This window comes from Prinia subflava, chromosome 5 (genome assembly GCF_021018805.1).
Source record: "Prinia subflava isolate CZ2003 ecotype Zambia chromosome 5, Cam_Psub_1.2, whole genome shotgun sequence".
Lineage (NCBI taxonomy): Eukaryota > Metazoa > Chordata > Aves > Passeriformes > Cisticolidae > Prinia > Prinia subflava.
In genome coordinates this window covers 38507204-38795561 of record NC_086251.1, presented here as the reverse complement: position 1 = coordinate 38795561, position 288358 = coordinate 38507204, and the positions used below count along the sequence as shown (strand labels likewise).

The following is a 288358-nucleotide window of genomic DNA, read 5'->3' as shown; positions in this document are numbered from 1 at the left end:
GAATGGCTATTCTTTAAGCTTGATTAAGTTCTCACAGAAAAGAAAAAAAAATCTGGACAAGAAGTAAGACCACAATTAATGACCAAGAACAGTATTTCCAGCAAAAAGTTAACTTAATCAACTTGCTAAACTGCAGAGTCCATTTACAATTGCCATGCAGATGCTGCTAGCTTTCATCCTGCAGGCAGCGCACGTGCCTGGCCCACCCTGTGCAAACAGATGTTCTTTGTCTCATTTTGCAATATTTGTTTCTGCCCTCCTCACCACAACTGGCTGCCTGCCCTGCCTGCAAGAATTGGTTCTTTTCCCAAGTCTGGGCTGGGCCTAATTGAACATGAATAGATTCCCTGGCCCCAAACAGGATCACTGAACTTGAAGAAGACAAAAGCTGATAGACAAGGACAACAGAATCAACTTTTCTTCACTTCCAGCTATTCCTCACTGTCACTCAGTGATATCAGTAAATTAAATGTTCAAGGAAAGTTTCTTTATAAAAGAAGTATGTCTTTCTCCTAGTACTTGGATATTCCTGCCTGGTAAATTTCGAGGAAATTAATAGAAGTAGAATTAGATGAAACAATGTTGACAATTTGATTATATTATACATGGAATTACACCTGCTCACAGAAATCCTCTAAGTGTGTTAATTCCACTAGTTGATTACATTTATTTTGTTTATATGGCAAATGTGCTTTGCTCTTGTTATAATACTGTCATTTTAGAAGATCTTTTCTCCTGTCTGGAGGAGGCTAGTATCAGCAAGGGAATAGACATCTTTTGACATTTGCTCATCCAAATCGATTCCTAAAATGAGCACTTAGATGTTTCCTCTTTGTAATGCAGTAACAGCATGCAAGTGGCTATTTTGAAACATTCCCTACTGAATGGCCACCATAGGGCTTCTGGTGACTCTAGCTGTGTCCCTGTGTCTTCCAGTGATTCCCATTACCTATAAAAGATCACAAAAATCAATTTTATTTTTGCATAATTGATTTCCACTTAAATATCAATAGCACAAAATATGATGCACAGGTTAAGAGTGAGCACTACCTTCCCTGAGCTGAGAAGAGTCTTGCTGTCATGCAGAGGGGACTATTGATGCCAGCAAGGGGTTTCTGTGTTTGGGCTACAGTGTAGAAACCATCTTGCTCAATTAGCTTTTTCCTTTTTCAATGTCACAGTTCGTGTTTCTAATCACAGTGCATAATATACTTATTCCTGATCAAACAGTTGAAACAGAAAGGAAGCTAATCTGAAAACGATGGCGATTCATTATGCACATTTTTCTCTTTTGATTAAAGGATTTGTTTTTTAAAATGAAAAAATTTTGGTCTTCTACTGAAAACCGGTGAGCTTTACTTTAGGAAGACAAATAAAACTGAAAATAAACAATCCCTCATCACCTTTTCCTGTAAAAGCAGAAACTTCCCACAGACTTTTTATAAATGAACCTATTTTTTTTACTTTTATGATATTTAATTCACTTATTTCATCACAGTGTATGTAACACATCTGATAGAGCTTCCTACAGAGCTTGGTTCTCTGCTGTCCTCCCAGACAGTTAAACATAAGCAGAAGTCATTACACTAAAATGAAAAAAAAACTGGGGGGAAGAAGAGGAAGAAAGATAACCATCCCAAGTCACATTTGCTGCTTCCCTTCAGGAATGGTTCCTGATACCATTCATTTGAATAGAAAAATGAGTTGTGGTTTTTCCTGACCTTTTCCATCTAGTTACAAATGGTGTTACTTGAAAGGCTAACTCAAGTCTTTTGCACTGTGTGTATAATAATGTATAATGGTACTTATGTGTTGTAAATTAGGCCCTTGCAAATAAACATCTTTTTTAACCAGATACTTACTTTCTTGAATTTCATAATAAAGCAGAAATAACTTATGTGAAACAGGAAATAATCTATGTGGAACAGAAAAATTAAGTTAAGGAAAAGTAACTTTGCTGTTCAGCAAAAATTATTGGGTACTAATTGGCTTCATTCAACGTATACGTCAGAACTGTAAAATTAGAGTAAATGAATTTAAATAGAGTCTTCACATCACAAATAACAATGATGATAAAGAAGATAGGTGCAGATAACAAAATGTATTGCTTTCAAATATGCCACATGATCACAGGCTTATTTATATACAGTTAATGTTCTTTGTTTATCCCTTTGTTGTGATTCTGCCAGATTTTCATTTTCTATCTTGACTGCTATGGTTCTTCATCATTATATGTATTTCTCTCACGAGAGAAATCCTGCTAAAATTATTAGTGCTTCTGCACTTGAGTCTGTAAGCAACTGTTCAATGAATCATCTACTTACACCTACATGGAAGAACAAATTGATGCTTAATTGTTTTATGGGAATAATTGATGCTTCAAAGGAAAGCGGGGGACCTTTCTGCAACTCTCCTGTAAAAACTGTTTAAAAGCATTTTAAATTTAATATTTTGATTATTTCTGCATTAATACATCAGGTGAGATCTTAATTGATAAGTCAGTGGAAGTTGTAAGTTGACATAAATCTGATAATAGCTGAAAGCTAATTGAATGTACTGCATATTACTTATATTATTAGTTGAAATCGATTAAATTGTTTAAATTAACAAAGCATAGTTAGAAAAGGGAAGTGTAGTTATCTTTCCAAAATGGATATAGCATCCTGAGACTTTGCTCTTGAAGGAGGGACGCAGACCAGGACCCACCAACTCCTGTACTTCGGTGCTCTTCTGCAGTGCTTCCAGTGTCCTGAGTGAATGGACACTACTCCCTTGCTGTCTTTGCTTACAGCTGTCAAATGTCTCCAGTGTCCCCTCCTATGACTCCCCATCCTAAATGCACTGTATTTCAAATCCTACCTGCTAACATAGGTGCTTCATGCTGAAGTTGGGGAAAATCTATCTGTTACCATTTTTCTGCAGTCTAACATTACAGTGCAATTGGAGCAATGTTTCTGAAAGACTAGTTCAGTACATTAGCTCTCAAATATGAAAAAATACACTTTCATCACTGAAATTATTCACTTATAGCAGCACTTCAGCAAAACATTGTCCACACTGACCTTGCAATTATATTGCATCTAGTGTGTACTGATTTACATACTGTATGCTTTTCCACCTGTAATTGAGGCTATTAAGCAGAATGCAGAGGCTGAGCTCCACCCTCTGTATCTACCAGATTACACAGAAGGTGCAAACTCAACAAAATGTGCTGGGGATGCTGCTGCTGAAGCTACACTATGAGCAAAGTAACACTCCCGCCTGGCAGGTGCCTCTCAGCATTTTTGTTCAGTAAAGGTTATTCCATTCCCTGTATAAATCACACATACTGCTTAGTAAAAAGCATTCTAAGATAAACTAATCTGGAAAAATGGGAGACTCTGTGATGACACGGTCTCATTGTTACAGTTAGACTAGAATTAAAATTTTAGATTAGATTAGAATTTTTTCAATAATTTTAATGCTGCTGTTTGAATTGCTCCTTGGAAGAGTATTCTTTGTATTTTTGGTATTTTGTTGACTGAGTGAGGAACTTCTAAAAATGCTGGATTTTTAAATACCAAATCCTATTTAGATTTAAATAACTATTTGCCCACAAACTTCAGGATTTGGGAATTAATGTGTCAGGTTTATCTGGCTCCTGAAAATACCAGAAAATTAAATCACTACTTTGATTCATACAAAAAAATCTTTAAATAATTTATTTTGGTTTTGCACATTGTTTGGTTATTAATGTACTATGAGCTGAGAATACTGATGGCCTAATTTGCTTCTTAAAATGTGAAAAATGTCTAAATCAGAAATGTCTTGAGGGGAAGGCCCAAGGGAAATAATGATATAAAAGTAAAGCCATCTTAAGATCTTAATCTGGAAAGGTATTTTACATTGTTCTTGCCATATAAAGTAATTATGGAATCAACTATTAGAAGATGTTGAATTAGAGCCTTGGATGGCACCAAAAATCACTGTTGTGAAGGACGGGACAGGACATTTGCATGTGAAAGGATTGTGAATAGTATCTGTAAAGAATTGTGAAATTACTTCCATATTTATTATTATAATTTTGTATTATAATAATCACCGTCTCATTTCAGCATGACCTGCAAGAATAGATTAAATTAATGTCATTTTCTCTTCTTGTTAACATCTTTATCACAAGATCAAGCTGTCACAATTTTAGTGTCTAGAATAGTGTGTGAATTACAGAGGGCAGGAGCAGGACCATTTCCCCGTTCTGCGCCTTGGTTTGCTCACCTCTCCCAGTTCCTTCTTCCTTCCCCACCACGCAGAGTGACAATCAACATAAAAGCTCTTTGTGTTCTACGCTCCAGTAATAAACAGAAGACAGCCATCACTATTTTAAACCTCATGGTGAGTTAAAAATATAGAAGAACAGATCTGAATGAAAAAAGAGTGGAGAAAGAGGAGGTTTGAATGGAGGCAAGGTTTAGAAAGGATTGCACAAGAAAATGAAAGCAAGTGTATACATACGTCTTTAATGTACATACAATACACATGGCTAGAACACACACTGTCAAAATACTTGTTTTTACACTGATGATAAGAGAAAAATGCGTCTCTAGAACTTCTCTGGCAGTTTTCACTAAAAAGTATTTTGAACCTTAAAAAGACCAAACCTCTTATAAGAAAAAAAATTAAATTGGGCTTTGGAAATGTTGTCTTTTTATATAAGCATACTATGAGAAATGAGAGATTATGGTTGGTAAGTTTTGTCTTATTTTTGCTTTCCATTTTCCCCATTTCCTCTTTCTTCATAAACTTCAAGTAAATGGATAGGAAAGGAAAGGAAAGACCACAACAGCATCAAGAATTTCAGAAGTGAAATTTTGAGACATTTTCAGAATATTTTCCAAAAAATGAAAAAAATTTTCATTTGGATACCTGTTGAACAAAGTGTTCAGTTCAGGACTTTGAAACTAGTCAGTCCCTTCTTTCTCAAACATTTTGTTTCCTTGGTTTTGAGGAACTATTCAATAAGTGAATATTCTGTGAGATATTGCTGTTCCTGATTCACACATTGTTAATTATTGTCTAAGCTTCAATAACACACTTGTAACTATAGAAATGAGGTGTATATCTCAGGTACAAATTACATGAGATGTCTTATCCTTTAGAAAAGGAGGAAGTTGTTGAAGGAAGTAAAATGTTGAGGTTTGGATATCAGATAAAGAATGCCACAGTCTTGCCTGACTGAGTTATGAATAAATATTACATCCTTTTAAAGTTGTCGCAGATCATATTGTTCATGGGATATTTTTGAAAACTCAATTGATTTAATGACAAGTCACCTTTTTGCCTTTTAGGAGGGAAACGAAAAAGAGTTTTTTAACTTAGACAGTCTTTCAATAACTTACACTTGCCATGGAGTTCACAACATCAGGCAGGAACCCTTTCCTTCAGAGTGAAAGATCCATTTGTGATGCCTTCTGGCTCCTGGCAAGAAGGTGCAATGTGACTCTATCCCAAAGGTACCATGGAGTAAACAGGACCTCCAGTCGTGGAGGGAAGACCTTTGTTTTATGGCCAAACGTTAGCTAGCCAACATGAGGGACAGAATAGGTGCATGTTTCACTAAATACCCTGGCTTCAAATTTGATCTACAAATCCCTGTTTTTTCTGCAATGGCTCTATGCCATTGTAAATGTATGTCTTGTAAATGTACTATTGCACCACTGAACAGGTACCGGTATTGCTGCTGTTGTGTTGTGTTACCATTTTCTTCCTAGAGAATATGATGTAAACATCCAGAGCTACACAAAGAGCAGTTTGAACAGTAATTTCCCAATTACAGCTGGCTATCCTGGACGTTAAGGTACAACACAAATAATGTCCTCTTTCTTCCCTCCAGCCAGCTAAGCTCCATCCTCCAGTGGTCCAGGACATACTCCTTTGAACTCAACAAAAGGGATCAGCTGAATCCCAAACAGAGGGATGTAGAAGACTTTCCATAGAAAATCATAATGCCAGTAATAATTTAAATTCCAGGACTGTCTGGAAAATGCATGTATTTCATGGCAAATATTGCCAAAGAAGAAAACAAATGGTTAGCCCAGGAGTAATTTGATTTGACACCACAAAATACTTGTGCATGAAAATTGCTGAAAGCTTTGGCCAAACAGATGTCAGGCTGTCTCTGTCAATGAACAACTGTGTGGAAATGAGCAATGACTCAGGAGAAGCAGTATTTAAATTTACTCAACATTCAAGGATTTTGGAAGACCCCATGTCTGCTCCCTTTAATTATGTTCTGCTTGATAATGGGCAGTAAGGTGAAATCAATTACTTAAACAAGAAGACAAATTGTTTTAACTGTTAGTGAATGGACTGGGGGTGAAAGTCTGCCTTCTTCACCTTAACATGGTTTTCACTGCTGACAATGCAGATGATCTTCCTTTCTGAGTATCCATCTAACCATTCCTTAGCCTCTGTCTGCCAAGCTGTCTGGGTTAAAAAGAGTACCACAACTTAATACCAACAGAGCAGCTGAACAACAAAGCTGACAGAACTGGGAGTACAGTGGTGAAGTTTTGGGCAACCTACTGTTCCTGCTTAGCAGCAAATAAAATGGTCTGGAGCGTTATTTATATGTATAATTCATAAGGGTCCTTCTTAGGGGAAAGTAAAACCAAACCCTTGTGGAGTTCCAAAAAAATCTCTAATTTCTCTTTGATATACTGAATATGTTGACAACTGATTTCTATCAGAGGTTTTTGGTCCATGAATATCCAAGGGTTATAACTGCAGACCAGTTTCCAGAAGAATTAGAAGAATAAGGCATAATTTGATGTAGCTCATGTTGTTGTCAAATGATGGCTTTTTAACATGGTATATTTATATACTAATTCCATTGTATGTAAAGGGTGATTACTTATTTAATGAAGAGTCTTCACTGGAACAGAGTTTTGTCACAAGATAATGGTCTCATGCTGTTAACTAAATGGGAAATCATTTACTGTAAAATATATACACTCTGATTTATGAGATTACCTTGTACAAGCAAAGATCCTGCAACGGGATGTAGGCAAACATAAGAAAATATATAATGAGAGAAAGAATATTTGCTTGTCCATAACAACAAAACTGGTAACACACAGAAAACTCCCTACTTGGCTGTATCTTTATCCCCAAATACATGCCAAAAGCTAGTTAAATGAATGCAAGTTATATGCATTGTGGAAAAAAAAATCAGTCAATGGTGACTGCTACAGAACTGCAGAATTCAACCCTTCTGCCACTTGACACTGGTAAATAACAAAAGGGTATTTTCCATGAGTTTCTATGCCTCTTTGCTCAGGTACCTTCCACCCCTAAGTACACATGTTCTCCATTCAGCACGTGTTCAAGGAGTGCTACCAACTCCTCTTTACGTTCTTCTGTTTCTATTACCAATATAAATTAATTTGCATATAGGAGTTTCCTAATATTCCTGAATGTAGTGTTAATATACTGCTATAAACTCAAAGTGTTAATCAGGACTAGTCAGACACATAATCTCCCTAAGGGGAAAGTGTCAGTTACATAATCAGAATACATTAAAATCTGATAAACTGCATGTTTTTAATAAAAAAAGGAGCAAAATGAAGGGCTGAATTTATAGCCAGCAGACAAAGGTTCCTTAAAAATAGACCTATTAATGCTTCCCGCAAGGTCAGATCAAGGATGATGAAATGAGAATTGACCAAACACAAGAGCAATTCCCAGCTAAATAAAAAGACAGATATTATTTTCTTCACTGACAACAGAAAATGAACATAGAGACAAGAAAGGTTGATCACTGATGCCAAAAATGTACTTTCCATTCTCTGAGCTTTCTAAAGTCTCTTCTTTTATCCATTTTCTATTTTTCATCATATTGCCATTCTCTCTTTTTTGTCAATGACCTTTCTTCTGTCCAACTCAGCTTCTGTCTAATGACCTGAAGAGGCCTTCTTCACAGCCTGGAAAGCTTTATATTTAAGATCCCCCTCCTTCATTAGAGTGAAAAGTGAACAGCCTCTATGTGCTGGGTGTTAATGAATGTGAAGAAAGATTTTTTTTGTATGTGTTTTACACATTATGTTCTTGACTCCTTGAGGTGCTACAATAAATTGCTGCGCTTCATTTACAAGGAGTGATAACAGAAGCAAAATGAGGATCTGGCAGCAAATTACTTCTCAGTTCACCCTGGGTCAGGCTGCTGGGGCTAATGAGAAGAGGTGCTCTAATTTTAAACTCCTCCTCAACCAAGCTATTCTTGCATTAATGTTCACTGCTATAAATTGTAAAGTCAAATGAAGGAGCACTGTTGAAAATTAACCAGTATTTTTATCTTTTGAGTACCCAATAGAACATATTTTGGCTTCTAAGCCTGGTGGTTATGAAAGGCAGCACAGCTACACCAGCCGCTCCCACCTCACCACAGAGGATGCTCCTCTCACACACACACCACTGTTTCTGCCTTTTCTTTACAGGAGAGGCATAAATGGTATGGTTTTACAACCAGATTATCATTTAACTCAAAGAAGGTGTTTAAAGCCAGCCTTTTTGTGTCGCTTTAACAGGACACTGCACACAGACATTAAAATCGGGCAGAATTACTCTGTCCATTTAATGCTGCCACATGTTTAATGAATTGTAATTGTGTATATGGAAAGACCCTGCAAATCACTGACCCATTTATGTCTATGAACTCCTTGTTGCTATAACCCAGAACAGGATTTGAGTAGTTAATGAGAAACTAATGCAGCACCTGTTTCTCTCATGAAATATCTTCCTAAGCCTGTATTTTGTCAATTCGATAAAATCAAATACAATACAAATAGGAAAAATAAATAAACAGAATAAACCCCCAAACAAATAAATCCCAAACCAAAATCACAGTCCAGTTCATAGTCAGGGAGTTACACATTTTGGAGAACATGATTCCCGATTTTCATCACTTGATTTTTATTGATAACTTGGCACTGACTACAATGACATTAATATATTTGAAATATATATCAATGGCATGGCATTCATTTTTTGTGAGATGTGTCTGTCCTGGTACATTCTTCCATGAAATTACTACATAACATACAAATTAACCACACTACCCTACTCTAATCATTGTAATCAGTTATGTTTTCATGTGTACATTACTAATATATAAGGTTGTTGTAGTTCTTGTGTGTGGTTTAATTGCTTGTTTTTGCATATCTTGTGTGATTGATGATGTTCTAGAAATCTTTTCCCCGAAAGGAGACTTTCTAAATTACTTTGTTTAGATGCTAATGATTGTATTTCATTAGTGGCCCTCTCATCCAGAATCATCTTTAAATGAATGAATATGCCATAATTAAAAATCTGAATTATGAATTACTTTGAAAGGAGACAACATTGTCCCGATTTCCCACTGCGACTCAGTGTTATTTCAATTATGTAAATATGTTTAATCATTCCCCTTTTGTTTTTCTAATTATTTAATATTAATGTTGCTTTACCCCTTTATTGCTACAAGAAGGGATATGGCATCTTAAATGAGAGTACTTAGACAAGTGATACACAGATGACTAGATTCAAGCAGACATTTACCAGAATGCATAACCCATTTCAAAAACAAACATGCTATTAACATTCATACTAATATAGCAACACTAGCAGTAATTGCCCTTCATGCATGTTTTGTCTTTATAAACCTAATGTATTCACAATGTACGATCTCCAATCAATTTTCCTATCAAACTTAAAATCCATTTGTACAGCTTCAAATTCTCTTGAAGTGCAGATTTCTCTGCCCACAGGCTGCACTTTTTCAGTAGTTAAAAAAAACCAGATATAAATTATAAGGCGTCTGGACATTAAGACATTTTTCTCACTGAAAAAGGCCATTGTATTTTATAGGATAAGGAAGCAAATTGTTTCCTGTGAGTCTGAGCAACCTGAAAAAGTTAATGTCCCTGAAAATTATGCATTCTGCATACTTAAGTGCAACTGCACTTCTACTGAAATTCACAAAAGGAAAGGACTGTGAGGTTAATATCTGTAAAACTGTCAAAATCATAAATCCACATTAGGCATTACACATGCTACATAACAGGAAATGAAAATTAATTATAAATATTTAGATATCATGGAAATGTTATGTGAGTTTCTAACTAGATTATAATCTAAAATGTAACAATTTGGCATTTGCTTTGAATCATCTGAAGTAGAATTTCTAGAAATACCGTATCTCACTCCTCAGTAAAACTAGCAACAGAAGTTCAGAGCATTGTTTAAAATATCTATTTGTAAATAATCAGACATACCACCATAGAAGACAGAGAGAAATGTGTGGTTTATTTCTGTATTCTTTAAACAACACTACAGCACTGTGAAAAAGGGAGATCTTATTAGCAGAAGCTAATGCATCTGTTTCAGTTCTTATCAGTAATAACTTTCTTAATATTAAAAAAATCTTTATTTTTTAATCATAGGTTTTACATTTTGCCAGTGACCAGGGGCCAAAAAGGGTAATGAAATGTGCATGAGTATTATCAGTGAAATTATTCTGCCACTTGCAGTTTGAGTTTATTATTTTCTGCTTTGCAGTTTTTGCAGAGAGAATACTTCCAATTAGCACTCCTGCTCTTTTAGCCTCTGAACTACCCTTGGATTATTCAATACAAAGGAAAAAAATTGCTAATAACACATTCTTGTTTGGATTTTTTTTTAAAAAAAGTCCATAGGCAACGATAGGGTAGTTGTTTTTCATGGACTTCTCTATACTGACACAGCCAAAGTGGTGAGCTTTATTCATCACATCACTCTTGCCATTGGATGAAAGTCTGCCTGCAAGCAGATTTGTGCATTTTGTCAAAAACACACACACATACAACCAGTTCAGTAAGTGTTGTTACAAAATGTATTTTTATGTAGATTTATTTTTTGGCAGTAATTCTTCCAGAATTGTCTTTAGTGGAGCTGACATTTTCAACCAAAAAAATGGCACAAGGTAGCAGCTGCAATTTCTATTAGAATTGTGTGTGTGTGTGTGTGTGTGAGAAACAGTTCATTTCTCTAACTAATTAAAAAAAAATGGTAGAAGCAACCCCTTAGTATTTCTGCGTAAGAGTTGCAGTGAACTACCTTTTCTTTCTAGACCATATCTCTTGAGAGACAATATTTTGTAAAAACAGAGGAGAAGAGAGAAACTGATATAAAACTTTAATGGTCTGGTATGTGAAAAATGAAGAAAGCAAATAGCAGGAAGCTTAGCCTGGCAGCCTCCATTTTACATGTTACATTTTTCACAAGGCAGTTTCATTACAAAAATTAGGAATGGTAATTGCTACATATAAATGTAAAGTGTCACTCTTGGCCCAGCACAGGGGATAAAAACCCCCAACCAAATCCCAAACTATAATGCCACTCTCTGTTCTCAGGATTCTTAAGTATGCAAATAGTTTTTCCACTTAAGATCTCCCAGACACAGATCTGGTCAAAGCAAATTACCCAAACAGTTTGCATTCATCACAGAGGAAAAGAGATGATAAGGCAGATAAAACCAATGATTGTAGACATTTTGAACAAAAGCCTGCCATTTTACAGAGGAGATTATCTTGTACTCTAATTCTCTAGTTATATTAGTAGCAGAATCTTATTTTCATATTATAAGATAATGTGAGGTGAAATGATAGATAAAACCTGCCTTCACTGAAGTGAATGACAAGATTTTCATTGACACAAATGGAGCACTTTTGTTCCAGGGCCTTTATGATGTGTGCAATTTTTTCAGTGTTTTTTTGTTTAAATGCTAGCCTATCTAACTGAGTTCTTTAACACTCAATATTATTTGTGCAGCCTATGTTTTGCCTGCTCCCATTGAATTATTCACCTCAAAATAAAAAAAACCATCTAGCATATCAGGTAATTCAGCTTTCTCATATTAATTTTGTGAATAAAATGTTCTTCTTTTACATTTTAATCAAGATGGCCATAATGCATGGAATGTTATTATGTGAAAATGTTATGTATGATTTATCTTCTAACTAAATACAAAGGTACATAAAATCTTACTTTTGTATAAATGCTTATAATCCTTTTCCCATAGGTGTCCCCAAAAAACTGTGAATTTATTGCAAACTTTTTTAATCAAATCTTTCATTGCTTAACATTTAGGACCACTCCTTCTGTACCTCTTGAACACCCATGCTCTACACAACAGGATGCTGAGCAGGCTGAATACATGGAGTAAGAATATCTGAATACAGGATGCTGAGCATGCTGAATACTTCTTCTCAGCTGAATACAAGGAATAAGAATGATGGTGCCATGAAGCTCTGGTTCATGTGTTACAAACCACCATCCACCATGCAGTAGTAATGGCCAGTTTTAGTAGCTCCATGAGTGCCATCCCAAAATGAGAATGATGGCACAGTTGTCAGTTATCTGGGTGAGTCTAAGAAAATTTTTCAACATGCCTTGGGTGAGAAAAACATTCATATTATGAATAACAGTACAAATACTTGATGAAATTATGAATAAAACAGGTTTTTTCAAAGTAAGGAAGGTTAAACAGTAAGACTAAAAAATAACATGATTAACCCAACACACAGAAACTAAAAAACAGGTAAATCTATTGCAAATAGTGTTTGGGTTGTGCTTCAGACTTCAAGGTTTATGCAGATATCACTGACCCATTTGAAGAAAACCCATTAAATTCCTTGTCTTCCCAGGAACATAAGGAATAACTGATCATTATCCTCTTTATAACCATTTGTGACATACTGAAAAAATTGTGTCTTGCTCCTTTTTGTATTTCCCTTCATTTAGCATAAATTGATATAGACACATCATGCTTTCAACACAGTTTAGCAAATATTCAGCAAATTCTTTATCAATCCTGTGGCTTCTCACTCCAGAGACCTGCTTTGTTCTGGAAGTGCCATGTCCAAAGCTGGACACAATACTCAACAGGATCCACCTCTCGCATCCATAACCTCAAGCTCCCATTAACACCTCTCAGAATGGAGCCTGCCTCCTTTTCTGCAAGAATTCCTCCAAATCTTTTCCAGTTCTACTGCTTTTTACAATCTTTCCTTAATGATCACCACTGGGATCACTTCTGATGCAGTAAAGCTAGTCTGACTCTTACTTGTAAATGGATTTTTCTCAGATCAAAGTCTTGGATTAACCTTTAGGAAAAAATGAGATATTTGTAATCTCTAGTTCATTTTAGAGCAAACTAATCATTCCAGACCATAACGAGTGACTGGCAATGTCATTAGTAAAGACTGTCACCACTAGCAAAGCCCACTTTACATCAAAAACATAAAAACTGTACATTATCACAGTTATTTTTACCTGGTTCTGAAATAAAAACATTACAGGCATATAAGAGGTTTTAGTAGAATCAGTTTTTAATTGCTTTTTCAACAGCAGATGAGAATATTAAGCTCATCAAAACAACAAAATCTGTAATTTGAATAACACAAAAGACCTAATTTATCTTCACCTTTCTCCCCAGAGAAAGTGCTTACATCACCAAGATAGTTCTGGATATGTCTCTGTAATAGCACAAAACCCTTAAAGAAGCAGAATCAGAAACAGCTTCAGTTTTGTTTTAAGTGAAGGAGTTGGAGGAAGCACTTCCTTAACTGAAGCCACAGACAGGGAAAATCAAAGGATCCCAGGCCACAGCAGAAGGCAGATGCCAGGTCAAGTAAGGGGACCCCTGGTCCGGGCTTGGGGTGGTCTGGGCATTGCAATGACCAGCCAGGAGCAGAGAAAATGAATCACAGAGATGTTAGGGTTGGAAAGTACTTCTGGAGGTCATCTTGTACATTTGCAGGCATGGTTTCTCATCCTGTAGCTGGGCACCACTGAAAAGAGTCTGGCACCATCCTATTGACATCCATCTCTGAAATATTTGTATGAATCAATGAAATCTCCTCTCAGTCTTCTCGTCCTTCTTCTCTCTAGACTGATGAGACCTCACCTATGTTGGCTAAGCTCCTGCCAGGCTGATGAAAAAGGCAGAGACTGAGTGCCAAGTCAGTTCAGCCTTGCTATTGATTTTAGAAGTTGAATGTCAGAAGGAATAACTGCTATATACCTAAAATTGCTAGACTTACCATTTCAGGTGGTAAGAAGTGCCTGCTAAGGTTACATATTGTTTTCAGGGGCAGGAGAACCAGATTCAGACTGCCAAAAGAATTGTGGTTTTTCTAGTTCAATGGCTGAACTGAAACATGGGCGGAAGTTTTTACATTTTGTTTTTAAAAGCCTGCCTCTTCAAGCCTATTTTTAAAACCCACTTCCAGCTTCAGCATCTTGACTCTGAAGTTAGTTTTGAAATGAGACATTGAATTATTTACTTTTAAAATATTGAAAGAATTTCAGCTTCTTTTTGGTCTTTTCTTTGTTCTAATTCATCACAAATTTGGAGCTAATTTTGTAGAAAGTTTTGATTCCTTTCAAGCAGTGGACTACTACAATGGAAAATCCATACCTACATATATATGTTTATTTTTCCCCTTCTAGCAGTAATAAGGCAATGTTTGAGATTTGCTGAACTGTTTTGTTTATGTGGTGAAGCCTGTGATCTGAGCCAGGTATTTCTTTGCTACAATTGTTTTTTTACACAAAGAATGTACATATAATTCTTCTTCCCAGAACCGAACAGAAACAGATAAACAGTTCACTGGGGCATGCTTCCAAGCCTGTCTTTTCAGACACCAATCTGCTCAAAAGAAGCTTGATCTTGGCTTCTTCTGAGAGGAAATGCTACTCCAAGTTCTCCTGCCTCTCCTATTGCACCTCTTGCAATAGGCAGCTTTCAGGTTCAAACTCAAAGTACAGTAATTAAACCTGCTGCTTTTCCAACCTCTGAACCTTGTTCAGAAACAATGTTTCTTCTGTGTTGTATTTGCAATAACAGATTTTGTTTTGCTATCACTTAGTAGTGTAGGACGCAGGACATGGCACAGAATGGTAATACTGTCAGCAGTGTTAGATCAATAGTCAAAACTGCTTTTGCCCTGGCAACATGCCATGTATAACTTTGTATTTCACAAGACTTTGTCATTTATGGTGGAGGCATTATTTAATCTCATCTTTTAAGTTGTTTGTTTGTTTTCTTTCAGAGGAATGTCATATATAGGAATAATTTTCAGATTTGACCACCAGCCTGAGATCTGGTAGTTTGAGCACTTTTCATCAGCATTAGCAACAGTATGGAAAAACTAAACTTTGGGATAACACCATATCCAGCTTGTTATAACTAAGTTCATGCTATACAGAATCAGCTGGTTAAAATATATGAAAAACAACTAAATAAATCTGTTCATTTCAGCATCTGCAAGACATTCTTTGTGGAAATCTACATGGTAGGTTACTTAAAGAGCTTTCAAAAGGACAGTGACTGTCATGGAGGGCAGACTAGTTATTATCTAATGTGTAATAGCCTTCAACCAAGGAGAGCCTTTTTAATGCTTGGAAAAATTTTATTAACTGCAAAGGACATTATTACATTAGAGTTGAGAGGGACAATAATCCTAAACCGCAAGAAAAATTAATATTTTTTCTCTCTTATGAAGATGTATAAGTATTGTGAAAAGGATACATGGGTGAACTCCCACAAAATATTTGGATAAAACATTTGCATGAAATGCTGGCAATGTTATGTAAATACTGTGATGATTAAATGTCTAATTAATTATTATTGTTATTTGCATTGCATACATATTTGAACACGTTAATTAAAGCACAGTTCTGCTGAGTTCAATGCTATACAAATATGTCAGGGGAGAAGCTCCATTTCCCTGGTGAATCTGCAGTCCAAAGAGCAAATGCAAAGTAGAAAGAGAAAGAAATTTAGAAAGTGACTTATCCAAGAGCATATAGTGAGTCACTGTCAGAACAACAGGAAAAAGAAATTCAAAACAACAAAAAACATAACACCAGTCTTATGATATCACACCATACTGTCTCTATTTAAATCATGAAACATGTGAGCATGTATGGCTCTGTTCATTCAAAATCACATCTTCATTATCCTTCTCCTATTACATGTCTCTGTTTACAAGTGAACCCTCTGAACATAATCAGACATCTGAAAGGCCCAGATACTCCTTTCCTACTTCAGAATGTAAACTGGAAGTTTAGCCCTTCCCACAGTATGTATATTTTATATGGGATAATACAATTTGTAAACTTAACACACATAAATCAAAATCAAACAAACCACTACAGATCAAGTCAAGAACTCATTGAAAAATACCAAAGGATCATGTGGCTAAAGATACCCTCAAGCAGAAGAGAGCAATCCTGTGCTGATGTTTGGAGAATGAAAAAGATATTCTCACTAAATGATAGCCTCAGATCCAAGAAGGAGTTGATCCTTCCACAAAGCTGGGCTGGCACTTAGAACAAAGAGCGGAAGCAGCCAGCCTCAAAAACAGTGTAAGCAGAAAGACTTTGCCTTTGAGAAATACAATTGTATAAGCTGGATTCTCCAACATTTCTCTGCAGTTCTGTCTTTTTTTATGGTGCTACGAGAGAGCAGCTCTCAGGTTGTGGAACCTTGTGCTGGGTCAGTGGTACATGCTGGTCCCAGCTGCAGTATCCTGCTGGTCCCACACCTCCCAGGCAATTGGCAGATAGCAGCAGCAGCCTGCAGCCAGAGCAGAGTACATCACAACCACGTTTTTAGTGTTTCTAAACATTTCTCTACTTTTTAATAGAAGAAGACAGACATTTTAGCTGCAAGGAATACAGCAATCTTGATAGAGACTGGGAAGCAGGAAGATCCACTAGAACACTGGGAGGAGAGAAAGGAACTTGTGTAGCTGTATTTTCCTTAGAGCATTTTTTCAATTTCAGTGGAAGAGTTAAAAGCAACTTTGGTGAAATACTTTTGGCTAAACACAGAAAATTCAGCTTTGGAAATGTTGCCTCTGTGATGTGTGTTGCCACTCACCATGGTGGACAAACCTTCCCAAGCTCAGGACAAGGTGATTTCCTTTCCAACTTAGTCATCACTGATAATTGATAATGTGTGCCCTACAAAAGTCATCCAGGTACTGGAGTCCAGCTCAGAGAGAAAAGCAGACAAACAAACCACAGTTTCCAGGTGGGAATTACTGGGTGTATAATTTTGGTAGTAAGCTACAGTTTTTGTTCAACCAAAGCTGCAACCTTCTATTTATCTTGGAGTTTTGTTCAGCTCCAGCCTCAACAATGTCACTAAAAAGGCATCTCTTTCAAATCCTCCATGTGGGTTAGAAATCTCAACATTGTTAAGGAAAGCCTATATTATGAAAAGGGGGGGAGGGAAGGACATAAATTAATCATTGTCTGCCTTACCCAATGTTGAAGAAAATTTTCAGGCAGAAGTTTTCAACCAGTCTTATAAAGAATGTTTATTTCTACTCAGTAATTCACAATTCGTATTTATATTTACACCCAATTGCAGAATTCACCTCTGCAACTGTATTCAGAGATATTTTAAATAAAAAACAGAACACCCCAAGAAACAGCACCTTCTTCTTCCATTTCTTCCCCTCCTGCTGAAACATATCTCAGAAGTCTTTCAAAAGAAAGATGATGTAATAACTTGCAATCAATCCCAACACTAGTTTTACTGCAGTTACAGCTAAGCTATACTCAGGGCCAGATTAAGGGATAAGAAAAAGGTAATTTTCTGTCACCTTTGTTATCCATTCTCATTTCACACACAGTAAAAAGCAATGAGTTAGTTCAGTTATCAGGACAATTTAGAGGAGTCTTTCTGAATTAGTTATCTGCAAGGAGCCTCAGACAACTGTCCCACCAATGGCAGAACTCTGCAGTGAAGAAGCAGTATGAAATCACCTCTTCCCACCACAGCACACCAAATGCAGAAGGAGGCTGGGAAGAACAAGACCTGTGCAAGGTCACGACATCCAGGACTAGCAATGGTATAAAATCCTGCATAAAGGGTCAGACTCCCATTTCTGTCTGTAATAGGCTATCTGTTATGACTTTTGACCCTCAGACCACTACAACGTTATCTTGAGGATAAACAGTGGGACTTTGCTATTTCTGCAGGAAAATGGATATCTGCTGGGATCTCTGAGGTTCTTCCTCGCTATCCTTGGTAATGTCAACTTCTTCTGCTTACTGGTTATCCCAGCTAGCCGTCGAAGCTTCCTACAACATCCCAGAAAGCATGAGGGGACAACACCAGAAGGGTGAAGCAGTGACTAGCACTTGCAAAAGAGCTCTGAAGAGCCCAGAAGTGTTTCAGATCACAGTACACCCCAGAGCTGTCCAGGCTCAGCAAAACCTGACATACAGCTGATGGCCTCCACAGCCACAAGGAGGACTCAAAGCTGAAGGAAGTGACAATTCAAATATCTTGGAAACTTCTGGATGGTCTCATGGACTTTATGACTATTAATGATACCAGTAGCAGAGAAGCTGAATCCATTATAGCCTATTTGAGCTAAATACATCCGCTGTGGCTAGTGTGACAATCTGGATGGGAGGAGCTGAGTAGGCAGCAGCCAAGATATGGATCCCTTCCTGACTAGCTTCACCACATGTGTACAGCTCTGAAGGGATAAATATCTTAGCAGCTTTTCCAGTAAAGGGCGATTACCAATTCAGCAGCACCAACTGGCTAATGAGGAACTGAATTAACAGAGCTGACAAGAGCTCAGTTCCCCAAAACTGCCTGGATTATATTGTCTAGGAAACGAGAGAGCAGATATATCCAATTCGTAGAGGTGTGCATTAGACCCACTTAATCTTGCTGCCCAATTTCCATCCCTCAAACATCACCAGCCCCTATTTTGCACCTATATAAGATGGGATTGGTTCTACTATGACTTAAATAATTTAAACTTGAATAAAATATATTATCTAGTTCATCATCTAATTTTTAATCCTGTATGTTAACCAAAGCTAAATTAATCAAAAGTACTCCACAAAAAGCCAGATAGAAGAAATGGGGACTTTAAGTATGATTTTAGGTAATTGGTCTCCTTTATCACAACCTGGGATTTTGCAATCATTATTTCATCTTCTTTGTGCCTGAAGCTTTCGTTCTCCATGATGGTTTGATCCTTTTTGCCAAGCCTCTTCAGCTGTAGAAAGCTTTGGTTTGCTTTCCAGTTAAGGCTCCTGTCTGTCGCTTCTAATCCTCATTTTCATTCTTGCCAGTTAGTCATCTGATTTCTTTGATCCTTTGTAGCAAACCTTGAACTCTGTTTTTATTCAGATTAGAATCCAGCGCCTAGAAGTAATGTTTTCCTTTCCTTGTAGTTTTGCAGTCTCTAGCTTGTTAAATCTTGTTTATTTTTTCAAAAAGTTTCAATTGCTGCACTTGAATTTTCTGTGGTTTCAGGCCATGTTTCTGACCTACATGCAGCATCTGTGACAGCAGTTATCAGCCTCTAACAATTGCAAGGGGTGAACATCTCCCATGTCTTCTCTCTTTTTCAGTTCCTAAATGTTGCTTAGGCAGTGTGGCTGGCATGCAGCACTGGGAGAGCAGTAAATGAGAGCAGTAAATTACCCAGCTGCAACAGGCACTGCTTGCACTGTCACAGCCTTGCAGATGTCTAGGACAATGAGATCTTTCCAGGTCTTACATTCGCTGTGGTGGGAGAAGCACTCTGAGGATCTCCACTGTTGTATGGAAAGTTCCTGAAAACTCTTGAGACCTTAGGGTGTCCAGGCTGGCATCTAAAAGCACCACCATAGCACAAATGGTTGCTCCATGTGTGTGCCAGAGTACAGCCCACTGCAGATGACTGACAAATGCAATTCATGCAGCTCATCCAAAAGAGGATGGTGCTTGACTTAGCATAGGTCATCTGCATGAAGATGCTGGTGGATAGTAGGATCCCTTCCTTGGTGTGTAGTAATGATCATGAATTCGTAGTAGTCAGAGTGGTCATCTGAAGCATCACTCCAGTATGATCCAATTAAGGTTTCCTGGAGGTTCCTGTCCACAAAGAGGAAGGAAGATTTTTCAGTTGAAACCAGTGGAAGCAACAAGCTGAGTGGGGTAGCTGAGTTATGGTCTTATAAGGTGACTCAGCTGCTACAAACATCAGTGTAACCTGCTAATTCCTTGCAGAGGACATTGTTGGGTGGTGTTTAATCCTCTATTTGGATGCACCACTGTTCCTTAATTGGTTTATCAGTATGGCCAGCGTTGTTGGGATTAGAACAAAGGTTGCCTTTGCATAAATCACCTAGCAGTGTATTCTGCATCTCCATGCATGGGGCTAGATAGGACATTGAGTCTTTAGCTTCAGAGCAATACAATGTTCTTAGGCCTCCTTTTGAAGAATCCAATAGGGATTTTTGGAATCATGTTTATTTTCCACCAGACGCTCCCTCCTGGAGACTTCAGTGTCATGAGTTTAGGAATTTTTCAGACGTTATTAGTATAGCAGTTCTTAAAATTACATGAGATGATTTGTGTTAAGGATGTTAAGCCAAGAATACCCAAACTTTTGCATTCCCAGACAGACATAAACATGCTGAACGCTTCTTTGGGGCATGAGTTTCTGTAAGAAACTGTACATGAATCCCAAAAGTTCAGAATTTGGCATAGAAGACATCATGGTTGCAAAACAGTGTTGAATAGGCCTAGCAGATATAGACTTTGAAAAAACATTAATTTCAAAAAAGAAAAGGAAAAAAGCTCTTCACACCTTTGCAGAAAGGTTTACAGATTTCAAAGTTTGCAAAAAGGATGAGCTGAGCAGCCACTGGGTTGCATTTGACAAGAGCTGGGGAAGAGCCATTATTTCTGTGTTCTTTATACTCATGCACGGAAGCATGAAAGTCAGAGTTTATATACATGTTCTTGAAAGATCCTGCTATTCAGACTTCTGATTTTTCATACACATGCTCCTCTGGGTCCATGCTGATGAGTACTCAAGGAACACAATACATTGTCAAAACAGAAAATAGAGTCCAAACAAACAGACAACAAGAAGCCATGAATATACTTATTTAAAACACTGTTAACAAATTTTAAGGACTGCAAAGCTACATAGTTCTCTTAAGCACAGTTAATCAATAAATTAAATGTCAAGGGATCATTGTAGAAGTCCTTCTGAACAGACCTTTTCTATAGGAGGATTAGTCACGTATTTGTCCAGTAAGACCCATTATTTGTCCAATAAACACCAGTATACCTTTTTTTTTTGTCCCATGTGTCTGGGGAAAACAGGAGCATTGGTACTGATTCCTTGACCTCTTTGCTCTGGTGTTCTGACCAGCAATGTAACTAAGCACCAATTCTTTACAGTCTTCATGATACACCTGAGACACTGCAGATACAAACCCTGAGTAGGAAAGAGATGTTGTGTAAAGTTTTCTTAGTAATTACTCTAAGCAGAGATGAGCTTTTGTCTCTTGGTCTTATCTGTCAGGCATTTAATGCTTCTCTGTCTCCCTACAGCTGCAGAGTTTTCCTAAGCCTCTTTCTCTTCAAAATACATTTCTTGCATTTCATACCTGTATAAAGCTACTGAGCCCTTTGTTGCCATGGTTTCCTTAAATGTTATCATGTCTGTCCTCTCCTGTTTTTCACAACATACAATTCAAAAACTTTTGTCAGCCAGGATCTTAATTACTGACATAAATCACCTAAGTTAAGGAGAGACCTGTTAAAGAGACCTTTAACACTTTGATATTTGCAATTTATGTTTTTGATTTAACCACTTGCTAAGACTCAACAGAAAACAATTTTCTGTCTCCTAAAGTTTTACTTCATTGTAACTCAAACAGTGTGAAATAGGAAAGAAGCATTTAAAAGGTAAAATCTAAAAGTATAAAAGCCAGCTTCACCCAATTCTTAAAATACAGTTTTTCAGTTTGTCTAACTATGGTCTTCCAGGTCCTTCACCTGGAATATTATCTTCACCTCCCCTAAGATCTTCATGCTGCTTAACAAAGAAGGTATTTTGTCCAGATGGTAATTGTGCCCAAAAATGCATGACTCATAAGGATAGTCAAAGATAAGGCTGAGTAAAAAACAAGAGGGGAAAGTTTCATGTTACTTTTCTTCCATCTGCTCACACTACATTCCAGTTTCGAGGCTGGTGGCTGCCGGACAAGCAGGAATAGCGATTTTCTGTATCATTGGATTGCACAGATATTTATGTGTACATACAAGCCAAATAGTAATTCATTTGTAAAAGAAACAACACCAAAAGCCCCAAAACACCAAACAACTCGTTGTTTGACTCATACCCAGAAGTTCCTTCTGACATCTTGTAAAGAGAAAGCATATGAAGCACTAGCAATTCAGTAGTAACATTCTGGGCAGGAAATTTCACCAATAGATAATGATATATCTTTAACTGACTACAAGAAGTTTGTATTTATTTATTTCCGTAGAGCTTGTTAAACAACAAGTACCACATCAGCAATGGGACAGGGGGTGTGTGCAGAGGCGTCGCCCGGTGAGCACACCTCACACAACTCCTGCTCCTACATTTGATGCACCACCAGCCACATCGACAATTCCGTACTTTCAGAACGAAAAGCCGAGTGCCAGGCGGCGGAGGCCGGACGAGCGCCTCTGCGAGCTCTGCAAGGCCGCTGCGGAGGTGCGGAGTTTAAGGGGTCGCGTTAGAGAAACTGCAGCTCCCTACGCCGCTGCCGGCTTGGAGACGCACCGCCAAACCACTGGCAGCGGCGGGAACCCCGGCTCCTCCGGGGGGACGGACGCCCGGCCCCGCTGCCGCCGCCCGGCCCCGCTGCCGCCGCCCGGCCCCGCTGCCGCCGCCCGGCCCCGCTGCCGCCGCCCGGCCCCGCTGCCGCCGCCCGGCCCCGCTGCCGCCGCCCGGCCCCGCTGCCGCCGCCCGGCCCCGCTGCCGCCGCCCGGCCCCGCTGCCGCCGCCCGGCCCCGCTGGCGCCGCCGTGTCCTTGTGCAACGGCGCCATCTGGTGGGAGCGGCGGGCGGCACCCCCGGGGCTCCTCGTCCTCCGCCTCAGAACGCCCGACAGCCGGGCGGCCCATGGAGGCGGGGCAGCCCCGGGCGGCCCAGGGAAACCGGGAAGCTCCGGGCGGCCCATGGAAGCCGGGGAGCACCGGGGAGCCCCGCGGCCCCGGCTCCGCCAGCAGCACCGCCTTTGAGGCGTCCGGCGCCTTGCGGGCCAAAAGCGTAGGAAAGGCGCTAAAGGCGACTCGGCAGAGCGTCGCTGGGAGTGCCAGGGCTAAGGCAGGAGAAAAGGCTGTTCCTTAAATTATTACTATTTTTTTTTTCCAGAGGGAAGTTTAATTTCGAAGGGATTTAGCCACAAGTTACCAGTTTGTCGTAATAGAGAAGCTGTGCCTTGGTCAGGGCCGCGCACGGGAGGTTCGGGGCCAGCTGGTCCTCCCGGGAATAAAACACAGGAGCAGAGAGCCCGGCAGGGGCGAGCACGGCACTTCACAGCTTCCGTCTCAGCTACTGAAATAACCACTTCAGGGACAACTTTAAATCATTCACCTCATGACAAACATTAAGTGAAAGATTCTTATCAGAGGCTGGCACTAAAGTGAAGTATTTGGGGGCTAGCAGCCCCCTCATTTTCATCGTAGGGATGCTGAATTCCTGTTCCTCCATGGAATTTGTTTTACAAGCTTCTCAAAGATTTTGTGCCTGAATGTTCATATTTCTCTGCAGCAAGAAGAGGATATGCTCTGTATCCAGTGAACCACAATGCTATTTTATATACACATACTTTTCACTTTTTTTTTTTTTTTTTTTTTTTTTTTTTTTTTTTTTTGGGTCTATTTACTAGTTTTCCCATTAAAAACAAACAAACAAAAACCCCGCAATCTGCACACACACAAACCCCAAATCCAAAAAAACCACAAAATCTGACCATGCTCTTGGCGAGTCAGAGTCTGTAGTAATTTGCAGCTCTTTCCTTCAGAACTGCTGCCTCTGAATTTTAAAATTACTCATCTCAAGAGAAATTGGTATGCTGGCAGAAGAATAAATCTCAATAGCTGTATAAGAATCTGTATTCATTCAATCTCTTGTTGAGGACTTTGCTTTGTAAGACAGTATTTTATAATATGTCAGGTTTTGCTTTTCTGGTTCTTTGTTGTTTAAACTGACGAGCAATAAGCTACCTTTTCTTTTTATCCTCCATCACTAAAAAGTTAGCAATTTTCTACAACAATAAGTGGAGCACAGTAAAAAAGTAAAAACTTACAGTGAAAAATGCTTGGAAAAAAAAATCTTGAAAAATCATACCTACTCTTGTTTGTATTGTGTGAAATTATTACAAGTATGTTCACTATGAGGACTATTGATAGATTACTCACAATTTAGCTAAATTCAATGAACCACATACTGTGCCCATCTCAGTAGGTGACTCATGCATTTTGTATTTCAAGTATCAAATGTTTGCCAAAAACAGTATTTAAAAAAGTAGGAAAATTGTTCAAAAGGGCTTGTGAATAGGTTGGGACTACCCACAGGCAGCTCTTACTTATGTTCTGACCACTTACGTAGGATTTCATGGCACTACTGTAGTATTCTGCTAGAAGTAGTGCTTAGCCACAGCAGCCCCACCTTACGCACTTCATGTCTTTTTCTCGCATATATTGTACCTTCTTTAAATACACACACATTAGAATTTAATGTGATACTTTAAAGCAGTTGTGTTTTAAAGAGAAAAGCCTGCAGAGTAAACATTTTCCCTACAGAGTTACTGCTCCATAATTTTATACACATTTGCTAATTTTCCTAGCACCATGCTTTGTCCTTCTAAATTTTAATGTTAAAAAAAAAGAAAACAAATCAGCAATGTCAAAAGAATAATTTAGCTGATCCCTGAATAATGTATAATACTGTTTTAAATCAAATATTTCAATGTAAAGCTCCAGAATCATGTCCACAAGAACCAATAGGCTTCAGTCCTCCTGGTGTTGACACCTTTTCACAGTTTCAACACATGCAGAGTGACAAAGGAGGCCACTACATGTTCAAGACTCAGTAGGCTAGCTTAGATTTAGGCAGTTTTCCAAACCCATTCATACAGACCTCAGAATGCATCTGGATCTAATTTTTAGCTTCAAGCAAGGGTTACCTGATCCCAGAATATCGTGCATCGCATATACACAGCATCCATGTATTATAAACTCTTTTGTGAGGGTAAAGAATCATGTGTCTTCATGGCGTGTGATGAGAGAGGACAATTCTTTTTTCACCTGTGAATTGTACATATTTATAGAGGGTGTGACTTTCAGTGTCTATTTTCTGGATACCTTAGAACATGCAAAATATGTGGTGAAATATTTTTGCATGTTTGGTGACTCCTTTAATTGGTATCAAACAGTTCAATTCCGTTACTGATCATCTCTGCATCTTCTTTCCCGGCATCCTTTGGCACTTTCCCTCATGAACTGGCTCTTGCACAGAGTCCCTTCTGATCCCTGGAAAAAGCCAGTACAGTGTCATCTAAAAAATTATGAACCTAGAGTCCACAGAACCGTAGAATGATTTCTGTTGGAAGGGCCCTAAAAGATCACCAAGTTCCAACCCCTCTGCCATGAGCAGGGACACCTTCCACTAAACCAGGCTGCCCAGGGCTCCATCCAACCTGGCCTTGAACACTTATGGGGATGGGGCATTCACAGCTTCTCTGGGTAACCTGTTCCAGTGTCTAGGATCCAGTTCCTAATATCTAATCCAAATCTACCATCTTTTGGTTTAAAGCCATTACCCCCTTGTCCAATTGCTGTGTGCCCTTGGAAAAAGTCTCTCTCCAGCTTTCTGGGAGGGGTCCAGGGAGGCTGCTAGAAGGTCTCCATGGAGCCTTTTCTACTCTGGTTGAACAACCCCAACTGTTTCAGCCTCTCTTCAGCCTCTCTTGAGAATTGCTCAAGCCTTCTGACCATCACTGTGGCTTCCTGCTCCTCCATGGGTTCATGTTGACTAGGGATATATTAACGGAGTCACAACGTTCACATATATGCAGAAATGGTAAAATTAAGTATAATATTGACCTCTGAACTTCAATTTAATAAATTAAAAACCTGGCATGAAGCATATTTTATTCATTGTTTTGTCAACCACTTCACATTTGTACCCCATTCTTCCTGCAAAATCTGTCAAAATAACACACATGTAAAAGTATTGCAGGAAAAGGTTTGATTTATTTTAGATTAATTTAATGAAATTTAGCAACCAGACAGCAAGTAGGAAAAACAACATCAGTATGCCCAGACAATTATCTAAAGGCCTTTACCTACTGTTTTGTAAGAGGATCATTAGCGTCCTGCCTATGAAATTACCAAAACTGATTTCTTCATGTTGACATGGGTGAAAGTAATGATACTTGAAGGAAATATTACATTTTAAGCAGACAAAGGATTCATATTTTGCTGGTAATATAAACTTGTCCAAGTGTTCTACATTCGGAGTGAATGCATACACAATATGGGAAATCTCAAACAACACACAGATTGTATTTTTTAATACTCAAAGATTAAGGCATTGCTCCACTTGGGAAATCATGTTAATTGTTAGATGATGACAGCTGTAATATTAACATTTTTAACAAGGGGCCAGATTATTGCTTTACTATCCATGCATCATGCTAGAAATGCTTTTCACCATCAGAGACTCAATATTTATCAAGAGAATTTGATTTAGTAATAACAAGTATAACAGTACTCCACAGTTTCTATTAGTTTGATTGAATGTTATATCTGTCTAAGCAAACCAAGTATTAGGCGCTTCAGTGAAAGTCACTTGTCATAGAGAAAAATATAATGCATGAATATTTCATTAGTAGATGAATACCCATCAAAACTTTACTTGAAATGCTTGAAAGCACCTACTGAATGCTTGCCAGTTATTTCATAAAACAGAGATGGTAGTAAAGCTGCTGTTGAAACAGGAAAAAATCTATTAGATCATTTAACATACTAAAACAATTATGGTATAATTATAAGGAACATAATTATATGTTCTTGATGTCTTTAACAGTGCAAGCCTCACTAATTAACATTAGAAATTCAATCAAAACAAATTATGCTTTAAAATTTAAGGATGAACTTAAAGAGAAAGATCCCATTTACCAAGTCAAACAAATACAAGTTTAAATTCCACCTGATAGCAGGCAAACTCTTCATATGTATGTTTGCAGTCTCTCTCTCTTTCCATCTTCTAAATGTTACTTAGTGTATTTGGAGATGTATCGAGAGAGAGAGAGAGGAAGACATCTGTATACATACACTCGAATTACTTACCATTATAGGAAGCTATAGTGCCAGTTAGACCTGAGACAAAATCCAATAGAGATACTTGTGGCCTTTAGTTTAAATTTCAAAGGAAGAAATCCATACTGTTTCTACTGTATTTGGGTATTCTCTGCATACCCCTGCTTTATGTATAAACTTATCATAAAATTTTCATTTCCAACTCTACCCTTGGTTTCTGTTTTACTGTTCTCTGCTACTTTTCACCTCTATGAACTATGGGACATGTTATAGAACAAAAAATCCACCAGTTTTTGGGGAAAATGTCAATTCTTTTAAAAAGTTTAGATATGTCATGTCATTAGGACAACAAAGAGGATCTGTCCAGACCTTCCCCTATATAAACTATTCTCTCTGAAAACATCTGCTTTGTAGAACTGGAATTAGCCTAATTGCTTCAATCCTGTTGTCATTCTTCATTTTCCACTGGAAGGGATTTCTCTGACGCTCAAGCTGGTTCCAGTCAAAATACACAGGTTCATTCTTTTGTTTCTTCATAAACAAACATTGTGTTCCACATGGAACATGCATTTCTGCCTCTGTTGCCACTGTGCCTCACAGGAGGGATGGGCACTTGCTTGTAGCTGCTGCATCCCTTCAGAGAGGGGACTTCCAACCAGCAGGGTTGCATTTCTCTGGAGATGTTATGTGAAGCCCAGCTCTGTGAGCAGCACAAGCAGTCAAAGTGTATGGAGCAGGAGCACTTGAAAACTGTGGACATATAGAGATTAATATTTAATCCAAAAGAAACAATCATCTTTTTGTTTGTTTGCTTAGTATTATAGTGTTAGATACAAAAACAAAATCCAAAACATCTGAATTTCTTATGGAGTGGAAATTTCCCATTTTTGGCTAGCCCTTTTCTTAGACTGCTACTGGTACTCTGATAAGCTTTTCTATTTGTTTAATAATCTTCTAAATTCAACAGAATACCTACAGGGTATTTTCTTCTCACATTGTGGAGATTAAAAAGAGAAAGAGGTTCAGAGGTGCAGAGTTATTGACACTGCATTAAACAGATGAATGTAAGAAACCTCATGAACAAGAGAAAGACAAAATTCTCCATGAAACATAGAGCATTGAAATACTATTCAACATATTTATATTATATTTGTACTGGGCCTGGACCCTAGCAAAAATACTTCAAATACGTTCCTCTCATTGAAAAACTCTGGAACATCATCATCATTCGTAAGAACAGAAAAATGGAAACCTCCAAGATTTGGTTTCTCTTTTTTTAAAAAAAACCCCAATACATAAAGTAAGCATTGCATCTCTGCTTTCTATATTTTTGCTTTCCACTCATTTTCTCAAATTAACTAAAGCAGAACTATTATCTAATTAATGTAGGAGACCAGTGCTAATTGGGAGATTTTCAGAGAGCCCAGTCAGGCATCCCAGGGCAGGCAGATGGGAGTGTGGGAGATGCTTGCACCTTTTGGCACGGCCAGACGCCAGCACCTCTAGGTGACTCATCAGTCAGCTGATCCTCACCGTGTCTCTCCAGGTCTGCCAAGCTCCACTCAAAGGCAGCACCACTTTGGTTAGCTTAACTTTATGTTCCTGGCTGGCTTGGCACTTTGGGTGCAGACCCCAACACAATGTAAGACATCAGAAATACTAGAAGAGTTAACAAGATTATAGTTTATTTCAGGTTAATCCTCAAAAAATCTTGTTATGAGGACCATGAGATTTCAAATCCTTATTGATCGTTAGAAAAGCTGGTACTTTAGACCCAAGTGTAATCCTAGAAACACTGGACTTTATCAGAGCACATCAGCAACAGCAGTGATCAGTGCCAGTGAAAATGTGTAAATTTTTCATGGAATAATTGCATTGGAGTATTTGAATTTTAAGAAGAAAATTCAGACAACTCCTTGCATAATTTGATTAATCAACACCTCCTCAGTGAATAAAGAGTCTCTCATGCTATTAGAGGTTGAATGGATTCAAGAGCTGTGCTGGAGAATGACAGCAAAAATTCACTGAATAACGCAGAAACAAACTTGTCAAGGCCCGCACACATAAAACTGCTTTCTATTTCAGGTTCTATTCCATTCTTCCAAAGAACCAATGATGGGATGTCTTGATCCTCCATATAAGCCCTGTAAATATAGCAGTGTAGTGCTTTTATTGTTATGTGATAAACTATCCCTGTTGTGCTAGAGCTGTCTGCTCTGGTTTAACCCCTTCACCACACAGTGTTTCTCGTTGCAGCTGGGGTATGGAGAAACCCTGTGCAGTTGTTCCCTGACAATTTCTATACTACGCTGCACTTCCTTCTGTGAACTGGAGTTTTCAAAACAATTTTATTCACATGTGATTTTCATATGGTCTGCTGTTCAATACAATAGGTTTCTGTTATTTAGTTTAGTTTGCAAACGTTTTTAGCAATTTGCCAATTTTCCAATGCCTACCATCGTCTTTCCTCTTTTGAAGAACCACCAAAATATCTCTGTGGCCCTGGCATACATTTTACTGGTATTTGGAATGGCAGTACACAGTGACAAATAAATAAACGGTAATAAAGAAAAAAAAGATATTATAGTGCTAGTGCTCCATTGTGTCTTACTGTACAGGTTTCAGATAGGATAATTTTCTTCCTAGTAGCTAGTTGTACAGTGCTGTGGGTTTTGGATTTAGTATGAAAATTATATTGATAACACACGGTTTTGGCTGTTGCTGAGCAATGTTCACACTAAGTCGAGAACTTCTCAGCTTCTCACACCTCCCCAACAGCGAGTCAGCTGTGGGGACACAAGAAACTGAGAGGAGACACAGCCAGGACAGCTGACCCAAAATGACCAAAGACACATTCCATATCATATGACCAAGGAGAAAGATCATAAACCAAGGGGAGCTGGCTGGGCATCAGCCCTAGGAATGCTAGGAAATGCTGACTTTCTGAATTCATTGCTTCCTGAAGGCTGACACGAGGTGGTTTAAGCTGGTCCATTTTATTGTGCATTGCAACATGCCAACATCCAGTTACCAATCCCCAACAAATAAAGCAGTAACCAGCAACATAACTGAACATGCTAGCAGAATTTTCTGAATTTGTCCTGCAAGTGTCAGTGTACTGGTTCAATCACCTGATGGCAGCATCCTGATGAAAATTATATTTATTCATTAGTTCTAGATCAAATTAAAGTAAAGCAATTAAAATTCCCTTACACAGTCCACAGAACAAGTAGATTTAAAAACATTCACTGATTAGAAATTTAACAAAGCGTAAGTCTGTTGATTCTAGAGGTCTTTTTTTCCCCTTCAGGGAACAAGTCTTAATGCACTGGAGGTCACATTTTAGATCTAAAATACGGAGATAATGAGACTCATTTCTTTTTTACAGTGCTTTAAAATCTCCTGATGAAAAGTGCTGTATAAGACCTTGATATTGTTATGATTAATGCTCATAATCACCATCTTGTTAGTACTTTTTCCCCTTCTGACCTTGTAGTTTCCATGTAGTAAAAGGCACTTGCCTCACTGCTTGATCAAGCTCTTAAGACAGCTCAGGCAGCAGGTTTATGCCTCCTTTCCAGGAGGTGGATTCAAGAATCTACCTAGGTGTCTTGATAAAAGAAACAGGATGCTCTGGACAAGAAAAAAAAAAATTAAATCATTGATTCTTATTTATCCAAGAAAGGTTTTTCTTCTCCTCAACTCTCAGGCTTTTTTCTCCTTGGGTCACTGTCCCTTTAGGTAGGACATCCATGGAAATCATTCTGAGTGATTTTGTTTGAGAGGAGATGCATTACAGATAGTGTTTCAGCATTGAGACCTCTTGTTCAGCAGCACTCATTCCACTGCAACAAGTTCAGGCTTGTGGGCAAAAATTTGGGTTATCTCTCTGGTGGATTTTGGCTATGGGGCATAAGCTGCTGAGTCGCAACCTCATCAGATACAGGATTTAGAACAGCACTGTGGAGAGAAGTTGGAGTTTAAGGAATTGTGTAAATTACACTTAGATGCTTTTCTGCTTATATGGCACTGGTTTCTTGCAGGCTGTAAAATGGCAGCCTGGCAGGAAGCAAGTGACCTTTACAGGATCTGCATCCTTATGTGAGGTCTCAACTCTACTGCCCAACCCTAAAGCAAACTGCAAACTCACTGGATAAAATCCTGGTCTCAGTAGAGTTAATGACAAAACCTCCTCTAGCACTAATGAGACAGATGTCATCTGTCCTCTGGCTGTGCAAAGAAGTGTTCTGGAAAGCTTTGTTCACAGGTAGAACATTGTCTAGGCTTTTTTAATTGCACTCATTTCAAAAATATGCATTGAACAAAACCGTGAATCCAGAGCAAACCATTTTTTTAATAGATGTCTTGGAAAGTTTAATCACTGTGCACTCTTTTCCCTAGAGAAAAGGTCCCATTGCCAGCCAGGGCTTATTGAGTGCAAATCCATTTATAATAAGCTTCACTCATATACTTTTCTGTAAAACTAAGAAAGAATGGGAATTTTTTATACTGAAAGTGTTTGAATATGAGATAAGAGCAGATATAAAACTCTCCTTACTCTATCTTTTACTCACATATCCATAATTGAACTGTTCCTAAATAAGAACAATAAAGTATTCCTTTGAGTGAAGGATGACTAATTTTTTCCTAGTTTATACTATTCCACTGTGGTGAAATACTAAAATTAAATGAATTTTAGCTACTTTAAAATATTTTTATTAAACTTACCAATATAAGAATCAATACCAATTATCAGTGTTTATATGAAATTAATCAATATAAATGTGATACAAACTACTTTGATTTAAAGCTTATATGAAGAGATATGGTTTCATATCATATTCAACTGCCATATAACAATATTAATATATCTCTACACCAGTATAGGATCCAAACTTACAGGAAACTGTAGAAAATGAATATCCTGAAACAAAGAGACCAAGTAGGCACTTCTCTGTCATTGCAGATTAACTAAATATTATTTTATGATCTTGCTTCTTTTCTGTTGCAATGTTTGTTTCTGTGTTTCTAGGTAGCGTTTCTCCTTATGAAACAGATCAGAATGCGTTAAGAAAACACTTAATGATATTGTAAATAGAATAGCTGAGCAAGATTATCAAGTAAAGCAACTTGATGAAATCAAGTAAAGTTCATTTATTTTACCTTTCTGTTAGTTCATGTCTTGCTACTGTAAGGAGAAAACATTTTCATTCTAGGTAATGTGACTGACCCAGGAATGCCAGTTCCCTAAGTTTTGGAATGAAGAAATTTGTTACATATTTAAAATGAGCAGAGGTCAGCATTTTCAGGCTATAATCTAGCAGTGCTAGAGCAGACTCCCCATCCACGATACTGCTGTACTGCTTGTGGTAGTACATCCATAATTCTGAGGCAAAACATTAGTTGATATATTTCCCTCTGGAAAGTTAGAATTAATTTCCTGAGTTAATGAAGCTACATGATGGTTTTGGCATTAACAAACATATGACCTACATTTTCCACAAAACAATAGCCAACTACAAGCATTTTTTAAAAATACAAATATCTCTGGAAAAGCTTACTGTAATAAATTCAATCAAATTCTGTTTTTAGGAGGAAAACTCCCTAGTTTATAGTTTATACTATAAATGTATAAGTGTTTATGTTTCTTGTCTACTAAAGTTCATGACAAATTTTCAGAACCACATACATTCAGATGTTTAATGAGATCTAAAGTAATTGTGGTTACACATATTTGTAGCTGTTTTGACAAGCAGATAAGATAATTAGAGATACATAAACAGAATACCCAGGGAGCAGATTTTTCCTTTTCATTGCAATTTTCCAATGCTATGTCAGACTACATTAGTCAGAACATATAAATATTATAAAGAATTTGTGGGAAATCCACTTTGATATTTTTTTCTCTAAAGTTGCCTAAAAGGGGCTGATTTCAAACAGTTTAGATATTCAACTGCAGGATAAGACCTGCGGACCAGTTGGTTTTGTCTTACTTTGCAAATAAAGGCAGCGGGTGGTTAAGGTCTCATATTACTGCATATTATCTTTGCAGCCGTCCTTAATGCTGTTTTAACTTGGGTGTTACTGGAAGAGAGGTGGGGAAAGGGCAGAAGGGAGTATGATGATACAAATTTTATTTCTTAAGGAGAACTATCCTAATTAAAGGAGGACAAAAAAGCCCTCTCATTAGCAGTAGTTGCTTAACTGTTACTCAGGAAAGAGGCAAGGAGTTAATGGAAATAATATATGAATAAATATATTCTCATTCTTCAAAATGTCTCCCTCACAGTAAATGTTTAAGCATATGTGTGTAGACCATTGTAGAGGAACAGTGAGTAGTGCCATCAGAGTTTGGTCTTTGGAAAATTTAGTCATTCAACAAATTTAATAAGTCCCAAATTCACATTAAAATCTTCCAGTTTTCTTGATAGTCACAGGCAGGTGACCAACCATGTTCCCTGCCAGATCAGTTGTTTTCCACTCACATTCAGATGCCTCTCCCAAATAACCTTGACTTATATTATTTTTACATTTCTTTGTACATTTTTCTCATTGCTTTGCTGAATTAGTTGTGTTTATTTTTACCTCACTCTGCCAGCTGCAGAGATACCACTAGCTGTGAGACAAAAACCTTCACAGCTGGAAACAGCCTAAAATAAGCACTGGGATGATGCCACAGATACACAGCATCAATTAGCAGCGGGAGCAGCTGTTGCAGCAAGCAAAGACCTTCCTGTGTTTGGTTTGCTCCCTTGTCATTTAGCATCAGATGACACCACTCCTCATCAGGATGCAGTCATTGCATGCGTGCTGCACAACAGTCATTCCAGCACAGAGGGCCAGAATAAGTCTTTGGAGCCACTTATAGGCAGCATAAGCTCTATTTTGAGACTGTAAGTAGTGCACAGGGAGTTTTTGCTGGCCCTAACACATCTAAGCATCCCTTATGGGGAGCAAAGCACAGTGAGAGCTTAGTCACTGAGGAGCTGCCCTATTTTTAGGTGGCCCAGATTTATGAGAGTCCTCTGTCATCTCAGTGACACTGTCCCAAGGACAATACATGGCACAGAGGCCTCAAAAGTCACTGATGATGCTATACAAAGCTCAGGGAGTGTCACTTGCATGTAGTCATCTTTCAAACTGTAGCAAAGATGGTAGCTCAGGCTTTTGCTACTTGTCCATGATTTCACAGGGACAGACAGAAAGAGGGCAGGTATGAGGGGATGAGAAGGAGAAAAAGAGGGTACAAGGGAGAGGAAGAGAGAGGAGAGAGAAAAGGACACATTAAACTCAGATTGTAAATTAAAGGCCAGATAATGAGCTTGTTTCAATAAATTCGTGTTGTTAAACCAAATACAATTATCCTCCCAATGCTGTGTGTGTATGCAGGTTCATATCCTAAATGATGTTGTTCCACCAGGAATCCAAGACATTGTCACGCATCAATCTATAATAATCCTGCTGTGGATCATGAACAGAATCACTTGAAATGACTTTCCAGCAAGACTTTCTAAATGAGAAAACATATGTACGTACTGTGTACAAAGCATTTGGAGGGAACAATAAGATGAAATTCATTGAAATAAGATTGTCTAAAACAAACCGTGGCTTGGAAACACACTGAAATTTCAGTGTCGTCTAGGAAGGATGCTCTATAGGTGGGATTTTGGTGGACAGGTGACTCACATTAATCCTTCAAACTCTTCTTCTCCCAGTTCTCAATATATGCAACATGAAGCATAAAAACTTTTACAAGATTCCAGTAGGTCTTTCAGAAGTACAAGTAGAGCATAGAAGAAAATAAGGAAATAGTCAGCCATATTTTTGTGTATACACTGAAATGGCATCCTCACAAAATACAACGCTGTTGTAAAATAAGTTCTTTATCATTGAATTGTTGCATTTAATTCTAAGCATAGGCAGTTGTACTGAATCCAACCTCAAATTAATTGGGGTTTGATAGTTTTAAATGATTCTTTAAGGGAAATTAGTAATGAAGAGTCGAGCCCCTCACAGTTGAGTCGCCAGGAAAATATGAAGTGAGGCATTTAATCTCAGCTCACAATGGTACAGTTCCTCAAGAGAACCAGTAATCTTTATATTACTCACACAAATAACTGGAGGTTTAGGGGATTTTTTTCCTTAGAAAGTAATCCTCCGAGCTCCAGTAAATGCCAATGCCAGACCAGGAGAAGTGCATTTTCCATGCCTAGAGTGTTTCATTCCTCCTGTATTTTAAAGCCTTGATGAAAATGTTAATTACCTCACCATGACTGTTTCACAGACCATAATTCATGTAACTTCAAAAATTCTCAGCAAGAAGACAAAATAAAATCCAAAATGCCACAATTTCTTTTCTTAACTTGCTAAAGGCAGTCCACAAAACTCAGCCATAACTGGCATAATACACATTGAAAAATGCTTTAAACCTTCAAAATATCTGCAAAAAAAGTGTTGTAAATACTCAGAGCTGTGCTAATTCTTATACCTAGGGGTACCATGTCTTTGCGCAACCACCTTCATACTGATTTTCTTGCCTAAGGCTGCCCAAATTTCTTGAACCTGTTTTCCTGCTGAGCCCAGTGTGCTGGGTCTGCTTGGTCCTCCACACCCTCCCTTACTTTATGATGGTGGCAATGTCTTTTTGTCCCATCTTTTGACATCGCTCCCAGCATTGGGCTGCTCAGTGTACAGCAGCCAACTTCTCTCATTTTAGAGTAAATGTGTGATGTGACCTCCTCAGATGAGGCTGGGGCTCCAGTGGACAGCCTATCCAGCTGATGCCAGAGGGTGTGTATGTCAAACACAAAGCTTCAGTGTATGTGCAGTCCAAGCAATCCTGACAGGACTCTTTGTCTCTAACATCTTTGCTGTCTGGAATTATAGCCTTTGAATACACTGCATGCACCTTCTGAGATGCACACCAATTTTAATACAAATTTACCTTTACACTTTGTGTTAGAACTACTGTTGGTGAAGCCAACATAAGCATCTCTATTTTAGTTCTATTATGTAAGGACATTTCCTCCACTGTTTTAATCATCACATTTCAGCTGAGCTAAAGAGCTGGATTAAATGAAAGATGTTTCTCTCACTGGAGATTACTGGTGCAAATCCAACTGGTTTAAAATAAAGGAAGACTACCTGGTAGAAGTTGTTGCATACCTTGTGAAGAGGAAGGTTACATGCAGGCATCCACACCACAAGACCTCACCCCAGTTAGAATCTGACCACAGTCCTGTGGCAGTCTCAGATGAAAATCAAATAACAGAAGAGCATCAGAGATGACATCAATCTTTATCTGCAACAGGTAATGATGTTTGGGTAGTGAAGAACATGTGTGAGTACAGGACAGGAGTGCTGCTACCACCCCTGTCTGCACTGTGCATGGACTGTGAACAAACTTAGGACCTCTGTTCCTTGAGCTGTCAGTGCAGGGCCTTTCACAAACACTAAATTCACGTAAAAGTGCTGTAAAGTTTTATTAGGGAAAAAACACCCTTTAAACAGTTAGTTCAGTTCTCTGCTGAAGGAAACCTTTCTCCTTGAACAGTCAAAAGTGCTCAGACCAAGACAAAAGTAGACTGGGAAAGTTTAGCAGAAACTGGCACCAAGCTAAACAGTAATTTCCACATGCCAAGTGTCTCTAGCTCCTTACTTTGGTTATTAGTCAGGTGTGCCCATGCATTTTCTACACTGAAAACAATGGCCACTGAGTTATGCCTGAGTTCGTGCTTTACTCTCCCACAGTCCAGACTAAGCCAGGACATTATATAGCACCAGGTATTAAGTGAAACTGCTCTCAAGAGCTTATCAAATTTAACTAAACAATGTTACATTGCTCAGTGGGGTTCTTTTCTCTTTTTTTCCAGAGAAATAGTATGTGATTTTAACTATTATAGCTGAAAACAAAATGAAAATGCCATCACTTTCTCTTTTACTTTCCACATTTTTATTACCACATGGCAGGTAATGCAACAGTAAAATTACATTAAAAAATATACAAAGATGCATAAGTGCCTTTGGAACCTCAGCCCATTGGGCTTTTATGGCTAATTTCATATATATTCAGTGTCTAAAAATATATTAGGGCAAATAGATAGACAGATAGATAGATCGATAGATAAAGATACCGAAGATCCCAAGAGTCTAATTCTAACTCATTTATGCTGCAAATCTGTACATGTCCTGTACAAATAGTATCAAAATAAAATTAATTGCCCATGCACCTTTTTTACAAAACTAAAGTGCTTCCATGCGCTTTTACACTCTACGTGTCTTTAAAATGTTGCCTTCATAAATTAGATTCAAGAGGAGTATGCAGGATCTTGATACCACTTTAAGAACCCAAATCAAAAATACAAAATTCAAATCCTTAAAACTTCTGCAAGTTTCCACCAAAGAAATCTCCTAGGAGGCTGAATTTCTGCACAGAGAATGAGCAGAAGTGCTCAGGTCCTGAAAGTCCTCAGCAATTTGATGCCTATCTCACATCTAAATGCACTGACATTCCCAAAACAGGTTTTCTACCACCTGCCTCACCTTCAAGAACTGATGTGTCAGCTATATCCTGAGGATGTCTAATGTCACATGAAGTGTGGCAATTCCCTCAATCCAACCCTTCTTTTCCCAGCCAGTAGTAGTAGTAGTATCACAAATGTTTCCTTGGGATCAGGGTCAAATCCCCCTTAGACTTCTGTATTTCTGTATTCCATGTGAGCATCTTAGCCATGAAACTGCATCAAGCTGCCTGCTCTGCAGAAGCACATCAGAGCCATGCCTCACCCTTCACACATAATTGTGCATTTACAAGGTTATAGAGACACATGTTCCTCTTCTCCAAGGTGACTTTGGACAGAGGACAGAGAGGCAATTCTGTAACTGGCAAGGCATGATACTCACTTGCCAGTCATGTCCCTAATGCTCCTTGGTATTTCTTCCCACAGATAATTATGGTTGGTCTTCACCCTACTCTCTGATTTTTTCATCCAGAGAATGTGAGATTGTTGATGTATATTCAGTGTGTGGCAAGACACTTGGAAGTTGGATGCTGCCTTGCAAATCCTTCTTGGTCAGTCTCAGCTCAAAGGAGAGCTGGTTCCTGTTTAAGGAACCAAAACTCTATTTTTTGAGCCATTTATTTCATTTTCAGTTAACTCGATCTGGTTTATCACTTTCAGTAAATAGAACTCACAGGTCCACGTACCTTCAGAAACTGAGGCCTCAGCTGATTTTAAAGCTGTGGATTAGGGTTCTAAATTATTAAGAATCCATAGGAAATTTTATCAAATATGACTTCCCTCAATATTTGCAAAAGACTAAAATAGCTAGAGATAAAAAACCTTAGACCTCATTAAATAGTGTAAGATCTCACTGTTGCCTCTGCACGGAAAACTGTAAAATAGATTATGTAATGTAAGAACAAGCTATAATTGGATGAAGTGAGACTAAAAAATTGCAGGTTTATGTTCCCCCTAATATTAATTCTCTGCCAAAGCACTTCATTAAATCTCAGTTACAGGTCAGAGTAGCACCATGAAATAGTAGGATATGTTAAATAATTATGTACTAAGCATGGGTCTATATTGCCTCACTTCACTTTGTGAAAAAGCTAAATAAGATTTTGTGAGGCAAAAATTCCATATCCACCAGACATTTATAGATCAGGAGAAGGAAATAGATTTGGCTGCAGGATCCCCTGGTGTTCTTCCTCCATAAAGTATTTTCTCAGGTTACCTATGAAATCAGTGAAGCAATGGTACAGCTATTTCTAAAACATGCAGCTAGAAAAAATTAAAATTAAGAGAAACATACACCTTTGTTTCTTCTTAGGTGAAAATATATTTGATAATTATTTCATGCTTTCAGTGTTTTGACTGAAAAAAGTCAGCTGAGCAGTATAAGGTAATAAGAAAGCAGGGAATATCTGGGTCTGTAAGGGCAAACATGATGCATGGAAGAGTTACTACCAAAGAAGGGCAGTCGTACCATGCAATAGTCTCCTTCAATTTGCAAATCTAAGGTATTCAACCTAGATCTGTGCTCTTGACAGAACAAAGGATCCCAGATCAATGCCAGTTTTGGTTTCCACTCTGGCCAGCTGGTATTAGCTTTGTGTTCCTCTTACCCTTGCTAATATAGGGCATGTTCCACCACAGCAACTAGAGCAAAAACTCATTACTTTTTAGGTGAATAGGCTGGTTGTGGTTTTTTTCAACAAAAAGTTTGTAAGTTCAAACTACACTATCATCTAGAATTTATGGGGGTTTTTTTTCTCTGATCTACTTTATTAAAATAATATTGGCTGCATTATGTAGAGATGGTTTTATTCAGCTTTTCTGCTACTGAACACTCAGACTGGATAATTGGCTACCTTATACATGCATAGTCGTAAATGAAGCTTAAAATGTGGTCCTTTACACTCAGCATAATTTGGAGGGAAAAGCATCCTAGACAGATGTCTACTCCATGGTTTATAAGAGTATGTGATACCATCCGCACTTTTCACAGCTAAACCCTTGAAAACTGGGAGATTGACAAAGGGACACAAACGTGAAGAGCATTCATTAAAAGATGTAAATAGCCAAGATCCGTGCTGTTTTGTTTCAACCTTTTTTATCCTGTTGAAAACAGGAAAGCCTCCTGTCATGCAGGCTCAGGGATTTTCAGGGCCCGATAAAGGTTAGTGACATTTTCAATTCATGTTTGTTTTCATTCTTCTAATCATGAACCCTGTGTCAGCCTGAGAAACCAGCTGAGCTTAATCCATAACCTTTTACAAGTGAAACATTAACTCACAACATGTTCTGTTGTCTTTTTAAAACAATAAAAAAGCAAAGGGAGGGGAAAAAAAGAGCCACAACATACCTGATAAAACATAGCAGCAAATATGAAGCTTACTTGAAAGCAGTTACAGTTGTGGACAACAGCATATTTTTAGGTTATTAAATTAATCATGTTCAGATGTCAAAACTGCTGGGTTTTTTCACAAGAATATTCAGGACTGAAGAATAGAGACAAAAATGTAGGAAGAGCCAAGTAAAAATTATCTAGGATTTTTATCCTATATTTTGATAAATATTCCGACACATTTCTATACCATCATTTTTGATTGGTATTAACTATGGAGAAAATATCCAACTAGTTTCTCCTCTTTCCTTCTGAGCAGATTAACTCATCCCACCAGTTTTCCTTGCAAGTTTCACCAGGTGAGTGGACAATGCTTTGGGGTTTTGTGGCAATACAGTGCAACAGGGTGAATTTTGTGCAAGAACCGACTACTGGCCACATATGGCAACCTTCCTGCCCCACCAAGCCTGTGGAATGCCACATGCTGAGCAAACCTGGAGAGAAGAGCAGCTCTGACTACAAAGCACACAGGGTCAAGGAAGGATAATTATTTCTCCAGCTTGTAAAAGCCATCATGGAGAAAACCTGACCTCCCATGTCTCTGCTGGATAACAAATACAATACATGTGCATTAAGGAGGTTCTCAAGTTACAAAATTCTATTACTTAGAACAAGAAAACATGTTGATTCATAGAGAAAAATAAAGAAACAGCAGTCAGAAGCTATCTGAAAACAGAACAGTAAGACATAAATAAAAAGGCATCTGATTTTAAAAACCAAACAACCTAAGATGAAAAGGGAGCCCTCAGGAAAAGTGACCATTAAGTTTGAATCGGTGTATGTACCGCAGATAGTTCCTGTGAAAAAGAACCCTCAATAGTGGCTTTGTAAACTATTGCTGATATATCTGAGATTATAAAGAGATGCAAAATAAGGGAGATTTCACAGGATTTCTTTTACTTTCCTGACCACCTGTGTTCAAAACATTTTTGGATTCTCTATTTCTGTGTGATTGGATTTGAAGAATAGGCTGAAAAATTGTAGACCAGAGGGAAGAAGAGAAAGGGAGAAAGGAAATAACAAAAATGTAGGCAGAGAGATGTGTACTAACACATATGCAGTAAAACCCTAGAAGGGCCATTTCCTTAGCAAACCAGTCTAAAACATTCAGACATAATTAGAGAAAGCTGACAGGTGAGGAAAAAAAGTAGAAGGATGTTACTCAGCTGATGGTGCACCAGGACGTGATGCTGTTTCCCCACCCAGGCTGCCTGACCATGACATTTTGCCAGTACCTCTGTGCCTGCTCGCCACCACAGCATTAAGACTTCTTCATTTAGCTCAAGGATAAGAAAATTTAAAATGTTGAAGCTGAGGCTCACAGAAACAGCAAAAGTATTACATTACTTCCTGTGTGTTGCTCTCTCGTGCAACAAAAAGTTTGGTGTGGAGGGCAGGACCCATCACCTGCATGCAAATCAGCAGGGAAATCAGTCACTGTATCTGCCAAATGCTTTCCCTCTGGTTTGTCAGACAAAATTACTGATTAGACTGGAGGCACGCAGCCACAGTCCAGCCCTGTCTTCAGAGCAGAGCACAGAGGGACACCAGAGTTCCAGGTCCTGCTTAATTAGCTGAGCTGCTCCTGGGGCAATATAACTAATTATCGATGACATAGTTTAGCATTACCATCAAATCTAGAATAGGTTAAAAGAGGCTTGGGAAGATTTAAAAGGCTTTTGTGGCTGGGGAAGTACATATGAAAGAAAATCTATTAACAGATGAGGGGGATGAAATAATTTGCAACTCAAAAAATAGGTAAGATAATAGTCTTGCTAAATGGAAAACAGAAGGAAAAAATTTACTGAAAGGTCCACCAAGAAAACAACCATTAGTAATCACATGTAAGACTCTAAAATTTAAATATTTACTTATACATTTAAAATTTGCAATTTAAATTTACAATTTAAATTTACAATTTAATTATTTATACAATTTAAATATTTCATTCATCCTTATGTATTATGAGAATTAGCTAACAAATTTATTCACTTACTGATTATTATAACTTCAGAAAGTACATCTGCATATTCAAGCATGACCTGTGATGATGTTGTAGCATTTTTCAGAGGCTTCTCTGGTTTGACTCATATCTTTGTGATCTCACCAATTCATCCATCATCTATCTGATCTCCATGTTGACTAACCTTTCCTAAGTTATTACTCCCCTAATGTTTCCCTAATTTCTTTTCTGAACGTTTTTCAATTCGTACAAAGATTGTCAGATAGTTTTTGAGAGTCCCTTTTTCTTTGACTGTATTTTTACTAATGAAGAGCATTTATCTTTAGAACTTATGTCAGTGTATGTGCTTGTCTTTTTCAACATATTCAGGACGATTCATGTCCCTGGTTATGTGCCCATTCTCACCTCCAGAACTGACTGCATTGCATCTGTCACTGCAGTACAGAACATCATGCCATTAAAGTATTAGAGAACAGTTAAGACAGCCACACCACAGGAAACTCCTGGTCCTTCTATCTTTCAAAGTATTTTCACAGGTGGCTCAAAATAAACTTAAGATTCCTGTTGAAGAGGCATTTTTTTCATTCCCATTTTTTTCATTCAATGGAATCATTCCTTCTTGTTTGTTCTTCACGCTGTGGTTTGATACTGATGATAGAGGCTGTGGTAAATCCAGTGGCACGCTGTTGAATCTGCCAGCATCCCCCCAAATTTTTGAGATAAGAGGTGTCAAGTACTTTCTAAATAATAAACAGAATACGCATTTAGTGGATGATTATGTTTTTTCAGTTATGTGGTTTCAGCACTGTGGATGGTTTAGGTGCCTTCCCCTCCTCTGACACAAGCTTTCTGTACCATGGTGATATTCTCAGCATTTGTTTCCTGGGATCATATAGTACAAGGAGATGAATTTTTCTTGAAAGCGATATCAGTAAGATGGCTCAGCTGTAACACTCTTACATCCACATTCTTTGTCATGGATAAAAAAAATCCCTTCATCCAGTCACAAATGGCCAATTTAAACATTCATACACAGTAGTGATTTTCACAAGATCAGTGTGAAAGCCATCAGCCAAATTTTGCAGTTTTGCTGGGGCATTCTCTCTATGATGCTTTCCCGCATCTGCACTTTCACATAAGCACACATCACAAGTAGTAGTAGTACCTTTGTAGTAGCTATGAGCTATGTGGTCCTGACTTTTTTCTGTGTTTCTGTTGTCTTGACTGTGAGTAGCTCTACAAGTTGGCAAGGTGAATACTGCATAAGTGCAAACTATTGCCTGTGGTAAGTCTGGCCACGGAGACCTTTCATCATTACTTCTCCTCTCTGCTTCTGAAGTTGCATGTATTTGCTCTCTCCTGTTTTGCCAACCTTAGAGTTTATCTGCTCACTCGTGTCTATGGTTCCTTTGTCTGCTCTCCATGTGTGAGTTTATTTTACCATGTCTCACCAGCTCAAACTCTTGCATGATAGCATGGTCCAAATACCTTAGAACAGAAAGTGTGCTTTACAGACAATATTTCACTGCATCACAAAGTTTTCACTTTTAAATCATCCACAGTGCTCACACTCAGTCTGGACCTCTGGACACAAGTTCTTTCACTTTTCAAACTTCTAGAAGTCACTATCATTCAATTTCTGGCCCTGATTGGGTTTTTTTATTTTGTAGGTCTTCTAGGGTGCTAACTGAGGAGGGATTGGCACTGATCAGGTTACCAGGACCTAAGGCATAATAGATTAAATACCTTTCTGCCTTATCTGATAAACCCAGATCAACATTCTTTATTAATTTCAAGAATTCCTGTTGTTAATAATCCAAAGTCCTGTTATAGAAGTGACTGCTGGATTTACTTGTCTTTTAATGGGCTTCTCTTGGTCCCAAGATTTAGATCACAAAATCAGAAAGACTGAGAATGAGGAAGTGAACCAGCAATACAGAGCAATGCAGAAATTTCAGAGGCTGTAAGACTGATGATCCATGTTTCCCTCAGTCTCAGTAGGAGTTACTGTATTCTCAACTTCTGTCTGAAAACCTAAGCCTCGTCCTTCAGTCCACATGTGATTTAGGTGTTTGTGAACAACTTTGGAACAGATTTGGAAGCCTTGCGTAAGAGCAAGTGGAAGGAACGGGCCCAAGCAAGGGGAGAGAAAGCAGTGTTTGAGCACTATGAGATTGTTACTGATCACACAATACAGATGTTCAGTTGCTGTAGTTTCCAAAAAAACCAAAAGGCCCGACACCTGGTATGCCCAAGCCAGCACTTCTCACCCACCTCATCACCTGCTCTCACCCACAGCTATGCCAAAGTTAGCAATAGTCTTTAATGTCATATCACTACTACTTGTTCACTGCCTCAGCCTCCCAGAGGGCTTCCCCCATTTGCCAGATGCAAATTGCAATAATTAAAATAAAGTCCCCACTACCAGTGCCCTGAGTACAGAATCACATGTTTCTGGCTGTGCATTAGGCAGAACTTGAAGCAAACGGAGCCCAAAGTCATGAGGCTCTCTCACTAGTTAGCAGGAGGTGGGGTATGAAGCCAATGGGTATCCTTGATCTTTAGCATACCATTTATTTCATTACACCTAATTTGGCTGATATTATCAACATTATTACACTGATAGTTGTTTCAACTCAGACTAATTTAATTGATAGAATTCTGTGTCCTTGCTATTATATGAGACAATTAGCTCTCATTAGTTCACATTTCACTCATTTTCCACTGACTGATTGCACTACATACTGATACTTGCTATCAATATGTAATGCAATCAGTCAGAGGAAATGTTGGTATAGTATCTCTAAAAACTATCACACTTAACATTCTGATTGTCTTCAAAGTACCAATATTTTCCTATAACTTAATGGTTTCATAATGCAATGTTTTGTATTAATAACAATCTTTTTAAGGTCACACAGTTAATCACATACTGATTAAACAGTAGTTAACTAATGAGGGTGACAACTTATTAATAAATTGCAGATGATACATTTCCGTTATTCAGTGTAACCTTTAAAGAGCAGAGCTAAGACTGAGGGCTAACTTAAAGACTTTTTACGTCTCTTTTCATATATTTTCCTGAGGTTTCTTTTCCTGAATTCTAGGCATTTTTGTATGCTGTTATCACAGTCCTGCTGTAACCATATGGACACCTTTAGCAAAGCAAGAACACTCAGCTGATTCTTAGATACAAAGGTGAAGAGGTTACTTGAATTGTACTGGTGTTAATTTGTCCTTTAGCACCTACAGCAGGGAGTCTATAATGGTAAGGACTGAACAGAAGTCTATCAGATTATTACATCAGAAATGCTAAAGATTCAAAGGAAAGAAAAGGGTAAAAGGTACAACCAACTTACCATAATCCACTGAGCTTTCACTGAAGTCTATCTGAAAATACACTAATAATTTACTCCAAAAATTGCATACCTAAATTTTTCTTCTTAAGAATTTTTGTACCACTACTCACGGGTGTGAATTTGTAGCTGTGTTTATAAATAATAAACCTCCAGTCCTTACGTTTCTATGAAGTATAAAATCCCTCAATATGCCATAAAGCATAGATCATTCTGTGAAAAATAATAGTCCAGCATTCTTCAATATGTAATTTGTAAATCTTGTCTATTCAACAGGAAACACATTTAATCCGCCCTACAGTGAATCTGAAATGGACTCTTAATCTTGAAAAGTTAAGAACATAAAAAAGCATAAAATAAATGATTTGCAGTTGGGGACTTTAAAAATTCCCTACAAAAACTTTAAAGAGTAAATCCAAATTAGTCTTGCAATGCTAAATTTGATGCTAAATAATGACAGAGGACAATTAAATACGTACTTACTATAATAATCTCTGTTTGAATCATGGTTTCCATGAACTAGGCTAAGCCTTTAGACAGAAAGTAATTGCTACAAACATTAATTTTCAAGTCCCTTTTGTTTCCTATTGTAGGCACCTCTGGATGCAAAAGGTACCCAATTAGCAGAATTCATGGTTCTGATTGTGCATTGTGGGACTAGTATAAACACTGCTGATTACTATTCCACTGTAATGGTTGATTTTTATTTATTTTTTTTCTGATTGCTTAATAAGGCCATCTATTCTGCATCAGACACTGGCAGGGCTGCTGGTGAAATCAGTTAGGTCACTTTTTCTGGTCATAGTAGCAGGAGGAGCCTTGTGATGGTAAGAGATGACTAAAGGCATAATTACAGACTATTTAACCACATCTGTTTCCCCACTTAACATTGTCTGCTCAAGTTAGTTGTAGTTAAATAAATAAAAAGGAAAATAATGGTGAAGACACTAAAAATTACTATTACATGGGTAAAACTCTAGGGTTTGTTATAATTACAGAAAACAGAGTTTACCATGGTTTTTAAAAGGCACTAATTTATATTAGAGAGTTTCTATACACATACACTCTGGCTGGTTGCTGCTGTTTTTACAGCCTATGTTATTTAAATACCTATTTGTACAGAACAATTAGTTGAAACTAGAAAAAAATTAAGATGGCTATTCTTTCTTGAATTTTGCTGTATGTCTTCATTCAGTATAATTACATGATAAGACCCTTTGTGATTTTGTGTTTAAGAACAAATACCTAGAACACCACCAGCTCCTGTCAATGACAATGAGAAGAGCAGAGAGCTCTGGATACCCCCATATGTTTCTCCAATCATTCAGGGATACTGTTTTCACCCTTTTGTTTATAAAGGTAGATCACTTGTTGTCATTTCTGAATATATGAAAAATATTCATGATGAAAAATAACACATAAATAAAAAAGTGCTGTCAAAGTCCAGCTTGCACGTGGACATATAGCCAAACCATCTAGAGCAGCAACATGTCTAGCTAACATCAGGACACATGTTCTGTAAGTTACCTGCACTCTTTTGTTCTATGTAGATAAATGACATAAAGTAATCAAAATATCCACTGTAGCACTGTGACATTGACAGAACAAGGGACATAGCTTGGTAGGTTGTTGTAAAACTAAGATATTGAAATATCAGAGCAAATATTGAGCTTCTTCACATCAGTTGCTACCAACAGGCAGATTTTTAGCTACCACCAGTGCAAAACCCACTGAAAACAGTTAAGTTTTGTCAAAATAAGGGAGGTGTCCTTGCATATTCCGACTAGGAGCCCTAGCACAAGATCATCACATGCTTTAACAGTGATGATCTTGTGATCATCACAGTGAAGGCAATAGAATTACAGTCTATGTCAGGTAGGATTACTGCCCTATTTCCTTTATTTGGGTGGGTTTTGGTGGGTGTTGGTTGGTTGGTTGATTATTGGTTGGTTGGTTTTTGGGTTTAGTTTGGTTTGGTTTTGGTGTTTATTTGACAGGCCATTGGAAATAACATGAGGTATAGAAGGAAAAGTTGTTTTCTTCAGGTTTCCAAATGCTCGGTTGCTCTGGGACCTGGTTTTGCTGGATATGGTGGAGGGCGATGATGAAGCTCTGCATCCTCAGTTATACACTAACACTACATTTGTAACCGTGAGACCAAAATGAATTAGGAATCAAATACTTGAAAAGCAAAAATAGAGTAGTAGGAAAGAGGGAGTAAATAAGTGGTACAATCCTAATTTCTGAAGTGCATCAGAAAAGAATGTCCTTTCAGAGCTGAACATTCCAGGATGCAAGAGAGGGTGTAAGAAGCAATGGCACTGGGTGTTGTGCTGCCAAGGAGGCATCACCACACCTCACGTGCTGTGCAGGCATAACCTGCTGATTCTATTAAATCTGCAGAGGCTGCTGTTAACACAGGGTATTCCTACTGTGCAAAATGATCTTTGCTTAGAGATATTTGCTTGGAAACAAGTAGTTATGACAATGCACATCCCTACTGTGCATGCACATTTGTACACATGTACTCACCTATGCATACACATGACATAAGATCAGAAATATGATTGTGGAGGATTGAGAGATTCACTATTCTGCACCTGTAGAAGCATCTGTACTTCAGTTACATTGTCTGTTCCTGGGACTAGACTTCACACCTTCATCAGATTCTCCCTAAAGGTAATACATTCAACTCTGACCTTACTCTTCATCTATTTCCACCATCTGGATAAAGAAAATGAGAGCACTGTTCCTGTTATCATTATAGCCCCATTCCATTATTTTTTTTTCTTCTAATACAGAACTACCCTTCTAGCTTGTCTTACTCTTGACTCCCTCCTCTATGTGCTGTCCAGCTGCAAGCACCTGAGACAGCATTTCTCCTGTACCATTCACTCCCTCCCTTTGTTAAAATCGAAAGCCTTGCTCTTGAATTGAAGGCCACATAACAACTTCACACCTTCTTCTGCACTAGCCAGACAAGCTTTCTAAAACAGTTCTTGTAAAAGAGTGGATTCATTCTTTAAACATTTCTGGTGAGCTATAACTGAACAGGTTTCCATAGCACCATTTACCCCCAGTAATTTTGGATGTTGAAGTTCCCAGTGTCACAGCATCTGTTCTGAGGGAAAAAAAAATTAAAAAGCATTAAGAAAAAGAGACATGAATATGATACAAATAACTATAAGCTATCTGTACTATCAACTGAATTTCTTAACAACTTCCAGGATAGCCTGAAGGGCCTTGTGTGGTGCCTTGTGTGAACAGCCAATGTCCTAAAACCATGCCCATCAAATGTCATTATTACTAAGAAATGATCAGTCTATTTGTCCCAGTTCCTTCAGTTTCAGGCACCTATCATTATCATTTACCTCTGGCCTTCTTTTTTTAGCAGATCCTTGATGACCTTCATCTCATGAATCAGTTTTGGAGACAGTGCAGCTTCTCCCTCTGGAGTACAGCAGCTCTACAACATTCTCCTAAGCATGGGCACTGCAGAGACAGGCAGCATCACACTCACATATGGCAGACTAAGGGATGAGCATGCATTCTCTATCAGGAGAGAGAAAGAGGGCTACAGCCATGAAATGGTCATATACTCTGTGTATATGTTCAAATTTCGTGACAAAGTCACCATCAAATGGTTCTGCAGTTCACAACTCCCATTATCAGCAGGTTCAGGATGAATCCACTGCTCATGTAGTGGTAATGTGCTGTAATTTAATCAGTCATAAACACAGTGGGCAATCTGTGTCAGGGAACTATTTGAAATACAATTTTATTTGCCATTTTCCCTGGGTAGGTAGGCTGAGAATGGTCAGGAGCACCAATACATATCTGAGACTGCGCAGCTCTTCCAGCTGCTTGACCTCCTGGCCATAGTAGTGTGACTTGCTGGCAGGCAGTAGACCTTTGGATAACAGTGGACAATAGATTTGAGATACATAATCACTTCTCTAGCTGCAGGGTTTTTTTCTAATAAATTTCTATCAGGGAATTTAGGGCTAAACAAGTCTTTTTCAAACAGAAACAGAGGTATAATCACTTTGGTCCAACTCCAGTTTTCTGTTGCAATGATCAAGAAATTTTCTGTGAACTGATCTGTGTTTTTTGCAGACAAAACAGCTCAGCAGCTTTGCATGTGTTACTGTTTATATCCCATAAAAATATTTTAAACCCATTTGCACAGGTTTGTTAATCCTTCACACTCATACAATTTTTCTTTCCTTCAACTTATTTTTAAAATTACTATTACAAGTTATCATCTTAATGTTTTTCAATAAATGTTTGCCCAGTTTGCTAAAATAGTAGAGAGGGCAAGAAACTATGACACCAACTATTTTGTACTAATAAACATGAGGAGGGTTTCTGGCTGTTACCAGGAGTTTTATAATAGACAAGGCAGTATTGGTTGGTTGGGCTTGGGGGAAGGAGAAAAGATGCTCAGTTTTTTTGAACTACTTTAATAAGTAATAAATTTATCTGGCCTTTACTACCTTCAGTTGTTGCAAGATGGTGAATGTGTTGAGCTGAGTCAAAAATATCTCAGTTCTTTGGAGATGAGCTTTTAATGTGATTATTGGTTTTTTGAACTTTTTGAAGAGTTTGACATTGACTCACCTATCTGCTGCTGAGACAAAAATAACTGCATTCCATTCACAGGGTCTTTCTTCAGCATCTGTATCTGTAATATAAAATAAGGGAATTATTCTGCTTTATTCCGTACTCAGCAGCATCCATGAATACTAAAATTATCAGTTCCCTCCTCCATTAAAAAAAAAACAAACAGATTTTGTTTCCTGTAATACACTCCCCACAGCATCTGTCCCTGGTATTACTGTAGATATTTAACTCTAACCCTTATCTCTCCTTTTCATTATTCCTTGCAGCATCCTCTGTTTTATGGCACCCTGTACCTGCAGACAGTGCTGGCAGAATTAGCAGATAGTTTTACTTTGCAGAATGCAAAGTGTTTATCTGGGTATAATGTGTCCAGAAGACATTTTTGTTCCTTAACTTCATCTTGGAAATTTTATATTAATTGTTGAAGCACAGTTATGGTACCTAATCATTTTTGTATATGATTTTGGCTCATGTTTCATTTTTTGAAAAAGTTAATTGGTTAAAATCATATAATCATAAATCATTTTTCTGTTTTATGATACTTATCTGATCATTCCATAATGACAATTTTACCTGGCATTGTAAATGAAATTTACATTCCTCCTAGTGATCTTTCATCACTCTGCTGTAGAACTGCATGGAGTTAGTTTTGGTTGTCTCTCTTCCAGAGAGCTGATGACATCATTGTAGCCTTACATGTTTATAGATACCTACCTTATCTATTGGTCTCCTTTTCCTGTTCTGAGCTGAACAGCATGGCTGTTTTTGAAGTTTTGCATAGCACTAACATATGCAAAACAGCTTAAGCCCCCTACTGTATTGCCGATTATAGTGGGGTTTTTTTTTACCCCTTGACTTGACTAACAAACATTTACCTTTTCATGAAAGTACATTTTTATGGTATCTAAAGAAATTCTGGTTTTGGGTGGGGGAGGTAGGGAAGGTCCTCCAAAGCTATAACATGTTTTTTCCATGCATCAGTAACTGATGTCAACTTCTAAACTTAAAAAGATTGGTTCTTACAGAAAAATATTAAAATGGCCATATGACATCAGTACAGGCTTACGGTAGTCTCCTCTCTTACAGCCCTGTTGGACATTTGCCATTTTCTTGTGAAGATTTAAGGATTTTACAGTTGGTAAACAAGGTTTCTTTCACATTCATGTGATGAGAAACAGGAATATAGGGTGCTATCTTTCTGCTGTTTAATGTTGTTTTGTTTAGTTTGTTTTGTGCTGATTCACGTGTCTCTAGGATGGGAGCCACTTTTGCTGTTATACTCAGTCCTCAAGCTGAAGTCTCCATTTCTCTTCCAGATAGGCTGGCATCTCTCACAAGCCTTTCCTGAAAGCACCACTTCCATAAATACAGAATAATACAGCACCTTTACTCAGAGATGCTCACATACCCAGTAACTCGAACTCAAATATAATGTACAAGCAATAAAGATGATTATATAGAATTAATAAAGGCACAGAAACATCCCGTGTGATTCCCACTGATCATAAATCATTTTATTAAGCATTTTAAGATTGAATGCTCAGGAAAATTTTAGATACATAACAACAAAATATTAAAATAGATACATTTTTTTGCTTCATACATTGGCTAAATAAATTTTAAGAAATATAAAAATTATTAAACAACAAAGAGTGAATAATATTTTAAAATTAAAGGATGAATTATTATTAATTTAGGTCTCAATTTCAAATTATATATTTTACAAGAGAAGAGTTTGGATACAGTTTTTTATTTCCTGTGTAGTTTTTATATTTCTTGTGTTATTTAAATCTATTTAAAATCTACCCACCATGCCAAGCAGTGTTACCAAGCAATCAAAATCTGGAAGCATACAAGTGTCACTGAGGACAAAACATATAGATCCTGTATTTTGAAAAGCATGTTACCCTTTTGTGTCAAAAATATTATCCAGCAACTTTGTTCCAACTGGATGTCTACCAAAAAAATAAGACAAGTTGAAAATCAGTGGAGTTAAACCCCTTGGAGAGATGTAATACTGTGAGGATAATTGAAATGTTAATAATTATGCTCGTGCTGATAATTACCAAGAATAGTTTGGTATAGTAGTTACAGAGCTCACCTTTCACCTCTGGGTCTTGGATTTGATTTCTACCTGGGACTGCATGAAAAGAGTTCAATTATCTCCATCTGCCTTTTAGTGGAAGGATTTTCCACCCCATTCGTACTTCAAAAGTAAACAAAAATAAAAACAGATGGACAGAAAGAATATTTTATGCCCCCAATAAGCTAATTAGTATGAAGTTTGAGGTGTTATTTTTAATAAAATTTGAAAAGAGTTATAACACAGTTTAGACCATTTGGAAAAGACATAAAACAACTGAAAAAATGCAAACTCAAAACAAATCTCTACTCCTTCCTCTATCACTCCTGTCAGTATTTTGAGTATAACATACAAAAATTACTGTAGCGTCATAATGTAAAGATAAAACACTCGTTGCTGTGCAACAGCCTCATAGCCATGATTCCAACTTATCAACACAACACAAACACTTTAGCACAGCACTTATTCTATTTAATCTAACTCACAATGAGAAAAGGAAATAAATTAGAGTTTATACACAGGATTAACAACAGAATTTCAAAGAAATACATTAAACAGACTCGGTATTTTGATGCTGGATTTTAACTAGCCCAATTGCCTCCATCTACCTGCCACATATAGCAGGAAAAGAGTAATGATTGCTAGATTATGTAGGGATCTAAGCACATGGGTCTCTTAAAGGTTTCAGATGTTTTATAAAGCTCTGCTCACTTTGCAGGGTATCTCTTTTACATCAAGATAATAAGAGCTGGGCAATACCTGAAGCCCTGATGCAAAGTTATGAGACAATATGCCATTGGGAATTTAAGAAACAGTGAAGCCCGTTTCATCACAAAAAGTGAAATCTCAGAGAGTCCTGCTTTGATAGGCCAAAAATAAGAAATAAAGGTCAAAAGTTAACAACAATCATGGTGTATGAGACACTGCAATTAGTTTCCATCAGTTACATACCATTTACTATGGTAAACATTGATTTAATCTGTGGGTTGAGCAAGTCTGAAAAAAGCCACAAACACCAAAATCTGCCATGTTTCCATAATAGGCAAAGCTACATTCCTTAACTGTATCAAGAAGATAATCCAAAGGGGATTTTATGCCATTCCTATCTGAAAGCAATACCTTCATTATCTGTGCTCTTCTCTCTTAATTGTTCTAGATGCCAAGATAAAACAGGAAATGAAACCAGATTTAGGCATCGCAGAGTGTATTTTAGAAAATTTAGATTCTAGTACTTCAATACTACTAGACAGGAAAATAAATATCGTTAAAGCCTGGAAATTAATAGGATTTCTCCCATGGATTTCAGCAGCATTCAGGAGAAATTTGAAATAAGTGGGGCTAATAGCAAGAATGTAAGAGTATTCAGTTCAGCTTGGAATTGAAATATGCAGAAAGTGCTCCAGTTACTGATAGTAAGACAAATCCATTGCTCCATTTCTCTCCCCCTTTCCCTGGTTTTTAGTAACAAGTGCTTTGATTTTAAGTCAAAGGATAAATACTGTGTTTATATGTGCTTTGTCCCTTTTCTTTCAGCAGTATAGGGAGATATAAGTAGAACAGAAGGTACTGGAGGTAATGCAGTCAAGCATAAGGCCAAAATTTTTTAAGATCAAGATTCACTAACTCTGTTATTAAGATCCAGATGGAGGTGGATAGATAGGGACAAAACCTTTGCCTTCTGTAGAATACGTCCATGCAGTTTCCTCAGTTTTTTATTTTTTGCTTAGGTTATGCATAGTTTTATTTTTCTCAGAACTCCCCTGGTACAAATCAAATATACATCTTGCAATTATGACACCTGCTCCATCTCTTCTGAGCACCTTACTTGATTCTTCCTATGTGGTAGAGCCAGCTAAAGTCACTTTTTCTAATGCAAGTGCTTTGTGATTCTCTGTGTCTCACTATGCTGAGAAAAAGGTAACCCTAAGTGGACAAATTAGCTACAAGAGGTTATTTAGATTCATTTATGTTATAAAAGACCTCTGGGATCATTGAGTCCAACTGTTAACTCAGCACTGTCAAATCCACCACTAAACCTTGTCCCCAAGTGTCACATCACACTTTTTAAATACCTTCAGGAGTGGTAACTCACCCACTTCTCTGGGCAGCCAGAAAAAAAATTTCCTAGTATTTTTTTTCCTCTCACAGCACAATTTGAGGCCATGTCCTGTTGTCCTGTTTCTTGTGGCTTGGGAGAAGAGATCAACATCCACCTGGCTACAGCCTCCTTTCAAGCAGTTGTAAAGACTAGTAAAGTCAGTCCTGAGCCTCCTTTTCTCCAGCCTAAACACCTCCAGCTCCCTCATCCACTCCTCATGAGACTTGTGCTCCAGACCCTTCCCCAGCTCAGGTGCCCTCCTCTGGACACGCTCCAGGACCTCGGTGTCTTTCTTGCAGCGAGGGGCTCAGAACTGGACACAGAACTTGAGGTGTGGCCTCACCAGTGTCCAGCACAGGGGGACAATCACTGCCCTGGTCCTGCTGGCCACACTGGTACAGGCCAGGTGCCACTGGCCTTCTTGGCTACCTGGGCACACACTGGATCATGTTCAGCTGCTGTCTACCATCACTCCCAGGTCCTTTTCCCCTTGGCATCCACTCTGCCCCCACTGTGTAGCACTGGCTGTTGCAACCCAAGGGTGGGGCCCACTTTGCCTTATTGAACCAATACAATTGGCCTTGGTCCATTGATCCAGCATGTCCAAATCTGTCTGCAGAGCTTTCCTACCCTCCAGCAGATCAACACCTCCATCCAGCTTGATGTCATCTGCAAACTGACTGAGAGTACACTCGACACCCTCATCCAGATAAAGATACTCAAAAGGTTGAACACAAGACTGAGCCCTAGGGAACACCAGTAGCAGTCATGAGCCAAGTGGATTTAACTCCATTTGACACCACACTTTGGCATCACCCATTCAGACAGCTCTATATCCAGCCAACATTCCACCTGTCCAAGCCATGAGTAGACAGTTTCTCCAGGAGAATGCTGTGGGTAATAGTGTCAAATCTCTTGCTGAAGTCCAGGTAAAAACATCTTTCCCTCATCTACTACACTTGTCACTTTAACATAGAACATTAATGTATTAGCAGAACAGTCATTTATTTAATAACACTAAAATTTGGTTTCACACTGCTAGCAGGAAACTTTATGTGTGAGCCATACTTCCATTTCGCAAAAACATGAATTGCTCACCATTTACCATGTCTACTGTTTTAAATGCTACAATTATAATGCATAAAAACACTAAGTGCCTTACTGAAAAGGGAGAATTGTGAATTATCCTAGCTTTTCTTTGTAAAACATCAGGATTGTTCATTCATCCAGTGTCATTTGAAGGCCTTCCTGAGAAGAAAAATACCAAATGAGCCTTGCATTTACTGCTGTGAAATAAACACCATATCCCCTGCATAAAAAATACAATAATATTGGCATTAAAATTGCTAATTACATGCACATAATAATCTGTCTGGTAATAAAAGCACCTGATAAAAACAAGAAGGACAAGATAATGCTGTGGCTGTGGGAGCTTTAAGATGGGAGGAATGCAGGCATATGGAAAGCATCCTGCCCCAAGTCTCACCATAAAAGGACCAGAGTCAGAGGAGAGAGGCTGAAAGGCCTTGCTTTGCACATTTAACTTATCTGAGAGATGTGCAGAGGCACAGCACTGTGGGATTGTGCAGTGTGTGACAACCTGCCTATGTCCTGGTTCATTCTCTGGCTGCATTTCACCTGTGGCATTGCCAGGCACATTTTTAGAAAATTACAAACCTGCATCAACAAGAGTCTTATAGAAAAAGTTACCTAGCAATTAAAATGTATTTTGAAAACCTTGAAGTGATAAAATGCATAAATCTGCAGGGATTGCCTGAGACACAGGAAGGAATAGGGCAGGGGAGAAGAACCCCCTCAGTTAAACTTAATCAAAGGCTTTGATATTAGATGTACAGCTGCTGTATTGCACCTTCAGAGTTTCAAACAGTTAATATAAGGTTTTCACTCCTTGGGCTTTAAAACAGGAAAAATACTAAACCTCAAGTGAAACTGTGAAAATAAAAAATCCATTAAAGATCTTCTCACAGTAGGGCACAACAGACCTTCTATTTAGTAGCTTACAGATAACGGGTTTGCAAAGCACATAGTTATTAACTAAATGACAGATGAAGAAACTTAAAATAGTGATTTCAAAACTGTATTTCTTCAGCCTTGCTCTATTTAAGAGAAGTTTGTCTAAAAAATGTTTAGATACCAAAGGTTTCTGGCCTTGAAACTCCTTTCACAGCTGTTTTATGTGGTTATCTCATACATCCATGATCCCTTTCCAAAACATAAACATTTCCACTTCTTCAGGTATAGCTTGACTTATCTGTGTCCCTGAATCCTCTAATTTCTAAAGAAGAGAGATTGGTGCTAGTGGTCATTACACATGTACTCTGTATTATGTTTTTCTCCACTACTAGATGTCCTTCTTATTGACTTCCTAAGCATTTCAGTACATGTGAGGATATAAGCAAAGCCAGCATTTCAAGCACAGATGCATTAACACCATGTGTCTTGCAAACACTGCTTCTTTTCGTTAGTGCACTTAATCACATTTCACCAATAGCAGCCTGTGCTTCAGCTTACAAATTCACAATTATTTTTCTTGTCTTTAAAACTCCGCCCATTTCTAAACTTGACTTCTAAACAGCTACTCCCCAGTTTTTATGCACCCTGTTGGTTTTCTCTCCTGTGCCATATATATGGCCTTGCACTTGCTGGTATTTAGTCTTATGTCAGATGCAATTTTTCAGTCATGCACCTTGTAAGCATTTTTTCTTCAGCTGATGTTATAGGATGAATGTTCTAATTCTCGCCCATATCTTTATTTTCTTTGGAATTATCTCACTGTACTAAACTAGCGTATGTCCTCACGTGTGCAGCCAGCTCCATTGTGAAAGCTTGTATACTTACACAAGTTTGTGAAAGCTCCCAGAACAGTCACTTGCTCTGAGACCTGGCATTACACAAAATAGTGGTCTAGGTCATCATTATGCTCAGCTCCTTTCCTTCCACTTTGTCCAGCTCATTTTGACATTTCCAGGCTCTAATAGCTGCTTTTCCTATTGGAAAATAGGAAAAATATTGTGAAGAGGCAGTGGGTGGGCAAATACTTCAATGAAAGAAAAACAACTCTGTACTCCTTCATATGTTGCTCTCCTTTGATGATATCCCAGGTCTGAAGAAGTACTTTCACACCTGCCATCAGTAGAACTTCTGTAAGTTGCTCCTCTGTATTCTCTCTTCTTTCTCATTTAAGGCCCAAATTTTACACAGTATTTTCTATAGGCATGAGCTGGTAATTAAATACCAATTAAGGTATTGCTCACAGCAGCTACCAGTGATCCCCTCTGCCAGCAACCCAGTGCCCCAGCCCAGGCAGCTGCTTGGCCAGGACACAGAGCAGGGCAGCCAGAGGATCCGTACCCGGCGTGATTCGGATCCCCAGCCCTGCATATCTCTCACTTAGGCTCGGCTGCTTGCATGCACTGCCCAGCTGCAGCTCCCAGCAGGCAGGTTCCACTTAGCACTCAGCTAGCTACACCAGCGACTAGTAAGTTGGCTCTGACAGTCTTACCTGAAGTAGAAATACCCTTCATTTTTATATTAACTTTTCTTTTTCCTTCTTCTTATCACTGCTGGGCTTTTTGCTCGTTGCAGAATGACACAACTTCCCACAAATATTTTCGTCAAACAAATGCAGATTTCTCCCACTTGATCAGCATTTTCCTTGTGTATAGATTATGGATCACTTTAAATTTGAATTTAAATACTTTATGACATTAAAATACTGGATTGCAAAAGGAAAATAAATCTACCTTGACTTGTCCTTTATCAGTCTTGGCAGACCCTGTTCCACTTCATCTGACATTTTGGCATCTCTAACTGATTTCTTTTGGCAAATCATTTTTTAGACACCTGGGTTTTTTCACTTTTTTTTGTAAATAAGTATGCATGCTCTCCACTACAACACGTTAGCTTGGTTAAAGAGCTTTTTCTCCATTTTTCCACAAATACTGTTCTGTTGCAAATGAAGTCGTAAGGCATTGGTTTTCTGCGTGTCTTTGTAAATTGACTCTGCTTTTTGTTGTTGATGTTGTTGTGTGCCCTCCCTCTTCCCTCTGTCTTCTTCATATTTCTATGGCTGGAAGACAAAACTGAGCTGGTTATTGAGACAGTATCATTTATTTGTGTTCTTTAAGCAGGCTGTAGCAGAGCCAGAAGATAATGGGCACCTCATTTATTCAGGCTTTGAATGATCATATTTAATTCCCAGTGACAGCTGTCTTCACCATATTAGCATTGCAAATCAGCACTGTTTTGTAATGGCCTTCTATTGAACATGATTCAATTATGTGTGGTCCGTAGCGAGGCAGGATACGGTCTTAGTATCTATAGCAATATTTCTGCAAGCTGCTGCTCTTTACACTGCTCACATTTAAGCTGTCTGTTTATCACAATGCTTTCCTTGAACTGCACTGAACTCTCTTCATTTTGCAGCGAAATAAAGAAGAATGAATATAATTTGTAAAAGCAGTTATCTGGTCAGCTAGATTACATACTCTGTCTTCTTTACGCATGCCTGGAATCAGGAAACACTTGTTAAAATAATCGTTATGATACTTAAAGCATTTATATTACAAAAGTCATTAAAACAGATTTAAATTATTATACAGTATTAGATGCTGGCTGAAGATTAGATTAAAGCTCCAATGCTGGCTTGAAGAAAAAATTGTAATAACATATCAAACAAGTTAATTTTGTGTTACTGTCATCGTTTTCCAAGAAAAGGGCAGCAAGGTTTAACTTTTATTAAAGAAGTTAAAAGTCATAAAATTTAAAAAAAATTGTAGTTTCAAAAGGTTCCAGAAGTCCTATTTCATTTACTGTGGAATGGCTAAATTGTGTGCCCCATATATTCTTCTGTTCCTGCATTGTGAGCTGACATGTGCATATGACATTTCAGACTACACTGTTGAAGGCCTGGATTTCAAGACCATAGTTTAAAAGGTGTGTGTGCTTGTTATAATATAAAAATCTTTATAAATTCTGATTCCAGCTGTACGATAAGTTCTCCTATTGTGTTACGCAGCCTCGAAAAGAAAAGCTTCCTCTGCACAAATTCAGCAAATACATGCTTCAGTCAGTGCAAGGCAAAGCACAAACCTTACTCTTTTCTTTAGATTTTCCATTCCTATGTTCTCTACAACATTTAGGTTTTTTCTTGCAGAAATCTCATTATGCACAATACAACTGTCTCCAGCTCCAGGGCTCTTTTAGCATCCTTCATCTTAGTGACAAAGTGCACCTATAGCAGAAATACATTGTTTATTCCACAAACTAGAGTGCTGGGCCATCATTCTTGGAAGATCTAAAAGATGGAAGTTTTTTTAATCATATACTGACCTTGAACTGTTTAAAGATCCTTTCTGGGTAACTGCAACAGAGGAGCTAACATTCCCAGTTTGAGGTTGGTCCAGCCAAAGACACCCCAGGTGGGGTGGAAGGCCACAGAAAGCCATGCTAATCATACTACTTCCTCCAGTGACACTGCATTGGATACTGCTGTGCATATATCACATCCATCCACTTTTTAAAGAATTACTTAAGGGTTTTTCTTTTTTTAAGTCTTCATTGAAAACTTTCCTCTCCACTGTCTCCTCCAACAGATTCTGTTGCCTTTTTTGCAAAGATTTGATGCATGTTCATTTCTTGATTGCCTTCCACACTTCATTTGTGAGATCTGTCAGTAGATGGTGGTGAGCAATTCTATTGTGTATCACTTGTTCTTGGGGTTTCTTACCCTCTCTCTCTTTTTTATGTCCCTTTTCCTCCACCATCTCCTTCTCACTATTATTATTATGATTATTACTATTGTTATTTTATTTTACTTTGTTTGAATTACTAAACTGCTTTTATCTCACCCCACAGGTTTTACCTTCTGTCTTGGTTTGGGAAGACAGTTGTCCACCAAGGAAAGCTGAAGCTTCCTCAGGAATGGAGAAAGTAAACTCCCCTCCCTCCAAATTATTATAATTTTGCAATTAAAGGCTTTCAGGCAAAGATTTGGGAATAGGAATAACAGTACGTTACTAGGAATATTAAAAATACAAATGTAGTTGTACAAAAAAACAAGCAAGCAAACAAACAAACAAAAATCCTAGAAACCCTGACAGTCAGAAATATGGCCTGACACCTTGTTGGTCAGGGTGTTGGAAGCAGTCCAAATAAATTCTCCTGGTGAAACAGATGTGGTTCTGTTGGAGTAGGGATGATCCTGTAGAAAGGGGTCCAGTGGTGGTGAGATGGATCTGATCTTCCTCTGGGAATCCAGTGGAAACAGGCTGCCTGGTGTTTCTGATTCTCAGTTTTTATCCAGGTAGGAATGGTTGGCTCCCCCCACTGGGTGGAGGATCTCACAATGGGATGATGTAATGTTTTCAGTCATTGGTGAGCCTTAATGGCCCATTACCAGAAGATATCCTCCTGGAGGGAGGATGGGTCATGGAAGAGATAGAGAGCACTGCCCCACCTGGTTTTAACAACTGGCCCATTAGCAGAAGGCACCGGCCCCCTCCTCCCTAGAGTTATGAGGAATAGGTTATACAAAGGTTATACAAAAGATAAAGAAAACATCTCCCCAACTGGTTTCAATAGATAGAAAAATAGAATAAACATTTTTTGGTTACATAACCCACAGCACCTTCTTACGATTCTCCCATCCATCCCACCAAGGAAGGGCACGGAGTGAGTGAGCAGCTGCAGGGTACTTAGTTGCTGGCTGGGGTAAAATGCAGTAATATCAAAATATGTCCCATTCTTATCCCATTCTTCTTTCACCTCAGAAGAATTGCACTGCAACTATAAAGGAAAAGCCAGGGGAAAGCCTACACTGTGGGAAGCCCTGGTGGGGCTTCTAGCAGACCCTACTGCCATCCTGCACCTGTCTGTCACATGCATCACACTGTATGACCCTTCTGGATCATTCTCCAGTGCACATTTTTGGATATTGATCTATGCACAAAATATTTTTCCCTGTTTCTTTACCTAGAGAAGTGTGGTTTCTCTTACCACAGTATCTTCCTCTCATCCAATTTCACACACACACAATCACTATTAACCCAAATTTGAAACTTACAAACTAATTCATTCCTACAGGCTACCTGAAGACCAGCAGTTAGCAATAAAGTCTAAAAGACAGGAATGTATGTCTGCCCAGAGGAGAACAAATAGCCTTTGCAGCTGCCAATGCAGCTGGCACAAACACTAACAGGGGCTCCATGTGTGGCACCCACACCACTGCTTAGTTTAGCACACTAGAGAGGACTTAGAGGGAGGTGGAAAAGGGGCTGCAATAGTGGATACAGTAGATCCTAATCCATAGGCTCCCATGCTCCATTGATTTTATCACTCAGGAAAAACTTTTTTACTCTGAAATAAGTGAGCCCTTTTACATAAAAACTACATAAGCAAAACATCACCTCCTGAGTGTGTATTGCTGTTATGTAAGTGTGGCCATGCTTACAGTCAATTACCACAGAAAACCAGGGAGTTTCTTTCTATATTGCTGTATGTAATGGATACTAATGACAACTTCCTCCACCTGTCATGTAATTTGATGTAATTAATGTAATTTGTTCTGGTAATTGTAAGAAGGTCAGGATCAGAGTTCATGAAATATGAATCACTTCCACATATTCAATATTTATCATCCTATGCTACCCACATATGCCATAATTATACAAATAACTTAATTGAGGAGCAATAAAGGTTTCTATAAAATAAAATAAATCTTTCATAGAAGTAAGGAAATGAAATGTAAATCCCTTAACATTTTATTGTTCAGCCAGAGGTACATGTTCCGTAGCATTGATATAGCATAGGCCATCACTCCAAAATCTCCTAGATGTGCCAGCCTTCCAAAATCATTACTTATCAACAGCATTGCAGTAACAATTTGTTTATGCTACTTGCCCCTGCCTCAGCTGACTTATTTTGCAAAGTACAGAGGAAATTAATGCTGGCATCAATGGGGGAGATAAAGCAACCGGCATTGCTCAGCTTGATCTCAGGAGACTGTGCTCATGCTCTCATGTATTAGTCTTAGTTAAGAGGAATATTAAGCAGGGATTTGGAGGATAATGGAGTAGATTGGTTCTGCTTACAGGGATATTCCTGTTTCCCAGCTTAAGGGTAGGTATAGGAATACTACAGGGAAAAAAGCCAAATGTGTCTGCCTGGAACTTCAACAAGTAGGTGGAGAAGGCTGGGCTTCAGTTAGGTTTTCTAAATCTGATCACAGATTTTCTGGTCTTCCTTCAGCATCTGCATTTTTGATAGTCTTCAGATTGTTTCTTGATTTGAAAACGTGCTTTCTGATCTATTTCCTGTGTGATTGCATGTAGTAATGCTGTGTTTTCCTGAAGCTGTTGTTTGTGATGAATAGGAACTACTGGAATAATCTGTAGTGATGCTAATTCACATTCACTTGTAGTGCTGCTGCCTAGATACATAGTAATTGTTCCAGCGCCAACTGGAGCTTGGTGTTCACCCTCAGGCTTGAAGATAAGGTCCTAAGTATGCTGCAAACTGTTGTGAAAAGCCTTGAGAATTAATCATCATCTTAAGTTTAACGAAGCAAGGGGGGATGGATTTTGCAAAGCAAGTGAATTAATGGTAACAGAAACACAGGAAGGAAGACCTTTGCAGCAATATGAAGAATTGTCAGAGGAACAAAATGACAACAAAAGACAAAAATTATGCCATAGTAATGAAGTCACAAGATAACATCGACTTCTGCTACATGAAAAGACAGGAAAGTTTTGAAATATTGCAGCAAGAATCATAAAGACAGCCTAGGAAAAATAACCCACATAGCAAACCCATGTTATGTGCCTCACTGACAAGTCTAGCAGCACTGATACTCAGAAAATGAAATTGTAGGCTGGAATTAGAATCACAGGTTAGTAGCTGTCTCTGAATTGAACATGAGTCAAGACTGGCATAGAGAGACAGGCTTGTTAAGGCCTTTTCTAAAAGGTTGTAACATTCCTATTTTCACAGGCAGGTATGTAGTGATATAGTGATACATCCAGATCATCAGCCAAGGTGTTGAACAGGCCTGGCCCCAACACTGAGCCCCGGGGAGCCCCCCTGGTGTCCGGCTGCCAGCTGGATGCAGCTCCCCTCACCACCACCCTCTGGGCCCGGCCATCCATCTTTCACCCAGTGACAGAACAGAGCACCTGTCCAAGCTTCTCCAGGAGAATTCTGGAGAAGTACTGTGGTACTGTGGGACACAGTACCAAAGGTTTTGCTGGAGCCTATGTAGACAATACCCACCGCCCCTCCCTCATCCACAAGGCAGTCAGCTGACCATAAAGGAGGTCATGCTGACTGGGCCTGGTCCCCTGCTTGTCCTGCACGTGACTTGTGATGCAGTCAAGGTAATCTGCTCCATAACCTTCCCTGGTACTGAGGGCAGCCTGACAGGCCTGTATCCTCCTTCCAACTCTTCTTGTAGGTAAGCATCACAATGGCTAAATTCCAGTTGTCTGATACCTCCCTGGTTAGCCAGAGCAGATGGTAAACCATGGAAAGGGATGGAAAGCATCTTGGTGAACAGTTTCACCAGGTTTCTTGGTGAACAGTTCCTAGGTGGATCCCATCTGGCCATGCAGGCTGCACAGAATCTAGTAAAACACAAGAATAATTTTGGACAGCACAATGTATCCATTTGGAAAAGGTTCTGCAGTTACTCCATCTACAATCTTTTGCAAATCAATTCCTTCACTAAATATCCTATCCAAATAAATCAATGTCTTTGTGTTTGCTGGTTTTGGAGTTTTTGGGAAACTAAAAGCAATCGTTTTTCAACATTTTCCTTATATGACTCAATGAAGGCTATTGCAATGAACCATCAACACTTTAAAAGGCATAATTTATCAATGGTAGTTACTGACAAAAATGGAGTAGATATGGGTAAGGAGGAAATAAATGCTTAGATTTTAAATTGAAAAACATGTGTTTGATTCTTTAGATATACAATCCATAGAGATTTTCTTTGCCAAGAGATAGTACTATTTAGGGAGAGTATTATATATTTTTAAATTAGTTTCTAAAAGCAGAATGCCAGGAGACAATAGCAGTCTGTATGAGTTAGAAAAACAAGCACAAGTCCACAACTGCTGATGTAAGAACAGGCAAGATAGTGCTTATTGCTCCCTAAGTTACACTGTTAATAAATGATTTAAATACTAATATGGAGATGTGGTAGCCTGTAAACCTGAGACATACTCCAGTGTTCCCTGAGTGTTATCTTAAATGATAACTGGTATTAGTAACACCTCTAACACCTATATATGCTCAAAATAATTATACATTTAGTTTGAATTTAATTGCTCTTCATCCAAACTTTAATTATCCATTTCCTGGATAAGAACTAGGAGCAAAATCATGCAAAAGATTATAAAATTCTCTCTTAAAAGATGAAAGGAAATCCAGTTTTTCCAAGGTTCTCATTCTTCTTTATAGTACATTTTTTCTGGAATGCAGTTTTATTTTCTCTTACATTCCTTTTCTCTCATATAGATTCTCTGTATTTGAGACATGATAATTAGCACTTACCATTTTTAAAAGACCTTTAAGAATACTATAGATAGAACAAAGAGCAGCTATTCTGAGAGCCAATTCCCTGACTTCTCTGTGGACAAAGAAGTCAGATTAGCAAACTGCCAATATAAAAGGTCTCCAGCATTTTCTCAATTTGGTTCAAATTCACAGTTGCCAACTAAAGCAAGACTGAAGCTGAGGAGTCAAACAAGATAAAACTCTTCAAATGCTCATGAAATTCAAAAGCTAATCAAATAACCTGTTTATCAGATTCCAATGCAGTTAAATAAACATGGTGTTAATAATACAAAAACACAGTTCTCTGACTCTCTAGAACTTGCCTGTTGTCTGTCTCCTGAGCACCCCAGCCACTCAGGGCTTAGCAGCAGCATCAGAGATAAAACTGGGAGGTGAGTACTCTGAAAGCAAAGCCTGCAGCTAAAGAAAACTCTCTATTAACTCAGAGCCCAACAGAACACGTGACACAGTCAATTATTTTATCCACTCCAAGACTTTTAGAAAGATAGCCTATTTTGATTTTAAAATGCCAGAAAATATAGATTGCACCACCTAACCTTTGCTGTTAAAAATGGTCACTTCAAAGTTACTGCCAATTGATTCAGTATTTTTTTCTACAAGCTCTCTTTCTACCACTTTCTCCCATCGGATAGCCCAGCTCCAACTGAACACTCTAGAATGATTTTTAGTCTGATCTTAAAAACTATTGCAAGAACCCTTGTCCACAAACACCTGCATTTGCAATTCTTAACTGCAGAGTTATATACACCCATACCAGAAAGCAAGCAAAAATACCCTAGTGATTGCTTTATTTTACTTTTTTTAAAAAAAAAGGCAAACCACTCTGGAATAAATAAATTATCTTCAGTTTATTAAAGGCTGCAAATACAGAAACTAAAAATTTCAAACTTAATGACAGTCTACAGGTCTCCAGCTTGGCAAAGTTCTAACACTGTGCACCACCACCAGAAACCAACAGTGGGTTGAGGGACACTCCTGATTTTATCTTCATGGAAAATCCCTCTTGTACAACAGTGCCTCAGTGGTGACAGACAGGGAGGGTTAAATGGTGATATGCTGGCATTGTGGTATTCAAGACATTCATACTTTAAATACATTGTGGCACAAAAACATTCAAACAATACATATCACATTTTCAACTGATTAGTCACAGTATTTTAGAGTTATAAAAGTCACACATATACATCCTCAAAACCTATATAGCTGTCCTTTTGCTTCTCTTTATTAGGAAAAAACAGTGTAGTTCTGAGTTTAAAGAGCAAATGAGTTAAAAATCAGCTAAAAATGTCAGTTAAATCAGTTAAAAATGTCTTCATCATGAATATTTGTCCTTATCAGAATGGAGGCTCCTGTAACAATTACTATGTATCTAGGCAGCAGCACTACAAGTGAATTTGAATTAGCATCACTAGATTATTCCAGTAGTTCTTATTCATCACAAACAACAACAGCTTCAGGAAAACATAACAGTACCACTCGACCAGACAGGGGATATATTAGAAAAGCACGTTTTCTAATAAAGAAACAAATCTGAAGGTACCAAAGATGCTGAAGGAAGGCCAGAAAACGTGTGGTCAAATTTAGAAACTCTAACAGAACTTTTTAATAATATCTGCAGCTGCACCACAAAATCTCTTACTTGTACAACATGAAAGGCTACAATCAGAAATCCATTCAGACAGTTACCTTGCCAGAGAGTCCTGGCAGGTAAAAAAAAAAAACCAAACCCACCATTCCCTGTCACATTCTCCAATACCATTATTACTCTACTACCCTATAAAAATGTCATGCAATTAATAGAGTATTATGCATGTTAAAATGTGTCCCAGACATGAAAAGTATGGGAAAACATAATTAGTATTAACATGAAGAATATTTTCCACCATAGCTCCACTGTTTTAATCCTAGCAAATGAAAATAAATGAAAATAAATGAAAATAAATGAAAATAAATATGCCTGCTCTCCCCATCCTTACATCAGTTATTAATTATTAATTTTATGAAATTAATATTTTATAATTACATGCAAGCAGAACTAGATCCCACTTTTATATTCAATTGTTGAGGTTAATTTTCACAACTAAACACACAAAGAACAAATGTGTTGTTGGATGCATTCATTTTAGGATACTTTAGAAGAAAATTCCATCAACTTTGCTTGAAACTTCAAAAAATCTTAATTCTGACAGCAGAAACTGTACTGCTAAGAGCTTGAGAGCACATCTTGTAAAATATTAATCTGAATATTTTTACACGAATTGACAACTATTTGCGAGTATTTTGTTCTTAGGTAGGAGAAGAGCTATTGTTCCCACCTTACTTATGTCAGACTCACTTCAGTGGGCCAGCATTTCTGTCACCGTGCAAACCAAAAAACAGCCTCATTTCTGAAACCCAAAGCAAGCTTGCAGTGATAAGTCACCAAGAATACAAGTTTCTATTTTACCATTCTCAAATGTTTTGAGGAAATATTTCTTCCACTCCTGTTATTTTTTTGTTAAAATAATTTCAAAATTGTATTATCAACTTTAAATACAAAGTCATTTTGCAGTATGGTCAAGATTTATGACCTGCATTTTAACAGCATGAAGAAACGAAGCCTGTGGGTTTTGGATCATATATTTAAAGTTGCAGGGTAACAGTAGGAACTAAATTCTGCTCTTTCTTTTCACCCAATACTTTCTCTTCACTAGACTGCAGAAAACAAACCTACACGGATACTGTCTCACATAGACTGCACATGAGGAATTTTTTCATTTTGAGTATTCCTACTCCAGCATAAATGCAGATCCCTTTTTATTCTGGTTTCATCGAACTGTCATTCCAGGAATTCAAGAAGTGAGTTCAGCACAGTTCTGCAAATAACTAGTTGATTCCATCAGCTGCAAACATACATCAAACATAATCAGACAGCAATTGGCAGTGACCATGATGCATCAGACATGGCAGAGTGGATGAGAAAAATGGGAAAAGTTCAAGACAGTAATTTTGAAGTCTAATCCTCAGTGATACCTGCATTCAATTTACATCTCAATTTTTGACACAAATTCCTTAAAGCATCTAAATGTGGGCATTGAAGCACATGCAATGTCACCTGAGCCCTGCTCAGGGAGAAGATGTTCTCAGAGTCTGTCCAAGTCTCAAAGGTCGGGATGTCAAGACAGTGTTTCTCTTACCCCACAGGCTTGCAACCTGACAGGACCATTCAGCCCATTGTGCAATATATCCAACACCACTGATATCCCCCTCCACGTGGTGTTTCCAGCCAGTCCAAACTGACACAGCAGACACGCTGCTCTTACAGTTGGAATCTGTCCAGATGCACACAGGTCATCACGCGAAGCCAGTGCCCTGTCTAATTCTGCCAGACCTCTTATCCTGGAAGCAAATATCAGTACAAGTCCCAGCTCCATCAGGAAGCTGCCTGAGTGGAGGGACACCCATCCAAATGAGCTCTGCCATTCTTCAGCTTTCAGAAAAGAATATTCCAGAAAATACAACAGTACCTGTTTATAAATTTGAAATTGCTAGGAGAACACTTGGTCCTTGAAAGTTCAACTCTGTATTTCAGTTGTTGATAGCAATTTTAACAGCCAGCCTTTCTATTTTCTCTCATTTCTCCCATGGCATGAGCTCTAAGGGTTTCATTCTTCCTCAAATACTTCGGGCTTTTTTTTTTCCCTCAATATTCTCAACCAGCAGAACAAATCCAAACTATATCTTTCTCAGCTTTGCAGTCAGGAGAATCTCATTTTCTCTCCTCAGAAAAAACCCTCAGGATTTTTCCCTCACTCTCAGTGACAATTCTGCTAACAGAGTTACCTTTGTAGCTAACAGACAGCTCTGCTTTGTAGAGCTTCCATGTGCCAGTTCCAAAGCTGAGGTTTTGTTCATGTTGGGCCTTGACAGAGAAAGGATCATTGTCACATCAGCTTTGGAGATCTGTGAAAACACCAACATTCTCCAAACAGGCTGTTTTCTGCTCCCACAGAAATCACACATTTAGTGCAAGCACCCCTTGAAATCAATGGAAGCCTCCACATTCCTACAGTAATAAAGAACAAAAACTACCTGGGTTACTGTTCTTCTGGTACTATTTTGTAAACATAAAGATACTGAGAATACTTAACCATTCATTCCTTTCTAATTTTTCTTCACTAAAGCAAAATTAGACAAACCATAGAGAAACTGAATTGGCATCCCTTGCTAGATTGTGGAGATGTATCTCTCCCATTTGTCCTTAAGCCATGCAATACTTACTGAGTCTCAAGTCATACAGTCTATATTTATTCTTTTTTCTTAGTAACATTGAAAATGTTTGCATACCAGTACATACATGATAAATTTCTAAAAAGGACCATTTAATAGAAGGTTTTGGTTAGATTATTATTGATCTATTATTGATTCAGAGGGGCTCAGTTATATGACATTTAATCATGCCACCCAAAAGAAACCAGGTTAATTTTTATATTGACAATAGGCTGGGATAAAGGATAGCAGACTCAGAGCTTACATACTTAGTGTTGAATAAACCATATTTTCTAGGCTGCTTTACATAAAAACAGATATGCTAGATCAAACTACAAACCAAAAGATTTTTCTCAGCTAGTGGCCCGCACCTGATGTTAAGGAAAAAAAAAGAACATACGAAAGGGGAAGTAGAACTGTAGTTGCCAGCTACTTCTGTTTCAAATCATCCATCTCATGTTTAATAGCTCATCATGGTCTTTCCTTTACAAAATTGTTTAATCATTTTTTAACTTATCTGTAATTTTGGCATCCAATGAAAATGAATCTCAAAGTGTAATATTGTTATGCAGGAAAGGGCTTTCTTTTGTTTGTTTTAAACCTGCTGCCTAATAGTTTCCTTGGGTACCCCACAGTGAGTAATCATTCCCTATTCAGTTTCTTCGTGTCATTCATAATTTGCTATTCCTCCCTCACACCCACATTTTGTTGTCTCTTTTCCAAGCTGAGGAGTACTGCTACACAGTTATATGTCTCACAGAAGTTGTCATACCTCTAGCCCTCCCTCTCTGCTCTTCTCTCTGCCCTTTCTACGTCTATTTGCCTCTGCACTTCCACAAACCATTTACTATGCTTCCATCTCATCAATATACACATAATTAAGCTTTTTGATGCTTTTTTTAAATTATTGCTGTTCTTTCCCAGTGCTTCCTCGTATTCTGTTTTTCTTTTGATGGTGGTGGCTGAGATTAGAGCTGATGTCTTAAAGGAATTAATCAGAAGAGTTTCGAAATCTCTGCTAATTTAGTGTCCACCACTGTGAGCTTCATCATTAAAACTGTTTTTCCCTCAGGAGGTTTACTTAGCATTAATTTAGTCTTTTCTCACCCAACCACTCAACACTAATTCCTTACACAACTCCTTACAATAAGATTTGGCTATCTTGAATAATTTCATATCTGCCAAAAATTGTCTCATTATTTACACCCTTTGCTAGATCAATGAAGAATATATTGAGTGGCATAGAGCTCCATCCATTCATTTAGAAAATCTTTTGAAAAACAATAACCTATCCTATTATAATTTTTCCCTGTTTTTTAATCCATTGCTAATTCAGGAAGAAATTTATTCCATATCCCATTTGTGGAAAGATGGCTGGCAGTAAAATCAGAGGTAACTGACAAATTATATCCACATCCTAAAAGGAGTTACAACTGTATGGAAATTATAGGGTAAAATCTGGCTGCTACCCCCTAGCTAGAAAGTGGCTGCCGTGCTCCACGATGATTCCTGATACAACTGTAAGCACCTGCTCACGGGGGTGGAATGGAGGGTGAAGGAGAGTGGAGACACCACCGGCCAGACTCTGTGGAAATCCTTGCAGGGAGGGGAACTCGATGGCACTTTGCAGCTGATAAACCTGTCAGCCAAGGGAGACAGAAGATGTCCTGCTGCTGAGCCATCAGCTGTGTCAAAATCCCTCTCCTTAGATTCATTGGTTCTCTCCCTTGGTTCATTATAGCCTAATTGCAATGTTAACACACTGCTCCACCCCAAAGTTACCCACCCCCAAGGTACAACCAGTCCTGCCAGCCCTCACTGGGTATGTGCTCTATATTGTTTTGATTCTATCTTTAACAGCAAAGCAGGAGAATGTTACACTGATCAGTAACAAAGGTATTTATGACTCGAGTCACTCAAGCTCCACCTAAACACAAAGAAACAGTATGAAAGTAACTTGAGAATGGGGGAAAAGTTAGGGAAATCTCCATTGTAACTGCTGGGATCTGTCAATAGGCTGAACCTGTCTTCTCCCCATAGGAAAACCTACTGGGTAACAATGACACTCTGTGCAGAATAGTTTTACTGGGGATTACATTTTCTGTGTATTGCTTTAATTGTGTGTTTGCAGTCAGGTACTATTACTGGCAATCCCCGAACCTTAACCTGTCCCAATTTTACATCAACAAAGAGTGTTATTCCATAAAGTGTTGGTGTGAGTCCTTCACAGGTGCTGGCAGTTGCCAGCAGGGGGTAACATGCAAATAGAGAGGAAAACCCACTGAGGGGTCAAGAAGTGGGAAGAGCAGCTGAGGGGTCTCCCCTAAGCAAATTTCCCTGGGCCGTCCTGTGATCCTGTGACTGCCCCCAGCCTGTAGCACTGCCTGGGGTTGTTGCGACCCACGGCAGGACTCAGCACTTCACCTTATTGAAGCTAACACAATTTGCCTCAGGCCATAATCCAGCCTGTCCAGATCCATCTGCAGAGCCTTCCTGCCTTTCAGCTCATAAACATTCCCACCCAACTCGGTGTTGTCTGCAAACTTGCTGAGGGTGCCTTGGATCCAGATCATCAGCCAAGGTATTGAACAGGCCTGGCCCCAACACTGAGCCCCGGGGAGCCCCCCTGGTGTCCGGCTGCCAGCTGGATGCAGCTCCCCTCACCACCACCCTCTGGGCCCGGCCATCCATCTTTCACCCAGTGACAGAACAGAGCACCTGTCCAAGCTTCTCCAGGAGAATGCTGTGGGACAAAGTATCAAAGGCTTTGCTGGAGTCCAGGTAGACAATATCCACAGCCTCTCCCTCATTTACTGGCTGGATCAACTGGTTATAAAAGGTCAGGCTGATCGAGCAGGACCTGCCTTTTCTAAACCCGTTCTGGCTGGGCCTGATCCCCTACTTGCAGGTACATGTCTTGTGATGCAGTCAAGGACATCTGCTCCATGACCTTCCCTGCACTGAGGTCAGGCTGACAGGCCCACAGCTCCCCAGATCTTCCCTCCTAGCCTTCTTGTAGATAAGCATCTCATTGCCCAACTTCCAGCCATCGGGGACCTCCCCAGTTAACCAGTTTCACTCAGATCACAATGAAATTGATTCAGGGATACAAACAGTGCTTGATAATTTTTTCTCAATGGCTTTTGTTACCCAGACTGGTTTTGGGGTTTTGTTCCAGTTCAGTGAGCTCCCTTGAAATAAGATCAGAATGAAGAGTTGCTTGTTCAACCCAGAGATAAATTCTCTAAGGCCACCCCAGCACAGTGAGGAGTAGTCAGTGTGTGGGAAAAGAGGTTCAAATAAATAAACATGTATTGAATGGTCTAAAACCACTGCACCATGAAGCAAATATTGAACAGAATCCAAGGGTGAATAAAGGTGACTAAAGACTATATTTGGGCCTCTTACTTTCTTAAGTGAGTATGAAACTAGCAACAATTTCCAGGACTGCCTTAAATTTAAATGATAGGAGCTGAAGAATGTCAGCACCACTGTCAAGAGGAATTTTCCATCTTGTAATTACATGGATTGCAACCAAAGCCCTCTTCTATGCACTTCACACTAGAAAAGCAATATTTTTCTTTCAAATACACTTAAAATATAATAAAATATTGCATACAACCACCTTATACAAGACAGTAGAGAAATCAGATTTAATCAATCTAAGATACAGACAAGCATCCACAAATCTATGGACACAACATTAAAATAACTTCAACTACATGTAAATCTCTTTTTGCAACAAACTTTTATTAACAGAAAACAAAAAAGCTCTTTTTTTCCTTTACCCTCTTCAAAATTAATACATTTTTTTCTCCACTTCTCTACTCCTTGCTTTGTTGATTTTTTCCTGACATTTTACATTATTTTTTCTCTTCTTCCACATCTCTGTACATTGTTTTACTTGTCTACCTGACTTTCTTCCCCTTTTTAGTCTCTCTTGATTTATTTCATTGTGTTCAAATAGCAGTGGTACCTGGAACATGGCCTCTGTCTAAGCCAATCTCAGCTAATTTACACACATTTCTTTCCTAAGAGGGTACCTAGGGAATAAAGGCCCTTTTCCCTGATACCTCAGTATCCAGGTACAGTCTTGTCATAGAGCCATCTTAAAATAGTAAGAATAGGAAACTTAATGACTTACGGATCTTTACACCTATTTGCATTCATAGAAAATAGTAGATATCTTACTGTGCTATCTTCTTTCTTCACTGGTTTTACATTTGTTTTGTTCAATATTATGTTGTTATAAAACAAAGATAAAGTTGGTTGTCTCTTTTCTCCAAGTGATATTTCTTATCTCCTCCTTATCTCTCTGCCATGCTGGACCAGAGGTATCTGTAACAGAGGTACTTCCCACACAGCAACCAGGAGAACATGAGCCATGAAAGAAACCACATTTGTCTTGCAAACCCTATCTCACAATTTCACCACCGAACTTTGTTTGTGGTTCTGTGGAATTCATTTATAAAAGGATGGCCTGTGATGGATATTAAGCCATGTTAACATCAGTGCAATGGCTGAAAACACAGTCCTCAGAAAACTGCACACAAATACGGACCCAGGTTCCAGTTGAGACTGAAAAGCCAGAGAAGTTATCCAGGAATCAAACAATCATTTGCACATCTTTTCTTGCCAACATCCTGAGCTTTTCAAGGACAACACTCCAACCTAGTACTCTTGCTCTAATTAACTCTCAGTGTAATCAATGGGATGTGTAGCTATGAAGCACTGAAGAGATTTTGTCTGTCTATAAAACAATCGAATGGAAGTTTTTATTGTTGAATACACATCTATTCACAGAAGCTAACAGGTGTTTGCTCCACTTTCTGCAATTTAAATGTTTAACCTTCAATTCCATTAAAATCTATTGATGAGAAGAGGAGGTTCTTTTAACAGAGTGCTAGCAAAGCATTCATGAAGCCTTCTCAAGCATACTCTGCCAATTATTTCTCCATGAGGTTCTTGCAAAAAAAAATCTGCCTTCTTGATTCATTAATCAAGAAACACACCATAATGTACTCTTTTTAGAGGGTGAAATCAGAAGAATACTATAGTTGTCAGTTTATCTGATTTTTAATATTTTTTTTAAAGATCGAATGAAATTCCTGTGAGAGATTTCTTCTTCAGAAATGTTATAATTTAATTTTTAATTTAATTTAATTGTTAATTTTTATTAACAAAAATAACCATGAATTCTACTGGGAATCACTTAATTGTTGACACTTACTAATAAATCAAGCCATCCAATGCATCCATAAAAATAGAATTATTGGCCCAGTCTTATGTTAATAGATTTGTAATCTTCACAAACATCAAAGTCATAACTTAAACTGTAAATGTTGTTTCATTTTCACCTGTGTTGCTATAATGGGTTTTTTTCAGTTATTTTGAAAAAGAATTGTCCTGATGCAGCAGAAGGCCCACACACATTTACCTTTGCAATAGGCACCTGTGCACATTTGCCATATTTCAAGCTATGCCTCATTGTTCCACCTAGCCTTAATTTCAAATGTGGTCTATTTTCAGTTTTGAGTGGCAGAGGTTTTGGCTGCTCTGCTTCTTGCTATGAGATGTTTTCTGTCTAGAGACTCTTCAAGTGAAGCCACATGCCATGACAAAGAAGCAATAACCATCCTCTGTTCAGATGTAGTCTAGCATCAAAAAGAAAAGTACATCATGCTTCCCACAGAGGCCCTAATTCTGGATTTATTTTGAGTGTCATGTTTAAAACAAAAATTATGAGGCCTTGAAAGCAGAAGTTACCCATGGAATGTGGCAACAAGATTTCCAGTACACTAATAAAAGGTTTCTGAAAAATCTTTTGTTAGTTTTTGTGCTATTTACTACCTGTATGCAAGCTAATTTAGATGGCTGTGTGCTTATTGTATCCCACCAGACAAGAAAGCAGTGATGTACCTAGACATCCAACAGGAGGCAGGAGGAGAGTTGCAGAGTCCTGGATCCAGAGGAGGAAGCAGCTGCTTCACACCATCATGTGAAGAGAGATTCAGTGCTAAATGAGGGAGCATGACTGACAAGACATAGGTTAAACCATATCACATCTTATAAAGGCTTTCAAGCAGCAAGCTACTAAAAACTATGAGAGGAATCCATAAGCTAAGAAGCACTGTTGGAACATGTATTAGAACTGGCTCACTCACTAGCAAGTGAGAAATGGTTTGATGGATATTAATCATTTTTCCCACAAAGAGAGTTGCAAAAGCAAATTGTGCAGCACCTGCTAATATGAAAAAAGGTTGCTAGTCCACTTCAATGCTTACAGGTAGTTTGTCTTGTCTTTTCGTAGTGTTCAAGTACACAGACAGTGGGATCGGAGCAGTGACCATTCTCAGTGCTAAAGAGACCTTGTGTTGACAGACAGGCCAGAAAAAAGGAGACAGCATTTGAAAAATCTGTCTCTTTTATAACCAGTTACAAAACAGGCATGAGCCTGTAGTTAAAATAGAAAATAGAAGATCAACAGAAAAATTTTCTCATTATCTCCAGAGAAAAAATAAACCAACAGATCACTGTTAAGGTGCTTTAAACAGACAATTGCTCAAAACAACACTAAATCTCTATATCATAGTCTAAACAGGTTAATTTTGACATTTTAGCAAGGCAGTCTCTTTGGTCTGTCCAGAAATCAAAGAGTTCTAACATGGCATGGTGGGATTAAATAACAATCTACAGGTTTGCTCAAAGTGACAAAGAGAACATGAGAACATTCTCAGACAAAGAGTTACTCTTTGTCTGAGAATGCCAGGTCACCAGAAGGGCTGGAGAAAGGAATCACTATGAAATCGCACTAGACAGAATATTAAAATACCTTTAACAACTGGCATGGGATCATGTTAGTAGCTGTTTGTGACAGTGACACTGCACAGTTTTGCTGATCAGAATAATAGCATGTTAACAACTGCAGATTTTAATCCTCTCTCCTACTCCCAGTCCTGTCAGTGATATTTTGTCTTTCCCTCATCTCCCAAGGTACTACTGTCACATAACAAAATTGCCAAACAGAGTTGGATGGGAGATGCCTCTTTTCATTCAGAAAAACTTCAGTAATGTAGGTGAAGGCTATCTGTGATAGATGATAAGACATTTATTTGGGAAAACACAACTTTTACAAGTTTTGTGATTAAAGGAGATGCCCTGAGATGTCCAAATGGAAACAAATTTATTGGCTGAATATTTCCAGAATTATTAAATGTAGATATATCCTTTTTCAGTTCCAGTTTGTGTTATAGCAGGTCTCCTGCATGAAATCAGAACTCTGCAGGAACACAGGGGACTGAGTTTTGCTCGTGTGTCTATGGCTGTGAAAGAGCCACAAGTCTTGCCAAGGCAAGGCTTTCAATGCAACATGTGACACACCACAGAACCACCAAGCAGAACAAAGAGGATTTGAAGAATGGAAACAACCAGCAGCTCTGCAGCAGCAGGCATGCAAAAGGGAACTTATCTACTTATCTCACCATCTCCCCACAAAGGTTTTTTGGTTGGTTTTTTTTGCAAGCCTGAGGACCATTAATGCCATATATAAGTGCTATAAAATTGCTTAAAGCATTTCTCAAGATCCTCTGGGATGACATTTCATCTGCTTGCTCTATAGCAAAGCACAGAAAAGTAACTGGGTTGGAATGAGGGAAAAAAAAAACAAGACAAAATCCAATGAGTTGGGTTTTCTGGTGGTGAGGAGCAATGTTATTCTGTATCTTTCTTCATACTTGTATTGTTCTGTACTTATGCACTGCAGGGAGTGAGTTTCCCAGCTTTGAAGCCAACGTGTGGGACTGGCAGGTTAGGGGGTTTTAACACTACTGATTCACACTGCTCCCTCCATCACATTTACAGTCGCTTAGTGAAAATCAGCAGCATAGCTAACAGTCATCTCTCACGATGGTATTATTTCAAATAGAAAAAGTCCTGGTCCACATATACACTGCAGATTGCTCCAAAGAGTAAATAAAACAAGGTTATAAGTCTTTTTCTAAAGAAAGGGTATTTTTTAATAAGAATCTTTTAGTAAACAAGACCATAGCCAGAAAACAGTCTTGATGTCCTTTTTGGATTTAATCTGAATTGAAATGTAGTAACAAAAAATATGCATTTTTTAAAAGACCCTTTCAAACCGTACAGCTGTCCTCATGCCTCACAGTTAATTCTTTAATAATTTCCATGAAAACTACTGAGGGCCAGAAAGTGGAGTAGGGCACAGAGGAAAATGAGATTGAGATTCACTTTCATTATAATCTCTATTCAGCTAAAAGAAAACACGAATTTGTTGAGGCTGGAAATCTTTCCTTTTCTAAAGTACAATTTCCATTTCAATTTTTTAAAAACCTCAAGTATGCACCAGAAAATGGTGGTGTTTTTCCAACATTATATTTTCATTATGCTAATTCAGATAGAAAGCAAACACTCTTTTTCAAGTCAGATAGATATTTAAGATGTTTATTTTTTAATGCAAATTTTAAGAAATTGCATGCTGTCAGCTTCATGCTTTCTACTCCTTTCGCTAAGCTGATAAATGCAAAAAGTGTATATCTACTTGGTGACATTCCCAATATATAAATGCATACTTTCAACAAAGGCATGTCCTTTCCTAACATTTTTGGGGGGGTTGCATTTAACAAAATAACTGCAAATGTCAGGTATTAGAAGGTTTGAAACAACCTTTTCTATTTTGTTGTCTTTAGAACCCCATCTTTTATTCATGACTTTTCTCTTAGTGCTGGAAGGGAGGCTGTGTTGCTATAGCAATGCCCTGCATATCCTTGTGGATAGCTTACAGTTTCACTTTTTTTAAGCAACAAAGAGCCATTGATACTACATGTTGCCAAAGGTTACAAAAGTTGAATTCTAAAATGGAAATATTTCTTCTATAAGGCTGCATAGGATATATGCCATGCAAATTCAAATCTTCAAGTAAACATACAGCCCTTTTGTGAATACAGATGAACCTAGGATAATACTGTTTGGCTTCAATATAATATTTGGAAGAAACGTGTTTAAAATATACTTGTTATCTACTCTTTTCAAGACATAAATGTACCAAACTGTATGACCTACTATTACACCTGTCTGACCTGCAGTACAAATAAAACCTTTCTTCATTTTAACAGATCTGGAAAATAAAACACAATTTCATATTCCAATTATGATTTAATAGTAAATACACTTCCAATGTCAGGGAACAGTCACCTTATAAAAGCTTCCTTGCCCACAATGGATATTAAATATAGTTGAGTGTCCTTGAAGACTTCTTCAAGTATGGGGGTTTTTCCTACCCTAATTGATTTCTCTTCTGTCAGATCTGACTCCCACAGATAGATGTTTACATAGTACAAATTCAATAACAGTTCAACAAGTCAAATCAAATAAAGAGCTAGATGGAAAAAATTAGGGTTACAGCCATAAGAAAGAAATTTATACTCATGATTCAGCAGGCAGCAGCGATTTACTCAGAACAGATGGAAGAGGGTAACATGGGCAAAGCGTCATCCATCACTACTACAGAGCAGTAAATTAGAGAGGAAATCCAAACTTTTCCACCCTGAAATACCTTCTGTGCTGGTTTTACAGCAGGTATTTACTGCCTCTCTCCCGCTGCACTGATGGGAGGAACGGAACCATTTCAGGAGCCGTTCCGATTGAGCGATTCCGTTTTCTGTGTAATCGTTCTAACACCGCTGCCTGGCAGCCACAAGGGCCAGGTTCAATTCCCTAACCACTGAAACACTTAACAAGGCAGACTCACTCCCCGTTCCACAGAAACCTGGCACAGGAAGGCCACCTCTCGACAGAGAGCGACAGTGCCACGGGCAGCCCTTGCTGTGCCTTGCAGGCTCAGCCCTGCCCGCTCCCTCCTCGCAGCGGCACTGGGGCGCTCTGCCCAGGTCAGGCAGGAGAGAGTTCAACAAAACAGCTATCCTGTCACTCCAAACATCTGTTTTAGTTCCCAAATATCAGATTTAGAAATGCATGAACAGCTGCTAAAAATACTGCGGGGTAGACCACAAGACAAGAAGGAAGGGAATATTCATCAAATATTATCCTGAGCATCCTGAATTATTTGGGTTATAGACAATCTACCTCCATTGCCAAGCAGAGTGGGACTTGCAGAGTTAGACTTTGTTTAATTGGAGAAAAAAATTGAAAAAAGGAAAAGTAAAAACAGATTCACAAGAGCCAACACTACGGCCCCAACAGTGCCTCTAGCAATTTTCCTGACCTTGTCCTCCTCCAGGTGCTCCTGATCCCATGTTCCTTCTGAGAGCCTGGTCTGCTGGACCTGGTTCTACTGCTGAGGACCTGGTCTGCTGTGCTGCTCTGCCAACCCACCTGTCACTTCAGTCCTGTGCAGCACAGTGGGACAGTGACATGGCAAATCCACTCAAGGACTTTGTCACAAAGGAGCTTTGGCACCTTTTTTCTTTCTTCTGCAAACCCTCAACTGCAGAATTGGATTATGGTGGCTCCTTTGTCCCAAGAAAAACTAGACTGCTTGAGATTTTCCCAACTTGTTTATAGGAGTTCTGTTCTTCCTGGTTTTACAGTTTTATTTTGCAGCTTGGCAAAACCCCTTGAAAGTTTAAGAAGCTGCCAATAAGGCTAGGTTTCACTGCCAGTTTACCAGCCTATGCCAGCCATTGCTTTCCAAAAGAGAGTCTCAGAGGGACAGGAAAGCTCTAAACTCAGATTCCTGGAGAAGCACTGGTCTTTGTCCTCCTTTACATCCACAGCCAGGCATATGAGGAAATGACACCTACCACAAAAAAAAGACTGGAATGCCACAACATCAGCTCATATTCTCCAGACTGCCACAGAAAATTTTGTAAAACAAATAAGTTAACTTTCTTTTTCTTAAATGATGACAGTGCCACAAAGCTTGCTAGAAGTCCCTTGCTAGACATCTGCAAGAGCTCTGTGTGTGAACCTGCTACCCCATCAAAAATGGTCCACAGAAAGAGTCTTTAGGCCATGACTTCCTTGCCCCATGGAAACCAGAAGAGTTAGGAGAGCAAACCCTGTTGTACTCCCCCAGACAGTTCCCTGCTGCTCTCCTCATGCCCATCCAGCACCAGTGAGTGAGGCAGAGACTGCCAGCATGGGGAGGCAGAAGCCAGAATCCAAGCTGTCTGTGAAACCCATTTGTCTTATGGCATTTTATGTCACATCATTTTTCTGAAACATTTTATCTTGCTACAAGGGGAAAAGATGTGTGCACTGGTGATGGGCCAGGAGTGGTGTACTCAGACATGCTGCACATAGGTTGCTGTTGAGGTAGGGCCAAGGACAGGCAAAACAAAATTCGTCTTATGCCTCCTCTTTTAAGCTCTTCTCAAGTATGTGGTGGTGGCCAGATTTTGTGTGTATGTTGGTTGTGACTTATTGGTGACAATGTTGATTTTGAATTCAGGCACAGGCTTATCTGTGATGCAAAGACACACTAAGCTCTCCACTGAAATGGTAAGTACCATGTTCCTTTTAGACCCCACAAATTGGTTTAGCATAGCTTTTTAGAGCCCCAAGTTGTGGGCATCCTTTCACCAACAGTGTCCTCTGTGGCCCTCGCAGAAATACTGTTGGGTACCCGAGTTTCCAGCAGGATCCATTGCTTTGTCCTCTTTGATGATATGATAGCCATATCATCACAGCACAGATGGCAAAGAAATCCCTGCTTAAATAAAGTTCTTAGTCTGATAAAAGATGTGCAACACTAAATGCAGCTAATAGACTCTACACATCGGCTCCTACAAAATATACTACACAGCTTTTATTATTTGCACCAGCAGAACCTGGGCCAAGCTGTGACCATGAGCCACAGCTGAGCTGGAACCCAAACTAGGCAGGCTCACCAAGTCTCCATTTGAAAAAAAATCACTGTAAAAACTACCACACTAACACACCTGAATCTTTTATGCATCCTCTGGGGCTCTCCCCACTAGCAGGCTGTCTGCTAAAACCAGCCTTTGTGGGTTACACAGAGCAGCAGTTTGAGGTGATTGGGAAATTTTGTCTTCTGGGTTTGTTTGCAAAAACAATTTCCTTTACCAGCTGTTTAGTATTCATAAGGATTTTTGTTATGTGAATTGTGGGACTTAGTGTTTGAAAACTTGCTAGTTCAGTAAAAAATTCATTTGTTGTCTTCCTACTTTAACCAAAATTACAACTTCTGGGTTAGCCTGCCTGCTCCAATTTCCACTGTGGCACAAGCTGGCATCATCATCTTTTCCCAGTATAGATACCTGTAGATACCCCTCCCAAATTACATGCAATACTGAATGCTGCCTGTCCCTCTTCTCAAACCCTGTCTAGTCTTATTTTCCTGCTTTCCTCACATTGCTAGTCTAACTTTTGACCCTTATACATCCTTCTTCTCTGACTCATTCTACAAACGTCTTCTTTACTGTATGTCTGCTCTCACAATGCAAAGTCCCACCTCAAAAAGCTCTTAAAGATGAAATCATGGCTTATAACCATAGAACATATATGTAAAAATTACTCCCTCACAATACCAGTTCCATACTCAAGACTGGAGCTGAGCAACAAAGTGTTGTCACAGTCTAGATTTATAAAAGCCTTAGATGTAATTGAGTTTGTCTTCATTTTTTGCTGTGTTTGAACATAAGGTTTTATGCTGCAAGTTATACCTAAACCAACATGCATTGGACCTCCCTCTGAAGCAGAGACCAGTGCTTATTGACAGATAAAACTCAGGAAGGTGGAGCTGAAGTTAAGATGCCTGAAGCAGTGACTTGGGGTAAAATCAACACAGGGCTGAATTGTAACCATTCTAAAAACAAGATTTATAAAATCTGATTTATTAAAATATTATAAATCAGATTTATAAAAATCAGATTTATAAAATCAGATTTGTAAAATCAGATTTGTAAAATCAGAGTAAATCACACCTGAAATAAATCCAAATACGTGAAAATATCTAGGTTATTGTTATAGGCCTTTTTTCATATTGAAGGGCCTTACAGACTGGCCTGAAGAAACACAAGCTAATAATCATGAGATTCTGATTTGGCAAATATGGTTTTGAGGCCAAGAGACCCGAAGTTATTCCATGAAATGATATTGAAAATTAGAGTTTTAGCACAGCTTTTAGAGAATTTGTTCTTAAAAGTATGATAGTAGATGCTATGGCAGACAATGAGAAAATGAAAAAATTCCACAACTGAAAAGAGGCTCATTGATGATGAGGGATTTAGTCCTTCTATGTCCAGATAAAATCATATTTTTAAAGAACAATTAATTTTTTATGCTTTCTTGATCTCACAACAGAGGATGTATTCTTACAGTCAGTCACAAAAAAGTAAAATATGCAGAATCTTTTTACACTACTAATTTTTGAATTATTTTCAAATTAATTTGCATATTGAAAATGCAATATTTTTTGAAAAAAAAGTGCAATCCTGACTCCATCACATTTTCTGAAGAAAACCTCTGTAGCACTGATATATGCAAGAGGAATTTTTTTCATGTATTAAAGAGGTCTCCAGTGGAAGAGATCTGGGTTGCTACCTCTTTCCTAAATCAAATAACATGGCAATAGGAATGTAGGTTTCTACATTCTTGGTGGGAGTCTTGGTTACTGATTGTAAATAGTTTTAGGAATTTTCTCCTTACTCTTCCTGTGAATGCTCCCTAACACCTTAAAATTTGTATTCAACCGAAATCAGTGGATCAAATTTCGCTGGAATATTCGAAGTTTTTCCTTTCACTTGAAACTTTCTACTGAAAAAATATCCTATTGGGCATGTGAATTATTAATCAAATTAGAGACAGCACTCTCATGTTCATTGTCAGCTTTGAGAACCCTGGTTAATAACTGAAGAAACATCTTCTAGGTCCAAAAAGAGTTCTACTGTTTTATAGCAGGATGCTTTACTGTAGAAAGTACGAAAGAATGAAGAGGAATTCTCCTCCTTAACCTCCTGTCCTTTTCAGTTATAGCTGATAATAACAATAACAAAAAAATCTGATTTAATCAGCCCCTGGATTCTTTCTTATTCATTGCACAGTTCTAGATTACTGATAACACCATAAGTACAAATATATGCTGCAATCCCATAGGCCCATTTGATTCTAACTAGGTTTATGGAGTGTCAAGCAGATAAATTGCCCCTCTGGGATTCCAGTAATGTGTGCAGAAGAGATCTCATAACACCCAATACAGAAACCACTTGGCAAGAAGTGAAAAAACCCCCATCCTTTCTAAAGGACTGATTTTCCATGTATCAGGACCCTGATGGAAAAAAAAAATCTGTCAGGAAGCAGGAAAAAAATGACCAGAAATATTTTTAACAGGTAATTTTATACCAGAGGGGTTACAGGAGGCAAGAGCGTAACAGAACTAAACTGATACTGCTGCATGCATGAAACTAGAAGTCATTAGATTTTAAGTAATGAAGTCCTATAACCAATGTATAAATATAAATTGGAGGTACTTATTGTAGGAAGTCTGGTGAAATCAAAGCCAAGTTTTCAGAAGACTTAGCAAAAGAAGCAATTGTTCCTCTAAGGTGATGTGTGCAATTGCTGTGACATCCAGGCAAGGGAGGTGGTAGTGTGCTGCCCCCCAGAGACTGCATTGCTTCTCTTAATATCTACTTTTTTCAGTACTGACAGCCAAATCTTGCATCCTTGCTTTGCCCTTGGCCAAACAGCTCTGATCTAGTTGGTTCTGAGCTTTGTATGCTTCAATAGGCATTTGAGGGATAGGAAAAATTTTCTTTACTGCTGCAGCTGAAATTTGATTCTAAAGGCAATAGATAGATGCAATGTCCTCTGCTTTTTGTTATTCTATATCTGAAGGTACCAATTTACCTGCAGTCATAACACAAAAAATGTACATTTACTGTTTTCTCTTTACAGAATTACATGCTATCCGTACTTCTTTTTCTGTTTGTGTTTATAGCATGAGAGATTTGATGGCACCTTATCTGCTTAGCAATCATCAAAACATACCAAGATGAGGAAGGCTTCCCATTCGTTCTTCCAAAGCTTCTCTTCCTGAGTTCTTGTTTGGTCTTGAAAAGGCAGTAAATGCTTTTTGCACAACTGCAATGGCACCAAAAGTTATACAAAGTCATGGATGTTTATGTAATATAGGAAATAGTTTTATCACTAAAATAACAGGGCTAGGATATAAGACCTCTAGGTTCAAACACAGCTGACACACTGGCTCAGCCATTCCTGCCATTCTACATATATTTGTTTTCTGATTAGATCTCTCTAATCTCCTCTGAGAAAATAAATCTCAAGTATCTCCTCCTCTGTTTTATCCGTCTCATTCTCTTTGTTTTAGCCCCTTGTCCCTTTGCCTTTTTCAGAATTCTGAAAGGACTTCTTTCCAGTTCTTGTCTTTTCTTCCAAGAACTCTCTTCTCATATTGTTGATTTCAACTGTATATTTCACAGTCCAGAAGCCAAAGTCCATTCAAACTTAATGAAGTGTGGAGATAAGATGCCCACAGTATTTTTCAACTAGGTTATACCACTTCAGCAGCCTTTTTCCACCTCTACATTCACATTCCCCTGTTTTTCTCTCTGGGTCTTTAAGACTAGATCTATTTTGGTAAAAACTCAAAAGTAGAAGAAAACCCTAGTAAAGAATATTTGGTGTAAGGCATTATAGCATCAAGGAATGCAAATTACTCATTCTTTCCTGTCCTTCATGTTCAATCAAAATTGAAATTCGATACTTACAAGAGGCTGAGAGCTTGTCCTATGGTCTGCTGCTGCACAAAACTCACATGCACCTTGAAGGCAGGAGAAGTGATCTAGAAAAGGCATGGTTAGTTCCATGGGAGATGGATTACCAAGCAAACACACATCATCTGGGTAACAGCTCAGTCCTAAGGCTTTTCCTGAAGCCAGTGGGAAATGAGACGCAGGACATGCAACATGAAATGGCACGTACATGGCTCCCCCAAGCTGCAGGGCATTTATGGCCCATATAAATTTTTGAGGGCATATTTTCACAACATTGAAATCAAAGATACACACAGATAAACAGTAGAGGTGTATCCCCAGCCAGTTCACCAAATGAGCAAATTTGACCACAGAACTCGCAACCCCTACTTGGAGTTCAGGTGCTTCTCACAGCTCTGTTAGCTGCTCTAACACAGGTCTGTTTATCTTCAAGGAAAACCATTATCCCTTGTCCAAAGGACTACAGGAAGAGCCCACAAAGATGCAAGGACAAGTGTAGTCTTGCATACTATCCCTATTCCAAGCCAAGGAACAGTTCTCAAGCCACTGATCCAAATCAGACCATCTCAGATGTAGATGAGCTCAGAGTTCAATACAGAGCTCAGAGCCACTAACTCCCATTTTCAACTTTTTCCTAAATTGCTGGATGAAAAGCTTTTGCTACCTGCTGTCCAACTAATTTAACAGAGAGGTTTTAACAGTTGTAAATAGCAGCTGATAATTTCGGCAGACATAAGCTAGAAGAAAAACAACAGCCACAATTTCTTTTTAAAGGATGGTTTGTAATCACCAGGAAAATGCAATAAACTCCCTCTTTCAACAGAAGGAATTATTATATTCAATATTTATATTCATATTTTTTATTTAAGGAAGTGAGAAGTACAACACAGTATCTGCCAATTTCCATCTTGAATTCACCAATCTTGGGTCAACATTTGAAAAAGACTGCTACCTTTATCAAAATCATATGCACAAATAGCCAGATGAGAGAAGTTTCGTACTGCACTGAAATCACTCAGCTGCCTCTGACATTTCATGTGAGAACGAGCATGTGTGCACTGTATAGGTGAACAAATAAGAGCGTTATATGCATGCCTAGAAGCAAACTGCAGTGATAATTACATTGATTGCAAGCTTGAGGAGAATGCAAAGCCTGCTGCGAGCAGTGCAAGAGCTCAGTTAGGTGCTCAGAGCTGCCGTGCCAGCGCAGCCAAGCCCAGGTGATGGGCAGAGTGGAGCGCAGGGCGCAGCCCCTGCGGGAATGGTGGTCCATGGCGGTAGGCATCCCCTTTCAGTGGAGCAATCAAACAGGTTTGATTGTCACTGTCTGCTTTTGTCCAGCCCTGACCTACACATTGCGCTGAGGGACATCTTTGTCTCACTTCTCTTTGGTCACGGAGTTCATGGAGCTCAATGGGCTGCGGCCGGCAGTCCATTAACGGGGGTGCTGGGCTCAGTCCCGGGCCACCCAGGAGCCCCGCTGCATGTTCTCACTGAATGGCTTCACTGGTGGCCCATTCAAATGCGATAATGTCAGAAAAAAGGGTTGAATGGAGGAGCCAATGTACACCATTGCTCAGGCGAAGTGACTGCAGCCTCCAACAAAGCCTCCCCTGTGGCGATGTTAAGCAGAGTTATCAATAGTGCTAAGGCAGAGCAAGAACTAATGCTCCAATCATGTCATCCACAGGTGGCACAGATGGAGCCACTTCAATACAGAAACCACAGGGCAACATTTCCTGGTAATTCTATCCTCTTTCCAGTGCTAACGTACAGAAAAATGTGCAGATGTCATGTGGATCTCTTATAGTGTGTCAGACCGCCTTCAACTGAGCTCCAAAGGACTTTTTTGTTTCCTGTTCCTTTTACTATTCACACCAACTGTAGGCAATGTTAAATTCTCATTTTGTGGGAAGCAGAAAACTTGGGGTTTAATGTACACATAAATAAATTCCCTTACTTTTTCTGAGCTGCAAGATCGGACCTTGTGAGCAAGAACGGAAACTGCTTCAGTATTCACAACAGAACAGGACACATTATTACAGCATTTCATTCATTCTTAGAGGACAGACTAAGATATTTTGATTATGTAAAAAAAAATTAAATTAAATCAAAACATAGTTGAATTCACATCCACTATGAGCACAAATATCTTTTCTTCTCAGCTGAGTATAATGTTCATCTCTAAACATTCAGAGACAAATCAGAACACAATAAAAACAGGGCTCCTAACAATTCTGAATGCAGCATCTATACAAAGTGAATTTGCAAAGCACATCTGAGGCAAAGAACTGCCACAGTTTCTGCTCTAATTAACAACTCATAACTTTGTCTATGGATTTCCACTGCTGTGTTCATAGTAGGTGGTAAATGTGCAGCAGAAGGAAAGTAAACATCTCCACAAAACACATTACTTCTGAACAAGACAGACACCTTCCTTGCTTAGGCCTAAAGACCTGCATTCATTTTCAAATCCTTCATACGAGACAGAAGGAGAGAAAACAAAAACACCAAAGAAAATTCCTCTGCCTAGGGAAATTCCATCACTCAAAGAGTCTGAGGTAGGAGTCATTCCAAAAGAGGTTCCCACAATTACAGGCAATCAGTCAGGACAGGCCACAGGTCATGGATGCAAACCACTCACCAGAAGGCTTTGCTCAACTCCAAAACTACCAAAAACCAAACCCCAGGACACTGAGTCACACAGGGAACGAACACACCAGTGTTCTAGGTCTTTATCCTACAGTGAATTGGTTAAGTACAATTCATGGATGATTTTAGGAAAAGAATTAAGCAGAGCACTGCAAAGGTGAGAGGAAAACTTCCCTCGAAGTACAACCTGAGTGAAACAAAATCTTTTATTTGGACTTTGGCTCTTGTTTGAATCTCCTGATAAGCTACAGGGACACCTTCCACTCTTAAGTGACAGAAGAGAAATTGAAGGCTAGAAATATGAAGTTGGCAGTAGACAGTTCTACCCAAGAAACAGACTCAACATTTCTCCACTCCAATGCAAAGCAAATCCACTACAATGACAGAATTGAGAAAGAGTGCTGAGATTAACGAGGTAGAGGTGGGATATTCCCATTGGCATCCTGTGGTCTGGTGCATTGGTTTACCATCAGAGGGTGGGTTATTTCCTGAGCTGCTGTAACTATTTTCAAAATCCATTGTTACAGATACAGAATTCTTTATATCAATACAATCCCTGAACTAATATTTTATTTCTATGTTTGACAGTCTGGATATGATTTGCATTACTTACTGATGGGTTCTTCACTTATGGATAACTAAGCTATTACAATCTCAGGCTGATAACATTAAAATTGTGATACAGAATGATAACGTTTTCAAATAACCATTAAATCAACCTGTCTGTGGGATATATGATTACCTATTGAAAGCAGTAGGACGGTCTACTGAAGAAAAAGAGGTTTTGCTTTAAGCTCTATAAATATAGAGAGAAATTACCGTAAGATACAAATGAGCCCTATATAGACATCTATCCATTTACATCAGGTTTTCTATGGCCCTCCACATGAAATTTTATACATTTGTTTGCTTTCTCTAAGCATTCAAAAGACATAAGGGAATGGAAAAGATATCCCAACAAAAATAAATGTTTTCCCTAGTACCTTACTGTTTGCTAATTGATAATAATTGTTCTTCACATCCAGCATACAAATGTTCTAGAAAATTTAACAGAAATTTTGTCGAAGAACATGTCTAACTGCAGACATCGAGAACACTTTAAGCAGTGTTCATCATCATTATACATTTTGTAATAACTTCCATTACAGTTGGAACTGCTCAGAGGTTTTCAACCCAGAATTTTTTTTCATGTTCTGACCTTAAATGCTGCTATACAATTCCAAAGATATGTCATAAAAGACTCCACCAGAATAATACAACAAGAAACCTTTTTGAACTAATTTTGCCCAAGGAAAACTATGTTCACTTAGTGCAGAATCACCTGCTTTTCATTATTTCTGCCCTCTTTTTCTCTCTATGCTATGACCATAAAGGCTCAGCAGACCTCTGTGGAACTTTAAATCAGGAAAGAAACTCCTGCTGTTTTGTATGACTTAGTCTTGGATGCCTTTGTAAATGTGTACAAAACTACAAACTGCAATAATTTCACAGCTGGCCTTCTCCTTCCATGTCTCCAATTCTACAGACCTAAAAACTTCCCTTTCGTGTTGCTGTCCCTCATGGCCAGCAAACTGAGGAACCTGATGCCTCTCCCAGAGGAATGAGCAGGAGGCTTCCGTACCAGCTGGTACAATGGCTCTTTTTACACATTTTTTGGTCTTAATGTATATGCCAAAGTGTTTTACAGGACAACTTTTATTTTCCTAATTTTTTTTTTTTTTAATCTTTCTGAAATTCACAACTATCAGCTCACAATTTGCTTTTCAGAATGTTAGGGTTTACAATGCTGGTTTCTTCTTGTTCAGTCAGGTCTTGTCACTACATCAGGTGGTAACGGAACATACAGTGAGAACTGGAAGATTGTACAGCTATCATCTTAACACTGTCTGTTTACACTTAAAGGCTTTGGCTAGAATAATTTTTCTTGCATTTTTAATATGTTTTTAATATATCCAAATATAAAGCAGAATCACTTTCTTGAATACTGGTTGGTATCTTGAGGAGATGAGAAAAAAATCTCAAAAATTTTATTCTCTCTATTTTAATGAAAAAGCAAAGAATATTTGTGTTTAAAATATTACATCTGGCTTACAAATGGCTTAATTTCTACTGGGAAGCAGCTTCTTCAGTTCTCCATTGTGTGACATTTATCACTGTGTGATAAAAAATTCTGTGCCTTACAAATTCTGTAGTAGACAGGTCAACCACTTAATATCACATCATTCATGTAAACATACACAGCACTTGAGCTTTACATAGATCTCAGATGTCACTTCAGAGGAGTTCAGAATAGAAGTAGTAAAAGCAATTATGCAGTAAGAGAATATGTGCTCTTTGTTTAATGTAAATGGGCTTCTTTTTTAAAATGTGTTTTTAAAAACCGTATCACATTTAAAAAGTTGCGTTTTGGCTACTTGAATTAAACGTCTTTACAACTGTCTGAAAATTTAAAAATTAAAATCAAAGCGATTGCTCAGAAGTTGAAAATGACACTTTCTGTAGTATCTCCACAGAAACAACTCCAATAGAACAGTTGTGATGACAGAGTTCAGTTCCATTTCGCTGCATTTGCAGGTTGTCTGTGTGTCCTAAGGATTTAATCAGCCCACCTGTTACAGAGCAAGAAAATAACCCCTGCCCCAGCATTGACAATGCAATGTGCAATGTACAATGGTGTACAACAATATCTGCATTCAATGGGAAAGAAAACAAACCAAAACAGACAACCTCCCACTCCAACCATAAAACAATTGTATCCAACTTGACAGTGTCTGGGACACAGAAGTTTTTTGGCCTCCTAGGATACAATCATGCTGCAGACTAGGGGGAAGGTGCAGTCCTCCCTTCAGCACAGATCAGCCAAATCAGGGCTGAGTCCTTTCTTGAGAATTCTGTAATACAAAGGCATGGACAACAAGAAAAAAAAACCTGTTGCAAAGAATGTCTATGGAAAACTTGTAGGAAAAAACTGTGGATTTCTATCATTCACAAATACTTTAAAAAACGAGCAGACTTTTAAATGGTCACAGATCTCATGAGCAGAGAACTTTTCCATGTACTTAGCTAATTGCGAACTATCAGTATTTTCAGATTCTAATTTCGGTGCAACTTTGAAACAGAGAGAAAATTTGACTCCAGCGACTCTGTCCTGCAAGAATTAAATCTGGGAGAGAATGAGAGTTCTTCCACCAATACTAGAAGCAAGCAAGCTCTCCCTTAGTTTAGTAAGCTATTGACCCAGTTTCCAGCCAGGCAAGGAGAGGGAGCCTTTCACTGCCTCTGTAACCTACCAACAGTTCACATAAAACCAGAGAGTGGGAGAATCCCACAAGGATCAAAATTCAGATCAGCATGTAGTAGCAGAGGTCTAAGCCCATAGAGAAGCCATCCCCATCTCTTTTCTCCCACTTGCACACAAGAGAGGATCAAAATATTCTTTACTAGACAGGCTGGGAGACAACCAGTAAAGAGAAGGAAACACTGGCTGGGGAATGCTTTTTGCAGTGTGATGCTCCTTTCTTTTTATTCCACTTCATCCCAAGGCACGCTGCAACTTCCGTGCTACCTTCTGCTCCAGTGTGCAAAATTCCCTCCATCATTTCCTCCTGCAGTGTTGTTCAGTGGAGCATTGGGGTTATTGGTGATGTTGCTTTTCCTCCTTGCTGGGCTAGGACCTCCTCCTCTGCCACCTCATTCTCCACTCACACCAGACAGGAACACAGATGTGCTCCCATCATCTTTCTTCTTGCAGAGTGCAGCAGTAGCCTCTGCTTTTAAGAGAAAGGAAATTGTATCAAACCTCTTTTTTGTCCTATCCACTTGACAATATAGGGCAGAGAAAGGAGAGAGACCAGGACTTTGAGTAACAACCAAAATACTGAGATATTGAAATCATGAAATCAAATCACAAAATTTAATCATTGAACTCATGAATTCATGAAAATCCTGAGCTGAAATAGTTTTCAAGAGATCATCTAGCTCAGCAGGGTGTGTTAAGGAAGAAATCTCTCTGCTTATAATACTACCATTCCAGCCCTGCAACTTCTCATCACAGTAATTGCTTCTTTATATTCACGTTTTTTTCTTTCCCCCCTTTTCCCCCTTTAAATCACACATAGTTTGTGCTATCACTCAGCAAATTCATATCTCAAAACATGTCACTGGCTTCAGACACACTTTCCCCCTGTGGTGCATTTTGATTGGGTTTGAAGACACCTCTGGCTCAAGGAATTTCTTGTTCCTGTGAGTCACTCACTGAAGAGAAAGGTTAAGTGAAAGAGTAGCCGTGTTACTAAGCCCATCAAATTTGTGTTTGTTACATCCAACTGGATTTTTTTCAAGCAGTGCACTGGATCGACAAGAAAGCAGTTACTCTGCAGCAAACAAGTGAAAATAGGAGACCAAGACAAAAGAAAGTCTTGGGTTTGCTCATTGCCATCAAATTGTTGGGATTTAGAAGAGCACCCTTTGATCTCTCCCAGACTAATTACTGCCCTGGGTTTGACTGCTTAGAACATTAGTTCTCCTTCATAGAAAAATGCAATACATTGCAATTTTGTAATACAAATCTGTACTGGAAATAAAAGTGAAAATACAGCATCCAATAACAAAAAATAGCAGAAGTCATCCATCAGAATACCTGTGTCACACAACTTTTTTCAAGTGCTCTTTAGCTGAGCAGCAGCACGTGCACTGGCTGTTAAAATGAAACAGTTCTCAAAAGGAAAAGCATGTGTCTAAGAGCAAAATAGATCAACACAGAGCTCTATCACACATATTGTATTTCTCCCTTTTTTCCAAGGGAAAAAAGTTGCCACATATTGTTGCTCTAAAGTATAAATTACCAATAGAAGTCCTATATATGTGGATTTTTTCTATGATAAATTCTTCTACTGCACTCAGGGGTGGGAGTTCATAGAATACATGACCTTTGCTGCCAAGAGATGATGAGTAAATTTCAGACACAGTTATACATAGGCTGTACCTTTAGCTAAGGAGGTAAGGTAGGGCAAAAGAGGGAGTATGTTAAAACTTTCTTAAGGTAAGAAGGAATAAAAATGTGAGATCAACACAACATACATAAACACCCCTTACCACATTGTACAGCAATATATCATTCAACATGGGTTGAAAACAGCCCTCACAGCCTTAGCCTTTGCCTGTGAGTTTAGAACTGGGCAAGGATGGCTACAACCGTGTCTAGCTCAGGGTTACCTGTTTTACCAGATCTAGATTTATGAGCAGTACATTTACTGTACACAAGCAGCCTGGTACAAAGGTGGCACCTCTAGTGTGGATTCATATAAGAGCAGCATGTCACTAGCAGGCTCCTGTGCTCCTACTATAGTCATTGGCCTGGGCAGAGATCTGCTGCTCCCTTGGAGCTGGGCACCATGCCATTCCACATCTGTCACAGCATCCACTGGCACACCTGTGCAAATTCAGCAGCAACAAGCTTGGGGATTTCCCTCAAACATTTCTATTCACTTCTACTGTCAAACAAATTCTTTTCTGCTGTCAAAAAGAGCATTCACAGGAGGACCTGTTGCCACATTTTCAGGTAAAGACATGGACACCCAGGTGGTGTGATCACTGGTACTGACTGGGAGCTGCCTGCACACTCCATCATCACAGTTCACTTGCATCATTTATCCTATGGCCTATAAAATAGCAGGCAGCACTATGAGAATTTAGGATTAAATTTATAATTAATGTATAAAACATTATAAAAGTTATGAAAAAAATGCAAAAGGGAGAAAATCCTATTCCTGGCTTTGGTTTCTTTGCTCACTATTTTAGATATTAAATACACATATCTAGCATAATTTCCCCAGCAAATGAGACTACACCTCCTGTTTGTCCATCAGTCTTTTCACTTCTGAATGTTTTTCATCAGCTTAATTACATCAGACAAGGCAGCAAGAGAACTCAGAGAAAGCACTTTGCTACAGTGAGTGAGAACTTGTGGGTGGGAGCTAAGAGCCCACGTTGTTGTTCCCTTTGGAGGGAATCAGAGGAGACTCGAGGGCTGAAGCTAATGTCATTCTTGCTCCTCTTCCATCTGCAACAGTATCTTCCACTTCTCGCCTTTAAAGCATCAGAAATGCTTCTGCTGCCCAGTCCTGGTTGGAGGCTTGTAACTTCAAAGCCAGGGAAGTGGCTTCCCACTCACATTGGAATTGCTCCTTCCAAGGAAGGGATGCCAAATCCCAAAAGATGGTGACGATGAATATTTTTCCAAATTATTATCGCTAATGTGATTGCTAACATTCTTGTTCTGTATATTCCCAAGGTTAAAATTGGAGATAATGAGACACTAGGTATGAGGAGACAGCCCTTGCTGTGATAGCCTTCTTCATAAAATAAAATATGAGTGAGATATGGTCAGTCCTCTGTAACAAAAATATTTCTTCTATTATAAAGTAAAATAATAAAGCAATCCACACCCTATATCCTACATAGTAAAAAAGGATTATTCTATACCATTTCAAACAATACTGGGTTATTTATATCCCAGGAAGGGAAAAAACTAGCCACCACCACCACCAACAGACCAACCAACCAAAAACCCACAAAGAATCAGCATTCCTTTAAATGAGAAACAATGAGCTTTCTCCAAGTTTGTGTGTGAATTTTTTATGACAGAACTCCATTCAGATGAAGCCTGATTAAAAATGTTCATTTGTAGACAAGTTGGATTTGGCTGACTACTGCCTAATCATTAGGAATATTTATATGCATCTCAAACTATTTAAAATGCAAACACTGGAAGAATTTAAAAAACCAAAACAAAACAAAAATGCATTTCATCCCAAAAAGTTTTCCTTTGGTTTCTATTTCGAGATATAATGAATACTGTAGTCATACAAGCAGCAAGACCACACAATCAGAGAATGAAAGACCCTGGACAAAGATGAGAATTTAGTAACTGTTGTGCAACTAATATTTTATTATATGATCTCACAAATTTTTCCATAGGTGCTGAGTTTTAGGCTGTTCATCATAAGTGAGTTTTGGAGACAGAAATTATACACTCATAAAATTGATTTGTGATTGGAGTCTTGCTGTTAAAATGGTAAAACAACTTGAAAAGGTCAGCTACTGTTTACATACCATGCACAGGTTTTGCCTTGCTGAAGTTGTGTTCTTCAATTCAATAATTGTTCCAATAAAATACATTTTTGTATTATAAAGTAAAATAATACATCCTTTGAATGATGAAGAAATAGATCATGCTTCATATTTTTAAATGCAAAATAACTTAGTTATTGTGTCAGGTTCAAAATACACTCTGTGTAATATAATTGCCTATTTTCGTTAGTTCTAGGGTTCCCCACAGCCAAATAATCTGATAAATCAATGTCAAACACATCAAACCTCATGGCTTACCCTCAAGGAAGTGCCATTTTACAAGTGGGGACAGACGAGTGCAGGATTAAGAGCCAAACTCTCAGTAGTACCTAGGAACCGAGTAGCAAAGCTTTGCCTAATTCTGAGGCAAGAGCTAAGAAAGTGATCACCTGCAGGTGGCTACAACATCTCTGACTCACACACACATCCATTTCTGGACAGGTACTGAAGCTGTGTATCCCAGACCTGCAGGGAATGTCCTCAGCACCAAATCTCAGGGACCTGTCCTTTCACTTGTTGAAGTTGTTACTTATGCTATCATTAATTTTTACTGGAAACACTTCAGTATGTGGTCATTACCACCATATAGGGCTTTTGCATATTGAGCAATTTTGCCACTAGACAGCACTCAATGCCTTCTGCTAGCTGCCTCCAGCTTCAGAAAGCCTGACAACAGAGAAATAAGCCATGTGGGGTTAGGCAGAAAATAAACAAACAAACAAAACCCCAAACAAACCCCACACATTTCAGGGATTGGGCTTGCCTTAGATTTCCCATTTCTAGGGCCCCATCAGTATTTGGGCAGCTTAGCAGGGCAGTGGCTGCACTGAGAACACATTGGGCTGCTCAACGGCTTGAGGCTGAAGAGAGGCCTGGAAAAGGACACTCAACTTTGAGCCCCCGAGGTTTTGGGCATGTGCCCTTCCCTACCTCTCATTTTACATGAAAGGCTGGAAATTATCTGGTTGGTTAAAACAAAGTCAGGGATCAAAAGAACATTGGATTGACTGAGCCTTTAGGAAGTTGTGATGGTTTAAGAGTCAAGTAATTTGTAGTAACGTTAGTAGGCATAAGAACATCACTGTAGTGTTAGCCACAGAAAATTAGGAATGCGGTATTTTACAGATCCTGTTACAGTGTTGGAGCACAGCACAGTGTTAATTTAAGGCAAGAGGTAAATTGTGACAATTTTTCATTACTGTGAGATAGTACAAAATTTCTAGTGATAATATTTAGGAAAGAATTTATCAGTAACAGTAGGCTTTGTATCTATGAGAAACTCCAAGCAACTTTGTTGAAAACCTGAAAAACTGTGCCTTCAGAAGTCTTACCAGTGGCGGGTATCCTAAAATATTGGGGATTTAAATGTGTTTAAACACCCCTGACCTAATCCTAACCCTGCTTCCCCACCCTCCCAAAAAGGGTGGGGTTTGGGGAGACTTTTCCAGGGATTGGGGGGATTTTTTTTAAAGATACTTATACTGATAGACTTTGTTAGCTGGACTAATGCTTCAGATCCTTCAGAAATCAGTGTAAATATAGCCAAACATAACACACACCTGTGGATGAGGCAACTGGTTGCTTCAGGAATAAAAAGCAGGCAGATCTCAAATAAGTTCCTACCCCAGAAAATTCTAAGGATTTTGTATTTTTCTCCCTTTCCTCCATTTCTCTTTGGGTTTTGAGTGAGGCAGGATGTTGGACACACTCTGCCTCTGCAGCAAAGCTGGCTCTCTGTGTCTGTTCAGCATTTCTTCTTGTTTGTTTCCACCGCAAGGTGCAGAGCCCTGGGAATATGTGTGCTGAATCAAGGTTGCTATGTCCTCAGCAGGACTGTAAGAAATTATTCATTCCACACAGAAGCCTGGCAAGCAAATGCAGATGTGCCACATAGAGTACTTCCAGGGTCAACATCGTCCGTATAAGGTAGATTCTGATATTTTAGCCGTGTTTTGGCATAACCACCTGCACTTGAAATCGTACACTGAACTAAGTGCAGGATTTCTTTGAGTTTTCCTTCACTCTGAAGGAAATAAAGATAAGAATCATAGGTCATAATTTTTATTTTTCTTTTAAGGATGGTGTTGGTAGTGTGAAATACAAAGCAAATCAATTTCCATCCACCTCCCACGGCCACACACTGAGATGTGCTAAATAAGAGATCTTACCATGGAAATAAGTCTTCTCAATTTATAAATAGCAGAATGTGGTCTCCTTCAGAGTTAAGCTAACAAAGAGAAGTAACAATCACTTTAAGTCGTGAGATATTATGGCAGAAGAATGAGAAAGAAAAGTCTGAGAACTTTCTTTTAAAAGTAAATAGTGTTTCAAGAGAAACCTCAAAGTGCCCTCTCCTGGCACCTGGCACTAACTGCAGATTCTGAAACATCCTAAACCCGCAGCACTTACTGTCGGTTAAAAGGAAGTTCTTTTGACATACATTTTTTTGTTAAGAAATTCTCTTTATTAGCTAGAGAGTAAGGGTAAGAAACTGTTTGCATAATCTTATAGAGTAAGAAACATTGATGTGATCTGTTAAAAATTATTTTAGAGTGTTCATACTGTTTAGTTTTTTTCCAAAACAGGCATGTGCTTAAGATTCATTTAATTGCATTATTAGTATCACATAATATTAATGTTATTAATCTGCAACAGTACTGATGTAAATTTGCACTGCATTACTTACTGCTGATTATTATTGACATTCCTTTTTATAGTTTCACCCTAGGAAGCACAATTTTGGTTTTAGTTAACCACACACAAAAAGTGCAGTAAGTGAAAACTACACTAGAAAAATAAACCTGAACCCTTTGCTTATTTCTGGGTTTGTGTTGCAGGTTAATACACTCATTCCATTGTCCCACCTTTCCTAAACACTTTCATCAGTGTAAGAGACATATTTCATTTTGTTTAATTACATATTTTGTTTCTATGGCAACTAGACAGAATCTAATCCATTTCTGTTCCTTCCTAAGCCTTTACATATCAATTTTCTTTCACAGTATAGTAGCAAAAGATAATCCGCCTTTAGAACACCAAGTACTGTTCTTTCCAAATATCCCTTAATTAGTATGCATTAGGATTAAAACCAGTTGTAGTTGTGCTATAACTAAGAGAAACTGTGAAAAAAAATCTAACAGGATCTAGACAGAAAATTCGAAACTACCATCAAATAGCTTCCGCATAAATTTACTGCCATCTGCAGGCTGGCTTTCACCATCATGGATCTCCAGAGCAGGCGGATGAAGGGAAAGCAAATTTGATGTTCCAACTCTGACCAATTGATTCAGATTTATCTTACTTACAGGAGAAGGAGAACCCACTAATGTTGCCCTGTTTAATGAAATAATGCCGATTATTTTAATTTCTGTTGTCCTATTCCAGCTTGCTTCTATTTGTGAAGACAGTGGTGATGTCTGAAGATTTTCCTTCTGAACTGACACTGTAAAAAAGGACACAAATTCTACGGTTGCTAACCATCTCTTTAACAGTGTGCTTTCTGCATTCTTCTATTTGTCAAAGAAATTACTATGTTCTAAAATTTAAGCCAGATTTTTAAAAAAAATCTAGCAAGTCAAATCTTACAAAAAATATCATGTCTGTGGTTACAATACCTCTTCTAGGAAAACTTGGAGCTTACTGCCTTACTAAATGGCTTGAGTCCTATAAATTTATATTCTTTCATACAGAGAAACTAAACTGAAAGAGCAGCATTGACATTTGTAAAGCTTACAAATATTATGGCCTTTTTTTTAACCCATTACCATCTGAAACAATCCTAACTTACAAAATCATACAGTATTTTCTCCTATGAGAAATTGATGCTCAGTCTCAGTGCCTAGGGTAACTAGGGCTAAATTACTCATCTTACCAATTTTTTTAAATGCTAGTGCTTAACACACACTTCATACCTTCATTTGTTCCATTTAATCATTCAACCTTTATACTGCAGTAGGAATTTCTTTCTTTCAACACTGCATTCAGCACCACACCTAACCTCAGGTACTCTGCCTGCTAGTGAATCTGTCAGATTATTTTCAGCCTTCAAATCTTTCATGTAGCCTCTAGCAAAGTTAAATTTCTAGGAGGGAGGTCTGCAGGGCTGCCAGCACACTGAAATAGGAGTCAGCTCAAAACACCAATTTTCAGCTTTCCAGGCTGGTAGTTCCAGAAAAAAAGTCTCAATGAGTCTGAAATGGTAGAAGTCACATCTGATCCATCAGGACCATTTTCCATGCAGAGAAACAAAAGCATACATAATGCCATAGCAGTACACTTAGGCTGGCATTCCCAGGAAAAGTCTAGATTACTGAATACATGCCGTGCTTTTGCTTCACTTATAGACTGCAAATGCCATTCCAGAGGTAATACACTGGCTACTTGGTCTTAATTGCAGCAGCAACTGTGCCTGTGCCTGGGAACAGCACAGTTAAGAACTTTCTCAGGAATGATGATGTGCCCTCAGTACAGAGCTTACTTTGCCACATGTAAAAGGCTGTGTGGATAAGGCCATCTGTCAAACTCTCATCATAGACTGACAGAAAGATTTGGGTTGAAAGGGACCTTAAAGATCATCCAAGTTCCATCCCCTCTGCCATGGGCAGGGACACCTTCCACTAGACCAGGTTGCTCAAAGCCTCATATAGATTAAAGCACTGAAGATTTTAGCTATTTAAATGCAAAGTCTACTGGACACATGGTTTCTTTCTCCTTACCTCTCTCCCTTGACCTCTAAAAAAATGGGGGGGAAAAAAAGGCTGTTCTTTTCCACAGTAATAACTGAAGAATTTCCCCAGGAAGTATGTCTCTCTTTTGATAAAAGTCTAAGCCTGGTTTTTTTCTTTCTACTTAAAAGGGAAAAAAACCCCAAACCAGACAAAACCTCACACAGAAGAAATTGAACCTATTGTTGGAAGACAGCATAGGTTTTCAAAATGAGTGAAAATTTCAGTACTTAATCATCTCTTACCACTTGATGGGGGTGGTGAGCTACTTACACAGGCCTTGGCTTACAAATATAGAGCAAGATGTTCATGGAGGATAAATAGCCCGTTTTTATAGTTTAAAAACAAACACACTACAACAAAGTGCCAAAATTCAATGCATTTGGAAAGTTTAAGACCTGCTTATTATGAAATACCTAAGCTAAACTCCACATGATACCTACACAGTAAGTATTGTCTGATTAAATCAATTGCATTCCAACTAAATATATCAGATACTTCATTGCAGGAAAGATGAGCAGATCAATTTGCTCTGTGTGTTTGGCAAAACACCAAACTGCATCTCCTCTGAAACATAACTATTGATAAAGAAGCCTTTTCTACCCATGTACAGAAAGTTATTTTTGTCACTCAGTGCCTCTTGTTCTTTTCCACATATCTTCCACCTTTCCACATATTACAGAATTCCTTTCAGCACTTTACAGATCTAAACCCTATTTGTAGGTTAAAACAATGCTACCAAAGCTTGGAAAGTTTTAATGTAGTGTTGTGAAAGATAAAACAGATGGACAAGAGGCTAACAGTGTCTCTACTTCAAAGGACTAAAATCTGTTGAAGACAGATTTTACATTTTATGTTGGATCAAGAAAAACATTAACCGTTCAAATATTAAAAAGGTACAAAGCATGTACCAAATATGATTCACCTAAGCATGAAACAAATAACCAGTTATAAACAAAGACCAACCTTACAGGTCTCCCATCACATACGCAGAAATGGTGACATGTCAAAAAGGAAAGCTCCAGCTCAGTTTCCTGTACTTCTAGTAATGGAATGGGTAGGTCCCAGTTGTCTGATCACTGATCTCCATACTGCTATGATTATTACCTCTCATGTTGATATGAATTATGCTTATTCTGAATTAAGAAACCACATTCATGAAGTGTCAGCCCAAACTGCAGGACTGTATGAAGCAAAGTTTTGCTTTGTAGAAGATCAGATCAGAAAAATACGAATAATCAATTGCAGCTAGAGAGATGCAAAACACAGAAGAGGAAAAAGGGAAGTGGTGAATCATAAAAGCAGTTTAGAGTACCCAGCATGGCCTAAATCCAAATGATTTCAATTTATGAGATTCTTAACAGTGCTTATGTTTGATTTATAAATGTCACAGAATAAAGCTTCCATAAAAGACTTTGTAAAAGTTTGTAAAAACGAACAAAATCTATACACAAACTCTCAAAAATCAAAAGAAAAAAGTGCAAGTCAAAAGTTTTTTTAAAAAGCTTTAGGCCTTCTGATTATTTAAAACTATTTCCCTTTGCCTTTTGATAGATCAACAATTCCAACAAGACTAGAAAAATCAACGAGCAAAACAACATAAAAGATGTCCACTACCACAGATCATTTATTTATATACTAAGTTAAAAAATGCAAATATTTAATTACAAAATTTTATCAAACAACTGTATACATACAGTTCATATTGTTAAAAGCCAACATGTCAATCGATACTTTATGTACATTTGATTTATAATGTCATACAATTGTAGAAAAGCATTACTCAGCAAAAACTGATTTGGCATTTGGAAAGTACTTACCACCCTGCACTAGAAGCAACGATTAATTTATATGTTACAATGAAAATATTTATTTGCTGTGATCATTTAAAGCAAATGGAAGCTTTATTTTCTCCATGAAGAAATCATCATAAGTGGAGAATAAAGTGCACATAACCAACACGTTAACAATTCTTCAGCAATCCCGTCTATCATTCTAGATGCTCGAAGCACATCACAGTAACATCAAGCATTTAGGACTTCTTCTCTGGGGCTAAAAGAGCAAGACTTTAAAAGACATTCAGCTTCCTAAGCTGCATGAAATACTTCCGGTGTACAATAAGATGAAACGGGGTACAGAAATTTTGAAAATAGTGTTTGGTGAAAAACTCATTCTCCCAGATATAAATTCTCCCAGATACATATGACTTCTGGGGAAGTATTCTCCTTTCCTAACAAAATTTCATACAACTGTGGACCAAACATGCAGGCCATGCAACAGCATTTATGTAACCATCCCCCTAGTCGTTCTTTGTGGGCTACACCTAACACAGGTTGGAGCAACACTGTCTACCTTATGCATGAATTTTGCTGGCAATCAAAAACAAACATCACCAATGATTTGTCTGCTATACAATAGAAAAGTGCTCTTCAAAAACATAGTTCAAAATATTGGCTTTGTCTTGTTATAAGCAATATAGTAAACCTTACAAAATATAATACAGTCAGTACTAGCAGAGCTGTTGAGGACAATAATTATAATAAATCAGCACACTTTGGATAAAAGAATGCCTATGCATGTTACAATCTATTCAAAAGCAACAGCTGAGCAGGCTAAATTTACATCCACAAGAGAAGCATGACACAGTCACTGAAAATAAAGTGAGTTGCTGGTAATTATGGTTATCATTTTTTTCACACCAACTGGTCACCAATGGAAAAAGAATTTTTTTTTTCAGTTTACAAATATGATAAGTTTTGAAGTGTTGTACTTGAAGAGCATACTTCGTATCTTAGGCACTGGACCCAATTTAGAGGCAAAATGTCTGTTAACAGGATTTACCCTCAGGTTTCTGAAGGCTGTCCATATGAAGCTTACATACAGCACGACCAATACACATTAGATACTGCTGTAAATACATAAGGAATACAAAACACTATTAAATACAATTTTCACCCCATGGCACATCACACATGGCAATACCACTTGTTTCATATCCGGTGAGCAATGGTCAGTTGTGGTTATGCTTTATTGAATATTTTCCTTTCTGTAGCTGAGAAATATACAGCTTAGACTTGCTTCCATCCGGTCTTTTAAACCAAACCTCATCATGGTTAATTGTTGTAATTATGGCACTACAGAAAATGAGGGAAGAAGGGTCAGGGGAAGAAAAACAAGAAAAATTTAGAAAGCTTGTAAGCTAAAAATAACCTCAAAACTGCAGCTGTATTTCCACACAGTAAATGAAAATATGCATTAGTTTTAAATGCTAGCCCAAAAGATATTAGCACCACTCTAAGGATAGTTTTAACAGAATTCCTTGGCAACTGCATGTGTCTTTAGTGAAGGTAGCTAATGTTTCAGCCATCTATGTTATTCTCTTACAAGAAAACCCTAACAGATACAAATATTTTAATTGTTTCAAAGAACAGTCACACAGAGAAAACACAATAAACTACTAACCATTGCAAAAAACCAAGAAAAGCCTTTAAATTACATTGAATATGAAGTACTTGAAAAAAAGTTGTTCTGAAGCCATGATTTCAAGCACAAAATGTATTTAACTCTTACCCATTATACCAAGACCATAAGAAATAAACTGAAAACTGATTTACTGATTCACTGTTAAATAAGCCCTGCTTTTGTGCTCCTTGTGGTAACCTTTAACATGAATGGTGAACAAAATTCCTTCCCCATACCCCAAAGAAAAAATACCATTTCAAGTAGATTGATGGGGAAAACAGAAAGCACAAAACCAAAGATGAAAACAGTTAATAAAATAAAGATCTATTTCATACTGAGGTTGAAGACTCCCTTTAGTTGTAGAAGTTGCAGGGGTCTTCAAAGCCCAGGAAAGCTCCACTGCATGATTGCCCTGTTAAGCATCAGCTTTTGGCATTTGTCAGACACCTGATACTAAGACCTTTACTTGGTCCAGTACAACTGCTGTGTTCTGCTAAATTAACCCAGAGTTTTTTTACAATCTATAGTTTACTAAAATACTTCCTGTTTCAGTGCTGAACACCAAAATCACCAAAATTTGTTCCTCTTCACCATACACAAGGAAGAAGAGAAACTGCCAGTTCTATAGTAAACTACTGACATATGAAATCAAAGTCAATTTTCCTGAGTACATCTGCATATTTAATCAACACTGGGCTTAGACTCATTTACCCCATTCAGTAAAAGGTAAGATATACATTTAATTTTAAGAACACTCAGACTTGCAGAATTTACAAATATTATCCATACAGAGCAAATACATTTATACATCTTAAATGTTCAACCAAATTTGAACTCTAATATTTAGACTGTTTCAAGGTAGAACCTTTCCTAAAGGAAGAAAATACCATTTAAAAGTTCCTCTTTTGTTTCAGAGCACTAGTCAATGGAAAACAAAGCTTATCTTCAACAGCTAAAGTGTTTTTCCATAATTAAGCAATTCTGGGTGGGTTAACAGATCAAATCCTCAAAGCAACAAATACCCAAGATAGTAGAAAAAAAATACTCAAAGGCTCTCAGAAAGAAGTAACAGCTTAAATTTTTTGAGAGATCCTAACTTGACAACCCTTCAGCCAATTCCAACCGTTACTAGCCTCTTTCACAAGTCAGCACTCATCTTTGGCAACGCCTGTCTTCCAAGGTGAACTAGTAAATGTCACTGAGGTGGCAGTATTTCCACACAGGCCTTACTCCTCAATGCCATACTCAATGCAATACTTATTGCTTAACGTGAATGTACAGAGCTACATAAACAAAACAATCTTTACCTTGTAGGACATTCATCTTTCTTATCAATGCATATCGTCTGCCCTCGTCCATACCACTCGCCATCGTAATAGAGTCTTCCTTCTTCAGATCTAGCACTATGTAGATGCTTTTCTAATTTGACAGGTGCTAAATTAAGTAATAAAAGTGATTTAATATTGACTTCACAGAAAACAATTAAGCGGTTAAATACACTTTCATCAAGTTATTTACACAGAATACACATTTTTTCCAACAGTAGTCTGTCTCTTAATAATTCATGAAAATGGGAAGCAATATAGCATTTTATTTCCAGTCAGATAATTAAAAGTTGTATTTTTATTTTCAAATAGAAGCTATCACCTACGTGCCTACTGTCCCTTTGCCTCCTCACCTCTAAACATGTGATTTTACTTAGCAAGAACATGCTTCTCACTTCAGTGCCAAATATGAATACCACTCCTTTCCCACATCTCTGCTTTTTTAGGGTTGTAGCTTGCAGTCAATATGACCATCCTTTAAAATGCACCTGTAAAGTCCACATGCTCTCAGTTTTCTGCTTAATCTTGTGCAAATACTGGCATAGTTTGCTAATATAAATGTAAGTATGAAGTAAACCACTGTTAGAAGCCTGAACTTTTTATAATTAATAATTTTCTAGAATTTGTGTCAACAGAAACAACAGCAATCAAGCTACAGGTATCAGCTACCTGAGAGGAAAGACAAAAGCCACATCTTCCAGCTACTTCATCCCACCCTCCATCACTATAGCAGGACTATAATAAATACAGTCTGCCTGGATGCAGGTTGCAAGTTCTGTCTTGTGAAACCAGACCATGTCTACTCACGTTCTGGCTTTACCCTGTGTGGCCCCAGCGTAGCCATTGCCTTGAAACACAAAAGAAAATCCGAGTTAGTCAGCAGGCAGAGTCATTTTGTCTTAACTGCCAGCTTTAGTTGTGGAGCAACATGCAGTGGTATTTGCTTCTATATGCAAGTACTTACTTGCATTTACATGCATAAAATACGATGAGAATTCTAAAATAAAAATGTGTTCAATGGTGACTTGGTAGATAAATCAAAAAACACTTTGAGGGTGAAAAAAAATCACCTTCTTTAAAACTTTTTATTTCAGTAACTCAAGCTTTTCTAAATTAAATCCTTAAAATTGTTTTTATGTAATTGTTTCAAGAAAACACAAAATTTCATTAACTCATTCTGAAAAACAAAATACCATATGAACAATATCTTTTAATTTATATAAGCTCACAAATGTTACTTCATGCAAACTCCAGACCACACATAACCTTGGAAAAAAAAAAAACCACTCAAGAGTTTTTGGGGGTTCATTTGTTTGCTTTTTGGGGGTTTTTTAAATTATTTCCAGAAAAGGCAAAACGCCAGCAGATCCTGGGTTTGTTGCTATTGTTTAACATTATGTAAAACTACAGAAAACAACTTGAGGGAAAGATATTTTGTGTCTCTTCCTCTGATGTGATAGAAAGAGAAAAGTCAGACAAGCTCTCACATAAAGGTCATATTTTACTCCTTGTTTAGGAAATCAGTACAGGGGAAAAACCAGGATAGAAACTGACTCAGAGCCAACTCCTCACCAAGTTTTTGAATACACCTAAGTGGTTTGCTATTCCATAAGCTGGGAAGCACTAGGGTACTAGGGGAAGCTTTCTCACTGCAGATGCAAGGCAAGGATAGCATTTCATCACAGCAAGATCCTTCAACAGTCTTACAAAGATCTAAAAAAGGCATTATGCAATTAAAGGTTTGATTTATTTTTTCAAATACATCAACTGACTAAACAAATTTCTCTTCTTATAAACCATGATTCTCTTATAATCTGAGAAAAACACAGCTCCTCATTTTTATGTAAAAAAAGAAGTCAAAGCATAGAAATCTTCTTAAAATAAAAACCTTACTATATGAAAACATGCCATATGAGATTTTAAAAAACCTTCACATAAAGCAAACTGCTATCAGACTATGCTATCATAGTTTCTATCCAATTAGCCTAAACTATGAGAAAGTAGATCCACTTAACACAGGCTTTAGGTTCAATCCTTCATGGAAAAATATGGACTACCCATTTTAGAGATCCCCTTTAATGGATTCCTCTGTATGATTTGGGTAGAATCAGAAGAAATAGCAATAACACAGATTGAAGTGAAAGGATTAATTGATTACTGAAGGAATAAAAATCTATTTAGTGTTTTGATCATGTAAGAAATCCAGTTACATATTTGCAAGCAGCAAAAGGACAATACATGAACCCAGCTAAATCCACAGCCACTGGCATTCCTCCTTTCATCTTACCTTCCTTATTGTTGTCCAGTCTTCAAGTATATCAAGGTCTTGCAACATATAAACTATATAAGGGCGTGGAAATGTTAGGGAAAACTCTTTGAAACAGAAATAATAAAAATACTCTAATATTTGTAGAAAGATATTAATAGCTCTGTTCTGCAGATCCTTTGCAAAGAGTGTACCAATACGAAGTAAAAGCTCAGTGCAAACACACCCATCTTTGAATAATGCAACCTAGAAGTACACTGTAAGAATTATTAAAAGAGGTAATAACAGTAAATAGATATTCAGGCTACTGGAGTTCAGTGTAAGATAAACAGCTGAAATACAACCATTCCATTCCTAAGAGTTCAAAAAGTATTCTATTTGCAGTAATTCAAATTACAATTAAAATTCATTGCAATTTCAATGTACCACTGTAAAACAGCACCTGGACTAGTATCAGCTTAAATAAAATAATTATTTTTACAGTATTCCGCAACATGTATCTTCAAGAGAAAAGTATGGGCAGCACCACATATCTGAATATCAAATATCCAAAAAACAGGAGGTAGAAAGCCCCCTTCCTTAAACTATCAACTGCAAAGTAAAAAATGTGTATTAGAACAATATATGAACTTCAAATCAAAATTCCATATAGTGCAGCTACTCCCTTACAATAGTCTTCACTTTTTACTTTGTTTCTCCCCATTTCATCTCTGAAAAATAAGCAAAAGGTGCTATGGATGTTTAAAAAAATCTCTTAAAATGCTTAAACTTAAAATTCCATTTGAAATTTTAAAAATCCTAAACCATTTTCAAATTTGTTTTTCTCTAAATAGCAAAAAATTACAACTCAAAAGCTTGTAAAATTTCTAGGTATTTGTTTTGCACAGATCTGACAAGTTTACAACTATTTGTAAATAACAATCAAAAAGAACAAATTCATTTACTTCACCACTGAAAGAATTTTTAGCTTTACAAACTGCCTGAAATTGCTGAGATTTTATACCTAATACTCTATTAGTATTTTTGCTTTGGAATATACTCTAAAATGGCAAGGTAACTCATAATTCACAGAATCCAATGCTATTTATATGGTCAGTTGGTGAAGTTCAAGTGGCCTAACTTGATTCTGCTTTTGTCTTGTAACTCTATTTTTCTTTAAGAGTTAGAAAAATCAACTTTTAGAAACAGTTTCTACATAAAACTAGTAGCTAGGTAAGAGAATCTTAATTTCAGTTTTCATGATGGGATGGATGTGGCAACATGGCTTGTCTAATCTGAATTAGAATAATGTCTGCCAAGCAAGAATCAGTTTTGATAATGCATTATCACTTCAATTTGATATTAATGACACATGTAATAAAATTAGCTATAAAACTGCAAACACTGCTAGAAAGAACAATAATTTCAGTAAAAGGATATCTGATACAACAACAGGTTTCTTCTTATCTGGGCTGAATGGATCCTTCCTTTTTTTCCTGGACTGGAGCTCATCATTCCATAATTCTGATAACATATAAGAACATGCTATGAATCAGAAACATTAGTATATTTAACTCTTTTTATAGCAGAAAACATTGTCCACAAATTAAAAATAAAACTTTCTGGTGAGATGCTGTTTCTAAACAGAATAAAAATGTTACAAGATTATATAGGCATAGAGTAATACTCTCAAAAGACACAAGGGATGCTGACAACTATTAAACCAAAGCTGAAGTTTAAATTCAGCCCCCTGCCCAAAGTCTACAGCTGAATAACATTCTAGCAGATAACCTAAAACTCACCAGAAATACTGTGTGTACATAGTAATTAGTGTCAATGACATAGTAGTGTCAACTAATTAGTAGCCAGCAGAAGATTAAAAACAAATTTAAAAAACCCAATATGAATTTCCATCTACCTGAGGTAATGTCAATGCTGTGTCTGTCCTCTTCAAGTCTTCTAATCTTCTCTTCTAGTTCACTTTGTACAGTATCATACAAGAGAAGCTTCTCACTCTATAAAAGCAAGATTACAGATTTTTACACCACTGAATTCAATAATCTAAATATTGACAATTTAAGGCATCAGTGGAAGGAACATAAGAATAGCTTTTTCAGAAGCCAAAAAGCATAGGACATGTCCCTCTATCCACTTAGCATGAGATCCTATCTCCTTAAAGATAGCACACTCACTTAACACAAGTGAAAATACAATTATATATTTATCAGCTACTGGTACCAAGAGTAATTAACACCATGCAGCTAGCTCTCCAGAATAACTCTTCACATTTTGACAAAAATAATAATTTTTCTTCTGAATGGAAAAAATTTATCCATAATGGCTAACTGTGAAGTAGTGACCTCTATGCCACTTTGTATTATAAATCACAATAGCTAATGTTTTCATGGAAAGCTTTTTATAAAGCTACCTCCTATACTAAATTACACACTATCTATACTGATCAGTTACTCTTTAGCATCAAAATCCACTAAGTTTTCTGAAAGAGTAACTTGAAATTAAGCTGAGTTCCAAGCCTTAAGGAAGAATCTTTATTGCTCTTTCATAAGTTTGCATGTTTCCAAAACCATCAGTAGAAAATACAGCCAATTGTTAGATTTTAACATTCACTTTCAGTGAGCAATGTCTTCAACAACTCTGGAAAACAGAGAGCTTGGATTTACTGAAAAAACAGCACAAGCAGCTCAAGTCAATGCATCCAGGTATCTGCTACCATGTCTCTGTCAGAAGCTGCAGTTCCCTACATCCAAATGAGCAGATGTGTGCACCTCAACTGCTCCTGCCCACAGCACAGCAACAGAAACTTCCCTTTACCAGTGTGAAGCTAGTTTGCTGGAGTGAAGCAAATCAGTGGAGGAACGGACAAAGAACTCTGTTCCACTAAATGATTGTCAGGCTTTCCATTCCCTCAAGTTACAAAGTATCCAAATTCTAAAGACCTCCTTTCACATATTTTTCAACCCCTCATCATAAAAAACATTTCCCAGGTGAATTTAAAAGGCAGAAGCCTCTTTATAAACATCCAAAGTGACAAGTGAGTGTTATCTGTTCTGAGACCATTTTAAAATTGCATTTTAAAATTAAATAGTGTTTGTGTTTAGACATGTGTTCTGCTTCAGATACCTGGTAACAAATAAGGTGTGAAAAGCTATTACAGGCATCAGAGGCATTCTTGCTGAATGGTTATATTCCAGAGCAACAGTAATTCTACAAACAGCATTTCTGACTTTATAATAGAGATTTTCTCCCCAAGAGACTCGTATTGGATGGTGAATTGTGAATGTTTCACAACAGCAAAACAAGGGACAAAGACACCTTAAGGGAATAATACACAGCCAAAGGAAATCATTCGATCATGGATAAGAGACCTTGCGAGTCTTACAGGATTCTGTCCAACCTCAGGAGTATTCACAGGAGCAAAGACAGCCAGTAATGAGTCATCCTTCATAATACCTAATTCTTTCCCAATGCATCACGAAAATGGAAAGCTTTTCTAAAGTACACACGCACATTCTTGCTTTATCGTATAGCAGGAACCAGGAATTCAGGAATATGGGGAACCACTCAGAAGAAAACACCTTCAGGCAACTGTAAGGGGGCTGAGGAGTATTATGATGAAAAACCTCAGGATCTAAGCAGCATTGGACATACAGGTACTTGAATGTTTGTACTAGAGTATCCAGTATTTAGATATGTGAACAGGAATCTTTATGTTCAAGGAGAGAAATATATTTTTCTTGTAACTTCTTTTGAAATAGCAACTCTATCAGTAGCCATCTAATGCTAACCTCAAAAAGAGTTCTTTGGTTTGGTTATTAAAGCGTAAGGCATTTTTTGCTAAAATGTCAGATATGTAATCTTTTTAAAAAAAGGTAAAAAATCATGTGGAAATCTATTAATAAGAACTTGATAATAAAAAATAGGAAGACTTAGAGATAGATAGATAGATAGATAGATAGATAGATAGATAGATAGATAGATAGATAGATAGATAGATAGATAGATAGATGCAAAGCCAAACTAATAAAAAGCTTTTCAATATCTTCATTAACAATTCAGACACTGGACTCAAAGGAATACTAAGTAAGTTCACCAACACTAAATTGGGAGGGGCTGCTGACTCCCTCAAGGGCAGAGAGGCCTTGCAGAGAGACTTTGACAAATTAGAAGGCTGGGCAATTGTCAGCCAAGTGAAGTTCAAAAAGAACAAGCACTGGATTCTGCACCTGGGACAAGGTAATCCTGGACGTACAGACAGACTAAGGAAATGAGAGGCTGGAGAGCAGCATCACAGAAAGGCACAGAAAGCTGAATCCGAGCCAGCAGTGCCCTGGCAGCCAGGAGGGACAACCCTGTCCTGGGGTACATTCAGCCACGCAAGCGAGGGGATTGTCCTGCTCTGCGCTGGGGCAGCCTCACCTCGAGTGCTGGGGGCAGTTTAGGGTGCCACAATAAAAAAGGAGACACTAAGCTATTACAGTGTCCAGAGGAGGGCCAGGAGGGTGGTGAAGGCTCTGGAGGGGGAGCTGTATGAGGAGCAGATGAGGTCACTTGGTCTGTTCAGCTTGAAGGAGACTGAAGGGAGACCTCATCTTGGTCTTCTATATCCTCACAAAGAGAAGCAGGAGGGCAGGTACCAATCTCTTTACTCTCGTGACCAGGGACAAGATTTGAGGAAAAGGCATGAAGCTGAGCCAGAGGAGGTTTAGGTTGAATATCAGGAAAAGCTTCTTCACCCAGAGGGTGGTTGAGCACCAGAACAGGCTCCCCAGGAAAGTGGTCCCAGCTTGTCTGAGTTAAAGGAGTGTTTGGACAGCACTCCTAGGCACATGGTGTGATTCTAACTTAGCACATTCTATGATTCTAATTTTTAGATGCTTTGACTAACCTCTTGCATGGGCCTAAATATTACATGGCAATTGCATTCAAACAGCAATAACTACAATAATAAAAACATGCACTGAACCTGAAGAGCATGACAGACAGTAAAGTTAGATGAGATTAGCTATCAGTGTGAAACAGCTGGCACACCTCACAGTGCTGTCGAGAGGCTTGAATTTCACATTCATATTTGTTCTTCACAGATTCCAGGCAAAGCTCTCTATAGATACCTGCAATCAGACAAATTACAGCAATATTACTTTCTTTAGAAAATATCCACCTTCAGAATTCTATTTGAAGACTGCCTGCAAGTCCCAACACATGTACACAGTGGAAAATAGAGATATATTACATTAGGCACTTAGAGTGACTGGCTGCATTAAAGAATAAAAATAAGAACAAGTAAATCCTTAATTCTGAAGATCTTAGAAATCCTTCTCCTTTCAGTCAATAAGTTACACCAGTGGTCATGCAAACTTTAGAAAATATGTCTGTTTCATATTTCTGATCTAACTATCCTGAATATTATCAGTTTTCAAACAAGAACTGAATGGCCTCTTCTATTTTCTAATTAGAGTTTAAAATAAGGTTTTGGAGTTTTAAAACAGCTAGAAAACTGACTGAAAGAGAAAGGTTTTACAAATTAATATTTGGAATAAGACTTTATAATGCAAGACCTTAATAGACTACATTAATTAAAAAGACTGCTCCATTCTTAAAAATAGTCACCTTGTGATACAGGGTATTGCTTCTAAGTATTAGAAGCATTTTTAGACATTTCTGGAAATGTGTCCACTAAGCAGCTGAAAAAAACCCAGTATCTGGCAAGCATCAAGAGACCTTGATTTCATATATTCAATGCATTCAACAGAAAACACTTCTACTGCTTCAGATTAGAAGCTTGAGGAGCTAAGTTTGCACACACAGTGGTGGTGTCTTGCAACTGAAGAACTTTCAAAACCGACTTCCCTTATAATTCAACTTACTATAAATGAACACAGTACTAGAGGAACAAAACTACTAGTAGCAATCCCTCTGAAAAATAAACAACAAAGTATTGCATCAATCATCTTTCCACAGTGATGCTATTCTAGAATTCAAAATGTTCTTTTCTTACATTGCTATGTTATGCTGCCTTTTATTTTCTTAATATTTATGGCTGACTGGCATATTTAGGTTACTGTTTATTTGCCAGAAATTGAAAAATATATATAAAATTATTTTTCTGACTTACTGTAATTGTCCAGATCCACATTTTGTGTGAATAGTACCTTTGAGAGCTGAGGAACACAAGTTGCTTTTCTAACACAGATGCAATCATATCTGAAGTTCAGCTAAATATAGTTTAGTTTGGGGGTTTTGTCACCACTTCCTCCCCTTTCTCAGGTAACAGTAGGTCTTTATGGGTTACCTGCTGGAACTCAAGTCCTGCTATTAGCCACTTCTGTCAAGGCTCTAGAACAATAATAACAAATAACCCAGTTCTCCAGTCTCCTGCTTTCTATGGAATAATTTTATCAAGGTCATTCAGTTGGGGACAAATGGAAAAAGCCTCCTATTTTCTATTCTCAGCTTCAAGGAAACTTGTTTTTAAGCTGAGCTTTTTTGACATTGAAACGTGGCTCTTCAATGGTGCTGAAGACCAATCAGGAGAAGAGTAATATGCTGCATATCCCATACCCACCTACATGAAAGCACTGATGGACACCCACATTTAAAAGGGAAAATGAAAAGCCTGGATTAAGGTTGCTTTTATATCAAACCTTTTGCAAGTTCAACTGAGATCCTCCTGCAAAACCCAAGTGGGCTACTTATGTAGTGTCATGTAAATTTGGGCTAAGAACTTAAAACCCAGAACTGCTGGGTCAGCAGCTGAGAAAAAGCATTACAAGTAAGACCTGGAGGGAGAGAAATGCAATGGATCAAAAGATTTCAAATTCTCCAAATCAGAAGTACCAATGAAGACATATGGGGTAGTACTGAAACAGCACTAGCATTATGAAAAGTATAAGGTGGCTTGCCATTTTTCAGTTAGCCTGCACCATGTTTCTGCTAAATTTCTTAGAAAAGACATTGGTATAGCTTCTCTGGCTACAGAGATCTTGGCTCTCTGACACTTGTGTTAGGTAACCCTTAGACAGCTGAATCCTCCTAACAGAATCAAGCTGTAACACAAAACAAATTTACAATAGGGAAGTACAGAATTTTATCTTCTGATAATATTACCATTTCATATGATTATATGGTTGTATACAAGAAGATAAATGTTCTTGCCCTCTTCTGTGAGCACAAAAACCTGTACAAACATTAGTTTTAGTAACCAAGATTCAGCTTAGATAAAAGCACCAAGGACAAGAGGTTTTTCCTCTTTCTCTAGACAGAACAGGATAGGAACAGAGGAGTAGAAGAGACACAGACTAGAAGAGCAGGAAAAAATATCATCATATTAGATAGCAAGCATTTCATGACATAGCACCTACATATCTCTTCAAAAATGACCATTGTGTAGACTTGATCCCAAACCTTCTGACTAAAAAAGTTATTAGCTTTTACACAGTAATTTTTTTTTACTACACAAAAACAGCCAGCTACTAAGTGAAACATAAAAGAGCCATAATTTTAGTGTGATGTTATCAGACAACTTATGCAAAGAGGTAAGCAACATATTCATTTTGACTTAAAAACGACTTAATATTTAAAATTATGCTACAATATTTCTAACTTTAAAACACACTCCTTCAACAATTCTAAAGAAAACAGAAGATTGACCTTAAAATGCATAGCCAGTTTCTACTTTGAAACACCAGTACTCATTTTACGTGCCTACCTGCCACCTTGGTTCGGATTTGCATATTTTCTTGTAAAGCTGCCAATGGTTCTAAATATTCAGGTGCTTTTCCAGCTATGACCTCTTGTAGCTTTGCATCCACTTGGCTTAATCTTTCTTTGTAAAGTCTTAAAATAAGAGAAATAAAAGTACGTATTTTATTTAAAATAAAACACAAGTTAGAAGAAATATTTTTAAAGTAACTATTTGTCATCCCTTTGTTAATGCTATGAAACACTGAAACAAAATGAGGATTTGCTAGCATTTGAATTTTCCAATACATATTCTCTTTTTGAACAACACTATCCATGTCTGTTAAGCCTTTCTGAAAAGCAAATGCAAATAATCAGAAGTGCAGAAAGGATAAAGATAAATGTATCCCATCTCTAAAGAAAAAAAACAAAAATGCAGATCTGTTAATAATAAGACATGAATCAACATGGAAGAGGAGATGAAAAGGTACTAGAGTACATAAGAACAAACCGGGTTATGTCATGAGAGAGAAAGACAGTTTGTGGATAGAAATGATCATTCATATTTGTGTTCACATATCTGTGCCCACACTACCATAAATCAAGGAAAAAGAGATGCAGGTGCTTAATGAAGCAAACCTCAATTCACTTCCTATGAAAATCTACATGTTGCATACTATTATAAATATCATGAGAATTTGTGACATATTCATTCCTGCCAAAAGGAAGAGCAATTAAAATATTTTTATTTTACTTGAAATTTAGTCATTCCATAGAAGCTGATATTTTCTGGCAGACGGTGAATAAATCTGCTTGCACTTTGAAGAATTTAATGTAGTATCAATTACAAACATTTCAATCTCAATAAAGCTCACTTACTCATCAGATGTTACCTGTTTACACAGATATACCAGATGTCCTTAGGACAATGATGTTGCTTTTTGCTTATTTAAAGTGCACAGGTTAAGTAATTAATTAGACAAAATATATTTCATGTATACTGACATATCAAGACCTCTGAGAAATAACTGCCTGTTTACCTTGCCCCCAGGATCTGGCCTGCAGCCAGTTACCACAGCCTGCAGCTGACCAAACCCCAGTTTGCTGGGCCTAACCCCTGCTGGGCATCTCTGCACACCATGGTTAGCACAGAGCTGCAGCACAATGGTTTAGCCAGGCCACAAGCCTGGGTGCACAGTGCACCTGACTGGCTCAGTCACGAACATTTGATTACACAGCACCAAGTACCAGCTACGTAAGAGCAAGCAGTTATGGACGGGGTGCTATCAGCACTTGGTACCAGGCAGCAGCTGATGGACTGCAACTATTTATCCAGTACTTTCAAACAATAATTTGTCCACAATGAATAAATGCTACCAAACCACTGTAAATGTAAATTATAACATCCAAATTCAATTTCCCTGCAATGGATGAGGAGGAAGTCCCAATCATTACACCATCTCTGCTGTTAGTTGTGACAAAAGTCCCCTTGTTTATGCATCTTCTACTTTCCCAATGTCATCATCTCCCTAGTCACAGCTGCTTCTCCCTATAATCCCTCTTCCATCATTCTAATGCTCTGTTTCTGGTATTCCCACCATCCTTGTTCTTCCAGCCTACACAAATACCTCTCTCTCTCAACGAACCCATGTGGCTCTACAACACCTCCTCCATATACCACAGCTCAAACACCATGTGTAAGCCCTAAGCCCCCAAAAGTACTTGCTTTCTTCCTCTCAAGACCACCCTCTTTCATATTTACTCCTTAAAGATCGGTTTCCACAAATTGTTTTAAGTCATCCAAGCTGCTGAACAGATGGAAAGGGAATGCTGAACTCAAAAGCTGATAGTTTTACAAATGCCAAACCCATCAGTATCGACAGGCTCCAATACTCAGCAGCTGGCTGCATTTCCCAGGTTTTTGCACGTTCAGCCCAAAGAACAGCAGGACAGTCTTCTCTAAACACTGCAGCAAGGAATTTCTTGTTGGATATTCTTTCCAGACCCTATTATTTCCAGGCCTCAGTGTCCTGTTATGCAAAGCCAAGTTATATGTCTCAGTTCTGTAGAAGAAAGAACTATCTCACAATATAAATATGCATCTGAAGCATAATAACAACTAAGTTTTCAATTAAAGCACATGCCCAAGAACAGACCAGGTCTTCTCAAAGTTTCACTTACCAAGTACCTGACTAAGTTAGTTGCCAAAATGCCACCAATTTAAACTTGAACAGAAGCATCGAACTTCAAGTTAAAACAAATTTAACTTCACATACACTGCTGGAGCTTGTCCAAGGAAGGACAATGGAGCTGGTGAAGGGTCTGGAGTCCTGTGAGCAGCAGCTGAGGGAGCTGGGGTTGTTTAGCCTGAGGAAAAGGAGGCTCAAGGGAGACGTAAGTGTTCTCTACAACTACCTAAAGAAGTTTGTAGCAGGGTGAGGGTCAGCCTGTTCTACCTGGTAACAAGAGGCAGGACTAGAGGAAATGGTTGCACCAGGAGAGGCTTAGATTGGATATTCGAAAAAAATTCTTTTCTGAAAGAGTGTTCAAGCATTGGAAGAGGCTGCCCAAGGAAATCATGGAATCCCTGAAAGTGTTCAAAAAGATGCACAGATGTGGTGTTCAGAGACATGATTTAGTAGTGGACCTGGCACTGTCAGATAAGTAGTTGGACTTCATGATTTTAGGTCTTTTCTAATCTTGATGATTCTATGATACAAATCTCAAGCTGTAATGCAAATGACAATCACTTCTGCATAACTGTGGCTATTAAGTTTCTCTCTTCTTTTAAACAGGTTTTTACTAGCTACTTATGTAGGTATTATGGCAGACTAAGAGATAACAGTATTTCCATTTTATTTTGTACTGGTACCTGGTTTGCAGTAATCACTAGAAACTTTCATTGGTACCAACTATAAAAACTACTGCTGCAAAAAAAACCCCAACCTTCTTACTTAGCAAAGACAATGCACATAGGTCTGTCCCAAATATATAAAAGTATGAGAATGACATTGAACAAATAAGTAATTAAATGAAATCTCAAACTAAAAATCACAATTCCTTGGTTCTACTAGGGAGTTTGATGCAACAGACCCAGACTAGCCATTCAGAGGAACAGCATTTCAAAACCATCCTTATAGAAACACAAAAGATACATGAATACACAGAAGCATTCTGGAGCAACTGCCTGCAAGTAATTTCAGAATTCTCAGTCCCTACTCTTCTCCAAAAGTAGCATCCACATATATGAAAGACAAGAAACACCAGCTGCACACAGCATTTTCATGGAATGGATCCCCAAATGAGGCACCTGAAACATTACAATACTTACTGATCTTTAAGGTCTGTAAATTGCTTTTCAAGATTGGACATTTCATCTAAACACTCCATTCTTCTTCTTTCACAGTCCTCATCATCCATTTCTAAGAACAAAAAAAAAATTTAACAATGTAATATACAACAAATAAACTGGATATTTTGTTTCTAGTAAATGCAGGGGGAAGGGCACCTGAACTACAGTTTCTCTCATATTAATATTCTCATAAAGCAGAATATGAGAAATCACTTGGCATATAAGCTACAAAGTAAGAAACCTAGATGTAATTCTAGAATAAACTCCATAAACAGCAATTCCTCTTCGTCAAAACAGGAAACAACAGCACTGTAAGACCTCAAGAGGGTAATTTCATGACTGAAATAGAAAGAATACATAAGAATGCATGAAAGAGAAAAATTAAACTGTGAATATCACACCATGTGAAAGACCCCATTAAGCATGTGCAGTCATAAGCCTCAGCTGAAAATTCAAGTGTGTCCTGGGTTAGTACAACAAAAAACAGTCCCAGAATGCAAGCACAGTTCAGTATTATGTCTGTCATATAAAATTCAAGGTTTGTTTTACTAATATTCTTTAAAGAAAAAGTAACATATAATTTTGAAAAAAGTTTCATCCTATCCAACTGAAAGAGTTGTTTGAAATTAAAATATTAATGTAAAAATATCTTCAGTTCATTTTAATGACCATTTGAAATTACTCTAATGAAACATTTCTTAACATGGAAAATCTAGAATACTACAGACACTTGACTTTATATACCTTTATGAAGCAAAAGTAGTTAACATTAAAATATTCACAGATTTTATTTTAGTTTATATTCCTGGGTTTTTTGGTTTGGTTTTTGGTTTTTTTTTTTTGTAATTTACCTAGGGAAGATAAAGCAACATAGACAATTTTTTGCCAAAACTTTTGACACTGCCATTGAGACATCCAATGTTACTAAACATCAGGTGTTAGCTCCATTGGCCTTTCTTAGACCAGAAAACTGAGAAACTAAGATACAAAGAGGTTCTTCACTCTTTCCCAACCTTCCCAAAAAAAAAAAAAAAAAAAAAAAGCTTTGTTAAGCCATATTCAAAGGTCAGGTAAGTGAAACTGCTTTATAACAACAGTATCTGCAGGAATTCGCCCTCTACAGTTACACTACAGCTGACCATTATGAACCAGTAGCAGGCATGCACAAGGGATGGCCATGCACTCAGGAACTGTGACTGAACTGGTGCAAACAGGTCGGATGCTTGAGAGAAGACACAGTCCTGAGGAGCCCTTACTTATGTAAGCAGTTACTCTGGCAAGAAAAATCCCACCTCCTGACAGCAAGGCAAAGTAGGATCCTGAACCCAGCAGGGATCACTCTTTTAGGCTACAAACTCTGAGCTTTTTGTTTCTTTTTCACTCACATTTTTCCAACAAACATGTTTCTGCTTTATGCTGTCTCCTACACCAAGTACAGAATGCAGCATGCAAGTCTTCATTCTTATTGTTTTGCAAAACAGTAGGCAATTTGTAAAGCTGATGAGGCAAAAGGAGTAGCTTCAGGGCCACTAGCTACTTGGAAGGATCTTACTAAATCAGATTGTCTACTCAGCCCTCTCTGCACTTCTTCCTGAAATCATCACAAGCTTTTAAGACTAAAAACTATACTAACCTTCTCTGCCTGGATATGAAAACCAGCAGTCAGTACAGCAATACCAATCAGCATTACAATGGCAACTATGAGTCCAAATTAAAGACCTAGTGCAGTCTGTCATACTACTGTTAGTACAATCGAAAAGGACAGTGCACGAAGTTTTAAAATATAATATAACCTGAAGTATTTGAAAGCAGAGCAAGAAAATTTGATGACAGAACTTAAAAAAATGCAATGAATGGGGAGGGTGGGGGAAGAGCATATCAGGTTGTTAAGAGATACTATATATATATTACAATATCGATCTCAAAAGTATAGCAGAACCATAATCCCAGAATAAGGCTGAAAATCCTACTAAAGAACAAAGTTTTGACTGTTTGACATAATATCCAGGCCAAAATCGATTTAGCAACTTATAATTTGGCCAGATTTAAGGAATGTGGCAATCATATTACTCAGAGTTGTATGAAGCATTTCTCTGCTACAAAAATAAAGCTTCTTTAAAATGTGAAGGCATGTCCCAGTGAAACCGAACAGGAACAAGCACTGGGATGCCCACAGTTTTTCCCCTTTATTCTCAAACATGTTTCAAATGTGTTCTCCTATGCTTTTGATTCTAAGTATGTTTTACTAAGGAGTTCACTTATAAGCTTTTCTTAAATTAACATGGATTTATTGTTTGTGTATATTTAGGGAGTACAAAGCAAAGAAAACTAGAACTGTAATGCTGGCTGAGGATCAGAGAACACCCACTGTCGGAGGGGAAAGGGACTGCATCTAACATTCTAAAGTTGTGTTGCAAGGAAACTGCTACTCATTGGCATCTGAGGGTATAGCTGACCTCCTTGTAGATAAAGAAATAACACACAGCTCTCTCCAATCTCCCCTCAGCTACAAATACTCTCAAAAATCTTTGACCTTCTGCCTAGAAGTCTTCATTCTACCTATCATTTATACTAAATGTCAATTCACAGGCCAAGTTGCTCTTCAAGTGTTTCATCTTTATTCTTCCTCCAATAAGATCCATAAAATGAAGATTTTCCGAGTCCTGATATATCTTTAATTCGCCACTCATGGAATTTCTTCCTCATGGCCTTAAACAACACACAGACTATGGAATATAAATTGCTGAAAAGGTAAAATGTTGTAAGATAAATTTCATGGCTTTCCAATTGAAAATTTACATCACAGGAGGTGGAAGACTGCACATTTCATATTAAAACAGTTGCTGATAGGCCCATCCTGTCTCAAAACTTCAGATTTACCATACAGTTTCATACTGTAAAAAGTATTTAGGGTACTTTTAAACACATCCAAAATCATTGCTGCTTTTTCCTACTATACTCAAGCAGTTAGTTCAACACAGTAATTAGGGCAACCTGGTTTAAAGATAAAAAAAATCAACACAGCACTTAAAATGTAACAGCACCTAAAATAGCTTATTTTATAAGCTGTGGCCTATATAAAGTGCTTCAAAAAATGGCCAAATTCTCCTCTGGGATAGTGAGCACAACTTGTGGCTTTTTAAATTAATTCCTAACAAACTATTCTATATCCCAGTCAATAAAACACCTGTACTAAATAAGTAACATCAAAAGGAACAGGACAGAAAGAGTGCCAGCTCTCAAGGATGAATCATGCTTCCTCTAACAGCACCTTTTGTCTTCTCAGGCATCTGCTAGAGACAGAAAAAAAAGAAGGCTGAATGCAAGTAAAGCAAATGACAAATTTAACAAAAAAAATCATTATTATTTCAATTGAGGCTTATTTCTTGGGGTGCCAATTATTTTAAGTCTGTAGGAATAATACGCTTCCAAGGAGTATGTTCATATTGGTCAGGACACTGAGACAAGCATGTAATTTTCTGTAAGAATCACACTTTAAGTACTCCCTTAAAAGCATTTCTCTGTGGACTGCAACAAAAATTATCTGTAGAGCTTCTTGAATTGTTTTAAAGCAACACAGACTACATTCACTTAAAACACACTCAACTCCTTCCTAATCCTGGACTCTCAGGCACATGTTGTGATTCTTGGGGTGCCCTGTGCAGTGTCAGGAGCTGGTCTCAAAGATCCTTCTGAGTCCCTTCCAACTCAGCATATTCTACGGTTTTAATTCAGTGCTACAGGGGCCTCAGCACTAAATCACTGAAGCTACCAGAACCACGTCAGGACTAGGACTGCTCCTGGTCCACATCGACATCAGGACTTTTCTCAATTCACTAACCCTGTCCAGCTTCCTTTCCATCCACTGTCTTGCACCTCATCACCAATCAAGTAAGGCACCAAATTCCTACCGGTCATCACCTGGAAATATGTTTTAAGATCAAAGACAGAAAGTAGTAATCACAAGGAAAGTTTGGCCAGATAATAATAACCTTCTCAATAACACAGTGCGGGTATAAAAGTAATCCTTTAAAAGCTAGATTTCAGGTACTAGTGTAATTCAAAATCTACAGTCCAGAAGGAAACTATGGAAAAATGAAGGGACCTTCAACTGAGCAGAGGCTGAAGTGACTTGCAAAAGAGGCCAGTGGTATTGACAGGGCTACCAATATCCCCTCAAAGACAGATCTTAAAAACCTAGTATAAAATTCATGACCTTGCATGGAAATACGTGCTTATATGTAAGTACATACGTGTTCATGTATGCACACATATGTATATTAGCTAAGCCTTAAAGTGGACACCCCAGCGAGGTGTGCGTCCACCCTCTGCGAGGACGCACTCGGGCCCAGCAGGGCACAGCCCCTGGCTCCTGCAGCGAGCGGAGCAGCGCGGCGCAGTCCGCCATGCCCAGGTGCCAGCCTGCTGCGGAGCCGGCGGCTCGGGGCTCTCGGGGCTCCCTGCCCGTGCGCCCCGCCCCGTTCCTGCGCCCTGGCCGGCGGCCCGAAGAGAAGCCGCTGAGCCGAAGCAGAGGCTGGGCCGGGGCGGGGTCACTGGGGGAGGGGAAGGGGGACACCTACAGCCACCAGAGCCGGGGCGGAACCGGTGTGTCCCCGGAGCAGCACCGACGCTGAGGGAGCCGCCGCGGCGCCCTCTCAGTGGCGCTGCCCTACGGGCGGCTGCGGTACCTGAGCTGTCCCCCTCCTCGGAGACGGACGAGCTCTCGGTCTCCTCCTCCTCAGAGCTGCTGCCCTCGTTCTCTCCGTAGTCCACCTCCATCTCATCGTGATTATTCTCCTTCTTCTCCCGGGAATGAACCGGCATCGTCCCCGCGGCTGCTGTGGAGCCCCGAGCCCGCCCTTCCCGCCGCCGCTCCGCCGCTGCCACCGGCCGCTCCGCCCCGCCCGCTGCTTGCGCGCCCGCCCATTGGCCGAGTCCCGCCGCCGTCCGGCGTCACCGCGCGCGCGGCGTTCTGGGAATTGTGGTCCGCCCTGAGAGGAGGGGGCCCATGGAGCGCTCTGAGGGGTTGGGTGCGTAGCGGAGCTTTTTGCGCCCCTGTCCCGTCCCGGGACCTCACAGGACTGCTCAGCTCCGAGAGAAGCTTCATCGCGGCCGGGCAGAGTTCGGAGCGTTGTCTCCCTCAGGAGGCCGAGCAAGTCTGGCCCTGTGCGGCGGGGGCTCGATCGTGGCCGTTCCCTGCCGGAGTAGCGGAGGGAGCACGCGGGGCCTCACGTGTGCCCCCACCACCCGCCTGGCTCCTGCCGAGGAGTTTTGCATCCTGCAAGGCGTTCCCTATGGCTTGGATCTCAGAGGGGAGAGGTCCTTGGGGTTGTTAAGGAGAAATTCTTTACTGTGAGGGTAGTGAGGAACCGGAACAAGTTGCCCAGAGAAGCTGTGGATGCCTCATCCTTGGAAGTGTTCCAGGCCAGGCAGGATAGGGCTTTGAACAGCCTGCACTACTGGAAAGTGTCCCTGCCCTTGGCAAGGGATTTGGAACGAGATGATCTTTAGGGTCCCTTCCAACTCAAACCATTTTATGATTCTATGAATAGTCGCCTCCCCCAGCAGAACTTGCTCCTTCCCCAGTGTCATATGCTGTACCCAGTGTGATATGCTTTAAAGTAAATCAGACTTTACTAAAACTGACAGCTCTCCACTGATAATGGATATGAGAAGGGACTAAAGAGATAATACTGCAATCTGTACAGGATTGGGATTGATTTTTTTAGCTTTGAGTATCAGTACTTTTCTGTTCATTCACCAATTGCTGTTAATTGTGCTACATGAGATATACTGAATAGAAGTGACACTTTCTGGAAAAATCTGTCCAAACTGTCCCCTTGCTCTGAGGGACTGATTAGCTTCACCTCAGGACATATGCACGTACAAGGAAGTCTGGCAGGGATCCTGAAAAGTCCTAAAATACAGAGCTGGTTGTGGCCTGCAGGCCAGTGTGGATATCTTTGGGGTGAAAGTGAGCTCGCTTGTGCTGCACAGGCTCACTCTTGAAATCTGGGCCAGCTGAAAAAGCAGTAGAAAAGCACAGTGTGTCTCAGTGATATGATGTGCCACTTCAAAGAAGTTAAGGTTGTGTGTGCCTGGCGGGAGCAGTTCTTCATACTGAGATCCAAATTTAGTCCCTCTCTGCTGGATGGATGTTATGGAGGCTATACTGTGAGGCGGCTAATAACTTCTGAGTTTCCCTATGGATTTCCACCTCCATAGCAATAGCTGCCCACCTCAACCACAATAACCATTGCTGTACTTTAGTCACTTCTTCTCTCCCACATCTCTGTATATCCAATGCAAATAATTTCCCAGTACCTTCCCCAAGAGGAGTATGTAGGTGTGCCACCTCTTCCCCAAAAACTCTGAGAGAAAAATTAGACAGAATTAACCTTCCATCCTTCAGTGTGCAAACTCCATCCCTTCTCTTTTTGTTGTCTCTGGCTTTGTAGTCACCCTGTGACACAGCACAACTTGGCACGCTTTCTCCATACCCATTACAATTTTCTTTTTTTTTTTTCATAGATCCATAGAATGGTTTGGGATGGAATGGACATTAAAGACAATCTAGCTTCAAGCCCCCTGCCATGGGCAGGGACACCTTCCACTAGTTGCTCAGAGCCCCATCCAATCTGGTCTTGAACACTTCCAGGAATGGAGCATCCACAATTCTGTGGGTAACCCACTCCAGTTCTTCACTGCCTTCACAGTAAAGAATGTCTTCCTAACATCTAATCCAAACCTACGATTTGTAAAAGCACTGTAGCCCACGTGGGAATCCTGAGCCGTTCCCTAGATCCGCAGCAGTGGGCAGCTGCGGTTGCCGAAGGCATTTCTCTCCTTCTGCCTGCCCTCCCTGTCCGCGGGCCCTGCGCTGCCGCCTCCCAGCGCCGCCTCCCGCGGAGGGGAGCGCGCTCCGGCCCGGCCGGACTTCGGCCTAAGGGAGCTGGCCTGGCCCGGCGTTTCTAAAAGTCTCTGCCTGTTTAATGGAGCAACAGCGGCTGAATTTGTCCCTAGGTTTTTCCCAGGAAACTTGTGAGTCCCCGAAGCCTGGCCAAGTGCTGGTTCGCATAGCTTTAAAAACTGACCGAAGAGTTATCAAGGAATTTTTTTTCCCCCCAGTCTGGCATTCTTTTGAGGTAGCCAGGTTAAAGGGTAAGTAGTGATGACTGATGGTCAAATGGCTGAAAGGAGCTAGGAGACAGCCTGAAACAAGACCAAGAGACATCCAGAAGAAAAACAGCAAATTTCACCAGCTGGATCTGAAAATTTTAAAGCTATATGTAGGGATTCAGAAAGGGGAAAACAAACAAACCCCACAAAACCAACCAACCAACAACAACAACAAAACAAACAAACAAACAAAAACCCACCAAAAAAACCCCACCAAAAACCCCCCACCAAACCCAAAACCAAAAGTAAAAATGTCTAACAATCCCCAATTCAAGTGTTGCCCTTTAGACTAGCAAGATAAAAAGACTAGAAATCAAAGGTTCTGGACTGAAGGGGAAAAAAAACCTACTGGAAATAGTGAAATATTTGCAGGGAAAGGAATGGCAGGCAAACAGGAAACCTTTGGCTTGCTTATAATTTCCTATTCAAACAGTTGGAACTAGGTCTAAAGGAGCTAAAAATAAGCCTGAGAAGGAAATCAAAGTTCCCATGCCCTGGTGGAAATCAGCAACTAAGATGAGGAGTTAGGCCAGAAACCTTTTAGAATAACACACAATTCTACATGCCTCTATTTTGTTTATAGCCAGGAGAAGGGAGGATTACCCAGCTAAAGCAATATAAACATCTGTTGTGTGGAGAAAATAAATGTAGTGGTTGAAGTTAACTTGACTGTCCAAACGGAGTGCTGCAAGACCTAAGAGCAAAGGGTACTTCTAAAAACTACATATGGGGACAGGGCTAATGGCAACTTATAGTTTATTTCCAGACTATAAAGCTAATTTACCAGATCACCTATAAGCCCTTAACATATCAAGTGGCAACACCTATCTTAATCAGCTCTCTAGAAGCAAATGCTAGAAGGAGTGGGGAAAGAAGGAATTCTATCTGTCTTGTAAGAGGACTTGCAAAGTTTTTTGTTTAGTGTGTATACATTCATCTATGAATCCAGCTGACTACCAGAGGACCAGTCTCTGGATTAACCATTTCATCAGTATAAGTGAATGCAAGTGTTAGATGCCTACAAAGGTGTGATTTCCTACCCCCCTCTGGATCATGATTTATGCCCTTCATTGGAGTAAAATAACTATTAAGAAAGTGATTGTCATCTTCCTCATCTACTCGGCTCTGCATTTAATGGGGATATGGTGGTATTTTGCAACAATTAGAAAGACCATTAACAGGGACAGTTGGTAACCATGTAAAGATTCAAAACTGGAAATTCTGTTGAAAACTGGTATTGGATGCAATAACAGTTATTATAAATAAAATGCTAGCTAGTACAGATAGTGATATCTTTCCCAATTTGGGACACCTCTAGTAAAAGCTAGGAAAGAAAGCTGTGATTTTAGACCCAATTTATTGAATGCAGGCAGTGAGTGGAAACATGTATCACTTTAGATTCTGAAGAGCAGTTACTAACTTTCAGACTATAAACCTGATTGCCAGCCTTTGTTGTAGTGAGTAGTTGCATGGTACTTTAGTATTTCTGACAAGAAGACTGTAAAGGGAGAAACCAGAAATATATATATATAATGTGAGTCATTAGGATACAGGTATGGATTAAACCTTGAAGGAGAAGCAGGGATGAGTTTTTATCATGTGTGCAATATAGTGCACTAGATCTTAATGAGTTGGAAATACCTTCTCATTAGGAGTCTCTCCCATTTCAAAGATGTACCATGTCTTGGAGTGGTCATCACAGGTCTGCTTGTTGGGGGTGAGGTCCTCCAAAGGGGACAGAACAGCAACCTATTAGCCAGATTACCCAGAAAGAAGTGGTAGCCCTGGGGTGTTTGGACTCTAGCAAACCAAACTATTTCATTTTTTATCACTAAAAAATGATACACTGAAAACTTTATTAAATCTAATTCTTCACCCTCAGTTTGAAAGTACAATATTAGTAGGCAGATCACAAGAACTCTGAAAAGGCTATTTTGCATGCAGGTCATGATCAGCAGCAATTTAAAGTAGCAGTCATGGAGTGCCAGTTATGAGCTATGTTTGAAGGCTATTGGATGATGTTCATTCCTCAGATCATGTTTTTTCTAGGCAAAATATTCTGATATATGCTGCAAAGTAGAGATCAGGGCAACATATTTCCTTTGATAGAATGGAAATAATCTGTACAAAATTCTCTCTCCCCTAGAGGCTGGCAGAAATGCATGTTTCTTTCGTGCATTTGTCAATATTGCAAAACTATTTCATAAGTTGGGAAAGAAAACATCTCAGTGGTTGAGTATTTGAATACTTTTGGTTAAAAGAGAAGTTGTTGCAACTCCTACCGTATCAGAGTATTCACATTTCAAAAGCTCTTTCCTATCAGATGTGAGTGCTAGTGCTTACATTAGAACTCAAACACTGTGAGTTAGAGGTGACTTTGCATAGCAAAAGTCTAAATTCTCTGGCACTGCTGGTCAGGAATTAGTAATGATTAGACCAGTTTTAAATAACTCCCACATGTATGAAAGTTCTCATCACCCCTTCTGTTCTTTGAGAGTGGCTGACACAGTCCTAGCATGCTAAGGAAACAAAGCTTAAGTAATGATTGGTTGGTTTAGGTGGGTTTTTTTGGTTCATTTGGGGTTTGTTGGATTTTTCTTTTTTCAATTGCACTCTCCCTGCTACTTTTGAACCATTGCCTGATTTTGGTCTTATATTACATGACAGCATGAGCATTAGAAATAGCAAGTTTCTGTAAGTTTTGTGAAACAGCATTTGGAACAAATAAAACGTAATAAAGTACCAGAAAGGGATATGTGTTTACTTGTCTTTTGTCCAAGGAACAGCAGCTTGCCAACCTGTACACATGTAGTTAAGACTTAACTGCAGTCCAGCCTCTTGCCCATGCCAAACAGGTAAGGGAGGACTAAACAAAGGAAAGCTTATGGTCGTGAAGGAAGGTGGCTCATGGCTTTCAGTGACTAGAATACAAATTCGAAGGAAATCTGGCTTCATGAGTTCTGTAGTTCTTGGGAAAAACTATTCAAACTTGTAGTCTTTGGTGACTGGAAAGACTGTAGTGTTCTGGCTTTGTATTACACAGAGGTATTAATGCAGATACACTTCTAACAAAACAAAAGCAGAGTATAAGCTCACAAAAAGCTCCTTCCCTTAAATACAGAAGTATATAAATTCCAGATTTCATCTGTGAGACACAGAGCTGTGCAATGGGAAATCATGGGAATAATCATCTTCATAGGAAGAGGATTTTGTTGAGGGGACAGCTAGCTGTTCCATTATTATTATACTTAAAATATATTAGAGGATCCTAATATTTGACTGCTTAAGTGAAAGTAGCAAACATCTCTAGTATCAATATGTTACACTAGAGTATTAAATTGTACAGAACTGTGGTTTTTGACTACTCAAATATCTAGTTTTGGAGACCTTTTTCATAAAGTAAATAGTTGCCAATTAAGTAAAAATTTGTTACTCAGGATGAACAGGAATACTATTGCACAGGCAAAGCCATATACTCAGAGGCTCACAGCACACCACTCCAACAGCCACAGCCCAATTTAGAGAGCCTTTCTCAAAAGCAAGACATCTCATAGGAAGGACACTGTGAAGCTAAATATGAAAAGATCAGAAACAGTGACACCTTTTGAAAATTCTTTTAAATTTCTTCTTTTCTCTTGAAGGACTATGTGGGCAAATAGCTCTTCAGTGCATGCACCCCAAAGGGGTCAGGTTTAAGAGCTATACTAACTACCTGAAAGATGGGAAATACTTCGTGAAAATCTGAGTAATTTTAACTCACTTTTAATCATGTACTCTTATGTGGTGTAAATATTAGTAAGGCAAGAATTCCAGAAACTTAGATATCTGTAGGTGTATCCAAGAATTCAAAACATCCTCTATCCTTTTGGAATGTTGAACTGTTGAACTATGCCACAACTGAAGGGTTTGTGCTCTCTAGGATATATTTTTAAAACCCTATATGTTTTCTGAAGTATTTGGCAACAGCTGAAATCTTAGGAAATCATAAATCCTAGATAAACTGGGAGAAGTTTTTTGATGATATGAATGTGATCCAATTGCCCCCTACTACTTAGAGTGTCCTGTGGGGCCCTGTAGAGATCACAGAATCTGCTCAGTTGGGAGGGACCCAGCAGGATCATCGAGCCCAACTCCAGGCCCTGCTCAGGACCATCCCCAAGAGGCACACCATGTGCCTGAGAGCATTGTCCAAGTGCTTTCTGAACTCTGTCAGACTTGATGACAGTTAATAGAAGGAGGGAATAAAGTCCTGCAGCATTTAATTGTCTACAGCACTCCTCTAAAAGTTCAATTAAACTTAGTTATGACAGTCCCCCTGCATCTGGACAGAAATATCTTAAGAGTTCTCTCTTTAAAGTGGAAATGCAAAGAATTGGGCACAGTAATAACAGCCTGGAATGCAGCAGAACCTAACCTCTGCCTAACTAATCCTGCTCTTTTCTAACCTTGTCCTTCATGTATATTCAAAGGAACAGAAGTCACATGCTTCAAATTCAAGCCTTTGCAAGATCATGGCTTTTCCTGTACACAGAACATGCCCTTCCTGCCTGGTGTGCCTGCACAAGGAGGTTATCTATAGAAGCCATTATTATCTTGGTTAGCACCACTCCCTCCTGTCATTTAATATTTTAGTGATGTCTTACTCTATTATTTTTAATCTTGTCTCGAGTTAAAAATGCGAAAACTAACAGAAAAGCAAGCAAATTCTCCAAAGAAATGGTATTTCAAAGTTTTTTCAATATGCAGAATTGTGTTTAGAATTAATGAAATTTAGAAAACAAAGCACATAAATCAGTGTATCATTGTCAGATGTTAGAGCTAAAATGTACTGTGTTATAGTAAATTAAATAATTGTAATACTAGCAATTATCTAACATTGCTAATCTTCAGATTTCATTTACAGAGATGGTAGAATATGAAATGCTTTGGGGCAGACAACATAGGCAGGCAGACAACACTGAGTCCCTCACTGATGCCCTGCTGACTATGTTTCCACTGCCCTTGCGCTTCTAACATCAACTGTTATCTGTCATTAATTTAAACACTTATGTTATTTATGTGACAGGTCTGTAAATGTTGACAATTCTTGGAATTTTAAAACAAGTCTCAAATAATTAAATATTTCCAATATTAAAAACTCCAGACTCTTAGCTCACAGACGTGGATATATACCCTCAACCCAAAACGGAGCACTAGTGACTGTTTAAAAATGTCCAAGCAAAGAAATACTGGAAAGTTTTAAATGATACTACAGCAGATATCTTTTGTAAAGTCCAAGAATTCTTTATCTCATGAATGCAAACAAACTTTTAGGAGAAACATGGGACTTTTTCAATGTTAGTAATTCAGTCCTCAGCAAGAGGCAGCCCATCCATTTCCCTGGCTGTCGCTGTGGGCCTTGCTGTGAGGTTGCATATGGGACTGAGACGTGGGACGTGTTCTCTTGAGCTCTCTGGGCTGTGCTGCAGGAACAGAAGGGCCATGACCATCCCAGCAGAGCGCAGAAGAAATGAAGATGCCTCAGACCTTCGTGCTGGACCCAGACGTGCCTGATGGTCCAGTCTCGATGCCAGCGCTGCAGCTGAAGGTGTAGGCAGTGAAATCAGGGAGAAGCAACTTTGGGCAGGAGCTCGGCGTGAGGAGTTGCAGCACTTTGAGGACCAGTGTGGAAAGAGGAACTATGGGACACATCGTTGCTGGTTGCACAACTGAGGCTTGAGTAAATGTTTGGAGTCTCTGCCGTGGTGAATACGATCCCCACCTGGATTTTATTTTCTTATTGCTCACAGGATTGCCCCCTTACAGTGCAGTGCCCCTAAACAGCCAGAGTAGCTGTGCAATAGGATAACTTTACATCTTACTTACAAACAGCAGAAGTACAGTTTCCTACACCCGTTACTGTTGCCGAGCCGCGCAGAGGACCCTGCAGCGAGCCCCTAAATGTCGGGCTGCAGCGCCAGCCCTCCACCCCCGGCCGGGGCTCCGAGGAGCGCGGGCCCGCCCGCCGCGCCTCGCAGCTACGCGGGGCAGCGCCGCCGTGACGTCACGACGCGGTTGCCATGGGGACGCCTGGGGTCGTACCTGACGGCTGTCGTGAAGCAGCGGGAGGAAAGCGAGGGAGGAAGAAGGGGGAGTCCAGGCCCAGCCCGGCCCCCCGGCCCGCGGGGAGTTGGCTCCGCGCCGCGCCCCTCCGCCCTCGCCGCATCGCAGTCGGAGTCGGGAGGGGGAGGAGGAGGCGGCGCTGCCGCCTCTGGATATGTAGGGGCCCCAGAGCGGGCAGATCCGGAGGCCGCTGTCCGCCTCTGGAGCTCGGCGCTGGGGCCGGGCCCGGGGCCGGGCTCGGCGGGATGTTTTCCAAGAAGCCGCACGGGGACGTGCGGAAATCCACGCAGAAGGTGCTGGACACCCGCAAGGACCCACTCACCCGACTCAAGCACCTCCGCGTCCTTATCGGTGAGGCGGCCGGGAGGGGGAAGGGAGCGGGTCAGCGGGGGCCGCAGGTCCCGGCGTGGCAAAGACCGGGAATTTGGAGGCACCGGCTGGGCGCCGCGGCGGGAGGCGGGCTCGGGGCTCAGCCCCGGCGAGAGAACCCGCCCGGCATGGCGGGGCCGGCGGGGCGAGGCTGCAGCGCCGTGCCGGGGGCTGCGGGACCCCGCGGGCGCGGCGCGGGATGCCTCCCTCGGCGCTTCTGTACTGAGGCACGGACGGTTCCCTCTGAAGGTGGAATTGCTTTGGTAACTGGAAGGAGGCGAAAAAGTGGTGTTCTTCCCATGTGAATTATTCTCTAGAATACACAAACTGCCAAGTTGCTGCGCATGAATAAAAGTGGCTGGTGAGCGCAAATGGTGCCTGTAACTCCTGAATCCATTTCCCTTACCTTCCTACAGTAACAATTTATATTTGTGTATGTTTTCAAGGTAAGAGCTGCACTAGTAAGTGCTCACTAGCGTAGATGTGAATGAGCTTCTATACAGCCAGATTTAAAACACTTTTGGTTTGCCAGTTGGTAAAGGAGGACACACAAGCCCTTAAGGGCTGCCGCAGTTCCATGTGAACTGCCATTTAACCTGACCAGTGAATTAGAAATTGTGATTATACGGCATAATTGCCTAATGAAAAAAAACAGGGGGAAACAAAAACAAGCCCAGAGTTAACCATTCCAAGATCTGTTAGTTGCATGTGTTTGTAAAAATCTAAGTCATTGTCATCAAGCTGTCCTTGAAAAAAGAAGCTTGCTTTGGGGTGTCTTTTGGGCGCTTCAGTCCTGAAATTGTGTGTGTTGCTTCTGACAGTGTATCAACGAGCGAACAGGGCTGGGTCAAGGGCAACTGTATTCCTTGTTTAGCACAGAATGCTGAATGGATTATTTTGGGTTCTGCCCACAGTCTGCTGGTATTTATGTATCTTGTCCTCCAAAGCTGGATTCTTTCCTTTCAAAGGAAAACGGCTATTGCTCCCTTTTTTTGTATTGGTGTTTAAAGGAACAGGTGTTCCCATGTTGCACCATCTGCTGCTTCATGAGTTATTTTCTGCAACATAGTAATTATCTAGACGTGAACTGGAGAAGCGTGGTGTAGCTATATAAGAGACTTCAGTAGTCAGATGTGTCCCCTTGGCGCACTCAGGATGTACCACTCTTCCGAACTGGCTGTACTGAGCCAGCTGTGGCTTGCTCTGTGCTGGCTTTTAGCTACTTCCTCAGTTGAAACTGTAAAGGAAGAAACATTCTAAAAGAAACTAAGTAGCTCTCTGAATTCAGAGTTCCTGGCTAAAGTATGTTGACTATTTCTAGCTTTGCTTTAGTCTGCAAAACACTCTGAATGATTTTGATCTGATCTGTTTTAGATTTTGTATTTATGTTGCTTGCAGTTAATTTACAACATTTTTTTTCTTCAGCTTTCTTAATAATTGGATGACTTCTGTAAGTTGCAAACCATAAACTATGTCAAGCAGACATTCTTATCTAATCTAAGGTTTCTTTACTGGCTGTACGACAGACTAAATTTGCTGGGGATGTTTTCAGACGGTGCTCCATCCTCCTTTCCCCCCCCCCCCCCACCCCATGAGCATGTATATCTCAGCTGTGGAAGCACAGCTCCCACACATCCTTTCTCCAAGTTTGGGAGAACACAGTGTATGAGTGACTGTGTAATTAGGGAAAGGCGTAACAGTAGTCTTCAGCTTGTCTGTGTTGGATACATCCACAAGATTTTGTCATTATACAGATTCTTAAGTGCATGAGGTACAAAAACAAAGTCTTTTTTTAGGGCAGAAGAGTAAGGTATTTCCATACATATTCCCACTGAAGAGCACGAGAAGCGTACAGCAGATTATTTGAAGTCTGTCTTCTGGTGTGTTCATCTCCTTGGCTTAATCCTTTCTCTGCTGCCTCAAGTGGCTTCCAAAACATGAACTCTGTGGCCTTTCTTCTGCAGTTGTTTCTTTGGCTAATCTTCAGAACCAGATTAAAAAAAATTAAGGTACCCACGTAAAACAGACTGTTTCCTGAGGTGGCTTCTCATACAGGCACCATTCCACAGCTTGAGCAGTGAAGTACTACTGCACATCATTTTGTCCTCAGTAACAATTCCCTCAGAATAATAATTGCCATATTTCCCATGTGTTCAGGGGAGCCATGTTAGCTATTGCCAGCAGACTGTCTGAGGGGACAGGGCAGGAAAAACTACTTGTTTATTGCTCTTAGCCTCTGCACATTGGAGACTAAAAGAGTATCTGGAAAAGAATTTTCTGTGGTTTCACATCCAGGAGAAGGAGGGAATTTTCTCTTGTTCTATAATTTAAAATACTTTCAGTATGCCTGCAAGGCGTATTGGACCAGATACGGTCCTTTTTTTTTTTTGCTGTACATTTTAGTCTTTGGTTCACCAACAATAAACAGGTATGGCCTTGGTTTCATGGTTAAGACTTGAGGGGAGGAAATGGAGTATTAGTTCATTTTCCTGCTACTTTAGCAAGGCATCCAAAGCAGCAGTTCTTCAGTAAGCCAAAATAATGGAATAATCATGAATGGAGGTGAGTGCTTGTGAATTACAGACTGTTGGCTGTCTGTTAGCCAAAGAGAAATCTAAAAAATATGATTATGGTAAAAGACTGACAGTTGCATCCTCCAAGGCAATGGTGTAAGTCACGCACCATGTAGTCTAAAAATATTTAAATTATTACAATACCACCTTTAGTAAGGATCAGAAGAGACTGAACAACATCAAAGCACCAAATATGAAGCTAAGTGAATGGGTAGCACAAAGGCCTGTGACTTTTATTTTAACAAATTGAGAGTAGTGTACATTAGATGGAATTTTTAAAATATCTTTTACAAGATAGCTTAGAACGCACAGTGATTTGTGTTCTTTTGGGAAAGTACCCTGTCATTGGTGACATCTCAGGTTAAATTTAGCAAAAAATGCTAGTTAGTCTGCATAAGGATATATAGAAAATTTTGTGTCTTTTGTAAAGCAATGATGTACCATTATTTTGATATACCATTGCAGCTTTAGGAATCTTGTTGCTGTAGTCAATGTATAGAAGATTTAGGTATGGGAATGACTCAGATGAGAGTAAGATTTTAATGTGAAAACACACTGAAAGCTTTAAAATTTTTTTGTGGTGGGACAGAAGGTGAAAAATATGTAAACATATGAAAAAGACTAGGAAATAACATCTATTAAGGCTTACTAAATCTGAAGTTACAGTAAATGATTTTTGTCTTGGGAAGCTCTTGGATGATAGGCTATGATCAGTTATAGGATGCTGGGGGAAAATGCATTTCCTGTGGTCTGTGTTTTGGTTTTGTTTTTTCTGGTGTTTTTTTCTCCTGAAACTCTTTAGTAGATAACTGCTCTTTGCCACTTCAGTCCAGTGTCCTGTCTCTGGTTCTCTAATCTGCTTCAGTTTCTCTCCTTTCAGCCTTTTTTGTAGTTTGGGAACCAGAGAAAATTCTGTGCAATTCAGGTGACTAATTCAGAATTGATTAAATTATTTGTTAAAGTAAATACTATATATGACACATTTATGCATGTCACTGGTATAAGGTTTTTTTACTAGAAGTTAAAGCCTTTAGGAGACCTCTAAATTGTAAGAAATATTCTTAAGAAATGGTCAGAAAAATTGGAAAGATTGAAGTCTCATATCTTGGGACCTAGCAGTATGTGAGCAAAGGTAATCTGCTTTTTGTTGTTATGTTGCTGCAGTATATTTCTTGAAACAACTGTAACTATCTGGTTTCATAGATTTTAATCTTTTGAAATGTATTCCTTTATTCTCATAGGGAAGTGTTTACCCCATCCTGCTCCATTTAGTTTTTTCTTCTCAGTTCTGTGAAGTGCCTGAAAGTCTCCTACAGTTCCCTGGTGCTGATTTGGTCAGTGTGGGATTTTTTAGCAAACTGCTCTTGCTCTGCTGTCTCGGCTTCCCGTGTGCTGGAAGTGCTGTGACAGTTGTGTTTGCTGTGTGTGACTGCAGTAGCTGGAGCACCTGAACCTTGAGCGGGAATGTTGAACGGGATTCCCTTGGGCTCTGTGTGGCAGCAGCAGGGCCGTGCTGGAAGGAAGGCTGTCAGCTGCAGCGGTGCAGGTGTCATCACTGAGGCTTCTCTAGCTGATGGAAGGGAGGCATATTGTGTACCTTATAGAGTTAGGTATTGCCTGTACAATGATTTTCCAGAAAAAATGTCTCTTTCTCTCTCTGTATATATATTTAGCAGTCCTCAGTCAATTAGCAGCTAATTGCTAATTTTTAGGATCATTAAAGTGGAAATAATATGGCATTATTCTTATATATATGCACTGTTTCATCAGACTTCAACATCAAACTAAAATTCTGTGATTTTAAAATGGTAATTTATAAAAGTTTGTGCCAGTAATCTTTCAAGCATCAGATCTTGGTTTATATGTCCTTTTGCTGAAACAGTGCTTTGAGCATTCTATAAATAAGACAACTAGGTATGCCTAGGTATACCTTCATAAGGTTGTACTTTAACAATATTGACTTTTCATTTTGATATTAAATATGTCGGTGCTACCTGTTGAATTTGAAGTTCCAGTCAGAATTTGGAAATACATGGGGTTTTTTTCAGCTAAAATCTCTAAATATTTAATGATTTCTGTGAAATCCTACTGTGTGCAAGTAAATCAAATGAACCTACTTGGCTTAAAATTTTCTTATAGGGCTGAATTCTCAAGATACTTGTTTTCTTGTTGAGTTGGATTTTTTCCCCTCCTTTTCACTTTTTTTATAGAGTAGAAGTTACAGGCCTATAATCTGTTAATCCAAAGTGAAGAAAAAAGGAAATATATTGTTTCTCAATAATTATTTTATTTGCATCTGATATCTAAAACTATACTGCTTTTATTGCTGTAACTATGGAAAGAATACTTGTAAAATGCAAGATAACAGTATCTAAAGTATAGGATGTTTATGTTATTTTTTATTCTTGGTGGTTGGTTAGTACTGGACATCTCATGTAAATAGTCTTTGAAAGTGAAAAGTCAAATTACATGGGACAGAATGAAATGGACTGCATTGGACATCCATTCTGAGATATTGTTTCACATTAAACAATATACTTAAACAGATTGCATTCCTTTAAAGAGATTTTAATTTAAGAAATCTATTTCGCTGGCAGCTAGCCCTAATGCTTCAGCTGGATGGCATTCATTGGTGTTGCACACCATCAACATCAGTCATAAATGAAAAATGTTTTATCATCGTTCAAGTGACAGCAAATGAGAAGCTACAACAAAAGTAGCTGCCTTGAGTTTCAGTGGATGTGCAGAGATTTATTATTTTTGGCAAGAGTTGTAGATTTTTTTTTTCTTTCCTGGTTAGTTTAACTGCAGAGGACATGTCACTGCTCATATAACTCGGGCATCTGGATGTGGATTGCATGCAGTGTAAGAAATTTGGCTTCATGTTCTCTCTTCCCTGGAAAAGTTATGTTTTGGTCAGGAGCAGAGGGGGAAGTTTTCCTCTGCTTTAGTATTATGGCTAATGTTACACTCGACTTGCAGAGTTCAGGAGTGTCCAGGGCTGAACTGCAAGGCTGAGGGCTGGAGGCAGATCAAAGCCCCAGGGTAGACAAAAGGGAGGCTCTGACCACTTGGTTGCTAAGGAAAGGTCTGTGTGGGTTTAGCTTTGACAGTTTGGAATGAAAATAAGTACATTCCTGTGGAAGTGTTTGAAGTTGCCTAAATAAAAGTTTAAGTTCTGGAACACGTGTGAATTGTTGTGGAATTATTTCTTAAGAGTTTACTAGTTTTAACTCTCAGATTCTGCAAGCACCATTAGAGAATTAGCTTGGAAAGCTGTCATCTCCTTCTGCTCACTCCTGTAGGGCACTGGTGTTGTACCAGTCTGTATGCAGATGATGTTCATTGGTTCTGTGAACCTACTTATTCATTTGTGATTTATTTTTCATTTGTATCTGAAAGATTGTGTTCAGGAGTTCAGACTTGTCTGATGCAAAATAGAAGTCCATTAGAAGATTTCTTTAAGTTACATTCCTTTTTCAGTACCAAAACATTCAGGAATATTTTCTTTGACAAAATTACCTTTAAAAATGGTTTTGCTAAATAGCTGTTGGTTAGATCTGGAACAGTAAGGGCTAATGTGAAGCCTTTGTTTAATAGATTTGCGTTTGTGGTCTGTTATCAGGGCTCTTTTCACTTTGACAGGCTAACTATGCCAGAGCCACCAGTTAGTTCCTGAGGTTTCCACTTAACCTTTCTCAGTTACATGCTTTTCTATTTGAGACAGTCCCTATGTAACCAAATCTCTCTACTGTTTTGCTGTAAAGAAACCCTTAAATTTTTCAGCATGGAGAATTAAGAATTAATAAGTTTTATTATCCATTGAGGACAGGGAAACCTTTGCTTTCTAGTGGCACAAGTTTGTTACAGGGATTTATACGGACCGTGTCAGTCCATAGCAGGCCTCTGCTTTACAGAAATAGATCCAGAATTCTGGCCATCTTCCAGGTCATTGTTTGCTGCAGTTCTCAGTTTGGGTTTTGGTAAGGGCAAGGGAAAGTGACTTAAAAGCCAGTAAATCTTGGAATAAGACAGGAAAATGTTCTCATTATACTAAATGCTCTGATAATTTTTCATATAAATGTAGTATTACATTCTAAAAGTCTTAAAATAGAACATAAAATTAACCACAATTTAATCTGTAATGATACAGACTATTTTCTCAAATTTCTGCAATGCACTGAGAACTGATCGAAGGTCTCTTTAGAAGAGTTAAAATATGTCTAAAATCTGTTTTGGCAGGGTGCGTTTTATTTTAAGGAGAAAATTACATTTAAGCACAAAGAGACACCATACAGTGTGAAATTTAAATATTATAAAACAAGTAAGATAGTACTTTTCTGCACAGGCCAGAACTTTAGAGGTAAACAATTAAAGTACCAAACTTAAACCCTGCCAAAATGGATTTTTTTGGGTTTTTTTGGTTTTTGGGTTTTTTTGTGGGTTTGTTTTTTTTTGTGTGTGTGTGTGTGTTGTGTGGTTGTGGAGTTTTTTGGTTTGGTTTTGTGTTTTTTTGTTTGTTTTGTTTTTGTTTTGTTTTTGTTTTGTTTCCCCACAAGAGAAAGCACCCTTGAACACAGAGCTAGTATGGGGGTCAGTTTTGTACCAGTTTTTAAATTACACAAAATTATTAAGGGAAAAACCAGCCAAGAATCATGTTTCTTGCTGTTGTAAAGCATAAGGAGAACTGCATTTTCTTGACAAACGGCTTTCATAAAATCCTGACAATCTGGATTTTAGTGTACTGAAACTATGCTTTGTACAATAGAAACTTTAGAGTTTCTGTCCCTTTGGTATACAGTAGTATCCCATTTTTCTCTTTCACATTCTGAGGAACTTTTCCAACTACTTTTTATGGTGCCAGATCTATTTTTGAGTCCTTCCCTCCTCCCAGTGTGGCCATACAAGCAAGAACATGAGTACATTAGTTTGTGTTAGTTACATGATCTGTGGTAGAAGAATATAAAGTCCTTTTGTTTAAAATTAAAATATAGGAATGCACTGGAAGCTGTAGAGGAAATGCTGCTTCTGTTTAATCCCACTTCACATTAAAAAAGGCTCTGTCTCTCTTCTTAAAAAGATAGAAAATCCTTAAATACTGATATTAGCTGATGACAAGGATAGAGGTAGACTGAATATTTTAGAGATATTAGGAAAAAACCCAAATCCTTAATTAAGGAAGAAAGCTGTAACAGCAGCATATAACTGGAAGTTCTAATGGTACAGTAATCAAGGAGAGCAATATTCTCTCCATGCATTAGTCATGTGGATTGTGTTCAGTATAGAGGTAGCTGTGAAATAAAATGATGTGTACAGGAGGCCAGATCAAGCCCTCTTAAGGTCTACATTATTATCTCCATGCTGTATCTGCTATTTTTCACCCTTTTCCTTCTTGCCATAATTTGTGTCAGGATATTCATGATGAATTTCAAACTTCTCGACCAATGCAAGGTTCCAAATTTCTGCACCAGCAGCTTACTGAATCACTATAGGTGTTCTTTGGTGGTGAGCAGATGTTCTCTTCTGCTGTAGGTGGTAAGCCTGTCAGATTAACAACTATTTTCCCTCCCTTAGGAGGAAAGCTGGTTTTCAGCATTAGCAAAAAGTTAGTGGGTTTTTTAAAAAGTATTATTTTCACATAATAAAAGAATAAAATTCCCATTAAATAAAATGTTATATATTCTTCCAGCTGAAGCAGTAGTATTTATTGCAGAATAGAATTGTTGTTAACTGGTTTCAATTTTAAAAACCTGCTTTTGATTTTGCTATCAAGTGTGATCTTAGAAAGGAATCAGAGTGAAATGCATTTGCTATAGAAATTGCAAAGTCAGGAAATTTTTTATTCTCCTCCTACTCTTGTAAGCCATAACTGTATTTTGGAGATATACTTTTAATGTTAATTGGGTGGTAGTGGTAATAATACAGGTCTACCACATCTCCTTCAAGCGTGTTTTGAGGTGATTGACAGATTATGCTTAAATAAATACAGAACAAACAACGGAAAAATTAAAAAAAGAACGAGCTTCTGAAATTCCACCTCACCCTCCACCCAAAGGCAGAATGTCTTACTGTAGTACCAATTGTACATATGCAATTAGGTGGTAAAGTGACAGTCAGTGTTCAGCTGGTTATGTAGACAAGCCTTCAGTTTGTTGCCTGAAGAATTTAGGAATAGCGTCTCCAAAAATTACTGATTGTTGTATTAAGATTGAGTATTTGAAAGAATACATTTGGTTTAGGTTTTTGGGGTTTTTTTTCTGTTGGTCAGCTTCAGAGTTGACCCATGTCTGAGGAAAGAATGAGGGCCTGTTTCAGGAAACAAAACATTTAACATGCCTGCAAAAAATGCAGTATTCCTATGTTTTGATTGGAAGAGACTCTGTTTAACTGCTTGTTTTCCCTTTATTATATGGAACTATTATTTTCTGCACCTTTGGATTGAGTGAACCATTCCACTGCTTTCTAAATGCAATTCCTATACAGTCCTATAAACATATGGACCGCAAGATGTCTTCTGTCACCCTTCTTTCTCTCCTTGCTGCATTTTTTTTTTTTTTTTTTTTTTTTTTTTTTTTTTTACATCCTTCCATCTCAAACTCTTGATTTTTCTTCCAGAATTTTCTTGTCCCTAGCTCCCTAGCTTAGGACTCACTTAGGGCTCTGCCTGTGAGTGAAAGTGGTTGTAATGGTTGTGCTTATGCTCTAGTCATAGCTCCATTTTGTGTGCATTTCCCTGATCAACTGAAAATCATCATTCAGCATGTTTGAAGTGGAATTGGTTTTTGTTGTCCTTTAGTGTTTGCATCTCTAAACCGCAGCAGTTCAGCTGCTGCTCTGTAGGTGGTGTGGCAGTTTCTGCTAACCCGTGCGTTTGGGAAGCCTGTAGATGGTCAAGCTCATGCTTGCTGCTCTCGACTGCTGTTTCTTCCAGCTGAGCTGCCTTGCTTAAGAGTTGATCTTGGCTGCTGATACAGCACGATCTGCTCCAAGAGCACCCTGGCTCTACTACACTCATTATGCAAGATGTTGGCAGAATGCAGTGATACAGCAAGAATTAAATCTGTGTTGGAACTTTTTATAGCAAAATTTGTGTTAAAATCGAGTTAATAGTCCTCTAGAGCTATATAAGAAAACAATGGAAAATATGCCATGCTTTTGGCCATCCTTTCAGTTCATTGTTCCTGGATTTATACCATTTGTATATCCAGTCATGTGAGATGATAGAGATTGAGGTCATTCTAAAAAGAGCTAAAAACTCTGTGGTCCAATACAGAATTAGAAGGAGCTTTTCAGAAGATATATCTACAGGGGAAAAGGGTGTTTCAGGGTATACAGCTGGTGAAAGGGTATAAAGGTTTTATTTGCCTCACCTTTCTTCATGTCTTGCTTTTGTTTGTTTCATGTCAGTGTTCTGAAAGAGGAGAGTTTTGCCGTTTACAATGCTGTCTTCCTGTTCCTCTGTGCTTCCATGGTATTTTGTCCACCTAGTTTCTCAAGTTTTAGGTAGTTGAATAACAGGACAGGGAGTGTCTAGACACTGTGTACTAAGGCTTGATTGTTTAAAGTGATCACTTTGAAATTAATCTAGATAAATCACTGTGTATTTTTTTATTGGGAATTTGCAGAAAACCATCTAGTGAGTTGTGGGAAGAGAGTCTGGAAACCTTGTGGGCTACACAAGAAAGCACGTTCTCCTATACTTAGAGTGATGTTTCTGCTTCAGCATACCCTTGAGTTCCCATCTTCTGATTTCCCTAGACCACACAGTCAAAGGAGTGTGAGGGACTGAGCCAGACTAGAAAGTAAAGTGTGTCATGGAACTTTGAGGTAATAAGGAGACAACAGTGGAAATCGAGTTCTGCTGTTTGTGTCCTCCCAGCTTGTTTATCTACAGGGCAGATGTGTTCCTCACTTAACATCCTTCTTCCACTTTCTTCAGTAAGCTTAACTGTGCTCAGTAATTACAGTTGGAGATTGTGATGGTCTTTCTGTTGCAGAGTTTGGGCAGTGTCACTAGCTTTATTTCTATTAAATGAACAGTTGAACCAGATTCATCTGTACAGTGCTAGTCCTGATGGAATTAGGGTTCATGACTGGCATTTGTTGGCATTACTGTCGTGCAAACAATGGGTGTGCAAGAAGATGCTGCTTCCTGTTTTAAAATTCACTCGGCACTTGTGGCATGCTGTACTGAATTTCATTACCTCAGTGTAAAGAATGAAAACTTCAGTAGTTTCTCTATTTATTTAGTTATTTATTTAAAAAACAAGAATTTTTCTGCTAAATATCTTCAGTTCTTACTGCTGGATAATGATATGTAGTGGTTGACTGAATATTTGAAAGCCATATAAACAATGTTCTGTTTTTCAGATAATGCAGAATCAATTGATCTCAAACAGTTTTTCGACCTACATTTTTCACATATATATTATGTGTTCTTTGAAAACTTTGTGACTATTGAAGTGAGCCTTAAACAAAAAGGTAAGTATTTCAGATAGAACTCTTTTTGTCTTGATACTTGAGTCTTTGTTATGAAATAAAGCAGGGTGTTATAAATAAAGCTCTGTGTGGCCACAAATGACATTAGCTGTGCAGAAATATGTCTAAGAACTAACTTTGCAAGTAAAGGTAAAGCCATGAGATGTGCATGCAGTGGAGGTGAGCAAAAAGTGTTTATTCTCCGATAACTGTGTTTGTCCTTTTGCAAAGTGAGGTTTCTTAAAATGTTATACTTTGTGTTCTGCAGAATTATTCTTTAACAAGATATTGTGTAACTTAGTCTCTCCCAGTTGTAGATGCCATAATAGTAAGTTATGCAAGTTATAGCTGTTATAAACTGTATTTGTGGAGTATAATTTTTATTTGCAGAAGCAGTGCAAAGTTATGGTTGTATAAATGTAGGTTTTCATTTTACAAGTTTAAGGATCTTTGTTTTGATAATAAAAGTGCATCTTCTATTCATATTTAACTATTTATTTATTTTTGCAACTAGGTCACAAGTCTCAGAGAGAAGAATTAGATTCTATTCTTTTTATTTTTGAGGTAAGATATTTTGAATTTATTTTTTGCTTTAAGTTCTATTATTTTCCAGTCATCTGTAAATACACTTTGCATTTAACTGCATTCCTTTTTACTTTTGCATAGAGCTGAATTTATGTGCTTTGTATGAAAAATAAAAATTTGACTTGCAGTTTGTGGGATGTCTAAACTGGAAAAAGATGTTTCTGTGTCTCTAGATAGTTGATTACTCTTTGGTGGCAGTATTTCTCTATAATGTGCTATACACATTGAAATTCATAGAAAGGTGATCTCTGTTTAATCATGATATTTTTGACTTTTGTTTGCATATTATCTCTGATTTTTCTCATAGTAGATTGCTACTGCAGATTTTTTTTAGAGATTTTTTTAAAAACTATTCCTTACTCTAAAAATATTCCTTATTTGAAATTTGCATTTCACAGTATTCTTTCCAAAAGCATATCTTGACTTAGTTAAGATGAATTAGACACTAATGAAATAATATAGTAAAATCAGAACATTCCTAAGTGGACACTATAGTTTAGAAATAGCGTGGAATGTCAAATTTTCATCTTTCCTTTTTGATGGAGGCTTCTAATTATAGAAGAAGGATTGTGTTTCTTAAAAATATGGAAGACTAAAAGCTGATTGATTATCATATGGTTGGATACAAATTCAGTTATTATTTATTTGTTAGTGAGGTATGTTGGTTAATGTGAAAGAGGGCTAGTTCATTTGTTCACTAGTTCCTGCATAAAGGATTATTAAGTGATCTGTGCTTTGGAAGCAGTTGCATGGTGTGCTGGAGGGCGAGAGCCAGGAAAAATCAGGTTATTTCCAAGTTGCAAATGCCTCCAGTAAATGTTGCAAGTCTTATGTGATAGATTTTTAATTACTAACTGTGCTCTGTTTCTTGTTTCTGGAGATGATCATTCTATTCGTAGAGGTCTTGTCCTCACTGTTTTGCTCTAGCCCATTACCCCTCTGTTGAGAAGGCTGAAGCAAATGTTTGCTTGTGCCACAGAGGCAAGTTGACAGCTGAACATCCTAGCTGAAGCCATTGGAAAGGTGGAATAACTTAACTGAATCTGTTGTGAACCAGAGCAACTGAGACAGACGCTCATCCCATTCCCTTCCGTGTGCAGTAAGCAGCAGTGTCTGTCAAAGAGGAGCCAGATGACCTGCAGTAACATCTGAACTCTCCAGAGCAGGACTTAAAGTCTGTCACAGCCTCTGGGCTTCTTAGCTTTAGGAATGGGGTGATCGTGAAAGGACAATAATGCTTCCAGGAAAGCATTGTGGGCATTTTCTAGGTTGATGCTTCAGCTTCTGATCGATGGCCTTTGTGAAAGGGCTGTTTGATCTTTCAAGAGCAATATCTGCAACATACATCCTTTGGTTCTGTTTTTTTATAGAAAATTTTACAACTTCTTCCTGAAAGGATTCATCAGAGGTGGCAATTTCATAGTATTGGTAAGTTGATTTTCTTTCCTCCTCTCTTTCCCTCTCTCTTTCATTTTACTTTACATTAGTAGCTACCAATGAGTGGCTACTATGCCTCTCATTTCCTTGAGCTTTAAGTGGCTTGACAGAGGTTATGGTCTGGAGAATTTTGCAAGCTAGGTGAAGGAAAATAAAAAAGAAAATAAAAGAAGCAGTCAAAAAAACCCACCAATGTAATGAATACTCTTCTATATAGATTTAAATCTGGGAATATAGAAATAGAAGACTGGCTGGGAAGGAACAAGGACAGGTGAAAAGTTTGAAGTTTTAATTATTGTTTTTTTTCCTTATTTTCTTTCTCTTAGTAACACATTTCAAAATGACATGAGGTACTTGTAAATAGGGAATGCTGATTTTATGCATTGTTATGACCTGAGAATGGTTTACTTTTAATGTACACATCTCAAAAGTCCTTGGGGAAAGATATCCTATGAGGAGGCTATGGAAGGTGATACTTGATTTTTTTTTTCCTTCTGGCATTGAGTCAGTTGCTTGAAGGTATCAAGGTCACCAAGATTAAATTGGAGGTTGCCAAGGACTTGTTTAAAAGTGGTTATCAAGTCTGACCGAGAACTCTGACATTTTACTTAATATGGAAAGAACAAAAGCAAACATTTTTTTTTCTCCTTTTTTTTAGGGTTGATTTTAAAGAAGCTTCTTCACACTGGAAATTCATTAAAGGTATTGCAAAAAGTTGCATGCATTTTTGTCTACAATGATTAAAAGTACAAATAAGAACATAAGGGCAAATTTTTATGGTAAAAACCCAGGAATGAGAACCAGGTCGTGACTTGTGTGTCATGAAAGAATGACTCCAAATCATCAGCTTTATTGCAGAAAAACTACTCACAGCAGTAATATGTTTATATAGTGTAGCCAGTGGTTTAAAGAATTTTGCATTAACAAAGCAGTAAGCATTACCTGTTCATTGTTAGGGCAAGGAGGCTGATTTTGGAGCTTGAGCTACCTTGGAAGTGGAAGATTATCTGTGCCAGGGAGACCTGCCGGTGGGTAGAGTAATTTAAATGGTTTATTTTAAAACAGCTGTACCACTTCTCTGAAAACCACCTGCAGGCTTCTCTGGTACTGAAATTCTCCAGTATGAGACCTAGGAAGGGAGTGCTCTAGGACTCTATTGGCTTTTTTGAAGAAATGGAAGAAGGTGGAATTGGCCCTTCTGATACAGAAGGTTCCCTCTCTGTGTTGTTATAATTAGTGATAACATTTAGAAATTTTATGTTGGTCTTTGTATTTTCTGAAAAATATATCTGGCATCTTGCAATGCTACAGTTGAGCAAGTGATTGGACGTGTTGATTTTCTTCCTCTTCTTTCAGAGAAACCCTTGTGAGAGATTCTTTGAGGTAAACAGCAGTGAGGGTGCCAGGCTCACCCTTGCATTTCAGCAGGAGCAGCAGATGTGTTAGTTTGGCTCTGCTGATTGCTGGGAGTCATACTCTCTGTCCTCATATTTTTTTTTATCACTCCCTTTCTCCTTCTCTCTCCAGGACAAATGGAAATGCTTTTGTTTGTTCTGGCACAAGATAATTTATTCCATGTTTTTTTCCTTTAAGATACGTCGAGAGGGTGTGCGTCTCTTTCTTTTGTGGCTGCAAGCACTTCAAAATAACTGTAGTAAAGAACAATTATGGATGTTTTCTTGCTTGATTCCTGGATTTTCATCACCACAGTCTGAATATGGCCCCCGAACATTAGATAATCTCATTAACCCTCCCCTTAATGTCCAAGAAAGTAAGTAATGCAGTAATATTACTCAATTCTGAACATGATTCAAATCTTGTCACAGACAAGGCAAGTTGAAGTAACTGACATGCGTATGTACCCAGGGAGATAATGGAACTGTGATTAGCTTCTTAGCAGTTTGTCAGGTCTTCTTTCTGTAGCAATTTCTGTCTTTTTTGTTGTTTTCACAATGAGTTGTTTTTTGTGGTTGTTGGGACTTTCCCTTCCAAGTAGGTTATTGTAGCTTAACGCATAGTGGTGAAAATAAACTGACCAATTGTGTGTAATTCTTAAGAACCTCAAGAGGATCCTGCATCTACTGCAAACTTGCACAGGTGAATTTTGCTTGTGTCGAGCACTTGCACTGGCTTTGTTCGTGCTCCAGGGAGCAGGCTGTGCAAAGCTGTTTCTGGTGTGGCCTTCAAGAGGATGAGTGGTTGTTAGGCCAATGTGTAAGCACAAATGTGTCTGTATATGACAAGGCAATTAAATCTGTGGTATTCTTGCAACTTGGAATCTTTGAAAAGAGTCAGATCTTGTACATTGCAAATTTGAGGTCTTACAAGTGCAAGTGCAAACTGCATTCACATAAATGGGAATAAAAAGTTGAACACTTTTTCCCTTCTATGTTGTTCTTTGTCTTCTTTCCATCTTCTCTTAGTATTTGAGTATTTTACTGCTTGTAGAGAAAAGCAGTGTCTCTATGACTAGTAATTAAATTTGCTGAAACACAGCAGACAAATTTCATAGCAGGATAGCTCTGCACATAAAATTTTTCTACCTACTTAAGCCCTCTGCTGGCATTATCTTTTGAAATTCAGAGTGCAAAGACTGACATATGAACATCTAACTACAGGAATAGGAGAAAAATCAACTCTGAGCTGGCTTCACTGTCGAGGCAAAGAAGGATACAGATAGTAAAACTTAAAGGAAACGTAACTGATCAACTGCTAAATGGGAAAATGGTGAAAGATATAAATAAGAATTTGGCATTTGTGTACCATAAGTATTACACTTTGGCATAAATTCCAAAAGAAAATTGAAAATATTCGGGTTTGGCAGGTACAAAAGTACATAGAGAAAACCTACTTGTTGTATGCCATGCTTTTTGTATGTGTAAGAAATTAGTTCTGTGGTGGTTTGTAAGTTTAAATTTCCTGATTTTCATTTCTCTACGGGTGTCAGAGTGTTTTACTTGTAACTGTCTCTGCTTGCTGCATTGCTTTTCTACTTTCATAACTTTGTAGATGTTTACTCATGAGAAGAAATGGTCTAAATGTTGGATGTACTTCTATTTTTCTTTAAATAGCTCAAGTGACTATAGAAGAAATCACTCCACTTGTTCCTCCGCAATCAGGAGATAAAGGACAAGAAGATTTAACAAGCTATTTTTTAGAAGCACTTTTGAAATACATGGTAATTCAGGTATGATCTATAGTTTTCAAGCAAACGAGTATGAAACTATAAAGACCTCTTTGTTCTTTATAGTGAGTTTTTTACTTATAGCACTGCAAATGCATATAAAAATGTTTTAAAGAATTCCTCCTTGCCATTCCCTTTTTTGTAAAAAGCAAATTCTTCTAGAAAAATGTTCCCATGTCTTCTGTATGAAGATCCCTGGATCTGTTACCACAGGATCTTCTATCAGATTGTGACATGGAGACAAAACAAGACTTGTCAGTCACTTCTAGCAATGCTGATTTCAGCTCCCTTCTCATTTTCATCTCCCCTTCCCTGTCCTGTTGTCTTCAACCAGTGGATCAACTGTATGCAGAAAAGGAAGAGTTGAATGAGTATTTAGTCCCCAGTGTGCAACTTGGACCCACACAATGTTCTTCCCTTTGAAGTTTGACAATTCCGTGATCTCAGCCAGTGTGGGGCATAGCAGCAGCTTCTGTCAAAAACTGTGGCTCAGCCGTTACATATTCTGTAATTGATTTGCTGGCTAATTAGCACATGCTGCTTCTGAGCCTACTGTGCTGTCATGTGCTGCTTGACATGGTAGGTGTTGCTGGGTGCTGCCTTCTGGGTCAGACTTGTCCTGCAGAACCCAGTTGGGTACCTCTAAGTTTTTCTTCACACTTATGTAGGTTTTCCTAGAGAAGACGGATAGTGTGCAAATATGATATATGTTAAATGTTTCAGGCTTACCTTTATCCATCTTTCTCTGTGAACTTGCCATGCTAGAAAAATTTCCAGCCTCATTTTATTGCTTTCAGCATTTCCCACTTTGAATAGAGGTCTTCTTACTTGTGATCTGTAGGGTAAGCTTAATACTGGTTATTTACTTAGAAGAAAAATAGCCCTTATATTTTTGAAGACAACTGCCTTTTCTGTAATAAATTGGTAGTATTATATTTAAATTCAGATAGGTCCTTGAGACAGATGTCATAGAGCTTGTTTGCTATGTGAGTGCTGAAGTCCCTTTAGAGGCCACTGATAATTGCAAGGTTCTTTGGTACTAAGTTCTGCCAAAGAGCTTTGTGTCACTAAATTATATGTGTCAGGTAATCCTTTGAGTTATGTTGGGGGGTGAAATATATGCATATATATTCCACTCTACACACCCATTGCCCTGAAAATGGATCATAATTGAACAATGGCCTTTGAGTAAGAAATGGAGAAGTAGAGGGGAAAGGAAAAAAAAGAGTGGAGTCTTCCTTTATACTGTTTATTATAGGCTTGGCAGGTGACCTAGCTCTGCAGGCAGATGGGTTCTCAACAATGCACGTTGTATTTCTTGAGGAGAATTTACCATGCTTGGTACCACTTGTCATGTAGGAGCACATTTTGTAAAGGGGAATGCTTAGCACTCATGATCCATGAAAGTACATCTGTACTTGTAACTCAACTTCAAAGTTTTATCTTCTGCTGCTTGTGGTTGAAATTTGTTTGTTTCATGTTGCCAATTGCACAAATGAATCCAGGTAGCTATTACAGTGACCATATGGATGCTTGTTAGTCAAATGTCTTAAAATAAGTTGTCAAAGAAATATTTGGAATGGCATGGGTATTTATTCTTTTTTTATAAAACATTTTGAAATATACCAAAAGTTTCATTAAAAACAGTCAGTTTGGGCATACTCCCTGACTTGGCAAGATGACTGCAAAAGCAAATGTATTTCTGTTGGTTTCAGTATTTTATGTGTTTAAGTTCATTTTGAAACAATATTTTGGAAGAGAACAGTCTTTGTTTCATTGACATTTCCCAGCTAGTTTCTGTTTCATCTTTCTAAAACTGTTTATTAAAATATATATGATTTTGTTTCACAGAAATAACTTAAAAGAGGACATTTCATCAGTTAACTGTTTTTTCTACTTGTAGATATTTACTTTGTCCAAATTCTTGTTTTAAGGTTAAGAGTTTAGAATGGAAGAACAAGGAAAACCAGGAAAAGGGATTTTCATTTTTATTCTCAAATTTTAAGAAATACTACTTACCTTCTATTTTCCCAAACATCTGTAAGGAGACCAGCTTGTATAACCCTATACTTGGTAAGTGTTAACACAGCTGATAAAATCATTACATTTTATCTTATCGTGATGTTATGATCTTATTAGTCAAACATGCCTCTGCCTATAATAAGGTGACAACATTTTGAATGCTGGTTCAACAGTACTGACTTTATTTTGTCACATTGACTGCACGGGTAAAGAAAAGACAGAGGGAGAGAGGGAAAAGGAGAGAGAGAGTGCAAGTAGAAGCTGGTCACCACCTGTGGATCCAGCAGTGTCTTGTTGGGCCTTCTTCACCCTGGGCTTGGTGGTAGGGTGTGGGTCCTGGTTTGTTCATCTGTTAGTAAGTTCTGTGCTAAGAGAGGTGCTGGGTCCACAACGTTTGCTGCTGACACTCAGTTTTTTTTAGTATTTATACATTTTAGAAACAAAGGAATTATTGCTTATTGGCTACAAGTAACATAGTTCTCTTATTAATTAATATTCCATGTTCTACTGGTTAAAATTTATTATACATTTTATATATAAATTTAAATTTATATAAAAAAATTAATACTGGTTACTATCTTATGGTAATTAGTCTGCATATTCAGTCTTTCTCTTCTTTTGAGATGGGTGGGTTTCTTAGGTTGTTGAGTTGGTGGTTTCAGATCTCCCCCCATGGAATTACTTTTTATCCAGCTGGAACTGATTTCAGCAGAATTGTTGGGATGGTTTTAATAATTTCTTCCTTATCTTCTGCCAAATGTTCTAATGGCCCCTAAATTCTGCGTTCTTTGTCTCCGCTATCAGTTATACATCATTCTTCCTAAACTCTGTTAACCTCCCCCTAGGTCCTAACACCTGAACAACAGTACTGCCTTTATACAGTCCAGGTTCCAGGTGTCCCCAGAGTGTGTTCGGGGGAACTTTGGTGGCCACAGAGACCACCTGTCCCATAACTTGGGATGATTCTTCTTTGACCAGATGCATATAAGCAGGTGCTTCTTGTCACCAAGTCTGTCACAGTGGGTGTGTGTTAACCAGGATGTGCGAACCAGATATTGCCTCTGTCAGGCCTGGAATTAGCACCTTCCTGTCACAAATTCCTCTCTTCTGTGGCGTTAGCAATGTTTGAGACATGTAATTGTGGTCTCTAACTCTAACAAGACAGTATAGCAAAGCAGTTTTTAGCTTGAATACTGTTGCCCATGAAGAGCATTCTCCAGAAGTATTTGTCATGATAGAACATGTTAAGATTCCTGTTTCTGGTTTTCACTTCTTTGTTTGTGGAAGCCTCTGACCGTTGCATTAGAGTCAGTCTTGCTCTGTTAACATGAATGAGGTAAATGTGCTTGTTAAACCTTTCTTTAGTGTGACCTGTATTGTTGATCTCAGTTGTACTCTGAAGAGAAAGTACTGCTGCTGAAATAAAAGGTGTTAGTGTGCTGTTCTTTGGCTGTGTTGGTTTTATCTGTACAGAAACACAGGTTGCATTACACAGTGTTTGGATTATACAGTGTTTGCTCACATCTCTGACAGGGCATAGTTAGGTTTTTGTGCCAACTGCATTTTATCAAGAGCTTGCAGTAGGGAAAGGAAGGTAGGGTTTACCACAGTCTTCAAAACTGATGGTGCTACAATGTATCTTTCCTATAGAGAGTGGAATGTTCGGTGTTTTCTAAGTAAACCTGAGTTTTGCTGAGTTTTTAGCCCATTTTAAACCAGAATGTTGTTTTCAAATCTTAATTTTGTTCTCTCATGTATGCATGTACCCATGCACATGTTGGTTGTAGGCCAACAGAGTTCCAGACTCCTCTTTGCAAAGCAATATCTTGTACACAGGCTTTAAGTTACCATTTCATCACTTGAGTCATATAGTCACATCACCATTCCTCTTACCTGTTGATGCAGCATCTCAGGAGAACGCTCCAGAGCAGTGATCTTCAGACACAATTCTGTATTCTAAAATCAGGCTGTTGGGGAAGTTTGTTGGAAAGGTCTTAGCTTCTTCCAGTCCATGTACATTTATTTAGATTTGGGAGATGGTTGTGTCAAAGCCATGTTCTCTTGGGAAAGACAAACAGTGGGCTTTCTCATCTGCAGGAGAACCAGTATAAATAAGGGCATAAGTAGCAGTAGAATAACAGTTATTGTGAAATGTTGAAGAGGTTCAGTGATAAAATAGCTACAAGAGGGACAGTAAGCAGTGCTGAGAAAGCAAACCTACTGTTGCCTGATGCTCCAGAACAAGAAATATGGAAATGCTATTTTTCTCTTTCTATGAAGATCTTGATTGAGTCTTCCATAGAAATGTTACTGTAGCCCTCTGTTTTTCTGTGAACTGTAAACAAGAAACTTCCAAGGCCTTAGTAAAGAAGAGGACAATGGGAAACAAGAAGTGTGCACAGATCCCCAGAATTACTGAGAGTGCCTTAAACTGTGCACAGTGAGCAACTATAATGAGGATTTTTGGAACAACACAGTGGTGAATACAACACAAGCATTGGTAAGTTGAATATATTTTCTCCTCTAAGATGTTCTTCTCTGGCAAGCATCTTCCCAACCTATTTGAAAATAATCCTGTACTTGTTCTGTATTTACAGCCTTGAGGCTGAAAGCAGGGCAAACTTGGGCACTGAGCCTGCTACAAAAACAGTTCTCATGTCACTGATGTAATGTTTTATTTAGGAGAAGTCATGAGGTACAAATCAGAACAGTAGTTTTAGTAAGCATTGATACAGAGTTTTGCTGAGATTTCTTGCCTTCTTTCCTGATAAATATATTGCCTATAGCAGCAGACACCAAGCATTCCAGTTACAAGAAGGCTAAGTTTTGTAGCTCCTTCAAATTCTGGCTTTAGTATTACAGACTTAGAAGAGGAATACAGCATTACAAAAGCCCATGAGATTGTTTTTTGAGGGGGTTTGGTTCTCTTTGGTTTGGTTTTGTTTAGAGGGGTTTGTGTGTGTGTGTGTGTGTTTTGGTTTGGGGTTTTTCCTGCCTTAGTATTTATTTTGATTGTAAAGTCTTTGTTAAATATCTGTTGAGATTGAGTTAGAAGTTGTTTAGTAAGAGCTACAAATACAGCAGTAATATTCCAGGGACATTGCTTCTTCCATCATAGTAATGTGCCTTTCTGTGCCATTTCCAAGCTATTTAGATAGGTTCCTTCATTTACAGGGAAACACTAAAGTGGGCTGTTCTACAGCTGTCTTTATTGTCCTAAAAATTAAGCATGGTCAAAGCTTATAGGTGTCCACTGTGTTTTGTTAGCATGTTCACTTTCTATCCTGTTATATCTTCCACTACCTTCAGCTTCCTGCCCTTTTTGTCATCAGGTTCCCAGAGGGGGAAGGGCAGGGGGTGGGGAAAGACCAAAACACAATAGAGAGAAAAAAATGGAAAGTTGGGAGAAGGGAATATTTACTCTTGTGCTGTTTTAGTCTGTCTAACAAGCTCTGTTTTACTTTGGTTTTATGTCTTTGTTCTCATCTGAAGCCTTGATACCTTCTTCCAAGATGGGCAGAATTTGAAAAATACAAGAAACAGCTGGGAGGATACATTTGAGAAGCAGCTGGAAGGAAGATACATTTGAGAAGCAGCTGCAGCACATAATGCAGTTGAAAAAAATTATAGAAAACGGATGTTCCGAGAGGTTATCATGAAACAAGGAGACAGTGTGCTGCAAAAACCTGTGTACTGCATTTTTAATCCTTCTGAAAATACTGCCAGTATTGCAGCCTTTGTGCTCTGCTGAATGCTTGTAGATACCAGAGAGAACTGATTTTTGCATCTTTAAGTGCTGTGCTACTAGGCATTTGCTTCCTTTTTCACAGATTGTACTGTTACACATGCTTGTTAACGATACCTTAATTTTTAATCTTCTTCTAACCTGCTGCTTTCCACAGAATGAAAACAATGTACTGGATTTATTATTTGCATTAAATAAACCATTAATAAACTTGCCAAAGTGTATTCTGTGTATTTGTTACTTAGGTAGATGATACACAAGAACAATGGGGTTTTTCCTCTAAAAGTAATGCTTCCATCGAAAAGTGTGGATGTAGCTTTGGAGTTTGTACAGGAAACTTTCCTCAGTGTAGCAGCATCATGATGGATTTATCACTACTTATGTATGTGGCTTTTGAAATGACACTGAGATAGACCAGCATGGATCTCCTCAGTGTGGGTGCTGGATCTTGTGTATTTGTAATGATAACAAAGAAATCTTTACAGCACTCTGGCAGATATGCTGGTTTCACTTCAGATGCCTTTAAAAGACTGTAATAATATAATTGCTTAGACAATAGTTGGTTATTTCTTCACTGCTGTCCAGATTTGTCCCTCTTGGATTCTAACATCATAAACTGGCAAAGTTATGCAGGATCCTTTAAAACAACTCTTGACTTTGCTTTAGGAAGATACAGTCAGGGAATAATTTTATACTGTTCAATGTGACTTTTTTATGTCTTCTTTGACTCTCACTATTAGTATCCTTGAAATGCTTTCTGGTTGGCCTGTAAAACCATGGAACTTCTCTCTTGCTCATGTACTGCAGGCCTCAGAAGAGTTGAGGCAGTGCTGACATAACCATCTCTGTTCAATCTGTCACTCTCTTTATATGGATAAGACCATCATTTTTTCATGCTTCTTTTTTGTTAGTTGCCTTTTTTTGTTTGGATTTTTGTTTATTTTGTGGGGGTTTTTTGGTTTGAGTTTCTTGGGGGTTTTTTTGCTGTCACTAGATGGAAATCATGATAGTGAAACACCAGCATCAGGATGACCTGACAGTACAGATCATAATCAGTCCTCAAACAAATATTCATCTTCTTTTTGTTTTGGAGTATATCTCGTATTTGCATATATAGGACTATGACTACAGTTGGTTAGTATGCCACTTTCAGAGAAAGGTCATTTGCACATGAATGTACCATTGCTGCTTCAGGTTGATGATTGGTAATGCAAAACTATCCTGCACCATGTCTTGGATTGTAAAACCCAGAACTGACATTTTGTGGTGTTAAGTCACAGAAAAATGCACAATTTAAAAATGGTATCCATGTGTCCCCCCCATCTTTGTAGTGCTTTTACCACACATGTTCACTCCATCCACATAGAATTAAGTACTGTCATGGTTTTCTTCTGAAGCAGATTCAGAAGTACCAATGACTATCACAACAGAGAACTATAAAAGCTAAACAATTCTGAACCATCGTATAGAGCAGGGGATGGTGAAAATGGAGTTGTCAGTTCTAGTCCCCAACCGCAGTTCCTGCCAGCTGATGTGCCCCTGAGCATCCTCATTGCATTCCCCACAAGCCAGTATAGAAACTGTTGTCACAGCATCATCTCGCAGCTAAGTCATAGGAAAATTTACATGCCTGTGATCTGGCAGCAAAATTAGCCAGTGCAAATGGGGCCCCAGGTGAAGCTGCAAAGCTCATGTGGCTTTGGAGTGGGATTTCTCTGTTCTATTTATCTTTCACCTTTTGCAGGGCCAGAAGAGGCTGTGTTTATTGCATTTGCATTTTGGAATTATATATCTCCCATTGTGGCCATGATTAGATTTGGCAATATATTAATTTTATAGGGAAATAGTTATTTTGTATAGGTCATAGTCTAGTTGACAGTTATTTTGCTACTTGAAACTTTGTAGTTTTCAATGAAAAATTGTAGTGAGCTTGCTGAAGTTTATCTTCAAATATTAAGTATAACATAGTTTAAAAGAACATGAAAATAATGAAATGTGTTTACTTACATAGAAAAACAATGCAAGCAAAAATGTAAGGTTATAGAGATCACTTTCAGATAAAAAATTAAAGGTTTCACATAGCAGAAATAAGTTTCTGTCTTTTGGACCAATAGTGTTGTCTCCCTTCAGGAGAAAATTCATGTGTTTTGATGTCTTACAATTCTTGACATTTTCTATGTTGCATCCATTCCAGCACAGCTTGGAATGAGTGGTGCAACAGGTGAATGCAACAAAACTATACCTCTGAAAGTTCATGTGTATTGGTTATGGTTTTAGGATTTCTTTCTTATGCAGATCTTTCTCTCTGCACTTGTTAAGATGTTGTTTTTTCATACAGATATACCACAAATGAGACCAAAGCCACACTATGTAATAGTTAAGAAAGATGCTGAAACCAATGAAGCAATATATTGCACAAAGGAACCTTTCATTAAGGCTCGTGTCATTGTCATTCGATGGTTGGTGTCTTTCTGGCTTGAGCCAAAACCTCATACAGGACCTCATATTCCTGGGATGGAAGGTGAAAATGTGCCAAAGAATATTCAGGTAAAACCAAATACACAAAAATGTATTTGTTTTCATGTTTTTGGTTTAATTGTTCTATCAGCAGTATGCTCTCCTCTAATAACTACAACTAATGAAAAGTTAAAAAAAAATATTTCTAAACAAATTGTATGTTTATTAGGTCACTTTGAAAGGACCTGCAATGCTGCTTTCTTTTCTCAAATTCTGTGATTTGTTTTTAATTAACTAGACATTAGAAACCTTGAAATGCAGTAAATCCTTTTGTTTTTTTCTTTAATTTTTTGTGCTGTTTAAATTATATTTAAATTGTATTTATTGATTTAATGCTGTACTAAAAATGAACTATGACTTTTTTTCTAAAATTTTTTTTCAGAGAGCAGCTGCTAGCATGGCTTCAAGGGAGGATAGCAAAAATGACAGTACTGATAAGCAGGATAGAAATGCAGAACCAGAACAATCTCATTCTAACACAAGTACTCTAACAGAGAGAGAACCAAGTTCTTCCAGCCTCTGCAGTATTGATGAAGAGCATTTAACTGACATTGAAATTGTCCGGAAAGTCTTTTCTTGTAAAAGAAGCAATGTTAATTTTCTAACTGAGATTTTTCGACAGGTAAAAAAATTCTCTTTAGAATGTAAGAATCTTGATTATTATATTGTATATTTTCATTATGTCAGGGTTTTCTTTCAAGAGCACTTGTTAAGCAGAACATTATACCAAGTTACAAGTGTTTTCTGTCATCCTGCCTTCAAGAATTGAAAAGCTAAAATTCTGAAATGCTTTCTAAGTAGAATACACCTAGTTCCTGTTTTTTCTAATTTTATATCTTTAATAACCAGTTTAGCAACATTTAACTTGGACTTCACAGTTCCCTATAGATGGGAATGTTTAATCTTTTCGTACATCAACACTGTAGGTATTAGAACTCACAGCCTACCATAGTAACATAAGTGTCCTGTGGGAGTCTGCAGCTGTTACAGAGCTGTTTTAAGAGCATCCAAATGCCCTTTCCTTGATAGTGTTCATCAGAAGAGTAGGACAGATGGCTATAAAAGGTAGCAGCTTCTGTTTCTGACTTCACTGCAACCAGAAACGGTAGCTGAGCTTACTCAGAATTGTATTTCTCTACTGGAAACTATTAAACAAATTTAAACTGGGAACATATGCCAGAATATGGAGCATTTAATAATAGTAACTTAGAGTTCAATGTGGGAGAATAGAACAAGATAAACTTTCTTTATGCCTCGTGCTATAGATCAAAAGACGAAGAGATTTTTCTGAATAATAGTAAAGAAAGATATACTTAGTTAAATGACAACACTAATTGCTTTAAGCAGCAGAAAGCTGAACATTTTAAAACTCATCTATCTGGCTGAAGTAAATGTTTTTGAATGAGGCAAATAAATGTCCGAAGCTTATCCACATCCCTTGTATCAAAGAGCTTGGACACATTACTGAAGGACATAGCATAGTTACCTGCATTCAGCTGACATTCAAGGCTTTACAGAGTCTGATACACTGAATGTAGAGTGTAAATTATCAGTGGTCTACTTTTCACTGTCTCCACAGTGAATAGAAGTAAAGGCAATTTTCCTCAGTCTTTTCACAAGTCATTTTGTGAATTTATGTAGATTATTTGGATTTCATATGCAATTATGAGATCATATTTACATCATTATTTAGTCAAGGGGTTTTCAGTGTAAATTTATTTCTAATATACAAGATGTTTGCAATGTTTTGAAAACATTAGGACTAAGTTATTCCTGTCAAGAGGAGGTTTCAGTGGTACTGAGTGGTGGAAAGTGGTCTGTAGAGAACAAGTTTTATGCATTTTAGACTTGAGGGTACAAAAAATGTATATGGGCTTGCAGAAGAATGTTAGACTTGATGAACAAGTATATGACTGAACTTGTCAGTTTACTCCTGTAATACACAGCTGAATTCTTTTTAGTGTGATAATGTTATGAAATCTGTGTTTCCAGAGTGAACATACTATCTGTGTTACCTGAGCCCTCCTTAAAGACATGGGGATCTAGTTTCCAACAGTCACAGCACATGACTGTAAAACTGTGTGTTAGTGTAGTTTATCTGTTCTCCTAGATATGTAATTAGGCATCATGGTCTTTGGTAAGTGTATTTATAGTTAGTTAAAATCTGATTAATGTTAGGAGTTTCTGGTCTGTGACTAATTGTTACCAGCATAGCCAATACAGAAAACCTTCTGAAGAGGGCACTGATCAGCCATCACACCAACACAAATGCATGATTTTTGGAAACAGTAATACTGAAAGCTTTTCAGTAAGTCAGTTGCTTTAAAGATACTGTTTTGTGAAATCTTAATTAGCCAGAAATAAGATAGATGACTACCAGTATTGTGGGTCACTTGAATTTTTCTTAGTCATTTAGAGCTGCTTTAACTCCATTTTTCCAAATCCTCTGAATAGAAGATGTTGTAATAGAAACCTCTACTCCTTAGTTTTACATATTTTGGTTGGTATTTGGATCTTAATTTCAGCAGGCTAAGTGCTAAGTAGATATGCCTACATGGATTCTTATCTCTTTCAAAGTATTTCTTGGTAAGTTTTCTTGTTTAAATATGCGGTTTTTTCATGTTTTCAGTTTACATATGAAGAAAGTGAGGAAACGTTTAGATTTGGCAGTAGTTTGTACACTAGGATTCCACAGTAGCTATATTTTTCCTCCGTTGTCTCTTAGAACTTATATATTATAGAGCCCAACTTATTTCTAAATATTGTAACAGTGTTTTGTTTCTTCGACTACTTGCAGGCATTTCTGTTGCCAATATGTGAAGCAGCTGCCATGAGGAAGGTGGTGAAGGTGTATCAAGAATGGATTCAACAAGAAGACAAACCTTTATTTATGAAAGAACCTGAAGAAATAATGCAGTGCACAACTGTAGATTGTGATGAAAATGTTGACCATAATTCATCAGAGAAAGGAAAAGAAAGAGAAGAGGTAAAATATTACTGGTTAATCTTTGTGCATTAATCTGGCGGTAGACAGAGAAGTGGCTTCCTTGATAGTTTTCGTTGGTGTCAGGGCATTTATTGGGGAAAATCAATGGTAAAACACTGTATGGATGAGCTACCAATTTTATCCATTATCTGTAGCTTTTTAATGTGCTTAGTTCAATTTAAAATTTTATATCATTTTATGAACTGTTTTCAAGGTGTAGATTATACAGTATGTCAACTTTCAACTGGGTAAAAATTATATACAAATAAAAGAATGACAAAAATAGTAGTTACTTATTCAGGTACTTTAAGGTAATTGCTACAAACCTCATGAAACATTGTGTCTCAGGTGCATTTGTCTGCTGTTGTTTATTATTTGTATTATATTATATCCTATTACATCCTTTTTCTTTTAATATAAAGCCAAAATATCTGTCTAAAAATATGTGGAATTTTAAGAAAAAATATTTTTCAGGAAAAAGGGATGAACTGTAGTCATGTTAGAAATCCAAACTGGACAAGAAATGGCTGTTATGAAGACGCTTTGCATAAAACATCTGAAATTGATACTGAAGAGCAAAATGTACGAGCTGGAATGCAGTCAGTATTGCAGGTATGAAACAGGCTTGGTTTTAATTTTATCTAAATTATCTATCTGTCTAAAATTACCTAAAATTCTTGTTATCAGAACATAAAGAGTGGAATGTAGTGCAATACTTCTGCAAGGGAATCCCATGGATCTCTAAAGCATTTCTAAATTTTAAAATTATTTTATATGCAACAAGGATGATGATAAATGTTAGACAAATGACACTGGTTCACTATATCTTTATTGACCTGAAGTAGGACAATGTATAGACCAGTGTTGGGTAACACGATAAAAAAAGTTGTTTAATTTTGCATCAGAATGTGCATTCTCCTCTGCATTATATTAAAAAAAAAAAATCCTCATGCTACTGCAACATCTTCAAATAATTCTAATAAAGTGTTTTATGAAAATGTTTAGAGGCTTTTTTTCTTTTACACTATTAGTCATAAAAGCCAAAACATCCAATCCTGTAGTTTTTCTAGTCCTATTAATAAGGTGTACAGGGATTTCTTTTTCATCTTTTTCTGAATTTACAGCATGTAAATTTACAGTGCCATAACTCTCTGGTGATATTGTTAAGGAAAGCAAGAGTTGCATTTGTGCCCTAAAAAAAGTTTTTAACAGCTTCTAGGCAGTTTGACAGGGTAGAAATTGTATTAACTTCAAATGTTTAGCAAAATTTAACTTCACTGAAGATGAGGCTGTGGAAAATTGGGGGGTGTAACGGGAGGGTCTTTGAAATACTCTTTTGGTTATAAAGTGTGTGCGTTTTATGGATCTGTGTGTGCACATACATTCATTTAGATGAATATAGGACTCTAGCCTCCATAATATTCTTATATTCTGCAGAAGATTGATTCTGAACAAAATAAAATAGTGTGCATTTTCCACTTTACTGTGTGCACTGTGTGTGACCATGCTAAGTAAAACTCATTTTTACTACAGCTTGAATAATTTTATGAATAGAGTTTTCATTTGTGCTGTACACTGTTATATATATAAATAAACTTTGTACTTGAAATCACTTTTAAATTCAAATACCTTACAATAATTTAAGCTTCATAATCTTTGTTTTCAGCAACTTTTTAGAATATGAAGTGTTATTGAGAAAAGAAATACAAAGTATCTGTATCTGTTTGCAATATACTACTAAGGCTTACACATCTGAAAATGTCTTGAATATTATTCGTGTTGAAGATTTTTAGACAAAGGTTCATTTGACTACCAAACATCGGGGATTTTTTAGCTTGAAACAGTTAAGAATCATTCTAACCCAGTACCATGTCTCAATTTGAGATTTCCTGTACTAGAACCACATTTGATTTTCTCTGTGCATCAATAATCCAAGACTTCTGTCTTGAGGGTTTTTTCCCATTTAATGCTTGCATAGATGTATTTCTAGGCATTTAGAATAGGTTGGGTTCATTAGTTGAGGCTAGTGAATGTAAATAATAATAATTTTTAATTAGTAAATTAAATTAGTAAATTAGTAAATTAGTAAATTAGTAAATTAGTAAATTAGTAAAATTATTAGCATACTAATAATTTTTAATTAGTAAAAATCCAAAGCTTTCAGCAGAGGGAAGTTATGACTTTAGTACCAATGACTTCTGTACATGTAAAAAAATAATTGAAAATCTAGGCCTGAGATTCAAATGCTTTCCAAAGTTATATAAAAATGTAGTAACACTTCAGTAGCTTCTTGTGTAGTTCCTTCAATGTCCTTGCCTACTTCTTTTTTTTCATGATTTTTATTCTGACGGCCCTAACTCACTGCCCACTGTAGTCAGTCACTTTGGGAAACGTGTCCAGTTTCCTGCTTTTCAAGGTGAGCCTCACTGATCCCAGTGGGATGAAGGCTTTCGTTTCCCAGAACATAACAGAGGCTGTGAGGCACACACTGTGTGTACCAGGACCGCTTCAAGCAGTTGACTATTTATTGTACTATTCAGTTCCTGGCTTATAGGTGGAACTTTGTGCAGTGGACTTCTTATTGGAACAATTTTGTCCATATTAAATCATATTGAGTAGTTTATTGAACAATCTGTCTATGAGAATAAAAATATAGAAATAGGGTTTGTAGAAAAAATGGGGAAAAGATCAGTCTCATTGTTGCTTAATTATTATTTCAAAGTGACATATTTAAGCACTTCTGTGTGCATATGCAACCTTTTCTGATAAAGATTCTCTGCTGTAGATTTTTTCTTCCTGGTTCTACCAACTGAATTGCTGAAAACATCAAAGTGCTTCAGGATCATGACATCTACTCTTTTCTGCTTACAGGTTTTTATAATAAATTCTTCAAATATATTTTTTCTTGAACCTGCAAATGAATTTAAAGCTCTGCTGGATGAACACACTGATATGTGCAAACGCATTCTCAATATCTACCGCCACATGGTAGTCCAAGTGACTATGGACAAGAAGACATGGTAAAATGCTAATGTTTTTATCTTAGAGTGTTAGTTCACAGGACAAGTGAAAATTTACTTGGTAGTAAACACAGTAGAGTGGTGTTGGTTATATGAACTAGTTCCTCTAAATCAGTAAACACATGAACTTTAACACCGTAGACAACTTAGCATAGAGGAGGTTATCTGCTTTCTTAAATCCTCTAGTAAGCTCCTAGTTAATTTGCATCAGTTTAGACCTCAGTGCAAGAAGGACTAAGCTGAGATATATAGACTGTTATTAAGGAGCTAGGAGCTACTGATATTTTTTTCCAGGGCATTTTGCTCACGTATCAAAGCATTAAAATATTGAAACATATGAAGCTTCACAGCCTTATTTAAAAATAGACGAAAACACCCCAGACAAGCATGGATAACTATTACTGTCAGATGTGTGTTGTTCTTGACCTGGAATTGTATACAAGAGTCTGTGTACTGTTTAAATGTTTAATGCCTTTCCAGTGCTTACAGTGCCTACAGGTACAAGAGAACCTGCTTTAAAGGAATTTCTATTATTTCCTACTCCTTTAAATAGTAGTCTGTAATCAGGTGCTATATTGTCACCATTGTCCATTACAAGGAAGAAGTAGCAAGGGGATTTCAAATGTCTGACTTATTCAATTTTAACTTGACTTGCATTCAGTCCGTCAGTAGTATTTCCTGAACTCAGGGTAAGTAAAGCTGGCACTACGTGTCATGTGAAGCTTCTCTCCTCTTCTGGGGAGCCAATTTAGCTGGCCACTGGGAAATTTGGGAATGATAATAGTAAACAGATTCTACTAAATTGGTGTTTTCTTTCCCAGTTTCACATCAGTGTAAAGTGACTCTAGACCAGAATGGCAAAGATTGTGCCACACAAAACAATTGATTAAGTATATTAATGATAATGTAAAATTACCAAAACCTGTAATTCATAGAAAAAGAAAAAGCTCAGATTGAAAATAGAGTTAAAACTTCACTTTTCATTTCAGACCATTGAAGGTGACAGCAGTTGAATGACTTGGAAGAGATGTTACAGGGCAAAAGGGATTCCTCAGGCTTAGTGTGAAAAAAGATTGGAATAATTTCTTTTGCAAGAACCAAGTTAGGCTCTTTATAATCATTATGACCTTTTTGGAATGTGTTTAAGCAAATAAGGCTTGATTATTACCTTTAAAATACCTTGATGTATACAGAGGTATAACAAAATGATAACTCTAAGTTTAATACTGTTTTGCAGGGAGCAGATGCTACTTGTGCTGCTCAGGGTAACTGAATCTGTGCTGAAAATACCACCTCAAACTTTCTTGCAGTATCAAGGAAGAAAAAATTCCACTTTAGCTGGAAGACTTGCAGGACCTCTTTTCCAGGCGAGTAAACATAAATTCACTTTAATTAATGCAGCCTAATTTTCATTAATAGATTGGATACAGTAACCACAGTTGGCTAGTTTGTCATATCACTGGTATGTTTCCCAGATAATGTGAATGGTGTCAGTCAAAGAGCTGGTTACATTTGTTACTTTCTGTCTTATGTTTTAATGACACAGTGACAACAGTATTTGAGGTACTGTAAAATTCAAAAATTGCTGTTCTTTAGATGAGTAAAGATGAGTAACTGGCAAAGATAACTGGCAGTGTGTGCAGTTTTAGCTTGTTGCCATAGCAAAATCAGCTCTAGTCAGCATGAAATCTTCTGTGTTATCCATGCCTAACTGATGGATTTTTTTTATTTCTTAGAGAAGTCTGTTATTCTTTACAGAAAGCTGTAGAAAGTCCTTTCAAAGTTTATATTTGCAAAGTGCTGTTGTGGTGAGTTCTCAGTGACTAGGATCTGTAGAATCTCCACTTACTTTAACAAAACAAAAAAGAATACACAAGATAATGGGTCAAACCAATTGTTTCTGTATCTAAGTCAGAACCCTGTGTTAACACTTGATAATTTATTAAAAATCTGTGTGTACTGGTGAGGAAAAGAATGTCAGGACTACACAGAAATTTCTGTGGCAGTTTGAAGATTCCTTTGAAGTAGTAAGATTTGAATATTGTCAACTTATGTTCACAATCTGACTTTTCTCTGTTCTTTTAGACTCTTATAGTAGCTTGGATCAAAGCAAATCTAAATGTGTACATTTCTCGAGAGCTTTGGGATGACTTGCTGTCTGTAATGTCATCACTCACATATTGGGAAGAGCTGGCCACTGAGTGGTCACTGACAATGGAGACACTTACTAAAGTGTTAGCTAGAAACTTGTATAGCCTGGACCTCAATGACCTGCCACTGGATAAATTAAGTGAGCAGAAGCAGAAAAAACACAAAGGCAAAGGTAAGACAACACTGTATAGACATCATTCTAATTTGAGCTTGTGTTGGGTGCAGGATTATTTTGATCTCACTTTTTTTGTATACCTAATTAGGCATCTCTATCACCTGAAATAACCTGTAAGCTAAATCTGCTTTTTAGAACTACCACAACATGATCATGTTATTTCTTCAAATAGGCGTATATGGAATGGAGTTCTTAGAAGTGTTTTGAATTTAAACTAAAATGTTACACTGTAGTGAGTTATGCCTTTCTCCTTTTTTCAAATCAATTACATAGTTGAGTCCCAATCACAACTTTTTGAAAATAACAAAGACTACTCAACTGGTGAAAACTAAGCCATTGCAAGCACAATTGGAATATTGATCCTGAAATGTTATAAGATTAAATGTAAGGTGAACATAGTTCTGTTTGGTACTAATTGATCACTAGCCCATTGTGAAGACAGATTTTGTTATGATGACCTTGTGGACCACTTAACAGAAATTACAGTTTAATAGTCCATATGAGTGGTACCTGTTTTTAAACTGATTCCTAAAAAATACATAAAATATTCTGTAAGACATAATATGGGGAGAGGTGGCTGCTTATAATGGCACAGTTCTGGAATTGGTAAGGCACAGGAAGTTTGTCTTCTGGATAGAGGTCTGGACTGAAAGTTGCAAAACCTGAATTTTTTTCTCTGTTTAGAGACAGATCTTCTGCATGTGACCATTAGAAATCCCTTTGTTTCCACTTTTGTAAAATGTGGATAATGGTAATATTCTCCTTTAAAAAGTGCATTGTGATCTAATAGTGAGAGGCAGGATTATTTTTAGAGTGAGTGACAAAGATGTAAAAACATGTTATTTTTAGGCTACTTTTTATCTCTTCAGTCAAACCTGAGGGAAAGTGCTTCCTAGTACTATCTTAGGGTTTGTCAGTGAGAAGCAAACTTTGTGGTTTCCCTCTCTTTAAGAGGATGTTGCTATAGGCTTTTTTTTGCTAAGAACATTTCACATTCTTCTATGCCTTGTCTTAAGCAGAGTAATTATTCACAGTTTTGTTCTGGTTTCTGATGTGAGATAACTCGACTGACACATCTCCCTGCAGTTGCTCTTGAGAGGTCATTCCAGACCATGCATTTTTCATTTTCCTATACTACACAGGTTTCTTCTTTTTCTTACTGAAAAAAAAAAACCAGGTTAAACAAAGCAAAAAACCAAACACACAAAAATCCCCAAAAACCCCCAAACCAACCAAACAAACAAACCAGTCTGGCATAGGATGGGAATGTGTGTAGTTATTTGCATGTATGCTTTAAAAAGTATTTTGAATCATCTGAATAACATGAGGAAAGTTTATGTTAACCTTCAGTGACAGAGTTTCAGAGAAAGCCTCCATTGCTAAATGTGAGTTGCAGAATCATGTCCAGCTTTAGATTTAATAGACATCATACAACTTATGCCAAATTTCTTTGCTCCTGTTTATTTGCTAATAATAATGAACATGTTGGATTAGAGCTCACTTTTTCGAAAAAGATGCCCCTTTAATGATTGTGTCAGTTTGTGTCTATAATTGTGTCAGTTTGGATTATTAATGAGCTCAGTCTGGATAAGGAAATACATTGCAAATATTCTTTACTTAGTTTTCTTTTGCATCTATCTGTTTTTGATAGCTCCTCATATGAGCTGTATTAACTTCAATATAAATGTCAAATCTGAATTTGTTCCATCTTACTCTTACTATAGGATTTTCTGTAAATTTCCAAAGAGCTTTGTTCTCTGAGCCCATCATCCAAATTTTTTTTGCTTTTGCATTTTGTGTAAAATTATTTTATCCTTATTTCATGTTCTCAATGTTGCAAAATTATTTGGAAACCTGTCCCCCAATATTTTGAAATATATGTATCTTTGTGTATCTTACCTGGTAGGAGCAGCAAAGGAAAAGTTACATGTAGTATCAGTCTACAACCTGTGTAAGCCCATGTTTTCAGAAAAGAAAATTACAGTAGTTTAATAGCACCAACATTTCTGAAAAAGTTTGGGTATCCCTCAGAATTAGTGGTGGCTGAGCTTTTGAATTCATGCTTTGGTAACTTAATTTATTCCATCCAGCTTTAACATTTTTTGAAAAACACAACTACACCCATCTGGTGATAGCAGAATATAAGTGAATAGATTTGCAATTTTATTTTTGCAGGGGTTGGGCATGAATTCCCAAAGTCTTCTGTTGATAAGTCCTTTTCTAGAGGCTGGAGCCGTGATCAGCCTGGACAAGCACCCATGAGACAACGCAGTGCTACAACCACCGGCTCGCCAGGAACAGAAAAGGCAAGGAGCATAGTGCGGCAGAAAACAGTGGGTGAGTGTCTGTAAGAGCTGATAAAAGGGACATTTGAGAAAGGGTAAGGAATTCATAACTGACTTCTGTAGCAGTGTGGATAGCTTCTTTCCACAAAGGATACTGTCTATAATGATTTACACATTAGTTAAAGTGTAAATTGTGCAGCCTTAGGAGCTTTGAGGGTAGCTGAATAGCTTGCGTTTACTAGAATTACAGTTACTGCAAATGAAAGTAATGCAGTTGCTATATTAATTCTTAATGAATTTGATCACACGCTTAAGATGGATTGGAAAATAATCCTGTTGTGTGTATATGAAGGAGAAAAAAGCTGGAGTGGTTTGAGCTATGGTGCTGATAGGTGGGTAAGAGAAGGCTTCTTAAGTGTGTGTTTTCGTACACTGCACAAGATGGGTTGAGTATTTTCAAACTGTGCAGGGGAAAGTGGGGAAAATACATGTAAGTCTGCATAGTTTATAAAATGTACTTTTGCTGTACCCTGAACATTGCGATAATGAAAGACTGACACAGATGTGTTCAACTCTCTGAAGTCACCTGTATCTGAATTTTATTACTTGCAGATACTTATTGCTGTCTTGTAAATGAGTTATGCTGAACAATGCTTTAGGTGAACTCCTCAAAAGAAGACTCGTTTGTGTTCATATGATTTTCTTAGACCATGTTAACAGGAACTGGACTACAAATTTCTTTACTCTGTCTCATCTTGATAATCTCAGTGCTATTGCTTAGATGAAGGAAAGTTAAGCTGGTTTTGATTTTGTATTTAAAAGAAGAACCTCTTAGGGAATATCTCTTACTTTTTTACTATCTTTACAGTAGTAGTGGCTTTGGTCATTGAGTGTTGTTGCTTCACTGATACTTCTTGGAAGTAGGTATATTCTGACAGTTTTAAAAATTTGGGATGCATATTGATGGTTGAATAAATAATTGTGCTAGCTTTTCAGAAATTAACATTTTCTTTCTTTTTCCAAAAATATTTGGTTAATTTTTTTAAGTCACAGAGGTTATTTATACAGAGTTTGTATTTGACTATTTGACATTCCTCAAAATTCTCCATTCTAATTTTTTTGCTCTTCTAAAGCTCTTGTTGATGTAGGAGAATTAATTGTCCTGTAAGGCATATAGAAATGAGAGAAAATGAAGTCCCTACTCCAAAATTTCCTGTCTTTTTTTGCACATTCAAATGCTACACAGCTTTTCCTGTATCTCATGCTGACAGGACCTAGTTTTCCTCATGGATCACAGATACTTTAAATGTAATTTCTGCTTCTCTGTAGTCTGTGATTAATTGTAATGATGGTTTAAAGTCTTAATTGTCTTAACAAGATAAAGCTCATGTTAAAATTTCTTTTACAAATTGTTAATATTTCAGATGTTCTGTCAGAAGGTTATGTTGTTTTGTCAATTTATTAATGCTTTTGTTTTGCTGCAGTTTGAAAGATGGCTATTTATATGATGTTAGCCTTGAAATGACTGGAATTTATCTTAATCAAGCTATATATTGACCTGGTTAGCAGCAAAGTAATCTGATTTTAGTTTCCCCGCACTTTAGCTTCCATGGTTTTGTTCTTTTCTTCCAATTATCTTACATATTTGATATTAATAAGCCAAGTTTGCATTACTGCAACCAGTTAAATTTTCAACTCTATTCGTGTTGCAGAATACCAACTGTGGACAAGCATCCCAGCATTGCTAGGATGATTTTAAAGACGATAAATCCAAAAAGAGTTGCTGGAACTAGAATCTCAAACTCTTCAGTTTTTTTAAGTGTTAATGAGGAAGATGTTACAAAATGTTATTTATATCTTAACCACCTGAAAATAGTTGTTTGTTACTGCTTCTCTGGTTTGCAAGGAGAGCTTTTCAGCTGCTTCTTAATCTGTGCCATTAATTCAGGGTCAAATAATAAACAAATACGCACATTAAGTAAAATCTAGAACATTTTGCTGATCAGATGTTCTCCTTCAGCTTATCATTAGGTCTCCAAGCTAAGTCTGGAATTGAGTCAGACTTAAATATGTTGCATGATATGTATTTGTATTACATTCCTTTTGATTGTGGGTAATATATACTCTTAATATCTGAGTAGGGGAGATGTGCATGTTGAATATTTTATGGTAAGAAAAAGCTGGAGTTCCTTTTTCATCTGTTTTATGTTGTACACATTTTTGTGTACATCTTTGCACCTCTATTTTTTGAGCCATCATCATGCCAGCACACATTTATTGCTGCACCAAATATGTGTGTGTGCGTGTTACTCAAATAAAAATCACAGCTTTTTTAATATGCAGTGTGTACATTTTTAGACTGAACTTAAGTAAAATAATTTTTGGAAGGGCCTTTAAGCATAGTATGCATATGGGTTGAAAAATCTGTAAGGTGAGATACAGGAGTTTGGGCTTAGGCAGCAGATTCCAGTCCTATAAAAAGACTGTATCAGAAAGAATTTACTTACCTATTCTGCTTTTGTATAGACAATAGTTGAAGGTTATACATGATCAAAGATCTACATGTTCTGACATTGCCTGCCTCCACCTATCTATTTAATTGAATGTAGTATGGTGGGAAAAAAATCCAGTCAAATTGAAAGGAACACTTTATGTTAAGATTTGTAATCAACACAGTATCCAATATCAAAAGCTTGATTTATTTAGAATCATTTACCCTAGAAAAGATCCTTGATGTTACTGTGTAGGTTTTATTTTTTTTCTCGCCTAGGTTCCTCATAAGTTTCACAGTGATGAATGTAATGCATCTAACTATAACTGTATCCTGAATTTTGTTACTGTGTCTCTTAAACAAACTGATACTAAAGCATTACACATAATTGCCATTTTAAAAAAATAGTTGCTGTGTACAGTTTAGTAGAGTATTGCTTCAGTGTTAAAAGGTCTGTCTTTCTGAATTGTTTTTTTCAAACTAAATTTAAGACTCCACTTAAGTTGTGCTGCATTTGTCAAATGTATTTTCTGCTCAATGTGACCTACCCAGGTTTATCTGCATGTTGTTATTGGCAACAATTCTTTAACCTGGTTTAGAAGTGTGATGTGCTCAACTTTCACTGCACTGCATTCACATACATTTGATTCTCATGCAGATCAGGAGCACTATGATCCTAAGTCTATATCCCAAGTTGTTTTGAAAATATAGATATAGAGAGAAAAGTTCAAACTGATTAGGTATTGCACTGACATTGTTTATGCTAGATAGTCTGAATTTTCCTTAAAGAATTTTATCAGCAATGATTTTAAAACAAGTCAGCAAATTTACAACAGTATGAAAGGAAGCTACTTGAAGCAATGGATATTACTTTTAAAAGAACTTCCAGCGTACTTTGAGGTTGAATGCAGTATCAGTTCTTGCTCTGTCTTACTCTGACAAAGAAAAGCAAATATCAAAGATACATTTGAATCTATTAGAAAAGCTGCAGATATAACCTTGATTGTAATACCACAATTCTTATGTACATTTTGTATTCTGTAGGACTGTTGGCAGGATGTGAGATATGAAAAGGTGAATAAGCATAACTTCGGCAAGATTTATCCAATATCAATTAAAAGCCAGACCCCATGGGTAAAAAAATTTAATGCTTTCTTGTCAAACCATTTCCCTTCAGTCATTTCATTTTTAATGTGGAACTATAACAAGCTTTATTGCAAATTTCTCCACGCAGAACTGATCATTTTCCTCTTAGGATTTTCAATCTCTTTTGGAGAACATGAATTGAGGAGTATGGGTATATGTATAATACAGAGATGCATTTTCAGGATAATATCAAAGGAAACCAGAAAAATACAAATATAGTACAAGTTACATTTTCTGTTAAAAAAAATACAAATTCAGAGTGCTTATGGAGTAACTTTAACTTAGATTTTTCAACCCCTGATGCAGTGGGAAAATGTGTTAATTAGCTTCCTGATTTCAAATGCAAAATCTCTGTAATCATCATAATAAAGGCATTGTTGCTGCTTTACATAAAATTTGAAAACTCAGAATGTCTTATGTGTCCACTGATTTTTTTCTTTCTTACAGCTCTGCCAATATCTGCTGTGCTGAAATGTTTTAATTTTTGGATTTTCTTCCTTTTTATCTTTGTTTTCTCTGTTGCTGCTTTTTCTGTGACACAAGCCTTTCATTATAGTCACTCTTCTTTTTTCCTTCCCCACTTCTTTCTTTTCCTTTTTAAAGCCATGAGAAGCCGATCCATTGGTGAATGTGCTCTGCCATCGGCCTATATACGCAGTGCTAAAAGTGCTCCTGTTCTGATCCATACTTCCAAACCCTTCTTGCCTGATATTGTTCTCACTCCCCTTTCTGATGAGCTTTCAGGTAGTGCCACCTCTGCTAATTTCTGCACCCCCTTTATCACTTTTTTAAACCTTCTGCTTTCAAATTCTGCTAAACCATTAAATTTTTCAAAGTAAAAATACTTTGGGGATGGTGGGAGAGGGGAAGAGATTAAGAATTAATATTTTGAGTTTTGTAAGATACCATGCTATTTTACAATTCATTCTGGAACTGTTAGAAGTTAGTGCTGTGCCAATGTTTACTATCATAAAAGAGAAAATTTGAAAAATCTCTTTGCTTTTCCAATTTATTGGTAGGCAGCAATATAATATCTGTCTACCAGAGAGTACAACTAATCTAAGTTTTTTATTTTTGATGAGTGAGGGAGGGAAAGGAAGAACTTAATTTTACTTTAATTTGCCATTTATGTCTTTCTGTGTAAATTTTTTAATTCAGTGTCATAGACGTCGTGTAAAAACCATGATGATACACTTTAGCTCCCATGAAAAATGAATATGGTGTCATATAATATGCTTTAGAGTATGCCTGTTTTTCATTACTATATAAAACATGAAAAAAATCTGTAGTGTGGAATTCTCAAGAGTGATGTTTTGGTGTTATTTTCAAAATGATCCATTTTTTAGGATTGTAGTTTTCCTCAGCATTCTGTTTGATCCAGCAGGGTGGTTGGCTACAAGTTGGACAGTAGCTTACTTTGGATACTTTTCTTTGAACAAATAGATTCAACAGCAAGAATTAGCACAGACTTTAAAAATGCATATTTTCAGATAATGTAATTTTTCAAGATATTACATATAAATTTGTAGTGTGTTAAGGCTGACAATCATGTTATGCCTTTGTGTCAATGAGTGGAAAAAACATAAAAGCACGGTGGGAAGACTATATATAGTCAAAATGGCATAGAAATATAAGGACTTCATGACAATAATACTTTTATTAAAGATTTTTTTCTTTTCCGTCTCTCCTGCCTATCTTTGTTACCAAAGAAGTACCAAGAACTGTATCTTCGTAACTGTATTTTGTCCTGTGTCACGTCACAAAATTCTTGTGAAACAGAAACTCGATGCCTTAGTATTCAGTCTGAAAACATTATTGAAAAATCAGGAAAGTTCAAATAATCCACTCTAGAAACACCAGACTTTCATAATGAATAATTACAAAGTATTTGAATGCAATTCTTGACACCACAAACAAAATTTCATAAAATATAAATTATATGTAATAATTAATAAAAGTATGAATGCAAAGAGTATCTCTTCTGAGATACAAATGATTATAACTTAGAGATTTTTATAGGAATGGTCCATAAACAACCTATTAGAAAATGCATCCTACTTGGCCGTAGCATTGTTGGAAATAGTCAGTACTTAATGAAGACCTTAAGAACACCTACAGAATGGTTATGAGTTTTCACAGTGAAATATTATTTCATCACATAATCACTTATACTTAATTACCCTTTCTTAAACTAGGCAAAAGTGCTTTTGTAGTTAGTTTTGTCATCCATGTTTCTGAAAAGTCCTGGCTTGCATATTACTTCTAATGTGTCCCAGATCTGATGGCTCTCTTGCTGTTGCTCTTTATGTTGATACTCATCCAATCCAAAAACTGCATGACCGATGTAATTATAAAAGTAAAGTGACATTACAGGCCTTTGCACTTCTAACATAGAAAAAGTCTTAAGCCCTTCCTGGATTTGATGTCTTCTCAAACAGATGGATGTTGTAGCAGCTTCATGATGTGCCCAAGAATCTGGAACATTGCCAGAAAACTAAAACGCTCTGGTGAAGAAAGGCATGCTGTTAAGAGTGTTGATGGGGTAGTAGCAGAGAAAGGGAAACCCTGTCCACTGGATCAGAGTGCACTTTGCTCTTTTAATTTTCTGCATTTTTAATTGTGCTCTCTTTCTTCTTCCCTTTTTATTTAAACATGAAGCATTATCATTTTCCTTGCCTTTTCTTCTTGCATTAAATATATTGTTTTCTGAAAGCCTTCTGTTTCCAGACGTACAGCATGTAATTTGGGAAGTAATCAAATTGTTTCTATGATAAGTGTGTTCTAGGTAATGAAGGATGTTTGGCTAGTTGTGACAGCTGTTTGTCATATTACAGGATTATGTGAATATCCCTGTTATCCAAAATGACTTTACAATCCAACACAACTTGAAGGAGAGGACATTTCAAATTATTCCAGAGTAATAGGATGCCTAATGTTAAGTTTTGGGGTAGTTTTCTGCTTCTTTTTAGCTGTGAAACTCATAACTGAAAGGTGGACCCACTGAACAGTGGTGAATCTGGACTGGTAGTCTAAAAGAAAGCATTTATGACCAAACTTTCACCTTATACTGTATATTAATTTTCAAGAGTAAGGCACAAAACCTGACTATAATTTGTGAGACATAATTTGAAGACCAATCAGTAGGTTGATAAAATATACTGCAGAAGTTCAGTTCATTGAACAGTTCATTGACATCCAGTCATCTAGCATCATAGAGGATGCTTTTCCCAAGATTGTAATTCCTTCATGTGGTTTCTGTTATGCTGTATTTCCATGTACAGAATATTTGCAACTTTTCAAGTACTATCTGGAAGGTGGAAGTGATTTATGCTTTAAGGTGTTTAGTTAATGAAGTGATTTGGTATAGTTTATCTGTTCCAAATTTGTAATATTTTTAAAAAGAACTTTCCTTCAGCCTGTCAGAATCATAGGAAATCCAGTCTTACACATTTACAAGATAACTAGTGAAATGACCATTCATTCTGGAATCCCCAAATTCTTGGGGATTTTCAGGTTCAAGACCTAAAATAAAGTGTCAATGAGATGTAGGCAAGATTCCTAGAAGCAGTGGGCAAACTAATTAATTGGAAGTGGGAGATTTTTCCTTATCTACTAGGACTAAAAGAGTCAACTATTAACATGAAAGGGAGATGCATATTATGCCTTTACAACCTTGCTCCCAAATCATTAAGTAATCATTAAGATGAAGTATAAAGAAGTCATAATTGTATTGTCAGTATGGCTGTAATTATTCTTTAATCCCGAAAACTCACAGAATGCCTGTATTCTCTTAAAAGAAACCCCAACAAACTATCAAAGGCTCAGAAGCAAAACATGTCATTTTTTCTCCACTTCCCAAACAGACTTTGCATGACAAAATACAAACCTGGCCCAGTGTTACACAGGGATTTTCTATTAGCACTCATGCTGTCATGTCAGAATGTGTCTCTCCATGAGTTTGTATTTTAGCGTATCTATCTCACACTTGATGCTGAAAAGCTGCCTCTCTTTCTGCCTTCTAGCAGGAAAAGGAGAGGCAAGGTTCATTTAGGAAAGTTGTGACTGTGTGAGATGGGTCAGATGTACCAATTACAATCTTTTCCTTACTGTACCATGTGATGAATCAGGGCAGTTTTTCTCCTAAGGGTGCTCAGGGTCAGATACACAGGGTCAGTCTGCTGGCACACAAACTCTTTGGGAGTTTTGGGTGTCCCAGTCTGACTATACAGCTGTGTGCAAGGGTGAGCCCTAGTTGTGAAGGAGCAGTTAATTTTTAAATATTGTCTGTGTTTTCACTGCTGATATTGCAGTAACATTTTTCATTTCCTTACTTTCTTCCTGTTCTACAAAAAAGAAATATTTATTGGTGCAAGCACATGTTTGTTTGAAGATGTGTAGTTGTATGTGCTTGTCATGAATATGCAAGCACCTAAAATTAATTCTGGATCAACATTGAAATGAATCTAGCTGAATTTATTTCAATGTGTGGAGCTGCTTTGTGTGCATTGTGAATTCTCTGTCCAATTATTTTTAACATCCTAGAAGGTCATGATCACTGCATGCATGCACAGCATGGGATTTCTAGGCTGCTGCTTCAGATAAGGTTGAGTTTATAATAGATTTGAAAAATGTATACTGAGAGCTCAGGATGAGATCACTGTATCATAGTTGCATATATTAATCTCATATATATCATCATGCATATTTTTGACTAAATCCTGTGGTAATTTCTTTGCAGCTGTAAGAAATAGCTTGAGACTACGTTAGCATAACCTCTGTTAATCTCTGCCTAAGTCTATAGGGAGATGAAATAACAGTTCCAACTAGAGAGAGACGCAACTCGTTTCAGAGGGTGTTAATTCATGTAGTTAGTAACAAGCTGAACAAGAACAATGATGGGAAATTTGTTGCTTGTCAAAGCTGAAGAGAAAAGGAATAATAGATTGTGTTGTATTCGATGATTTTTCAGTTCATGTTTATTTTCTGAGACAGCCTGAATGTCTGTTCTCTTTTTCCAATATAGATCTCTCAATTTCCTGTCTATAGCTTCTGTACAGTTCAGTAAGCTTTGTATGAGGTCAAACTCCTACTCTCAAATTTTAACTTCTTTGAAAAATTGAGCATGGAAATAGTACTTTTGATCTTCTTGGAACCCATTTAGTTAAGTACAGACATACCTCATTCCTCTGGTTTATATGCATTGTTCAGAAGGAGAATATGAGAAAATCCAGGTCCATCTCTAACAATCTCAGAAGAGTGCAAGTAGCTCAAACCAGGTTTTAAGGGGACTTCATATTATCAATATTCAATATTTCTGAAATAGATAGAGATCAATGAAATAATAATTTGAAATAATTTTGAAACAGTAATATTTATATATAGTATCTAGTAATAATAGAAATATTTTAAAATATAATTACATACATAGTTACTTTATTTTAGCTGTAATATATCAAAGTTAGTGGAGGGAAAGGGGCTTAAGTTTTGTCCTGATATTAAGTAAATTCACCATTGCAGTCCTGAAGTTAAACCATCTAGATAAAACAATAAGGTAAGTCTGTTTATTGTGGCAAATAACTCTTGCTGGTATTCATTTAAGCTGTTTACTGTTATTCCTGAATTTGAAAGCATCTACAACTTTTAAAGTAGTAGGTAATAAAAGATTAATCTAGGGAATAAAGGATTCTATAAAAAAGAAACCAACAGAAAATTGAATAAACCAGTTTTACCTTGCAGTTTAAGTGCTTATCTCATAAAAGGACTGGAAGGGATAGCAGTTAGGTTACTTGTTGGTAAGGGATATTTAGTCTTACAGTGCTAATTTGATAATACATGGTATTCCTATAAAGTAGGAAATCTGAAGAGATGCATAAAGATTCTTTATTTTTGTGGATGATGTGAAATGAGCTGAAGATACTTCTGTACAATTCCTAGGTGATCCATGTTGGAACTTAAAGTTTCATTACAGTTAAATATGATTTTACTGACATTAACATATTAAAAGTCTCAACAGAACCAAGGAATCAATGATTTAAATGGCAATAACAAATTCTGATTTTTTCATAAACAAAAGTGGGTTTACTCTAATGTTAACTGTTGTGAGGCTGCAGGATGTTTTTTGGTATCAGAGTACTTAATTCTGTAATTCTCATAAATTTTACATTTGCCTGAGTAAAACTGGAAGAAGAGGGGGAGGTAAGCCTCATTGGGTATTTAGTGTCACATTTTGAAGATGAGAGACAAATCATCCTTCTGAGGAAAAGGGTGTATCTTTAAATTGTCCATTATGTATAGTCATCTTTTCTGTGTAGGGCCAGCTCTTCCTTGTCATTTAAAAGCTTTAATCCTTAGGTGTACACTATATTGCATATTCCAAAATACTTATGATGGTGTGATAGTATTCTTTCTGAAATATCAGTAATTTATATATATATATATATATATACATACACACACACATATATATATATAAATGGTTTGCCACTTCAGTAGTCAACCCTAATTTTCCAAAGCACATCCTTGTTGTCTTTGGAGTTGCCCATTTTTCTGAAGATGTAAATACCACAAAAGGAGTACTGCTGTTGAGCCAATTTGTATTCCAATAACCATTTCCTGAACAAGCTAGCTGGAATAATATTGGTTGAATTATTGAACTTATTGGCACAGCTCTAGCTTTAACTGTATTTCCAAACGTTCCATGACCTCACTGTTTGTTGTCATGCATGTTAACATTTAAAACTGTGTTCTGATGGTCTAACTCATTTATATTACATTCTGTACTGGATATTACATGCGTGTGTTTTTAACACTCTAGTCTTGGAAAAAGTATTTCTTGTAGTACCTAAGAAATCAAGGTTCTGAATTTTTCTGGCTTTTAAAGTCACATAATTAGGATGCAGTGGTAAATATATATTGTCTCCGTATGTAGATTTTTGTGCATGTTACATATACTTTTTTTCTACAGACATTGACGATGCTCAAATTCTTCCACGTCCACCTCGAGTCAGACATTTTTCTCAGAGTGAGGATGCTCCCAGTGAAGTTTTTGGTGCATTAAATGAAGAACAGCCACTGCCACGAAGCAGCAGCACCTCAGACATCCTGGAACCATTCGCAGTTGAACGAGCCAAAGGTGCAGTTCCTGTCATTGACAGTTCATCCCATCATGCTCCAAGCTTACAGAGTTCCACTGAGACCTCTTCAATGCATAGATCCACTGAAAGCCATAACACTGATACAAATAGCAGAGAGTCCTCCTTGGAAGTTGGAGATAGTATTTATGACCATCTTTGTCATTTAATAGGGCCGGTAGAATTTGCAAACACTGCCTTTGAACAAAGCCAGTATGTTGACCTTGAAGGTGAAGATGATCTCCTTTCCTCTCTGAGAGAATACCTTATTAAAGAAAAAGAAGAACTTTGCGGTAACTTTGAGATAGATAAATGTGAGGCTCCTGCTCATGAAGTTGATACATCAGTAAGTAGGAACGATAGATTACCACTGGATGGATTAGAAAATAGAGATCAGACTGGTCAATGTACAACTAGCAACACTGTTACAGAAAGAGCCAATAACACAGAGCTGCAACTAGAACAAAACCCAAGTGGCTTTATAAGTAATATTGCACCTGCTCAAGTAGACTTTTTTACAAGAAATCAAGCGCTCAATAAAGCCAGACAGTTAGATATTGATAAACAATATGGAAGCGTGTTTGATCATGGGTCAAGTAGTCCTAGCAGCAAAGAAGGGAAGAGATATCTGTACAGGCAAGCAGCCACTGAAACTGATGTAGATTTAGTTGTGGAAGCACCAGTAGCTGAAAAGCATAAAAGTGCCCAGTTTAATGAAAAAGTGACCAACTCACGTATTGTCCATGCAAAGAAAATTCTTCCTAAAGCACAAGTTGATCCTCAAATGCCTCGCATCACAGGCACAAGCAAACTGGCACCAACTAAAAGAAGTATATCTGAAACTGTAACTCATAGGGCCAAAATCATGAAAATAACAACTAAAAAAAGAAATAGCGTTCATGTTACTTTTAGGCCGTCTACAGAATCGGTTCAGTTTTACAATCCTCTTGAGAACAAGGAGGCTGCTTGGAAAGCAAGACTTCGTAAACTTGGTGGCTTCAGTAGTAGCAGTAGTGGTAGCAGCAACAGCAGTACCAGTGCAAGCAGTAGCTCATCAGCTGGCACAGAGATGGTTAGACCTGGAATATATAGACATCTAGATGCAGTCAATGCTGCCTCGACTGGCAGCAAGCAAGTTAAGGAGTCTACAGAAACTCAAGCAGCTGTGTTGCAGAAAGAAGGTCTTGCAGTTAGTCAGTTCCAATGTCGTAGTGCCTTTAGAGCATTAGGTCAGGAGTCGGCACAACAGCAGGGCTCCCTGGGTGGTGTTTATAAAACTGTTGTACATGCTCTTTCGAAGCCGAAGGCAAATGTTTCCCCACAGAGGCAGAACAGAATGCCAGCAGAGGCTCCACTGAGGGATCTGTACAGTCATGTAATGGGCTATTTTGGAAGGAAAGCTGCAGGTGAGCACTAACAGTGTGCAGAGCGCAACAGGAGAAAGGCAGCACCAGTTTGGCTTAATGCAACTGAAGCAAGCAAATCAAAAGGCTTTGGGATGATCACTGCTTTCCTCCTTGTTTGGTTATGCATGCGCCTATAGCCAGCTGATTTTTCTCCCAGCATAAGTTACATTTACATTTACTTTAAATTACTAATTTTTCTTTTCAAGATACGTAGTTGAACCTCTTTGCTGCTGAAGATCATCAGGTTAGGGAAGAGGAAGAGACAGTAAATGACCTAATAAAGGATTAAGCCTTGGGACTTGAATTTTCATCTACCATGTAGAACCTTCAAATTAAGCCTACTGAATGATTGGCAATGCATATTTTATCAGAATGTGTTATTCCACTCTGAGTGTAGTTTCTTTGTCAGAACGACCTGGCTCCCAACCAGCTAGGCTGAACTAATTGTATTTCTGGTTCATTTAGTGTGTTTTCTTCTTCCTCCTCATCCTCTTCCTCCTCCAAAACAAAACCAAAAAAAGCCCCTCAAATTTACATTTGGAGGTCATTTTAGATAGTTTTTTAAAAATAGTCCAAAATAGCAATCTGCTATTACTGGAGTGATTTCATTGCAACAGTTCTCTGAGTCTGATCATAAGGTTTTGTTTGAGTCTGTTTCAAAACATGTCATAGGCCTTCGTATATTCATTCATCCAAATGGCTGCAGTTAAATCTTGGCAACATCTTCCATCACTTTCTTTTGTCCTTGGAATCTTGGATGTTCATGAAGGTCTTGTGATAGTCTTTCATCTGCTAACTATGAGACCTCTATGGACTGATCAAAAAAGAAGGCTGTGACTCTAATATACATTGTCTTAGTTCACATAACCGTAAATGAACAATAAATTAACTTTCAGCAGTAATGCAGGTTTTCTTTTTTTCCCCATTGTTCTGCTGGCATGATTAACAGGTTTCTGCAATGCACCCTGCATCGAGATGTTAATGCCACCTGAGGGCAGTCTCTGTAAGCACAGCTCCTGAGAGCGGTACTGTCACGGGTCTCACAAAAATGATTTGCTGCTCTTCAGAAATTAGACTTCTGAAAAAGACATATCTAGGAAGCACCAATTTTAGAAGTAGCTTTTATTTAAAATCCAACATTTAACAGAACGTCATTGTTAGAGTAAACTGCACTGTGGTCTCATGAGAGATGACACTGAGGGAAAAATTTGTATAAAGAGAATATGAACTGCAGTAACTTGAAGACTTAAAAGGCTAATATCATGAAGTCAGGTATAACAGCCACAGCTAAATATAAACAGTATAGTTATATCAAAAATATAACACTAATAAAGGAGTGAACTTCATTAACTGTTCATAACCATTGATCATCTAGAGTCAGAATTTTCATTCCATGTACTAGCATGTAATTTTATTGTGTAACATTTTCTTTGCACTATTTGTACTAACTGTATACGGTGCCACATTGCCGTTTGTCATTAGTATCTATTAGAATCTAGGTTACTTTTTCTACTACATTGCTTTTCATTAGGAATGCAATGAAGAAGGAGCCTGAAGAAATCACATAATTTTAGAATTTGTTACTTAATTGTGATATGGAGGAAGAACATATGCTTTGTCCTTAAAGCAAGCATTAACAACTTTGAGTAGTGCTTACCTATAAGCTTCCTGCTCTTAAAGGTGGAATTGGAAATCAACTAACCCCTGCTTAGTGGGAAGAAGAAGCTATACTAATTCTGAAAGTAGAATCTGCTTTAAAAGAGGGACATTTTTTAAATGCATGTTTGGCAATTTTGATTTTTAAATTTGTTAATTAGCAGGTTTTTTCATTTGTTACATTTTATGCATTCTTTACTATATCTTGATACGTTCTTTACTATAAATGGTTGTTCGTTTGCTTTTAGCTAATAGAGAGGATATGAGTCAAAAGCTGCACCCTATTGATAGTGATATTGGCAGTAGCAATACAAATGTTCCTGACCTCATGGATGAATTTATAGCTGAGAGACTCCGCAGTGGAAATGCACCGGTAAGCCTTTAAACTTGCTACATTTCAATACTTAAGTCTCCATATATCTGTGAACTTGTCAATGGCATGACAAATCAGTTCACTAAACCGGATTTCTCTGGCTTTTATGGAAGAGAATTAAGAATATTGCCTAATTATTCCTTGTCTTTGACATAGATTCCTGCCATTTTATACCATTTGTGTTTTCATATCTATTAAATCTTCATCATGGAAACAATGCAGAAGTTACTGTCAGATGAATAGTGTCACTGAATTAAGCAGCCTAAATTGCACCTCCGAGATACCTGTACATAGACACTTTCAGAATACTAGTTTAGGTGTAAATTTGCAGTCCTCACCATGGTATGTAATTGAGTAACATGCTGTAGTACAGTACTGTTCTCTACGGGTACAGTCAGTGCAACAGACTACAAAACTACTCAAATATATTTTTTTTCCTTTTTTTTAAAATTTCACTTCCAAGTGTTGAATAATTTATTTAAAATAGTGCTCTGCTAATCAAATCAACTTTCTATTTGCTTTCTTCCTACACTTTTTGAAAAGTGTCATGTTGTTTGGAATGGCATTCATAATATGAAATTTTAATCCATTTTAAATTAAGAATTTCTGGTTACTGTTGAATGCTTAAAGAAGGAGACAACTGATTTGAAGAGATAAGTGCTGATTAAGTAGTAACAAAATGGAAAATACTAAAAAAAAGTTGAAAATTAAGAACAGAATGGGTAACAATTTAAAGATGGTGTTTCAAAATAGTTTAGTTTCTTTTTCTTAAAAGTTTACAAGGTCATTTGAAGACATGCTCCTGTAAGACATACTCGTATAGAAAATTGTCAGTAAGGAATTGTTGATAATAAGGAACAGAAGAAGATTCTTCAAAGTTATTTAAAAAATTGTTTATTTATCATCACCGTTTGTAAATGGCAGGAGAAGATCTCTAGTGTTTGTCCATATGTATACTTTTTTTTCTCTTTTGTATTGAGCTCGTGTTTATGAAACTTGATTGTTGGCACAAAGTATTCTTGTTAGTGAGTCTTGCATTACACAATAAAATGCTAACTTGTAGTCTATGGAAAAGGTTAACTTACTCTGAAAATTAATGGAACAGAAATCATCACAGCTGGTTCCAGAAGAGAGAAGAGAGAAAGGGAGGATTTGTTTTGAGAATTTATACTTTCCTCAGGTAGCAGAAAAGAGCTGAGATAAATTTGAGTAAATACTCTGAAACTACCACTCATTTTTTAATTAGCACCCAACAGACATGCTATATCTATTGAATGCTAAAGCTATCTAATGAAGAGCTTATTAGTCTGAGTTAACCTAAAATTACTAGGAGAGTAGTAAAAGAATGCAGAACTGACTGGGCCTAGTGTAAAAGGAAGGCATTTTAAGTCTCACAATGCATACAAATTTCACGCCATTTCAGAAAATGGCTTTTCTACTTTGATATGTCTTCCCTCTTAAGCAAACAGTGCTATCTGTGGAAAAAAAATGCCTTGAAGAAAGACTTCAAACAGACCATCACCTTACCTGTACATGAGCAAATCTGCATGCCTTACTTCTGTTATGTGTGGGTCTTTTGTGTTGCAAACCAGTACTGAAGTGATGTTTTAATCATGAGAAGATTAATAGTGAATGAATTAGTAAATTAATGTGCTCCATCTGTAAATGAAGTTTTTGATTCTAGTATGTGGCCTATAGGCCATTGTGTCTGAAACCAAGGTTAACAAGTTTTCTTTAGTTATTTAGATGTAATAAATTTTAAAACTATTTTTCTCTCACATATCCTACCTACCATGTGGCCCATGCTACTCTGAATCCTAGCCTTTTACGATATGAGTCCAAAAATCCGCTGCGCAAATAAAATTTATATTTATGAAAATCTGTGACTGCATGGGTTCTTCATCTGGGGGCTTGGAAAGATGATGGCAATTTCTGGTTTAGGTACATAAGAACTGATTGTTACATTCTGACTTCAGCGAATATGGGATTGCTTTTTCCATTTTATGTAAATAAGCCACCCAAGATTGTAAGATAATTAATGTATCTTCAATGTTTAGAATGTGACAAGAAGAGGAAGCAGCCCTGGCAGCCTGGAAGTTCCTAAAGACCTTCCTGATATATTGAACAAGCAGAACCAAATGCGTCCTGTAGATGACCCAGGCGTGCCTTCCGAGTGGACGTCACCTGCCAGCGCAGGCAGCAGTGACCTCGTCAGCTCTGACAGCCACTCTGACTCCTTCAGCGCCTTCCAGTATGAGAGCCGCAAATTTGAAAGCAAGTATATTTTTCCAGAACTAATAGCATTTTCAATTAGTGTATTGCGAATTCCCTTTGTTTTGTTTGTTGTTTTACTTCTTTCCCCCCTCCGGATAAAGCTGTATTCCAGCAGCTTCTGTGGAGAGAGATTATTTTGATTTTCCATTGAAATCATTAGCAAGTTAATGGAGCAAAAAAAGTTCTTATGAAAGACAGTTGTTTTTTTAGTATACCAAAACTAAAGAGCATTGGAATACTACTATGCAAAGAGGAGAACATAACAGAAGTTAGAAAGCAATATTGTCTCCTCTGTGGAGCGTATCCATCTGTTTTGCACAAAATATAAAAAAAATAAAGCTTATTTCTTTTGAAAATCATTTTAATTCTTTTGAAAGTAATTAGGTAAAATCTAAAGAAAGGCTTCTGGTATTTTTACAGTTGTCTTTGTGTAGTTATAGATTAATCAAAATAGTAAGTGTAATATCATAGTAAAGTTACTGTGCTTTGTTTAATAACAACACTTTTCATTAATTTTATTTATCCTTTCCCACCCTTATGGTTGCTAGGAATTGTGATGTCATATGTTATATAAGATAAAAATAATATTTATATAGTAAAATCTTTGGAAGAAATGACAATTTTTATATATGTCTCCATTATGCAAATAAGTCATGGCTTTTAAACCTACATTTCAGCCTGACTTTTTTTTTTGTTAGTGTTGAGGATAACATTTGTTAGAGTATCATTTGCTGTAATATTTTTAGTTTGAAGCTAGTGCTTTTACAACAAGCTTGAATATTTCTTCCAGCTTGTAAATTTTATAAATAAATTGCTTAATGTATGATTCCATTTTTTTTGCATTATTGAGATGTAGGTGCACTTACAGCAACTAAGCAGAACACAGGCATACAAGAATGTCTTCTGCAGACATCAAGTCATGAGTTTATGACAGGAAAGAGAATATTCATAATAGTCAATACTTTCTGCTGTTGCACTTTATTTAAATTTTGCAACAGTGTGGTAGTAGCACAGAAGATGTACATTCAAAGTTTCTGTTTATTTTGGAGGTCCTGGGAACTCTGGGAGTTTTTTGTATTAGTGGTATTTTTATGTTGTAATTTAATACAGTGCTGTCCTCATACAGATTTCAGCTTTGGCACTGAGGCAGGGACACCAGCTTCTACTGACGTTGATGCGATTTCAGGACAGCAACAAAGTGCCGAGGAACAGGAAGTGGCCAGTCTAACTACACTCCACATAGATTCAGAAACAAGTAGTCTCAATCAGCAACCATTGTCTGCTGAAGCTGCTACTATTACTGGTAAAGTAGATTTTAAAAAAAGAAAGTATTTCATTCAGAAATTTTTTACCCATCCTGAAGAATGCAACTTTCAGCTTCTGCCAAGAATTTATATTCTATTTAAGATGATTCTTTTGTTTCAATTATCTTTGATTGCTATTGAAAAGTTGTATTGAAACAACGTAAGTGGAAAACCTTTGTCTGACTTAGTTACCCATGGTCCTGAATCTGTTTTAAACCCTTCATGAGAAAATCTATACAATTACCAAGGAGAAGCTCCTACCACATAATTTATGCTAGATCTCTGACAAGTGTCCTTCTATTACTGGTAGTTAAGTAATTAATTTTCATTAAATATTTTTGCTTTGGAAGGTTTTCACAGTGCTCGTTCAAACCTGTGTATCACACTGAAGTATCTTGGGATTCCTCTATATGCATCCATCTTAATATCTCTTTATATTGTCTGTTGTGTAACTGAGAGGTTTTCTTATGCAAAATGTTAGTTATTAGCCATGTAACATCACTTCCTATATGTATAACTGTAAGGTGATGCAGTTAACCAAAACTGAATTGGCTCCTGTCTGAAAGAGAGAATACTTCTCTGTGAGGATGATCTGAAAGAATGGTCTCTTGCCAGGATTTGTATATGAGAAGTAAAGATGTCAATAGTCATTTCCATAATCCTTGTTCCCTAGCTGTTACATGCCTCCATTCCTGTTACAACCCTAGTTGTAACAAGTAACAAGTTGCAACAAGTATCTGTATTTCTGTGAAAGTTTATACATACATATTGTCTTGCTTTCTGTTAGAAATCAAGTGCTGCATTTTCAGAGATATGGAAAGACATCTTTAATTCCTCTGCCCTAATTTTCACTTTTTAAAGAAAAGTGAAACTTCTTCTGATGAAAGAACTATGATATTAGCTTTCATGGACATTTGTGTTCAGCTTGTTCCACAATGTTCAGCTTGTGTTCTCTTCATTTTTCTCTTTGTTCTGTGCTTGTTCAATGTCCCTGCTGTAGATCTGTTCTTTTGCTGTTTGTTTGTATGTTTCTATATGTTAATGACTTCTTTACTGTTCAGTATTTTTGTCCAAGTGTGCTCTATAATTGAATTGATAGGATTGCAATTAGTGACCGAGTTGTCCATTGAGAGATTGTGGTTAACTCTTCTTGCTTGAACCATTGTTTCAGAGAGGCAACTCTTGTGTGTCACATGCATTTAGCTGGATTTCCTGAAGAAATAATACTTGTGCAATTGTTTTGTCTGTCTCTGTTCCACGCACCCAACAATATTGGAGCCTATTGTCTAATTTTTGCTAAATTGCCATATAAGAAAACAGAAGGATGTTACTTTTTGATGTTTTATGAAAGATAGGGAGCTGTCTAGTGAAAATTGCATGATGGAAGCCTCAATGTGAATTTCACTGTATTAGACGCCAGCAAATGTGAAGGGTTTGGGGAGGATAATTTCTTTTTGGTATATGGGCATTATATCATATTCTAAGTAAATTATAAAATTGGCTATTGACTGCTGTTTACTAGTCCTAGAACAAGTTGTACCCATGGGAGTCTCAGTCAAAGTCAGTTCCACATATGCTGGAGTATCTTTTAATGACAGGCTCCTGTAGTTCTGCAAATTTTCCATAAATTGTTTCTGTCCATTCTCTTCTATCGTATGAAGATCTCTTTCCCTCCTTCCTCTGCTTCTTTCTTTCCCTGCCTGCTCTTTCTTTCCATCTCATTCACTGTCTTTTCCTCTCTATTGCATTGTCTCTCAATTTCTGTCTTCCCCATCACTCTTTCATGTTCCTTTTTTTTTAACTACTTTCATCTGACCCAACTAATAAGCAGAATGGAAATGAAGTAAGAAAATTCTTCCTTGAACATCTTTGAAGGGTGTATTTTACTTTATCTCTGTGTGTGGAAAACTAGTGGTCAATAGCAAGCGAGGATCCTTCCTAGTCGTATGAAACAACAGTCTGTATGTGAAGCAGTAGTGCCCCTCTATCCTGCACAGAGGTGTTGAATTAAATTGATAGTAAAAGCTTCATTGTCTTAGCCACTTAAAGGAGATAGAGACCTTTGCAGTTTAACAACGTAACAAAGATTGTTTACTGCAATTTCTATTCTGATAACAGTGATAACATTTTCTGTCATTTTCTTAAACAATTTCTTCTCTTTATAAGAAAGAACATTTCTCTCAAATGACAAATGTTCTTCAACTATTCCCAATAATTTGGGAAAATTACTATTTAAAAGACTCACTTTTCAATTGCTGTCCCTAAAGTTCACTTTATCACTAATACTGAACTTTACACATAATATTTCTGTGTCCCTGTTACATTTATCTGAGAATTTAAATTAATAGGAATTCTTCCATTTGAACATGTGCACATGTGTAGAAAAGTCTATGATGAATATTTGTTCTCATTTTGTCCACTGTGTTGCAACTAAACTCAGCTATTTATAAGGATCTTTAGACAAATTCAGGATGTGAAACATAAGATAGTACAGAAGAAAAATACAACTACTTATTCCCTCTCCACAGATCACACAGGGGAGACCACATAATTGTCTAGAGAGGTTGCTCAGAGACTATCACAGAAAAATGCCTTTCAGACACTTGCAATTTCCTGTTTTAAAGGAAATAACACTCCTCTAACTATACAGAACTTTCCCATCATATGGATTTTCTCAATCACGCAAGGTTCAGTTACTAGTTTAAGTTTTTATTTATAAATTAACTTGCATGCACCTATAATCCTGAAAAAGCATTTATTCCAGTAAAATTTTAGCTTAAGCATTTTGTTAGAGAGAAATTTAGGTGAGGGAATGGATGAGAAGTTTGACTGGTTCAAAACACTGAAAATGCTGCAAAACAAACACATTTAAAATTATTTGGATCTAAAACAGAGGTCTGCTAGTCTGCTTACCTGTCTGATTTTGATGTTCATCTTCCAGCTTTTCTGCATGTAACTTATTTTCTTTCAGAACACCACTCACAGGGAGATCTGCTTACTGTTTTATATCTTTCCTTGGCCCAATTTGATACATAAAAGCAGCTCAGTTTTCTGTTAATGCTGTATTTAGACAACATTTCAATAGCTCAAGAAAATAGAAAAGGCTTTTAAGGTAACTGTTAAAAATTACATTTGCAGGCTCTGAAAGTGCTTCTCCAATCCAATCTGCTCTTGGATCCCGATCACAGACACCCTCTCCTGCCACTCTTCATGCAGATCACATTGAGCAGAAGGATTTGCAGCTGGATGAGAAGCTCCACCACTCTGTTTTACAGACGCCAGATGACCTAGGCAATATCTGGAATAGAAAATACAAACTTCTTTCTTTCTTTCTTTCTTTTTCTTTCTTTCTTTCTTTCTTTCTTTCTTTCTTTCTTTCTTTCTTTCTTTCTTTCTTTCTTTCTTTCTTTCTTTCTTTCTTTCTTTCTTTCTTTCTTTCTTTCTTTCTTTCTTTCTTTCTTTCTTTCTTTCTTTCTTTCTTTCTTTCTTTCTTTCTTTCTTTCTTTCTTTCTTTCTTTCTTTCTTTCTTTCTTTCTTTCTTTCTTTCTTTCTTTCTTTCTTTCTTTCTTTCTTTCTTTCTTTCTTTCTTTCTTTCTTTCTTTCTTTCTTTCTTTCTTTCCTTCTTTCTTTCCTTCTTTCTTTCCTTCTTTCTTTCCTTCTTTCTTTCCTTCTTTCTTTCCTTCTTTCTTTCCTTCTTTCTTTCCTTCTTTCTTTCCTTCTTTCTTTCCTTCTTTCTTTCCTTCTTTCTTTCTTTCTTTCTTTCCTTCTTTCCTTCTTTCCTTCTTTCCTTCTTTCCTTCTTTCCTTCTTTCCTTCTTTCCTTCTTTCCTTCTTTCTTTCCTTCTTTCTTTCCTTCTTTCTTTCCTTCTTTCTTTCCTTCTTTCCTTCTTTCCTTCTTTCCTTCTTTCCTTCTTTCCTTCTTTCTCAGTGTAGTGAAGTAGCTAGTATCACATGAGTTGTAAACAATCCTGTAAAAGGCTATTTTGTCTGCACTTCAAAAAATATTTAATTACAATGATTACTTTTAAAAGGAAACAAAAACCTTTTGCATTTTAACCTGCATTTAATTGGAATTTTTAGCAGTGGATTAATAGTCCACATATTTATAGTTGTTCTTTTAGTTGCTTAGAATTGTGGCAGCTTAATCTAGCATGTGGTCCTGCTGTGGACTGTTTTATCATTGATGTACAAATAATAAGACATAATTTCAGTAATCTTATAATTCCTCCTTGCAAGTTTGGTTTGCTTGCCTTTCATATTTAAACCAATTTGTAATTAAGTCAACTATCTTAGTTATCAAATTCTAAGATACATTTTCTTTATAAATACAATGTGAACATTTCTCCCGCATTTGGTCTCATGGAAACAAAAGAGTGTCTGCTATGTATTTCAGACCCTATTTCTTCAAGTAGCCCACTGATGGACAGAAAAATCCTTTGCTTTGTACTTTAAAATCTACAGCCTAGAAACCAATAGAGTCTCTACCACAGTGACCCAGAAGTTCAAAAGAAGAGGCTATATGATTAGGCTGAATTCAGATTTAATTTTGATTTGGTATGCCTGTGAGAGCTATGAGATTTTCAGAAGATCCCAGCGAATTATCCACCTGAAGGGGTGGAAAGAAGATTCGGAATGCCTGCTGCTCTCAAACTGGCTCATTATCTAGTTTTTTGTGGCTGTTTAGGTAGTTAAGTGTGACCTGAGTAGACTTGAGCCATCATAAACCATTGAAGGTTTCTTTATATGGACAGTCTAGATAAATCATCTTCCACCTGAAAAAGAATGTTTATTTGTATAGTGGTGATTTGTGGAAAGAGCTAGGTGGGTGCTAAGTTACTGAATGTTGCCTCTCCACTCATACAAATTTACTGTTTAAAGGACAATAGCTAGAGACAAGTTTAGTCACACTTTTCTCTTTGACTTGCAATAACATGCTTTTCTAGTAGATTCTAAGAAAAATAGTCTTTATTAGAAAAAAGTTAAAGTTGACAGATAATTTTACTTGAAACCAGTCAGGTGGAATTCTGGAGATTCATTGACTTCAAAGAATGTCAGAAAATACTAAAGGAGTGGCCTTACTAGGTCCATCAGATCTGTATTAGAGCTCCAGCAGTGACCTTAAATGTTATTTAGTGAAAGAATATAAGAAACAGGACAATTCTTCCTCTACAGAGTTTATAATAGACCAAACTTAACATGTACAGTGTTGAGGTGGCTGAATGGTAAAAAATAGCTTATTCTGAAAGCCTGATCATTCACTTTTAAGAAGACTGTGTACTTATTAGTTGTATGAGAACTTTTCCTTTTCTGGAGAGGTAGATCTCACTATACTTTTTTCCTTCTGTTACAGAAACTAGTGAATTCCCCTCAGAATGTTGCAGTGTGATGGCTGGGGGAACACTTACAGGATGGCATGCAGATGTGGCTACTGTGATGTGGAGGAGAATGCTAGGAATCCTGGGAGATGTCAACAGCATCATGGATCCAGAGATTCATGCCCAGGTTTTTGATTATCTGTGTGAACTGTGGCAGAATCTGGCCAAGGTAAAAGAACTGGACCTTTTCTCCAATCTGACCTGTTTGGGCAGGATTTTCAAAAAGGAAAAAACACTGCCTTGTATATTTCCCTTAAAAAATTCTCCTTCTGTTTTGTTTTTAATAATTGCAGATAAGAGACAATCTTGGTATTTCAACAGATAATCTAACTTCACCATCTCCCCCAGTTTTAATTCCACCACTGAGAATTCTAACACCATGGCTCTTCAAGGTAAATTTGAGCACTAAACTGTGAAACAGAAATAAAAGTTATCATAAGTGTAGAAGGGTGTTTAATGTAATTTTTTTCTTTATGAATAATAAATATGTTCTAAAACTGTAGGCAACAATGCTGACTGATAAATACAAACAAGGAAAGCTACATGCTTATAAGCTTATTTGCAAGACAATGAAACGAAGACAAGACGTTTCTCCAAACAGAGACTTTTTAACTCATTTCTACAATATAATGCACTGTGGACTTCTTCATGTTGATCAAGTAAGTGAGTTATGAAATTCCAGATAATATAAATGTTATGACTGAAAATAAAATTCTCAAAAATACTCAATGCATTTTCATCTGAGTAATTTAACTTTGTTTTTGAAATTAGTGCTGTGACTGATACTTTTCGTAAAAAGAAAACTTTGATAAAGGATCCTCATATTCTTGGTTGTATTCAGAAATGCTTTTTTTTTGTAGTCCATTTCAAGGAAATATGAGGGGAGAAAAGGTACTCTCTCATTTTTTATTAATTGTATGTTACAGATTGAAGTATGCAAGAAAGAGAAGGAAGCAGATCTCTAAAGTCTACTGTTCTTCTTACTTGCTCCCTGATGCAACAGTTTAGCTAGTAAATTGTGCTCACTACATTGGAGGACTTTGTTTCTACAGCAAGTATAGGAACCAGCAAATTGAGATGTACTGAGCGTATCTAATCAGTGGGAGTAGACCTTTTTCATAGGTTTTGTTATTAAGAAGTCTGAAAATATTGTATGGCCTAAATACTTTTTTAAAGGTTTGCAGAAGTGTAAAAAAGTTGGGTTTGTGAACTTTTTTGAGGAATGATTATAGGCATGGGGAGATCAAAGGTTGAAACAACCCAGTTTTCTTTAACTGGGAAGAATAGAATTTGTCCAGAATTATTTCACTGATGACTATGGATAGGACAGATCTCCAGTTTCTGTCCTCAAACAACCATTAATGCTGCTTTTTTTGCTGGGTTGAAGATCCTCCTATGACGTACTGCCATTTAGTTGGATATTACTACTAATACAGAACTATTCAAAGGAGAAAAGGGGAGGGGGTGCCTGTCTGTAGGCTTGGGATGTTTTATTACAATTAAAGCATTTTATAGTTTTTCAAATACTTTTGAAAAAATTGCACCATGTACAATGATTTTTGAAAGTGCCTCACTAAGTCTACAAGAATATAATATGCTGTGCTGATTAACTGCATACCAGAAATGTTACAGAACATTTTATTATCATTCTTTAAATTTGGGGTCCATATGGCTTTATGGAAGACATCAATACCTTTTCTAAAGTTATAGTCAGACAAAACTTGCTGGAGAGGATGAAGTTGTATAATAGCTGATTGTCTTACTGTATCTCTTCTGTACCTATTCAAATGAATGGTTAATCAGCTACAGAACTCTTAAAAGCTGACTGTAAATTGTTATATGAATTATTGTCCAAGCTTAAATTGATCCATAAAGTACACCAAGTTTACTTACATTAATATAAGTATACTTAAGTATTTTATCTTTTTGTACTACTGTTCTCTCGCTAATGAGTGTCTTACTGGCTACAATGAGTTTTCTTTCTCATAATTTTATTTTCTACCTTTGATAAAAACCTGCCTTTTTTCATTCATTTTTCATCTTGATTCGTGTTGATACTCTTCCTTTTTTCCCTTTTCCTTCTGCGAGGATATTGTCAATACAATCATCAAGCACTGCTCTCCTCAGTTCTTTTCACTTGGTTTGCCTGGTGCTACCATGCTTATTATGGATTTCATTGTAGCAGCAGGAAGAGTGGCTGCTTCTTCTTTCCTCAATGTAAGTATTCATGAGTTAATTCTGATTTAGGGTGAGGAAGAATTTGAGAGAATACTGAGCACTATCTTTTTCCTTGACTAGGGTGTTAAATTGATCCCAGAATTCAATGTAGTGGTTATCAAATATAGATAATGTTAGTGATTTATTCTGGAGCACTACACATCCCTCTCCAGAAAATATGTGAAGAGTGCAAAAATTACTGTTGAAGCAGAGAATCTTATTTTAGACTTACAGAAATAGTAACTGCCATTTTTTCTGTGCTTGAAGATGTTTTAAAGTAAATGTCCATTTTGACTATGATTTCATTAAAAAATATACTTATTCCTTCATATCTCTGCTATGGAATGATTTTTATGATCAGGCTTGAGAACTCAAATGTCTAGTGTTTGCACTATTTGGATTTTTTTTCACAGTTCTGATTTTTTTACTCAGGCAAGTTCAGCTTTATATAGTAATACTGATGTGATTATCTAGGTGCTGTTGGCCATGCATATTGTATTCTCTCAAATGCCCCATAGTCTCCAACTGTCTGTGAATTTTGACTGTTTCTCCCATCAATCCCTCTCTAGCCAGTTATGAAATCCAGCCTCCCTCACGGTACTGTCTGAAGCCTCTGTCACCTTCTTACACCATATCAGCAAAGCCTCATGTCACATTTAGTAGTTTTCCACATCCTGGTCAATTAGCTGAACCTAAGGCCTGTGCCCAGTTAGCAGCTCAGTCTGCAGTCCTAACAATTCTTCTGCCTCCTTTTGACTGTCTTGGAAAATGAGAGCTGAGTTGTGCATGAGTAACAATCCAAGGAGCTGTGGTCTCTGTTTACTAAGCTTTGCAGGGGCTCAGAATTTCCAGGAGAAAGGAAATAGCTGTATACCATTTCAGCCATCGTTCTCTTTTAAGGCAGCTAGAAATGTCAGCTTCCTGATTGCAGTAAGAATATGTATTTCTCCCCACCTTTTTTTTTTTCAGGCACCAAGAGTTGAAGCACAGGTTCTTTTAGGATCTCTAGTCTGTTTTCCCAATTTATATCATGAACTACCAGCTCTTCACCCAAATATTCCTGACATTGCTGTGTCTCAGTTTACAGATGTTAAGGTATGAATTTTAAGACTATTTGGCTAATATTCTGTTACCAAATATGTTTCATATTGTGCTTTTGCAGAAAATACTAAGATTTTAAGATCCCGAAGTTTTTCAAAAGTAATTTCAAATAGATCATAAGATTCAGATCCCATAAAATCTTGTCAAGCTTTATACTTCTAAACATACATTATAATTGCTATTAACTTAATGATAAAATGTTTTCTTATGTTTGTAGAAAGAAATAATACATTATCTCATCCTTTCAAGCCTCCTCTCACTAGGGCTATTTGCAGATATCAACAGATTTAATTAGCTGAGAGAAGAAGATTGAGAGGTTTAAGATTCATTATTTATTATGACAATTTTATGTATTTCAAAACTGGTGAAATCTGCCTGTGTTCCTAGGGGCTTTAGAAAATTTCTGTACAGCAGTGTGTTCTTTGTTCAAAAGCCAAATAATAATGGAGTCATTACCTTGTCTATCATAACAGAGTTAGGTAGTGTGACAGTATTCTAAAACTGCACACAGCTCAGTTTGTGTGCCTAAGAAAGCCTTCCCTTAAGTTTTCCAAACTGTTTCAATTTAGGGAGAAATCACAGAATCACAGAATGACTAAGTTGGAAGAGACCTTCAAGATCATCGTGTCCAACCCATGCCCTAACACCTCAACTAAACCATGGCACCAAGTGCCACATCCAACCTTTTTATAGACACAGGGATGTGTCCATCACATCCAGGGTTGGTGACTCCACCACTTCCCCAGGCAGGCCATTCCAGTACATTATCCCTCTCTCTGTGAAAAACTTCTTCCTAATATCCAACTTACATTTCCCTTGGCACAGCTTCGGACTGTGTCCTCTCGTTCTGTCAGTTTATGCCTGGAGAAAGAGACCAACCCCCACCTGGCTACAAGCCCCTTTCAGGAAGTTGTAGAGAGTGATAAGGTCACCTCTGAGTCTCCTTTTCTCCAGGCTAAACAACCCCAGCTCCCTCAGTCATTCCTCACAGGGCTTGTGCTCCAAGCCCCTCTCCAGCCTCGTTGCCTCCTCTGGACATGCTCAAGTGTCTCAACGCCCTTCCTAAATGGAGGGGTCCAGAACTGGACACAGCACTCAAGGTGTGGCCTCACCAGTGCTGAGTACAGGGGAAGAATGACCTCCCTGCTCCTGCTGGCCACACTCCTCCTGATCCAGGACAGGATGCCCTTGGCCTTCTTGGCCACCAGGGCACACTGCTGGCTCATGTCCAGCACCCCCAGGTCCCTTTCTGCCTGGGCACTGTCCAGCCACACTGTCCCCAGCCTGTAATGCTGCAGGGGGCTATTGTGGCCAAAATGCAGGACTTGGCACTTGGACTTATTAAACTTCATCCTATTGGGCTCTGCCCATCCATCCAACTGTTCTAGGTCTCTCTGCAGAGCCCTTCTCCCTAATTACCTGAGAGTTGCTTTATACCTTGCTCCCCTTTGGAGACTTATTTGAGTTCCTCCTTTCTCATTTCCATTGCAGAATGGCTGTTTACTTGAATTATATTAAGGGCAGCCTACAGCTTTAGGGATATTTCACTGTAGTTGAATAAAAATTCTTCTTGACAGCATTCTTAAGGCAGTGTAGGCACTTATTCTGCAACTAGTTGAAAACAACTTCTTAAATCAATTAATTTTTTTAAATGCTTATTTAAACCTCAAAGTAAAAGATTCTTTCTGTCATACCCTTCAGCATTACTCAAGATGGCTTCAGGGAGTCTTTACTGCTTCTTTTTTTACCCTTGATATTTTATGGAAGTGTTTTGACAAGAATTGGATAAATGGCTCATCAGCAGAAATTAGGACAGTTTATGTGTAGGATATTCTTGAGGTGGCACAGTAATGGATATCTGGGACAGGCTAGATATCTGGAGTAGTGGTAAGCAAACAATTCATCTGACCACAACTTAGAGACTCAGCTAAGCAGTATGCCTATAATAATATAATAAAATAATATTTTGATGCTTTCTGTCGTGGAGTTATGTGTAATCCGGTGAATATTTCCTCTTCATTTTAGGAACTCATAATTAAAACTGTGTTAAGTTCAGCAAGAGAGGAGCCATCTGGTCCTGCACGGTAGGTCATACAAAAAGAGCTTCTACATGAATAGATTCTTTTCTTTATTAATCTGTTTTGAGGTGAATATATTAGAGAGCTTAAAGTAAAACTTTGTTGCATTTTATGAATAGTTTTCTTCACCACTGTCAAAACTGTGGTCCATGATGTGAATTTGAAATAGTTTGTAATAGAGATATTAAATGAACAAACTGGGCTGGTCTAGTCCAGTATTCTTTCTATGATAGTGGCTGATAGGAAAGGGTGTAAATAAGGGTAAGAGAAAAGCTTTCCCAGCCTACCCTGGTGTTCAGCTCAGGGATTTTCTGGACTAGAGAGGCATTTTTTATTTTGATTATGACAAGATTATTTATGATGGAGGGATAGTTATTTTTATTAGATCATATGATTTAATTTGAAAAACAGAAACAGTCCAATGTACATAAGCCCTTCTTTATGGTATGGACAAAAAGCAGAAAAAACTGAGCTAAGCATTAAACTAGGAATGGTTGCTCTGATGCTTAAACCTAAGCATCTTCGTCAAATAAACAACTTCAGAGAGGATAGTTACCAGTTTTCTCTTCTGTTTCCTAATTTGCTTAGGATTTTGTTTCTCCGTACCCATCTTCAGAAGCATTCAGTTACACAGTGCTTTGTATGGGATTGGAACAGGAATCTCTAATGCCTACCAAGGAAGAGCGCATTTATGTGCCTTATGTATTTGGAAAGAGTGAATTTATATGTCCAACTAATATATTGTCACTTAAAAATACTAGAACTCTATACCTGAGAAACTACAATCCTGGAAAGATCAGCTTATTGAACCTTTAAACGTTTTGTTGGAAAACCAGGAGCAGTTTTTATCAGCCCACTTACCTCTTTCTTCTCTTGAGCTGATAATATTTCTCAGCACAGGAAAAGGAGGGAATATCCTGAGATCACATTAATTTAATTTTTTGTGTTACAAAACTGCTTTCTAAAAGGCATAACACTCTCCATTTTGCAGTTTTTCTTTCAGTCACTACATACAAAATAGGGTGATTTTACACTATAATGTACAATTAAGTCTTGTATGTATTTTTGCTGTCTGTAAGCATTTTTGAAATTTTATGTAGCCTTAAAATCGTTTTTCTACAGCACAGGCTTCATAGCCACTTCTGTTTCTATTCTCGCCTACAATTTTTCCTTCCTAGATGTAATGCATTGCAGGTCACATGACCAGTTTTCTTCTTGTCGATTTTCGATTGTTCTTCAATTTTATCCAGGATTTTGAATTCTGAAGTTGTTTCCAAAGTATTTGTTCACTGTGTTCCTGAAGAAAGTAATCAATGGCTCAGAGATTGCTTAAGCTAGCTCTTTAACATTTCTAAACAAATTTCATCCATCTGCTGATTTGAACACATATATCTAAATACTCTTTATCTTTACATTCTTTTCTCTTTCCTGATTTTAAATGAAGAAACAACAAAAGTTAATGTACTAATCATGATATGTATGCTGTCTTTAGGATTCATTTATCCCTCCTCTATTCATCCTTGTTTAGTGTCCATCTAAAACAGTGGGAACGTCTGTGAGAGAATAACATTCCCCTCTCTCATCTCTGTCTCAGATGCTCTAAATGTGAGCAACCTCTTGTGTTAAGAAGGAGGAAGCTCCTACCCAAATTTTTGCTTTGGTTTAAGAAAACATAAGAATTTCCCATATGTTGATTTCAGGTAATATTTTTAGTCAAAAGACACATAGAAATGCAGGGGTTCTTGATGTCTTTTGGATTTTTCAGTTGCTTTTTCAGATGGGTGCTTCCTCTGTTCCTTCCTCTCCTTCACCAGCATACTTTGGATTTCTTGCTCATTTTTAAATAAGTTACAGTGCTATAAGGGTTTTCATGTGGTTGTTTTGGAAGTATTAAAACCATATTTCTTGTTAAATGTCTTTAGCAAAGCATAACGAATCATAAAAATTGCACATTCCTGTAGAATGTTTCTCAACAACTTGTCCTCTAACATTGTTTTACAGATGTGTTGCTCTTTGCAGCCTTGGTATTTGGATCTGTGAGGAGCTAGTCCATGAATCACATCATCCCCAGATCAAGGAAGCATTGAATGTGATTTGTGTTTCTTTAAAGGTGAGAGAATTCAATTTTTACCATGTATATTCTCTTGATGTGTAAGGACACTTTGCATTTTCAAAGTCACAATAACATTTTAGCATCCTTACTTTGCAGTCTCATTTGCCATCCTTACAAAAGAGAGAACTCAATTTAATGAGTGGATCTCTGAAATGTCAAAAGTTTTTTACCCTTCTTTAAGTTTGGAGAGAATGGTGTGCTGGCGGATGAGATAGTGGATCTTTATTTTAATATATATCACTAGCCACTCTAACCTACCATAGTATTCTCATAACATTCTGTGCATGTTCTGAGTTTGAGCCATTGAATTATGCAATATTGCTTCTTAGGCCTGGCTAGATATTTAGTGAGAAATGCAGAGTACTTACACTGTATGCGTGGAAGCACTGGGAATGTTTAATATGCTGTGGCAGAGTCCTTTTCTGTGCTTATTCCAGGAGCTGCATACTTTTGGCTTTTATTTCCTTGATGAATGCTTTTGTTTTCCTACTATTTTCATCTTTTTGCATTTGTTCTTATATTATAGAATAATTAGAATATTAGTTAAAACATCTTGTTCTTATGCAGTTTTCAAATTTGCATGTTTGTGAGCAATAGCTTCAACTTTATAAATGTTTTCCAATTTTTCTTCAGAACCTTTCCATGTTCTTTTTGTTTGCATCAAAATTCTATGAGTGCTCTAGTCTTTCTGTATATACAGCTTAATAAAAATTGGAGTGTACACCTGTTACATATGACTTCTGTCGGATGTTGGGGATTATTATTTTCTTTTAAGCAATGGGAATCTGAAAAATATCTTAGCAGATCAGCTGCTCGCATCCTGTGAAGCAGGATTTGAGTCTCTGTATAAGGTAGCTGCAGGGCTTTTAGTATTAGACTCTAAATTGCAATTTCCTGTTTTGCAAAATCACATTCATTCTTTGCAGCTCCACTAATACCCTCTTCCAGGGTTTTCCCTTTGGTTTTTAATAATGCTTAACTTTTGCATTTTATCAAGTTCCTGTTCAAGTTTAGTATAAGGCAAATGATGTTTTTATCTTGCTACTTCAATTTATCAATATTTGAACTATTTTTAATCCTGAAATTCACAGTGATTTATGTTCTTTTTCTCTGACGTATTTATTAAACCAATTGTTTTTGCCTCATTTATATTAAACATAAATTACTTTTTGAATGAGAAAACAAAGATCTTTGTATTTCCACTGTGCTTTGCTTTGTGTTGGCTAAACCATCCAGTGCACATTGTCCTTTTTTCCACTTCTGAGCAATGGTATATATTCATAATTGAGTTTAATAATGAAATGAAAAGTTCATTAATGTGTTATGGGAGAAATAAATTAGCTCTAATTTGTTACCTAAGCAATCTCCTGGCTACCAAGTAGTCAGAGGTTTGAACTCCCAGAATGGATTATTTTCTTATTTTCAGGAGAAATGAATGGGTAGGGAGCTATAGGCCTCGTCCAACTTACTGATAAGTTCAATTGAACAAATAGCATTGAATAGAAATGCTAGCAGCAATTACATGCTTATTTTTGAAGTACCAGAAGCATATTCAGAGCTGCAGTTCAGCAACTCACTTTGGATATAGCTAGTGCTTCTCCCAGCTGTGTGGCAATACTGCCCTGTCTACATTAACCTCTGCTAGAGCTTGAGCACAAAGGGTCCTAACCAGCCGTCCAGACCTATGATTTTATTCTGCTTCTCTGAAAAATGCTGCAGATACATCACAACATTGTGTTGTACAGACTTAGTCGAATGAGTGCTAAACAATAGGTTATTTTCAATTATGGACAAGGTGCTCAGTTCTGGTCATCCATCCCAGCCATGCTCCCACCCAGTTTCTTTTGCTCACCTTCTCACAGGCACAGCATGAGACAAAAAAATAAAAAATCCTTGACTTCTGATGAACAGAACTTAGCAAAAAACAAAACATCAGTGTGTTATAAACACCATTCTCATTCCTAGTCCAAAACACAGCATTGCAACAGCTACTGAGAGGAAATTAACTCTACCCTAGTGACAGCATTCTTTTGAAATGTGATATATTGACCGTGCTAGGACAGCTTTCTTAAGCAGATGAAGGATTTGATCTATTTCAGCCAACCCCCATATTCTTGATCAAAACTTCCTCCCTGATGCTTTTCCCATGAGGGAAAAAAATTTAGGTGTCCAAGATTAGATTTTAAATTTATACATATTCATTACTTTATACACTTTATCCTTTATGTAGAATTTATGTCTCCACTTACTTTTGTTTCTTTATTAAATTTTTAAAAAATCCCAAACCCTTTTCAACCAGAGGAAAAAAAGAGATTAACTGTTTTGTGTAAATCAGCCTTAAAAATTATTCATTCATCTTCATTTTAGAGCCTCTTTAGAAAAAGAGGCTCTAAATTTAAACATTAATGAAAGACATTAAAAATTAAAGATTAAAACTTTAAGAAAGAAATGCTTTCTGTTTTTAAGTAGTGAACGGCCGATTATTCAGTGACTCTGAAAAATCTCCAGGTCTCTTTCTCAGGTGATTTTTTCTTACATTCAGTGATCTGGATGCTCTGTATTAAGCTAACCAATTTGTCCACCCTATTTTTCTTCTCCAGTGATTTTGAGGTTTTCCTGCAAGCTTGTTAGGATGTTTTGAGCAATCTGGATTTGATCTCAAGTTCTGTAATCAAATTGTCATGCTTTCAGTTCTTTTTTTTTTTTTTGGTTGCCGTTCAAGCTTGAGCATTAGAGTCTGTACCCTGCTCACGGTGCTCTTACAGAGTACTTTCACAGTATGGGGAGAGGCTTTCTCATGAGGGATAAAAAAGTAATTATATTCTTGTCATAAAGTCTGTGAAGATTGGGAGATGTGAGATGTTTACTGTTTTGAGCTAAAAGCCAACAATAACATGAAACTGCATCCACTGAGAAACAGGGAAAGTCAGACCAAGAATTAACTACCCATTGTGTACTCAGGTTTTCATCTCCCTGGATGACTTGCAAGAGCCATTCATAGTCTTTCTTTTTGCTTACATAGATACCACAAATAAAAAATGGTAATTAAAGCTTCATACTCCAGACTTTTCCTTTCGCTTGTACCATTTCTATTCAAGACTTTAAATGTAAAAATTGATAGCTCTGCTTTGATGAGAAACACTGATCCAGAGCAGAGTCTTCTTCCAGTGTATTTTCAGTTTTAAGTTTTTGCAGTTCAAAAATTTTATTTTAAAATCTTGATTTTCTCCTCAGGTTTCATTGCCCAGGCATTTAAGCTTTCTTAAAGCTTTGGGATTTTTAAGTTTTGTGAGATGCATCCCTCCCTGGAGGCTTAATAGAACTGGTCTGAGTGAGAAAAAAGCCTATTAAGCCAAGAAATTATGTCTAAATGATTTTACAGCATAATTGCCCTTTTCTGAGTTCAGAAGTAGAGGGCCATCTTGCAGCACATACCTGTGACAGCTTCACTGCTAAATATAGTGAGATTGAAACAAGTAGACTACTTTCTTAATAATGCAGAAATTCATTTGTAAGATTAACTTTGTCCTTGTCATTTGTTTCACACCTTAATGTTTTAAAGCAAGTGCAATGAAGATAGAAAACTCAATTACATGTCTTGTGCATTAATAATTTAGGGAAACACATCCCTTTTTCTAAATTTTTGTGTTTTCCCACTTAGGAGTGTAGAACAGGGTGTACATTCCCCCCTAAGACTGGGAGTTGTACAAATGTGTTCCTTTCTGCTTTAACCAGCACAGTGACTGTGGAAGGCAGGCTTCAGAGCAGCAACCTTCTCTTGCCTTTAAAAGAAAAGCAGAGTTAAGCACAGAAGCCAAGATGAATTCATTTCCATTCAAACATGCACTGTGCACAGCAGTCACTGGCAGGTAGCAGAGCAGTTCATCTTGTGTTTAGTAACAGGCTGCATGTTGGGCATGTGGCTCTTCACCTGCCTTGATTCTCAGCAAAGACCTCTGATTTCAGAATTGGATCCTTGGGGGGCTTTGTAGTGATTCATTAATATTAATAATCATTAAGGTAGCAAGAAATTAGTTCTTTCTTCCTGGCTTCATGATGTTGTACTAACCTGTCAGAAGTTAGTTAGGAGACACCTCTCCCCTTTCTGGTGTGCAGCTCACTTGATGTCTGTCCCAAAACTTTGGTGTTAGCTGCTAACATTTTTTATGACCATAAAATAGTTCCTTTCAAGTTTTGTAAAATTTAATTCTGTTCCTCTGGTAAATAGATACTTAAGAAACTGTATGTATAAAACTACCAGTGAAATTTGTGACCACCCTACCACCTAATGTACTCTTACATGAAATTTTGTCATTATTACTGTGCTGTGTTCTCTTTTCTAGTTTCCAAATAAAACTGTAGCCCAAGTTGCCTGCAGTATGCTGAACATGCTGATACATTATGTGCATAGACTTCAACTGTATCAAGCTGATTCACCTTTAAGAATTATTCAAGTAAGTAATATTTTTAATAGAAATTTTCAATTATTTTAAATAAAACACTACAATGTATTACCTTAAAATTAAACACCTGAATATGGAGAATTATGTTTTGCAAAACATTGAATTAGTATAAATATAGTCTTACTTAACACTGGCAGTAGGGAATTGCAGCTCCCTTAACTTCCAATTCCAGTATTGACATGTAATGTGTCTATATCATGCCTGTTTTTCCTCAGAGAAAAAGTGTCAAGAGAATGTTGTCAATAAAGTACAATTTTGTTTTAATATTAGATATCTTCAAGCATGTTTATTTAAGTTCAAGGAGAAAATGATTGCTCGAAATATGAATCTGCAATTGTATTTTGCATATCCATGAAAGAGTTTCAGTTTAATGCAAAAATAATATTTTGAATAGTCTTCCCATAACAAGGAGGTAGACTATGGCCTCTGGGATCTGAAGCACATAGAAAAGACAAAGGACTTACAGGTTCTTTTCATGTGAAAGCTTCTTAAGAGATACAGCAGGCATTTCTGTGCTCCTCTGGAGACATATTTTTGATCAAATAGAGACAGGGAGTATCTAGTAGTTCTAAGAAATAATGTAGCTCAGATAGCAATGTACATAAACCAGCACCAGATTTCTTTCTGCATCATACAAGTGTGTTGAGTCACATTCTTTTCATGCCTGAGTATTTGGGGTAGCTGTGTAATTTCATTGTTCTTAATGCACCTATGTCAGTCAAACAGAACATATGCCTTCAATGTATTCTGCAAAAAAAAATTAAAAGTGGTTTTATGTAAAAAAATTGTCAAGGCATACTGTAACTTGTCTCAAAATAATTGTAATAGAGTTTAACTGTGAATCTAGTATCATGTTAGATTTACCTGCTTACAAATTATTTTAAGCTCAAATATTTAGGTTCTCTTTTAAAAGAAATGTGGTATATGTCCCCAGATTCTGATAGCAACTATTACGCATCTGCTACCCAGTACAGAAGCTTCCTCTTATGAGCAGGACAAGAGGGTGAGTATTTTTCATTTCTAGTACTTTCTGCCTCCTGAAAGCTGTGTCTCTACTGAATTAGCTTTGCTGTGGGGCTCATGGTGTCATTTAAATTTGGGCATTTTGGTGCAGTTTGTTGCTGACAGCTCCATCATTCTGGGCTGCCATTCCCACAAGGAGCTGGAGTTCATCTGTTGCTCGTTTTGGTCTTCAGAGCTCTGTTTCATATTCTGTCTCTGTTTGCAAGAAGTCAGGGCTACTGTAGACTACAGTCATTTACCAAGCTATCCACTTTTGCACTTGAGGATGCTTTCCATAATCAACCAAGTTTCCCCATGAACTATTGTCGATCATTGTACATCAAATATCATATAAAAAATGTCTTACCTATTTTGACTAATGTGGTCCTAATGGGTTTCTTAAAAATTGGTTAAAAACAAAAAGACTCAGTGCCCTGCATCATTAGGTTTATTATGCTTTATTTAAACTTGGAATGTATTATGTGAAATGAATAAATTAGGTAAATGGAATTTTTAAAGACTTCTATTTACCTTGTATAATATTTTAGAGAATCTTGCAGATATTTATCTGAATTGTCCTCTCTTCCACAGCTGAGTGTTAAAAATCAAAAACAATTATTTGGTCAGTAAGTTATTGATGGTTTGGTGTGGGTTTGTGTCTTAATCTAATTCTGTTCTAGAGTCTTTCAAAACATCCCAAGAGGGAGTTGATTCTTTTGCTAACTGAGTAACCTACAATATAGAAAGTAATTGGATTTCTTTCAGATGAGACCTGGTGCTGCATAACATTATTGATACATTGTAAAGGACATTATGTGTTATTTATAAAGCACTAAATACAGGTGAATTAGTTCCATTTTGTGTAATCCTTGGTTCACTTTACAGTGGAATTTATGTGCAAAATGGTGCATCAGCCTTAATTTGGACCTGTGTTATTTGTCATTTTAAAGACAACACCTTACAAATCAATTTTGAAAACTTTGAGTATAATATCTTAAGTATGATATCTGCTCACAGTCTTACCCTGATGAGCAACTGTTGAATGGATGGCCAGAGTTTTTACTGAATGCCATAGGTTTTGAAGATACAGTGGTTAACAGGTGGGACCTGCCATTACTGCAGAAGGTTGACTGAATTGAAAAAAGAAGGCAAAATAGACAAATAAAATAAAGTGATAATATGAAGTAGCAGGTGCTGGCTTAATTGATTTGTGATGGAAAGTGTTTTTTCCAGTTGGTGGTTTCTTTACTTCTGTGCTTATTGGATTGGATAATGGCCTTGCCATTGAAGACTTTGCTGCAGCCTCTTCACGCTACAGGAGCAGAAAATGATAAGACTGAAAGATCTGTTCTTAATTGTATATATAAGGTACATGTTTCTTTGCTCACTTATTACAAATTTCTATGTGTGGAGGTAGTGTCAGTTTTCATGGAAATGAAGGCAAAAGTTTTCTGTAAGCTGATCTCCATTCTACTGCTGAAATACAGAGTGCTGGCTCAGTTCTTGCATGTTTCACTGTAACAGCTTGACCTATGGTATATTTGGAATAGGAGATTTTGGTTTATATTTCAGATGGTTAACCAAGCCTTTTTTATGTCATATGGATTGCAGATGCTTGTATTGTAGATATTGTGTTGTATTGCTTGTATTTAATACAAAAAAATTGTAACTTTTATATATCAAGCGATTTCATTTAGCAGTAAGCAAAGCAAAAAGCACTAAGTTACAATTACTGTCCTTAGGAACACAGGAGAAAGGGGTTTTTATCCCTTTTGCAAGGGAAGGGGATTAAAACCTCTAGCAGCTTAGACCTAGCATATGTAATTAGAGAAGATAGAAGATCTAAAAATAAAGGTAGCCTAATGATTTTTTTGTAAGTTTCGTTTCTTTATTGTTAAATTCTATTTTGGTGGTAATCATTTTCTTTGCAGACCAGAGTTTGTTTCTGTAAACATTAGGCATCTAAAATTTTCCAGCACTTCATCATGCCTGCCTTTTAACAAATTGATTTTTAAAATCCAAATAAAAATGAACTTCATTTCTTATAAAACTATAAAGTATAAATTCCAGTAGTTAATGTAATGAAATTCTGGTTTTGTTCTAGGTTCTGCATGGATGTGTCTATGGGTCTCAGTGTTTTAGCAACCCAAAATATTTTCCTCTAAGCCTTTCTGATCTGGCATGTATGGATTATGATCCTTTTATGCATTTAGAAAGCTTAAAGGAACCAGAACCACTGCATTCTCCAGACTCAGAGAGGTCTTCTAAACTTCAGCCAGTCACTGAAGGTTTGTCTCATTGCCTAAATACATTTCCTTTCAAAAAGATTTTGTCTAGGTTTTCAGTATTGAAGTGTTGGTCTAAAGCACAGATTTTTAGCTATACAAAGACACTAGGTAAGAACCATTAGTATGGAATGAGCAAATGTCATTTTGAGCAATTGCCATTTGATTAACTGAAATAAGTATGTTCTGAACAACACCAAGATCGATATGATATGGATTCTTCCATGCTTTGTGTATCAGCAGAAGTGTTAAGTACTGCAACATGGATAAATGTTGCTTTTCATTTTACTTTCAGTAAATTAATTTGATTTTTTTCCTAATTTTGCTCCGTTCCCAAGGAGTAATTTGGGGTTTTATTCCTGTTTAACATTGCAATATTGAATGCTTTCCATGAATTTTTTTAGCCTATCATAATTCATTGTTGATCTCTTTTTACGCTGCTTAAAACCACAGATTTGTCTAAAAAGAGAAATTTTCTCTCATCTGGTTAGAACCTTAGGGGACATGGGAATTAACATTTTCTTCACAACTCAAAAATAAAAATAAAGAATTAAGAATCTAAGCTACAGAGGACTATCATGTATTATGCAGTGTATCTAGTAAATAACGAATGTCTACATAGGGAAGAAAATTGAAAAAGATGAGATTAAGATACTACAACTCTGTGTAGTGCTATTCTGCCTCTGTATTAAGTTGTTCCATTTAGGCTTTTTTAAGGGTATTAAGAACCAGATAAATGCAGCAGTTCTTTGTAGCAGCTGTGTGCTAACAGCAGGTGATTTTGTGGTCTGTAGTGACTACGTGCTGTTTTTTATGTAGAGAAAATGGCTAATCATTGTGCCCTTGTCTAAGGCATGCTTCATCATCCTCAAGTACTTTTTTGGCCAAAGAATTCTAAACATAGATCTGTCCCCTAATAAGCTCAGTATTGGATTGAACAAGTCTGATCTGAGAACTGCTGGCAGGAGGAGCTGTAATTATTAAATTTACTGAAGAATGAAGCAAGGTACTATAGTTGGCTTTTCGTCAAATGGCTGTGGCCTTATTAGTAAAAAGTAATCATCTGCAGGGTCAGAATGAAAGAGGCTTCGAAGGATTCATTCTGTCCTAATTACAGTCTCACCTATACATATTATGTAAAGCTAATATTTAAAGCATTTGCCAAAATTTACTTCCACTACATGTTCTATTACAGTGTAGTGAATAGTAGTAGCTTTTTATGCCTGGCATCTTTTTGTATTCCATAATAATCTGTAATTATGGGTTAGAAGCAAATGCTGTGTGGCTTTTTTAATCTGACAATCTGAAAAGACAACCCTGAATAGATTTCTCTTTAAATGAGTACGGTTTCACAAAGCCCTAGCATCAATATCTTCATTTTGCATTTCCAACCATGATCTTTTCTTTTATGATTTCTTGTTAAATTTCTTAATAAGTAATTTCAGATGTTCCTTTTATCTCTCCAGATAAATTAAGTTTGAGGTCTCTGGAATTGTAAGTTGGACTGTGAAATTTAATTGGCATACTACAGTATGCAACCCTGGTTCTGCAACCTTGGCACTTCTAGTCCCCATGGCCAGGCAGAGAATAAAATTGACAGTGCTTAACCCATTGCACAGCATCTATTCTCCCTGGCATTGTTGGAGGAGTGAGAGAAGTAAAACCAGTGCATAACAACCAGTCTAGGTCTCTGTCAAGACAGAGGGTCAAATACTACAAGCTAGCAGCAGAACAGTATGCCAATGGGTCAGCATCTTTTAGTAGAGTAAAAGCACTATCGTAGTGTCTGTTTTGAAGGAATGGAAATGAGCAGGGCAGAAGTTGTAGGGAATTCAGGGAAGTTTTACAAAGGGTAGGAATTGCAAGACACTCCTTAGGTCACAAGCAAAGCTGAAAGAGCTGAAATGACAAAATTCTTAAGACAGGGTGCTTTAAGAGATGTGACTGGTTTACCCTGTTATGCCTCCATTGTTCAAGGTCAGATCCATCACAAGTTTTGTGGATACTTGGCCTCAGCATAATGTGGTATGAGACCAGGAGGATACAGGACTTAGAGTGACACAGCTGTGTAGTGGGGACAGGATCTACTGGGTGGAGCAAGCCATGCAATAAACAGCAGGACAAAGATTTCCTAAATCCTCGGGGAACAGGCATAGTCAATAAAGAAGATTATTGGCCTCTGTTTTTCAGCAACTTTCCAAGTTCTCATGTGGAAGCTCTTAACCTAGGATTATCAGTAAAATTGTCTTTGTTCTCCTTTCTGTAGCTGGTAAAGTGGTAGATTTTAGTATGAGATATACAAAGAATAACTTTCAAACTGTTACATTTAAACCAGAATGAACTTTCAGCAGCTCTCGGTAAGGACATCAGTAGGAAGCTTTTATTGGGTTGTCAGAACTTGCAGGCAGCAAGTCTGTGATGCTTTCATACATCTAAAGAATCACTGGGTTTGTCTGTGTGAAGGCTGATGAGCTATTCCTCTAGTTAGTATCAGCAATAACCTACTCTAGCTACAGTACGGGCATACAAATGAGGGTGGTGGGGTTGGTTTGACCCTGGCTGGATGTCAGCTGCCCACCAGTGCTGCTCCAGTGTTCTCATCTGGGCAGGGGAGAGAAAATAAAACGAAAGAGGGTTGAGATAAAGACAGGAAGAGATCACTCACCAATCACTGTCATGGGCAAAACAGATTTGCCTTGGGGAAGTTAATTGAATTTATTACCAAGCAAATCAGGATAGGATAATGAGAAATAAAACCAACTCTTCAAAACATCTTGCCCTTATCCCTCCCTCCTTCCTGGGCTTAACTTCATTGTAAATTTCTACCTCCTCTTTGCCTCCAGTGGTGCAGGGGCATGGGGATTGGGGGACTGCAGTCAGTTCACCACACATTGTCTCTGCTGCTCCTTCCTTCACAGAGGAGGGACTCCTCGAGCTCTTCCCCCACTCCAGCGTGGGGACCCTCACACGGGAGACTACTACACGCAAGTCCTTCCCACAAACTGCAGATCTTCATGAATGCTCCACTCTGGGTCTCCTTCACATGGCTCAGTCCTGTAGGCCCAGGCTGCTCCAGCATGGGTCCCCCTCTGGGTCACAATTCTTCCCAGCAAGCCTGCTCCAGCATGGGCTCCTTTCTCCACAGCACCACAGTTCCTGCCAGGAGCCTGGTACAATGTGGGCTTTCCACAGGATCACAACTTCCTTTGGGCATCCACCTGCTTCAGCATGGGATCCCCAGGGACTGCAGGTGGATCTCTGTTCCACTGTGAACTCCCCTGGGCTGCAGGGGCACATCCTGTCTCACCATGGTCTGTACCACGGGCTGCAGGGAATCTGCTCTGGTGCCTGGAGCACCTCCTGCCCCTGCTTCTTCACTGACCTTGGTGTCTGCAGAGTTGTTTCTTTCACATATTCTCACTCTGCTGTTCTCTGGCAGCAATCTCCTTCTGCCCAATATTTTTTTTTCTCCTTCTTTGTTATTCTAGAGGCATTACTTTTGTCGCTGATCAGCTCAGCCTTGGTGAGCAACAGGTCCAGCTTGGAGCTAGCTGACATTGTCTTCATCAGACACAGGAGGAGCCTCTAGCAGCTCTTCAGAGAAGCCACCCCTGTAACCCCCACACTACCAAAACCTTGCCAAACAAGCCCACTGTTCTAATTAACTGCACCTAAGCAGCCAGCTTAGATGTTCACTAGCCAACCTGGGCTGCATAGTGCCACGATCTGCTAACTTACTTCTGATCTTTTCCATTTCATTTCAGGACCATAAACATATATGAAGGAGATTTTTTTTGCAATTATAGACAAAAACATTTTGAAAACTGTTCTTCATAGATCACAAATCTGTTGGATAGTTGTGACTGGAAGGTACTGGTAACATTACATGGATACAGTGGTCTGTCAGTTACTGATTTGATTAATTTTCCTCCATTACTCATATTTATCCAAACATATTTTAAAGTCTTTTGCATAGATTGATCTTTTCTAATATTTTTCAGTTTCTAATGAAAATGTTTTCCCTGCCTTATGTTTAATCTTTTGTTTAAAAGGTGAAAATATAAAGTACTTTTCATTTAAGACTTTGCTGTTTGCCATTTTACTGAAAGGACACAAAATGCACTTTTAAAAAATACTTTTTACATAGTGCATCCAGATTAACACTTTGTGTTTTGTGGGGAATATTCTAGAGTTCTCTGTTACTGCATCTCTATATAGATTGAAGTTTAAAATTAGAAAGGCATGAGACTTGCTTAAACTAAGGCAAAATACAGGAAACTAAGCTAAGAGGAACACTCTTAGGCTCCCTCTAAACATAATGAAGGAAAAAGAACTACTTTTAGAGAGTGGTTCATCCCATTGCTCCAATTTGAGATTAATCAGTCTGTATAGGTCATAATTCTTTAGACAGAAGGATGAGGAGAGTGACATTCCACCCTCAGTCATTACTTTTTACATCAATTACATAACCATAGTTGTTTAAAACTATTCAGCCAAAGTTGAATTAAAAAGTTAACAGCACATCTTAAGGAAACTCGAGAATCCTTCATTCATGCCACAGATGCAAATTAGTAGTGATGGACCTTCAGCCTTTCCACAAAAGAGGTAATTTCAGGACTGAGAAAAATAGATAGTATAACATGCTTCTACTGAATTACCAAATGATTATGTACACATTTAAATTACATTGCCCAAGCCAGAGGCAGTACCATTGAAAGGAAAGCAGCAATGTGTTCTCTCAGGAAAACAAGTCAACAAAGCAGTGAGCTGGACTGCCTTAATGTGTAATGATATGGCTTAGTTTGTAGAATTTGTGGCAAAGCTGTGATGGCTTGCATTATTACATATTCTCATTTGCCCTCCAGAAACAAAGAGCATGGTTTAGATACTCATTTTAAGGTTTTAATATATTGAATGTCCGATTATTCTTGATTGAGATGTGCTTCTGGGAATAAATTAAGTTGCAAAATTAATTTAAAATTTTCATAATTTCAAAATGCATTACTAGGCTTGGGATTTTTCCTTTTTGATATTGGGGAAACCATCACCAAAATCTGATTTTCTGTGTGGCAAAATGTTTCAAGATTGCTTTATTTTATTTCAACATAGCAGGTTGCATCTTACAGTCTGCTTTTCAGTATACTTGTCTTGATACTTCTCATTTAAGTTCTCTGTGTCATTTTTAGATCAACAGCACTGTATTCTGAGAGAAAACTCAGATGTAGTGTTCACATTTTATAAAAGAAACAATGACAAATTTATGATTTTAGTTCAAGTGCAAAGTTTTCAGGGAAAGGCTATGTTAGGACTGGGAATGGATCTTCCAAATTTAAATTAATTGTTCCTCTCTTTGTACCACTGTCATTTTTCTTTTCCGTATTTCCCTTAGGCTACCAAGGGAGTACAGTCACACACACAGGCACAAAGGGACCATGGTCAGGTTTGAGATCTTTAGGGATTGCCATACAACAGTAATAGTAATAACATATGCTAGAACATCCTTATTTCTCCTGGTTTCTCAACAGAACTTAACAGGGGGCATTTAAGCTTTATAGGGTGGGACTTCAGGTATCTGGAAAGCTTGTGTATCTCTGCTCCTGGGAACCTTAGAAAAGTATTACTTTATTTATCTGTGCAGTGGCAAGTGCTAAATATTTGGTATAAATATCCTGACAAAGATGGGCCACCCTCTGCATTGTCCAGGTGCTGGTCAATAATGGGCTGATAAATGATTCTTCAAACACTCAGATTATTTTCTCCGTGTTTTGTATAAAATCTCCTTCCAGTTCCTTCTTATATTTCAGCAGATGGCACTATAACTTAATTTCCTTGTAAGCTGCCAATATCTGGCCACTTAATTCAGCATCACTGGATGTTTTTATGTTTGTAAATTTTAAACCTCAAGAAGGCTGTAGATGATAAAATATAATCTAATTTGCGTATATTAATTCTCAAGGCATTAATTTATTAAAATACTTGAGTAGATATGATTTTTAGAATTGTGTAAGTGTTATGTTGATTTTGCTAGCTATTAACTGGATGAAATGTTTCCCTATTTGCCGTTCAGATGTAGTGCTTCCTAAAGGAAGAGACTAGCCAGAATCCCAAACATCTCTTACATGTTGTACCCAAACCTTTTGGGGGAAAAAAAGGGCAAATACATACTAGTTGTTTATTTTTGCAGTTGCTGAATGCATCCATCTTCAGAAACTGAAGATCTATAGTGGCAGACAGTATGCATCACAAATTTGCCTTTATTTTTCCTGTTAAACCAATTAAGACATCTGAAACTGCAAAAAGAAATTTGTTTTTTAAACATTATGTTTGGCAGCTTATGTATATCCTGCATAAAGGGAGTTTAATTCATTATAGTTTACTTCTATGCTCAGGAGGTTACTTAGTCTCAATAAATACTGAATGAAAAAGTGATGTCGTTCAGAACATTCTGGTTTGACGGATTTTGGTGAGAAAGAAGATGGGAAGTGTTTGCAGCAGTTTTCAATGTTTAATGTAATTTAAAATACATAATGTAATCCTGAGGAGTACAGTTTTATAATCTTCCCTTTGTAAGTCCCAAATTCAGGGTGTCCATGGCCACTTCCAAGAGCGAGGATACAGAAAACAAGTGCTTTGCCATGTTCATCTTGTTCTCTCTTCCACCAGTCTTATTCTGCAGTGTAGTATTTTTGTGTATGGGTTCTTCAGTGGGTCCTGTGAACCAGTTGATGGTTCCCTTCCTGAGAGGGTTGGTCCTGCTCATGTACTTCATGTAGAGTGGACTTGATAAAAATAATTCCATAAACAGTATAATACTGGGCTAGCAGGGTGTGATATAAACATTAAAAATACCCTTTGTGAATTTAGATGACGTAACATGCAAGTGGAAGGTATGCAGCAGAGAAGTAGGTGGCAAAAACCATATAGAAATACCAGTGCAACTCACAGGATGAATTTCACAAAAGATGGGCACAATTAACTTTTCTTTTTCCCTCCCAAGGTTTTCTAACCTGAAGCTTCTTAAGATGCAGCTGTGGCATGAGATTTCCTTTTTGAAAATTTTGGTAATGTTAGATTATGTTCAGTGCAGACAGCCAGATTCTTGATTTTGTGCTTTAAAACTATCCAGTGCTATTCTCAAGCTAACCTACAGCTGTATGCTCCCCAGGGAAATTAAGATGGATTAGACCTTTTGTGCATCTATCTTCCTTTAGATTTCTCAGTGTAATGATGTGTATAAATATAAAAATACTGCAATTGGAATGGACGTCTTGCAACACAGTTAGGATCTCTACTTCAACAGCAATTCGAGATTTATTTTCACTAGATAAAAAATTGTGTATTTTTGAAGAACAGTGCTGATAACAAAGCTATGGCAAAGGAGGTATGATCTGTGGACATAGTCATGGCTGTAAAAAAATGAAGATGCTTCTTTAACTGTTTTAGGATTTTTCATGCTATTTATATACAAAAACAATGGTCATCAAAATACATATTTTTCCATTACTGAGTTGCATGTATCCTCAGCTTGCAGTGCTCATTCTCTCAGGAGGAGACCAAAAGAAACATGAATCTCAGTGTTGTTTTCTGAACTCCTCTTTTAAAACTGTGCTCTTTTTCTTGCAGTGAAAACTCACATGCAACAAGGATTAATTTCTGTTGCTGCTCGTACTGTGATAACACACCTAGTCAATCACTTAGGCCACTATCCTATGAGTGGAGGTCCTGCTATGCTGACCAGTCAGGTGTGTGAAAACAATGACAATCCATACAGTGAAAGTCCTGAGCTTTCTCCTGAGCTTTTTGAGAACCCAAATCTTCAATTCTTTGTGTTAAACAATACTTCCCTGGTGTCTTGTATACAAATCCAAGCAGAAGATGACATGCCTGGGGGAGGACTGTCTGCTGGACTTGCATCAGCTAATTCAAATGTTAGAATTATAGTGCGTGATCTGTCTGGCAAATACTCGTGGGATTCAGCTATTTTGTACGGACCATCATCTTTATGTGCATCTTCACAACAAACATCTTTTGCACTTTCATTATCTCAGCAAGATAAACCAGAAGATGCTCTTTCATCTTTTGAGCATGTGGAAGATGTATCTGCAAGAGATGGAATTACACTCCAAGTTAAAAGGAAATTTAGAGACACTGTACCAACATGGGATACAATTAGGGATGAAGAAGATGCCCTGGATGAGCTGTTGCAGTATTTAGGTGTTACAAGCCCTGAATGCTTACAGAGAACTGGTGTTTCACTTAACATCCCTGCTCCTCAACCAGTCTGCATCTCAGAAAAGCAGGAGAACGATGTCATCAATGCAATTCTGAAACAGCACACAGAAGAGAGAGAGTTTGTTGAAAAGCATTTCAATGATGTAAATATGAGGGCTATGGAGCAGGACGAGCCAACCTCACAAAAGCCACAGTCAGCATTTTACTACTGTAGATTACTTCTCAGTATACTGGGAATGAATTCATGGGATAAAAGGTAAAACAACTCATATTTTAAGAACTTTTTTAAAGGAGGTGTGCTGTTTTTGATCATAGAGTTTGTTAAGGCAAAAATATTCCAGGCCAGCTAACAAAAGAGAGGGGATGTGCAGCTAAGGGCTAAATGGCAGCTTTCTTCTGCTTTTCAGCCTGTCATTTAGAGAGACAGAAAGGAGAAATCTGTTGGATTTATTGTGGTTCATATTCTTTCCTTAGAAAGTATTTGAAGGCAAATTGAAGGAATGATGTGTTTTCTTTGCATTCCATGTATGTTGCTGCAAAAATCATTACCTTTCAATGTCAGAATAATACTCAGAAAGTGTCATATTCTCAGCTATTGTGTCGCCGGACAGTGTCCTGCTGCTTTGTCTGCTAAAAGCATGCTTGCATGCAGCCTCAAAGCCTTGCATGTGTATTAGCTAATGAGAAAGATGTGTCCCCTACTACTTATTTCAACATTGGCTGTGCTTGTGTACTGTTTGAATATTGTTTAGAACAAGAGAAGAAAAGCTGTGTTCAATTACAGAAGTAGTGTCTCTTTACATTATTATTTTTGTGTGAGTGTAGTTAAGTGCATGTCTGCGTATGCATGGGGGTATGTACAAATACTAGCATCCTAGAATTGATGGGTCTTTCTGAAATCTTCAGCCATTGCTTTCAAATTCCAAATTAGAATCATTGATATATTTTCCTGCTATGAGGGGAAATTAATATTTGGTAAAACAAAAATAATCTGTGTCACTGAGGTATCACTGGAATCAGACAAAATGTTGGTGTTACAACCCTTCTTATTTGGGTCTTTAATTCATCAAGGCAGTCTGGTTTTGAATAGACTCTCTTAATTCCTCAGTGTTTTGTGGGAAACATCTTGAGCACAGTTAAAAAGACATGAAAACTGCCTTTCTTTCCCTAACATATTGGTTTCGTTTTTTGTTTAAATTGTTACAGCTGGCTGGGTGATTATTAAACTAAGTTCTGCTCTGCAGTTCAGGGTAGCAAACAGTTCTGTGTTGAGTGCACCAACTCCCTGCAACAGTAGACTAATGAGAGTGTCTTTTGTCACTACATATATGTATTTTATGGTTCTTCTGTAGAGAAGAAATGGATCCCAGTCAGATCCAATGGGTTAACAAAAGAAAGTGAAAAGAAATAAAGGTTATACTCAGGGCTGTAATGAATATAGAAGATTTGCTGGAGTAAGAAAAAAGTTTTTAAAAGATGTGTTAATTTTTATATATTAAGAAAGGACTGTTGAAAAGACAGAAGCATTTGTTGACTGTTCCTGAGTGGAACTGGATATGTTGTCATGCCTTTCTTGTACTGTTCTGTATCAATCAGTGAAGAGGTAATAAAAGAGTTACAAATTTCTCTGTTTAGAAGGAGCTTTCATCTCCTGAAGAAAAATGAGAAGTTACTTCGGGAACTCAGAAATTTGGACTCAAGACAATGGTAAATTCTTTTAATGACTGCCTACTTACTTGTTTTAAGTGTGCTTTTACTCAAATGGCTCTAATTGCAGAGATGTGAGAGTTGAGCTGACTTTTTAAATAGTTTTTTAAATTATTAATGTATTTTGCATTGTATTGTCATTTTTTCTGTTATATTGAAGTTGCCTTGGTTTTGTTTGTAGGGTCAAATTCTGCACGTAGAATACCATGAGCTAAACAAATTTCAAAATAACTTATAATTATGAGCATTTGTATATGCATAACAGTTAATTCTTTAAAAACTTTGATGTATTACTTTGATATATCCACATTTTAAGCTTTGGTTGATTGTTTAGCTGTGTCAAATGGTCCCAGTATTTGAAGACATGGACTCTAGTTGGAATTGTAGCACACAATTAAAAACTGACTTGTTTTTGTAGAAGTTGAAACAAAACCCAGCGGAAGTTGTAGAAGTGTGAGAAACCATCTCCACTTGTTCCAATGTCTAACAACAACCTGTCAACAGAACACATTTAAATGGGTGATCTTTAAAAAACATGTGGAGATTCTTCATTGAGTTGCACAAGCTGCATTTTCACAGTGTTTAGAAGGCACTGTTGTTAATAGGCAGTGCAGTGTGGATAATGCCCACATTACAAGTTTTGCCCATATCAAAAGCCCACCTGTTCCTTAGCAATTTGTACAGTACCATCCTGCATCTTAGAAGTGATGGAAGGGGTAAATGCTGCTCATGTATAGCAAAACTTTAGGCTCTAGAGAAGATGACACTAGAAAGGACAGAATGAGAATATGAAAATATAGGAGTTATCCAAAAAGAAGCCATATAATTGTACTCTAATTCCAGTATGCATTTTTTATGCTTTAAAAGCCATACTCTGTGTGGATTGCTTGCGTATTTTAATTTCCTGTTAGTTAAGGCACTGTCATGCAATGACCATTCTGTTTTACAGCCGAGAGACACACAAGATTGCCGTGTTTTATGTTGCTGAGGGACAGGAAGATAAACACTCCATTCTTACGAATACTGGGGGAAGTCAAGCCTATGAAGATTTTGTAGCTGGTCTTGGCTGGGAGGTATTTATTAAATGTTTTTATCCTAGGTTTTTTTACAAAGACAATTACTGATACCTTCATATATTACAAGTCTTTGGCTCTTCAGCATTACTCACAAGAACTGAAATACACCAATTTAAAAATGGGATTTAGAGAAGAATTCCTGTTTTAGTTTCATTAGCAATACTAGCCATTTAAATTCAAGCTCTCAACAGCTGAAGAAAGTTTGTGGAGGCAAAGATAATACTTTAATGTGCAGTCCTGTACTTAGCTTTCATGGACTGATTAGAAGGCATCTTGATTTCCCTGTAAGCTTGTGAAGTGTTAAGTCCATTGAAGTTTGAGCTTTGCTCAAATTCGGGACTTCATAAAGTACAGAAAAGCAGCTTCTCACATACTCTCCTTCCTGCCTTCCACTGCAGGCATGTATCAGTTTACACACTCGTTCAACTTCTCTTCCAGCAGTCAGAAATATTGTGGTCTACCCCATCATCTGTGTGGGCCTACAGCTCTTTAGTCACTTGTTCAATACTGTCACAAGGATTTCCTTTTTTCCATCTTTCTTTCAGATGCACAGAATTAATTACCACTGTAAAGTTCAATTTGACACTGTTGCACAGAATACAGAAATGGCTTTTGGTCCTGGTTGGCTGTATAAAAAGCTGCAGGATTTTTGCTCCTCTTGCAATTGTGCTCATCAGGAGTGTCCACATGAGCGTCTATCTTATTTGTTCTTTGAGCTTCTTTACTCCTTAGGTATAAAAGGACACTACCTGATTAACTGTGTGGATAATGACTCTGACTTTCCCACAGGAACAGAGGAAAACAGCTCCAAGTCTGCTGAATTTCATAAATATAGATGTTTATTTCCCACATTCAGGAGGGAAAAAACCCAACACTAGTACCATAAAATATCCTTCTTTAGTGGTTTAATTTTCTTAAGCAGTATTAGCTAGTTTAAAGAGTTGCTAATTTGGATTAATATTCCGTAATGAGACAACTAATATTTTAACATTTTAACATTAAATTCTGCATCCTTTAGTATCAAGAAAACAAATATATCCCATGTGGGCAGAGATTAAATGTATTCACATCTGAAAAACAACTTTTTGTAGTCAATGTTTTAAAGGTGAAACAGCACATTAAACATGCTTAACTTATTTCAGTGTCAGACTATTTCCCATTGATCTAAGACTTTAAAACTTATTTACAAACAATCAGTTAGTTTCCTGTGATTTTTTTTTTATATTCAGAGGATGAAATGGTCTTTATTTCTAGGTAAATCTCACAAACCATTGTGGCTTTATGGGAGGACTGCAAAAAAACAAAAGCACTGGATTGACCACTCCATATTTTGCTACCTCAACAGTGGAAGTAATGTTCCATGTGTCAACAAGAATGCCTTCTGATTCAGATGACTCTTTAACAAAAAAGGTAGGTGTCTCTGAGTAAACAGTGTTCTCTTGGTAATAAACCTACAGAAATTAGAGTCAAAGAAAATCCAGTAACTTTAAAAAAATCCAACACAACAACAAAATACCATAAAATACCATAACATCTTTACCTGCTAGGTTTGTGTATTCTCTGCCAGTTTCTAATTTTACCATGCTGGTGATTTTTACCATCATTGTAATTGTTGCCAAGAACATATGTAAAGTGGGGGAAAGTGTAGGGAAGTAATGGTTGGTATAGAAGAAAAAGTATTACATCTGAATGATATCTTAGTACTTTTGAAACCTTAGATGCCCGTTAAGAAACATGGGGTGAGTACTTTCTGAGATGACTTTATTTACCTAAGGGGCATGTGCAGGTTATTAACATAATTTTCCCTTAAAAAAAAAAAAAAAAAAGGTTGAAAATATGAAAAGAGTGTTTATTGTATATAAGGTGTTTTGTCCTGGAGGAGGCATAGATTCTCAACAGTGATATGATCTCTTGTAGCTGCATGAAGGAAAAAAAATATTTTCTGTATTGGTATTTTTTTTCTTTAGAATTTAATAAATTCCACATTAGTGATAATAAGTTACAGTCTCGACCATGTCTCCTATTATAAATGAACAATTAGCTACCCTCAGACTGTCCCCCCTCCTGCATACATGCATCTTCAGATGTGCTAATCCATTCACTAGACATGTTAATGAGCACTGGTTGAAGTGTAATATTGGAGGAACTGAAGCTGGTTGACCTCAGCATGGACTTTAATACTTGTAATTAAATTAGATGGTAGACAGTTAGTAAAGAGAGAAATAGCCATGCCTCTGGCAAGCTTCAATTATTTATGACTTCTTTTTCTTTGTGTTCAACTTGAAGAAAAAATATTATTGTTCTTACTACGGACTGACTATGAATTCTAACTTCTCACTGTTCCATCTCAGGTTGTTTTGGTTGGTGTGGGGTTTTTAATTAAAAATGCTTTTACTTGTGTGCCTATGATGCTGCATCCTTTCTGTTCTTTATTTCCTGAAGCAGAGTCAGGATAATACTAAGGTTGTTAAATGATTTATAGAAGTGGTTAATAGCAAAAATAACTCATTTTAAAGTTAGATTGTTGCTACTGTTTTAGTATAGAAGAATGTGGGGGGGTCTTTTTAAGATGACTGGCTTCTTTATTTTTTAAACAAAAACCTGGTTTTATAAAACACAGCTTGTAATTAACTTACAATGTTTGTTTATAATCTGCTTGAACTAGATCATTACAAACGGTTGAAAAAGGGGAACACAGGTCACAGTAAAAAATAATTAATAGTTAATAATTTGAAAATGCTGTGGACTTCAGCAGAACACAGAGGCAAGATCTCATGTCTGTTTCCAGAATCATGTCATGAATGAGTGTTTTAGGTAGGTCAAAGAATGACCAGCCAAAGGCATTGGCAAAAGCAGATCTAATATTCAAATAAAGGTCTGACACAGTTCATTGGCAAGGTTCAGTTTACTGCCTACTGGATGCTTAAAGCACACACAGAAAAGTCAGACTAAAACATACAATCAATCGATCTGAAACTAAAATCAACCAAGGATGATCTGTGTGTAGGCTGGGGATGAATAAAGGGTAAGGATGGGAAAAGGTAAGGATAAAAAGCAATGAGGAAGATCCTTCTAGTGAGTCACAAGGTTCAGAGTGGACCCACTTGCCAAACTTAGCCCCAGACTTGACTGACAGTTTAGGCTTAAAGCTTTTACCAGCATGTAAACTTAACAACACTTAACATCAATTTAAACAATTTAACAGAAGTTTCTATAGAATTTACTGTAGCACAACAGTAACTCACTTATAGGCCTAACTGACTTACAAATCTACAGTACTTAATCTGAGAGCAATGTTCATAGTACGGTTGCTATAGCACATTTACACTTGCATGCACACAAATCTAAAGGAGTATGTACTTATATACCTGTAAACAATTCTCCTTGAGTTCAGTGAACTACTCATGTCAGATGCCTTTGCATCTTCTCAGCAAATGAAGGAGTTGATCCTTGAGCAGGAGAATCAGCCCAGTCTCCATTGTTGGCATTTGACAACAATCCTCTGAGTACAGCAAACGAGTTTACTGCTTCTGAGAGGTGTCCCACTCAGAGGGAGATTGCTGGCTGCAGCTGACTTCTGGTCCAGGAGAGCTCAAAGGGTCTCACTTCTAACCAATGTTTATAGGGCTGCAAGAGAGTTGAATTTAGTCACAGTAAGTTTCCATTCTGTCCACAATTTGTGTTGGTAACTTTCTTTGAAAGTTCGATGACAACTTCAATTACCAGTTCCACTTGGGCTATTATTCATGCAAGATATACAAGTTTCCAAGGTTGTTAATTAAAAAACAGGAGCTCATTAGATAACACAAGTTCCTGGGACCAGACAGTGTTTCTGATACACTCAAGAGGAGCTCAGCCCAGGTGCTGTTTGTTAAGGCCAAGGCCTGAAGAGCCTTTCCAAGATGATAGTGCAGGCCAAGGGGTTAGGGAGGGATACACCACCACAGAACACACTGCATAAGCTGTCCTTGCCAGGCAAGGTCCAGTGCTGGTCCAGGCTTCCTGAGACTCAGCTTGTGAAATTGTGTCAGCTGGGCTTCTTAACAATTCTGCTTGCCCCAGGCCTGTTTCTCTCCTGCTTTACCAACAGTCTCACTCATCAGTAAACTGGAATATTTGAGGTCTGTATGGATATGAAGACTCTATCAATAGATTGAGATTATATTTATGGCTCAGCTACTGTTTGACTGCTTAATCAAGCTACTTTATTTCTCTGTGGCTTTCTTTTCTATTTGTGCTCAGTGTGTTGATTTTGTTCTTTTTAAGCACATCTTCCCAAGAACAGAGGCTTGTGAGCCTCTCTGTCTCTCTTCCCTTCCCTAACAGTTTTTGGCCCACTCCAATCAAACCTAATAGAGACATGTTTAAAAGCTGTTCATTTTGTGTATGTTTAATGATGATAGGCTAACTAAGGGAGACAGACTAGGTGAGATTTTAATGCTCCTACTCAGCAAGTAAAGACTTCATGGGAAGAAGCATTAGATATCAAGGTCCCAGCAGCAAAGAGAGATGTTAAGAAATTCACCCTAAACTTGAGAGAAACATCAGATGAAGTTGACATCCTGGGATAAACTAGCAAGTGCTATCAGGAGACATGAGTAGGAAAACAGTCTTAATTCATTTACTGTTTGTGCAACTATTCATGCTGCTTGGACTGAACATTTCACCAAAAAGATTGTGTTTTATGAAATCAGCTCACACAGGCTATCAAAATCACTTGAGAGCCATGTAAGTGCTAACAGTTCTAATTGTTCTGAGTGCATATACTGTTTGTGACCTTCAGAGAAAGGTTGAGATTTGAGCTTCTCTACAGGTCTTTCATGTGATTTTTTTGTCTGTTTTATTCAATGGGAGAAAACTAAGCAAACTTGCAGTAGTTGGCTTCAAATGGCTGCTGGTTTTTATATTGTAAATGTGCCTAGAGGTACATGATAGGTTCATCTTATAAATGGAAATTAAATTAAATTAAAACTAAACTTCTTCCTGCCAGTTGAGCCACTGTAAAATCAAGATTCTGCTGTTTCGGGGGCTAAGCCATTTTAAAACCGATTTTCCATCAGTCTTAGAGAGTAGTAAATTAAACTTTTAAGTTTCTTGATAGCCCTGAAGCATTTGTTTCTGAAGATATGAACAAGAAGAAAAAAAGACATGACTTCAATAACTGATGAAAAACGTCTGATTGTGTAAAGGAACTTAAGATTGAAATACATATGTAAAATAACTATTTAATTTGCAAATAGAAAATAAAGGTTTAATGCTGATAATGCAATCCATTCTGATTTTCTTACAATTAAAGGTTCAACTAAAAAGTATTTACACTAACCTTACAAGAAAAAGCTTGCAGAGAAAATGAGAACTAAATAATGAAGACTCATTTCACAGAATGAGAAAGGTTGTAGAAGCACATAAATGAGCTGTCACCTGTCTAGTTCCTCCTTCCTTAGGAGGAACTTCCTAAAGGAGTGAAGGCATTGTAAATGAGAATTTTATGCATACAGTATGTAAATAAAAAGTAGTAATGTTGTTAGTGATCAGAATACTAATTCATCTTGAGCTTTTGATGTATTACATGATTCTAAGTTGTGCATGACATGAGTCTAACCACATAAAATTGTTACAGCTCCCAGTACTTCTGGTTTTTTTATTTGCTGTTATGTTGCTAACATGTGTTGGGATCTTGAAGATTTACAGATATAAATTATCCGTACAGTACCTTTCTGAGTCACAATTAGATACACATATTGCTAAAAAACCAAACCAAACAAACAAAAACCCCAAACACACCATAGTTTTTGAGACAAAGTTTTGTGAAAGATCCATCTAGAAGGTACATGCACTGTAGACAGTAGTGCTGTTAACATTAAATGGACAAAAGTAGCTGCGTAAAGCCATTACTTCATATATCTCTGCTCCTTTTGTCCTTTTCCTAATAAACACTTCCATTTTTGTAGAAGAAAAAAGTTGAGGCTAGCTGTTTTATCAGAATAAAATATAATAGCTTTTTTCTCCCTCCTTTAGGTAAGTGGGTATTAGAAATTACAGTAATTTTGGCAAGAGTTCAAGGGTTAATGTAACAGATAAATAAAAGGAATTTTCTGTAAATTGAGCCCTGCATTATTTCACTTGTCTTGCCTTTCCAAACCTAACTCATTTAATTTTAAAAAGTAAATACTTAAATTCTTCCTGACATTGTGCTTTGCTTTTACTATCGTTTATTACTTCAATTATACTTGGTATCACTTAGAACAATCTGCCATTTGGAAATTTCAGTATAGCCTGCAGCTTAGTTTAAAGTCTGGCTGCTATTGTAACATGTACAGCATATGACACTAATGTATCAAAATTAGATTTGATCATCCCTCCTGGTTATATTTATTTCACGTTTCTTTTGTATTCAGTTAACATAAATGTATTAGGAGAGCTGACACATGATGATGGTTATAGAGTAAGAATATTTTAAAGTATTTTGAGTTAAATTTGAAATTTCAGGTAACCTAACAGTTGGTCATTTTTATATATTTGTTCTAATGGAGTAGAGTTTCAAAGCAAGCCTAAGAAAATCTGTTTGTCTCTTTTATCTCCTCAGGGCTGTCTTCCCGACAGCTCAGGTTTAAAATGGCTAAAACAGAGCTCTTAATCTCTTTCTCATTGCCACCTTTCTGGATCACCGCAGATAACATGACCATTGTGCCTGTCACTTGTGCCCATAGCCTAAAATCATCTTTAATTTGGTCCACTTTCTGGATTCTTACATTCATTCTGTGCTTACGACTCTTCTTTTTCCCACCTAACATTTCTTCTAACATAACCTTTCCATACACACAGTTAAAATTTATTCTCTGTATCGTAAACTGTTGTTTTGATTGCTGAACCTTCCTTTCTCTGGTCTTGACACTTTCATTCTTGAAGAATGCTAATATAAACAACATTTTCCTAATCTTTAACACCTTCTTACATTTGTAAAACACCTTCTTTGCATTTGTCCATCTCCATTTTGTGCCATGTCTTATGCTTAGATAATGAACTCTCTAGGGCAGTTTGAGCTGCATTTAGAGTGTTAGAATACTGGTGTGTAACCTATAGTTCCAGGTGTTTCCAGTGTATCACCAGTTGCTGAAATCTTTTAGGACTTTTTGTTATTTATATTATTGCAGTGATTTATGTCTCTGGTACTAATTTGCACTTTGTTAGGCTTACTGTGATGTATGCACATAAGAAGTTGTAAATTCAGGAAAACAAGGTCAGGAAATTAGAGTGAAGACAACTGGTGGTGAGTTTTGAATAACCATTAACAGAGAATTCAGTCTTGACAGCTGTCTATTCTGTGTGCACCAAATCCCATTCTGTTAGATAACACTGGGACCACACCTTCTCGGGAAATCATGTTTTTGTCTGTCCTTAAGGTTTCAATGAGCAGAGGTAGTTGTAGCTCAGTATCTTTCTCCTACTTGTGTCCGGGACACTGAATTCCGGGACACTTCCAATTCAATACAAAGAAATAAAGAATCTAGATTAAAGTTGAAAGAGGTCAGGCTCTGGTTCTCCTGTAGTGTAATAATTACAGTGAATGATGGATTCTCAAAATATTTGCTGTGCTTACAGGACATCTTGGTTGTTTAGCACTGCTGTATTTCAAGGTCCTCAAATGAAAAATTGAAAAGAAATCTGAAATTATTCTTTCTAAAAGGTTTATGCAAAACCTAGCAGATGAAATAAACTGGGAAAGTTTTTCAAGTCAATCTCAGGTATCAGATCTCTTCCATGAATCAAGTGTTGTTGATGAGTCAAGTTACCACCATTTGTGCTTTTTCAGCTTTCTTGCTTAAAGGAAGTTTTTCTTGCTGACCAACACGAGGACATTTGGTGGAGGCAATAAGGAACATTGTGTTAGTAGTATCAGAGCTTCTTCTGATCTAAATTTGAAAAAAGAACAGAATGACTTATCCAGAACTTAGTTATTCTCCAGACATAATACAAAATCAGCAACATGCAGCCTTGTTTTCTTGTCTATTACTTTTGTCAGTCATCTGACTACCTATAGTAGACACAAGGTTTTGATCCTGAGTACTTCTCTTGTTGTTATATACCACCATTTATTCTTCATACCATAATTCACCTACTTGCATCCTCGGATTTTGACTCTTAGTCCATTACATGTCACAGAGATGCCATTCTGCATTTTACTCAAACTATAGGTCATTGCCAGATCTTTTTTGATAGTAATCGTGAGGTGAAATACATTTGACAGGACTTGGAACTCTGAAATAATCTGATTCATTTTCCTTTTCCTCTGAAGTTGTTTCTGTTTTTCACCTGGAATGTATTCTAACACATATATATGAGTATTAAGCAAACTTTGATATTGGAAAGAAAAGTCACTGATGGCTTCAGTACACTTGGCATCCAAAAATATAAATCCCTTGTCTGTAATCCTGCTGAAGTAACCACACAGTGCACTTTTATCACAGCAAAATCTGTTTTAATCTAATGTGAAAGCATACATCAGTAGTGATGCTCCATCTGCGTAGCTTTCACAGAAGTGCAAGAACTCGTATCCTATCTGACTAACTGCAGGTATCAGTAACAGGTAGACAGGACAATCTTTGATAAATGAAATGCAGAGGCAATGATGCCCTCAAGAAGCTGCAGTATCTAAACTCTCTATATGTTTTGGATTTTAAAGCTATTTATTTGGCATGTACTATCACTATCACTTGTTTCTAACAGTCTGTGAGTGTATTGTCTCTCAGTTTATTGTCTCTGAGTCCAAAGATGGCAAAGTAAGGAAAATTTCTTCTAGTAAATAGTTTGTAGTGAATAGTTTTTAGTCAATAGTAAATATTGCTGAATTATGAATGGTGCGGTGCAGTGCAGTGATGGTGTATGGGCCTCAGTTCTGCTTTTTGGCAGTTGGTTCAATGAGTTCAGTCAGTGCTCCAGATGGCCATCCCTCAATCTAGGACCATGTGGGTTTTTTACATTCCACAACACTTCATGTCCAAACTGATTTGCCTCATGCTTTCGTTTGGCTGGGCAGCCTCATTCTCCCTGAGCTTTTCACTTGATTCTAAGTGCGAGCCTGTCAGTCCCTGATACCTTATCATTGTCATATTTCAACAGCTGGTTTGACTGTCACTTCAGTAAGGAAGCAAAATGGGATTTTTTTTTTTTAATCTGAGGTGTAATTCCTCACTGACTTCTCTGGTGATGTAGCCAGTTTAAGATGTGACAACCCTACTTTCCACTCCTGTCATGCCTCAAAAAAAGGTGCCAACATGTTGTTTTCTTGGGCTATGTCTGAGACCAGCACAATGAAATGAGCTGAATTTAAAACAAAAACCTGGCATATATTTTTCCCCCTTGGGTCATGTTTGTGATCCATTTAAAAAATTATCTCGTGCCTGAAGAAAGAAGTCGGTTTACTGTGGCCAAAGGAGAGGAGGCCAAGGATAATGATTTGTTAGACAGCGATGGTAGAGGAGAATGAAATGAAGCTGAGCCTTGTGTAAACTTCTGGCCTGATGAAAATCAATGGATGGAGCTGTTCTAGAGCCACAGTGCAGGGTTTCTTTAATTAATGTTTTGCTACAAAACTAAAAGGTAAGAAGGAGAAGTTGCTTTTCTGGTGATTTGGGGGGTCTGGAGGGGTTTTTTTGTTGTCTATTTTGGGGTTTATCTTATCAAGTCCTCCAAACTATAGCCAGGAAAGAAAAAACAACTAAGTGTGCTCCTTGTCACTCTCTTACTGCTCTTAATGACTTTAGTGCTTTCTACAACTACATGAAAAGAGGTTGTAGTGATGCTGAGGTCAGTCTTCTCTCCCAAGTAACAAGAGACAGGAAATGGGGGCAGTTTAGGCTGGATATTAGGAAAAACTTCTTAACAGAAAGAGTTGTCAAGATGGGAACAGGTCCAGCATTACCTGGGGTAGTGGTGGAGTTGTCATCCCTAAAGGTACTTTAAAGATACATAAATGTGGTGCTTAGTGACATGGTTTAGTGATGGACTTGGCAGCGTTAGATTAACAGATGATTGTGATGATCTTGGAGGTCTTTTCTAACCTAAATGATTCTATGATTCCAAGGTAGGAGAGGGTCTTTTATGATATTTGTCATTGTTAAGTTATCCAGGGGTCCTTCAGCTGCTCTTTGTTGCACATCAGCCATTCAGGTTGCTGTCTGGCTTTATTGTAATCTAGTAAAATAAAGCTCAGTGTAGTGAATGTTGGTATAACCAGTTCTTTTGCTGGATTGGGTTTAAGTGTTGGTGCAGAAGTGTCCCTAAGTAAGTGTTGTTCAAAATAATTCCACCATCTACTCAAGGGGCAAGAACAGCTGGCTTCAAAGGCACCACAGCCATTTTAGAGTAGGTGTTTATACAGTCTGATCTAGACAAAACAAATTACTTGTTGAGCATCAAAGAGATAGGGTATTGAAGCCACCTGTTCTTTGCCCAGTCCAACACTGAAGAAAATCCTTTTTTTAGTTGAAATACAACCCTGTTCTTCAGTGTGATACAATTTAAAGCTAACAGAGAAGAGCAGAGACAGCTTTTTGGTTGTTTTCCTTTTTTTTTTTTTTTTAGTCTGCGACTGACAACTGGTGTAGGCCTTCAGATAAGACAAAGGTAGCATTCTAGGAGGTTTTGTAAAATAAGCAAGTGAATAATTGCAATTAAATTTTTCTGAAGAGTGTGCATGTGTTTTGCTTTTATTTCAAGTGCAATTGTGTTTTAAAAGCACTATGGCAAACTGTTGCTTTTTTATATAGAATAGATTCTTATACATGCTCAGAGTGGTATTTGTATGTTATGTGTTAACAGCAGTTCACAGTGCAGTCCTTTGAATAATGTCAAGGTGATTGTTTGACAAATTCCACCTACCTAAAGCTGTGGAAACAAGCTGAAAATGGGGGTGAAGATAATTGTCAGTAACTGGTGATGCACTAGGAGATAAAAAAGGTTTTCCGGTTTAAATTTTCAGAAATAACTCTTACAGGAAAGAATCTCACATTTAATAATCTGAATGTATTTGATCAGTGTACATAAAGCCTTGCTACATGATGTGAACGTTTGTTATCAGATGATAATGTTTATCAGAAGGAGTATTTTGGTTCTTCAGTGCAGGTAATTCCAGAGTGTTCAAGGAGTTCCTCAGTCTGGTGATATGATTACATCTGAGGATGCAGCATGGATTTGGAGGAACCCATTCAGCCATTCTGAGCCAGATCAAGAACCATTTCATAGTTTGTAGACGAACAGGGTGTTATTTTTACAAAGGTGTCCAGGTTTCATGGAAAATGAGCATTTATCTTAGTTATTCTGGGAGCTATGGAGAATGCAGTAGCTATGTTCCTTTAAAAGCTTTTTGTTTGTAGTAGGCAGTTTGGAATTTGGCTAGAATGATGAGGTAAACTTCTCAGATATGTAACTTTTAAACAGATCTCCATTCACATACTTCAGAAGTTCATACAGAATTTAGTAATTTTCTGCTGATCAGTGACAGCAATCTTGAACACATTTTAGTAAATCAGGTTGAACCACTCTGCATTCTTGAGATAATATCAACAAAATTTTAGCTTCTTTAGCTTTAGTAGGAAACAGATATTCACATATCTGTTGATTTAAATAGAAATTAACACCAATATATAAAAATACATAGCACAAACCAGTACTATCAACTAATACATTGAAATTGTAAAAGAACTGTTGTGTAATTTGGTTATTTTACTCATTTGTCTTCATGTGTTTTTAGTGGGTTTGTCTTTTTAAATATGTACATTTAATATAGCTGTATGGCTAAAGAATATTAATTAAGAATATTTAAACTGATGGTGTTTTATCCCTGATTTTCCAGCTAAGACATTTAGGAAATGATGAAGTACACATTGTCTGGTCAGAACATACTCGAGATTATAGAAGAGGAATAATTCCAACAGAATTTGGTGATGTTCTTATAGTTATCTATCCCATGAAAAACCATATGTTCAGTATCCAGATCATGAAAAAGCCTGAGGTAAGGGGTTTTTTTCTTCTGTGTTTCCTTTATGTGTTTAACACGAACTGAGTTTTATTTAGAATCTGAGGTTTTGGTATAATAGATTGATCCAACAAGGTGATGTCTTAAGCATGGACAGTTGCAGTGGTGATAGGAGGGAAAAGGAAGAGCTCAGTAAGGACAGTGCATTGTAAAATAAGTAGATTGAAATTGCAAAGGCCTGATGCTGTAAAGCATATCTGCTAACAACATAATCTGGAAACAAAGCTAGAATATTCTCTATAATAATTTAAATATTACAGTAAACTTTTTTATTAAATTTGATATATAACCAAGGTAGTTGAATAATGGCCTGTTCCAACTTCCTCCATCCATGTCATATTCCCCTTTTTTCCTCTCAAGTCTGTTTTTTTACATTCTTTTTAACTCCACACAAGAGTTTGGAGATGAATTCTGTAAAGCAAGACCATTCAGCCCTTAGGCATGTGAACACATATTCTTTCTAATGACTGTTCCTCAAATGTCAGTGCTGGTCCTGTTCTTATAACAGTGGTTTAGAGTTGTGAACACTAAACTGACTGCATAAAAGTAATTATGAGCTTTTGTATTACCCAACTTCTGTGTGTGATGTCACTTGCTATGAATTTCTATACTTTATTAAAATTGTTACATGCACTCATATTAATAAATGAGGTATGACAGAAATAGGATTACCTCATTATGATGATTACCTCTGTCTATTGATAGGCATGAAATAATAATCAGTCTTGTTGGATTACTTGTATTTTTAAAAAATGAGTATATTCTTTCTTTTACTGGTTTAGCTACAAACAGTTGTATTATTTGGAACATGCAGATTAAGAAGGAAAGCAAAAACTGCTGAAAAGAGGAGTTGTTGTTAGTCCAAAAAGAAGTCCTTGTTTGTGAAAAAAGTGCCTTCCATCAGATTTCAGTGTTCTCAAAACTACAGTAAATGACTAACAGCAAAAGTAATACAGGGATCTAAAATTTTGCTGCATTTGTTTCCTCTTAGCAGGAAGAATACTTAGTGTACACTCTGCTCCCTTTGCTGAGCTGATGCACAAATTTTGCTGCTCTTCTCCTGCTTTATGTCAGCAGCTTCAGAACTTTATTCACATGTACAGGAAATGAAGCTACTTAATACTGAATGTTTGGTTTGGTTTGTTTTAATTGCAAAATGATGATTGCTTAGAGAGAAATGTTATGCCAAAACATAAGATCTATCTGTTCTGTTCACCTTTTGCGGGCTAGGTATTCTAAATATTGAGGTTTTCTACTGATCTCACAAATAGGGGTTTGCAATTAGACTCCAAAGCGGCAAAAATTTAACCACAGATTTCTTCTGTAAAGGGCTTATAGTCTTTTTGTTTAGATAATATAGAAAGGAAGAACAGAAGAAAAAAAAGAAAACAGAAGGTGAGGGTCAATACACCAATAATTGTATGATACTTTCACACTGGATTGATCCTTATAGAAATGTTAATAACTAGAGCCATGATAAGAAATATTTTGGAATTTGAGTAATTAATTCTTTTGCTTCTCACCATCTATAATTTTATCATCTAGCCTATCAACCTCATAAACATCATATGCATGACTGTTCCTCAGATTTTTGCAGCAAATGTTGTAAATGGTCTTTGATGAGACATAGTATTCAAATAGTTGCTTAATTTTTTTTTCAAATGCTGTGTTATCTGTTGCCAAGGATATCAAGCAGTTATATGGCTGTATATTTCCACAAGAGAAAAGGTCTGACTTGCAACACAATAACTGGTTTGATTATCTAGCAATGAGTAGGGAAAAAGACATATATTTTAGTGCTCTATTGTTAATGTTGATTGCTAATTGTTACAGCTATGATCTTGTCTTGCTTTATGTTGAACTTCTTAATTTTTTATTCAGGTTCCATTTTTTGGTCCACTCTTTGATGGTGCTATTGTGAATGGGAAAATTCTGCCTATTATGGTTCGTGCAACAGCTATAAATGCAAGCCGTGCATTGAAATCATTAATCCCGTTATACCAAAACTTGTATCCTTTCACTCAAATGGTTTCCAAGGCATATACATTCCCTTGCAGTTCTTCAGATATGATATTCATGGTTATTTTCTTTTTTTTCAGATTAATATAGGGGAGTTTTTTAATGGTGATGATGCCTTTAGGGAACTTAAATCCATAGAAGAGCATTCAGATGAAGACCACCTTTTTTAAATCAAATAAAGAATAGATCAAGTGCTGAAAATTTGCCTGTTTCTAATATTTTGTCACATGGACTTGTCATTTTTTGTTACCGAAATTATTTTAATGACCCTTTTGTGAGTAGTCTTTCTAAAACAGCAATATCATTATGTTAATAGATATTAATAATCTTTCTTTTTCAAGATATTAAGTATTTATCCAGTATTAGTGTGACGTAGTTTTATTTTCTAGTTCCAAGAATGCTGCCTTCCTTCAAGGTGAGAAGTTTAATAAACTTCCATCATACGGATTTTGTTATTCAGCTCAGAATACAAAGTTGATGTCAAAATCATGTTCATGTCTTTGTAAATGTGTCAGAAAAGGCTGTCTCTTTTCTGTTGTTTCTGTTGTTGAAACTGAAATTGTATGTTTTGGAGGGGCTGCTCTTGAAACGATAGATTTATCAACCATAAATAAAAAACATAAGGTAAGTCAGTCACTTATACCCCTTTCCTTACTTAAGATTGAGTTCTGTTAGTTAAATCAACAGGTTAAAATCAACCTGTTAATTAAATCAACAAGAAATTTTTGAATTTCATAAACTGAAAGATACATTTAAATTCTAATCCAGAAGAATTCCCTGCTTAATTTCTAACCAAGCTGTAAATACTAGTACTTGTTCTGTGATAGATTGTTGCTAAAATACTATTTTTTCTATGGCTGACTGTAAATACTTGCAGAGTTTTGGATTAGATATGATGAAATGGATTTACAGATGAATGATGGATGTGTTTTATGTGATCACATTAAGTGATGTTTGTGCCATTTCTGTAGATGACACATGTTGATTCATTGTATTTTCATGTTTGGAAAGGTCCGATCTTTCTGTCATTACTCAAGTAGTTTAGTCAAAGAATTTAAAATGTATTATCATCATCATCATCAACCATCAAAAGTGATGGTTTAGAGCATTATATTGATGTATAGTGATGAGCAATTGGAAAACAATTTGCTTTGAAATAGTAAACTTCCAGTACCAAAAAAACTGACTTGTATGTTTAAACTTCACAGAATATGAAAGGTTTATTAAATTCCTTGGACATAACTTGCCAGCTCAATGTCTAGGAATTGACCAGTTCCATGCTGTTGTGCACTGCATTTTTAATTCAGTTCTAGAAATTGTATTTTTTAATATGCATCAAAGCACAGCATGTCATTTATGCTGAATTAAAATGCTGAAATGTCTCCTAGTATGGTTAGCATGATAAGTGGAAAGCATTATGTGTATTTGATTTTAGATAACATTGGTTGGTGGGTTTCATGTCATCACTTGGTAATCTTGGTACCAGTGACTGGGCACTGATATTAAAGGGTGCCTTTGCTAAGTCATCGTTCTTTTTTATCTGGCTTGGAGTATCTTATATTTACTGTTCAGTATAATAATTTAAAAAATAAAATGGGGTTGGTGGGAAGTTATTTAAAAGCTATTTGCTTGGTGTGAAATTAGAAAAACACTCTACAAACTTTCCTGCCTTAAATTAGGCTTTGATTGATGGAGTCAGTTGTGTCAGTGCAGAACAGCAAAAAATGCTAAAATTCAAAGTCTGGTCTAAATCTCACTGGTATAAAAACCTCTTGATTAAAAATGTCATGGACATGATTTTGGTGTTTAACCCATGGCCAGACTTGAGGTCAAGAAGGAATTTCCCTCATACAAGAATTGCTAAGAGTGGTGGATGTTTCCTGTAACATGGACATGGTCTGTTATCTAGGAACATTTGAAAGTTGAATCTAATTATGTTCTTGTGATAGTGGGGAGTTGAAGACGTCAAGGACTGTCTTTATTGTCTTCTGGTTTTTTTCACCTGGGATATTTTAGCTATGGCTGCAGCAGTTCACTTCTGGCTTCTAAGTTTGTAATGGATTAAAGGGTGTGGGGAACAGGCATATTTTGTGGTCTGTAGTTAAATAGCTTTTCTGGAGACACTACCGGAATTAATGTCTCTTGTGGAAGACAGACAGGATCCACTAATCAAAGTAACCTTTTCTTGTGTTGGAATATTGCTGGAGCAAAGAGAAAGAGGGCTCAGAGTGGTGAAAACAATACATTTGAAGAGGCAGGGAAAAGGGAACAAAAAAGCTATTTTTTAGAAAGTACACAAAATGGAAAAGTGAAGCTAAGGGTCAAGAATTTCAACAAGTCCAGGACCAGTAACAGTGTCAGTGAAAGAGAATCCTGAAGTGATATTCTTGAAACTGATCTTCATTTACTTACTTAGGAATCTCTAATATACTGAGCAATGCTAGTTTATTAGGAATTTGAATGATGGTTAATATATATCCAACTTGAATGTGGATGTCAAGGACACAAGGGTACTTGAGATTTGTCAAGTAAAACAGGTGTCAGGCACTACATTTCTGTATTAGCCCTTCTTTTTACAATAGTAGACCGGCAGGAATAGTTAATTTCAAAGCTAGAATGAGTGTATAGATATCTCTCTGCCTCCAGGTGTGTGGTTTGTTTTCTGATACTGTGTAATACTTGGTGGGCACTTTTTGACTTAGTAGGGAATTAAAGATATATATGTAGGCCTGTGCTTATCCATTTTTGATGAATATTTATAATATCACATTGTAGATCTTGTGGTGGTGGATCACTGTAAACTCTTAATTAAACTGAGACTGTGTCGATTTGCTTGTGTATAGGATGGGAAAAAATTGGCAGAGTTTGGCCCTCCTACTTCCAAGGGGAGCTTATCTACCTCCGAGACAGTGCATTTTCTAAGTGCAGACCTGACTGAAGAAATCAGCTGTCATTTGTAATCAGCAGGGATATTCAGTCCTTTTCACGTAACCTGATTGCAACTTTTTCCTTAATGCGCTGGTCTGTTAATCACGGTGTGGCAGTGGTAGTATGTGTGAATGGTATAATAATGGTTGCATGGATACCAGAAATTCTGGTCATCTCCCTCTTACAGTCTTCTCCAACTTTGAGTATGTGTTGTACGGTCTGAAGTAGCTTTCTGAGACTGACATATTCTGTCAATCACCTTCCGCTTTCTGACGTTATTTGGACATTTCTGGTAGGATACTTAGATAGCAAAACAATTCAAAGATTTTATTTGGTTAATGATTTTTGAAGATTTTATCTACTCTGTGGTTTTATTCTTTGCTCAGAATACTATAATGTGTTTCCATATTGTCATGTTCAAAGATTAAAAATTTACTAAATTTATCAGCAAACATTAGTCATGCATGGCAGGTGTCCTGTTTATTTGATTCTTCACACACTCATTGCTGCAGTTGTGTAAAGAGAATATTGCTATTTTGGGTGGAGTTTTTGCATTGGGATGTGGAATTTGCTTTAGTTTCTCCTTCAAGGATTCTCTGGTCCCCCAAGAATTTTTGGTGGCCTGGCTGTCTTGTACCAGTACCCCCTCAGGAACAGGTGGCATACATGCACAAGGAAGCAAGTGACAAACACAAAATACTTGTTGTGTCTTACTAATGAAGCAGCAGTAACCCCTCTCTGTCTCATAGCTGATGTGTTTCTTCTCATTTCATTTGCCATTGTCTTAAGTGCATGCTTCTCTTGAGTATGCTCAAGCTGCACATATGCTAGGGGAACTTCTAACACTTGTAAATGGAGGTATAATAATGCGACTAAATGTTGAGAACAATTGTTTTCACTGTGATGTAGAATAAGAAGGCCAGTACTTAGAGATTGTTAAATACTCTTTATTTGGTAAATTGCATTGAAATTTTTGATATGAAGAGTTTTATTCATGGTTCATGTCTCAGACCTAGCACTTTGTCACATTCTGAATTCAGAATCAACCATGTGTGGGAAATGGACCAATACTAAGTATGTGGAACAATAGAAATTGTAGCTTCATACAAAATTTTATTTGAACTTCATGAATAAATAACAGATGTCAGGTAGATGCCAAGAGGTACACTGTGACATAGTAGGCACCTTCAGTGATCCAACTTTTTACAATTATTGCAGCAAAGCAGGACAAATACTAGAAACCTTATGGGAGTGAAATTGCAATTGTGAAAAAATCAGTGTCACTTCTTTCATTGTACATGAGTGTACAATGATTCTTGAGTGTTGACAATTATTCCAAACTATCTGCACTTCAGTGCAATTCAGACACTTTCTGTCTTACATAGTATTCCGCTATTACAGATGCTAAACACACAGTAAGAAATCCACTTTAACATCTTTTAAATCTGAAATTTATAGATATTTTAGAATACCTGGAATATGCATGACTGTTTCATCCTTAATCATCATAGCATAATTTTCACTTCATTCTAATAATCTGCGAAGTCTTTGACCTAGTGCCAAGAACTGGCATTTCTTTTTGGAATTTTTTTTGGTCAAATGAAACCAGTTCATTTAAATAGCAAAAAATGATGCTGCTTTAATTATTCCATCTAAAAATGTTATAGAGTAAGTCTTAATCTGAATGATTGGATAAATTAGTATTTGTTACCAAAACTGAAAATTTTACAACCTCCTAGCTTTCTTGATTTTGTGTGACTAATCAGTTGTTACTTGATGTATTGTAGCTAATCTTTAGACAGTTGTCTTCTAGAGAAAGGGAAGGTATTAACCCCATATGGTGCCTGACAAAGCAGTAACTTATTTATGAATAAAGTAATGTCTATGAGAGGTTTGTTAAAAGTTTGCTGTGTATTAGAAACCATTAGAATTTTTTTTGATCACTCGAAAAAGGATTTTTTCTTGAGGTGATACTCAACTGCCTTTATACTCAATAAAGGGTTTTGTTAGAACTGGTAATGTTGCTGTTTGTTGTTCTTGCTTGACCATCTCCTGCCTCAAGATAAAATTGCAGGCCTTGGACAAGTGAAGAAAGTGTTCTTTATTAATGACATACAGTGAGCAAAGGGTATTCTTCAGATTTCTGGCTACATTTGTTTCACTTAATTAAGAATATTTGTTGTATTTGAATTTTCAAACTGTAATTCGTGAAGGTTTTGAAGATTTCTCACTAGTACAGAAACTTAGAAGTTAAAACTGGATAGCACTGATTTTGGCAGTTCCAGTTTCCCTTTCTCCAGGAAGTTTTCTATCTTAATGCTGCATGGGCATCTCCAAGGAAAAAAGTTAATAGAGTGGTACTGCATCAATGACAGCTGTGTATCAAAAGGGAGAGGCATAAGGGATGCTTGCTCCCATAGTTCTGGAGTAGTGAAAGGAATAATGCATGAAATTAAGATTGCTCTTCTAATATTTCCTAGTTAAAATTTTTTTCATCTGCCATATGCCAAGAGTCTGGAAAGTTTGCTGTATTTCTGGCAATACATTTTTGATACAGGACATTTAATAAGGTTTTAACATACCTGTTACTCATTTTTTTGTCATCATAGGTGAGAAGATACCAACATTAAAATAATGCTTGATATACTTTCTTAAAACTACCTTACATGTTTTATACAAATTATTACAAATTTCAGAATTTCAGTGAATATTTATTCCATCCCTGACATCTACTGTTGTAGCCTTATCTGATACAATTTCAAGTAAGAGACATGGATGAGTTCATCTTATGATCCTTACTGCTTTTTCCAGAAGAAAATGCAGTTATTTCCGAAATCTGTTTTACTGTCTAGCAGTGACAATTGTTTTCCTAGTTCAAGCAAGACTCATAAGGTACAGAATATGATGTTCGGTCTTTCCTTTTCCTTTCCTAATTCCTTTACTTTAAATTGCGTCCTAGTTCTGCTGACAACTTATTTGATATTTTAATAATTATAAATGTGATTGATTAATTAAATGCCTGCATACAATGGTATAACATGAAAAACTGAAGCTTTCCAACACGTGTAGATGTATATGATTGTTTTAATGGACTGTTCAGGTATTTTGGTTTTAAAGAATCATGTAACAGTTTCTCCGTCCATTATAAGAAAACCTAAATATAAGAGGAAAGTCTTAGATCTCTGTATATCTCTATAGAGTTGTGTGTGTCTCCTTGTAGGTATGCAATGACTGTAATAGCTATAGCTTTACCTTTACTCTACTTTTCCTCTGAAGTAATACATCAAATTAATGTATTTTCCTGTGATTTCACAAGTATTTTTGAACAAAAAGAGGCTGTTATAAGGAAAATTGCTGGGAAAATACCAGAAAGATGTAATACCAGGTTACTTGTATGGCCATGAATGGCTGAAGTGCTCAGAATGACAAACCACTAATGCCAAAAAAAAGCAAAATGCACAATACTTAAATAACTGCTGCATTTAAAAATGTTCAAGATCAATGTTTTAATATGTTATACAGGAAATCAGTACAGTTTGAAATATCATATGTAAAGGAATTGGCACAAGGCAATACAGTGCAATAGAATAACTTCTGTATATAGTAACATCGTGTTGAAGTTTGCCCAATTAAAAAAAAAAAAAAGGCTAAATGAAAAAAGAGCTAAGATTCCAAAGCATAAATTGTGCTATTTATGTTCGTTAAGTATGGTTTGAAATCCTGTCTTAGGGACATCTTGCCTAACTATATATCTCATGCTGCTCAGTAAATGAGAAGAGTATTGATTGGCATATGCTGCTTAAATCGATCACCTTGACAGCCAGAATTACAGTAATCTGTCAGTATTAATGACTATCTTTCAAGCCTTGATACCTCTCCTTTGCTTGTCTTGTCTTGCCTCAGTTCTGTTTGAAGTGCATTTTCTTGAAACCTCTGGTTTTGTCAGAGTAGGTATTTTTGTAGGGTTTTTTGTCCCCTGAGTCCAATTTATTGGCTTCATCATGCAATTAGAGTAAAAATGCAACACCAGGGAGCAAAAGTAGGCAGTGTCTTGAGTAACAATTGGACCTCAGAGGTAATGCAAGCCTGTTCTCAGCCATCATTTATTAGTTACCTGTTGAAATAATAGGATTGTTTTGCAATGAATAATTCCAAAACATCACTTTAAATGCCTTTGATTTTAGCCACTAGAGACGACTGATTGAGCCAACATTTGTGATAGGCTTTTAAACTCTTGCCTTAGTGTTTGTCATATAGACACTTCATATAACTGCTGGAGAAATACTTGCAGATGTGTGTACCAAGCTGCTGTGTTTGCTACATTTTCATCTAGTGAACATAATTTCACAAAATTTCACCTGGTTGTCATGTATTTTTAATGTGAGGAGTAAGCTGAACTTACTTAAGTGGCACTGTCTTGTTGATCACAACTCTTTGAGTGTGATCATCCAGACAATTCTTGAGATAATATCAACAAAATTTTAGCTTCTAGTAGGAAACAGATATTCAAATATCTGTTGATTTGAATAGAAATTAACACCAATGTATAAAAATACATAGCACAAACCAGTACCACCAAATGGTCCATCCACCAAATCCATGTTTCTCAAATTTAGCGACCAGGGTATCATATTGGACAGTGTCAGATGCTTTGCACAGACCCAGGTAGATGACATCAGTCGCTCTTGCCTCAAGTACCAGTGCTGTAACACTGTTGTAGAAAGCCACCAAATTTGTGCATGATTTGTCCTTAGGACAGCCATGTTGGCTGCCTCCAATCACCACCTTTTTTCCCAGTGTGTCTTAGTATAGTTTCCAGAAAGGTCTTTGCAGGCATTGAGGTGAAACCTGGCCTGAAGCACATATTAAAGGGATACAGTTTAAGCACATGGGTTTAATCATGCTGTTACTATCACAAAATATCTACAACATATTTCAGTTCGCAGTACAGCTTTATTTATTAGCTACTCCTCCCTAATGAAATGCATGAGACTCTCTTGAAAGTGGTAAAACCACAAAATATCAAGTTAGCAAAACTGATTGACTGTAGTAATGTAGTTTTCTACTATTAATTACACTTAAAAAGACCTGAGTACTCTGTTGATGTAGTAGACACTTACGGGGAGACTCAAATCTTTTTGTAGTGTTTGGAAAAATATATTCTAGATTTTTTACTTCTATGTTCTTTCATAAATATTATTTACCCATCAGAAGAAAAAATATTTGTTCTACTGATTTCTCAACAAATTATGAGTAGGCTTATGCCAGTGGCATTCTGTTTAAGGGTAGGAGGGCAATGAGCTATCCTGAAAAGCAGTGACCTGCATTATCAGCCTCCTAGAACTTCTGAGTCTGGATAAGTCAGTACAGATCCCTTGAGGGAAGGGAATTTTTCTTCTTACAAGGTATTTTTAAGGGAGGAAATTTTTGTATGTTGTAAGCTGAAAGTTAGTAGTGGAATCACTTTAATTATAAAATGTGTTTCTGAAGTCTATAAATCCCTTTTAAAAAATTGCAGGGAGAAGGCTATGAGTCCTTAAACTGGAATGAGAAAGATAAACTAATCCAATGTTACACAGAGTTGATTGCCTTGTGTGTAACACAAAGTGACAGGTTTTTTGTTAATACCTACTTAACCTTATTAATTAATTAAACATTTTGGGTAACAAAAGCCCTTTGTTAAAATGTTAAGACTCTTGCCCCCTTAAGGTGTTAAAATTCATACAGATTTCTTTGTTAGCTCTCACAAGTCTGTGAATAAAAGCCTGGAAGATTAAACAATTTTTCCTGACATTTCTAAAATGTAAAGAAAGAAATACTTTTAAACTATTTAAGCCCTGGTTTTACATTGCAAAAACCAGCATTGTGTATTGATTTAATCCTTTTCATAAATTCACTCTTATAACAAATAAGGGATGCACAAACAACTTGCAAGGTTTGTATGTTAAAACATGAAAAACCATGTTTATATAAAAACAAGTATGTGGCATTCCATGTTTGATTCTGACATTTAAATTGGTGAGAAATGTGGGAGATTATTTATAACAACCAAAACTGGCATAATGGTAATGGTTGTGAGATAGAGTGATGCTTTGGGGTGAGTTGAATATTGGCAAACTGTTTCTGCATCATTCTGCATGTGATAATCAAAACAGTTGGGGCATGCTTTCAGGGCCAACAGAGGGATTAGAAGATCATAGGTACCAAAAAGGAAAAAAATACATTAATAGAAACAAGCACATTGGTTGGCTTCATCCTTCTACAGGTCTGTATTTCAGTTACTGAAAAAGGGCTTATATATGTATAATACCTGGCAGTATGTGGAAATATCTAGCTGAAGATGGAATGTACTTCATGTAAAAATATTCATCAGGGCCAAAATGATAACAAAAAAATTATAGTTTATTCTATATGTGCCACATAGTAAAAAATGGAGTAAGCTAACATAAAGCAAGGATTAAAAGTTAGTGTTACAGTAATTGGAGTTACCATATGGCAGTCCGAAGGACGTGAGTCCTAATCATAGCCTGGCCAATCAAATTAATCTCAATATACTTTCTAGACATTGAGAAAATAGTTTAATTGCCGATTAACTGCACCTGAATAAATCCATGGGTAACAAATACATCTATCTCCTTCTGAATGCTTCTCCTCCCAAACACAGAAGAATGCATGCTATTAGAAAATCGTTTCATTTCAGCTTGCTAAACCATAGTTACCATCCATCTGTTCATGCCAATTGAGGAAAAAGGTCAGTTTTCAGCAAAGCCATGCATTTCACAGAAGGTATGTGAAGTGAAATTTCACAGGGGACATGATGGATCCTGATTCCTAGTGATAAACCTTAGGGGCCAGCAGGGTTGGCATATGGTTCAGCATGATATGAAGGCTTGGGTTCCCTGGCTTCACTTCTTTGGCGTGGAACTGATAAAACCTGGCTCTTAAGTATTGTTTCACTGGACACCAATCACGGGCAGCAGGAACTGCCCACTTAACTCTCTGTGGGAAGGAAGCCCAGGGTGTGTTCACAATAGTACCATTGTAGTGCTGCAGACTGCTCTCAACAGCTTGACAGCATTAGGGAGGAGGGCGAAGGGGCTGCTTTACTAATTGCTGTTCAAAATATAAAAAGAAGGAAATAATTGAAAATTCATATTTGTTTTCTCCGTTTAAATAGAAGCCTGACTTTGAGCTTTTAAAATCAGTCTTAAAATTGACTATACTGCCCTCCAAAGAGGCTTATAAGCAGATTATCTGCTACTGGTACTGCAGCAACCCAAGGTAAAGAGAAAACATTCTCATCAGCTATAAAATTTTTAAAAGGTAGTGGTAAAGTTCATTAAAGTACAGATTGGAATTAATGACAGAATTTCTCATTAGAGAAGTTTCCTTTGTTACTAGTAGTGTGGAATGGCAAATGAACACATACCTGCATGTGCAGTCTTTTTACTGGACAGTATTTAGTATTAATATAATTTTTATTTGTGTAATTTTGCAGTTTGGAGTGATTTCTTCATGAAAAGGCATTTACTGTTTTTCTCATCAATTAATATGTCTATATATGCAGAGAAGGTATTTAAAGTAGAAATTTAAATACTTGAATATATGAAAACAGTGAGATTAAGCATTCATGTTAATACCAGAGAAGAGAACTAGTTTTGCTTCTGTATTCTTTACACCTATCAACCTTAATTACTTGAGTTAAAAGTGATGTAATGCTGGATGTCAGAATGAGGATGAATACCTCTCCCAACATCAGGAGTTAGTTTGTGGGGTTGCATTTCCCCTCTGGCCTGTAGTATTCCACGTTTGTTGAAGTCATCACTTCAACTCACACCTTAACTTCTTTCGTTGGTATGTTTGGTACAGCAGCTTTAATAAACTTCAGTCCCATGGCCGGTGGCCCTGCGCCTGCCCCGCTGCCTCCTGCAAACTCACAGCGGCCGGCGAGCACTTCTGTCTGCAGGAGCAGCGCTCCATCACTCCAGAGAGAGCCTGGCAGCTATAATGGGCTTCAAAACAATTAGCACAACATACCTTATAGATTCATTGATTCCCATCTTGGGTACATTAGTAAGACAAATCCTCCCTGTAAGTTGGAGTGGGAATTCTGCCTGCATATGGGCTTCAGCACTGTTTTCTTCACTATTTTGTTTTCATGTCTATAGCCTGTTACTAAAACGTGGATGAGTGCAGTATTTTTAAATATTGTCATTATTCTTATAACCACCCAGCCAAAGTTACAGTGCTGAGGTGTTTGCCCTTTCCATCCTGCTAGCCATTTCATCTGACTTTTTAACTTCATGCTAAAGTTCAGGGTTTGTAGAACCAACAGTACACTATAAATGGTACCAAAACTGATACTTTCTGCTATATGTTTGTGTTACTATGCTCCTGCTATATTTCAAACAGATAATTCATTGAATGCCCATTCTTCCTCTTACAGCAGAGTAGATTATATTTAAGTCAAGATTAATGGATAGATTCTGATGTTAAAATCCAGTCTCTGAGTCTGTCGTTCCCTAGAGGCATATAGTGCATTAGTTTAAGCCAATGTGCTGCTTATCATAGATACTCTGACACTGTCTTAAATGACAGTTTACTGTACTTTGTAGCTGCTTACTCTGGTAATAAAATCACTATATTGTGTTCTTGATAATTACAATATTAAATAGAAACTTAATTGGATTACTCCACATTTAGATACAGATAGTTCTTAAGTAATTGTCCACTGTAAAATTTCTGATACTCATTTTTTCTCTCATGCAGTGTGTTCTGTTTAACTCTAAGCTTAATATGTAGTTCGGTCACCTTAGATGAAAAAAGTGCTGAAAAGACATCTGCAGTGGGATTTTTTGGTACAAAGGAGTATCTTTTATCATACAGGTTTTCGCTTGAACCTTTGTTGGTTTTTTAATAAGATGTTCCTGTTTGCCAAAGTCCTTAAAAAAAAAACAACTTCTGGGTTTTACAGAGTTGAAGAATTTGATACATAGTCTTAACTGAGATTTTTTTCCCTTAATTTTGAAAAGTCTGAGCATAACTTTTGTCATTTCTGCTGCCTAAACAGATGAACATAATAAGAATTAATTCAGTAAATAACTTTTTTATATTATCTTGAAAAGAGCCCCAACCTTTTATATAATCAGTTTTTTTGTAGTTTATATTCTAAAGAATATACTGATATTAAAATTTATTTTAAGTTCAGTTCGCTTGCACTTTAATTCCACATATCTTTATAAGCCTTCTGTAAAGGACCTTGGTGCAGAGTGGTTACATTTTTCATTTCATAATTGAGTGTTTTAAGTGGTTAAGCGTAGTCCAAATTTTATCCAATTCCAGCTTGTGTTAATGGTGCTCCACTCACACTGCCTTAGCACCTGTTATGGATTTTGAGTCATCTGGCAGCCCGTGGGACTTAGATAAAGAAGGACCAGGTGTCCTGCCTGTCTCTTAATTGAGACGCAATGTAAACAATATAGACTTGGCAATATGGTTATAGAAATGGATTAAAGCCCAGCTTTGTCTGCACTGATGAATCACAGCTTTTTCTTCTTAGAAGATGTTATAAACCACTGATGAATTTAGCAAGCTGTAAGATTTTGTGGAACAACATAAAAGTAAACAATGCATCAAGGATTTTCCTAGAGAGACAGTTTTGCAGAATGTTAAATGTGTTCACTTTTTAAATGAACATGTAAGCATCAGTTAGAATTTCCTGCAGTTATTTAGTGATTTTGAAACTGCCCACACTGTAAAAATAAAATTTCTTACATAAATTCAGATAAAGTCAATGCCTTTCAATATGTAGTGTGTTGGTAAACACAGGCAGAAAACAGTACCATTTACTTGGAAACACTCAATGACTGGAACTTTATCTAGCCTACACTTACATTGCAAGAATTTTAACCATTTAACCATGGCGTAGATATAAAGTAAATTATATCCTTTAACTGTAAGATATGTAATCTTAAATAAAAAACCTCCTCCAAATGGCAAAAGTGCCTGATAATACTTAATTTATCACAGATTTATTTAAAAGTTTAGTAGTATAAAAACTTAAAAGTAATTTTCATTCTTTTTATTTAAAGAATGATGCAACTGTGTTTTGGAAACAAATTGTAATATCTGGAATGATGGAATTAGTTTGTATAAATGTATCTATTATATATTCCCTTATTTTCTTCATGAAGAAGAAAATTGCCTCAGAAATTGCCTCAAAAAGCCCTTTTTAGTTATAGCTTGAGTTGAATAAGAATGTTATTAAGTATGTTAGATAATACATTTTAGGCTTGCTTAAATTCTACAGTCTTGGTCTGTTACTTGTTTTTCATATATATTCTCATTTTATTAGTGAGATCTCTACATTAATTAGTAGATTGTAACATATACATTACTTATTAAAATTACTGATTTTGGATAGTTAATAGAGCCCCTTCTGCAGTTTTAAAATATTTTCACCAAGTGCAACATACAGGTTTACTTTTGAAATACATTTCACATTTCTCTGAGGTTTATGTTCTATTTTTATGAGTAAGAAAATATATTGTTAGATTTTACTGCAGAGGAGCTGTCATGAAAAAGTGGTTCAGTATGAAAAAATCACCTTAAAAGATTATAAAATTTTTAATTCTTTCACCTGCTTAGTAGTGCCAAGCATAATAATTTTTTTCTTCTCTTTCACCTAAATAACCTGCATGAAATATGAGGAGAATTAACTGAATTCTGCCATATGAATCATTGGTGTTGTGGCTTGGTTGTATGTGCAGAAGCTTCTCTCATTTACAGCATAGCTGTGTAAACAGATGCACCTAGCTAAATATTTATTTGCCATTTTCAATATTGACAGTATTTAAGAAACACAAAAGAACCCAGACTGACTTTGAGATATCAAGGTGACTTGAATAAACAGAAGATGCAGCTGGAAGAGAAAAACCCTCTTTATTTGTATACTGTGCAAACGAGATGTGGAAATGACTGAAATGCAATAAATAGGGAACACCATGATACCACTTCTACAGAGTCACTTTTCAGAATACAAGAGAACTTTAACTATCCCTCTCAGTTGATACTGATCACCCACCTACATACAAAATGCTGCTACTTGCAGGGCTTCCAGCACTGGATCAATAGCAACCCAACTTGCATCCTTAACTCTAAGAGCCAACAAAGACTACAAATTGCTGTGACTCAGTATGAGTTCAGCTGGTTTGACAACCACTGCACAGTCTCTTCTTTTAGAGTGAGATTTCCCAGAAAAAAAATTCCATTTCTGTGATGTGTGTGGGTTTTGTCTCATCTTCCCGTAGAAGACAAATTCTGCTGGGACTAACTTTTCCTTTCAGCTTAAAACCTTGATCCTAACCTGTACTGGTTATCTTTATAGGGGAAGGCCATTCTCCTTTCACACTTTGATCTAAAGAATAGAAATTTACTAGGAAAAATGTGCCAAATAAAACCAATTATTTTATCCTTTTAAATACCTCAAACTATCAATTAATTCTGTGGGGTTTGCACACCTTTTCAGAACAGAGAGCAAAAAACTTATAGTCTTCTACAAAAATAAGCTCTTCACTGTGCTCCACTGTTTCTTTTTTTACTTTTTCCCTAATATCCTGGGAGCATTTTTGTATGTTAACAATACTACAGATTTGGGGTTTTTTCCTATAAAAATGATGCGTGCTTCTAAATTTGCTGAAGGGGAAAATGTAGTAAACAAGAGAGTTCCTTATTATATGGCTTTTATTAAAATACTGTTAATCTCTTTTATGTAAATTGTGTATATGTGCAATTAAAAACCTCTTAGAATTGCCCATTGATCCCACAGGAAAGTATCTCTGGGTGTAGGATTTTCATTTTCCAGTTGAGGATGGAGCAGTAGCTCAGTTTCTGCTTGTCTTAAATTATTTCCAAATGCCTGCCTAACAAAGTCATACTCTCCACAATCGTATCAATATATATTGACTTCTTAGATGATTTTGCTAACAGTTGGAGCTGCCAGGGATGCAGCTGTACATGTATTTCTGAGAGGAGTTTGTAATTTAACCTGAAAAAAATCCATCTTGCTATTTAGAAATGCATGTTCTAGCTTTTTTTTTTCTAAAAGGTATTTCAAGGCAATCATAAACCCTGTCTTTTTTCCCAGCTCTGGAACCAAAGCATCTACATACCAATATACAGTTATATCATGGTATAATACACATGTATACTGCACATATATGCAAATATATGTGAGGAGCATGAGGAGAGATGATTTCTGAATAAAGCTTTCATGAAAGTGATTTACTTTGACACTGCTGAAATTGTTCTTTGTTTCATAAAATAAGTTTTCTTCTTAATCACAGGAAATATATGTGCTCATCTATATAGTCTAATCGTTATGGTGCTTTCTTGGGAGAGCAGAGTCCCTGGATTCCAGTCTGTGCTTGGGAAGCATTTGTATCAAATGGTCTTTGGAGCAGACAGCAGAATTTCTTCTCAAGTCCATTTGAGACTCTAACACTTCGTTATTCTGGTAATAGATAGATTACACACTTGTGAAGTGCTATATCCTTAAATAAAGTCTTGGAAATCTTATTCAATGTTTAAACTATTTTTTTCTTCATTTTTTCGACCCTCAGGTTAAGGTCATTTTAGGATTGGTGTTCCGTCAATGACTGTAGCGGTAATCGTGCATCCTCTCCTTAACTAAAAAAAAAATGATTGATTTATTATAATGCATTTTAGTCAGTAAAACTGAGAAGTGTGAAGAAGAATGGAAAGAAAATGTATAGTCAGAATAACACAGTAAATTGTAAAAAATAATAATCATAGGAAAGGGAGAGTTTGTTCAGGGGGATTGTTTGTGGACACTTGTGGAGAGCTGATGCTGCACATGAGTCACGTAGAAGAAAGTACAAAAGAGCCTTTCCAAAAATCAAGATTAGTGAGAGTAACTGCATTAACTGACTGGAGGTGAGTGCTTTTGGTAAAATGGATGGAATAGGTATGGACTATAAAATGCAAATTTGTAGCCTGCATTTGCACTAGGGAGTGGCAGACTGATGGTAATATCTGAGAGAATGCGCCATTAAGTAGTACATCCAGAAAGTGGATTCTGCAGTGCACTGAGTAGATTATAAAAGGATTAAAAATGCATTTATTCAGGCCAGAGAAAAGGATATGGCAGTAACTGAGATGTGAGGTAAGAGCCTAGGTAATTTGTTCAGATAGATGGCTAGAAAAAGTTTTAGATTGGATTCTGCATAAAGAGTTCTGCAAGATGTAGATGTATTTTGCCATAGGAATCTAAAGCTTGGAAGTGACACAATCAACAGAGGTGGAGAGCTATTAGGTGAAGACATGAAATTATATTTTTCAGAAAGATTGAGCATAAGTTGGTGATCTGACAGCCAGGCTTTCAGTGCTTGTTCCCAAGTGCAAATCAACAGGTCTATTAATGGAAAGTACAGTATTTTCAAATAATAGATCTTTTCAGATAATTATTAATAGAAATAATTACAGATTTAGAGAGTAAGTAAAAGGGATCATAATGTATATTAAATATTAGCTGGAGTGACTACAACCTGAGTGACCTATAAAGATATGATTCTTCATTTTTTTCTAGTAGTGATTTTGTTTTTCAGAACAGGTTCTTCTGAAAAAGTATAATGAAGTAATTAGATTTTTTGTTATGCTTTTTGCAATTATGCATCTGCAAGTTTTTAGCTGACACATTTGGGCAAGTGCCTGCATAATTAATGTATATCATACATTTTTATTCATTCTGTTTTGTTCCAGTTAGCACCTTCTTCAGAAGCAAAAAGCACACAATACTGTTGTTTAAGTGTTTTGTCACTCTCTGTGCCAGTCTTTCTCCATTGGTTTGTCTGTGCATCCTTCCCATTCCATCTTAATTGCTGATGCCAGTGGCAACATCCACTCGAAGTAAGAATACAGCTTGCCTTGCCCTATTATTACTAGCCATTGAGTCTGTATGTGCCACTCAATCTGTAAGTGCTAATAAGTCTTTCCTAGAGAGCAGTGTTTTAAAGGAATAAATGTCTAGCCTATTAGAAGTAATGTAGAAATCAGCTACCATGAGTTTATGGTCGCTCTAGTGGACAGTTGCATTCAAATACAGTGTAGAACTAGATTATCTCAGCCACAAAAGCATATAGAATTGGTGTTTCAAAATTACTAGGATGTTCTCAAAATATAAATGAATAGAAGATAAAAAGTATCCCATCTATGTAGTCTCTAATACAGAAACAGAGTTCTTCTGAGGAGAGTGTGTAATTTCTTAGTGCAGAGTAGAGCGAGCTTTAGACTTGGTGTTTGCCTCAGACTTTGTTGTTTTTAAGGTGGGTTATGTTTTTAACAAGCTGCAGATGGTTTTGTGGATTGTTAGGATGAGCAGCAACCCAGCTAGCTGAATTACTTTTCTCTGAGTGTGCATTTGAATTAGACTTCTAGAACTGATATAAGCATATCCTCTTCACTGTGTAACAAAAACATTATTATCGTCCTCAGTCAGCATCTATCTCAAGACTTCTGTATTTGGTTAGGAGATTGTACCAAGACTAGAGAAAAAGAATGTACTTGTCATGTTCAAAGCAGTAACTTTCCTTCATTTTGCCTTATTTGTGTATAAGCTTTGGATATAATAGGATAAACTAAAAGGTTTCCTTTAGAGACCTCTGAATGTAGAGCATTTTAAAAGCAAGTAGGTGTCTCTACCCTACTTTTTCATGAAACATTTTACCCATTCAGGCAGACTTTTAAAAACAGCTTGTTTTGATAGCAGCCTGTTCTCCTGTGGGCCTTCAGCCTTTGCTTCCTGGCAGCACCTTTGGTGCGAAAAGAGAGTGATCAATTGGGAGACTATCAGTGCCAGCATGCATAGAGTGATAAGTTAACACACCACTGGGAATTTCTAGGGCCCACCAAGATACTTCACTTCTAATGTGCTAACAAGCTCATTTTTCTACCTCTTGCCTCTTCAGTTATTTTTTTTTTCTCAGAAGAGCTTAGAAGTTGAGTGCATCAGGCATAATGAAAAGCTCTGTAGGAGGGAGAAGCAATAACCCCATTTTTCCCTTTTCAGCCAAATAGAAAATTAGTTTCTGGTAATACACAAAGGCCAGTATTTTTTGTGCAAGGGGCACTGCTGTGAATCAAAGGACTCTATTAACTGCAGAAAATTCAGCAGCTGTGAATCTCCCCCAATGAAAAAAAGTGCTTTTCAACAAGTTGTGAGATACGTAGTATTATTTAGACTTCAACCATCAGTTTCATCCTCTACCACTTATACATAGCCTCTTAAAAACTGTGCTATATTACTGTCCTCTGTTCAGGCACAATACTGTGTTTATCCCCCAACCTAAGAATCATTACAATGGGAGATTTTTATATTTTCTCTTGTTCCAGTGCTTCTATTATAGCTTCCCCAAACTGAGGCTTCTGCTGTGGTTCAGCTGTCTCTCGATTCAGAAAGAATTCAGAGCACAGATTTTGGAGGGAAAACTGTTTCCCAGTTTCACTATGTAACAAAGTTATGGCCTAAGGAAATATGATAGAAATAGTTTTATTCTCTAAAACTCATTTCTAGATAATATATTCTCTATATTTTTTCATATTTAGATTGACTGTAAAATCTACAGTAAATATTGTACAGAAAAAATGACAGAATAATTGAGTAGAAAAAGTTCTGTAATTGTAGAAGTGTAGTTTTGTAAGATAATATGAAGATGTTTGTTTCAAACTTCCATTGGGTGTTGGGAATTTTATTGCTTATCATAACTGAAAATAGTATCATTATTTATTTTAAATGTTATCACTAGTAATTAAAAATGCTTATCACATTTAATACAGTTTTTATGTTTGGATTGCTAAAAAATTATGTGCAATGTGAGTATTATCTCCATTTCACAGGTGGTGAAATTGAGTCAGAAAGATAGTTTCCTTGCTGTCCCTGATTCCTCCAAAAAACACCTGAAATCAGATGCCAGAATTTTAAAGAAACCTATTTTGAGTGCATTCCTCCACAGCATGCTGATTTGTTTGGGGTATTTTTGTCTAAAACAGAACTATGTAAGGAGAAAATCACCTCACTATCTGCAAATAAAATACAGAAAAAAAAAAAAAGTGGCCACAAGTATAAATGTCAGGGAAAGTTTCTGATCGTTCTCTGTTTGTGTAACATAACTGGAGCAGGTTTCCCTCCTCCAACATACTGAGTCCAGCTGGAGGACTCTGAAAGTTGTGTGAGAAAAGGTTAACTGATTTCTCAGTTCAGCAACTATACAACATGAAGTCAGCATGGTAGTTTTTCTTGATAATTGTATGTTGCTGCCTGCTGCTCTGCATTTTGACAGCCATTTCCATAGTTGCTTTCATGAACAGCAGAAATATTCTCTCTTTTTCTCGCTCTCTCTGTGCTAACAGCACAATCGGGCCTGCTGGAACAAGAAGCCTGGAGAGGGTTCTTCAAAAACAACAACACTTCAAGACACCAGTCTCTTGTCAGTAATATTGGAGGGGGAGAACACAGGAAAAAAGAAGTACAGTATTTTACTGTCAGTGCCCTGCCAACACCCTGTTAACCAGTATTTAAAGGTCCTGTGGATTCTTTACAGATATTATTGTTTGTTTTAATGACATAATTGGCAAGGTGTTTTTCATAGTACTGAAATTTCACTATATTTGTCTTAAATGTGTGTGTGTTTCAAGATTGTGAAAGCAGTTTACTATGGAAAAGTGCAAAGTCATTTGTTTAGTTAATGCTAAGGTATGTTTCATGCTACACCTCCTAAAAACGGAAATGTTTTTGTATTTAATTGTGACCGGAATATAGGCAAATTAGTTACTTAAGAGAGTACTTAAGTTGTTGCTGTTTGTAAACAATTTCAGAAAGTTCTACATCAGACATGAAAAGAATACAGTTGAACCATAAGGTTTACATTATGTTTATCTTACACTTAATATTATGTCAATGCATCAGACAATATCACAGTCATATAAGGAATTTAAATTAAGCGCGTACAGTCACTGAAATACATGATACGTATTTAACAAAAACAAGAATTCTGATTTACTAGACACTGATATTTAGCAGTTACAGTACGTGATATAAATTCATCCTTAATTCTTGGCTAACTCAGTTATGAGGAGAGAGCACGATACCTGCAAACAATTGTTCAACATCATCTAGAGCCTACAACATTTGAAGATTTTGCTGCTCAGGTTTTCTGTCCAGCACCTTACCAACATTTGCCCTCAGAGACAGGTAAGAAGTAACAAATAGTTCTTATAAAATCTTACTTGAAATGCAGTATCTTTACTTATAAAGACTAAAAATTTAGACCTTTGCACGTCATGAAGAGTTATTAATTGGAAAGAACGTACAGGCTTCAGAACATGGGCAAAGTTGACTTTAAATCTTCATTCTGTTTTCTGGCATCATGAATCAATGCCTGGCATTAAGATTTGGGAAGATGCTTTATTATAGCAACCAGACCCTGGATTTTTACAGCAAATTTTATCACAATCCCCTATATAAAGTCTGCTTAGAAATGTTGGTACTGTCATCTAGGCTAGTTCAGGTAGAAATACTTTTAAGTGCGCCTTCTTCATAAGAAAGTTTCAAGGCTCGCTGTGTGTTTAGAGTGTAAAGTTTTAAACTGAAAATCTGAGCCTCACAGTCTTAATTTTGTTCCCAGGTTATTAGTCACAAAGATGGTTTTAAGGTAATTTTTACTTTCCAGTAAAATACCTGTTTTATAAGAGGATACTGCATTTTTTGTTACTAATAAGAAAATCGGTAAAAGAAAATGAGTAACTCAAGGCCTTCCTGTTCTGACATTTCTTGAACTCCTTATGATTATTTCATTATTTTATTTCCCCTCTTTTTAGATCATTAAATATCAGTTCTGTTTATCTGAAGGTAAGACAAAGTGTCCAAAAAAACCCTTTGTTCCTCTTACTTTTACTAGAGCACTAAGCTTGTAACCAAATTGTATGCAAACTTTCCTTGTTGCCCTTGTTCACACTAAAAAGAATTTCACACTGATTGAGAAATGACCACTATATCTTCTAAAAGTTTTAGTCTTTTACTAACCTCAGGTCTGCATGAAGCACTAACACTGGTTCTGGGATTAAGGTAACTAATGATAGAGACAGTTGTTGAATGAGTAACACTTTATTGTGTTGACCTTTGTTTCTCAGCATGAATAAGTAGTACTGGATGGCAGTGGTGTGTTTTGTACCCTGTACTGTCTTTCATTGATGTTGTAAGACATTCTACAGTGATAACTTAGGAGAGCTGGAGAAGAAGAATGTGTAACACTTGAAATCCCCTGTTCAGAAAAACCTTTTTTAATGGTAATCAAAGTGCTTCCATGGAAATACTGTAAATCTAAATGAAATAAATTTTGTAAGAATAGTTTGGCAAGTTGTTATCTGAAAATTTGTTTCTCAGTTCCAAAATATATGCAGAAATCAATTCTGAATTATACAAGAATTATGGTAAGACTACAGAAATAATGACTGAGAGATGTTAAAATGTTGAGGCTCCTTTACTTTAAAATACAAACTATAACTAGAAATAAGGTGCAGTTTCAAAGTATAATAAGTGGTATAATTATGCTACTGGAAGTAGTTGAGACTAAAGGTAAACAAAATTAAAAGTAAGTAATTTAATTAAAGCCGTATAAAAATTAGTAACAATTTAAAGTATGAAAACATTTGAATAGGAAAAATCTGTAACTAGAAACGCTAAAAACAAACAAACATTAAAAACAGTAACCAGGGATACCAGTCTTTGCCACATTTCCTGTCAAGGGACCTAGTGAATATTCAGCACCAGACACTTTTGTATGGCTAGTATATAGTCTATATTCTAGTGCACTTGTTGAAGTTCTGCCTGTTCCTTTTCAGAGGTCTCATTCCAAGCCAAGTCATTCTGCCCTCTTCCTCTAATTCATTCTTTCAGGATGAAGCAAGGCTGCTTTTCTGTTCTACAGAGTAGCACTGCTCTACAGTGGCAATTTCTCTATTCTTTTAAAATTGGTATTCTCTAGCATGATCTGAAATGAGGTTATGATTTTTTTAGGAACTTGATTTTAACTTAACTTTTCTATCAAAGGTAATAATTTTCTGTAGGAATCTCATTAATAGGAGCTTGTGATGTGTTTCTCATCTGCACACATGCATGTGTGTGTCAGCATACCACGAAATACAGTGTCCTTTCCTGGGAGCCACATTCTTCTGGATCTTGCATTGTGCAGTGGAAGTGACCAAGACATCAGTGTCAGCAGCAGCCAGCAGCTTCCTAGGACATCCTAGGACAGTGTGACCCAGCATCAGAGTCAATCAACCCACAGCTGCCTGACTCTGAGCTTGCATTTCAGCCAGGGCAAGCTGGGGATGCTCTGGCAGTCCTGCTTGCAGCCTGATCCCTGTTCCATCCAGGGCTCCTGGAACTCTCATACTCAGCTCCCACAGAGTGCCTGGAGTAGCACCAACCCATCTGCCTCCAAGCAGACTCTAGAGGCCACAAATTCTAAAGCCTGAGGCGGGTATAAAATAACGTTGCAGTCACCTGCCAGAAGGTCTACCCCAGGGCTTGGGGTTAGCCTGTAAGCCACTGCTTTCCCGTTCTAGCAGAGGCAGACCTGTGAACTGTGTTGCTGCAGATGACCCAAATTTCTGATGGACTGTGGTCCCAAGGAAGAGTTCACCAGCAGTGTTATTGAAAAAATAGATACCCCTAAATTTCCAGGGCCCCTGCAACACATGACTTTCTTAAAAGAGGTACAGAGCACTAAACTGTACCAGGATTACACACAGGAGTGGTGCTGGAGTCCTGCTTGGGAATCTGCATGCATTCATCACCCTCAAGATAACTCAGACAAAACCTTGCAAGCTCCTAGTCAGATGTGTCCATGTTATCTGAAAATTTCTAACCAGCTTCTAAGATTACATCACATTTTTAAAATACTAAATATTTCATTTCTTTATGGGGCTTCTTTTAATAAAAAATTACTGACCAGAAGGGACTAAGAAAAAGAAATCCACATTTTAGATATTATAGACTTAATTTTTTTATTGCATCATGATCTCCATGACTACAACTTCTGAATATGTTTAGTTTTCTAAAATACTCTGTACATTTTTTCATCTAAGAAAGTTCTTAAAAATTAGTAGGCTGCTACATCCCATCACCAGGTGTTACCATTTTGTTGTTGTGATCCTATTGGCTGTTTTTTCATTTGAGCTATGAGAATCAGAGGAAATAGAGAACACGCCATTCAGTAACAAACTGTATTTTCTTAGACAGACTTATTGTATCAAAGGCTCAGACATCAGCAAAAGCTGTTTCCTTTTTATTGTGACTGCTCTTCAGTGTAATGTGACTATGGCAGCTGCTGTTTTATCTAGAAGCTTAGTTTGCCCTGTCAAAATATCTGACAGTTCCACCTTCCCATGTGTAGGAACCTGACTTGTGTAGTGAATGTGTACATTTAAAGAAATTGAGATTTACCTGTACTTAATCACAGAATGCAATTCAGTTGCCTCTGTGTTTTTTACCTTGTGCTGTTTCTGTTAAATTGAGTAACTGCAAATACTCTGCTAAATAGAGTAACTCGTCCTATGCAGATATTGAGTGAACCAGATCTCTGTGACACCAGAATAGGTTGAGGGATCTGTCAATGATAAGCTCAATTATATTGAAGGGCATATTGACCTCATGATGCTAAGATTCTGATCTTTAAAATGCACTCATGTCTGGGGTTCTTTTTTTCTGTCTTCTTTTGTTCCCTTTCTTCCTACTAAGACAAATACCTTATTACAGTAAATTTCTAAAGAGGCCCCTCTACATTCATCTTAGTATATTCCTTGTGACAAAAGCATCAGGGGTTTTGGTCCCAACAATCATTCCTGTATTTTCAAGCCTGCATTCAGAACAGTTCTGCTGCCCCACTCCTGAAGTAAGTGGGGTTGCCACTGTACAGTCAGGGAAGCAGGGGAATGTAGAGGTAATGATGCTTCAGCCTTACACAATTAAAAATCGAGTTCAACAGCTTGTATTTTCTTCTGCTGCTTCTTTGGTGTGAAATGTTTAAACTAATAATCTTTTGGCCCTGTACCACCCCTTCACAGATGAGAATGATGGTGCTTTAGTCACTGTAGAAGGGCCTGAGTCACACTTGGTAGTGGTGGTTTGTGATTGGAAGTGAAGGTGAAATATGGGAGTGAGGGGTCTGTGTCTGACAGGGCTGGAAGAATTTCTCATTATCCTTTCTCCAGTCCAAATTTAGGACTCTTTTTTTTTTATTCCAAATCAGAGCAAAACCTCAAAACTTGGTGACATTTTCCAAAGAATTCATATTGGAGTGGCTGAAGCTGAAACGTTACACATTTCTGAACTATTGTCCTAAAGTCAACCACTTGGGTGAAGGTACACTCAGCACTTTGAGATGGTAAATTCAGTGTGGACTGCTAGAAACCCAAACAGAACAACTTTCTACATTTATTGAAACAGGTCTGCTGAAAAAAATAGTATGATTATTCAATTAAAAAGCATCCCATGCATACATACAAGGGGACAAAATTAAATTTTAATCCTGATGTTTCCTAGTTTTTTTTTCATTTTTGACTTTTTTTTCTTGTGACATTTGCCTTGTATAATTACTTCCATTTTTGTTTTAAAGTATAGGACAAAACAGAATTGCTATAACACTGATTAACAGCCCCAGGATGTTCATAAGCAAACTGCAACCTCTAGAACCACCACTTCCTGCAGACTGAGATAGGACAGTAGTTTGTAGGAATGGTAAGCTCTCTTAGCTCTGCCTCACTCTCCACTAGACAAAAGACTGGGAATTTTGCCAGTAGGTTTCACTGTTATTTGGCAGAGAGAAATAGGCTTACCTAACACACATGATTTCAGCTAGGTTCTGAAGATCATTCTTCACTGGACATGGACTTGGCTGCTGTTTCAACATAATCTTTTTTTGCTGTGTTCTTCCTCATTCTTCTTAGTTCTTCTCTTCTACCCAGTTCCAGTCTCCCAGGTCTTTAGACCATCTCTTCTCACCTTTTTGCCTTGCTTTGCAGCTGCTTTTGCAGTCTTTCTACATCTGCTTCTCACTTCGTTTCCTGTACTTCACAAAATTAGTGAGAGACTTAATTGACTTGATTCTAGCAAGGCTGCTGAGCATGACAGATAACTTGGCCAGATATGGGCTGAAATCTGTAAGAGTGGTGAAGGGCACAAGCTGTACGAAAAGGATTTCCCTCTTCCCTGAAGGTCAGGTGGGACATGCTGAGGTATCTCAGAAGACCATCAAAATTTACCAACATCGCAAATTATATTTTCCCCTGTGGTCATCCACAGAGACAACACTCAGGGCAGTGTTGTTCCAGACAACAAGGCATGGTAAAGCCAGAAGAACTGAGAGTAGTCCTAGCATGCAGCATCCTTTCGGGCTTCTCCTTGGTGAATTTTTCACCTCTGAAAGTCAGAACTGATACACGAGATTAGTCATGGCAGTGCGTATGTTATGATACCTCCAGATTCCTCCATCTCACCTTACTTCTAAATTAGGCTGTGGCTAGGATTCTATTTTAGATTGAAATAGGTGATTTCTGAGTCAAATAACCCACGTACTATCATTAGAAGATTCCAGGTTTTTTCAAATGGAATGTGAAAATGTCGCATTTCAACTTTGTTGACCCACCTCCTTGTTCAGAAGCAATTGAAATGACTTTGCATTATGGCCCCAAAATACCATAGCTGATCAGGCTATGATATTTGTCACTTGTCAAATCTAAGAGGAGAAAAATATGGATCACTTCCTGAAGTTTTCTGGCTCTTAAAAATCCAAAGACATCTATTTTGTTTATTTTACAGAATTTTCTGGCTTCACATCATTTCTCTATAAAGCTTTCATATATAACCCTTTTTATATATTTTGGATAACTAAATATTTTGTTGTGGTGGTTTAAGAATGATGTTTTCCAATTCATTGTTCCCACTGAAACCACTCCAAACCATATGCTGTTTGATCACACCCCCTCCCCTCGGCAGGCTGTAGAGGAGAACTGGAGACATTAAAGGCACGGGTTGAGATAACAACAATTTACTGGAAACAGCAATAAGATAAGGAAATGAACAGCAGCAACAAGAACATCAATGCTAATGACAGAAGGTACAAGAAAGAGGCAAACAATTCACACAGACACAGAGGCAAACAATTCACATGGACACATCCCTAACAATGGCCAACTGTTCCTTCTGCCATGCTACACGGATCTGGAAGTGAGTCCTTCCACCATCCCTGAAAAATGACACAAAGTTGTATAGAGTAGCCTATATGTCCTGGCCATGCCACCTTCTGGGCACTGCAAAAATCAACCCTGTCCTGGCCAGAACCAGGACACTTTCCACCGCTTCTTCTGTACTATCTCCATTATGCCCAGATCTTACACCTTCCAACTGTATACTTATATCTTCATATATACATAAACATGAATATAATTTTCATAGTCAATGACCATCCCTCCAAGCTGTCTGTTGACTTCTTTTAGTCGATGACTGTGGGTTCAGTCCATCCTAGATATCTTCCAGGGCAGGAGGGCTGGTGTGCTGTCAAGTGGTTGCAAGCTGTACCAGGAGCTCATAATTGGAGCAATTCATACTCATTGTCCACAGTACTTCTGGCATACATTGGCAATGCCATTCAGCAACCGCTTTTATACAATTCAACATTACAGACTGTTCTAACCCAAAAATCAAATTCCCTGGAGGTATACACTGTGTTTCCCTGTCCCACGTGCACCCAGGTCCTTGAGGAGAAACAATCCTATAAATGGGTTTGCCTTTGCTTGAGGCAGGATTAATCCAAACTGTCTTCCCTAACACATTTCTCATATGCTCCACAGGGACTTCGTATCCTTCTGCCGTGCATTGAGGTTTTGGTTGGGCAGGGTGAGCAAGGTAGATCCTCTAGTGTTAACTAACTAAGGGGCCTGCGCTAAATGCAGACCTCAGTGTTGAAGGTCTCACTACCCTTTGCTTTCAGTGTGGTTTTTCACAGTCCACTGTGCTGTTCCATTTTGCCAGAGGCTGGTGCAGGATAGGGAATATGATGCACCCACTCATTATCATGCTGGCCCAGGTGTCTATGAGGATATTTTTGAAATGAGTCCCGTTGTCCAGCTCTGTTCTTTTGGGGGTGCTGTGTCACCACATGAGCTGCTTTTCAAGGATGGTCTTCTGGGCAGTGATGTGAGGGACAGGGTGCATCTCCAGCCATCCAGTGGTTGTCTCCACCATTGTCAGCACACAGCGCCTGCCTAGGCAGATTTGTGGGAGTGTGATGTAATCGATCTGCCAGGCCTCCTCACGTTTATATTCCAGCCTTCATCCCCCACACCAAAGAGGCTTTACCCATTTAACCTGACTGATTGCAGTGCACGTTTCACAGTTATGGCTAACGTGGGATATAGTGCTCGCTCCTCAGTCACAAGCCCATGTGGATGTTGCATCTCTTCCCTGGTGACCTGAGGTGTTGTGGGCCCACCAAGTCAGAAGTAATTCACCCTTATATTCCAGTCCAGATCCACCTGAGACACTTCAATCTTGGCAGCCCAACCCACTTGTCCGTTGTTGGAATGTTCTTCAGTGGCCCAACTCCAACCCCCTCATATAATCAGCTACCAGAAAATGAAAAAGGTTACTCTCTTCACTGATGGTTCCTAGCATTTTTTAGGAATACATCAAAAATGGAAGGATGATGTGCGGAGTGCCTCACAGCAAGTTGCAGAAGCTGTTAGGGACAAGGTGGATCAAGTCAGGGTGCAGAGCTGAAAGCCATCCAGCTGGCTTCAGGTGTCACTGAATGAGAGGAATGACCAGCACTCTCCCTCGGCACTGACTCATGCATGGTGGCAAATGCTCTGTGTGGGTGGCTACAACAATTTTAAAAGAGTGATTGACAGTGCAGAAGGAAACCATCTGGGCTACTGAACTGTTGCAAGACATCACTGCCAGGGTAGAGAAGTTGACTGTAGAAGTACGTCATGTAGATGCTCACACATCTTCTGTATTGCTCCTCTCTGGAGCTGCCACAGCATTCTCCTTTATCAGGGTTTTGTGCATCAACTGCTAAACTATTAGAGCAGAGAATTTCCCCAGAAACTGGCCTGTTCTCTCCCACATTTTGTACTACTCATGACCATCCACCCTCAGGGCAGATCTCTGAATGACTTCCCTAGAAATTCCTGCCCTGACTCTAAATATGGTGTAAACTGCGCTGAGGAGACATGGCAGATTTAGCAACAAGAGTATACTTTCCTTAACATCCAGTAGGAATGGAAAATTTTCAAAAGCTTTTTTAAGAGGTCTGAAGGAGGAAAAAGGGGTGAAAAGCTGGGAAAAATCAACTCCCCCGTTTCCCCCCACAGACTGGATGCGATTATTAATGACTCCCAGAGCTAGTGCTTGAGTGATAGGAGAGAAACACTGAATACACATCCCAAATGACCTTCATTGCCCTTTATCTTACCATGTCATAAGCTGGTACTCCATAGTACAACAACAAAGCAATCCAAATCCCCCTCTCTGCTCTAAAAAAGAGCACCATTATAAGCACATTGTGGATATACAATAGCATGTACATGGTTAGGTACCACACCCACATGAGCAGACCAAGCAACATTGCGACCAGTGGGTCTGAACCTAATACAAAACATCAAATCAGATTAGATCAAACTTGTTCTCAAGTCACTCTGGGCAGTTCTGTTGTTATCTCAACCCTCCGTGCCTCCCATTGGGCACCAGAGAAGGCTTGTTTTAGGAATGGTATTCTCCAATTCCATGTTCCCACTGAAACCCTGTGCTCCTGCAAACCATGTGCTGCTCCATCACTCCCCTTCCCCTCAGCAAGCTGGAGAGGAGAAGTGGAGGCATAAAACGTAAAGCTCAAGAGATAGGAACAATTTTTACTGGAAACAGCAATGGGATGAGTAAACATACAGTAACAACAGTGCTAATGCAGAGGGTACAAGAAAAAGGCAAACAATTTGATGTAGGAGGTGAACCCCCCCACAGTAATACCCGAACACTCCTTCCACCACATGACACTGACCGTGAAGTGAGCCCTTCCCCAGAGAATGACACAGATGGTATAGAATAACCTCCAGCTCCTAGCCATACCCCGTCCTGGCTGCTGCAGAAATTACCCCATCCTGGCCAGAACCAGGACAATTGTGGAGAGAGATAAAGATAATAGCATTTTACACTGAAAATCTTAAAACTCTGAAGGGGAATCAAAACGTGCAAAATTTTTATGTACTATATTTAATATCCACATGTGTGTATGAGTGTATCTATGTATATATATCCTTAGCTAAAATTCAAAGAAATTTAGTTACTAATTAATCTGTTAATTTCTGTCAGACTTTAAACATATTTTAAGTGCTGTTATTCTTCACTCTTCTGATGTGGTATGTTCAGATGTGAAAATCACTTTACATGACTTCTGTTCTTCAATAGCTCTAAGTTTCTTTTAAAAAATGTGGTTAAGTGTGAATTTGTGCTTCTGTCCACAGAAATAAACAAAATTTTAAGCTACAATTGGAATAATATTTTAATTAAAATAATGTGGCAGACTGAGTTTTTCTATATCCAACAACCCATTATAAAATTTCACACTAGGGTTTAACCCTTCAATGCAGACTAACTGGCTTAAAACTAGCTGCTTTTGCTTCTTTACATGATTTCAAGAGTCTCATGTTAAGACTTGCTATAATTTTAATGTGTTCAGTACTGTGAAACAGCTGGAGAGCAGAAGCCATATATCGAGTTGCCATTTGTTTTTCCTTCTCAGTTTTGTGTATGTGTGTGAGTATTTAGCTGTTTTCACCAGTGTTAAGCAAGCATTTCAGACAGTGTTTAGGATGTATCTCATTTGCTATTAATAAGGTTGTTGGATCTGGATAATGTTATAGAATTCTTTTCTTTCTCTCTCCCTTCCTTTTTTTTCTTGTAATGCTTAGTTGGTAAGTATGACGCCGTATTTCAGAGCTGTTGCTTCATTGCACATAACTAACTCATCACTCTCTTTAACCTGTAGCATGAGCAGCAATTGCATAATGAAATTCGAAATTCCGTTTTCTGTGCTCATCTGTTAATACCCTTCAATCTCTGCGGTTCGTGTCTCATGTCTCACACCTGTTATCTTTTATCTTCTCTCCTCCCCTTTTCCTCACTTCTTTCCACTCCTCCTTCCTCATCACTTCTTCATTCTCAACAAAGAAAGAAATGCTGTGATATTTCTTCTCCTTCCAAAACCTCCACTAGAAAGCATTGGCCACATCAAGGTAAAGGGCAAAGGCTTGAAACGGAAGGTCTTTCACGCTAGCTGTGAATGGTATGCTGTGCAAAACAACAACGGTTATTTTCTATTCTCTAATTTCCACCATTTGAAATGCTTTAATTTCTTGTAAAATCAGAACAAGATAGAATTTCAGAAAATGCGAATGCATGTTTCCCTGCCTACCTTTTTTTATAAGGCACAGTGAGTCAGGCATTATCATGCTTTTCCAGATTGTTTGGCAGTGAAGTACCTAGTTCATGAACAAAATTACTGTCACCAGCTGGGGAACAAATAACAGCCCTTTCTCTCCCCTGTCACTCGGATGGGTCATGTCAGTTTGAAGATAGAAAGTACTGTGCTATTGCTCTGGAGCAGGCAGGTGAAGGACCAGGCAAGAACAGCCAGGTTGCTAAATACCACAGATTTATGACAATCTTTTAAATTTGCTCCTAGACTTCTTACTTTATGACCTCATTTGATTTTAGAGGAATCTTTTAAAATAAATCATGACCAGTTTTGAATAATTTTTGCACCTTTTTTATGTGAAATGTATACTGAGGCAGAGAGGCCTTCAGTTCTGATTATTGCATTATTTTTTTTAAGAATTACCAGTAATAGCATGGTGTGGAAGAAATAGCGAGTGATTTCTGGCTTACTGCAGTCTGCAGGGGTTTCCCCATTGACACCTGCAGGACCAGGCTTCTGTCTGTAAATTATATGGGCTAGAAGCCTTCAGAGGCAACTGAGGTAGTTGAGTTCAATCACACTGTCAGTCTCTGTGAATGGCTAATGAAAATGCAGTTTAGTTTTGTGGATGGGAGTTCATAGTATTAATTTTCTGTAGCATGGGAAGGAGAATGTGATTTTGATTTCATATTTTCTCCTTTTCCTTTTGTGCCTGTATGGAAGAAGCATTGGAGACAGGCCATTTGTAGGAAAGAGCCTTGTCCCTTGCAGTGAGGACTCTGGGGCCACTGGAGTGTAGCTCTGGGCACTGGGCTAATGAATTACATATTGTCTCAAATTCATCTTGTTCCTTTTACAAAGAAACATTAACATATAGTGCATCCAGTTAGTACAATCTGTTCAAGCTTCTGCCTTGTGGGCCCTGTAGGAATTGGTCTTCTGAAGCACCAACTAAAGTTGGTATGGGAGAAGATGCTTTGCTCTCTCAGTTGGCCCCCAATTCACTCCACCTCTTCAGCAGCATTCCTAGAGCTCCCTTCATGTGCAATGAGCTGTTAACCTTCATGTTCTCATTAAAGACTGATTCTTCTGGGTTGTGGTTTGACTAATGATTCCCCATCCCTGCAAGGGAACTGGAGTTGTTTGTTTTCCTGGTTAGCTGGAGAACGTTGCCCACTTCAGTGCTGCCTCAATTGCCCAGAGCGAGGGGGTTCTGCAGTCCCATAGCTCAGTGGTTTCTGGAATCATCTTTTCTGTAGGGGTGGATTTGTGGCAGCTGCTAATTCCATGAGCAATACCATCACCCACAGCTGGTAAAGGGCTAGGAGATGCTGTGGCAGTGACAGCAGCACTGAAATTCCTGTCTGCCCCCTGCTAAGAGATCCCGTGCCGCAAGTGCAGAAGGCGGCCCTGACCCGTCTGGTTCTTGCTGTCCTCTGCAGGCTTCTGCCCAGAGACTCAGCCGGGAGAAGCTCCAGCAGCAGCAACAGCACAGGTGGATGGAACAGACTTAGCCTCTCCAATGTCTCCTCGGACTAGCAAGAGCCGCATGTCCATGAAGCTGCGCCGCTCCTCTGGCTCAGCCAACAAGTCCTGAGCGGCGAGATGCTGCAGCTTTCCAGCGAAGAGCATCGGCCACCCTTCCCGCAGCGACTCACCGCCTTGGGGTTTACTGCTCACACCCCCATGCAAGGATAATGTCTCGTGTGCACGCCCATGCCCTGCATACTCCTTTTCTGTATGTTTATTTTAAACAGTGACACTGGAATTCTGTTTTAATATTTTAACTTTGGTTTTTTTATCAAACTCCAGTCTGCCTTTTTTTTTCCTTTGTAGTGCAGTCTGTACCCTGCACCTTTTGCCTACTTGGATGATTATGGATGATTAACTTTGGGTTTTAACTCTGGTTGATCTTGAGTCAACATGGAGTTGGAGACTGCAGTTGGATTACACTATATTTATTGTGCTCCATTGCAATTTTCTCTGTAACAAAGAAAGAAATATGTACAATTTGAAAATGAATGTACAATTTTAAATTTAAGTTGCATTTGTAAAGTCTTTGTCAGATGTCACACTGTTACTGCACAAGACGTGTACAGATTATTTATGTTGAGAATAAAATAGTTCAATGGCCTTTCAAGCATTACAGAATCCAAATGAAACAATTCGTTCATAGCACCCTTTCATCATAAAGGGATGTATCATTTCATAATTCTGCAGATAATCTATGCCAGAAAAAAAAATCACTGTGCTGAAATTCTACTTACGCTTGGCTTCCAAATATTTTTATAATGTTTGCTTTTCCAAGTAGTGTCAATAGTAAATGCCACTGAGTTTCATGAGTTTTAGCCGTTATCATTAGGCTGCTCCATCTAGATGTATATTCTTTTCTCTTACATTAAAAAAAAAATTAGACACCTTCCTGATAGAAATTCATTGCTGTGATGATGGCTACTAGGGAAGAAAAGGGAACATGCTCCGGGAGCCTGGCCTGAAATGCTAATAATTCCAACCTTCTGAGTGCAGATTAGTACACGAGTTCCACCCACTAAAAGGTATTTTCCTACAGAAAATTAAATGCTCACATTTTGAGTCTAGTAAACAACAAAATGCTGTTAACAAAATGTAGCATGGCATCAGTACTAACTGCATGTGTAAATATATCATATGGGCAACAATAAAAAAATTATGTATTGTCATTCATGTAGTATCTACAAATTTGTAATGGTTGAAAAGAAGACATGCTATTTAATAATCCAATAAAATTATTCTTACCACCTTTTGTATATTTGTCATTCACCTCACTGATTAGATTATTAGTCCAATTTATAGCAGAATTGTGTATTACATGCACATGGAGCCGTTAAATGCAATGCACAGCTCAGTTTTCCTTTGTATTAAAAAGTACACACACGTTCTCAAGAATGCCCAACTGAAAACTTTTCCCTATATGTAGTAAATACATTGCATGTAGCTGTGCAGGTGATACAAAGCAGAGGCTGTTCCCTCTGGCAGGCTGGTTGTTCAAGTGCTAATTGTAGGAGCAGACAATAATCATCACGTTTGCGTGGTCTGGAGCCTTCATCTTTGACTACACAAGGAGAGAAATAGGAACCACGATTTAAAAAAAAAAAAAATTAGTGACTTTCTCCACGGGCAAACTCATTTAATTGCATAAACAGGCATTTTTACCTAAGTCTCTGTTGCCAACAAACGACAGAAAAATGCACAACTTAAAATACCATGCTTTATTTTTGGCATATTAGTGAGCTGCAAGTTTAGCCTCCTTTGTCGGAAAGCAAATCTTGGCTACATTAGATTATATTGTATTAATTAATTCATCCAGGTTGTGGAAGTAAAATGACAAAGCCCATGAAGCACATTTAACATAAAGCACTTATCACTTTCTGGCAGCCTTTGGGCAAGATACACATTTTGTTGTGTGTAGCGAAATATAAAACTACAGAAATAATTGCTTCAGAGGATGCTAATCAAGAGATTGAAATATTTTGCATGCTCATGTCAGAGACTTTGTTAGAACAAAGGCTACGACTGGGCTCAGTTTGGTTCTTCAGAAGTCACCAGCTGACCCACTTTGCCCTGCTGAATTCAAGAAAAGCATGAGCTTTCTTTTAAATCCTTTATTGAATTTTCTTGCCCTTATTTTTAGCCTCATCTGCTATCACATTTAGAAACAAGCACTCATGGAAAAAATAAATAAGTAAATAAATAAACAAATACTGGCTGAGGTGTCAGTAAAGCTGGTAAAATCAACAGCATTTCAAAGCATTTGGCCAGAGCACTGTCAAAGCGGGGAATACACGCCGCGGGTTGCTTTGCTAAAGGCAGGTGTCGTTAGGGAGAAGGCAGGTAACCTGTCCCCTGCCCTTTGGCAGTGTCTGAAGACTGCTTCATGTCCTCATTTCAGCTGTTCACAAGGCTCGGAGGGGCTCACATCAAAAGCGCAGCTCACAGGGGAGAGGGCTCGGAGGCTGCCCGACAGGCGAGCGGCTCGCAGGGCGCTCTCCGCGGTGCGGGGCTGGCTCCGCACGCTGCCGCCCGGGTGACACCGAGCTGGCCCTGCGGCCGCTGCCCGTGCCCCCGCCGAGCCGCGGAGGAGCCGAGCGGCTGCCAAGGCGCGTGTTTTGCCTACACACAGAGACACAGAGTAAGCAGGAGATGCGTACTTAGCTATAGAAGACCAACACCTCGTATTGCAATTAAGCAAATAGCACGAATAATTTCCCATACGTTTTGCTAGCTATTATATGACTTGACACTGACTTAGTATGAACATTTACCTTCTCAGCTATCTTAGTACAGCGTCTACAGCAAACAAATCACCACGAATGTTGAAGCTCGGGGGCTAAGGCTATTAAAACAAGGTCACTAAACCAGGCTCCTTTTCTCACGAAAAATAATTCCTCTCTTCGATAACCTATATACAGCCGTACTTCTCTCCGTCGCTACGGAAGATGTACTGGCGGTGGGCCGCCACCCGACGACTCGGCACTGCCCGCCTCCCTGTAGATGCTGGCGGGGCTTCTCGCCTGTTGCCGCCGGCCCAGGGCCGTGCCGGCCTCCGCCCCCCGTCCTCCGGCGGCCCCGGTGGCCGGGGAGCTGCGCGGTGCTCCCTGCGCTGCGGGGCTCGGCGTGAGCGCTGCCGGCAGCGCGGCCCGTGGGCTGAGCGCCGCTACCCACCGGCCGGGAGTCACCGCCGGCTCCTCCGACGTCGTAGCCGTGAGAGCCGCGACTTTCCATAGGAATTACAGCGTGGCCAGGGCTCGCTCGGCCAGCCCGGGCTCTCGGAGCAGTCCCACCGGGGCGGCCGCGGGCCTAGCAGCCGGGCCTGACGGGCACCTGGAGCAGCAGGACCTGCCTGCTCTCGGGCGGGTGGCACTTGCTGGCGTGCCGCGCCAGCCCGGGCGCGCTGAAGAAGGTGGCGGGGCAGTGCTTGCAGGGGAAGCCCTGCCGCTCGCCGCCCGCCGCGCCGCTCTCGGGGACCCCGGCGGGCGGCGGCGGCAGCAGCAGCTCCTCCCGCACGGCGTGCCACAGCCGGTGCTTGTCCCTGATGTCCGCCGAGGGAAAGCGGGCGCCGCAGAGGTGGCAGGCGAAGGTGAGGGGCCCGCGCTCCGGCGGGCCGAAGGCGGCGGGCCGCGCTGCCCCGTGGGTGCCCAGGTGCTTGCGGAGGTAAGCCTGCCGCCGGAACCGCTTTTGGCAGCAGGGGCAGGCGAACGCCTCCCCGCCGGGGCCGCCGCCCGGACCGGGAGCGCCGCCGTGAGCCGGGCCGGGGCTGGAGCCGGGGGCGGCCGGGGCGCCGCCGGCGCTGTCCGCGCCGCCGCGGTGCTGACGGGCCGGCGGCGGCGGCTGGGGCGCGGCGGGGCCGCGGGGCCGCCGCTCGGGGCTGTTCTCCTTGCCCGGCGGGGCTGAGGCGGCGCCTTCGGCGCTGGGGCCGGGACGCGGCTTGTGCCAGCGGCGGTGCGAGGCCAGGTTGGCGGGACAACTGAAGATCTTGTGGCACTCGGGGCAGCGGTACTCGACGCGCACGATGCGGGAGCAGCGGTGCTGGGCCAGCGCCAGCGGGTCCGCGTACTGCTCCTTGCACAGCTGGCAGATGAACTCGCCCAGCGGCGTGCGCCCCGCCGGCGGCCCCGGCCGGCCCTCGGGCCCCTCCTCTTTGATGCGCAGCCCCAGCACGGGCGAGGTGGTCACCTCGTCGGCGAAGCTCAGCTTCCGCGTGGCCTTGCCCTTCTTGGCCGGCGCCTTGGCCCGGGACGGCCGCTTCAGCGCGGGCACCGACGGCAGCGGCGGGGCGGGCAGCGGCGTGCGCGGCTGCAGCAGCAGCTTCTCGGCGGGCGGGAAGGAGGCGGCCAGGGGGAAGGACTCGGCGGAGGCGGGGGAGCTGAGGCACCGCTCGAAGAGGGCCGCCCGCGGCCCCGCCGCGCTGCACGGCCCCGTCGCCCCCCAGGCGGCCGGAGCCTCCGGCGGGGTGAGCCCGGGGCCGCCGCAGCCGCCTGCGGGGGGCCACGTCGCGGGGCAAGCGGCGACGGCTCCCTCCTCCTCACACTTCTCCTCCGCTCCCTGTCTGGCGGCGGGGCTGTCCCCACCGGCGGGCGGCGGGGGCGGCGGCGGGGTGGGCGGAGGGTCCCGGTCCGGGTCTCGCTCCCGCGGGCGCGCCCGGTAGGAGCCGCCGGGTCTCCGGCTGCGCTTGACGAGGAAACCGCGCGGCATCGCGGGGCGGGGCGGGACGGCGAGAGCGCGGCACCGCCAGCCCGCCCGGCCTTTATACCCCCGGCGCCCGCTCCCGCCCGGGCGTCATCCTCCCTCCGGCGGCGGTGGCCAATGAGGAGTTGGGGCCGGGCTGGCGGCGGGGGGCGGCGGCCGGAGCGGGCCGGGGCTGCCGCCGCCGGGGCGGGCGCCCTCGGGCCCCGGGGACGGGCGGGGTGTCCCGGGGAGCGTGCCCGGCGTCCTGCGAGACTGAGGGAGGTGCGGGGCAGGAATGGCTCCGAGATGGGAGAGACCCCGAGCTGGGTCACGGGCGCTGCCCCTCGGCCGGGGGGCCGGACGGGGCTCGGGCGGGAGCGTCTGTCGTGGGTGTTCGCACCGGTGCCTGCATCCGCCGCCGCGGCCGCACGGACCGCCCCGCACGCCCTTCCGCCGAAGGGAGCCGAGCTGGGAACCGGCTCCGTCCGTCTGCACAGCCACATCAGAAGTGGAGTTTTCCAAGAAGTAGCCAGAAAGCTCCGGTATTGCGGTGAGCTCCCAATGCAAGAGCAGGGCTGCCGGGCTGCCACCGCGTAAAATGCTAAATCACGGCTCTGCGTAGTGGCCATGGCTGGTCCCTTGGCAGCCTCACCCGCGGGCAGCCTCCCGAGCCCAGGGGAGGCCAGACTGAGGGGTGGTACAGCAAAAGCGCCCGAACCTCCCCCCATCCCGGCCCCGTTCGCGGGTGCCGTGAGCCTGGTGGCAGCTGGTGCGCCCCTGGAGCAAGGCAGGAGTCGTGTTTGTAAAGCGCTAATCGCCAATTTTAGGCAGCGCGGTCTCAGCAGCCCCTCCGGCCCGTCCGGCGCTGCCAGCATCTCCTGTTGGACCGCCCGTGCACCCGAGCCTGGCAGGACGGCGCTGTCCCGCCCGCAGACCCGCTGCCCGCAGCACACACGAGATGGCGTGCCATTGGAAGCGACCGCGCTAAAGCCTCGCTCCCTCCCTGGCCAGGGACAGACAGCCGCTGCACGGCACGACGGTCGGACTCACCCCGCTGGAAACATCGCCCAGCCGCGGGAAGTAGAGAGCACCAGGAGAAAGGGAGAAACCGCACCTCTGGTTCGAGGCGCTTTCCAGAGGTGGAAGAAAGATGTGAAACCTTCATGGAAGATATGAACTCCCCCCAACCTGCTCAAAACACTCTCTCAAACCACTTCTCTGTGTAAGTGCTCCGATTATATTTGCTTAGCAAATTCTTAACTCTGTTTTACATTACCCTCCTCTCCCACTTTCCTCCATTTTCACGGTTGCACGGAATCTCAGATTAGATTATACACTCCGCGGGCTAGAGATCACCCTTTGTTAGCACAAACCACTGTAATTGGGACCAATGAGCCACGCTTTCATGCAGTTAGGTCACTCCACTAAGTGGCTGCTTGATTTTTCACCCCCAAATTTTCCCCTTTGTAGCTGGACTTCCCAGCTACATTTCTCACCGAATAACTGGATCTCTGGCTACAGATCCACTGTTCCTCCAAGCGATATGTAAACAGTTCTTTCAGTTTCCCCGTGTGAACAATGTTCCCATTAACATTTCATTTGCTTTTGTCACATTGCAAAAATAGTCTGTAGAAGGAATGTCCAGTTCTGGAATGTCCAGTTCAATTTCCAGTCCTAAGAGGTGAGGAATCCAACAGTGCCTTTTCCAGCACAGGAGTAGCTGGAGGTAGAGTACCAGTTGGAAAGCAGGTGTACTGAGTGCTTACTGAAACTCCAAACATTTTTCCAGTAAAAGCCGTAGACTGAAGTTGCATCAGGGAGTTTCCCCAGGCCCCCAGTGTCATCATCTGATGAGGCCCAGACATCATGGGAAGGACTGGGGAGGAACCTACAGTCACAGATGTGGAATGGCTGCTCCATCTCCCCAGCTGATGTCCCTCCTGTGGTGCTTCTTGGCTCTTCCCTGTGGTTTGGTGCCCTTGCTCACAGTGCCCTCCAGCACAGCCCTCTTTTAGCTTTCTAAACTTGCCTCCAGTTCATGATCAGTTTCTAAGGTGGGACCCAAACCTGTAGAACCCACCACTCCATCCTTGGTCTTGCTGCAGCATGTGCCAATGCCCTCAGACGTCTGACAAAAACACCGGCAAAATTGCTTGGGGTTTCTCAGTGGTTCAGCCACCTCATGACTTATTTCTCTCAATAAATATCCTGTTTTCCCCAGGCTGTCTCTGCCCCAGCACAAACTCCCAGTGCCCTGGCTCCCACTTGGAAGGGTCACAATTATCCTCTGATTACAGATTGTTTCCCCTCCCTCCCACATTTACAAGAGGATGTAACCGTAGTGACTGGCATTACACCCAACTCTCACAGCTTCTGAGCTTTCCAAACTGTTACATGGATTTATCACCATCATCCTTTACTCCCAGCAAAAATTTTACAGTTAGAAAATTCAGATAATTTATAATAATAGTTAGCAATTTTGTGGACACACCTCCAAATCCTGTGTAAATTTGCTGGATTTTTTTTTTCACTGTCTTATTACATGTCATTAGTTATATCATCTGAACATGCTACAAGAGGGAAAATTTATTTAAGGTCAAAGCTTTTCAAAGCAAGGAGCTGAATTTTGTTATTGCTCATATCCATACACTGTGTTCTCTACAGTGTGCTAAAATCAGGTTGGCCTTGATTAAACATGTTGGCTGCTTACATGAGAGTTATCCTTATATGATCTGAGATTAACCAAAGGCTTGATCCCACAGTAAATAGGAAATCAAACTTCTAGTGGAAAAATGCAGTAGCTAGTGGGGAACTGGCAGGGTGAAAAAAAAAAGGAATCAGTTCCTTGTCCTACATCCTTTGCTTCCTCAGTCCATTCCCTCCTCTCTGGTTGAGGCTGAATGTTGGTGTGCTAGGGAATGGAAACAACAGCAGTACAGCACTGCCCTGCTTTCCTTTTTCACAAAGTTTCTCATTTTGTGTGAGGGGACTTTCACCCTTGTTCATAACTTTGCTGCTAACATAAGCCTGAGGGACCCATTCAAGCCTTGTCACCATTCAGCAATCAGATTTAGTGATGGCTCAGCCAACCTCTTGGGGACCTTCCAAAGTGAGGACAATCTTCAGATTCCTCTAGATACCTTTCCCTATTGCTGCCTTCTTTTAAGGACATGGTTTAGTGGTGGGCTTGTCAGTGCTGGGTTAATGGTTGAACTCTTAGAGATCTTTTTCAACCGAATCAATTCCATGATTATGTGACTCTGGAGGATGCTCCCTCTGATTGCCCAGGGTGCTGCAGGGTTTGGCACTAGAAGCTCATCATCCAGGTCCCTGTGCATCCCATGGTCTGGAGACTGTCGTCTCTGGCTCTCGGGTAGGGATACCTTTGCTTTCAGCCCCAGCCATGTCTCCAGCAGCTCCAGGACACCTGGAAGCCTGTGCAGACACTGAAGAGGAGATGTACACCTCCATGGTCTATGAACAAAACATTGTCAAGCAAGTGGGCAGCTGCATTTAAATTTCTGAACAGTCTTGGGGCATAAACAGCAAGAGGAATGTATGACAGAAATGCCAGCTGGCAGAGAGAAGGTCTTGAGTAAGGTCTGGTTCCCAGAGAAAACCCTAAAACTCTTCTGGGGGCTGAGGGGACAGAAGGAAAAAGAGAAATTCCTTTTGCCACTTAGTAAAAGAAAAATAACCACAACTTTTAAAAAATAAGAGTTAAAAATAAAATAGAAAATAACTATAAGCAGAGGATTAAAGAACATTTTTCTCCTTCATGTTTCCCCTCCCCACCACAAAAAATTGTTGTGGTTGAGTTTTTTATATTGCAGGATTTCAAATAAAGTTGACTTTTAAATCTTGCCCTGACATCTGGTTTGTAATTAATGGAGCAGTAAATAGGAGGGAGACAGAAGCTGCCTCAGAAGCCTGTCCTTGATACACGACTCTCCAGCAATATAGCTAGATGAGCGATACCACCCCCAGGCTCCAGCACTTAAACAAAATCCAGGCTGGTTTTGGTGGCAACACAAGCCATTTCATCTTCCTCCCAGAACAAGGCTGCCAATTATCTTGCTGCAGTTGGGGATTTGATGCTGGTGACAGACACTGAAGGAAATATCTGCATTATGAGGATATGGATTGTCTAATATAACTGACCTTGCTAGTTTCTTAATTGTGTTTTGTTTTACCTGAGGACAATCTGCTTCATGAGGAAAATGATGCTAACAGCTGCTATGCTTTCTTCATTGCTCAAATGTTAACAAAAAGCTTTCTGTAAGGGAAGGTAGAAAACACTGTTCAGTGAAGATGCTTGGGTTAGAGGGATTTGAAGGGTTATGAAGATACTATTAAAAGATTTAACCTTCCTCTTTTTCACATCACAAATGAAGTGATGCTGTGAACTGGTCACATCACATCACCTGCCACTAAGGTGACACTGGGAGGGCAGTGGTGCCTGTCCCTACTCCATACGTGAGCAGCTGAGTAAGGGCCAGAAGAACAATCTCGCATTTTGGTTCTTCCCCACTTCCATTTGCATTAGCCCATTGCAGGGAAACCAGGTCCTCTCCAGGGAGCAGATTGATGTTCCCAAACTTATAAAAGTTATAGGAAACTCGACTGGACCATGATGACTTTTGTGACTTCATTACACATTCCAGCTGGATTTCAGCTGGATTTCAGCTCATGCCGTAACAGGTTGAAGCTGTTCACCATTTGCCAAATTTGCCTGCAATGGAGTTATTTATTGATCTCACCATGTCATAAAGAGGAAGATTTGGCTTCCTTTGGCATGAGATTCTCAGCAGTCTGTTCCCTACAAGCATCATTATATGTTGCAACTCACTGGAAAAAGACCTCCAGAAGGCCATGGTTATCAGTTATGAGGGTATTGGTGGCTTTCAGGGAGGGTGAGTCCCAGCTGCCCTCAGTGCAGGTGTGTGTGCAGACAGGGGGATGGTTCTGTGTGCAAAGAGAGCAACAGCTGAAGAGATCAGAATACAAGACAGCAGGAGAGTGGAAGAAACAGAGTTTCTAAGGGATGCCTCTGCTGCATGCTGGTCTGGGAAACTCCATGCCTGCCTCCAGTAAAGTTGAGGCAGGACAGAGAAACCTGCTGTTTGCCTAATTTCCAAAAAAAATCTTTCCCAATATAGGAGGCTTTCAGGGAGCAGAGATCAGGACCAGATGAATCACAGCCACAAATACCTAATTTTGTTATGGTCACACTTCATCCTGCTCTTGTGCTAGCACTGGAGTGTATTCAGTTCTGCAGGGATGGGACACAGGGTGCTGAGCCCACAGGAAATATTTGCATTTTTTTCTTTTCCCTCCAACCATAATAATTCTTTCATGGCCCTGTTCTAATGTCACCTTATTCAGTAAAACTCCTCTGACTCAGAGGTGCAACAGGTAATTCCCCAAGGCTGTTGTCCAAGACCTTTCTGCCATCCCTACTCCACAATACCCTCTCTATTTCTCCCTCCATTTTCTTCAGGTCACACCAAATTCCCAGATCTTTTCCTGCCAGAACTGGAGGCACTTTCTGACAGAAGTACGCTACTGCATCTTTGCTTGCCTGTGCAAAGGAATGGCAGGATTTGTTGCGGAATAAGGTGCAGGCATGGCCTGGCCACCGCAGAGCAGCGCAGGAGCCACCACTGCCAGCAACAGGTGCAAAGGGGCAGATGGAGAGTGGAAGATGCTGATAAGGAAAACCAGTGGCAGGGGTGGGAGAGGACAAGCAAACCAACATGGAAAGCTGGCCAGAAACAGCTGGGCAGAGCAGCACCCAAAAGGAACAAGCTGAAAAATTACATTACAAGGAAATAAACTACATCTGAGCGGGGTGCCTGCATCTCAGAAAAGCAACAAGAAGGATGATAGCTCCCAAAAGGAAATAGTGATTCATCTCTTTACAGGGAATGTGGCAGAGGAGGGCAAAGGAAAGGCAGCACCGAGCCAGAGAGCTGCTGCTCTTTTCTGACTGTGCACCTCAGCTTCTGAGCTCATCCACCTTGTTCATTCACAAATGAGACCTGGCAAATGCCCATTGTGCAGAAAACTTCAGAGAGGCGAAGTTGCAGTGCCAGCTCTTGGCAGGTGTGTCAGGATGGACACTCTCCTTTTTTTTTAATGAGTGAACACCCATGTGCAACCCTGAAGGGCAATGGCAAAATTCTTTGCTGGCTGATGAGGTAGGAAAAGGGAAAATGCATCAATACTTCAGGGTGATCTAAAACCAAAGCGCCTCTTCAGCATCTCTCCCCTCAAAAGATGCCAGTGCTTGCACAGAAGGCAAGGGCAGTGGTGACTGGAGGATGTCTCCAGTAGAACCCACGGGAAAAGCAGCACCAAGCCAAAATCATCAAGCATATATCTCATTGTTTTGAAATTATTTTTTCCACTTAGGACTTAGCCATCTTTACTTCAAAGCCAGGAGAGGGGACCCAAAACCAGCATCATGCTACAAGTACTGCTAATATAACTATCCCTAGCAGCTGCCATGAAGGATTCTCCACTTACATTTGTTTTGCTCCTTTTGTGACATTTGATTAAAGTCTTGCTATCCTAAATATTAATTAAAGTACTTGGAGGCAAGGCCTAAATTTCACTTTGCCTCCCAAGTTCACCAGCTCTATCCTCCTCCTCCTCCTCCAAATATGTTTTGCTATAAATTACTGGCACTGTTTCTGTTGATAGTCAACATAATCAAACATTTGTAAGCATGCTGTCTCTTCAATCTGTTCAGTTGATGCACTTTACCTGATCTTTCATTAAAGTAATCAAAACACTTGCTGTGCCACGTCTAATGAATGTTGCATGTATGATTAAGTACTTTCATTCATATTGCAAGTTTGATTTAATGTAATCTGCCTTTCAGACAGCCATTAGCCTAGCTCCTGCGTGAATTCGATTAATTGGCTGAATTCTTCCAGATGTCCTTTAAGTATTACAGGAATTTCTATGTAAAAACAGCAGGGACCATCTAGCAGAGAAGCAAACAATGATACGTTATATTGCTGCCATGACTTACAAAAAGCTGGATTCATTTTCATTAATAAAACATCTGTACTGCTGCACAGCTATGCATCAAGATGCATTTATTTTATATGTTTATTTCTCTTATGACTATAAATAGATAGTTAAACAGAAGCACGGTATGTTCAGTTGGAAGATAAACAAACAGAACTGTATCAGAAATGAAAATAGAAATAAAGAACGTCAGAGTTAGGACTTACAAAATAAGCATCATGCATTGTAACAAACATGGCAGCAACTCCTATGGCTATGTGGTTTTCTTAGGTTAAAGGCATTTTTCTTAGAGCATGATGAATCTGAAAGCGATTGGTTCCTGGGTTGAAATATTCTATGTCTGGTACATGTTTATATGGCTTATTGTACCTTGAAGTGGGAGGAAAAGTTTGGCATTTTTAAGTGGTATACAGTAATGAGTGTCATTAAAATAAACAGTTTTTCTTAATTCTCAAAATGGGAATTACATTTTTGTTTCTTCACAAAGTTACACTTCAGAAAGGAATTGCTTTTTCCTAAAAAGCAAAGTCCCCAAAAGCCAGTTTGTGTTTCAGTACCTACTGTACCCAGCCTGTGCAGGACATGGTGCTGTTTCAGGGCATGGGGAGGATGCCTCTACAACACAAAATAGCTCCCTTCACTTTCTGCTGATCTTGCTAGATCTGAGAGCAGCTTTTGAAGAAGGATGTGAGATCTCAGAACCTTCTTGCCCCTTTTGTCCTCTCTCCCCCACCTACCCTTCTCATCCTTAGGAATGAGCCCATGGGGCAGACTGGAGAAGTCTGGCAGGAGTTTGACGCTGACCCTGCAGCCCTGAGCTCAGAACAGCTTAATTTTCCTGAATATGTTGCACTTCTCATCCAAGTCAGAGAGCTGCAGGGCTCTGCCTGTCACCACTCCGTGTCTCTGGGCTCTGCCAAGTCAGGAACTGAGGAAGGGAGAGGAGCAGCAGCACTGCAGCAGTGCTGCAGCTCTCCTCAGCAGTGCTCTGACAAGTGGCTCCATCTCACCTGGGGAACAGCCAGGTGATTCTTCCCTCTCCTCCCTGGCTTCCTCTGTCCCATCTGCTGCACAGCTTACAAGTGTGTTTGGTCCTTGAGGCCCCTCTCCTGCACTAAACAAATTATTGCCACTTTGCACCAAGTCAGGACTTTACTGACTGCCCTGTCAAAATGAGCAGGAGCTCATACTAGCCAGTTCATTTTCAAGGGCTGTCTTAATAGATGATGCATTTACAGGAGACATCTGAAATAATATTGTTCGGCAAAACTTAAGTGGTACAATGACAGGGATTGAGACTTGCTAAACTGTATCTCCTTTTTTCCCCAACATAGTCACTGCACTGGCCAACAGCTCACTTCTTTGTGTACACATTCTCCTCTGCTTTCAATTCTTTCTGTTTCTTGCTTTTGTTCCTATGTTATCTGTTATCCTCCTATAGCAAAGGTACCCATAAAAATTCTGTACTTATATTAATTATATTATATTATCAATAATATCTGTATCCTACTATGAAAACCACAATTTTTTACCACAGCTGTGCTGTGACTAGCACCCACATAACCTCATAAAAGCCTGGCCCCGCTATATTGTGCCTAAATCGTTGCACTAACCCATTGCAAAGGTCTCTTCCTCCATGACAGGAAAAGCGAAACACAGAGAGCTGACTGACTCCCTTGATCTCTGTTCCAGAGGGATTTTCTCAGCAGGGAGAGCAGTGGGTTGGCTGCAGAAGGGGAGCGAGTGGTGAGCAGGGGGTGAGGCAGGCTTTCCTCGGCAAGCCGCAGGAGCCTCGGCAGCAGCGGCAGGAAAAGCACTTTCCCCTTTGAAACATATCAGAAACCTGACTCTGAATGCAATAAAAACAGTTTCTGGATTTTTGCAGAGAAGAAAATGGTGTAAATACCACCTGTGGGTGACCAATCTAAAAATTAAACCTAGCAAAGCAAAGCAAGCCTTTTCTAGTTTCCAGTGCTGTGTGCTTTTCAAGGCAGATGTGGAAAAGTCACATCTTCTTTTGAAGACTGTGAGACTGAAAAATTAAACCAGGGGGCTTTGTTATTGATGTTTTTCTAATACAAATGTTTTGAAATCCCTGCCTTTCATGTGTCTCTTACAAATAAGCAGAAATGTGTGATGAGTCATCTTTGCTTTTAATTCCTTTAATAGATTCTTACCTCACCCACTAACGTCTAAACAATTCTCGTTTCTGTAACAATCCCTTCCTCAGTGGTAAATATTGCTCTCAGACAACATCTTTTTTGGAGGTTCATTATGTTCATTCTGTGGCTGAGACTCATTATACTCAGTTATTTATTTAAAAGACAAAATGACAGCAAATGCCTGCATGTATCATGTCTCCCCTTACACATATATTAAATACATTTCAGCAACAAGGCCCAGCACTCTCATAGTTTTGAAGAAAACAGCTGGCCTTTCTTCCTAGCCATCACTCCTTGAGAAAGGAATACTGAGAGGTGATGATGGAGTCTAACCTTTCCTGCTAAATGAGATTCCACTGACGCTAATGGGAAATTTGGCAAAGACAGGAAAATAATTTATGAACTATTTGAATATTTTCAATTATAAAATAAAAAAAAAAAACCTTGGAGAATTATTAAGAATGAAGAAGCAAATGAAAATGCCACTATAAGGCATGGTGAAATGGTATATGTGGAACCAGTCCAAGAAATAATTTTGATACCTAATAACAGGTTTGAGTCTTCCTGAAGTACCAAAGTATCACCCATCTCACTGAAGAGCTTGACAAAAAAAGCTCACAACCTTTACACAGGAAAAAGTCCTCAGCCATTTAAACTAACATTTCAGTAACCCAACATTCATGGCTTCTGTTCACATTCTTCTAAACCAAACCCCAAGTCTAAAAGCAGAACCACTTCAGTTCACACCCAACTGCCTCTGGCCCTCAACAGAGAGGTTCTAACTGGTGCATAGTCACAGCAAAAGGTTTTTGAGATTATAATCAGCATAATTATAAAAATGGAGTGAGGTTTGGCCTCAGTGAGCTGTAAAATACATTTTTAACTAGGCCATTGATACAGCAGAGACAAGATGAAAAACAAGAGAGGAGGGCAGAGGTTTGGCTGTGTGGCCATTCTGGGAAATGACTGAAAAACAAGAACAAAGCTATTCAGAGCAGGTCATTAAAGAAAGAAAATATCTTAAACAAGCCTAAAAGATAGGAAATAGAAATATGACATGGTCGCTTACAAAGCAGAGGTCAATAAGACATCAGTAATTAATGATGAAAAGATAAAGAACCGAGCACTTAATTTCAAAGAAATATTCGGGAAAGGCATAATGGCACTGTGAACAGGAAAAAAGACTTTGCAGAAGTAAATGGAAATGAATAAGATCTCAATAGGGGGAAAAATGGATAATCGAAAAAGTAGAACTGCAAATTGCTGCAGAAATTCACCTGAAACATAAACCAGTTATTTAGGACTAAGGGTGAAATATAGTTTTGAATGAGTCCATTTTTTATAAAGGGACCTCCAGGCACACACTGCCAGTTTTGCTCTGATATTTTTCCATTGCAGTTTTTGTGCATGGAAACTATAGGTGAAAATGTCTACCATGTTTGAAAGTTTAAAGATTATTTCTGAAATGCAGACCAGTGGATTTTACTTCTGTTTCATCAAGAGATTCTAGAATGAAAGGGGTGGGAAGCAGAAGCCAAGAAAAATGGAGAACAGCAGATGTTTAGAAACAGCAGTTCCAACCCTATTAGCATGTTCCCTTGCTTTCTCTACTGTTTTCTGAGCTTCAGCTCAGATGAGCAAAACTTGATAATCATGGAGTCCTAGAATGGCCTAGGTTAGAAGTGACCTTAAATATAATCTCATTCCAAACCCCTTTGCCAAGGGCAAGGAGACCTTCTACTACATCAGGTTGCCCAGAGCTCCATCCAGCCTGGCCTTGAACACTTCCAGAGATGCAGCACCCTCTCTTTCTTAGGGCAATGTGTTCCAGTGCCTCAGCACTCTCACAGTACAGAATTATTTCCTAATATCTAATCTAAGCCCGCTCTCTTTTAGTTTGAAATCATTCCCTCTTGTCCTGTCATCACATGCCCTTGTATAAGGTCTCTCTCCATCTTTCTTACAGGCTGCCTTCAGGTACTGGAAGGCCACAATTAGGTCACCCCAAAGCCTTCTCTTTTCCAGGCTGGACAACTCCAATTCTCTCAGCCTTTCCTCATAGGAGAGGTGTTCCATCCTTGCAACCATCTTGGTGGCCTCCTCTGGAGTCACTGCAGCAGGTGACCCAGAGCTGGGTGCAGCCCTGCAGGTGGGGTCTCAGCAGAGCAGAGCAGAGGGGCAGAATCCCCTCCCTGGCCCTGCTGCCCATGGGGTTTGGATGCAGCCCAGGACACGTTTGTCTCTCTGGGCTGGCAGTGCCCATGGCTGGGTCATGTCCAGCCTCTCACCCAGCAGCACCCCCAGGTCCTTCTGGGCAGGGCTGCTCCCATCTGCTCATCCCCAGCCTGGGCTGATACAGGGGATTGCCCCAACCCAGGTGCAGCACCAGACCTTGGCCTTGTTAAACCTCTTGAGATTTCCCTGGGCCCACTTCTCAAGCTTGTCCAGGCCCCCTGGATGGCACCTTGTCCTTCAGGTGCTTCAACAGCACCACTCAGCTTGCAAGTCATCTGCAAACTTGCTGGGGGTACACTTGAACCCTTCATCTATGTAATTAATGAAGATATTAAATAGCACTGGTCCCAATACAGACCCTTGAGAGACATCACTTGTCACTAATTGTGACTCTGAGCTGTTGAAGGCAGAATGTAAAACAGCAGTGGACAGTCAAGACTGTACAGACCCAGCTGTGCTCTGGAGTTGTAATAAAAGGAGTTCATCTCAGTGAAAAAAAAATGAAGTGAACGTATAACTTTCTCGCAGTCTCTGGTGCAGGAGGTTATCCCACTACTTCCACCTGAAGATGAGGAAGAGGAAATAACCTATATTACAGAATTGTTTCAGTTAATTTCCCAGTTAGGCTCTTCTCTTGTTTTTCTCCAGACTGTGTGAGAAGACTCCTTTGCAAAAGCCTGCAGTTGTGTTAAGCAGGTCACATGTTTCAGAATAGCCAAGTCTAACTTTCTCCACCCTTGGCTGAATCCCCTGATGCTGCTAAGCAGATCCCCGGTGTGTGGAATGACAGAGCCCTGCACAGAGGCACATGGGGCACTGAAAAATTTATCTCCTCTTCTGAAGAAGCTGCCACTCCAGAGGTTTGATGTATTATGTAGTAATGCACAAGCCCTCCCACCAGTCAGTGACTGCTCCAGCCCTATCAGAAGGATTGATAACCACATCACCCCTGTACTGCAGAGCCAGCTCAGACACTAATTCCCAAGGGCTGGACCACAACACTGAACTTTTACATGAAGAAGTAATCTGAAGTGCTGTTGACTGCAAAATACAGTGAGGCTGTTGTGGGAGAGGATTGGTGACACGTCTACCTGAAATAGCTGTGGGTCTCTGGCAGTGAAGCAGGACACATATAGTAGCTGCTCTGCATAAAGGTGGCCAAGTTTAGCAGAGAAGACATGATGCCATGTCTCAAATACTGCTTTTTATTAGCACATCTGTGTGTGGATCCAGGGAAAGAGAGTTCATTATGACCTGCATTTCAGTGGGACATGGAAAAACTAAGAGTATCTGTCCTAACATTTTTCAGAAGCCAGGCAAAAGAAATTGTAACAGCTGTAGGTGTTCAGTGAAGGCATAAAGGGCTTAAACACCATAAGTCAGTCCGGGTGCATCCCTCTGTGGATGCTGAACCATAATCCCTAAGTGCCCATCACAGAGGCTTAATCCTTTTCAACAATGGGATGAGCTGGAGGCTATATCCTTTCAAGATTTACATAACACCCTGGCACACATGTCTTTTGGGAGGATAAGGGTTCCTCAGTATGTCCTGCACTCACATTTTTACAGCCATTTGGTTTATGTCCATGTCTCTCTCCCCAGTGGGAAATCCCAAGCCGATGATATTGCCCTCAACCCACCACCACAGTTGTTATGGGCTGTTGTTATGTTGTTATGTTCCCAGCTGGCTCAGCCCAGCAGAAAGCACTTCTGTGCCCCTTGTCCTGGGTGCTGCAGCAACCCTGTCACACAATGCGTCTTGTTGGGGCCACTGTATTGTGACACCCCCAAACACACACAGGTTCTGTGTCCTTTAAAGATACGGCAGCAGAAACAAGTAAGAAGCTGAGAACTGGGGCAGTTGTGTGGGGAAGGACAATGGCTAACTGGTATCTCATGAAAGCAAGCCACAGCATCCTGGTGTGAGCCAGGCTCACAGTGTTATGAACCTTGCCTCAGCCTTTATTGGTCTTTCTATGTGCAACTCTTGTGCTGCATCCTTGCCCTAAGGGTGATCACCACAGAACTGCACAGTCAATGCTCCATTGCTACAGCACTACAATAAGCCATGTTTCAATTGGGCAACTGGATATCGCATCCACTGGAATGAAACAAAACCATTTTCTGGTGAAGTTCTTAGTTCCTTTGAAAGGGAGAAGCAATCCTGACATCAGCCTTCCTCACTTTAATTACTTTCAGTGTTTTCTTCATGCCAGCAATCTCCCATGGATGCAATAATCAATTCTCAGGACAAGGATAGGTGAATAACTAACACATCCGAACTGAAAAGAGAAAAAAGGTATGAAATAGAGAAGAAAACCTACAGTGAATATTACCCCAGTCTTTAGCTGTCAGCTGAATATCCTTGCATCTTTCTTTTCCCATCAGCTATGTTTCTATGGCCTTCTTTTGCAAGCCCTGTAGCAGCTTCATCTGCAAACTGGCAGATCCACAGAGTTCCCTTGCTCTTCTGACGCTGTACGGGGCACTTGTGTCCAGCTGCAAAGACTTGTGTTTTGCCAGGGACACATTCCAACATTATTAACTGTGGGGTTTTCAACGTAAGTTTTAGCCTCATGACACTTTTACAGATCTACAGTAGCAACACTGTAAAGTCCACACACATATGGATCATCCCTTAACTCCCTTCTTTGGAGAACAGGGTTATAACAAGGAACTGAGGAACTGAGGAAGAAACTTGGAAATGTAATGACGTACAAGTCAGACTGGATATTATTAAAGTCTGTCCCAAAAATGTAACTATTTTGCCTTGTCCATTCCTTTCTACAATGTGCACATAATATTATCCCTTGCATCACAATGTACAAAATCTGTAAGAATTACAGATTAAGGAGTGGCTTGTTGTCTTTCTCTGCCTGCCTTTGTTACTGTTTAAGCAATCCTGTCTTTGAGAATGGTGCTGAAAATACAAATCTGGCACTTGGGTGATAAATATCTGATGCTACAATGATTAAAGTCCCCTACATCTATCACCAGAGTCATTGTATAAAACTCATTCAACCAACAGAGGCAGAGTGCAGGCATATCTTAGCAGCTAGACTTGACCACTTATTGTGTTTATGCACACCTGGTAAATGGGGTGGAGTCAAAATCAGCAGTCTTGTAATCTTACAGGAGAACACAAAATGTCCTCATCTCATTTAACTCAGTTAAGACACTGTGTGCTTGGGGATGTGTCTGTGCTAGAAAAGTGATGTTGATTTTCCATCCCTTGTCCAGTTACAAGTTTCACCACAACCTGGAAACACCTGGAGTACTAAAACCATACAGGGGCCAAGGACCTGCTGCTGGACAACACTTCAGAATAGGCAAGATCAGAGAAACTCAAAGAGCCCAGAATGTACAAGTCCTTCTGAACACAGAGTGGGTATAGATTGCCAGTCAGAAAACAAGTGCCTTCCACCCTCAGCCTCACCACTGGGAGTCAATGGGGCCAAGGGGGTGTCCTCCAAGTGCTTTGCCTCAGCAGCTCAAATAGATGACTAGTTCATTATACAAGGACTTAAAATTGAGGGGAAATCCTCCACAAATATTTTTGTAGAGCAATGTAGGGCAGAGCATTAGCTTGCTCGAGATAACCAGAGTGAGAACCAGAGCCAGACCAGAGTTTTTTTCAGCATCAGACCTGCACAGCACCGTTGATGCCACAGGTTCCAGCCTGTGCCTGGTGCCCCAGGAGGCATTGCTGGCCTCTATCTCAGACCCCTAGATCTCCAGGACAATGAGCCACCCAGGGAGCAGACAGGGAGTTAAAGAGGGAACATTTAGATGAAAATTCATATCTCAGTTTCAGGAGAGTTGGGGGTGTATAATCAGATTCCTCAAAAACATGGTGGCTAAAACATGCTTAGAGTAGGCACACACCAGGGCATAGTCAGGGGGACACAAGCAGAGTTACACAGAGCTCAGTATAGAAACACAGCCAGGAAATGAGAACAAACATGAGCTTACAATGGGTTTGTTTATCATTTAAAATGCTGCCATAGAAAAAGATACCCCAAAGAGGACAGATATTATTTGTCTCCCTCATGCCCTCCTGTCAAAGAAAAGAGAAGAAGACTGTCAAACAGTACCTTTCAAATTTAGATTTTTTTTTGGTGGGGGGGAGGCATGTAAGCAGACCAAAACACAAATAAATACAAATTTGTATTTGTTTGTCTATCAAGTTTAGTGTTCCATAATACTTTCCATTAACCTTATAATAAAATTAAAAAAAATAAATAAAAAACCACACAAACCCCCACAAAAAACCACTGATAAAATAAGAGCTGCTGGGATTACTAGGAAGAATTTTGTGACAGGTGACTTCCTGCTAATAGCCTCTTGCACACAATGTTGTGGAAGAGAGAGAGGTGAAAAAACACTGCTATAAGCACTAAGGCCATTTAATCCTTAACATGGGAATGTATTTCTCCTCTTTTTCCCTCCCTAGATTCATTTTATGTTCCCATCAGAAGGTTAATTGTGTTAACAGGAGTTACAGCCACAGGGGAAAGATGTGATTGAATGCTGAGTGCAGTTTTAGCTGATAACCTCCGAGTGAGTGAAAGGGCACAAAAAGGGGTTGATCTCCTCTAAAGGGGTTGTCAGTCATTCAGGAAGAAGTGCAGCTCTGGGAGAAACAGGCTTATCTCCCAGGACACGAAGAAGAGAAGCTATCAAAATAATCATGAAGCTACACTCATCCCAGGCTCTGTGACTGTGCCTGTGGCTCTGACACTGGAGTTAAGTGAGAATAACTGGCTTTTTTATGTACATGAACAAGCAGACCCTGACTTGATGCACATTCTTGAAGACTGATTAGATTGCATGAATATGTATAATTAACAACAGACCCCAAATAATTATACCTCTAAAAAGGTGGCATGAAATCTTGAGATCTTTTAGCTTGATAGCACAACTCCTGTTTGCAGGATTGAAGATATGAATGTATGCCAGGTTTTAGGTAAGACTACCTGTGAAATCTTTCACACGCTTTTACACTTAATCAAAAAGGTCCATAAGAGGATATTCATGAAAAGCAAGGCATTCTCTTCATCATTTCAGCCCATGTCTGAGCTCATCCTGCAAAATTGCTAGTATTTCCAGGAAGTAGCTTGGAGAAAAAGGGCTAGCGTTTTTTCAGATTAAATATTTCCACAAGCTTTAGTCGATGAGAGTGGGCATTTGTAGAAATGTTTGCACTCATAGAGACAGGACAATGGACCAAGACATATTTCAGTGTTAGAATACAAGCAGTGAAGTTTTTGCCTTATTTCTCAAAGGTACATTGGAAATTCCAGAAACAGAAAGCCTTCTCCCCCTTTGCACTCCTGGTCTGCCTTAGAAATGTCTTGTGAGAACTCCAGAAATTGTTTTAGCTGCTTTTACCAGCTTAACTGCACTTGTCATTTTCTACCTTGTCAAAAATACAGCTGTCCACTTACAGCCATAATATATCAATGCAGTCCTGTAAGAGAGAAATTAGCAGGTGGAAAAAATGCTTAGATTTTTCTTTAAAATGCCCAAGTATAAACATGACAATTTTTTCCCCCAAAGCATATAAGTGCAAAGAAGTTCTGTAATATTAACATCCACAATGCAACTCGAACAAAACAACTAAAAGGCTTATTGACTTGGTAGCAGGGAAAGCCAGTTTGAAGTATTTGATCCTATCACCAACTAAGCAAGTATGTGTAAAGTGTAAAGCCTGCACTTGTTGATTTCTGAGATAAAAATCAATAAAACTGTCCATAACCTATAACTCCTTGGTTTACCTCTCCATAGAGATCAAAAGAGAGTAATTAGATTTCTGCCTGACTAGCAGGGGTAGAAAACTGTTTCATTTTGGATCAAAACCTTCCCAGTGGATTACACCTTCTATCCACTGCCTATCAACACTTAACAATTGCTTCTGTATTTGACTTTGACAGAACTACCAGAATGTTACTATCTAATTTTCAGTGTAGTTGATAGAAGGCTTGGATGTTTTATTCTAGTGTCAGATTATAAAATTAATTCTTCTCACTTTGTATTTTACATTTTTACTCTGCCTGGTGTTTTGTAAAAGCCAGCCTTGCTAATGTGATTAATAATTAAAAACCAAAACTACAATACCCATCCTATCTCTAATTTACAACAAGCAAAAAACCCTTTATCTATTATTGATGATCCAGCCTTTGTATTCAGATATCACTCTAAACAAGCAGTTGTCTGCTTTGGAGTGTCTTTGCATTTCATATTCAAATGAGGTGGATGCTGTTGCATATATTTTCATTTGATGACATTTTAATATCACCAGATGCTATTGCCTGCCCAGGAGATAACAGTTCCAAACACAGCCTTCTTCCCTCTCTAAGCACAGTGATATTAGGTGATGAGCAGCCAGCAGGTCATGCTTTAAAATAACATTTTACAACACTTGCTACTATCATGGTGTTCTTGCACTTTAACAGTCCAAGAGTCTCTGTAATAATGTTTTTTTAAAGAGAAATGTCACTCTGCATTTTGATCTTTCTTAACTAAGGAGCTTTTTGAACAGGCTGAGAGCATGAAATATCAAAAAACAAATAGCACTCGCAACAAATTCACATCCTAGATAGAGATTAATATGTTGGAAAATATGTGACAGTTGATGTTCCATGAGCTGTGGTGATGGACAGATGAAATAAATTCATGCCCTGATTCAGAGGGCTTTGTGAGATGAAGTCCACACCACAGACTGTCACCTGAAGCCTTCCAAAACCTGCAAGTCTACTCAGAGTAAGCTTTTGGGGGCATTTTGCTTACTTATTTGCTTACAAGGTTAACAAACCTCCCCATTCTCACAGTTCTGAGCCCTTAGAAAATAAAAACTAACCTCATTTTTAAAGAACTGAAGCTTGTAGTATTTGAACCTGGTCACAATAGATACTTGTACAAGTATTACATAAGGTTTGACCTTACCCTAAGTGTATGGATTTAGACTGAACTTCCCAGGAGATGGAACATTTTTCACTATATCTTGCACAGGAAAAAGCACCCTAACTTCTAGAAAGGGATGTATGACTAACAGATATTATTTTTTGCCACCTGTGGTTTCTCTGTCCCTGCACAATGCCAGCATAGAGAGAGTTGTGTGCAGCCTTGGAGGGCTCTTTTGTGGCACTACATCCCAACACCAAGAAAATCTTCAAATGGTGGCAGAAGTTGGAGTTCAGGTGGGTGCATTCTGACCCTCTTCTTCCAGTGACCACTATACGGAAATCTATGAAAACTTCTATGGAAACAGACTGCTTGACCCCTCCAGGGGTAGGACCCCTCCAGGCTGCAGGACCCCTCTCTCCTCTGTGAAGGGAATGGAGAAGGATGGTGGAGTCAACTAGCTAGTCCAGGATATGTCTTGGCATTCCCCAAGACCTTCCAGGTTTCAATGATGATTGCTTCAATCTCTTCTTGCTTGATCAAAGCAGTTAAAAGAGTAAGAGTCCCATCAGGTTCACCCAGACCAGCGCACAAGGGCAGAAGGATCCCAAATTTCAGACCTTGTAGCTACATTGCATGACAAGATGGTTGAACATTGTGTTCCTGTTCAGAAGCAAAATGGACATTTTCCTCTCCCTTAAAGACACACAAGTCAAAGCGTAGACTCGTGCTGATATGGCTGTACTACTGCATTTCAGCTCATTTACATGGCCCTGGCTCAGGCAGATTTGGCACTGTACTCCCCAGTGTGAGATTAACAGATCCAGGACAGCCCCAGCCTCTCCACTGAGGGAGTTCTTTCCTCTGCGAAAGTTTTGGGTGTTTCCACAGAGAGCATGCATGTTCTATGCCATGCCGGAAATGGGGACAAATGTCAGTGCTCACCCCCAAAGACAGAAAAAGGGCTACACTCTGTGCTTGGTGATAATTGTGCTCAGCATGCCATGTAACACCACCAAGCAGCAGGGAAATGCTCTGAGTTTGCAAATTCATATATAAGATGGTACAAATTGCCCCACTTGCTTTGTCCCTGCCCAGACTCACATCTGATCTCCAAATCCCAGCAGTTTTCTCTGCAGAGGCCAGCCAACACATCTGCCAAAGTGCAGGTTCCAGTGGCTTTGAATACAGATGTGATTGTTTGCAAAATGTGGCAGTAAATATTGTTAACCTAAACAGTTTTGAGAGCCTTTTTTTTTAACCTCAGTGTTGTCAACTGCTTTCCCTCCACTATTCTCCATTTTAAATCAGATTCAATTCTATCCATGGTTTTATTTTTCCTTTAGCAAAATATCTCTTTATCCAATCTTTATCCTTCATCTGTGTCCATTAAATTCTGATGATATGTATTAGCATTTTAAAAAGCGTCATGCTGTATGCTATGCTATTTCTATGCTATATCCATTGAAGAGTTACACTGGTAGAAACAACTTTATGTGCAGGTCCACAGAACAATTTCCAAGTGATAAATCTGATTTAAGGTAATCCCACCCTTCATGATGCAATTCACTGGAATCACCCACTGGATTCCACTGAAAGAACTACTGAAAAGAAATGTGCATTAAACTGCTCCTGTGAAAAATATATATATAGGTCTTAAAAAATAATATTTTTAGAGAGTAACTGCATTATCTTAAATGTTGTGCTATCAGAATGGCTCAGGTGGTTAAACTGAACAAGGAACTCTTTGTCTATGTTCACCACTTAAGAAATCATTACACAGAATAAAGCTGCATTTTGCTGCAATGTAGATGTGCCAGAGGGATCCAGTCCTCAAATGCACCCAGAACCCAAGTCTTCATTCTGACCTTTTGAAGGTCATAAAATAAATACTTGAGGATGGGGGAAAGACAAAGCACTTGTCCTCATGCCTAGTTTTAAGCAGTAGGTTCCATGTTTTGCTGAATTGGGAGTAGTGACTTAATTGTGAAATTATTTGTATTTTAAGACAGTCATTTCATTAGGTAACCTTAGCACCTGAGAAGAAGAAGTTAGAAGTGGCACTATATTAGCACAAAGCCATTGTTCACCTGACATCTCTGGAAAGATGTTTGGGCACTTCATGTTCTCTCCATTGATTCCAGTTTTGCTGGTGAGAGGACTATTCTGGTCTTCATCACTGCCCCCTGTTTTTCCCCTGCCTCCTTCTGCTTTCTGCTCTGGGAAGGAGGCATCTTTCTGTCTTTAATAAAGTCACACCAGTCAAGAAGTGCTCCCTTGACATAACAGGCTGCATCATAACAGACTGGGAAGAGTTAGCAATTGCACCTTGTTGTGCAGCGCACCTTGCTCTCCACTGTCCCTTTGGCCAGCGGCTCTTTGTGTGACAGGGACACGCTGTTCCTTTTCCATGGGTACCCAGGCTGGTGCTGCTGTCTGCCTGCCTCAGCCTCGCAGGCATAGGAATTGCACACAAGCTATTTCCAAGCAGGCAGTCTTCTTAGACCTTTCTCTATAGATGCCAATTAGAAGATTAGCGTCTTTTCTCTCCCCCTCTTTGCTATTAAATAGTCACACAAAAGCTGAGCTGACAAATTGCTCTCTCTATGGTGTGGGACAAAGACAGACAATAGATCAACATCATCTACTATACTCAAATCCTATTAATCACAGATTAATGAGAACATGTCTGGGGGGGAGAAATTACCAGAATGTGGGCATATTGTCTTGTTACTCATGTAACATCTGCTGTGGCTTTACCTTTAGTGTCATGTCATCCTTTATCACATTGAAATAATGTTTGTTCCAGAAACATAATTATGATAATGGGTCCTTCCTTTAACAATTACTGAGGTACAGTAGGATTATATTTCTTAGCCACTTGGTTTAAAAAAAATATATCTCTTAACTACTTTCTGAATGCTTCTATTAGCCATTATCTGATTAAGGGAGATACGCTTATAGGCATTAATAGAAACTTGTTATTCTCTTTAGTATTATTAATTATGATTTTATTCATTACTTCTCTGAAAAATCACATGTGCAGAAGCAAAGCTACAGTTTAGCTTTCAGTTTTTATGCCTAGAGAATTATTTCTCTTTTGGTTTTCTCTTAAACGACTGCTAATTTTTCATTAATTCACATTATAACAGTATAAGACCACAATGTTTGTTTTGGAAAATGTGCACTTTTCTAGGTATCTTTTTAAAATAATTTTATAGCTGAATTGCTTATCAATTTGTTCCATATTTTTTCTTCTGCTGTTGCCATTGATAAGGAATACTGTTCAGAGCAGCAGCCTAGCAAGTATAATTGTCTCAGAGCATTTCAGTGCTCAGCCTGGATGTAAATTCAAAGTTTGAGGTTTAATTAATTAGAATCCTTCACAACTATTCCTCACGTTATCCTCAGTATGGAGCAGGATGATTCGCAGATAAATAGCAAAGCAATTACAGCTATAATTAGCCGGGAAATAAAAAGGAACTGCAATCTACACCTGTGACCGTGTATTTCAAAAAATTATTTGGCCCTTGTTCATCACGTCCCGGGTATTCGCTGGTCCCTGCTGGGCAGCCGTGGTGGGCAGGGCGGGACCGGCCGGGGATGAGCCGGCGCTGCGGCGCTGGCGGTGTTTCAGCACCGCGGGCCGGGACAGCT

General features: G+C 38.3%; 3 protein-coding genes across 11 annotated transcripts; 1 reads left to right on the top strand and 2 right to left on the bottom strand.

Moving 5' to 3' along the window:
* Nucleotides 1–100918: 100918 nt before the first annotated feature.
* Nucleotides 100919–122300, bottom strand: BRMS1L (BRMS1 like transcriptional repressor). The gene is made up of 10 exons (XM_063398923.1): nucleotides 122080–122300; nucleotides 117371–117461; nucleotides 114068–114195; nucleotides 111391–111470; nucleotides 108260–108356; nucleotides 107782–107865; nucleotides 106384–106448; nucleotides 104904–104943; nucleotides 104079–104205; nucleotides 100919–102443 (listed from the first exon to the last, which is right to left on the bottom strand). Exons 1-10 carry the CDS (start codon nucleotides 122213–122215, stop codon nucleotides 102320–102322), a joined length of 972 nt encoding a protein of 323 aa, XP_063254993.1. The 5' UTR covers nucleotides 122216–122300; the 3' UTR covers nucleotides 100919–102319.
* An 8329-nt stretch (nucleotides 122301–130629) lies between these two features.
* On the top strand, nucleotides 130630–262936 carry RALGAPA1 (Ral GTPase activating protein catalytic subunit alpha 1). Of its 9 annotated transcripts, XM_063398920.1 has the most exons (42): nucleotides 130630–131023; nucleotides 141985–142095; nucleotides 142607–142656; nucleotides 144048–144105; nucleotides 144773–144816; nucleotides 145708–145885; nucleotides 147186–147301; nucleotides 149233–149371; nucleotides 155404–155612; nucleotides 155965–156204; nucleotides 158380–158568; nucleotides 159043–159180; nucleotides 161440–161588; nucleotides 162826–162955; nucleotides 163674–163911; nucleotides 166090–166251; nucleotides 170440–170580; nucleotides 176801–178372; nucleotides 180277–180401; nucleotides 182459–182675; nucleotides 183802–183978; nucleotides 187118–187270; nucleotides 189329–189522; nucleotides 189647–189745; nucleotides 189857–190012; nucleotides 191442–191570; nucleotides 192540–192665; nucleotides 194697–194755; nucleotides 196751–196859; nucleotides 201206–201316; nucleotides 202260–202328; nucleotides 203561–203695; nucleotides 204432–204615; nucleotides 212236–213100; nucleotides 214480–214551; nucleotides 215501–215624; nucleotides 216882–217037; nucleotides 227482–227640; nucleotides 229546–229673; nucleotides 249753–249877; nucleotides 259913–260027; nucleotides 261602–261698. In XM_063398920.1, exons 1-42 carry the CDS (start codon nucleotides 130630–130632, stop codon nucleotides 261696–261698), a joined length of 8142 nt encoding a protein of 2713 aa, XP_063254990.1. The 9 variants fall into 9 exon arrangements, with proteins under 9 accessions (XP_063254990.1, XP_063254986.1, XP_063254991.1 ...); XM_063398916.1 differs by lacking the exons at nucleotides 170440–170580; nucleotides 259913–260027 and having other exon boundaries at nucleotides 176801–177312; nucleotides 178291–178372; nucleotides 261602–262936; XM_063398921.1 differs by lacking the exon at nucleotides 259913–260027 and having other exon boundaries at nucleotides 176801–176968; nucleotides 261602–262936.
* Nucleotides 262937–264883: 1947 nt separating this feature from the next.
* Nucleotides 264884–266524, bottom strand: INSM2 (INSM transcriptional repressor 2). The gene has a single exon (XM_063398922.1). The coding sequence runs from the start codon at nucleotides 266388–266390 to the stop codon at nucleotides 264996–264998; it is 1395 nt and encodes a 464-aa protein (XP_063254992.1). The 5' UTR covers nucleotides 266391–266524; the 3' UTR covers nucleotides 264884–264995.
* Nucleotides 266525–288358: the final 21834 nt, after the last annotated feature.

What these genes read in the sequence shown, in the direction of transcription:
- BRMS1L (XM_063398923.1), bottom strand. Translation starts at nt 122,215, where the DNA reads ATGCCGGTTCATTCCCGGGAGAAGAAGGAGAATAATCACGATGAGATG. An exon ending in GAAACCTGTTGTTGTATCAG is followed by an intron (nt 106,449 to 107,781) that starts ATATCCTTTTAC and finishes TAACATTTCCAC; the next exon opens with GCCCTTATATAGTTTATATG. An exon ending in ACTGGACAACAATAAGGAAG is followed by an intron (nt 104,944 to 106,383) that starts GTAAGATGAAAG and finishes TTGTGTTTCAAG; the next exon opens with GCAATGGCTACGCTGGGGCC.
- RALGAPA1 (XM_063398920.1), top strand. Translation starts at nt 130,630, where the DNA reads ATGGGGACGCCTGGGGTCGTACCTGACGGCTGTCGTGAAGCAGCGGGA. An exon ending in CTATTCTTTTTATTTTTGAG is followed by an intron (nt 142,657 to 144,047) that starts GTAAGATATTTT and finishes GTTTTTTTATAG; the next exon opens with AAAATTTTACAACTTCTTCC. An exon ending in AAGGAAAAGAAAGAGAAGAG is followed by an intron (nt 158,569 to 159,042) that starts GTAAAATATTAC and finishes AATATTTTTCAG; the next exon opens with GAAAAAGGGATGAACTGTAG.
- INSM2 (XM_063398922.1), bottom strand. Translation starts at nt 266,390, where the DNA reads ATGCCGCGCGGTTTCCTCGTCAAGCGCAGCCGGAGACCCGGCGGCTCC.